Here is a 274,213-nt window from a genome sequence, read left to right on the forward strand (position 1 = left end):
AGATGGCCGGCTTCTAAATGGCCACCATGGTCACCACCCATCTTGAGGAGTTTGCCCCCTCACATATCCTGCCACAAACAGGACTTTAATATCACCAACCATTCCCATTTTATTACGGTGTATCCATATAAATGGCCCACCCTGTACTTCAGAAGAACTGAGAACAAGTGTGAAACTCATAGGAGGAAAACTAAGAGCTTTGCTGACACCCAGCTCACATCGGCTCTGATGTGAAGTGACTCATATGATTGCTGAGGTCATCATCATTGATCTTAAAGAAGGTGAAGTATCACATCACTCGTGACTTGTTATGTTGTCTGTTGTAACATGGAGGTGATGTCCCTACTGACAAAAACTCCCTATAGCAGCAGAGTTGAGCTACTCTGGATTTTGAGGCCATTCTGGTTTCTACAACTACACCCTGAGGCGATAGCAGCCAAATAATTAACTATTACAGACTCTATAGAGCGCATTTAAGCCAAGCAGGGACCAAGCTTTTCGACAGTTTTAAACTCCTCTACTGAGGGAGCTTTGATGGGGTCTCAAAACACCTTTATCTGACTCATAAGACCCACAGACTCTGTGTTCACTTCGTCAGGATAAAACTCACTTCAAATGCTGCATCACACCCTGATGTAAACAAACTGCACAGTTTGTGAGGGACATGTGGAAGAATACTAGTGTAGTAAAGAAGAAAATATTAAATGGGAAGTTTATTTTTTTATTTAAAGGATTCTTATCACCACATTTTGTTTCTTTGCCTTCCATGGAATCTGCTCAATGTTAAAGGGGCGATGCACTTTTTAAAACATGATCGTACTACCCGGGATCTGTGGCTCTTGAAGGAGCTCTCATAGATTCGACAAAAGAACCATAATGATCTCTTCAGGGTAGCTCAGCTTCAGCTGGTGACTTCAAGCAACGATGATCAATAATTTCATTCTGACAATGGAGCACATGCCTACTTGGATGAGAAAGGGTTCACTCAAAGCGATTTTTCATCCCTCTCATCAACCTTATGCCTTTTTTGGCAATAGGAGGCAGCTGTTTGAGGTTTAAAAGAGGGGGGAGAGAAAAAGGTTTAAAAAGCCATTTCTTGCCCATCACCAAATGACAGATAAATGACAGCTGGTGAATGTAGAATAATCATAGCAGGGGTTTAAATCACAGCAGCTAGCTGCGGCACCACTGGCTCCCTCCAGAAGCTAGAGCGTTGCAGAGGCGAGTGCTGCTGTTTTGGGGTGACGCACAACCTAATGTAGCTGTTTGGCACCGCCAGGGGTTGATGCCACTTCTTACCATAGTTGTTGTTGCTTCATTTATGTAGACTATATCTAAATTATATTCATTTTTTTACCATCTGTGGCATGGAAAGCTTTTTGTATGGACCCTTAGACTGTCACAGTACTTCAGTCTTCTCTCTGCCCTTTCAAAACAGGCAGCATTTAGGCTTTATCTCTGAATTTTCTCTGAAACCATTAATTTTTATGAACATACTGATTAATAGGACTGTAAAACACCATACAATCCTGTATTATTTAGTTATTGTGCCTCCCAGCAATAGATGTGTTCAACTAATTAGCAAGTATAATAAATGTGAAATGCCTAATAAACATCCGGTTTTCAACCCAATTAATGCCAGAACGTATCATACTAAGCGAAACATGTAAAGATCACAATTAATATACAACTTCCTTACTTTACTATCAAAACACAGTTTTTAGGGAGGCTAATGATGCAAAACCTACTCATGGCTGCAGTTCTAAGACTTGTATGATAAATAATGATGCAGAGTAAAACATTAATCGGTGCTTTAAATTGTCCAAATAAATGACCACAAGTTGCTCTAAGTTTCAGCTGGTCTCTGCAGAGACATGGGTGCTGTATTGATGATATTTTAGTTCCTTCCAGGATCAGAGTTGAACACTATTGTTTTCATTGTTAGCACACCATATGCAACTAGGAAACATTAGACCATTTTGAATTCTGGATAGACATGGGAACACAAAGTTAATGAAAATTAAAGTGAACACAGATTTATAACATTGAAAGAAGCTCAATTAAAGTCTTTAATTATGCTATAATATAAAAAAAAAGTTTTTTGGCAATGATTTTTAGCACTCATTAAAAAATCCCAACAAATGTTCCTCCTTCTGATTAAAAGGGCTCATATTAAAGATTTTGTGTCCAAATATGCAGAAGATAAGTAGCCAGTTGGTTATTAGGTACACATGTTGAAACTGCTATTTATGCAAATATCTAGTCATCCAATCACATTTCAGCAGCTCAGTGCATTTAGGCATGTAGACATCATCATGACCACCTGCTAAAGTTCAAACTGAGCATCAGAATGGGAAAGGTGATTTAAGTTGTTTTTGTCAGATGGATTGCTGATGTACTGGGATTTCCATGCTACTGTTTGTATTGTGGATGTAGAGATACATTTTTAAGACAGTTTGGGCCATAAATCAAAAATGCTGAATGTGAGAGTCCTTCATATTTAGTCAGAATGTTAGCATGTAGCGAATTAAGTTGTACAAATATCAGATTATTGCCTGATACAAAATAGATCCAATATAGAGTTCAAGCCTATCCCCACTGTCATAGGATGAAAGGAGGGTTACATTATGGACAGGTCACCAGTCTATTGCAGTGCAAAATCAAACCCATGAGCCAGAAATCCAATTTAAGGCCAAGACCATAAGCAGCACAACAAAGAGTATAGAACCAAAGGATATGACATACACAACAAAGCAAAGCAGGACTATGTCTGTGTAGGTTCTCAGTCACCCAGGTCATGGTAATCTAAGGAGCTTGGAAAGAAACTGGATGACTGGACTTCTTTAAGTTTCTTGAGGATGTTTCACCTCTCATCTGAGAAGCTTCTTCAGTTCTAAGACCAAATGGTGGAGAGTCAGGGGTATTTAAGCCCAAGTGGGAGTTAAGAGGGTTGTTGACTCACTATTGATCACGTGCCTTATCACATGAGCCAAGGTGTGAAAAAGGGTGTGGGTCATTAGTCATCAGTAAACAAACAAAAGATAATTGACAGTGAAGCACAGAGGACACATGAACGTGACATTAAGAGCGCAGACAGCGAGGCCCCGACGAGGCTGGAATAACAAAATGAATAGAAACCAGAAATCAATTTCACAAGAACAAAGACTCAAAATCACAAAAAAATAAAACTAGCACTACAGTGGCAAGTAAATCAAAATACGAATGAGAACTGAACCAAAGAACTGAAGCGTAACATGACTGGAATAATAATGAAATCAAAGCAGGAATCCAAGACGCCAATCCAAATGATACCCTGGGAATTTTTTTTAACAAGCAGGTTGAATCTTTATCTTTATATATTTACGATTTAATTAACAGGGAACGCACATACAGGTTGGGTTTTTTTAAAGCGGTGTTATATAGCACAAGTCTACAATCCAAGGATCCAAGGCTTAAAAGAAAAATAAGGAGAAAATTGTAGCTACTTGGCTGTCTGTGCGTTTGATTTTCTGGATAACACAGAGAGAATATTGTGACCGGTATCTGAAGCTTTCAGTAAAAACAACAAACAACAAAACACACAAATCTGTGTAGGATAAAAGAACGTGGTGAGAAATTGTGTTTTGCACTGACACAACTTTCTTTCCATACATTTTGAATGAATGTACAGGTGTGTGCAGACTATAGATTAGTATGTAGTCTGTATGTGAATCCATGTGTATGTGAATGTGATGGCTTTCATGTGCCTAACATTTGGCGCAGTCTTTAAAAAGATCTGTGTGGATTTGTGGGATTTTGAACAAATCTCTTTCATATTCTGGTTGTCTTGAAAAAGCTAATATTTGATTTGTTAAATTCTAGTTCATTGCACTTGCAGCTATGTGTCCAAATAACACATTTGGTTTCAATGCATTCAACCGCAACAACAGCTTAAGTCTTCCCCTGTGACTTTGCCAGAATTTAGTCCATATTAATGTTTGTGTGACTGTGTGTGTGACTGTGAGTGTGTGTGTGTGTGTATTATCAGAACTTGGGTGGTCCTCAGTCAGTCCCGAGAGCAGCTGTACACCAGTTTTCTTTTTATTCCCTGAAGGAAATTACCTTAATTAATTAAGATTTTCTGCATTGCCCATTTACTGCACTCACAGCCTTCAAAATGGACCACCTAGAAAATGACTGTGCACTAAATTATCATCTGACTTATAAGAAGTAAATGTGAATGGAAATATTTTTAGCAATTTGCATTTTTTATGCACTCAGTATCGACAACCAGGCTGAAGATGATGTGAAATGTCCATTATTTTGCAAATGAGGATCAGATTTGATCCACAGACATGAACTTATTTACATAGAAAGAGAGAAAACTTCAAAGAAAACTTTCAACAAGACAGTTTGAACAGCGATTGAACAGTGAGTGAGTCAATGTCAGACACCCCCCCCCCCCAACAATAACCACCACCACCACCCCCCACCCCACCTGCCTGCCACTTCCTGTGACTGATTTGTGTTATGCAAATTTCTTCCTAATCTCTCAGCGATTGAACACGATGAGCATTTTGTTTGTTTGCTTGTGTAAATTGGGAGCTAAATTATGATCCACCGCAGGCATTTGCACCTCGCCTGCTCCTCCGGCATTTGCTTTAATTTACACAACATGTTTGTGTATGCAAACACATTTGGGTAATGTGTTTTTCCCTCATGAAGCAAGCAAATGTTTCAACAAAGGCCTTGGTGATTAGTCAAGCTGAACCCCAAATAAAATTTCCAAAGTAAAAGAGCACAAAGTTGGTCAGACTAAGTATATATGCTCAGGATTATACACCGAGGAATGGTAATAAATTACTTTAATCCCACTAGATGAGAATGAAGTAATGGATCAATACTGAGCAGGAAAGCAATGAATAATGATCATGTTATGGAGCAAATTTCAGATCACATAATACCCTCTATTTTTGTTTAATGAATTTCTGTGAAATTCATTAAACCCATTAATGGCCCATTAATGAATTTCTGTGAAATTCATTAATGGGCCCATTTGCTCAGCTTTCATGTCACTGAAAATATTTAAATCTGTATTTCTTTAAAGGTAATTAAGGCGTCCCTTTGAAGTAAAGCAAAAATGAGGGATGAACATCTGTTTAGCTTTATAAATAATAAAAAAATTCCTAAACAAATAGCTTCAGATTTCAGCTGTGAACCTTAACTTTGAAAGTCCAAAAAATTCATTTTTATGCTTAAATAATGGATCACTTGAGTACTCAGGATGGTGAACCTATGGAGCATTTCCTCACAGGTTGAAATCTTTCAGTTTTTTGTTATGCTTTTCCACTGACATGCTGTTTTTGTCCACCTTCGATGCTCTCATACACCTCTTTTCCACTGACACAGTGTCAATGCCCAATCTAAAACCGGTTCCACACACTTACACCAAAAAAAAAAAAAAAAAAAGACTGGTTCCGGTGCCAACAAATTCACAGTGGCATAGCACCACATAATTGCTGGGCACAACACTCAGTGTTGGTCAAGTTACTTGAAAAAAGTAATCAGTAACTAATTACTGATTACTTCCCCAAAAAAGTAATCCCGTCACTTAACTGATTACTTATTTTCAAAAAGTAACTAGTTACTTAGTTACTAAAAAAATGATTTACAACCTGAATAGGTAATAAAGCAATAGATCTTTCAGCCCAATTCTATTTTTTCTGCATAATCCATCATATAAAATGTAATCAAATGAAAAAGTCTCCTTTTGAAACTAGTTTTATTAGTTTTAATCTTTTAACTTTATGCATCAAGCAAACATTAAATTATATGCAACATTCTCTGATTGGAAGAAATTTGTTTAACATTTACACCTATTTTCTGCACAGTCCAGCATATAAAATAAAATAGTTTTTTGTATTTACACTCACTCTTTCAAATAGATGCACGTAAAACACAGCAGAAAATAAATAAAATCAAAGACTCAGCGGTCCTGTTGCTCTATTTTCACCTGTGTAGTGGGGCAGGCGGAGGTTTGCCCTGGTGCAGGTGTGTTGTAGTGGTCAATGGAAGGATCTGGGAATTTCACATTCCCGTGGCAGCGTACTGTCGGTTAGGGCTGTTCGATATAACGATATATATCGGATGACGATATAAAAACGTCTATCGCAGGGGTAGGCAACCTTTCTGATGGCGAGTGCCATTTAAAATTTCCTCAGAAGTCAGTGTGCCATATGATTGCATTAGCAGTAAATTTAATAACGCTCTATATTAACAGTTACACACTATATAGAACTCCTTTATAGAATTATATTTGTTCGCAGATGTTGGCAGCTATTAGTGAATAGTTATCAGCTATTTTGAAACACTTTTTATCCATAACAGCAAATGGACTGTACAACAGAAAATACAAATGTTATTTATGGTCTCCTCACAACAATGATAAGTAAAATAAACTGGGCCAATATGGCATGTTTGTTAATACAGAGACACACATGTTAATGTGATCTCTGGTCTCCCACTCAGAAACACAGGTCTCCGAGTGTCCAGCATTCAGACGGCTACCTGAGGACACTCATGTGAGAGAAAATCTGCTCACACAGATATGTAGAGCCAAATACTGTCAATAAGGCCTCTGCAATGTTCTGAAAACAGTTAACCTTGTCAGGTAGTGATGTCCAGCAGGTAAAAATGCAAGCTCCATGAACACGCACATCTATGGATTCCAGCTGCTTCGATGTTGCATTAACTGGCATTAACTCAGCCAGTTAATGCGAGACAAATCTAGCTGCTCATTAAAGATTTCTGGTTTGATCAGAAAATAAAACATTGGTCCATACACCTGAAAGTCCCAAAAACGCATTGTGAATTCTGTCTCGAGTCTACGGATGTATCCGTGTATTTCCGTGGTGCTGATGCTGTGCTGAGCAGACAGCTCCTGAAGCTTTTGAAGTGTCGGAATGTGGAAAGCTAACAACGTCCCCCTCACCGGTAGGTGAAGTTATTTTTAGCCAATTACAAGTTGAAACTGGTAGTTGGGTTTGTTAGCTAAGATACCGTCATTAAGAAGTGGCACAACTAATGTGTCTATGCAAGCTAGTTTGCGATGTGCACCGCTTTCCCTGCCATTTATTTTTTAATGCACCTTCTCAGATTAATTCACTGCGTGTCGTGCCCAGGGCTGGACTGGGACAAAAAATTGGCCCGGGCATTTTGACTAAAGACCGGCCCACCAAGTATTAAAGCCATAAAGCCTTTGAATGAAAACAGACGCTGTTGTGACAGTGATGTACAGTCTTGTTGGTATATGTATGATTTCTATACATTTTATGTCAGATAAAAACTTTGGTTGTAAGCTTCAGATAATTATTTAATAAAAGCCAGACATTTTAAATGAGAATAAGAAAGAAAAGTATTTCTTTGTGCCCCCCTTTCCCTGTTAATGCCCTACCTGGCCCCCTGGCAAAACTTTGCTAGACCCGCCCCTGCACAGTTACCAGCTGTCAGCTACATAGAAAAGGATGCTGGTGTTATTTGTCTCTCAGAAACAGTTCATAACTTCCTTCAACTCATTCATGCCACCTAAAAGGTAAACCTGTTTCTCCATCACCTGTTCAGCTCTGATGATTCAGTAAGGACATCTCCTGGTTTCATCTTCATGTTTCCCTCTCACCAGATATACAAACCGACATCATGACCAGCAGCTTTTACAGCTGTGGCTCCAGCAAACATCAGCTACTAGAAAGTAATATTAAATACATTTGATCTGATCAAGCTTAAACGTGCTGCTGTTGTTTAGCGCGACATCCGGCGGTTTCCTCTTTCTGGCGCAAAGTGGGCGATAAACAAACAAGAGAGAAAAGCCGATCAGTTGATCACTGATCAGTTTCATGATTGAAGTAGCAACAGGAGAGAGAGGGGGAGAGAATGAGAGAAGAGGCAGCTGACAGCGTAAAGACAGAATAAATCCAGCTTTGTGTCTTTTTCCATTCTAGCTGAAGTCCGGGACAAACTCAGTCCCCTTCTCAGCTCAACACAAAACGCGTAATATTTTCTCTGAATACGTCTTTTTATGGGACGGTTGGCAACTCTACTAACTAACCTTATGAATTAAATAAAGTTCAACATCAGTAACATAGCACCCACCCAGCTGTATAGAAACTCCGTCATGCTAGCTAGTAGGCAGTACGAGTTATTGTAAGTGATTGTAAAAAGTAAGCACAACGAAAATAAACTACAACTAAACTTGGTTTATATCTGACCCAGATAGACTGCAGGTCATAACTTCTTACCTCAAGTTCAGTTCACCTGACACTCGGACCGGCGGCCGCCTCGGGTCTCTGCTCCTCCTGCCTCCCCTTTCCCTCATCGACCTGCTGGCCTCCACCACTTGCTAATGTTACTGAATCTGAGGAAGCTTCGCCATAGCCACCACCAAACAAATGAGTTATTTTTACACACCGACCAGCATCTGGCCAATCCACCACCTTTCATTGTTTATACCGTCACAAAAAAATATATATATATCACCGGGCCACCGAGCAAATGCCCGGTATGGCCGATGGCCAGTCCAGCTGTGGTCGTGCCATCAGTTAACCCTTCGCGTGCCAACTGTGGCACGCGTGCCTAGGGTTGCCGACCCCTGGTCTATCGTTTCCTATGATGCTATCGTTTGTTTCGTGGTGTCGTAAAATAAACTGTTTACGGCAATATTTTTTCATCGTTTTGATGGTCACTGTAGCGGCTATATTAATTTCTTAATGTTCTCTCTTTCTCTTATATTTAATATAACCACACTACGGACGGACAAGCGCCTGTTTTTACGTGTTGTCGTTAGCAACAATAATGGTAAAACCATCGCGTGGCTCCGCTGTCCGCTTGTTTATTGTGAAAGGTTTACGTGGGAAAACAAAGCTCAAGATCCTGTTGAGACTTTTCAAAATAAAGAATCACGTGAAAGAGTATGCGGAGAGTTTACGGATGAGAAGCAAAAAAAGCCGTCAGGTGCTAAAAAAATAAACCTTAGTCTCAAACTTTCAAAGAAAATGGTGGCCGTTACAACTTATGTCTAAAAGTGTATAGTTTCATGCATCGGTTAAAACACTGGACTCCAGGTAAAGGACGCCCAGCTGGAAACACTTCATGCAAGTTGCCGAAGAGTCACAGAATTTACATAAAATGTTACATTTTTGTGATTTGTATCGTTGTCAGAACGATAAATGTGTTATATCGGGATATGAGATTTTGGTCATATCGCACAGCCCTACTGTCGGTGCTGGCTCAGAAGTTTAGGGGGTTTTTTCGCTGTAAAAAGAAGTTTTCTTCCCACGCAGTGAGCAGCGGACGCTAATGTTTTTGTCACTTTTTACGGAATCAAACTCAAAGTAAGGTCAGTACTTCCACGCTTTAAACGCTGCACGCTCATACTCTCTCCCGCACTCGATATCTGTTGCCACGAACGTGGCACTGGCTTACATCATTGTCATGAGACACTCTCGCAAAAAAAAATCACGGTTTTAGTAACGCAGTAACGCAGCGTGCTTACGGGAAAGTAACAGTAATCGAATTACCTTCTTTGGAATAGTAATCCCTTACTTTACTTGTTACTTGAAAACAAGTAATCGGATTACAGTAACACGTTACTTGTAACGCGTTACTTCCCATCTCTGGTAATACTATACATAATAATAAGTAGTTCTCAGATCCACTGATATCTGGGCTGGTGCTCAAACAGAAACACAGAACTGGCTTTGCACTGGCACACTGCTGGAAAGAGGTATTTAGTGTCATTTCTTTGTCCCAGCAGGTGGCCATGTGTGAAAATCTTGTAAAAAAATGCAGCTGCACATCATTACCAAGCAACATATAACATATTTCCTGCATAATTTTGCCCTGCCATTTCTGAAGTACAACAACATGACGGTGTATCACTGATTGTCCACGTTTGTCAAAATGTCACAGCTTGTTTTGCTTAGAAGCAGAAGAAGGTGGTTAATGTGGCCTTTGGGAAACTAAGCCAAATTGAAAGTTAAACAAAAATTGATTATATATGTGAAAAATATAGCAACGCTCTCTCTATTGTATACACCCACCATTAGGCGGCTCAGGTGTTTGACCTTCACTACACTCTGCAGCCCATTAGTGACCTGTGGCTGATGTGGAACTAGAGTTTCTGCAGTCACTTCTGTTTTATCTTTGGACAACAATGATGCTGTAAGCACTTGGTGAGGGTCAGTACATTTTTGCTTGGCTATTTCAAAGGCCACAAAAAATGATGGAAAGGATTTCCATGTTATTAAATTGCTTTATTTTAGCATTAGGCAATTCTGTTATTTCAACTTCAAGTATTTGAGTTGGACCAACATAATTAATGACTAATCAGCTTAATTTAATTGAGTTAATCCCACCCACGCATATTACGTTAGTATAACAAAGTATTTAATGCTAATATAAAGTCATTTATTATATTTTGTTTGGTAACACATTATAACACGACCCACAAATAAGGCGCAGGTACCCTGTACTTATGTGCATTTTGCAGGAAACAGGTCAGGTTTTCTGGTATGCGAGCCATATTATAGAGTCACATGCAAGACCCTCAAAACAATGAAACAATTACACTGTAAGTACCCTGTACTTGTCTGCAATTTGTGGGCAACAAGGCGCAAGTACCCTGTACTTCTGTGCATTTTCTGGGCAACTAGTCAGGTTTTTTCAGGAAACAATGAAACAAGTACACTGCAAAAACCTGACTTGTTGCCTCCAAATGGCATGTAAGTCCTGGGTACTTGCACCTTGAGCAATTTAGAGTCATCAGTTAATTGGATTGTGGGAGGAAGGCTGAGGACCCAGAGAGAACAACACAGAAAAGGCCCCAGCCATTTGGTAGATTTGAAATCAGGACCTTCTTGCTGTGAGGTAACAGGGCTAACCACCGTGCCACTGAACTGTCACGCCACAGCAGGAGTCAAGGCTTGATACAGAATTTTCTTTATGTTTTTGTCTTTGACAGGTTAAATCACAATAAAAAGCAAGAGCATGGTGTGTGTATACTTTTCTGCCTCTTATAACCCCAGTGATTTTCCTTTGGTTTGAAATCTCACGTGATCTTGTGAAATCAAGTAACTAACCACCCTTGCTAGACTGTATCACTTCATCTCAGTAAGAATAAATTAATAACAAGTATTAAGTTGTTGATTAAATTATGTTCAACATAGAAACATATAATTATTTTGTTCAAATTACAAGTTAGACTCTTGCAAATGTAATGACCACCCAATTTCACTTTTTGAGTGTAGGTTGTCAGGTTTAAGCATAAAAAACACTTTGGTGAAGCTTAGATAAAGATCAGGTTTGGGTTTGACTTACTTAGTCATAGCTACAATAATATTTGTGCAAAGGTCACACAAAAGTCTTATTTAAAATTCATATTAATGATCACAACAGCAAAACAAATATGAGTCACCTGGGTTCTTGCCAGTGTGGTAGCTTGCATATAGCCACTAGAGGGCGAGGTTACAATTAAGATGTGGCATTCAGGAGAATCTGCTTTTTTGCTAAAATGATCAGGTCCTTACTAGCGCTAAACTGCTTTTCTTCTTTAAACCCATCATCTGATCATTTTCTTTTACTCACCTGATTCAGGGTCGCAACTCGCTTATCCAGCTGTCATGAGCCAAGTGGGTAAAGCCACTGTGTCACACTCACACCTACAGCCAATTTATAACCATTTATTAATATAACATGAATGTTTTTGGACTGTGACAGAGGCCAGATTACCTGGAGAGAACCCACCACTTTCTTGGCATGAAAACACAGTGAACCAGGCACTATGCCGCCCTCTTAAATTCTTTTTACGTCTTTCATTTTCCCTTCACATACATTCTGGAAGATGCAACAAGAAAAATTCAAGCTTCTTGTCATCTTAAATGTCAAAGCAGAACATGATGCATATTTGTTTACTCATCCACTTCTTTCATTCAGCATGCTGTTGACTGCAGTGGCATGTTGGTAGTTTAAGCTCATGTACATGTAAGTCAAGTCCTCTTTAAACCAGTACTGTCTTTTACTTCCTGCATGTGTACTGAATGAGGCTTGAATCACAAACAAAGCAAATCTGAAACTGAATGTAAAGAAAAAAAGAAAAAGAAGTTGTGGTTTATGATGCCAATTCACCTTAAGAAACACGCATATACATTCATTTTCCCAGTCTTGCGTAAGTTACTGTGAACTTGAAACACTTTTCCATATTTCCACCTTTTACGATAACATGACAGCCACATTGGTCCTGAAGCCAAAGCAGCATACCTTTTTACTTGTTGGCAAATCCATATTGTTGATAATGATCTTCTGTCACAGCTTACCGCCCACTTATGTCAGCAGAGGGCTGAGTGTACAGTATGCATTAGCACACACTGTTTGCTGGAGGTTTTCTTGCTTTGCTGTTATTTCTCTTGTGCTGTCTGGTACATCTGCAGTGCTGTGTTCATTCACTTTACACAGGACTATTTAGGGATAATTATTAACATGTTGAAGTAAATATAAAGAAATGACCTCCGTGTGTGACCTTGCTATTGGTGCATTCCTCGAGATATAAAATGTCGTCGCTTGTGTTTGCTGTATCGACTTATTGTCACCTTGTCTAGTTGTTTTTTGCTGTAGTTACATGTCCTGTCCAGTCATTCTTTCTAAGTGGTCTTTTATAATGTTTACCTTGATTAGCTCATATATTACAGTGCACAGTGAAATACCAAATTCTATTTCTGTTTTGTGAATAGAACTTACCAAAGGTGCTTGTAAAAAAGGATTAAACTGAACGCAATAAAACAAAATGATTTCTTTGAAAGCTTTTGCATCATAATATACAGTGGCTTGCAAAAGTATTCGGCCCCCTTGAACTTTTCCACATTTTGTCACATTACAGCCACAAACATGAATCAATTTTATTGGAATTCCACGTGAAAGACCAATACAAAGTGGTGTACACGTGAGAAGTGGAACGAAAATCATGCATGATTCTAAACATTTTTTACAAATAAATAACTGAAAAGTGGGGTGTGCGTAATTATTCAGCCCCCTGAGTCAATACTTTGTAGAACCACCTTTTGCTGCAATTACAGCTGCCAGTCTTTTAGGGTATGTCTCTACCAGCTTTGCACATCTAGAGACTGAAATTCTTGCCCATTCTTCTTTGCAAAACAGCTCCACAACTGCCCTGTGACGGCCTCAGAGGTTGTCTAAGAGAATATTGGGAGCAACAACACCATGAAGTCCAAAGAACACACCAGACAGGTCAGGGATAAAGTTATTGAGAAATCTAAAGCAGGCTTAGGCTACAAAAAGATTTCCCAAGCCTTGAACATCCCACGGAGCACTGTTCAAGCCATCATTCAGAAATGGAAGGAGTATGGCACAACTGTAAACCTACCAAGACAAGGCCGTCCACCTAAACTCACAGGCCGAACAAGGAGAGCGCTGATCAGAAATGCAGCCAAGAGGCCCATGGTGACTCTGGACGAGCTGCAGAGATCTACAGCTCAGGTGGGGGAATCTGTCCATAGGACAACTATTAGTCGTGCACTGCACAAAGTTGGCCTTTATGGAAGAGTGGCAAGAAGAAAGCCATTGTTAACAGAAAACCATAAGAAGTCCCGTTTGCAGTTTGCCTCAAGCCATGTGGGGGACACAGCAAACATGTGGAAGAAGGTGCTCTGGTCAGATGAGACCAAAATGGAACTTTTTGGCCAAAATGCAAAACGCTATGTGTGGCGGAAAACTAACACTGCACATCACTCTGAACACACCATCCCCACTGTCAAATATGGTGGTGGCAGCATCATGCTCTGGGGGTGCTTCTCTTCAGCAGGGACAGGGAAGCTGGTCAGAGTTGATGGGAAGACGGATGGAGCCAAATACAGGGCAATCTTGGAAGAAAACCTCTTGGAGTCTGCAAAAGACTTGAGACTGGGGCGGAGGTTCACCTTCCAGCAGGACAACGACCCTAAACATAAAGGCAGGGCAACAATGGAATGGTTTAAAACAAAACATATCCATGTGTTAGAATGGCCCAGTCAAAGTCCAGATCTAAATCCAATCGAGAATCTGTGGCAAGATCTGAAAACTGCTGTTCACAAAGGGCTGTCCATCCAATCTGACTGAGCTGTAGCTGTTTTGCAAAGAAGAATGGGCAAGGATTTCAGTCTGTAGATGTGCAAAGCTGGTAGAGACATACCCTAAAAGACTGGCAGCTGTAATTGCAGCAAAAGGTGGTTCTACAAAGTATTGACTCAGGGGGCTGAATAATTACGCACACCCCACTTTTCAGTTATTTATTTATAAAAAATGTTTGGAATCATGTATGATTTTCGTTCCACTTCTCACGTGTACACCACTTTGTATTGGTCTTTCACGTGGAATTCCAATAAAATTGATTCATGTTTGTGGCTGTAATGTGACAAAATGTGGAAAAGTTCAAGTGGGCCGAATACTTTTGCAAGCCACTGTATATAACAATGCGATACGGCAGACTTTGCACGATAACTATCCAGGGCTAAACAACACAGCAGCCTTTTGGGGCCTCTAAAACTTCAAGACAGCCTTGAAAACGCCTTCTTTTTTCCTTCTTAAATGGTTTCAAGCTATAAAAACAGGCCAGATAAAATAGCAAGGAGCCCGCTTATACGGTTGAACATGCCACCAGATTGTCCAGGGCGCAAACAAACATTACAGAAAATATGGATGTCAGGATGTCATGGATCTGGAGACCAGTGCATTCTCGTTTTGTACACTGATCACTCACTAGGACCGCCATAAAGCATACTCTGCTTTTTCATCCATTTTGCATTAGAAGTGACCAAAATGTAAGAAAATGAACGTCTTGCTTCACTGAAGAAGAACTGAAACTAGTGACTGAGACCTTGAGGTAAAAATTGAAGTAAGCAATGGGGCATTTTTCAAATATCTATAAAATCAGACTTCTTTTTGCAGCTGAGAATGGAAGTTTAAAGGGGCCTCTTCATTGACTTGACTTTTATGGGCCCACAGCTCCTATTTAGAGTTGTTTTGGTTCCACCTGGTGTTCACCTTGACCACTGCACACTATAGCATTACCTGGGTCTATTGTTCAGACACTGAGCTGTAAGTTTATACTTTATGTGACATTCCCGATAACTTGATTAGAGCATGCCGTACTGCCTCCCAAATCAAGATAGCATCTTGTTAAGTAATTGAATCAAATGATAAAGGGCTGACTTGGCAAATGAGGAACTGCTACCAATTAAACAAATGGACTTCATTGACTAGATGGTAATGAAAATGCTGCACTGTAAAAATAGCTAGATGCTGGCAACATCCATCTTTTTGTTGCTTTTAAAGATGTGGAAAGCATATAAATTTCACTCTCTATAATGCAATTAATAAATCCTTAACACAGCATCAACAACAAGGACAAGAAAAAAACAGAAATCTCTGCACAGGTCACTGATCTTTGGTTTAATTGTTTTTAGAAAGCGTCAAATAAGGCACAGTGAAATGTAAAAAAGCACAGATGAACAAACTGTAATAAAAAAAAAGCCAATATTGTAGATTCCACAGTAAACACATGGCTGAATGTTGGAGTGAGATTTTCTTTACTCGCCTCCACAGAGCTGGAGCAGGATTTTGCGGTAGTCCCCAGATGTGTCTCCCTACGGGGGGGGGGGGGGGGGGGGGGGGGGGGGGGGAAAGAAGAACATATTTTTACGACTTCAAGGCTTCTGAACCCCCCCCCCCCCAAAATTATCTTAAATATTATCTTGCAACATTTCAAAACAACATAAGGACATTACATAAAATCAGAAGCGCATATACTACACCCCAGCTGAGTCCCAGCTGAGCAAAGCTTTTGCTGACGAAAGGGCGTTAACGTCCCCTGTCTTTGGTGCCTCACCTTTATGAAGGAGTGTAGAGTTTTTCCATACATCTTCAGGAACTGTGCTTTAATGTCCAACATGTCAATCTCAGCCCTGGCTACCATTATCCTGACAAGGATGCTGTCTGTAGTGCCCAGGCCCTGGAAAGAGAGAAACAAAAACTGTATTTGTACTGCACTGGACTCTGCCGCAGACTATAACAGCCTCGGACTGATTTCTTTTTGGCCTAATTCATAATATATTATGGCATACAGTGCTGTGCAAAAATCTTGAGCCACTTTTATTTTTATTTCTACCAACAAGAAGCCTGACTTCCTTGTACAAAGTAGTTTTGAGCAATCATTATTCAGGCTCTCTGAAGGTCTTTCAGATTTTTTCCTTTGGACAATGGTTGATTTTTCCTCTCATTTCCATTTTCACAGGGATGTTTTTTGTTTGCTCAAACCACTTAACACTAAACTATGAATTATAGAAGCATAAAAAAGAGGACAGCTTAGCAAAGAACCAGGTTTAAATTGTTGTCTTTAGGCATTTTGTGACAGGCTACAGTAACAGCCTGTCACAAAAATTGTGTTTGTTCTAAAAACACAATTTGCTCCTTTTCTTTTATTTGAACCTACAAAAACATAATAATAATAGTAATGTCAAAAATAACAAAGTTTGACAGGCGTGAAATTGTATTTTTGTACCAACAAGGTGCTATTAGCTGAAACCTGGGCAAATCTCAGCATGCCGTGCAGTGTGTCCTTAAAAATTTGGAAGAAACTGTGAGAACAAAAGAAAAAGTGGCAGGCTTAAGAAACCATCTACATCAGATCAACAGTATCTGAAAGTCACGTCTTTAAGAAATAATTTAAAAAAAAAATCCAACAAAGACCTGATGCAAGGCTGGCTGCATCTCAGGAAGTAGAGGGTGTCGCCTACCAACTGAGTGGTCGGTGGTTTGATGCATGTCTGCATGGCTAAATATTTCTGGGAAAGATATTGAACTCCAAGTTTCCCCTGATGCACTCTTTAGAGTGTGTGAATGTTAGACAAGTGCTGTTTGAAGAAGGAAAAATATAGGTATATAGGTAAATAAAAGTGTTTTATATACCATAGTGGGCCACGTGCCACAGGACCTGAAAGATACATCCCGCCCTTCAACTGATCAATCTATTGTTTGCCATACCCTCATCAGAAATGAGCTCAATAGCTGTCAAGAAGCCATTAATGTTGAGGTCCAACTTCAACATTAATGAAGCAGAGAACAGGATAAAAGGCAGCCAACATCCAGAGTTGAACTATACTTGCAGACTATTTAAAGAAATTACAAGAAAAACTGTCTGAGAGAGTTCAGGCTGCGTTGAAGTATAAAGGTTGTCATACCAAATATTGACTTTGCAGGCTCACTATAATTGCACAAGCTCTGTTTTTGCCTTATATGCTCTCTTTCCATGTATGTTTGCACACTTTTGAATAAATCCCTGAACCCATTTCCCATTTTCCTAGCAAAATATACAGAAATGAGGGGTGACAGGAGGCTTTTGCATACAGTAGCACTTAATAGAAGTAATTCTTTATATTTGTGGTTGTTTTATGATAGATCTGGAAGTGAAAGAAAGAAAAGTAGCTATGTATTACTGCATGAAATATTTACCTTCATTGATTTGTATAATCGCTCAGCAAAAAAAGCCGGCTTGTTCCTGATGCATTTCACTGCAAAGTAGAAAACAAATCACTGCGCATAAGATGCAAATCGTAGTGTATGATGCAGAAAAACAATTTATTCTACTTGATTAATATATTAAAGAAAAAATGTGAACAGCAGCATTTATTTGATCTCTTGTGACTGAAAAGTAGGCCTTCAGTCAACCTGCAATTCCTCATTTTGTGGATTTTTAAATATTTAGTGTCAACTGATCAGTGTATTTGTGTGTTTCTGCACTAAACTTTACATAGACCACCTGGTAAATTAGCAGCAAATATTGTAAGCTTGCTTATTTATTTATTTTCTGTGCTAATTTGAACCCACGTGTATCTTAGACTTCATCTGAAGGATCACGTAACTGAAAAGACACACCTATAGCCAGAAAGACGTCTTCCAGGCAGCCAGACATCTCCCTCTTGATGCTCTCCTCAATGTCTCTTCCAGAAATCTTCTGATACTCCTGAAACACTGGAGTGGGAAATAACATTATTCATAAGGAAGTTGCCAATAGTGACCTGATGACTCACTAATTAAAAGATTATGTGATTTAACAAGTGATTTTGGTCATAGATTTGATATAATCATTAACTGAAATTCCTTTGGTGGCCAATTTAAGGAAGTAAGGCAACGCAAAGTATTTTCACATGACACAAAGCACTTATAGTACCTCGCAGCAGATGGTTTCGGTTCCTCACACAAAGCACTGTGAGGAATTTAACCTCATCTGTGCCCCATCGAGCCTCACCAGCCTCATAGATTTCCTACGATCACAGACATAAAATTGTTGTCAACCAGTCTCTACGCCTGTGTAACAGGGGGAGTTAAATACACCATTTTCCCTTGTGACCTGAACCTTTACCTTGGCATCTTGAATAGCCTGGGCCTCGTCCACATTGGTGCTTTCATCCCGTCCAGCCTGCAAATCAGGAGATGCGTCAGCTCAAGAGAACGTGCGTACAAGATTAAGCAACAGAAAAAAGTAATGTTAACTGGTTATTTTATTATGCAGAAGTGACTCATTCTTCCTCTTCCCTGAAGAAAAGATATTAGATAAAGGTCCAACTGACATTTTACAAGTAAGGCTGAACCTGCTAGTAAATACCAGGAGGTTAATACTTCATACTTATAATCTACACAGCTTGACTTTGTTCTATTTGACAACGGTAGTATTTGTGATGCTGCATGCAAATACCACACTAAAGTCCAAAATGTTTGGGTTTTCTTACTTTTTGGATTGCTAAAATTGCAAAAGTTCTAAATTTTAAAACAAGCCGAATTTATTTTTCTTTTGTTTATTTTCTATGAATTTTAACTTAAAGCTGTCAAACAGTGTCCGTTCTTTGGATTAACACAGTTTGGTAAAAATGCAAAATAGATAAATATTCACTTATGTCAGCTTTGTAAATGATCAGACATCCGATAAAAGCTTTGTAAACAAACTGGAACAGAACAGCGGTTTGCTGGATGAGGATTTAGGGCAGTTACATCAGAAAATGTTCAACAAATGACTTTTTTTTGTTTTGTTTTTTTGTAACACAGTTTGGAGATACAGTGAAATTCAGATAAGCATTGGAAATATTAGAAGATTCAGTTGGTCTGGACGGTGTAATTGCTTGTCTACTTTTGCGTCTCCGGCCAGCGTTTCGCACACTGAATAACACTATAAAAAGGTTGTGGGTCAAAGTTTGCTCACCGTGAGTAAAGAGACCAAAACCCTTTGAAACATTCCAGATGTATCCCCAATTACAGCATCTTCCAGTTTCTTCTCATATTCTGCCATTAATAAAAAAAGACATAAAATCATGTGACATTGTACTCTTTTAGTTTTTATTTTAAAATTACACTTACCACTAAACACTAAACAGTACATTTGCTCCGTTTGAGCGCGGAGTCAAGGAGGCCATTTACGTGAAAAGGGAAAGACCATCTCTGAATCGAGGAGAGGGCCTAGGGGTACATCTGTCACCATCTTACAATGCTGTGATTGCAACCATTCCTCAACTCTCTGTGAATGGTACTCATGGCCATTGATCAGTGGTCTTTGATCAGTGGGTTTTGGTCAGTGGTTGCTGATCAATGGTCATGAGAATTTGCATAATTAGATTAAGGAACTGACCTCCCAGCCCATTGTTCCTTCAGTGGGCTGGTTTCAGTCATTATGCAAATGTACTGTTTATAAGATTGGGGAAACCTGCAGTCAGCTGAGACTGAAGAAGTCACTTGGATGAGTGACGAAACGTTTCTCCCACAAAACGCTACGTCCAGATGAACAGAATCAACTTTTTGGAGATTTACTTTCCTGGATGATTGAGAATGCATCAAGACACTTTATAAACACTTTCCAGCTACTCTCATTTCACCCACAGAGGAACAATTCAGCAACAATAAACCGCCACACAGAGAGCAGCAGTGGCTTTTATGAATAATTTACAGCATCCAGTGTTTTCTAATAAAGGAGGTCATTGCAACTCCTAACAAAACACAGAGTTTTGTTGGTGCTACATAATATCATATATCATTGGTACCAGCTGGTAGGGAGACCTGACGAGGTGACACTGTTACCTTTCTTGTAGACGTCGTTGATGACTTTTATTTCCTCGTTTGACCTTGAGGCGAGGATATCGATGAGACAAGCCTCTTCGGTTCCAGCCCCCTGTAATAAATCAGTATGCCGTAAGCTGCACATTGGGAATTAAAGGAAAAGGCTGGCGGTATTCAGTATATTTGTTATTGTCACATAATCCCACTTCCTGAGGTTCCCAGTCCCAAGCAAATTTCTTCAGTATTTTCCCCAAATCACTTCACACTGTTATAAACAGTGCAACTGTTTAAGTATACATGTATATAAGTTGAGCTACGGATTATTACATATTTGTAAAACAGCAGAGGGCTGATACTGTGTGCAGGATTAGCTCAAAATAAACTACAGTATGTAAATAACAGCAACAGAGGTGTGTCATTCAAAGACTGTGAACATAAATGGTGATTTGTGTGACATAAAAATAACAGACTTTGCATACACAGATAATACATGTTGACCTTGGGGACAATAGGAAAATATACAGGCGCATTACTAAAAGACTAGCAGCTCTATCAAAAACCTCTTCAATCACCTTCATTGCATTTCTCAGCTCGTAGGCATCGTATACAGGCGCCAGCATCAGCAGACCCAGAACAACACTCCTGAAGTTCCCACTCAGCTCTGAGGACAGATCATCAGCCAGGTCCTGAAGGGGGATGGAAACAGATGAATGTTCTTATTGTTTTAAAGTTAGTCCTGCATTTATTACTTCTAGCCTGGACTACTGTAATTCAGTATTGTCATGATGTCCTAAAAACCCTCTGAAAAGCCTTCAAGTGATTGAAAATGCTGCAGCAAGAATACTGACAGTGTCTACAAAGAGAGCACATTTCTCCCATATTGGCTCCTTGTCATTGGCTCCCTGTTAAATCCAGAATCAACTTTAAAATCATTCTCCTCACATACAATGTGTTGAATAATTAGAGTCTAGCTTATGTACTGTATCATCCCAATAGAGCACTTCACTCTCAGGATATTTAAAGTAAACCGGGAGGCAGAACTTTAAGCTTTCAGGCCCTGCTTCTGTGGAACCAGCTTCCAGTTTGGATGCAGGTCTCTACAGCGTCTCTACTTTTAAGATTAGGTTAAAAACCTCCTTTTTGATAAAGCATGTAGTTATGTTGGAACAGGTGAATCTAATCCTCACTTAGTTATCCTGCAATAGGACTAGGCTGCTGGACAGCTTTACACACCTCTTTTCACTCTCTGTGTGTTTACACAGCACTCTGTGTTTAATCATTAGGTATTACAGTGTGTTTTTGTCTTTTTGTCCTTCCCCTCACCCCTAACCGGTCATGGCAGATGGCTGCCCCTCCCTAAACCTGGTTCTGCCCGAGGTTTCTTCCTGTTAAAAGGGAGTTTTCCCTTCCCACTGTTGCCAAGTGGTTGCTCATAGGGGGTCGCCTAATTGCTCAGGTTTTCTCCATATTATTATACGGGCTTTGACTATGGAAGTAGAATATAAATCACCTTGAGATGACTGTTGTTGTGATTTGTCGTGATATAAAAAAACTTAAGTTGAATATTTAAGTGAATTTATTAGGCTGTGTCAGTGTAACAAACACAGACTCTCTACAACATTCACTTGAGTGAAATGGATTTATGTTGACCATGACTTCACTCATTCCAACAGCATTTGGGTCTCCGCTAGAGGGTGTGGTTCTTGGAAAGAGTTTTGTGAAAAGAGGAGCTTGTTCACTCAGCCCCACCCCCTCCCCGTGTGGGTGTCCGCATGTGCAACATGACTCACTTTTCCTGACTGCAACAACTCCGCTCACTCTGCTGTTCCCATAGCTCCCCTCAGTGAACTTTCAGTTGCTTTTAATGACTTTGTACCAGATGTGCATTGTGTACAGTGTGCAGGGAGATAAATATTATCTTAATATGTCAATACAATAAAGATCTCAAGCTTCCCGTTTTGTTAATATATTGAGCCCTATAATCAGGAAACAACTGAAGTGACAGTGGGTAACACACCTATGTGGGTTCAGCCTGTGTTTTTATTGACTCAGACCTTCCTCTTCTAGAAAACTCACAACCCCCTGTCTGTATTAGCCTTTATTTGCAAGTGTTATTCATTTCTGCTTTGCAGTTAAAGATTAACTTGCACCTTATCACCTTACCCCACCTAAAATAAGGACAGTGAGAGTACACAGCGGAGTAAGAAGCAACACATCCGCTGCTACTGCCAACAGCGTCCATCAAACTCATTTATATATTATTACTGTATTTAAGATGCAAAGGCACATCTTCAGTTATGAATGGACTACTTTTGCTGCATCTCACCTTCCCCACTGTTTGTTTGTAGGCCATTTTGATGCGCTGCCTCTGGGCAATAGTACGGTGGGCCAGGATCTCAATGATAGCTGCCTCATTAGTGCCTGAAAGAAATTTCATAGACTCAGGTTATGTAATCTTAACTGCTGTCAATCTTGAAATAAAATGACCATATTTATTTATTTTGCTGGAAATGCATTTAAAAGCATAGGTTCGGTCATTTTATGTAGGCCGTAGAGTCGGGCGACACTGCTGCAGGCCTGGAGATTATCCTAACACAAGGTTGTTTGTTCCCATGGCCATAGAAACCATCTGTTTCCAATGGAGCTCAAACAAGAGTCAGGAGAAGATTATTAGAGTATCAAACCCTAACAGCTTGAACATTCCTCTCCATGAATTTGCTGAATTTGTTAACACTACCAAATGCTGAATGTTAGAGGGTATCTACATAGCACCTTCACAGTATCTCCCTGCTTGGCTTTAAAACAGCATAATCCATGACAAAGCTAGTCTACTACTACAACCTGCATGATAAGCAAGACTCATTTCCTTCCTTATCAGGAGTGAAAATGTTGTAAAACACAAAGGTTAAAGATTAGTCACTGTCAGAGTAAAAGATTACCAATCAAATGGACTATAAAGGAAACACTAAGATACCCCATGACCGCGTGAGCACTGCGCAATGTTGAAATTAGTTTTCAAACTTTCCTTCAGAAGAAGGGAGAGACCAAGGAGAATTTATTTTCTCCATAGAGGGCTAAGGATATCTTTAGCTGATGGTCAGTGGGTGACAATGGTGTTGGATCACTCACCAGCTCCTTTCATGGCTTCTCTAAGCTTCTGGGCATCTGCGTCGGGATTAAAATTAGCGGCTTCAGTCACGGTTCCACGGTTTCCGATCTGATTACAAATGACAAAAATACAATTATTAATCTATTAAACAGAAATTAAATAAGTAAACACGAAGCTTAAAGTACAACTCAATCATTTTTCCCATTCATGCCATTTTAAAATAATCTCACTATGTACACATGTGAAGGGTTTGACTTGATGTTTTGACATCAATTTGTTTGAACTAGTTTAACAAATCTGTGTAAGAGCCAATTCTAAAGCCAGTATCCATTTCTCAGAAGCTTATCTGCCCATCGCAAATTTCACCTTTTTCAATAAGTAGAAAAGTAAAGATAAGCAGATGAGCATTTGTAAACATTTTACAGAATTAATTAAAAATATATGTGTAATAAAGTATGTCTGATTATTGATAATTTATGCTAAAGTCAAAGGCATATGTGCTACAATGCATAATTATTCTTCTATTCATGAGTGTTAGATTATTTTACAGTTTTAAAAAGCAGGATTGAATTGTAAGGGCTCTATGATCTTGTTTAGGGGACTTGCATTGAACATAAAAACAAAAAAACTAAGCAAAACAAAACGATCTAATAAACTACCTTTATCGCGGGTTGCTGAGGCTTTACCCTTTCTTTAATTTGAATTGCGTGTCATTTCTGCTGTGTCAAAAGTGCAGTGACTCCCTACCGGTGATGCAAATTCACAGTGACTACATGACCGTGCAGCTGAGAGAGACTTACTGCTGCCATTGTAGGAAGAGTGTAGATTTTCAAACTGGAAGTCCTGAAAGCTACAAAAGAACAGATTAAAAAAATGCACAATGAGTACTTTATTACATTGCAGGGGCAGGAAGATGTTACAGGTTTGAATGTGGCCTTCGTTAACCTTTGATCAATATTGTATACAGGTCATCATCTCACAGAGGGTTTCCACCACACGACGTTTCGTCACAGGTTCTCATGTGTCCTACATCTGTGGTGGTTTCCCGGGAGCTTATCTCATTAAACTTGTGTTTGTTTGGATACACCTGTAATTACTTCACTGAGAGGAAACCTAGTACACTCCCACCTGGTTTTATCCCTGTGGAGATCAACTTACCCTGTCCACTTCCATCCACTTATGATCCAGCACATTAAATGTTTTTACCATAAATTATACATAACATGACTCATCTCCCAGTATTTGTCTGTGGAGATATTTGATATTCAAACACGGGAGCCTAAACTCTGCACTTAGGGTTAGGGCCACACCTTAGCGGTGTGTAATGTAAATATGAAGCATGCGATTCTTGCTGTTGCCAAAGCGCAATAGTGCAACCTAATGTAAAAATCCTCATTTGCGTGAACAAACAAACATCTTGCTTTTCAGGGTAAACTCTTGCACTTGATCGTGCATGGAGGGGGAAAAGTTCTAACAACTGCTGGATTATAGTTTTCCTGTTAGTAAACCTGTTTGGGCTGCTCACGCTCATTCTGATTCTCCGAAAGCGAGCAAGTGGACTGTCAGTGAATTCACAGAAAAGGATAAACTGAAAGCTGAAGCTCAAAAACGAAATAGACTCATAGTGCCAAAGACATTCTTGAAACTGAAACTTATTGATCGATGCCTTATAGATCTATGGTTCAGACGTGGTTAGATACGAAATATAAAGAGTATATCGCATCGATTAAAAAGTCAGGAAACAGAAGACTTTACAGTTAACTTGTCTTGAACTCAGTGGGCACACCCTGCAGACAGATAGACAGAGGAGCTCCCGCCTAATCTCCACGCTGACAAAGTCACACCGCAAAACAGCGTAAATAAATGACTGACCGGTGCTAAAGTATAGCTTACCTGTCCCGGAGACAAAACTACTGAGCCTGAAGTCAGACACGAAGGTAGAGCGTCACAGTCCAGCGAACTCTACAGCTTATAACTACCAGCTGTTTTTCTTGCACCTCCCACGGACGTCAGTTTTTTTGCAGGGTCGTTCGCGTTTTGAGGTGCGTTCGCGGAACGTCGGCCAAGGCATTTACTTAAAGGGGCAGAAAACAGTGGTCATTTTTGTTTTGTTCCACTGCAGAAATTTTTTTTACCTTATAACTCAGAGTCAAAATTTTGAGATATGCAGATACATTTTATGTTGTGTAAAATCTATTGTAAATTATAAATATATTCGAATGTTTTTTTTTTATTTTCAATCACTTTATTCCATGAAATTGAACATACACAACATAAATTGTAAAATAAAATTACATTATTTTGTCTCCATTGTTTTTTAATTAAACCTATAAAATCGAAAGTAAAACATAAATGCAGGATATGTCTTTATATAATTGAATTTTTATTTTATCATTTGGATGCACGCGTGCGAGCGACGTGACGTAATCGCGCCACATGATCACATAAGCTAGGTTGAGGGGGAGGCTGCAGCTGCGCTCTGAACTACAATACCCATAATTCCGTCCGCTCGTCAACAGCAACAGCTAGGATGTTGCGATAACGGTGGAAGCCAAAGATTGCTGTGGTTGCAGAGATTATACCGCTGGGCTGAAACCTCTGTCTACTGTTTTGGTAGATGTCAGAGTCTGTGATTACATATTCGCAGCTATAACTGCGACAGGCGGAGGCTTCAGTCTACTGTCGATTCGACGCTTGTTTGTGTTGATGAGAGGCTTCATCGCGCTAATGCGTTAGCTAACTAAAATCATAGTTTTTTTTATTTATTTATTGTAAATGGAAGCAATTAAATAGCGACACGGTCAGCTAGCTATGTGGCAACAAACGGTCGCTCCACTTGGCTGAGGATGGAAATATTTTTGCTGGCAACGCTGTCAGACGAGTTACACGTCGGTTACATCGCACCCGAAGACATTATCTTCAGAGGATAACCTGGATAACCTTAACGTACACGAAATGTCATAGCGCGTAAGTAGCTAGCATTGAGCTAGCCTAAAAATGGCTGGACGAGATGGAGAAGGACCGAATGTTATCCCCGTCAGCAGCAGCCGACCGTGAACAGCTGGATTGATAGCTAAAGAAATACTTTCTCCGGAGATGCTTTAGCCTCCTGGGTGGTGTAATTCACTTACATAACAGTTAGTCGCAACGGCTCTAGCTATCACCAACTGTCTTGATCTGGCAAGCAAATGGGAAATTTGCCACCAGAAACCTGAGTTCTCATAATATTATAAATCATAAAGACATCACTACAGGCTCCACATAGACTCGTTAGGGTTACAGTCTGAGCTGCTTTATTATCTATATCACTGCAATAATTGTGCATACAAGGACCTATAGCTCATCTGAAGCCGCAAATACCCCTGGCATTTTGACACTATGAGGAAGTTCTTTGATTCCCGTCGGGAGTTAGTCAGCTCCGGGCCTGGTTCTGGAGGAGGAGGCAGCTCGGGGTCCAGCCACGCAGGCGGCAATTTCATTGGACGAGCATTTACTGTCGGGCGACACCAAGTCACTGTTGAAGAGATAATTGCTGAAGGTAAGAAAGGGTTGCAAAGACCAGATGATGCCATTTGTTTGTTTGTTTTGCCCGTTCTCTTGTCTCCTTCTATGCATGTCACAGTATGATATGTGTCCTGCATGCCCAGTGCATGGGTCGCATAACAGAGATGCAACCTTGTATCATTCCCACAGGGATAATGGAGCTGTGCATCTATGTATTTCAGGTACATAAATGCAAAACATAGGCAAGCTACTTTATCCAAACTGTACTCTGACTAACACACATGCATACAATTTTCTTTTAGCTCTTATGAATCAGATGAGTGAGCCAAGCAGGTGGAGATGTACCTGATGTCAGGCATATGTGTGATCTCTTTGAATTGAAAGGTTTACTGTCAAAGAGATTCTGTATTCAAGGTTTTTGTAAGAACAGCCATTGGCAGGAAAATGTGGAACATCAGGAAAATATAATGGGTGCTGTATAAGAGGCCTGAAACTTGACCACTAAAAAGTAGTTTTAACAGTTATGTTAAACCAATACATTTAGTCTGAGTGTGCATTTCTAATGTCCAGTAACAAGTGAATAGGCTTGTGTGAACATCAGCTGTGTATATTCTGTTGTAATGCTTGCATTAAAGTATTCTTAAAGTCTCTTGTGTAACTTAGACACCCCTTTATTCTATCAGGAGCTTTCTGAACCAAAGACTGCACAGTATCTATGCTTTTAATCAGTTCTGTTAGGCTGCCAACTACACGGCGAGTGCCCAGTCTGCATATAATACAAGAATACAGTGCAAGACAGCTCATCGCAATGTCAGCTTTTACTGTAGTCACATAGACGCTCCAGACGTGGCTCTAAACCCTCAACCTAGACTGATGCTCTTGCAGCTGTATAGTACCATACTGCCATTACACATGATGAGCGAAGGATGTAATGTAAGCTGTGATGTCTGCCTGAAATTGATGACTCCACAGCTAAACTCTGCACAACAAATTTGTGGTCTGAGCTATACCAGATGGTTAGGCCTCAATGTAGGCCTCTACGTAAACCCCGCAGCAATAACATGACTAATAGATATTATGCTATAAGGCGGTGCCATTTGGTGCTGATAGTGCTTTTTGATGTAAGAATATACATGGATAGAAAGCTTGACAGTTGCTGAAGAATTGAGGCTTAAAAATTAGCACGTCTGCTAAATGTTCAAAGTCATGGTATCCTGAGAAGGTTCATAAGATTGATGATTTGATTTTATTTTGAATGCACATTTTAAATGTGTCGTTTCTCTGCATCATGCAGGTGGCTTTGCAATCGTGTTCCTCGTGAAGACAAACCAAGGGGTTCGTTGTGCTCTGAAGAGGATGTACGTCAACAACGAACACGATCTTCAGGTCTGCAAGCGCGAGATTCAAATAATGGTGAGTGACTGAGACTAAACATTTCTCCACAGACTTTCACTTTAAGCTGTCATGGTTTGGCATGCTGGGTAAAACCACGTAAGGCAAGCACAAAAAAGTCCTTTAGAAGAAATCCACAGATGCCTCATTCTGTCCAGAATAAGTAAGAGCAATGCACATCCTGCAGCAGGCTTGTTTGGATTGTTCTACCACATTTGCCATCCTGGTATTTAGTGTGCTGTTTTTCATTTGCCTTTCATGGTTTGATATAAATAACCAGATTAATGGGCTGTTTATTTCTTAATGAATTGTTATTTTCTAAGCATTTATTATTGGTAAGGTATATTTAAAAAAGGATGGGTGTTTGACACATCTCTGATCACATGAAATAACATTGATCTGCATATTTCTGCTATAAATATGTTATACATAAAGATGTTTACATTACTCTAAAGTAAAGATTTCCAGGGAATAGATATATTTAGTATCTAAACAGATATTAATGCCATGGTAGCCTACCACAAAATATGAATAGTCTATTATGGGTCTTGGAAAGTTTGACAGCATTTTTGATGGCTATCCTGCATTTGTCTTTGATGTTAGAGTCTGTATAGTTTTCCGTTCAAGGCAGCACTCCAGAAAGAACCAAGGAAGAAATATATGGCAACAGATGTTCAAATTATTAAAACATGGCAGTAGTGCTGGGCGATATGACGATATATATCGTGTGGAGATAGAAAAGTGTCTATCGTGCCATTTGTCTTCTATCGTTTCTATCGTTTCTAACCCAAATTTTTATAAATTATTACATAAAATATATCATTAACCCTTTACAACTGGTCGGAGCAGGCACACTCCGTTTTACCTAACTATGTTTAAATCCCTGTAGAACTGGAACCACGTAAGGTAGTGCAATATTTTTTTTTGCATGTGAAACCGGAGGAGTTGTACTTACATCTAATGCCATTAGCTTGTCCTAGGTCACGGTTTCCTTCCACATATAGCTTTGCAAAAATTGCATAAGAAGCATTTGCAGCAACAAAAACATAATATTCCAAACTTGCAGCAACAAAAACATAATATTCCAGAAACAGGCTTTGCCGATGTTCATAACACTTCCTACGTTGGCATATACGTCAGCGCGAATTATCGCATGTCCGCCATTACCTGCCCGAAACCGGAAGTGACGTCATTTTCGCGAAAGGGCCTTATAAGCCTATGTTGGTGTTTTTAAAAGACATGTTTGACTTTATGTTTTTCTGTATCGTTTCTGGGATGCTTAGAACTCAAATTACACTGTTGGAAATATTATAATGCATCAAAATAAACTATTTATTTTCATTTTTCCTGTAGTATATAAAAATTTGTGTATCTCAAAAATAAAACTATGAAGACACTCAAAATAAATTTCTCGTGGTTGGAAACTTTTGTATTTACAGTTTTGAGGGATACACCTCTTAAATTTTTTTAACTAAAAATATATGTAAAAAACAAAAAATGATTTTCAATTTGTTTTGTAGTTTATTGCACTACAAGTTTTTCCAATTTATGTAGTTACTATGGACCTACTGCATACATATGCATACATATTATTAAAATTTGGGCTATAACGGTTGTATTGATATATGGAAACTTGAAATGCTCCCACAAATGGCACTACAGCATGTAAAAACATAAAGATAAGCTCTGGCGGACTTGGTTCTATGGTAAGTCTTAAAGGGTTAAATAGCCTGTGGCAAGTATATTAGTGTTGTCTTCTCAATATACATGCTCTTAACTTTATGCAAGAGAAAATAAAGTATAAAAAAAATGATATTTTTCGCAAAGAAACTCCGTCTTGTGGTTTGCGAGCTGGTGCTGCTGTACGTGCACCCGGATTTGTGACATACTTTACAGTAACTCAAAACAAAGACTGCACCCTCGGCACTTGCTGTTTATAGACTGCGTACTTTCCAGATGACCACAGGTCAGGTGGTATATCGTGATATATATCGTTATTGTGATATAAAATAATTCATATCGTGATAAATATTTTTTCCATATTGCCCAGCACTACATGGCAGATTGTATCATTAAACAAACACTTCATAGAATTATTTTCATCGTTGGCTTTATTTTGCTTCTGAAGCCAGCATTAACTGACTCCAGTATTCGCTGTGAAGATGGGGGTTCCCCAGCATTCCGGGATTTCGTCACATCCCAGTCTTTCTCGCTTTGTGTCTTGCACACTCTCATTGAGACACACAAACACACTCACACACAAGCAGATGGTGCTTCACCTGGTCTGTAGTACTTGACATTTCTTTTATTACATAATAGAGTTTAGATTTCAGCTCTCCATTGACACTCCCCCTGCAGATGAATGTCTCATACTACATCTCAAAACGCTGACCTTATCGAATGAATGGGTTAGCTTCCTTTTATAGAAAGAAATGGAAACATTTTGTGCTTGTGTTCTTGCAGAAAGATCTAGTTGGTCACAAGAATATTGTTGGTTATCTGGACTCCAGTATCACAGCTATGGGATCGAGGGACGTGTGGGAGGTGCTTATACTAATGGATTACTGCAAGGGTGAGTGCTGAAAGGGAAGTGCAACCTCATGCCTTGGTTATTGAAAGAATTTAAATTTCTGTTGGCCTTTCAATTTCAGGATGGATTTGTTAGTGCAGTTGTGCTATTAAATGATCAAAACAAGCTTATTACACGATAAGTCTGAAAAAAATTGTGATAGAACATGCAGAAGTTAAGTTAAAATCAAATACTTCTTTAGTTAATTTCCTCTGTTTTTCAATGTGCTGCCTAATTGGATGGTATTTTGCAGGGGGTCAGGTGGTCAATTTGATGAATCAGAGGCTGCAGACTGGTTTCACTGAAGCTGAGGTGCTGCAGATCTTCTGTGACACCTGTGACGCTGTTTCTCGTTTGCACCAACGCAAGACACCTATCATCCACAGAGACCTTAAGGTGACACATTTTGCCTCTGACACTCACTCTAAAACTGCAGCAATTAATCTTTTTCTCTGTTTTGTTTGATTTTTTTTTTCCCACAAATGAACAACTTCCAGTCTCAACTGTAATCAGGATAACTGCTATTGGATTTTGCATAAAGTTGCTGTGTAGCATGGCTTTTTTTTTTAACCTTTAAAGCTCAGAGTTAGGTGCACAGGAGCAAAGTCAGTTTAGGCTCTGTCCCAGCTTTTTGAAGTCATATGTGAACAGCCAGTAATTCACTGCTATGTACCCTCTGCTTTAAGAAAGAACAGGTGGCCAACACCTACTGTCAAGATACTCCCATCCTGGCACCTTCCTTGTATAAACCACACTAGTGCAAAAATGTGTTCCAGGCAGATTATTTTGTGGAGTGTGCGACATGTCAGAGGAAAATGTGGAAAATGTTCCCTGACTCAAAAAAATTGGGCATTAATGTGAGAAAATGGCCTAGATCAAAGTATAAAAGACATTCAGAGTGGCTGTTTGTTTTAATAAAAATATTGATTGATTCATTCATTGGTACACAAGAGGACATGCACAAATATATAGAGCTATTAATATTTTACTCCATTTTTAAGCACTATGCTGTGAGTCGATTGATAAAGAGAAGAAAAAGATAGTTGTCAAAATACTTCAAATAACTTCCACTCAGTCAGCAGCTGCATAGCTGTCTCATTAGTCTCTGGTTACTGTCACTCAGTAATTATATAGAATTATATGGACTTCAATGTATTACAGATTTGCTTTTGATTTTTTTTTTGGTTGGTTTTTTTTTTAGTGACAAAACCTCAAAAATAATGTGTGACAGAGTTTTTAGAGCATATTGAGAGGAACGTGCAAGTTTTGAACGTGGCTATAATCTGAAAGTCATAATGTGAAGGTGTAGATTATAGATGCAGTACCTTTATTATTATCTCAATCTCAGATCTTGCAAGAAACAAAGGCCATTATTTGACTTGGCAGTGTGGCTCATCGCTTACTGCCAAAATTATTCCTTTCACGATAAAACCCTGTATTGTCCTCAAAGCAAGCAGCCCTGCATGTCACTGTGTGAGTTACGTCTTGTATGTCTGCAGGTGGAGAACATCCTCCTGCACGATAAGGGTCATTATGTGCTGTGCGACTTTGGTAGCGCCACTGACAAGTTCCAGAGCCCGCAGACTGAAGGAGTGGCTGCTGTGGAGGAAGAGATCAAAAAGTTTGTGCCTCTTTTCATCCTCAACTTTCATTCATTAGCACATCTTTTAGGTAATGTGGCACAGAAACTGACTGCATTTTTAAATTCCTAAGCAGCTTCATTGTTTTGTTTTTTTTTCTTTATTTTGTTATGTTTTTGAACTTTCTCAATTTTTCATCGTTGTGTGGAATTGAAAGGTTCTGTTTTTAGGTTTAATTTGTGATATCTAAAAGCAAAACTCATTTTTTTGCATTTATAAGCACATTGTGCTATGCAAGTTATTTTTTTCAATACCTCACTAAAAATCTGTAGCTGTCCCTTATTGCAGGTATACAACCTTATCATATCGTGCTCCAGAAATGGTGAACCTCTACAACAATAAGATCATCACCACGAAGGCAGACATCTGGGTGAGTGAAGATTGCAGACTGCTGTGATATTCATGATGCACGGTAGTCGTGATGAGTTAATACATGCAGCATATACTGGTACCTGGTATAAATCTCAACTTAAATGTTATGTTTGGCTTAAACTACAATATTGTGCAAAGGTCTTGAGCCAACCTCTCATTTATTTCTATTTTGCTTCCAAGGAGCCAGACTTTTTTTTGTGTGAATCATTTAATCATTTTTTTTACTAGCAGCCTGTCACAGAAAACACGTTTGTTTGCAAAGCTACTGAAGATAACGCAGTTTCACAGGCATAAAAGAGTACTTTATGATTCCTGCAGGTCTAAAAAACTAACTAGAGAAGATGAACAGTATCTGAAAGATGTGTTCTTAAGAAATAGGAAAAAAATCCAGCATAAACTTGACACAGGACCTGAGGGAGGCATCTTGCTCTTCAGTGGATCCATTTACTATTCACTGAAGTTTCAACAGAAATGGAAAAGTGCTGTCATGAAGCTTTTCTTAAGGTAAGGAAACAGGGAAAAAACCTGAGGTATACCAGATTACACAAGAACTGGACTGAAAATCAGTGGCAATAGCTCTGATGGAGTGATGAATCCAAACTTGAAAGTTTTAGTTGAAATGATTAACAAAAAGTATGGAAGAGGTCAAGAGAGAGGTACAACAGTGAATGTCTACAGCCATCCGTAAAGCACAGTGGAGAATGTGTTTGGGGTTTGGGGTTGAATTTCTGCCAGTGGTGATGGAGATCTTGTGAAAATTGATGGAATTGTAAAATGCAGAAAAATTTTCAATACCATATGAGTTTAGTCCAATTTCAACTGCTTAAGTTTGTCAGCATGACAGTGATTCCAAACTCACTGCCAATGTAGTAAAAGCATATCTGGTTAAAAACATAATGCTACACTATCAGTCATGGATTGGCCTCCCCAGATCACAGACCTCAACATAATTGAAGCAATGTGAGATCTATCTGACAGAGAACAAAAAAAAGGCAGCCAGCATCCAAAGAAGAGCTTTGAATGTCCTTCAAGAAGCCTGGAGAACTGTTCATGAAGATTACTTAAAGAACTTGCACCAAAACTTGACTAAGAGACTTCAGACTGTGTTAAAGTGTAAAGGTGGTCATACCAAATATGACCACCTTTGGTTTGAGGCTTGTGTTTTTCCTTATATACTATATTTCTGTGTATATTTGCAGTTTCAATAAAGCATCGCACATATTTCTCATTTTCCTAGTAAAATTTAAAGAAATAAAGGGGTGCACAAGACCTTTGCATAGTACTGCAACTTTGACATTATAGCCCAAGATTAAACATGTCTTAAAGAGAAAAATATAAAATCTCTAGGTTCGTGAAATAGCTATGATGTTAATACACAAATTTGTAGTGCTATCTCAACTGGTGTTTGGATGGGAAATACTTTCTTATCACTGTATTTGATGAATTATCTTCCTCTCCTCTCCTCTCGGGCATGCATGTGGTTGTCTTCTCCAGGCACTGGGCTGTTTGCTGTACAAGCTGTGCTTCTTCACTTTGCCCTTTGGTGAAAGCCAGGTGGCCATCTGTGATGGCAGTTTCACTATTCCAGATAATTCCCGTTACTCTTATGATCTTCACTGCCTCATTCGTTAGTACCGCTTACATTTCAGAAGCATAAATTTCATATCTACTTACTGACTGGTGTCTACCTTGTTGAGACTTTCATTTTTATGTACACGGTATGTTTCAGGGTACACGCTGGAGCCAGATCCAGACAAGAGACCAGATATCTACCAGGTGTCCTATTTTGCTTTCAAACTAGCTCAGCGGACGTGCCCTGTTCAAAATGTGAAGGTCAGTGCCTCTTGGCACCAGAAGTAGTCAAAATATTTGGATTTGCTTGACTTTGTCTCATTGAGACTCTGCTATGGGTTCTCTGCCTGACCTACATATGGATACAGGCCAGTTGTCACGCTGTGGTAGGAAGATAAGCTTGGATTCATTATTTTCATACAGTGTAAAATACTTGTTAGTTCTGATGATATTTTAGTTTAAAAAAACTTTTCAGTTTTTGTGTGTGAAACATTGATTTTCTCATTGCAGATCTCTTTGTAAAATCTGTGCAGACTTCATTGTAAAGCCTTTCCTTTTTTTTCATAAACAAGAATTCTCAGATTCCTTCCAAACTTCCTGAGCCAGTCAAAGCTAGTGAGGCTGCGGCAGCAAAGAAGAGCCAGGCTAAGCCCAGGCAAGCATGACCTGCTTTCACTGTGTTACCATTAAAGCTGTAGTAACATTGTAGAAGTAATTAGGTATCATCTGTATTCTGATACTCATTAAATAATTATGTTAACACTGTTTGCCATGATTAACAAGAAGGCCAACATCCTCCCTTTGTTGCCAGACTGACAGATCCAATTCCCACCACTGAAACCTCCATCACCCCTCGCCAGAGGCCCAAAGCAGTCCACACCCAGCCTGCTGCTGGCATCTTACCCATCCAGCCTGCTGCTCTGACCCCTCGCAAGCGGGCTAATCTCCCTGGTGGTGCATCACAGCCTGTGGGTATGTACAGCACTCTGTCCTTATTTTCCTGTCTGTCACAGGAAAAGAAAACCAGTCTTTTGAATAAGGATGAGAATAAATACAGGGATGTCTCTAATCCTTTGTGTGCATGTTGAATACCTCAATTCTCAAGAAGAACAGCTCAAATAAACAGGTGAAGACTCATGCAAATTAAAGTTATCTAACCAAAACCCCAAAGTGATTATGAAATGATTTTCTCTGCTTCCCTTTCACTTATAACAATGTTTCAGGTGCTGTAGGTTCTTTTTTGTGTGATGAATCACTTTGATGTGTTTGCGTTTAATAGACTGTTTAATTCACTTTAATGCATTTTGATGAGCGTTATATCGTTTTTTTGTTGTTGTTTTTTTTAAATTCAAATAAATTTGTTTGTGTTGCTTCACATTAGGTCTTTTGAGCATCTGTGCAAGTATTCAGATCAAATTGTCTCCACTGATTGTAGAGTAATGCACTCTTTTGTGTTTTTGTCTGCAGGAGTCAGTTTAGATCTCTCTCAGCCAGCTGCAGCTCTTCAGTCACAGAAGGCTCAGGCTTCAGCTCTGCCTCTCATTCAGTCACAAAATAATTCAAATCAGGCTGCAGCTCTACAGAAGCAGGTTCACTGACCAATGTGTCTTCTTTTTTAACAAAACAGATTATAAGTTGCTTTTATTTGCAGATCTACTGTTTTTGAGTGACAGTTCCTTTCAAATGTTAAAATCTTTGCATGTTAGGCTGTGCAGCCAGCTCCAGCTCCAGCTGCAGAGACAGCAGCACCAGCAGCAGTGGCATCACCGGTGACCAAAGCTGACATCCAACCACAAGCACAGCCAACAGTCCAGCAACAGACTACACCCACCTCTGTTGTGAGCTCAACCTCCCAACAAGGAGCACAGACCCCATCCAGCCCAGCCCCGCCTCAGCGCCCAGCTCGTCGTAAGCAGGCCAGCCTGGCTCAACAGCCAGAGGCGCAGCCTTCCCCCAGCAAGCCTGCAGTATCTCAGCAACAGATAACTCAACCGTCAGCTGCCCAGGCTCAGCCTGGCGCTACTGAGAGCAGCCAAAAACCAGCTGAGACAGTAAGTGGCTTGCTGCTAAACATCTAGCTTCAAACAATGCTTAAATACTATAGATGGACCGATCCGATATTACGTATCGGTATCGGTCCGATACTGACCTAAATTACTGGATCGGATATCGGCGAGAAATAAAAAATGTAATCCGATCCATTAAATATCAAAAAAGCACCTCACAAAACTTGCAACACGGTGTAACTCGGCTCATAACCATAGCACGTCGGAGCAGTATGCATCACGTGATAGAGCGGCTGTGTGTATTTGTAGCCTCGCTACCAAACCAGCATTTCATCTCCGAGGAAGTTATCCCAGAGAGAAGTAAAGCAAGTGTGTAAGTTCATCTCTGAATGTTTGTAAAGCGTTCCCATGTTAAGCCTCTCCCTCTCCTGCTGCTACTTCAATCGTGAAACTGCTTAATGATCAGCTGATCGGCTTTTCTGTCGCGAGTCCATCTCTCTTATTTGTTTTTGGCCCACTTTGCACCAGAAAGAGGAAACCAGCAGCTGAACAACAGCAGCACGTTTAAGCTTGATAAGCTGTTGTTAGAATTTATTTAATATTACTTTCTAGACCAGGATCCTTTTCTACGTAGCTGACGGCTGGTAAATGTGCAGGGGCGGATCTAGCAAAGTTTAGCCAGGGGGGCCGATAGGGCATTAACAGGAAAAAGGGGGCACAAAGACATACTTTTCTTTCTTATTCTCATTTAAAATATCTAGCTTTTAATAAATAATTATCTGAATCTTACACCCAAAGTTTTTATCTGATGTAAAATGTATAGAAGTCCATTACTGTATATAGTAACTGTTAAGTCTAATATACCCTAGTAAGCTAGTACTTTTTCCTTTGGGAAAGTACCATCTGTGAATTCTGTAATTCTGTTGAAGAAATTATAGAATTTAATTATTTAATTATTCTTGAAAAATAATTTATTTCTGTGCATTTTTTTTCACCCTGCATCAAATTAAAGTTGATTACATTGATTAAGCATCATGAGGTGGAGGGTGGGGGGTGGTTCCCTATTTTTTTTTGCTGGGAGTTTGCAACCCTATTAGTTAGGTTGCTTAACATTTCTGCTAAGTACTCTTTAAAATACCAGAGTAGGAAGGATGGAGTAGGTTTAAGTTTATTAGATTGATCAGTGTTGCTGAACTATGAAATATTTTGGGCGCAGTGTATTTTTTACATACAGGTATAACAGAATAGCTTTAGTGTTGTTGTTTATTTAAACTTGAGTATGAACTTTTACAAAATGCAGCAAGATATTAAAAAACAGTTTTATTGATTAAAAAACACACTATATCGGATTCATAGCGGTATCGGCAGATTTCCAAATTTATGATATCGGTATCGGTATCGGACATAAAAAAGTGGTATCATGCCATCTCTACTAAATACCAGCACTGCAGAGCTGTCAACTTCATCCTTTTCCCCTTAATCTACGTGTGGCATGTCCTGATCTAAAGTGTTTCTCTGGCTCATCGACCACAGACAGTTCAAAATGGGAATAAATGTGTTGTTTTTTTATATTCTTCCTCTTGTGAACACAATTAGCTGTCTTTCTAAATTAAATAGTTGTTGATTTTTGATATTTTGGCTTCCTTTGCCTCTTTTGATCAGACCCCACCTGCTACTCCAAAGACAACCGAAGAACAAAGCCACCAACGCACACCGAGTGACGCCACAGCTCCTGCTGTTTCTGCAGTTCCAGTGAGCGACTCCTCACAGCAGCCACAGGGAGTTAATGAAGAAGCAGCTCTCAATCAGTAAGTGTCACGTTTTCTTCAATAATATTCAACTACAGCTTTCACTCTTCTCCTATTTGGTTTATTTATGATGTTTTGCTGCTGTTGTTGCTGTTTACTTTCAGATCACTTCCGTCTCAGCCAAATCTTAGTGATGCAGTACAGGACCAAAGTAAAAATGTTCCTGCTTCTGGTGCCGCCACAAACACCCCTACACAGCCAGCGTGGAACCCCTTTGATGATGACAACTTCTCCAATCTCACTGCTGAGGAGTTTAAAAGTGATGGCAAAAAGGCTAATGGTAACACCTGCATGCTAATGTTCATGTGCAGTATTTTTAAAATAGGATAAACAGTTAATGACAGAGACTTTCCTTTTATCAGACCTAACCCCAGATACTGAAACAACTGCTTCAGAAGAGTTGATACCAGGCCTTCAGGCCTCAGCTGTTGATACCACCCCACAGGAAACTGGTATGTGAGTTTTTACACTTAGATAATTCACATAGTTTTTCCTCTGTGTGGTCTAAGTCAACGGTCCCCAACCTTTTTTGCGCCACTGACTGGTTTATGTCCGACAATATTTTCACGGACCGGCCTTTAAGGTGTCGCGGATAGATACAACAAAATAAAACCAGTACCGGTACCAAAAAAAAAAAGATTTATTCATAACACACGGGAAAAGACCCAGGGAAACCAAGTTAACGATAAAAAACGATTTAAAAAAAAAACTCCTGAAACTGGTCCGTGACCCGGGGGTTGGGGACCGCTGGTCTAAGTGATCTTTGATTGCTTAAATTTACTATTATAATCTAAACTGTGATTATAAAAATACAAAAAATATAAGCACGTAATAAACTGATGAAACAAGTAGATACAAAATATTAAGGTGATCTTGTCAAACTAAAATGATCTCATTGTACTTTAATGGTATCCTTAATAAATATAACAGTATCAGGAAGTTTAGGAACAAGAGGGAAAATAAAAGATTTAGGCTGATACAGATGAGAGACTACTAAATATAAATAAAATAATGCAATTCAATTTTATTTATATTGGTCGATCACAACAACAGTCGCCTCAAGGCGCTTTATACTGTAAGGTAAAGACTCTACAATAATACAGAGAAAACCCCAACAATCAGAAAACCCCTATATAAGCATATATAAACTTCCTTTTAACAGGAAGAAACCTCCAGCAGAGCCAGCCTCAGGGAGGGGCAGCCATCTACTGCCACTCAGTAAGGGGTGAGGGGAGGGAGACAGGACAACAGACACACTGTGGAGAAGAGCTAATGTGAATAAATGAATCTTGATAATTAATCTTATGATTGTCATCATATCATCTAACACTAGCATGAGTTTATTAAGACCGCTGTAGATGATATTTACTGTTATCTATACTATGTTTTTTCCCTGCTTTTGTTCCACATGAAGCTCTGCACTATAAAATCTGGAGGAGAAACTTAAAAAGTAAACCTCTTAATGTGCCTAATCCTATAATCTGATAGCTTTAATGAGCTTTGGAAAACAACAGGGCTGCACTGTAGTGTGTGTTAAACTGGTAACTAAACTGTGCTGGCTCTCTTTTAACTCACTAAATCGTCCCTGTTGACATTCTTTTTTTCTCTTATATAGATTTCCAGCTGATAGAATATGTTTTATATAAATACCTTGGCCGTTACAGTTACACAAACTGTGTAACTGTCACTTCGCTACGGGAAAGCGTTCAGCTGATGATGTGGAAAATGTATAAATGTTGTTGTATTTTGTCTGAAAGTCTGTTGTAAACTATGTTTGAAATTAAACATCACAGATTAGATAACTGATTAGTCAGGTGGTATTTATGAAAGAGAAATAGCTGTGAATTAATTTCACCAACAACTATCATGATTTCCACATGTCCTTCATTATGGGATAAACAACAAAATAACTGAATCAAAACAATGTAAAGACAACTCATTCATCGATGAGATGTTCAGACCTGACCTGAAACAAATATTTATTTTATTATGAAATAGTTTTCTAAAGCACCGCTGATCATCTAAAGGACACTTTTTCTTCGTGAGACAAGTCAATTGTTTTTTAATTGTGAAACTAATAAACAGGTATTGCTCTTAGTAAGGTTAGGTAAGTTCATTAGCCTCAGTTTTAAAGCATGGTTGTTGGATCTGCTTTTGAATCAAATTTGCACTGGAGCATAATCAGGCTGTTTTCCTTTTGTATTTTCAGTGTAATTTTCCAACCTTATGTCATGGATTATAAATCTTTCCTTTATGACACCTCTCTGCACCTCCTCTGCTTTCTAGTTGAAAGACCAACATCCATTCTTGATGTGGAATCAGGAGCCTCGCTGCTGGCTGTCCCTGATCCTTTCCATACCCTCGAGCTGTCAGATGCACCAGGTAAATGCCTGTCTTTGTGGATTAGTATACTGCTTACATATGTGTGAACTGTTATTTCTAAATTTCCTGATTTGTTTTAAGTAGCGAGCCCATTCGCCACACATGCCGATGCCTTTTGCAATATTAAAGAAAATCAGATCAGCATCAGGCTTACCTGGTAGCGTGCGTTCCAGCAATAGTTCTTGCTAGGCATGATGTTCTCAGGTTGTGTGTCCATCTATGCCCTTCTCCTGAACCCAGTAACAGGAAATTGTTTTTATTTTTACACAACAAAACACTTTAGCATTATATTATCCAAATATATTGTTTAACAAAATTATTAGACCACTACCACAGGAAAGGTTTATGCCCCAGCTGCCCTAAATTAGCAGTATTGGTAATTACCAAATCATCTTTTATGTTTCTGTAATAGTTACACCAGTATATATACAAGCTCACTAATATAAATGATATTTTTAATGCCTAAATGTATTTATTGATGTTAGTATAAATTTAAAAATTTAACACAAAAAGAGAAAAAAAATAGTCCATTATTATTTTTTGATTAAGATGCCAAATTACAGTTATTTACTTAGGGCAGCAATTTCTAGCCTGCCTGCTTAGCCCTGTACTGGACTCTGACTGTTGTTAGTCCAACCTACTGCTTTTGAATGTAAGGACAGGGTAAGAAGGTTGCAGAACAGAGCTATACCCCCAGATAGAAATTACAAACTGGAACTGAATGGAATCCTTGAAAGTTTTAAGTTCGACCAGGCTACTTGGTGAAGGTGTGCAAGCTTCTTTTATCAGTAAATTCTTCAGTTTAGAGAACATTGAACTCCGGGCAATGTTTTGAGCTTTGTGTGAATGCCTGTGACTTAACATCTTTACATTTTTGACACAGTTGTGCTTAAATATGTCTCATTTGTCTCCCTCTTATCTTTCCACTGGGCTTTAGAGAAACTGATTGAAGGACTCAAATCTCCAGACACATCTTCACTCATGCTTCCTGACCTCCTGTCATTATCCGATCCTTTTGGTGGGAATGTGGAAGAGTCTGCAAAAGGTGTGTGTGTGTGTGTGTTCAGGTTTCTGTGTTTAAAAATGCATCAAATACATGGAAAGGTTTAAAAAAAAAAAAAAAAAAAAAAAAAAAGCAATTAAGGCGTTTCAGATATTATAGTGTAACGCTATTTATAGTTTTCCTTTTCATTATTTAAAAAACCCTATAAATAAGAAGATAGAAGTTTATTTATATTTACCTTTGTGTATAACTTCACACTTGGCTCTTTTAATGTTTGAAAGTAGTAGAAGAAACCTCACTGACAGGCTGTGCGTTCATCTGTTTACTTGTTGTCAGTGAAAATTCAACCGTAACAAGACCTCCTCCTCTGTCCACCTGTCCTGACTTGTCTCAGATCCTCTCACGGCAGACGACTCTCTCCTGGGCTGCTCTCTGATCTCTGGTCCATCTGCCCCCCCGGCAGCAAGCAGTGCAACTTCCTCTGTGTCTTCTGCTCCCACCTCTGCTGCCTCTGCTTTGGATGATTTCAGCCTGTTGTCTGGAGACTCCACACAGCCTAAAGCAGGTAAGGAACTCTGCCAGGGCTGAACTGAAAGCAGCATTACCTATGACCTGCCTACCGTGATCTTTGACAGAAACTTTTCTGTATTGTGGGTAGCGGTGTTTTCCTTAGAGACATAGCACCAACGATGTTCTTTACCATCTCAGTCATGCGGCAGACTGAGCTCTGCTGTCGAACACTAGCTGGGGAGCAGAAACCGGCATCTGTTGTCAGCTACAGTTTTGAAGACTGAAGACAATATCAGCACCTATCCAGTGAAAGTGATGTGTGCAGTTGTAGTTCAGTGCTGCAGCCTCTTCAGCTAATTATCCTGCAAGCTTTGCAATTACCACGAAGGTGCATGGTTGGTCTTATTTTTGTTGGCTAATTAAGAATTACACTTTAGCAGAAAAGCTAATGTGGATGTTGCAGCAGGCTGTTGTCTGGCTCCATGTAGCCTTCTGCTGTGCCTCTGTGTGGAAAAAGGGGAGGCATTGAAACCAAATCATCAAAGAAATCCTCACCAAGTGGAGTTGTTATTTGTTTTCTGATTCACAATTCAGAAAAAATAAATTTTCACCACTGGGTGGCATCAGAAGCACGGCTTAACAAATCCATTTTCATTCAAAATCTTCTCGACTGGCCTCATGTGTTTTTTGTTTTGTTTTGTTTTTTTGTCCTGTTTGTGTGTCTTGTGTTTCACTTAATCTTTAAAAGTTAAAAATGAAGGCAAAGTAATTAATCTGTGGAAATGTTCTCTATGTCACAAAGTGAGAGCTGTACAGCTGTGGTTTAGTTTTTCGCTTCTCGGCTGGTGAACAAAAGCCTTTGACTGTCGTTGACAGTGCCAGCTTCAAATCACAGCCTGACTGTGCACCAGCTGCATGAAAACAATAACTATTGGCCTCTCCTCGTAATATCTTATCAAACAGGCTTTGTGCCACTGGAGAGCAGCAGATGCGTTTTTGTAGTAATTGCTGGGGTTTTTTTTGTCTTTTTTAGAACATTTTTATCGTAATGAGGAACGATAATGGCTCGTATTATCACTATTGTCTTAAATTATATGTGGAAGAAGCAGCTACACTATAAAGCCCTTATAAAATTATTTTCCTTAGAGCTACCTCTAGTTTCACTTCAAAGGTTTTCTTTTTTGGGATTATTTGGCTTTTATTTTGTGCAGACTCGTCTCTCCTGATCTCAGACTTCGAGTCCCAGCAACCCAGCGCAGAGGCTGGTACAGAGGATGAGTTTGATCCTATTCCCGTCACAGGCCGAAAGAATTCCCAAGGTATGTCTTTACACTCTCCTCTAGGAAGCACAGGATGGGAAAGATGGTTCCAGAAAAAAATGAATCGCAGTGATATTTACTGAGAAGCAGATCAGCTAGCTGTATTATTCTACATGCTCAGTCAAAGTAATGTTTGAAAACCTGTAGAAGGAAATGGGTAAATTCAGCCCTCTCTTTCTCTTTTCTCTTTTTGACCTCTCTCCCCCTTGCTTTGATTGCTTTATGTGACTCCCGCTCCTGCACCCCTCCTCACCTCTGTTTGCTTGTATCCGTCTCGACCCCTTTGCCTCCCTCCCCTCCTTTTTTGTCTCTCGGCCAGTTTCAGGAGGCCACTCGCGCAGTAACAGTGGCGGCTCTGAATCCAGCCTTCCCAGCTTGGCCCGCTCCCTGCTGCTGGTGGACCAGCTCATCGACTTGTAGGCACTCTCCCCCCCATAGAAGCTGTAACACTGGATTATAGACTGGCATAGCATAACAGCGATCAACACTGTTGTCATAGCTAGCTTCCTGCACCCCTTGGCTGTCATCAGCATTGTAGTTGCTGCAGTAGAAATCACCTTTCAGTGCTTTTTTCCATTCCTGTCCTTTCCACCATATCGATCCAATCATCTGGCCTATCTTCACTTCTCATCTCTCACCTTCACCATCATGTTTTATCTCCTTGCATCATGTATTGTCCATTCTGGAAGAGTGGCCAATACGCAAACGTATCATCATCATACTTTCTAAAGATTAACCATTACACCATTTCTGTCAATCAGGATATAATACAGCTGTCCAGTTTGTCTGAACAACACTGTATTATTCCTTATAGCAAACTATAGAAAATCATTGTTGTAATGTATAATAAGCATAGTTCTAAGTGGTTGTAGTTATAATCGTGCGCAAGTGAATTTGTCGTCGTTTGCCTTTTTAAATTCTCCTCCCCAGATTTATTTGCACATTTTAAAGAAAAAAAACATGCAGAAAAAAAAATTGTGTGACCATTTATTCAAATGAGGTTTATTCCTGTAAAAGCCAAACTTCTTTGAAACTTAGTCATGTAGCCTGATTTGCACAGTTGCAGAAACGTTACCTCTGTCAGAGCTATAGGAAGGAATAGCTTAAAAATTTAAAGCTGCTATAGATTAGGCTGAGAAACATTAAACGGTGTTACAATCTGGAAACCAGACAGCCATAACCTCAGTGAAGTGCCATAAAATAATAATAATAAAAGAAGCAAACTGCTGGATTTCTGAAAGCAAAATGACAACGTCACCACAAAACTGAACTTCTAGCAAAATACAGTATGTCCAACCACGCAGTGAGAGCCAGCACGCCTTCTTTTATCCTCTTATTTTGAGCTTCTTCATATTTCTTTTTCTTTTTACTTTCGTCCTCAAGGCAAGCAATAGATAGGGTTGGAATTAAAAATGATAAATCAGGGTCATTTAACTGTGTTAATAGCAGCGTGCCATATTGATAGTAATGCATGACAATAATTTGAAAAATCAGCAGTAATAGGATATAAAGTAGCAGTTATATATAGGCAGAGCATACATGACTATTCATATCATTTCTTGGCACTAACGCATCATTTCACAAATTATTTTCACATTAGCATATTCATTCCACATTGTGCAATTCCTTCTGCATTCCTTATGTTTGTTTACTCCTAATTTGTGTAAATAGATATCTGCAACTCCCTGCAGGCTCCTGTCCAGACCGTATATTATATGAAGTCATAAAGTCATAAAGCTTTACTTGTGGAAAACATATTGCTTTACTTGTGAAATCTCTCTCTCCCTGTTAATACATGTTAATATTATAGCGTGTTAGAGAATGAATGTAAGAAATAAATATTAGTCTATAATACAAAATATATCTATGATTCTTAACACCATAATCATTCAATAATATTGAAGAATATATATAAATATCTCATTCCTCTTTGTGGAATTATGTGTTAAGGAAGTTTTTTTCTTTCTTTCTTGGTTCTATCTACTCAATAATTGTCAGTACATTGAAAATGTATAGATGATAACCCTAGTCTGTTCAGTCTGAAAGGCCAGACTGAATCCTATGTCTTATTCTATCTTCGTGAAATGAAAGTGAGCCTGTGTTCTGTTTGTTTACATGAACTGATGAAGGATTATATTTTTATTCAGAACAGTCTTCTTCAGAGCGGGAGTTGATGCGCTTCATTTGAAATTGTGCTTTTAAAGTCGTTTCTTTTTCTTTTCTTTTTTCTTTTTGTTTTTGTTGCTTAGCCGGTTTTAGTGGTCACAGGATTCATATCAAAAAGCATGGCAGTGTTGTTGAATGTTATGTTCATGTGTGTTGGTATACAGTGTTATGATGTGTGTGTGTGCGTGGAGTCCAAATTGTTGGCTGTGTTTTTCCAGTAGCCTGTTTGTGTTGATGTTTGCTGCAAATATGACGACGGTCACGTCTCCTCTGAAAGCACAGGCCCCGACCCTCCTCCCATTCTAAATTCTCTCAGGTAGTCAGAGCTACATTGCTCTCTCCGAGAGCTGGAAATGTACAGTATTGGCTTACTGCTCCCTGTCTCGTTGTCCTCTCGAGGTCTGCTCTCCGTATTGCAGTTATTGAATTACAGATGTGAAACGTGTGAGGGGCTCTGTGAAGTGTGGAGAGGTCTACTCTGCCAGTCTGCCAGTCTTACAGTGAACATACTGCACTCCTGCTGTAGCTGTGGTTCAATTATCAGACAGCATTGCTGTCATGAGTTAGAAAGGATCAGCTCTGTAGTCAGCAATATTGATGTGTCCGTAGGATCCGATGAAGATACTTGCTTCCGTGCACCTTTTACTCGTTAAAAAGTTATTTTGTAAAGGACACTCTAAATGTCCTGATATGTTTGTGCAAGATCTAATAAGAAGACCAGAAGTTTCATGCTAGCAGGTTTAATTACATACACTATATCGGCTCCTGTGTTATTTCAGTTTATCTGTCTCTGCCCCCAAAATTGGAAGTGTTTTGAGTACATCAAATTTTTGGTCCTCATAAATCTGCAGGAATTTAAAAGAGGTGGAGGAAGCTGTTTTAAAAGCAGGCGTAATGACTGCAGGTCAGCTTGTGTTTTTGAGCATCCTCTTTACGATCCTTCCACTGAACAGCTCAGTCTTTTGCAGTCACTGTTTGAACCTATGCAACTCCCGAGCTTTCTCCCTGTAGCCGCCAGCGTGCCGTTGAAATCAGTGGGAAGACACAAAAAAAAGCCAATCGAGACGATTCCTTGATGTGAAACAGAAGCCCCTCTTTTATTTTTTTCTTCTTTTTTTGGTCATTTGTTTGTTTTCTCCTCTGTTGTTTTTGCCAAAAGTGGCCGCTGCCCATTACCTGATATTACTGAGTGTTTTGAGACGCCTCCTGTCATTAGGGCCCAATCCCGCGTCAGAGCTGTGATATTGTGTGCTCCTTCTATTTTTGTGAGATAACTAAAGAATTATAAAGGGATGGCAAATAAAGTACAAATGTGAATGTCAGCTTGTCGAGTATTGATTCTATGCTAATTGTGTAAGTGGTTTATAAAGACTGCATTGTGTTTATTTATCCTGATATTTCTATTTTTGCTAAACTTTTTTTTTTATTATTTCCTATAATGATATCTACCTGAAGTAAAGGCTTCGAATAGGATTTTGTATGTAAATAATCTATTAAATGTGATGTTATTATGTAGGAGGATAGGTTTAAAGCATTAATAAGAATCTCCCTGGGAAACACCTTACCTCTACTCAGGTAAGACGAAACAGCAGCTTCATGCTCGATTTAATTCTCGGTCATTTGTCTATTTTTTTACAATTTTTTTTTCTCACACCACGTTTTCTGTGATGGTATTGAGGCAGTTTAATAGCTCCATTATTTGTTTTTTCAGTTAATGTTTTTATATGCATGCTTTTAAAGGAAAACTTTTTTTTTAGTCTAACATCATCATGGAGGTTGTCAATTACATAATTATTAATGTAATCATCCATCTTTAATCAATAATGAATTTTAAAGGAGCAATTAAACAGCAACAGTTACTCCTGCATACACTGTATTACATAATTCCAGTTATTCATGATACAGGTCTGACAGATCACGCTGGCATAGCTGAACATTTTTGTGCCCCAGCACATTTTCTTCTTTACTCTCCTAACAAGTTTTTGACTTTTAACATGCATCAGATAACTCAGTGTACATTCATTTAATAAAAAAAAACTTTGAATTAGAATTCATTTTATGAATGCCTGGCCACTGTGATTTGTACCAAAGCAGGTGAAAAGATATCCTTGAAGTTTAACTAAAGTTTGTGTTACACTAATGATCAACTGTTTCCTTGATTTTTTTTTTTCTCAGTGTTGCACCATTTTGACATTACTATGATTTTTGTCACAGGGAGTAGTTCACTTGATTCTTTTTAAATTAAGCATCAATTTCTTTTCAATATAAAAATAATAAGAAAAGAAATGTCACTGTGTTGAAAAGCTCTCGTGCATCAATCTCCCTAGGTGACCTTTCTCGTGTCTCTTCCTCATACAGACCTGCAGAGGGAGCCGAACAGCAATGAGCTGCGAGCCGCCTGGACAGCGGCTTCTGTGCAGCTCGCAGAGGAAAAACAAAAGCTGAGAGTCCAGCAGAGGACTGCATCATGTCTCTATGATAAACACATGTTGCTGACAGATGAATGGTACAGTCAACACCATACCAGACAAACGCCTCGCACCAGTCTTCATTTCACACCATTAGACCAAGAATCCCAATTCCAGCCTCCAGACAGCTCATTTGCCTCTGATGTCTTCCAGCTGGCCCCTTTTAAGACTCCAGCAAAAGAAACTAAGGTGGCACCTTATAAACCTGCTGAGGTGTCTGATGTTTTCCTCCAGGCCCCGTTTGGAAAGAGGCAGGAAACCACCAAAGAAGTTCCTATCAACACTTGTGTATTTAAGTCTGGTGCACAGCAAATCCAAGCCAGCAAACCGCGTCATTCAGCCAGAACGCCATTTTCTCACGTTTTTCAGAGTAGACGAGCGGCTCCAGAGACGCCTTTGCTTCAGCAGCCGGTGGCCGTGCACCGGGTCGTCTCCAGGATCGGTCAGCAAGCCGCCGTAGGCTCAGTAGCTGTGGGGCCGTTACATTCCTGGACCATAGGGGGTAGAGCTCTCGATGACCCGTTTACCGCTGCCCCATTTCAGCCAAGATGTTCTCAGGAGAAACCCTGATTATATAATCATCTTTAAAAAACAAAACAAAACAAACAATTAGGAGCTTTTTTTTGCAAGTAATGAAGAAGCCAATATATAGTTCAGTGGCAGTATTACTTAAATCTCTGGTGTAATTTTACTTTTTAGATTATTGTTGGCTATTTAAAATAATTGAAGTAATCCTTAAACCAGTTCATGTTAAAACTTGATGTTCTACCTCAGCCATGAGATCCGTCTTCAGTCTGAGAACCGCAGTGCATCATATCAGCACTTTACAAATAGTTTGAGCTTTGGCTAAAAAGGTCATCGTTCCTGGATCTGTCACTGACAAAAGTTAATTTAAGTTTTTTAAGGAAATCCCTCTATGTGTCACATTTTGAAAGGAAAGAAAATCATGAGCATTTTCTAGCATTATAATAGAAAACACAAACAGCTTCGATCTAATACAGTAGGTGCTGTAATTGTAAGTAGTTGTGTTTATAATGTTGTTGTGGTTTACTCCTTAGTTCACATTTAGAATACAGATTGTGCCTTTGTTTTCCAAAATGACTCAAAGCTGGTTGACAAACTGACTTAGTGTTCCCACTGACACAATCTTTTGCTACAAACCAAAGAAATTCTGCAAAACTAAATATTTTTTTATATTTGCTGCTTTCAAATGAACCGAGTTAAAGCATTGTAGATTTACTAAACCCACAGCTGTACGTTATTCTGAATAAAGTTCCCAAAGAATGAATTGATTACTCACAAGCTACCCCTGTTGTTCCCAGTTAGTTCCCACTAACTGCTGTCATTATAGCACAGCCAATTTTACAAGCTCCTTATAATGATCTTCAAAGAAGTTACATATCATATCTGTTAGTTTAAATCGTTGGTGTTTTATGAGGAGGTTCAGTGTGTTTGTAGAAACTCTTAGAAAAACCAAGTTCATTTCCAATAAACTGCTACTTCAGTGAGGTTTTTTTATGGTTTACAAGATTTTGTTTCCAGTTTTGCTTCACACTTTGGCAAAGATGTGGACTTTTTTATAAACCATACCGCCTTTGCTGGAAAAGTATTTGTTCATGCGTAGTATTTTTTTGAATCTGTACTATCTGATTATTAATACTGGACGTTAGGAAATATCACCAGTGAAAATAAATGAATTATGAACACAGTGGAGATCTTTTTATTCACTGCTTGGTCACATTTCTGTTCTGAATGTGTTGAAAGAGACATAAGCTGAAACTATTAAGTTTTTTATTAAGTTTTTTGTCTGACTCTGTTTGGATCATCCGGATTTTGAAGATTAAACAAAATGCACTAGTAGAAAGGAAAATGGATCCAAAATCACTATAAATGAAATCCAACCTGGTGTTTAAAGCCTTTTCACATCAGGAAAAACCTTCATGACATGTGAGTTGCTGCACAAAATGTATATATATGAAGAGAGAGAGAGAGAAGGCTGTGTGTGAGGAAAAATTAGCAGCTTGTGTCACATGAGCTTACACAGGAATATATTTTCCTGAACTTGGGATGAAGAAGAAGAAGAGGAGCTCGTGGAAAATGTGGAAAGTGAGCCAGGTCATGAGGTTTTATTATTTTTTTTTATCATTGTTAACCTCTAAAGATTTATATAGCTGAAGGGAAATAGATAAACACGAGAGTTTTATTATAAATTAGCTCAAGGCTGTGTGTAAGCTGCACCGTGGCTCATAAATCTGCATGACTGTGGGGGTGATTAAGCTGCCTGAAGACACTCACTGCCATTGTTTGTGCAGCCAAGGTAAACAGTAGCCCTAGCAAACCTCAGCGAAAGCATAGTTCTCCATTTATTTTGACTGTTTTTAAAGGTATGGGGGAGAAAGAGCTGCACAAACACTGCTGCTCCTTCTCGCATTGATGGCATAGGTTAATCAAAAAGACAAACACTCTCTCCTGTGTAGCTGCAAATTGAATGGTGCCTGAATCTTTTCTTGCTTTCATGTGAATTCTTTGCCAGCATTAGGATGCATAAACACCTTCTTCCACATCTCCAGGTCATCATGGTTGGATTTTGCTTTCACTTCGGCAGTTTGCTGCCTTTAATCCCACTGCCTGCCTCTGCTTCTGGAAGTTTTCTTTGACACGCCTCCATGAGCTCACTGCTCACAGGACTGCAAGTCCGCCTGCGCGTGTCTGCGAAAGCATTTCCTACTGGTGAAAAAAACTGAACAAAAACACATGGAAAAGTTACATTAGGATTTATTTTAGGAGATCTGAGTTTAATGAAAATCAGCTGACCGGCTGCTCTGGATTGTTACATAATGCATTTTTCCCTGTCTTTTGTTATAGAGAGCCACATCTCACCCGAAAAGCAAATCGCTGAAAATGTATTGTAATATGGTTTAACCTATCGCAACGATATACACTAACTTGCCATTTTATTAGGCACACTGAATAAACGGCTTGTTAGCACAAAAGTCAGCCAATCACGTGGCAGCAGCCCAATGCATTTAGGCATGTAGACATGATTAAGATGGTCTGCTGATGTTCAAAGTGAGCATCAGAATGGGGAAGCAGAGTGATGTAAGTGACTTTGAACGTGGCATGGTTGTTGGTTCCAGACAGGCTGGTCTGAGTATTTCAGAAAGTGCTGATCTGCTGGGATTTTCCCACACAACCATCTCCAGGGTTTACAGAGAACAGTCCAAAAAAGACTAAATATCTAGCAAGCAGCAGTTCCCCGCCACTATAACTCAAATAATTGCTTTAGAATCAAGGTATGCTGAAGAGCACCTCTGAATATGACACACTGCGTGCCACTCCTGTCAACTAAGAACAGGAAACTGAGGCTATACAGTTCACCCTAACCACAAAAATTCACCAAAATTGGACAGCAAAATGTTGCCACCCTGATGAGTCTTCATTTCTGCTGCAACATTCATATGGTAAGGTTAGAAGTTTATGTAAATAACATGAACGCGTGCATCCATGCATCTGTGCATCCTGCCTGTATCATTACTTCAAGCTGGTGGTGGTGATGTGATGGTGTTGGTAATATTTTCTTGGACCACGTTGGGCACCGTAGTAAAAATCAGGCATCTTTAAAACACCACAGCCTTTTTGAATAATGCTGCTGACCATGTCCGTCCCTTTATGATCACAGTATATCCATCTTCTGATGGCTTCTTCCAATAGGATGGATGTGCAGCCGACAAGCCGTGTGATGCTATCGTGTCAGTATGGACCAAAATCATGAGGAGTGTTTCCAGCAGCTTGTGAATCTATGCCAGAAAGAATTAAGGGGGGTCCAACCCAGTACTAGCAAGTTGTACCCTAATAAAGTGGTTGTGATTATATGTTCTGGTTTTGTAGTTTATTATAAATCCTTTCAGTAACTTATATATGCATGTATGTATATGTCCACATTTCAGCTGTAGGTGTTTTCCCACTGAAGCACAGCAGTAAAGTCCATCTGCCTCTTTTACTTCCCTACTTCCCACTGACTTCCATATATGGAAAAATTGGGCATTTTCTTTTTTCTTTTCTTTCTTTCTTTCTTTCTTTCTTTCTTTCTTTTTTTTTTTACAAGGATTAAGAATCACTTCAGGCAGCTCACTTCCTCAGCTTCAAAGCTCATGGAGCCACTCAGAAAAGAAACCTTATTTTGATTGTTTCCACTTTTTCAGTCTTGCAGTCATGAGCAAATTAGTATAGTTTTGTCGTCTGAAGTGACAGTAGATAAAAGATAATTGATATTTTTAATTCATTTTTGTTTTTTATTCGAGTGTCCCTAATAAAATTGCATGTAATATACAGGTAGTTTTGAAGGCACATATTTCAGGTGTGGATTTGGGGATCTCGCTGAGTCATAACAAGCGATTCATAAGATGACTTTTTTTTTAATATATATATGTTATGATACTAGTAGCTGTCTTCTCTCCACTGTGACAAGCCAAAATCTGTTTAGGCTTAACGAGTGCACACATTTATCGAGTTAGGTGGTGATACTGAACATTATACACATCTGCTACACACTTGAGAGGAGTTTATTCATTCAAAATGAATGGAAACATTTGCAGAGGTGCCTGTAGTGTTCAAATTTCTGATAAAATCTCTGACATGGGGCAAAAGAAGGAAAGTTATCTTTAAAGTGATTTATTGCACATCATAGTGGTGTGAACAAATCACATGCCGTTCATGCCGTTCATGCCGTCCAGCTGAATCAGTCGCACAGTGACTTTCCAGAGGTCACATTTGTGACAGAACTTAAACAGCGTCACACGCTGCCAAACTCTGTGTCTGAAGACTCGAACATCTCCGGTCTGCAAAAGAATTTATTTCCACACTGACGAGAAGAAAATAGTCATATTCACGGCGTTTAGTGGACCAGTTTCTCTGCAGCACACAATGTTTGTGTCAGCAATGTGTAAATCTTAACGGTGGTAAATATGCTTATTTGTTTTCTTGCCAAAAGCTAGGTGAGGATATCAAAGCCACTCTCGTGCCTGTACGATGAATGTGAAGCTAGGGTGCAGTTAGCTTAGCTTAGCATAAACACTTGTAGCAAAACAGCTCGCCCAGCTCTGCTTACTTTTAAAAAAATTAACCCAAAAACCCTCAAAAATACTCATAGTATTAAAAACAGTCAACTTCCATTAAATACAATGTGTGTACATGTATGTTTTTGTGATTCAAAGAACATTCATTCACAAAATACTGCTTCCTGGACCAACTCTCATGTATAAAACACATGATACCTTTGATGAAGCACTGGGTTTTCTGCTGTTCAAACTCGTGACAGTTTAAAGACAAAGGTTACAATTTTCATTGGTAATTTGAAATGTTTGACCAAATTATCTGATTTGAAGAGCAAAACTTCTTTAAAAAAGAAATGAATGCTAACTCCATTAGCTAAAGCTGTGCTCATTTACACCAAATATTTTCACTTTTTAAACTTAAAAAAACAAAGTCACAGTTCATATCATGGCAGGTGTGGGCCACGAGTGGGTGATGAATCACCAGGTGAGAAGACACAGTGAAAAGCCCTTTTTTAGGTTCCCGTTCGGAGCTGGGATCCTCCAGTATTTCAGTTTTTAGCTATCAGTGGTTGTCATGATTGGGGCGTGGAGGGGGCCGCGACGGAGGTGGTGCTCTACACGGAGGTGGACCCTGAGGTGGAGGCGGCAGAGAGCCGGTAGGAGACGGAGGTGCAGAGAGAGAGCTGTTGCTGGTTGAGGGCAGGGCTCTGTTTGGAGGTGGCGTGTACATGGGCGAGCTGGTGGAGGATGGCGGAGGAGTGGATGGCAGAGGAGGAAGGGTTGAAGTTGGAGAGGGGGGCAAATGAGAGAGCTCGTTGCCCTCCGACAGACGGCGCTGGTAGCTGTGGGGCAAAGTGTAGACAGGTGTGGCGGGGTGTTTGTAGATGGGGTAGCGAGGAGCAGGATAGGATTTACTCCGGGTGAAGTTTATGCACCTGCCCTGTAATTAGAGCACAGGAAGTGTTCACGGCTCAATAGAGAAGTTTGCTTTTGTTAAGTACTTCAACTGTACAGTGAGAGACATGAAGAAAAAGGGCAATTAAGACAAGAAAAGTCCAACATCTCCTGTGGCACAGCGGTTAGCAGGTTTGGAGAGATACAGCTCTCGGATGGAAAAAGAAAATTCCACCATTACTTTGTGCTGTGGAAGAAAACAGCATTCCTGACAGGCCAGCCGTGCTGACGCTGGGAGTTTAGGAAGGCAGGCAACATCTACTCTTAATGATTTCTGCAGATGATGAAAGTACTGCTCCAGACAATGCTGCAGTTGTTTTCACTTTTGTCTACTCGCTGTGCCACTTGAGAGTTTCCTTGAAGTAAATACTCCTGTGATTTGAAGCGGCTTTGACTTAAAAATGTTTAGTGTATTGGATAAGTGCAGTTAATGTCATGCAGATAAGATTCAAGGTTATTTTCCATCCACTCCACTTTTCTTTTTTTCCTTGTTTGATCCTGAACTTCAAACATTCCTATTTTCCAAAGATAATAAATTCAGACTCTTAAATGTCTTCCTGCCACAAGCTGAAATAGCTGGTTCGCAATCCTTTTATTATTTCAACGTGTGCTCATCTTACAAGCGTAAAATATCCAGTTGTGTTACCTTGCAGAGGAGGTTAAAATGTTACCTTTTATTTTCTCATGCCTCACCTTGTCTCCGGGATAAGGTCGCATTACAGACACTCTGTCGTAGCCTTTTCTCAGAAATACACACAGAGCATCCAGTTTGCCCTAAAGGAGGACGATTAAAAAAAACAAAACAGCATAAATAAATAAAAATACCAACAATCCCTTATCCACAGTTAATTGCCAGCCTGGCTCTGGAGCACTTTTGCTCCAGATGTATCTCAGGAGGCTTTAATATGATAAAGAGACAGATAAACAAAGAATGTATTTTGTTTGAAATAACACCCGCTCAACAAATTCCATATTCAGGGGTTAGCTCGGTGCATGTCTGGTTCCTATTACCATCCATCCAGCTGACTAATATGTGAGGAAACCAATTGTATTAACTGTTTCCTGGTCATACATAAAGTCTTTTTTTTTCTGTGTTGGAAGACATATGTAAGGAAGGGTCCTACATGTCAAAGAAGAGCATCTGGAAACACTACTATCTATATATTACATATGTGACCCATGCCTTAGAATACATTTTATGGCAGTAATACATTTCTGTGTCATTGCCATGAGATTTAAAACTCTGGGAAAAGCCAGCAAGTAGAGCTGAGATGAAATTTCTTTTCAAAACAGGAAAGCTACAGTAATACTTTGGATTTATTTAACCCTTATTTAACCAGAAAGTGTAACTCTTGATATTAAGAATCTCTTTCGTGAGAGTGTATTAGACCAAAATAGCACGTTTTTTGATGGCAAGCAAGTCTACTGTAGAACACAGTGCACAGAAGGGCCATGAACAAACTGCCAAACAGATGGACATGAAAAGTGAAATACTGGAGCACCTTGATGGGCGAGTACCACTTGTGGGGTTGGGAAGATTTGTGTGAGTTGTAGTAATGCCGCAGTGGAGCAGGATCATACTCCTGTGCGGGCATCACAACGCGAGCGTTTTTAGCCTTTTCCAGTTTGGCTCCTTCTTCAGTCGATCCTTTATCTCCCCATCGAACCTGAAAAGAAAGAAAAGCTTTGCGTTTCAGACAGCCACGTTAGTATGGAGCCTCCAGTGGTCTCCAAAGGTGGTAAAAAAGCTCCACATCTCAGACAGAGAATGGATGAAGGGGTGATAGAAGATAAATAAGGATTTTGTCATCAGTCATGCAAAGCTTCCCTAGTAGAGTCCAAGAGGAAAAATATGAAGCCAGAAAAAAGGGAAAAGTTGGACCGAAGTTGTGATTCTGGAGAACTGACAAGATCTGAGCCAATAAAATCACATCCAGTGGGTTCTAGTTTTACCACTGCCTCTGCACGTGTGTCAGGGTGCCTGAATGTGACTGCTGTAAATGAGGTTTGTGTTTGACACAATGTGCCGCATTTCTTTTTACTCAAAGAAACAAAAAAATCTCTTTCCTTGTACGTTAACATGTTTTGAAGCATTCCTGTGTGGGTTTTAATTAAAGCCAGTCCACTGAAGTCCACAAGATCTCAAAACACACACACAAAAAAGTAGCTCCTTTGGCTCTGACTTGAATTGTTTCAATTTGCGACACAAGTTTTACATTTAGGTTTTATTTCTAAACCTTCAAGAGGATATAGAGCATTAAGTCTCAAACCATATTCACTAAGAAATCTTAAGATTCAACAAGAGCACGACTGAGTTTTTCTCTAACGCAAATATCTTGATTCTCAGAGTCACCAATAAAGCTAAAAAAGGAACCCGGCACAGTAAGAGTGAAAGCATTTCTGTCAAAGCAGCCTTGAGAGTTCATTACTCAAATTCACTCCCTTTCAGCTGCACCAGACAAGCCACCAAGGCTTTAACTTGGCAGAAAAGGCCCATAAATGAAGCTGTGCATACTTTCCGTAGCTGGTTTTGGAAGTGTTCGCAGCAAAGACTCCTCAGACTTCACAACCAGTCTGTTAAAAAAAAAACCCAAAACTTCACACTGACTGGGTGACAACTGTCTCCTTGACCTTATCCTCCCAAACCACGCACACATCTGGTCCTCTCTGGTCTGAAGATTCTGTTGTCTTCCTCCTCCTCCTCTCGCATTTCAGCTTACACTGGGAACAGCTTGCTTGCTCTTATCTCAACACCATGAACCAAACCGCTCCACTCTTTGGAGCACTTATGCCGACTTCGCAGTTTATTGTGCACAGGGCCTCATCTTAACTCTTTCTGTTTCTCAGAGCTAATCACGACAACAAAGTGACTCAGTGCCGTCCAGCACAGAGTCGCATACTCATCTCTTTCAAAGGCTGACTTGCTTCCTGTTTTCTTGTGTATGCTTGCTGTACTACTGTTTGATCTCATTCCCGTCTTTGAGCATTTACTTTCAGCTGAATGCCGGAGTGAAGCTTGCCACGTGTATATCAGTGAGGCTGAAACCAGTCAGCAGCACCAGATAAAATGTACAATCACATTAGAAAATTTTAATTTCATTTTCACTTGTGTAAGATTCAACAAGAGCCCGATGTTTTTAAGTTGCCAAGCAACTTAAAAACTCAAATAGCATGCAATCCAGCACACAAGCAGACTGGTAACTTATAAGTATATAGTCACAGGGTTTTCCTGTTACCAGGGTTCCGATTTTTGTCTTATCTTTGACTGACATAGTAATATTAGTTGTAATAGTCGCCCGAGTGCTTTCATGTTTTCATGTTCTCATGCCCCTCTGTGTTGCCTTGTTAAGTCTTAGTATTCTTGTCTGTTTTGTTTTATTCCTGTTTTACTTTGAACGTTAGTTTTTTTTTTGTTTTCTGTGTTAATTTTGCTTCCTGTATGACTTCCTGTTTCCCTCTTTGTTTCCACCTCATTCTCCTCCTGCATCTAAACCCCAGTCAGCCCTTCGTTTATGCGTGCATCTACATATTGCCCTCATACTGTGAAGAAACAATATCTTTCCATCATCTTCTGTTTGCTTACCCTAATATCGGCACTCAGGATGAGCAGCCACAGGAAGCTGATTATCAGCAGGCTAAGTTAACCAAATGGTACACATTAAAGGAGCATCTGACTAATCACAAACAGTGTAGTGTACAGCGTGACAAGCAGCTGATTTTACCAGTGAAAATGAAACTATAATATTAGAAAAATATGACGATGTTAAACATACAATACAGACTGAATATAACACAGCTGCTACAGGTGTGAATGTGTATTGGAGGAAAAGCACTGTTCAGTATTTTAGTAATAAAAGTGCTGCATGAATGTGCGAGGCCTTTAAACAGTTTGGACTGTAAGGCTGGAGAAGACCTACTATATTAATAAAGTCACTCTATTTGAAGCCTGGCAAAAATATCAACTGTGTAGGTTGACAGACTTATCGACATCACAATACTATCATTAAGACACAGGAGAATTTGATGGATTCGAATTTTTTTTCCATTAATGCGTGTAAGACAGTTCAAGTTTCAATTCTTTCAGCTGCTGCCCCGTTTATGCTAAATGATGACAGTTTGACTTAAAATCCACAAATGCAAACAGGTGTCCTGTTTTAGTATTATATAATAATGCTTATAAACAGAAAGAATTCTTTGCAACCAACAAGGACAAGTCAATGAGTCGGATTTGAGACTTTAAATGCTACTGAAAAACAGAGGGTGTGAGGGCTCTTCCAGGAATACTGATGCTATTTTCCATAGATAGGTCGTGACTTCATGGTGCTTCTACAGTAGAAGTTACCATGGTGATACAACCCAATAAAGAAGTGATCTGTATTTGTAGTCCAGAAAACCCAGGGTTAACAATTACAGAGATAAGCCCAGATCCTGCTTCGCAGTACAGACCTCTGGCTGCACTCCTTAGATTCTTTAGTATTCCTCATATTCCTCTTTGTATCCTCCTTTTGGACTGTTTATTTTGGATTCTGGAATAAGCTGCAATGAAACGGATCACCCCTCGTTAAACATTCGTCCTTCTGCTTCCCACACTTTTGGATCCTAAATCGCCTCTCAACAATCCACATTAGGACATAGCTCCATGATAGAGTTTAATCGCATTAAATAAATAAAGTTTAATCCTGGAGATAATTCAGTTAAATAAAAGAAAACAAAGAAAATCACATTTTTTGGCTGGTTGATTAATTTAAACTGTACAGCCCAGAGTTTGATTTCTATTAGTCAGCATGAGCAACTGGTCGATACTTGTTGTTAATGGGAAATATGCACGATAGTTATTATACATATGCAGTACTGATCTATTTACAGTTTGCTTTCTGGATTACCTCCATTCTCTTGATACCCCCGACTCCACGGCCTCCGTAGTATGACGCATCTACCGTGGGCCACCTCTTCTTTGGAAAACCATCTTCATCATCCTAAAGAAAAAAAACAGGCATACGTTATTTCTAAGAAAGGGAAATTTAGGAAGGAACTTTTAAAAAAAGAAGAAGAAAAGAAACACTCCACTTACAGAAATGTCCTCTATTACTGGTGGAGGTGGCTCATGGATGACCTGCAAACCAAAAAGACAGTGCCTGATTTTTGTTTTCGCACCAAAGAGCAACAACATGAATCATGTAATTGTGAAAATAAGCATGGCTAATTTAGTTGGGATGTAAGTTTTTCATGATCATACCACGGTACAGCAGAGAGGCCAAAACCACCACAGCAGAGCGATGGTCAACAGGAGCAGCAGGATCAGAAGCGCGATAGCCACAAAGGTCCCGTCAGACTACAAACAAAAGGACATATTGAGGATATGTTGCTCTATAGATAGACTATTTATATGCATCCACTAATGGACTGCAGAACACTGTGGCAGTGGGTCAAGCGGTTTAACCTGCATAATGTGCGTGCGAGATGACAAATTTCTGTGACGTTATGTCATTATGTGCAAATTCTCCTTCTAAGTCAATAAAGTTCCTCACATACTTTTAGCCATGAGGTAATGTGTGGGGATTGTTTTTGTCCCCTCCTGGTTTCCATTATACTTACACAAGCAACTGCAGTGATTGTGACAGAGCTTGATATGAAGCTCAGGCCATTATTCATGCTGACGTGGAGAGTGGCAGACCTGTAGAAAAGGTAAGAGCGTAACTAGGACCGACTCAGTTTGCATACTTAGTGCTCCTCTAACTCATAGATATTTACTGCAATTATAAATAACGATACAAATGAAAACACTTTCATGCTGTCAAGCTGTGTGTACTGCTTACACTTTGATAAGAAGTAATGAAGCTCATTAAAGTTTCCTGTAGCAGCGATTACTTACGTTCCCTGTTTTTCCAGAACAGGAGCTGGGCACAAAAGGTAGGTATCTCTCACCACCAAAGGTCTTTTCACTGTGCAAAATGAATTAACGTGAAAATTTATATTTAGCACTGCACACAGCAAAGTAAACTACACATTACGCGAGTATCCGTGATGAAAGAGAAAGCTGTGAGTGATGCAAAGGAAAAATTTACTTCACTTTCCTCTTGCAGTCCTGAAACTTCAGAAGATTCAAACCTCAAAATATCTTCTTTTTTTTGAATTCCTGGACTTCCTGCTCTTATGGAAAATGAAGCAAATGAGGGAGGGCTGTGGTTTATTTACCCTGGCTGAGCGAGTGTCTAGAGTGTGCAAAGACAGTGCTCGTCTCTGATGAGATCCACATTCCCCTTTAGACATCTGAGATGCGTAAAGCGCTATACCAGCTGATTAAAAGGAGAGGAAGAGTGCGCTGATGGCTTTTCATGAGGGCGAGGATTTACATCGCCAACAAAGAGCTGCTGTCCCCCACCTATCGTACTCCCACGGTGGCCAAAGTAAATTTAGCACAATGAGGAAAATGCTGAAGGCAATCCCTAAATAATACATTCTGCTGATCATTTAAAGGATAATTGTTGGCTGAACCGATTCACACATTTTTCTTTCTGCAAACACCAACCACAAACTGTCTATAAAAGATGGCTGTTACTCCCAGCTCTGGAAAGTGAAGTATTTGCAGAAGATCCTTGACTCTGTATTAATCCTAATAACCAGACCCCTCTGGGTATCAGAGACCACTCTGACAACTCTCTACAGGTAAATGATTGTATTGCTCATTTGCTTTTTAGCCCCAGTAAACATTTTCCTAATAATTTTATGTCCTCAATCATCAATCACTAGTTTCAAAACATACTAAATAAAAAATTAAGATTAAAAAAATGGTTCCAGTTTCCAATTTCTTCCCCCTGACTATTCAGCTGTAAGTGGTGGTGTAAAATTACAGAGCAGGGTCCCTGAGTGCTGACGGGCAAAAAGCAGAAACACGCTATCCTGCAATAAAAGTATTTTACCTGCAAACTTTAAACAAACTCATTTTCTTCCTCTTTTTCCAGTCTATATAAAGAGCAAAGATAACTCCACTCTACGTTAAGAAGCTTATGTTTTAGTTCAATAAGGATAATCTCTAATCCCTCATCTAGCTGCTTTCCTGGGTGCTCGACTGCTAGGCTATTCTTTACGTCAATTCTACTTTCTCACAACTGTCAAACTCCATACTGACATCATTGCTGCAGTCCAGTCATTTTCTTTATATCTCGGTGCTCTTCTGTCCTCTCATTTGTGCATCTGCCTTCTCTCCATAACCACTTCAGCCTGGTCACTCAGACCTCCATCCAAGCCTCCTTCTTCATCACACCAGCATCTCAACTTCAGGAAATCCTGTTCTAATTGCAATGGATTCTGTTTATTGAATTCAATAAACATGCTTGATACTTCCAAATGATCTCTGCTGATTGAAATAGTTAAATACATCAGAGTGTCTGACTTTCTGCAACAAAGTGTCTTTGAAAGAATATTTCAAAATGAGAAACTATTCATTTAGGTATAGTTATAACCCAAAAAAGTCGATTTCTGAAAACATAGCATTGCTACATCCAGATGCAAGCATCAAGATATAGTTATAACCCTCATCACTTGTGTTTTTACAGCATTAACAAAGAAGTTATAGAAAGCATTTGTTCGAGTTTGCGCACACTGACTGGGTGGAAGTGGATTTCATTGTCCAAAGCAATAACTGAATATAAACAGAAGAGTTTAGTCTTGTTGGGGCAGAACTCCACAATAAGCTCACACGTGTGAGATATTAGACTCTTCAAAATATGATTTTGCAAAAGTTTTAGCAAATAGTTACAGGCACAAGATTAGTAAGCCTATATTCACTCTAGTTTTGCTTTGTGTTTTGATCTTTAGCAACTACTCATAGAAGTATTTGGCTCTGTAGCCTCATCACATTCACCAACTGGTTGCCAGTCTTGCCAGTCTGCTGTTTAGCCCTCAGCATGTATCACTGCCTCAGTAACGTTAGCAATTAGTCAAAACAAATCAATGAGAGAGAAAGCTGCAATGAAGCTCTATGAAAAATGAGAGGGCTGGAGAGCTGGGTAACATAATAATGTGATGGTTTAAATAAATAAAGTCTGCATGGGAGAGGTGAAATTACAGCTAAGAATGAATTAAAATGAAAAACTTTGTAAGTGGTACTTACTCAAAGTAACAGTGTCGTTGATCCAGAAGCTGCAGAGAACTTTCTGTACATCTCGGGCATGAAGGAAACCATTTCCACTCACCACCACCTGGAAGGATTCTGAAGTGGGATTAAATTGATCATTTAAAATTTGGAATTTTGGAATACTATAGAGTGAGTTTTAAGGAAGGGAAGTGCTCTCAGTAGGACTACTGGTCCATACCAATACTACAGTACTGTTATGTCATAGTATAATGTCATAATATCTGATATAGATGATGAAAACTTTTATGGGCCTAAGATGTACCTGTGTGCCAAGTTTGGTTGCTAAACTGTGATTTTAGTAATTGTCTGTGTATAATTTGGAGTATATATCAAAAGTAACGATCAAGTGTAAGTAGAAAGGTGTATGTATACATCAAGCTATCACATTTTGAGACAGTATTTTGAGTTCAAGTTTGTTCACCTCCTTCACAGATGCTGGAGGGCTCGACAGCTAGGATTTCAATACATGATCTCTTTAGGATCTGAAAGAGAAAATAATATCAGAAGCTTAACTTAGTGCAGGACCTTCCACTGATATAATACGATCTTATTGTGTTTTAGTACCGAGTCTATGACGCCTTGCAATGCTTGAAATCCATCATTCACAGGGAAGACGTGATCCTTGCTGTCAGCTATCGTTGAAAGCTGTGGAGAAATATGTCTACATGGTTAAATGGTTCTTTAGCTGACTGATTAATTGATCTTCTAACTGTTAACTGTTAGATTTACCTGGGTTTCATTAAAGTCTTTTACTCCCACACAGTACACAGTGGCACCCAGTTGCCGTGCTCTGCCAGCCTGAGAGAAAGTGAGACATTAAACAGAATAAACAAGCTACAGTGAAATGGTGAACGCTCACTGAATCACATTAGAATTTGGTTGGGCTGAAACTTAAAAGCTCCATCAGCTATATTGTAGTTATTCTCATTTCCCTGACAGCTGCTGGGAACATCTGGGAAGTAATGCACAAGAGGTTTCTGTTATCGACAGTATATGAAAGATGTACATAGCCACTGTGACATCACCCATGGCTATTGCTATCTTGGGACACTTCATTTTTTCTCAAAGATGTCTATAAAACTTGAATTTTCTTGAAACCTAAGAAATCAACCCCTGATGACCATTTAAGAGAATGTAGGTTTAAGTTATTCCACAGTCCATCTTTTATTTACAGTCTATGATTTCTACCTATAGAGGGACACACACTTTCTGGAGTGTGTACAGTAGTTCAGCATGCATTCACACTTTAGGTTCTTTAATGTTCTAATAGTGTTTTGAGCAATATAGTGAGAACAAAATACGCAGTACGCTATATTTACATTATCTTATGCTTTGTACTAAAACAGGCTTTAAATTTCTATTTAAGTTAATAATTGTTCATAAACTTCTTAATTAAGTGTTATTAAGTTTCTTTTCACACTGATTCTTCTACCTCTCTTTGAGCCAGGTCAAACTGATTTTCTCTCAGTTCACCGTCCGTCAGGGCAATGATGACACTGGCTGTCCGGTAACCTACAGCACAGAAGGAAGAGCTGTTAAAATGCTAAAAAGAAAAATAAATCTTTAAGAGCACAATCTCTAAGTTGGAAAAATATTTTGAACATATTTGTGATGTGAAGAGCAGCTGTGTTTCTATTGTTTCCTTATAGAGTGATTCTAACGTGTCTGAATTAGGAGTGAAATTAATTTTAATGTTTGGGTCAAAGACTTTACTATGATTAAGTGTTAAAAAAAAGAAAAGAAAGAAAAAATCTACTTACCATCTCCAGTCCCGTAGTATATTTGCTCGCTGGCCTGAGAGGGAAGTTTTGAGGCGTCAGTGGCTATAAACTTTAAAAAGGCCTCATTTAAAGGCTCAGATGCCATACTGTTGGGTAGGGTCCGTTTTTCATTGACTTTACAGATGACTTACCCTTTGAAATCCTCTGTGCATGAAGGTGTCTCCGCCTGGCTGCACCATACGTAACTCCTCCAGTCCCGCCCGAATCTGATCTCTGATTATTGACACGTGAAAAAGGACAAAAACTACTGATTAGAAGGGGATGATACAACAAAATAAAAAGAATTATTAAATTTAGGTGTGTTAGTATATGTGCCACCTGTCTTCCGTTAGAGGCATGAGAATCCTTCCTTCTGTTGAAAATACAATAAAAGACATCCGCAGCTGAGGACTGGGAAAACAAAAGCACCGGAGATGATTGTTACATGTTTTTATGTTCTCTTCCCCCCTCCCCTTTACTCTTTTAGTGCCACGGCTTGTGCGTAACTATACCTGATAAACTTGTGAGCCAGATGATCGACAAAGTAATATATTTCATTCCAGTAATGCTGCACACTGCCAGACCTGAAACAAAGATTCAGTGGTTTCAGTGACACACAGGAGCTTTGGCACAAAAAAGTCAATTCACAATTGACTGAAAAACCCACGCAACACAATTGACTAAGAAAGAACTTAGAAATACTCTAATAGTGAACAAATTAATGCTGTTTTACTGCTGTTTAGCTTCTTCGCTTCCAGAATTAGTAAGAATAAAAAGGGAGTCATCAAAACAGACAACTAATGTTTTACAAGAAAAGCTTGACATTAAAAGCTGAAAGACGGAAACACTGAATATCTGTAAAATTGTGGAAACTGCCTTTAAAGTCTAGATCTCCTTATAACCCTGTAATGTGATGTAATTAAAGATTGTTTTGGCACTGCATACAATATAATAGCTTTTGCTGGCTGAAAGAAGGACTGGAGTCTATTCTTACTGACAGCAGCAGTGATGGAGAACATGGTGGACACTTACTAAAGGTGTTTTAGTTAAAGAGTATTCTTATTGTGATTATCAGATATCACCTGAATCTTTTTGTGTAAAAATATTTTAGAAAAAAGAGGAAATTACTGGTGTTGAGTGCTTTAAAAGAAGGTGACTGGACTTCTTTTTGGTTCGTGAAGATGTTTTTAACTTTTTCCGTTTTATTTCTTATACATTTTATTGTCTATTTATTTCCATTTTGTATGTCTTGCTGTTATTTATTTTCCTTTTATTTAATATTTGTTTTAGTTTTTTATTGCTCTTTTTTTTTTTTTTTTTTAACTAGAAAGCACTTTGGTCATCTATGCTGTTACGCTAAATAAGGTTGGATGGGACTGGTATGCTATTCTTGGTATACTATTCATAAAAAAATCTCACTTTTTTATGTGACTTTATTGCCCACTTTTACTCCAAGCCAAAGTTATAGTTCCACTTGATCCTTACATGGCTTCCTCCTGGGTCCAGGTTTTGCGACAGGTGCAGACCAACATAAACAACCAGCTGATTTCTCTAAGTGGAAGGCAGTAATTAAAGAGACTAGTGGAGCAAATATGCACAACTTCTTGTGGCCCCTTTCTCTCTCTGCACTCTCCCTTCTCCTCCTCCCTTATGTTTTCATTTATCCTGTGATGTGAGTTGCAGTGCAGAGACAGCCAAACACTCGGGATCTTTGGAACATCTGGCTCTAATGGAGAAAGGGTTCTGCAGACCGAAGCGCAGAGAGATGAAATTGGGTCTGGATGTGGGCAGCGCCTGTCAGCGAAGAGCGGCCGCTGTTGGAAAACAGGAATCCCTGCAGGGCAGTTTATCATCCGCTGATGCATGCATGAAGATGTCACCGTGTAAACACACTTCATGTCAGTTCTTACAACTTTGAGGTGATTTGCAAAAAGAAAACGATATGCGTGTTTTTGATTTATGTATGCACGGCTCTTTTAAGAGAGAATTTATGACACAACACACTGATGTGACTTGACCTGTTCAACAGTGTCATGTTAGCCTCATGACATTTAATTGAACCCTTATGTGAGCTCTTGGCATTTGAGTCTCTTATAACCCGTGACTGTTTCCTTGAATAAAATGGGACGATACCGCAATTGCAGCTGAGAACAATAAGTATTCTAAGATAAGTACTATAATATCACAATCATTTAAGCCATTTAAGACAAAAAACAACATTTTTTATAAGAATAGAAATATTTTGGGGTTTCACATTGTACAAAATAACACATTTAAAGGCTTTATTTTAGACTCTGAAACTCCAGTTGGTGTTTTTCACCATGTTGGCCTTTATATACAGCATTTCTAATCTTATTAACCACTGAATGCACTTTACCCTGCAATCCACACTCATTCATTCACAGATATTCATATAGTGCTTTTTCTTCAATGCATACGTCAAACATACTGACACAGATTGGTGCAACAGGGGCCACTTTACCTCCTAAGCTGTTTGCACAGTAATTCAAAGCTACTGATCACCTAGAAAATCAGCTGATAATTCATTCAGTTTTAAGTTGATGGTGTAGATCACAGCAGCAATGAGTTTGTATCTCACAATGCAAATGCAATATCATGACTTGATGGAGTTTTGAACTGTTGTGGCAGGTACATCGTTAGGAAATTAGAAAATCTGATGACTGAGTCTGTTCTTTTTAAATCAGGCTTCTACTGGTGTGATCAGAAAGTCTCAAGCTGGAGACATTTCAAAATTAAAAATGCATTATATACATGTCACTTACAGTCACATTCGATTCTGTTTCTATCTGGAATCCAGACCCTACCTTCAACTTTATAAAGGCCTTAATATTTCAGTAGGCTAAAACATGCTAGTTACATCACATTAGCATATTTTTGTCAGGCAACTAGCAGCCCATCATTGCCTCTGGATGACAGCTTGAATGATGTGTGCACCTGTGCCTTCAAAAAGCACCGATGAGTCACACAGATCTCTTCTGTGATCAAGTAAAAATAAAAGCACTCACTTGTCCAAAACAAAGTAGAGGTCAAATCCTCCATAGCACGATGACCCGGCTTGCCTCCTCTCAAATAGCTGAGCTGTGCTGCCAGCCGCCAGGACTGCCACCAGTACACCCAGTTCCACACAAAGCACGACCCGCCTGCACCAGCACTGGGACATCACTCCAAATTTAGGAGAGCAATCAGCCTGGGAGATGGTAAACATAAATATTGTCTCAGGATGAAGGATTTTTCTTTTCCTGTGGGCTCCTCTCCTTACAGTGCTCTGGAGGTTTCAGCCATACAGACTGAGGGATGAAGAGAGCTCTCCTCCTGATCAGGGTCCCATCTCCTCAGGAGCAGATGTGTGGTGGCAGAGGAGGAGTGAGGCTTGTGGGACTGAGTCTTTGACTCCCACTCACATCACACTTGTAGAAAACCTTGCCAAGAGTTTGCACAACAAAACAAAACACTCACGCATAGGTGGCTGATTTACTCCTCCTCTCTTCTCAGAGTGTTTCTCTGAATGACTCCACAGCTTTGTCCAGGTATTTGTTTTCACTCATACTTTTCTTTGTTTTGTTTTTTTCTTCTTTTTTTCCTTGACTTCTTTTGGTAGTTCACTTGATTCTACAACTTACCCATCAGTGCCACTCAGTGGTAAACATATGCACTGTGCAAGGCTGTCACTGCAAATAAACATTAAACACTTTTTTCCCACACTGCTTTTAATATTTTAGTGGAACTGAATGCCAGATGATTCACAAGATAAATACTATACAGGGTTAATATAAAGTGTCCACATGAAGGATTTTCTCTTTGAGGCTGAACCATTTCTTGGTTATGCTGCTATAGACTGAGACTGCTGCAGGGAGCCCTGCAATACACTGTGATGCACTGAGCACTCCTCCACTCACCTCTTTTCATTACTCATTTCATTGCTCGAGGCTTCTTCCTGGTAAAAGGGAGTTTTTCCTTCCCACTGTCACAAACTGCTTGGTCACTAAGTGCCGCTTGTAGTGTTGCTTTGATTTGGTCTATATAAATAAACCTCAGTGGAACTGAACTGAACTGAACTCTTTTAGCTGATTAACAATCAGTAAACCAAATGGTTAAAGAATAACACAGGATGAGTCACATGCTGTCTGATACTGTATGTTCCACTTCAGAAGCCAAATCAATTTAATGCCCCACACTCAACAAATTAGCAGTCATTAACAATAAATTTTTTTTTTATATTTCTGTTATGTAGGAATTTCAAAAACACGATTGTTGGATTTTATTATATTTAGTAAGCTCTGGAATATATATATAATTTCGCATGCTTTCTTGAGTGTATTTCATCTCCCACCTTTCCACCAGGTGCCCTTGGTCTGATTTCCAGTCTTTGCCTCATCCCTCAGTCCTCTGGAGCAGCTGGATGCCTTTTCCAGCTGCTCCTAAGTGTCTTACAGGATTAATGTGCCAGATTATTATTATTATTATTATTATTATTATTATTATTATTATTATTATTATTTTATGTTAAATCACTCGTGATAGAAGTCCTCTTCTATCAGTATCACTACAGTGAACCTTTCAGAAAGTTTTGAAACCTACTGTACGTTATGTAAATAAATATAAATAAATAGACAGTTCTTTTGTTTGTTTTGGGAAATTAGATAAGAAGGATAGTAAGTCTTTTGGCAAAAAAACAAAAAACAAAAAACGTTTTTTTTGTTTTGTTTTTTTAAATTTCCCTTAGCTTCAGTTATGAGTCAGCTCCTCTCTTAACTGCTGAGTCAGTATTCCCGCATTTCAGAGCTGTGAGTGGACCCTGTAGCCTGCAGGTGGTGTAGCGGGTCAGGAATCAGCACCTTGTGATAGTCTCTGAGGCATAAACAGTATCGGGATTCTGTTACACAAACACGACCCAGTCTCTCTTATTTAACCGATGTAGGTTGTCGAGAAACAGTTGTAGTGCACAAATACAGGATGGGCTACATGTCAGCTTTGTGTTCCTGCTATAGGTGTTTTTTCCCCTTTAATTTTAAATGTTTCTAACATGTTTATTAACACAGAAAGAAATGACACGGATTTTACCCGCGCTTACGTCCGATGTAAAGCCCCCTAAGTCACCTGACAGCAGGTGAAGCACCTCTCTAGCTTCAGAGGCATGGGTGTGTGCGTTGCTGTGCGCTCGGTGCTGGATGCCAGCGAAATCACTGCAGCAGCATGGAGACGTGAGGAAACAGCGCCGCTGGGCAGGAGAGTCTTTTCAGCGCCTTTTTCTCTTACTGCAGCACAATTACAAACTTTACCTCCTCTGCATATTTGATCAAAGGCAATGGAAGTCGTCCCTAGATTTTTGTTCCTGCTGTGCGGTCTTTGCGTTCCTCTGGCGGCTGATTGGGAGACTGTGGACGCAACTTTTACTGACCTCGGGGACGAAATCGACTACAAGGATCCATGTAAAGCCGGTACTGTCCATATTACTGTACATGATACCTCCTTCTCTTGTTGTGTGTTATTGGTGTATTTTTGGCCAACAGCTCGAAGTCTTGAAGGCTCCAATCCCTGTGAGAAGAGCTAGATGTTTATTAAAGGATAAACCTTTAAAAGAAGAAAAAATGATGCTCTCAGCTTAATAGGTGTGAAGACTGGATGTAAATAAGCTTTAAACCATGGAAAATATTTTCAGTTCAAAAATAATATTTACATTTTTTTTTTTTTTTTACATTTTATTGTTGTTTGAAAATATTTAGAATAGCAGCTAATCGATTGTGAAGATGTTACACAATATGTTCAAATACAAAAAAGTGTAAATGTTTTACATCCTCTGGAACAAAAAGTGATTTTTTTTTTAACCTAAAGCTATTAAATCAAGTTTAATAAGAAGTAAAAAAAAAAAAAACTGTTAAACGACATGAAAATGGTGTAAATGCAGTTTTAAAAGACAAACAAAACGATTGTGCCATTGCAAAATGCAGTGGTTTTTACAAAAAGGACTACTTTTAAAGTCAAATGTAGACTTTCTGTACTGAAAAAGTTCGACCAATTATTTTTTTGTTTGCACTTATTAATATGTTGATATGTTTTTTCTTTCAAAGTAAAGCAAGCATGTTTTTATCTTTACTCGGTTGTAAGAAAGAGATGCAGAGGTGACAGTGACGCTATAGACACAGCACAGTATGTACTCCAAATTAATTTATTTAGTGAAATAATTGTTCTTTTAATCATGTTATACGTTAAAAAGAAAAACAACTATTATTACTGTATTTTCAATGTTTTCAATTTTAGTGTTTAACAGTGTAAATTTTGTTACACTTCAAAGGTCTGTCATGTAAAATAACAGTAATATTAACATTAGTATTCTGGTAGAGAATGTTAAAATAATACATGCTCCAAAATAAAGTAATGCCATATTTCCTTAATATAACGACAGAGTATTGTGAGCAAGATGCAAGAAACTGCATCTGTTGAAATTAATGTGTTAAAGTATAGTAGTTGTTTTTTAAATGCAATGAAGAGTAACTTTAAATACCTGCAGTCAAGACAATACCATAACTTTCAATTAACATAAGTGCAGTGGTACATGGTACATGTCTGTGTTTTTAATATAAACAGGTTGCACTGTCATAACTAGAAGTTTAGGCAATGGCACAGGTTTTACGTTTCACACACTTTGGTTTTTGTTACTTTTTTTGTTACATTTTTACTTCTTTTGATGATGAAGAACAATCATAAGCATTTTATGAGTTTCAAAGACTTTTATTGTTAAACAAAATAAATTTTTACAAAGAGTCAGTATTTACAATGCTGACCCTTCTTCATAACTTCTGCAATTCTCCACGGCGTGTTGGATATCAGCCTCCGGGCCAAATCCCGTTTGATGGTGATCCAAACTCCAGGATGTTCCCAGTATGTGAGCTTCTGCTTGTCCATCCACTTTTTTAAGGTCTCGCTAAGGCATAAACTCTTGGTCTGGAGAGTTTCCTGGTATTGGATCGAAAATGTTAATTTGATGATTATCGAGGCACTTTCGACTCGCTTTTGGCTTGTGACATGGCGCTCCATCATGCATGAATGTGATTATGATCATTGTTGTGATCAACTTGGTGCACTGACAAGCCAGGAATGGATGGTCATCAATCAGGATTTACCACAGAAGCCGACATCCAGTCTGCCACAGAGGACTGCAGCAGTCATGAAGAAGAACGTGTTCCTCATGTTTAACATTTATTGAGAGGGGGAAAATCCCATTAAAACAAAAAATGTTTAATGTCATATTATGCTATATTGGTAAAGGACATCCAGGCAGTATATATATATATATAAAAGAAAAGATTTCCATCATCCAACATGACAAACAGTTCACTGCAGTTATCCTGGGCCTCCAGCAGGTTGGGGTTCCTTTTTCACTTGTGACTTCTGAAGCTTTCAAAACAGACCACTCTTCCACTCTGAGGGAGTTGCCTGGAGACTTGAGGTCACTGAGGCCGTGCCAGCACAACCCTCAGCTGGACTGTGGTGAAATCCCTCGAGCTCCAGAGCATGGGGTGCGCACTGCAGGGGTGACAGTCATTTACAGTCACCCTTTGCTTGAGTAAGTTTACTTCAAAGGCTGACACAGGGCCCACTACCTCTTTTCATTTGTACTTTCAAAGGTTGTTACATCACGCTGTTAAATGAGGTATTTAGAGGGAAAGACTCAAGTGAGCAGCTCTGCTTGGCCAATATGACGGATATTATTTTTCAAAGAGCGTGTCATGTCATCTTTGAGTTTTGGAAGTTATCTACAACCCTTAATTGTGTTCCTCACTCTCACCTTTGTTGGCCACTGGAAGATGTTTTGTAGCTAATCTTGTAGTTCAGCATAGAAGTTTAGCGTTTCTTCGTTCACTTCCCCACGGCCTGTTAGAGCCCAGTTTTCTGTCAGACTCTTCTTTAACAGTTCTCTGCAGCTGACACTGAGCTACAGTCAGGTCCATAAATATTGGGACATCGACACAATTCTAACATTTTTGGCTCCATACACCACCACAATGGATTCCAAATGAAACGAACAAGACATGGTTTAACTGCAAAGTGTCAGCTTTTATTTGAGGGTATTTACATCCAAATCAGGTGAACGGTGTAGGAATTACAACAGTTTGCAAATGTGCCTCCCACTTCTTGAGGGACCAAAAGTAATGGGACAGAATAAGAACCATAAATCAAACATTCATTTTTTAATACTTGGTTGCAAATCCTTTACAGTCAATCACAGCCTGAAGTCTGGAACACATAGACATCACCAGACGCCGGGTTTCATCCCTGGTGATGCTCTGCCAGGCCTCTACTGCAGCAGTCTTCAGTTCCTGCTTGTTCTTGGGGCATTTTCCCTTCAGTTTTGTCTTCAGCAAGTGAAATACATGCTCAATCGGATTCAGGTCAGGTGATTGACTTGGCCATTGCAAAACAGTCCACTTCTTTCCCTTCAAAAACTCTTTGGTTGCTTTTGCAGTATGCTTTGGGTTGTTGTCCACCTGCACTGTGAAGCGCCGTCCAATGAGTTTTGAAGCATTTGTCTGAATATGAGCAGATAATATTGCACGAAACACTTCAGAATTCATTGTGCTGCTTTTGTCAGCAGTCACATCATCAATAAATACAAGAGAACAAGTTCCACTGGCAGCCATACATGCCCACGCCATGACACTTCCACCACAATGCTTCACTGATGAGGTGGTATGCTTAGGATCATGAGCAGTTCCTTTCCTTCTCCATACTCTTCTCTTCCCATCACTCTGGTACAAGTTGATGTTGGTCTCATCTGTCCATAGGATGTTGTTCCAGAACTGCGACGGCTTTTTCAGATGTCGTTTGGCAAACTCTAATCTGGCCTGCCTGTTTTTGGGGCTCACCAAAGGTTTACATCTTGTGGTGAACCCTCTGTATTCACACTGGTGGAGTCTTCTCTTGATTGTTGACTCTGACGCACATACACCTGCCTCCTAGAGAGTGTTCTTGATCTGGCCAACTGTTGTGAAGGGTGTTTTCTTCACCAGGGAAAGGATTCTTTGGTCATCCACCACAGTTGTGTCCCGTGGTCTTCCTAGTCTTTTGGTGTTGCTGAGCTCACCAGTGCGTTCCTTCTTTTTGGGAATGTTCTAAACAGTTGTTTTGGCCACGCCTGATGTTTTTGCAATCTCTCTGATGGGTTTGTTTTGTTTTTTTCAGCCTAATGATGGCTTGCTTCACTGGTAGTGACAGCTCTTTGGATCTCATCCTGGCAGTTGACAGCAACAGGTTCAAAAAGCAAACAGCACACTTGAAATGAACTCTGGACCTTTTATTTGTTCATTGTAATTGGGGTAATGAGGGAATAACACACACCTGGCCATGGAACAGCTGAGAAGCCAATTGTCCCATTACTTTTGGTCCCTTAAGAAGTGGGAGGCACATATACAAACTGTCATAATTCCTATACTGTTCACCTGATTTGGATGTAAAAACCCTCAAATAAAAGCTGACAGTCTGCAGTTAAAGCACATCTTGTTCGTTTCATTTGGAATCCATTGTGGTGGTGTATAGAGCCAAAAATGTTAGAATTGTGTCGATGTCCCAATATTTATGGACCTGACTGTATGTCATATCTTGAAGCTGTTTCACCACTTTTGTCTTCTACTGTGTTTGCTGCACTGCTGACTTTGTAAGAAATCCTGTAGTGACGCAACTTGGTTTTTTTCTTTTTCTTTTTTTTTAAGGTATTGCAGAAAAGTTGATGAGACCTTTAAAAATCTACCTCTGGGGCATTTACCTCTGTGAATTTGTGGAGTTCACTCGTTTTGTGTGTCAAAGTGTAAAATCAGTCCATTTTATCTGCTGTTAGCATTTTATATACAGACTTGTATGAAAGAGCCAATGCTCATTTCTTTATATTGTGGTATGGAAAATATGTGTAGTGATTTATTGAAGCAAGAATACATGGAGAGCCAGTATATAAGGTAAAAAAAATGAGTGCAATTTTAATAAGTTTGAAAGTCAATATTTGCTCTGACCATCTTTATTCTTTAACACAGTCTGAGTCTTAGTCAGGTTTTTTGTACTTTCTTTATGTAGTCTTCAGGAATAGTTCTAGTGGTATTTTTCTATGTTCATAATTCCACAAATTTTGACAAGATCTCCATCACCACTGACTAAAATGCAGCTCCAAACCATGACAGCGCCTCCACTGTGTTTTACAGACAGCTGTAGACACACCGTTCCCTCACCTCCTGACCCCCTCCATATATCTTGATAATTTGATAATTTCCTTTCTGTTTCTTTTTCCTAATAATGGCTTATTGACAGCTGTCCTTCCACTGAGACCATTTCTGATGAAGCTTCAGTGAACAGTAGATGAATCAACTGAAGAGCCAGATGTGTCTCTCAGATCCCGTGTCAGGGCCTTTCTGGATGTTTTTTCCTATTTCTTAAGGACATGACTTTCAGTTGCTGTTCATCTGTTGTAGATAGTTTTTTGGCCTTCCACTCTTTGTTTTTCTTCCACTTGTGCAGTTTACTTAGTTTAGTTAGACATGGTGCATCTTATGCAGAGATATCAGCTGATAGCTGGTTGATGCAAAAATCGTATTTTCTATCTATCAAACTGTGCGATCTTTGGTATTTTTCATGGATTCAACTAAAGAAATTGGAGGATTTTTATTTAATTATTCATTTTACAACAAGCTCCTAGTAGCAAAGTGCCTGAAGATACAATTTAAAATAGGTTCTTTGCTAAGTTGTTTGTCATGTGCAGACACAACACTGGTTCACCCCTTGTTAAGTGACTTTTTTGTGCTTGAATGAGTAATAGGTCAGTGGTAAGTGGCTTAAACAAATAAACAGACAAACAAAGAGAAACAGTCCTGTGAAAATGGTCTGGTACAAGAACTGGAAGAAAAAATGAGTGAAAAGCAATGTGTAAAAAAAAAAAAGACTTGCTCACGACCACTTTAAAGAATTACGACAGTCTGGCTCCTTGGAAGCAAAGCATAAAGAAATGGGTGGTGGCTCAAACGTTTTGCACGCTACTGTATTTAGAAGTCCAAACTTTGCAGCTTGTGTGGATGAAAAAAAGTCAGATATCATACTGATATGTCAGATATGAACACACACACACACACACACACACACACACACACACACACACACACACACACACACACACACACACACACACAAATACGCACAAGAGTACACTGATCCGGTCAATCAGCTGGTCACAACTGATCAGTTGCTAAACACTGAATAGCAGGGGGTGGGGGGGGGGGACCAACTGATTTAATAATTAAATTTCTACTGTATGCACCCATTTCAGTTGCTATTCAGCAGTCCTGCAAACTCCAGTTCAGCACGGTCACAGTCCTGTAATGTATTCAGTTCACATCTTCCTTCCTTCCTTTAAAAGGACACCAACAGTCCTCAGATATGTTTTAGTTTGTGAGCCAAGGGCAGGTTACAAAAAGAGATGACTTTAATAAACTTGTTAAAGTAGATGAGACAATCCAATAAAAGTCCCACTGAAGGACAAACTAATAAGAAGAGTCAAAACATAAAAGACAAAATAAGGCAAGCAGGAAGAGGTGAACATGAGCAAACCACAAGAAGAAATAGCAGCTCTAAAAAATGTAATCGAATGAGGACAAAAACACAAAGAAGGGGAAAAGACAAACGTAGAAAGGGGTTGAGAAAATAAAACAAAAAATTAAAACCTTTTGCTCTCTAATCAGAGACTTTTGATATCAGCGACTTTATGCTCGTGTTGTTGTGTGACTGCTCTTTAAGAAGTGCTTTCTAAAATTCTCCTCCCTGTCACTTTAACACAAAGTTATATATCTTTAATTTATCGGAGAACTTTTATCCTCATAGCTGCCTTTTTGGGAGACATCGCACTGGATGAAGACGACCTCCGCTTATTCAAAGGAGCTGATGATGCACAGCACGCTGTCCAGAGCAACCACACAAACTCAGGTGTCAAAACAGAGAAAACCCAACTAATATGTTAGGAATTCAAACTGAATGTGCAAATAAGGGGATCATAATCAAAGCAAACTCCCCTGAACTTCCTATCTATCTTTTACAGCTAACAGTTCCACTTCCAGTGAAAACAGAAGGAGTGAGAGGACTGCTGACAGACTGAGCCTCCGTCGACAGAGGAGAGCAGCCACCGCCAGACCTGAGCGAGTATGGCCTGATGGTATCATCCCCTATGTGATCAGCGGAAATTTCAGTGGTGAGCTTTGGTGGACAACAATAAGTCTTACATCTGATTTCACCATGATAGGATGGATGCAGGATATTGAAAAGCAAATGAATTTTAGGTGTAATGCTTAACAGTGCATCCACCTGACAATTCAATCAAAAAGAACTGACAACATACCAGATGGCATAGAGGTTATTTTCTGCAGACTTGCTGGGCCTCGAAATCTTCGGCTTGCCCTGTAGTGTGCATTAGGCACAAAAACATTTAAAAACCACTGCTTTAAGGAGTCTTCGTTGCCATGTGCAGCTTGGACATCCTGAAACTGTCAACGTCTAATTCAGAGTTTCCTTTCAGGCAGTCAGCGAGCCATTTTCCGTCAGGCAATGCGTCACTGGGAGAAACACACTTGTGTAACGTTCACAGAGAGGGCGACTGAAGAAAGCTACATTGTTTTCACTTACAGACCTTGTGGGTAAGTTGGGAGCGTGTCACCATTTTTATGATGTCATTGTTTTTTTAACAGAAGTGTTTGTCTCAGCTTATTGGCTTAGAAAATCGCACAATGATCTAAACTAAAATTATTGGAGCTCTTATTCATTTATTATTATTATTATTTTACCAGATTTATTGTTTCCACTGTTTTCTATTCAGAAAACATAGACTGTATATAAAAGATGGAAAGCTCAGACTGAATACTTTCTTTAAAAGTGGCCATATACCTCTCTTTATAGTTAACTTGTTAAAAACATGGGGGGGGGGATAAAAACAGGATGTGGACCTGAATAGTGTCGCTGACCGGCAGGTGTTGCTCCTATGTGGGGAGGAGAGGTGGCGGCCCTCAGGCTATCTCTATAGGAAAAAACTGTGATAAGTTTGGCATCGTTGTGCATGAACTCGGCCACGTGATTGGCTTCTGGCATGAACACACACGTCCAGACCGTGATGAGCATGTAAGCATCATCAGAGACAACATTCAACAAGGTACTCTTACTGCATGCGTGCGTTGAGGATGAAATAAATACGTGGGAATGCTTACTGATGCTGCAGATGTTTGTCATTGCATTTAGTTCTTTGCCTGTTTGTCCATCAAAAGGGCAGGAGTATAACTTCCTGAAGATGGAACCAGGAGAGGTCGACTCACTGGGAGAGGTATACGACTTTGGCAGCATCATGCATTACGCAAGGAATACATTTTCCAGGTTGGCGTGTTTTTTTGCTTCATGTTTTATCTCCTAAAGTTAGTATATTCTCAACAGAAATGTAAGCTTTTTTTCTTTTGTTTTTGTGTTTTTTTCTGAACATTTACACTTTTAGCTTTACTGTATTCACATTAACAGGCAATTAAAAACCTTTCTTACGGCAGTTAATCGTTAAATATCTCTTAAATTCATGATTTTCTCTGCCTGCCTCCAAACTGCAAACACACTAGCCTGACTAGCCCCACGTGTCATCATCACCAAGCTTGTTTCTGATTATCTAACAGGGCTATTACCCTGACCTGGTGTTTGTCCCTTGAGTCAGCTCTGTTTAGCATGCCTCACAGGAAACCTCTGGGGGATTTGTCCTGTATTGTTACAGAAGCGATTCCACACTAGTCTCCTTTTTTGTTTCTCTCCCATGCATGTCGTTGCCCCTTTCAGTTTCTCGGTGTTTTGGTTTTTTACCCCCATAACCACATTGCAGGTCTGGGTCATGGAGGCATGCCAAGCTAAAAAAAGGCCCGGCAGTTCAGTCTTTGTCAAACAATTTGGGGTGGAGTGGCCTTTTACTCTGGCATTCAGGAGCGGGCTCCACTGAGCCTGCTGGCACCGGCGAAAGGCCCCATTCAGAGTGCTCTGTTTGCACATGCTTGTCATTCATGGGTGCATCACCATGGGAACTGCAGGGTGGGAGCTCCAAACTCAGTGAGAGATTATCACAATCAATAAATCAAGGTTTTGAACAGGAGGTACATCAGAAAAATCATGTAGATTTCATCGATCCTTCAGCTTAAAACCTCTGAAACTCAGATCTTCTTGCACATCAGTAAAAGTTAGAAGTTAGAAGATGTTTTTTTTCTCTTCAGGCTTTAAGTGTTGTCACTGGATTCTTTGCTGTGGTTTTTCTGAAACAGAGGCATCTTCTTAGACACAATCTTGCCCCGTTATGATGTCAATGGAGTCAGGCCGTCTATTGGGCAGAGGACCAAGCTCAGTAAAGGAGACATTGCACAGGCCTGCAAACTCTACAAATGCGCAAGTAAGCTAAATTTGATGTAGAGAGGCTATACTCACCAAACTATATAATGAAATCCCATGTGGCCTTTATACTTTTATTATTCATTAATTTAAAAGTAACTGGTCTAACTGAAGATAAAACTTCTCTACCCTTGTCAAACGAAAACAAAGGCTTAACAAAAAAGGTTCAGGAATTCTTGCTTGATATTAAATAGAGCATAAAACCATGGAACAAAAACCTCCATATTCAGGATAAATAATATAATTTTACTCTTGGATAAAATTCTTCTACGATCAAACACAACAACACAAACGGTTTAAGATGCCAAAATTAAATCCCCCGTCCACTTCATGCTATTTGGACAGCTGTGCCGACTTCAATATCTAATATGAAATCTTGTCAAAATACAGCAACACCAAATGCTGTCAGTTTAAAGAAAGAATTAATAAATATTTCACTGCAGTACATTTCTAAGAAAACAGTCTCGATGCCGTATTTTATCTGCTTTCTTGCAGAGTGTCTTCTGGAGTGCGTCACACTCATTTACCCACATTTCCAGGCAGACGCCTGCTGTTGATCCATTTACTGAGATCATCAGCAGACCTTTGGAGTTCCTGCGTCAATAAATATGTGAAAATTACTCGGCTCACTAATATGTTTCACAGACTCGTGGGCCTCATGTTCTAGCTGAGAATGACGCAGTGAACGATGGTCAGGTTAAGGTTGATCTTTAGACACACAGGAGTGTCGCCCCTCCTCTCTATCGAACCAATTATAGCAGCTGCTCACTTGCAAGGCCAACAGACTATCCACGTAGCTGGATAGTCTGGATAATAGCTTTTATGTTTTACTTAGAGACGCTCTTCACACTGATGGTTTCTAACTGCAGGACAGTGCAGACAGCAACTGTGTTGCATACTGTAACTGCAATTGAGAAATGAAAATATAAAGCTGCTCACTCTTTAGGGAATTCTGATATAGATAAGGCATGTGGTTTAAGATTCCTAAAAACTCTAACACTCCTGGATCCTTTTCATTTCTGTTTTATTTAGTTAGTGGTAGTTTTCAAGTTGAAACGGCCGTTTCAACCTGATGGTGGCATAATGAAAAGTCTCATCTCTACTGTCACAGGTTAAAAGTAAAAGTGCTTTTATTATTATATGCACCATGGACTGTTTCATACAGAAGAGGAAGGATTAGGGTCACTGGGAAAAAAAAGTGGGCACATCTTTTTTTTTCTTTTCCAGAATTCTCACTTTTTTCTCAGAATTCTGAAAAAAAAAAAGATGTACCCACTTTTTTTTTCTTTCAGGGGCCCTAATCCTCTTGCATAGCTTCAAGATGTGCTAAAAATCAGAGGAGATTATATGTTTTTATCCCCATTGTACAACCTGCTTGAAGCACGACATGGAACTCATTTATCATTTCTACTAATTTTGTGCTTGTGAGGCACTCATGACTGAGAGTTAATCATCACTGGTTTAAATAAATTGATAATAAATTATATTATTTCTCCCTAAAACAAAGTGCTTGGTGAACAGTTTTTTTTTGTACCTGAACACCAATCAGATGATCAGTCAAGGCTATGCAATGTTTCTTTCCTCACATAAACTCTTTCCATTTTCAGTCCTTAGTTAAATGTATTTTAAATAATCTCCTATTGTGACAGAGTGTGGGGAAAGTCTGCAGGACAGTTCTGGAAACTTCTCTTCCCCTGGTTTCCCCAATGGATACTCGGCATACACCCACTGTGTCTGGAGGATTTCTGTCACTCCTGGAGAGAAGGTACTCAATATGTGGAAGCATTAGCTCCATAAGGGCATGATCAGCATGGTTACTCACCTAATTAATTTATAAAGTGTTTATCTACAGTGATCATGAGCTAAATCAAAAGATAAAGTGGTAGTGCGACAAGATAATGATCTTAAACACATCAAAGAATCATAATTTATTTTTCAAACTGCCAATTCAAAGCCCTAATGTTTCAGTTAATGTGAGGAAATCCACTAACATCTATCCAGGGAATACAGACACAGATAGCTGCAGATACCACAAATGAGCAGTCATTCTTATTTATGCTTATTTATGCATAAGGGCCCATGAGTAGTTAGTGGATTGTTATGTAGTTTCTTCAAGTGACTTCTCAAGTCACAAGGAAAAACTTAGCATGGGAAAACTTGGCAGGCATGCAGACATCTGCACGGAGCCTCGCCATCTGAAGAAGAAATTCATGCCACTTGAACTTCAGCAGATGCAGAAACTATAACGCACGCATTACAGTTGAAGCTGTTCTGCAAGGAGGACTTGAGTAAAGTTCAAATGAGGTCCATTAAGTTTTGCATTAATGCTCCATATCAGTTAGCAAGCATTCACAGCACATGGACTGCAACCATCATTTTTACTTCTTCTGCTAAGTTAACAAGTTTCCCAATCGCAGATGTATAATATTGAAAGAATTTTCTCAAATAAATTAGTGACCAAGTCATATGTTTTTTGTTTTTTTCTCATTTGTTTGGGCTGATTGGTGTTTCTAATTTAGCCACATGGATGTGGAGGTGAATATGGCTAAGTCAGTCTAGTTATTTCATTCATATAATAGCTACTTTTGGTTGCTCTTATTCACAAGGCGTCAACACAATGAGTCGTACTACGGTGGCCCTGAGAGGCCAAACGTACTGCAACTTAAGAAAACACCAGCAATAAGAAAAACGCTGTAAAAGCACACAAAACACAACGGAAATAGGAAAAACAACAACGGAAATAGGAAAAAAGAAAACAGAAACAGGAAAAAACAGATTTCCAAAAGCACAAGGGAAGTGTTTCTGGGGGGACAATAACCCAACGGACCAGTTGCAGGAACCAAAATATGCTAAGAATTGTGCTGGGAGACACTTGTTTGTGAGGAAAGAAAAGATGAGAGGTAAGTGTGTTAGCCTAACTATTAGCCTAAAAATCCGTCATCAGTATTAAATGAATCATGATAAAATATGCCTACGATGTTTTGGGTTCCTGCAACTGGTCCGTCGGGTTATTGTCTCCCCAGAAACACTTCCCTTGTGATTTTGGAAATCTTTACATTCGTATATACGCAGCTAATCAACGTTGTTGACAGGCTATGACAGCGTCCTTATGTCCCGACACCAGTGTTTTAGCTAGCAAAGCCGCGTGGCTGATGTGGAGTGAAGCCATGTACGTGTACAACCATTGGAGATGTGAGCAGGACAGACGGAACAATTGACGGAAAAGGTGTGGCCTTTATACCAGTTTTTAAATTGTGTTGATAGGCCACGTAAAACCAGAGTTATGAAAAAACATATGCAATGTTTGGTTTTCTTCCTCAATACTATCATTGTTTATATTTACTGCGGGAAGAAACGGTAAAAACTGCGTTTTATAAGGAAAACGCTCGAAAGCCTGTGAGCAAAAACAAAACCAAAAAAACCCACACTTTCCTATTCGTTGAAAAATGTACCATGTCGACCAATCAAAAAATGATATGGCAACATGGCATTTAGTTGTTTAGGAAGGGCGGAAGTTTTAGGAGTGACGGCGGTGTTTTGAGATGTGAGAGATTTGCGACGTTTAGCGCAAATCTTGTGTATCTTGTGTAGTTAGTGTGTAGTGTAGTCAATAGTTTTGTTGTGTGTGTCAGAACAATGAGGCGACTGCTGAATATGTTACAGGTGTTACAGGAGTGATACATCTCCTGTTGTCAGGCCTGCAGGTATCAGGCTGTTGTTCTCCTTTATCTCATAGTGGACAGAAATAATTTTTTGGAGTGGCACAAATAATTTGTGTGGCATCAAATTTGATGCAGAACAGCTGATTGTTCTGTAAATAGTTTGAAATGTTTATTTTAAAAAAACGCCTTGGCTGCATTTTTAGGTAAACAGCTGCAAAAAAACTTTGTTGTTTGCATAACTCAGTTACTTTTTTGAAGAAGTAACTATATATTTAATTGCCCAACGTTGGTCATTATATCCTGTATTTTGCAGACAGAGAGTTACAGGACTCTCTCCCAGACCACAGACTCATACTCATAATACAAGTCAGAGCTTTATAAAAAAAGAAAAAAAGAAAAACATACTACACAGGTCATGAACAAGATTTTTTTTTAAATTTTCATTGTAAGTGGGCTAAAGCAGTTAATTAAAAGTAGTCTAACATAAATGTAAATGCTGTAATTTGATTCTTTTAATAAACCATGTAACTTGGATGGATTCGATGCTGGCGTGACCACAGTGCACACGTCTAATGTTGCTCATTGTGGTCCAAGGGGCCACTCAGGGAGTTTGTGTGTTCGCTCAGACACATGAAAAATTAGAGGGAACATTGCTTGTTGCTCTATTTTCACCTGTATAGCAGGAGTGGGGCAGGCGGAGGTTTGCCCTGGTGCAGGTGTGTCGTAGCGGTCAGTGGAAGGATCTGGGAGTTTCACGTTCCCGTGGCAGTGTACTGTCGGTGCTTGCTCGGAAGTTTAGGGTTTTTTTCGCTCTAAAAAGAAGTTTTCTTCCCACGCAGTGAGCAGCGGACGCTAATGTTTTTGTCACTTTTTACGGAATCAAACTCAAAGTAAGGTCAGTACTTCCACTCTTTAAACGCTGCACGCTCATACTCTCTGCCGCACTCGTTATATTATCCATTGTTGATCTGCACACAGCTGTTGCCCCGAACGTCACACTCACATCATTGTCATGAGACACTCTTGCAAAAAAATCACAGTTTTAGTGACGCAATAACGCAGCGTGCTTACGGGAAAGTAACAGTAATCTAATTACCTTTTTTGCAATAGTAATCCCTTACTTTACTCGTTACTTGAAAAAAGTAATCGGATTACAGTAACGCGTTGCTGCCTATCTCTGGCCACCACACGTTCCCACATTTTGATTTGGTAGATTTCTTCTAGCACAACCCAAATGAATTTGTATCACCTTCCACCTTTTTTTTTTAGCTCTTTTGGGACGACACAAATGTAGAATCTTGATGCCAGATCATTTGCTAACACCCTGGTGTCCTTCTGTCTCCTCTGCATCTTAGATTGTTCTCAATTTTACGTCCATGGACCTCTTCAGGAGTCACTTGTGCTGGTACGACCATGTCGAAGTCCGGGACGGCTTCTGGAGGAAGGCTCCTCTAAAAGGTCTGTTTTACTTGTGTCTCTAATGTGAAGTTCTTACCGAGAGGAAATGACAGTATTTTTTTTTTTTTTTTTTTTTTTTGCACTTTTGCAGGGCGTTTTTGTGGAGACACACTTCCAGCTCAGATTATCTCGACCGACAGCCGACTGTGGATTGAATTCAGGAGCAGCAGCAGCTGGGTGGGCAAAGGATTTTCAGCTATTTATGAAGGTACATCGCTCAGCTTTCCCGTGCATCTCCTTTTGGTACAGATGTGAATTTAGCCATATGAAAGCAAGTCTGTGATTGTAATCAACTGCTGCTTATGTTACTTCTCACCTCCTGCGCAGCCATCTGTGGAGGAGAGGTGAAGCGGGAGAGCGGCCAGATCCAGTCGCCTAATTATCCCGATGAATACCAGTCCAACAAAGAGTGTGTGTGGAAAATCACAGTGGCAGAGGGGTTTGATGTTGGCCTCTCCTTTCAGTCATTTGAGGTAAAATTACCTCTTTTGTTGTTATTGCTGCATTCTGGCAATGTGCTAGCAAATAAAATTAAAAGGTGGTCCCTGCAGTGAGTGGTGCAGTTGGCATATAGAGAGGAATGGCCAACCTGCTTTTGGTTTGAAAAGATTTAAAACAGTCTTAGCTAATTTGCAAAGATTTTAATGTGCTGCTATGTTGGAATTTGTTTTATTAAACTTGTTAAATAATTACCTACTATACTATAGTACTATAGCAACTTTTTTAGACTTTGGAAACTCTACAGAGTGTCAGGAGAAAAAAAACCCCGTCTCACTTTTATTGTTTGTGGATGGCGAGGATGACGCTTTGGACAGACTTCACAATCCTCTGCTGTAATGTCTATTAGCAGACTTTTGTGTCCGTGCTGTGCAGATTGAGAAACACGACAGTTGTGCCTACGACTACGTGGAAGTGAGAGACGGCGCTTCAGAGAGCAGCCCGCTGCTCGGACGTTTCTGCGGGTACGACAAACCAGACGACATCAAAAGCACCTCCAACCAGCTCTGGCTCAAGTTTGCATCTGACGGATCGGTCAACAAAGCTGGGTTTGCGGCCAACTTTTTTAAAGGTGAGAAAGTCATTTTAGCAGCAAACAATTTGGCAGCAGTGAGACCTGTTTGATGCATTTGTCTGGCACAGAAAACTAGTAATTGCCATTTTCTTTTGTTAGAGATGGATGAGTGCTCCAGACCTGACAATGGTAATTGCGAGCAGCGCTGTCTGAACACACTGGGTAGCTACAGATGTGCTTGTGACCCGGGGTATGAGCTGGCAGCTGACAAACACACCTGTGAGAGTGAGTTTACAGCCTGACTGCTCATATTAAATTATTGTCAACTTCAGAATGCCACTGCTTCACGATATGAAGTACACTCTGACGAATATGTTCCCTCTACATGATATATACTCACTATGTACACCTTTAACTGCTCATTAACCAAATATCGAATCATCGAAACATGTCAGCAAGACAGTATATTTAGGCATGAAGAAATGGTCAAAATGATCTGCTGAAGTTCAAACTTGAGCATCAGAATTGGGAAGAAATGTGACGCTGAACTTATCAGTAATCATAATATATATATTGTTTAGTATTAAGCTTTGCTTATTCCATATTCAGTTTTTCAGCGAAACGTGTTTGAGTCCATAAGAAAAGATTCATTCTTATATCTAGAGGAAGATTTTTTTTTCAATAAATATTAATGTTAGCCCGTGACTTTGTTCCAGTTTAGAATTTTGGCCCACTGTATATTTGAGTTTGACACCCCTGTACTAGAATGAGATTTTTACCTTGTTGAGTCATGATTCCAAGGAAGCTTCCTGTTTCTACCACATGAGGGCAGCACTCCCCTGTTATATCTTCGCTAAGAACTTAGATCTTGATTCATCGTTTTAAAAGTGCTTGCAGACACAAATAGCAGTAGGAGCTGACGTTTACTCTCATTTTTAAAAATAACAAATAATGTAACTAATGGTGTTAAATTTAAGGATGTCTTTTTCTATTTCCAGTACCACAATTTCAAATCCATCAGTTTAATTATTTCTATTATTTTTTAAAATAACATTCAGTTTCAGAATTTGTTTTTGTTTTCTTCTGTTGTTTCTGGGGTTTTGGGTTTTGTTTTGTTTTATTTTTTTACCACTTAAATCTGTGTTTTTGCCCCACCAGCAGCTGCCTGTGGTGGATTCATCACCAAGCTGAATGGCTCCATCACCACCCCCGGCTGGCCCAAAGAATACCCACCCAACAAGAACTGTGTCTGGCAGCTAGTGGCACCCATTCAGTATCGCATCACCCTGGTGTTTGATGTGTTTGAAACCGAAGGGAATGATGTTAGTGGGTTTTTTTGTGATTTGCTAGGAAAATGCTTGTACACATGGTTAAAGATGATTCAGCAGGAATAAATACCTGATAAAAATCTCTCGTGCTAAAATATATGTGTAAAAAATACATCAAGTGAATGACGCACATCAATACATTTATTAACAGGGATCATTTCTGTGTGTTTCCCATCAGGTGTGTAAATATGACTTTGTGGAAGTGCGCAGTGGGTTGAGCTCAGACTCAAAGCTTCACGGCAAATTCTGTGGAGCAGAGAAACCAGAGGTCATCACCTCCCTGCAGAACAACATGAGAATTGAGTTTAAGTCTGATAACACCGTCTCCAAGAGAGGCTTCAAGGCTCATTTCTTCTCTGGTGAGTTGACTGATGATTTAGAAAGTATTGAAGGAACTGCAGAGTAAATATATCTGTTACGGTAACTGGAGGGACTCAAACACGGGACTCCTTGGCTCAAAGGAAGAACAGAGGGTTTGTTCACAAACACCAGGTGAAATGTGCAACAGTGACAAAGTGCTATATACAAGGGTGCGGGGATCAGGGCTCAAGGGAATCCACAGGGAAAAGCAGGGGAACACTCTCACTCCTCTTCAGTCTCTCTTGGTGTCTCACCAGTCTCTCACTCCTCTCTCGCACCAGAATCTCTGTAGGCAACAAGGGCAGGTCCAGGGTGTCTGTACTCAGGGAAACAATGTGTTAATGCAAGAAGCAAAACCACAGGAACTAGACTGCAGTGTCCTAGCCAGGATTTCACTGACACAGGTCAAGCATCGATCCAGCGAAGAGCAGTCTCACTTCTTCCCTTTAGTAGAGGCCAGTTAATGAGATGCAGGTGTTCATCTCCCAGGTATGTAGGCCAAAGGCGGGAGCCCACAATGAACTCCGCCCAGGCGACAGAGGGAAAGAGGAAGAGAGAAAAAAGAGAAAACAAAACAGAATTTCTCAGGCAGGTCTGCTGGACCGTGACAATAACAGTATGGTGCAGGGAAAACAGCAAAACCAGAAAGATGCAGTCCGCTGACTTCACATTGAGATATAATGTATCACAGAGATATAATCTTACACAACCTTACCCAGAATGCTTAGTATTCATGTGTAAACACATTCTTCCTCTTGTGTATTTTTATTATTCACATCAAAATCTGAGGATTTTCTCTTCTTTTACAGTTCTTTATTTTTGCCCCTTTAATCAAGCTAGTCAAATAATATAACAATAAAATCAAAGCATAAAATTTCAATAGAACAGAACAGAATAGCTACTTTATTGTGATTCAGAACACAGACCAGTTTGTGCACATCAGAAAAAACATTCGGTGCATTTACTCACCATCGGACTGTACGACATAAATCATAATACAATCTAAATCTGAAGATGTGAAAAGAATCTCAGATATGTAAACGTAAGAATATAAGAGACATTTGTCTAAATACATTACTCAAAAAAAGAGAAAACCTGTAAAGAATATTAGGAAAATAAGAATAAATTTTTTTAAAAAAGAATCATAATGTACAATCACCATTTCAGGTATTATTAAAAAAATACTGCACATATAAATGGCCCCTCTCCATTACCTGAATGGTAAACTAATTGCCCAATTTGTAAATATGCAGAAAATTTTCCAGAATATGGAACTGAAAATGATGATAATAGTTCCCCTTTTAAAGTCTGGCTAATGATCAGATTACATGTTTTTATGCAATATCAGATAAACAGCTATCTGAAGTTATTTACTTTTCCTAAGCAACACTAAAAAGCACATTTAAACTCTGTACAGTACGACAACATATGATTTCTAGCAGCCATATAATCCTAAAATCCTGTGCCTAATGTAGCAGACATTTCCTTCTTGAGGAAAGGCTTAATCTCAGTCTGACCCAATAAGTTCTTCATGTTTTCTGATGCCTGCTTTCACACATTAGAGTGTGGGAAAAAATTCTATTCTGATTATTTCAGATTATTCCGAAACGTATTATGTAAACTGCCTAGAGTACCAGGATCAGCAAGCTCTATATAACTCTTGGGAATTATTTTTACATCAGTCAAATCCTTATAAATGATATATACTATGTGTAGTAGTGTCAAAATGAACAGCAAAATTACAAAATTACTTCCACATTATCTGTATGTCGTTGTTTGTCACTGGAATTTTTTGCTAGTGACAATAAAGTTTCTATTGTATTCTATTATATGTCAACAGATATAGATGAGTGCTCCAAAGGTAATGGAGGCTGCCAGCATGAATGTGTAAACACCTTCGGGAGCTACAGCTGTCAGTGCCGCAGGGGCTTCATGCTGCACGACAACAGGCATGACTGCAAGGAAGGTGCAGTATGTCCACTGTTCACTCATCAGGGTGATGTACGGCCTCATATATCCTTACTTTTCTCTAGTGGACACATGAAGCCATCGTTTGTGATTCACTTACTATCTAAAGATGAAGTAGTCCCTTTAGAGGGAACACACCCTTTACCAGCTGCTGCATATTTACAGACAAAAGTATGACCTTAGGACTATTTATTAATAGCCTGAGTGGGAAAGTAGGATTGCTTAAGGGGAGCTTTAGTTTTGCTTTCATTTTGACAGTTAACATGTTCGGCCTGTTTTCCACAGCATGACCTCAGAGGATGCTTGTGCTGGAGAAAAGGAAATGATGTGCAGCTGTCATTGTTTTGCATCCTGCTTTGTTTTTTCTTTTTCTTTTTTTTGTTTTTTTTTACAGCGGGATGTGATCATGTGATAAACAGTGTGTCCGGCACCATCGCCAGCCCTAACTGGCCTGACAAATATCCCAGCAAGAAGGCCTGCACCTGGTCTCTTTCTACAACCCCGGGCCATCGAATCAAACTCGTATGTCACGATGCCAAAATTAAAGCTGTTCAAAACCATTTATATCGTTTTAAGTTTAACTCGAAACAATTTCCAGATTTTTAATGAGGTCGACATGGAGGCTCATCTGGAGTGCGCTTATGATCATCTGGAGATTTATGACGGAAGAGACAATCGCGCCGCGACTCTGGGACGCTTTTGTGGCACCAAAAAGCCTTCTCCGGTCATCTCCAGCGCCAACAAAATGTTCCTGCGTTTCTTCTCCGACAACTCTGTGCAGAAGAGAGGGTTTGAGGCTTCGTACAGAGCAGGTGAGCAAACTACAGTGGCCCTGAGAGGTCAAACCTTCTGCAACATAACAAAACACAAAACGCAAATAGACAAATGCTGCAAAAGCACTCAAAACACATCAGAAGTTAAATAAAGGACAACAGAAAATTTAAAAAATACAATGGAAATAAAAAAAAAACAATAACAAACACACAAAAAACTCACAAGTGAAAGCGTTTTCGGAAAAACACCAATGTGAGTGAACAGCTGCGGAAGTGACAAGCTAACAGTTGCTTTGCTAACAGCAAACATGTATCTACGGTGTTATATGAATCATAACACTGCATGTTTTTCACAGCACCAATGAATCCTTTGAACACGTCTCAGTGAAAGCCTTCCCATGTTTTGGTCTCCATCACCTCCACAGCTGTTAATATCTCCTCAAAAACACTTGAATCTTTGAATCCTTTGTGTTGGATTCAGTTTCCATTTCCAACTTCCATTGTGTTTTGAGAGATTTAGTTTTTTTCAGTTTTCTTTGTGTTCTGGTCAACTTCTATTATGTTTTATTCAGCTTCTATTTTGCTTTGTTCAGTTTCCTTTGTATTTTATTCAATTCACCTTGTGTTTTGTAAGATTTTCTTCGACTTCTTTTGTGTTTTGATTGCTTTTACAGTGTTGTCTGTTTGTCTGTGTTTTCTTAAGTTGTTTTGCATCTCAGGGCCACTGTAGTAAACAGACTATAAAATACTGCTCTGCTAAAAAAGAAAAAAAAAAAACCAAGCAAAAATAGAGTAAAATGGTGTTTTGAAGACAGAATAAAAGCTCAAAAATGTCACAATTCAGCTGCATTCCTTCCTAACTTTTATGAGTTCCTCTTTTTGACCCTCTAATTTTGTGGTTGTGGATTCTCAGAATGTGGAGGAAGCTTTAAAGCAGAGGTCAAGACAAAAGATCTGTACTCCCATGCCCAGTTTGGAGATAACAACTACCCTGGAGGCTCTGACTGTTTGTGGGTGGTAACTGCTGAGAAGGGTTACGGTGTCGAGATCATCTTCCAAGTGTTTGAAATTGAAGAGGAGGCTGACTGCGGGTACGATTATGTGGAGCTATATGACGGCGCTGACACCAAGTCTCCCAGGCTGGGACGATACTGCGGATCTGGGGTAGGGCTGAATAAAATCAGTCTCGCTCACTAATTTCTATTTTTTATTTATTTGTTTATTTACTTGTCTGTATCGGTTGCTTTTCCTCAGGCCCCAGAGGACGTGTACTCAGCTGGAGACTCCATTGTTCTAAAATTTCACTCGGATGACAGCATCAATAAAAAAGGCTTTCATGTACGCTACACAAGCACAAAGTTCCAGGACACATTACACGTAAGCAAGTGACTTTCCAAACCTTCCCCAAACCTAAATGGAGACTTCACCCCTAGCATTTGGTTGGTCACACCCATTTCCTGGCGAGGAGTGAATGCATGGGTTGATACCACAAACAACAGCCCAAACGCTTTACATTGACTTCTGTTAGACAGACTGAAGCCATGCAGAGACATTACATCTTCACTCTTCATCATCATATAGTCCTGTACCGTAACAGTTTGAATGATTTCATATATAAATATACAATCGCACCACTTGTAATGAGCTGATTGGAGCGCTGTTTTAAAATGTAAAATGTATATATTGTGATAATAGTTTGCCTTTTTATTTTAATCATAATTTCCACTGTGTCACTTTTTTCTCTCTGAGGTTGAAACCTTCATCACTTCTGTTGGATGTAATGCAGTTTCATGTATTATATTACTTGATAAATTAACTTAATATGTATGGAAATCAGCAAAACTGTATTCTTGAATCATACCTAATCTCTTATTTAAGATTATATTCTTATCTGGCTTTGCTTTAAATTAGTTTAGTTTTTGAGGTTGTATGTCAGCCATCCTCTACAGCGTCTTGTTGTTGCTTCACAGCAGTTAAGTTTTTTTTCACCCGATCAAAAATGATTCCTTAAAATCCTGGACTACATGCTAATTGGGAAGTTTTTCCTATGCTGAACTTGGCATAAATGCATGCAAATTATCACCTGCTGGGTGTGGTTACAGCTGCATCATCACTGATGCTGAGCGTGCGGAGAGGACGCTAACGTCTTGGACAAATGTTTGATTTTTGTTGTGAACAAAGTTACGTTTATGAAAGCTGATGGTGAATCAACCAACTAACTTTCTTTCCCAATTTCAAATTACTGAGAGATGTGTGTACGTCTGCACCTTGATGAGCCTTTTCATGGTTTCTCATCTATGACTGCAAAGATGTTTTCACAAGTAACATCCAGCTTTGTTTGTAGTTTAGTATGAAAAACCCTCTGCACACCTGTGCCATGCCTGACATCTTTTACATCAAAATCGATTTCACATATTTTTCTCTTGGCTACAATCTTTCTCTGCTTTGCTCTGATTATTTGGGACTTAATGCCCCCCTTTTGTTTTCTGAGCCAGATCTAATCTCGCTAATTGGGTGAACTGAGTGTATTGCGGAGACACACAGTCACATAAAATTAAACCTACTTGAAAGAGCAAGAAACTGCAGTTCTTCGACCAGCCACTTGAAGCTGCATCCAAAAGCAAGAATCATGTTTACAGCCTGGTAATAAATTGCTTTTGGCCTCTGTGCATGGTTTCCCCCTTCAGCATCACTGCAGGTGGGTGAATCTTTTTATAGCTAACTCATCTATCTGGATACTGGAGTTAGGGAACCTCTAGCTGCTGTGTTATTACTGTTGGAACCTGTTACAAATAGACCTAGCATGCCTTGATGTGTGGTTTAGGCCACCCAAGAAGTGCTAAAATTACTTAGAACTAATTAGCAAATATATGTGTGCATTGCACATGTACAATTTATGAATCCAGTTTGTTAACCAAGCATCCACCTACTAATCCAAATATGACATTCTTGCTCCAAAAAAGCAACATGGCCATTAACATAACGATAACATTATGGTTTCAAAATGAAGCCTAAAGCAAATGGGTAACCTGGCAGTGACAATGGCCATGTTTTAGTTATTTATTTATTTATTTATTTTTTTTCATTTTGTCCCCTCTGCACAATCAATCATCATTAAAGGGACAATTTACAGTTTTTTGTTCCAGGCTGCAAACGTGTTCATTTCAGTTCTTTGCTTGTGACCCCCTACTGTAAAACATTTATTCATAGCGCTGCAAGTGGTTGAATAAATTAATTAATGAACTCTTAAGGGTACCATAAGGTAGTCATAGAAAGCAGAATTAAGGAGTTTGATCATGGAGGTGTTCTGTTCATTTTAATACTGGAAATAACACACTTGTGCATATAATTACGGACATCTTTTTACATCTTTGGTGCCACACATTTAGTGTAGCAGGCTTTTGATCAATATGTGCAAAACTTTCTCAGTTACAAAAATGTGCACACAGACAAAAAGATGATTTAAATTGATTTTTATTTAAGTATGTGCAAACCTAATGTTTGCTATGATGAAATAAAAAGTTTCTCCATGATCCTTGAATGCATCACATCATCAAGTGTTGTGACTCCAGTATAATTCAGGATGTCAGTTATTTACAGAGTAAAAAACAAAGTACTGAATGAATTAATGAACCATGCATAAAGAAGATTACATAACAGCACATTACAATAATGTCACTACAGTCAGATAACCAGACAGTTTCACATTCTTCACCGAAGCACAGCTTCTCTGAAATGAAATGGTTGACAGTAGATTCATAGTCTGCAAACTCAGCAAAGCTTAGATACACGTGTTTCTGATTTCTGATGAGATAAACTGCACAGTGCATGTGCACAGTTTCAAATCTGTACAGTAGGAACCTTTTTTATTCACATATGATTTTTTTTTTTGCATATCTAGTCATTTTTGGTAACTGTTTGACCCTTTGTCCTCTTTTTTTCACAGCAGTTAAATCTTTGGTAAGAAAACTTTGAGAGGCTCATTTTCATGCACTTTGTCCAGGAAGCCCAAGTTGAAATAAGGATACAGTGTTTCAGTGAAGGTCTCCCTGAAGGTGTACAGGTGTGTCATGCTCTCTGCGTTGTAGAAGGACACCAGGCCCCTCTTGTAGTCCACGTACACACCGATCCTGGCCAGTGGCTCCTCCAGTGACAGGACAGTTGGAGGGGACGTACCCGCCATGTACTGAATCCCATAAGAGAGAGAGATAGTCCAGAAGCCGTTAGCTGGAAGGGCTTTGATGACTCCCTTTCTGGGTACTGACTCCCGGGCTACCCCCACAGTCCAGACTGTGCTGCTGTAGACCTCAATCTCCCAGTAGTGGCGCCCGTGGGTGAAGCCCTGGCTACCCAGCAGCGACAGGGCGGCATTAAACCTGTTGGGATTGTCCTCCACAGTGTGGTTAAAGTTCTGGTATCGAACGCAGGTGAGGGAGGAAGTCAGACTGAGCCAGGGGTTGGCCGTGCTGGAGTTAAATGTAATGGAAGCTGGAACTAAAAAGAGGAGAAAGCAAAGGCAAGAGAGGAAGTTTAAGGCTAAAGATGTTTCTTTGCTGGATATTTCGATGATGGTTTCTGTGCAGTGCAGCGATTCAGGAGTCTGAGTGTCACTTTTAAGTACCTGGATAGATGCTTCCTTTCATAGATTTCCACACTCTGTACTGTAGGGGCCCTGCAAACCGGCCCTCACACAGACTGGGCGGTGTAAACACGGGTTTCTCAAACTTGAGTGGAGGCCTGTCAACGAAAGCAAAGTCAAACAATGAAACCAAAGAACAAAAACAGAGCCTTTCAAGGACAAAATATTCTGCCCCTTTCCCACGCTCACCTCTGGAGAAGTGCTTTGATGCTCTGAAATGAGACACGGGAATAAACACAGGAAAAGAGACAAAAAAGACTGTAATTAGTTTTGCTGTATCTGAAAGAAGAGAGAGCTTTTTCCACATTACATCAATGTCTGACCTCACATTATCCCACCCTGCGGGATCTCCCTGTAGCCGGGGAAATTCCCACTGCCTTGGCCTGAGTATGGCCCGGTGCCTGAACTGAACTCATTTTTCTAGAGCTCAGCGACTGAGGTCGTTGGCCTGAATCCTGTCTAAGCTCATAAATCTTTTGTTTGGAAAAAAAAAAACTACAACACTGTTGTTGTTATTTATCACGCTTTACCCTTGAAGTTTTTTCATAATGATGTAATCAAATCGACCGTCTTGCTAAGACCACTCTGCAGACTTAACAGGAAAGCCAAAGCGGTCACACCCAGCTCAGTTATATCTTGAATGTTGATGTTGGACCCTGTTTAACCTGTTGGCACAGAAATGTATGTCTGCTACATAATAGATTGAAAAACACCTCATTTTCTTCCCAAATATTGTGCTTCTGATTCTATTTCTTTCAAAACAGTGATACAAATGTTTTGAAAACATATTTAAAATCAAGAGTTCAGCATTTTTTGGCTTAATCATCCCCAGAGCTGACTCATCATCCTAGTAATAACTTCCAGATGAACTGTGCTGTATGTACAAACAGGCTAAGCGTACCCGGAGCAGAGTGAATGGGTCCTGCTCTTTTAGTTTGTCCTCTATCTCATGGACGGCCCTCTGCAGACGCGAGATCTCCACGCACAGCAGGGCCTTGTGCTCATCCAGGCGAATCAGCTCTCTTCGCTCCTCCGTCTTCAGCTTCACCTGCAGCAGTTTCTCCTCCTGGTAGAGGAACTGGTGCAGGTCGCTGAACTGGGCTTCGATGCGCTGCTTCAGATCAGCGGTGTGCTCCTGAGTGGGAGATGCACATTGTTACTGGGAGCGACGGTCTATTTCAAAAAGCACAACAGTCTGTGCGCACATACACAAAAGCATTAAAAATCCATGAGGGGAATGAGACAGGAAACTGTGGGTCGAGTGGGTCAGTCTGGATATTTATAGTGATTGTAGCATGCGCAGTGGCAAGGTTTTGATTCCAATGTGTTTCCTCTCACCTTCAGCTTCTTGACCTCGTCTTCAGCTTCTCTGTCACACTGCAGCGCTATGTTGAGCTCAGCTTTTAAAGAGTCCATTGAGCTGTGCAGAGATGCCTGTCAGGGCAGAAACACAACATCAAAGCATATTGTTTAACCATCCATTCTCTTCTGCTTAGCCAATTCAGGGTCACAGGGGGGCTTTAGCCTATCCCAGCTGCTATAGGGCAAGAGGCGGGGTACACCCTGGACAGATGGCCAATCTGTTGCAGAGCTAACACAGAGACAACCATTCACACTCACATTCACACCTGTCTATGTCTTTGGACTGTGGCAGGAAGGCAGTACTTTGAGAGAATTCATGCATTCAAAGGGAGAACATGCAAACGATGGTGGATTCAAACCCCAGACCTTCTCACTCTGAGGCACCAGTGCTAACCGCCTCACCACTGTGCAGCCCGTCAAAACATACTAACTCCCTCAAAGTCAATGTCTTGTCCAGGGTGATTTGTTGAAAACACAATGGGAAGCGTAATAAATTAGAGCTTACTTTTGCTTTAAGCCTAACCTGGGAGACTCCACACTGATGAACAACACAAGAGGATGCATGTTTGCGATACCAGAAGAAGTTGTTTTTGGGAAATATGCAGCCAAGTCTAAAACTTTATAAAAGCAAAAACAGTTTAAACCCCATTAACAGTAATATTAACTTCCTGCTGAACGTTTAACTGCTGACAGGCACTTCATTAAAGCTTAACTCACCCTGTACTTCTGTTCTGCCTCCTGGACACACACCATGGTGTGACTTCTGTGCTCCTGGGAGATGCCACACACCAGACACACCAGCTCCTGGTCCTCCTCACAGTACAGTTTCAGCTCCTCCCTGTGTCGGCTACAGCGTGCAACCGGTGCAGGAGCCCTCTCTGGCACCCCGGCATCTGGCAGGCAGGGTCCAGTCCCGCTCTCCTCCAGACCCTGACAGTAACTCTCCACTATGTTGGCCACTATACGGTTGGGTCTGTAGCTCGGTCCGGGATACACCTTCCTGCACTGAGGGCAGGAGCCGGCTCCACCTTGCCCGGTGCCCCGTGGCCCTGCCCAGTAACCCTCAATGCAACCCTGGCAAAAGGTGTGATCACAGGGCAAGGATACCGGCTGCTTGAAAAGATCCAAACAGATGGAGCAAGTCAGGTCTCTGCTGATTCTGTGAGCCGAGCTTTTAGCCACTTGTCCAGCTATGGGAGGCTGTCGCGGCTTTTCCATTGCTGTTTGCACAGCAAAGTCTCCTTCCTTAGGTTTCCAACTTTTTTTGTCCGGCTTTATCCCCTGGTTCACTTTCTCCAGGTTCTGCAGATAGACTGACTGGATTTTCTTCACTTCTTTCTGATTCTTGCTCATTCCTTTGCCTTTAGTGTCCTTCTTTGTTCTTACTGTACTGCTGGACTTCTGAGTCCTTCCTCTCCTACAGAATGTGGCCGCTCTCTTTGGCCTCCAGTTTTCCTGTTGCTGTGGGGAAAACAAGGGGGTGGTGCAGAGGCAGCATGAGCCTCTCACATGCAGATCAGATAGTGAGGGGATCTCAGAGGCCCCCCTTTCCCCCTTAGACTGACGTCAGTCAGGAAATTGAGGCGGACCATGGATATTCTTTCCTTTGCATGTTTGTTTAGTAAAGTCTGCGCAAGTAAAGTCCGACTTCACTAAACTCTTAATCTGCTCCAAGAATAATTAAAGAAAAATGTAAATCCAGTGGATGTGACTGTGTGAGCTCTTGCCGTGAGTGTGTGTTAGAGGGAGAAAGCAGGAAAACATCTGTGAGTAGTAGATAGCGATTTCATCATTCTAATTATGGCCATGATCACTGCCAAGTAAGTAAAAGGTAGAAGGGTATCATTCAAAACTGTATGCATAGAAAGCTCCACAACAGACAGAGTACTCTTTATCCAGAGTGAATATAACAACATAACGTCCAGTAAAGCTTATTTAAAAATCCAAGCTGAGTGAAAAATTTGTGTTTCGCTTGCCAAGACTCGTATCAGCAGCACCACATGGGCCGACTAAATATTACAGGATGTTACATCAGGCTAATGACACTGTAAACGTAGGCATGCTGTGATTATTTAGTGCATAATAACAGGTCGGGTGAGTAAAAGCACAGCAGTACTGCATAAATGTTTATACTGAGTGAGAGTTTGTTTTTATTTGTTTGCCTGTTTGTTTGTTTTAATCAGCCTGTCTTGTGTGTGCCAATATTCTGATTGCTGCACTTTCTGTAAATAACACTTAGAACCGTGTTCCTCCTATGATGAATGACATGACTATACCTGAAGACGTTCTTGTTTTCTTTTAGAAAACCTTTCAGTCAGTTTCTCTGCCTTTTCTCTGCCTGTACTCTGTGTTATGAGCAATAGGGACATCTGGTGTCCAAAGTGAAACTTTAACTAGAACTAAACTTATTACAGATCAATATGATGAACATCAAATTGATAATATAACTGGGTAAACAACAGCTATGATTAAGTAAACTCATTTTTTTTAATGTAGTACCAGTTGAGGGTGGAAAGCAGGAACCAACACCTAAAGGATTTCAGAAAATTGTTTTGCATTGAACCAGAGTTTTACAGGTGAACAAAGTGCTTGCAAAGTAGCAACATTACAGTGTAAAATCAGTGTGCTGCAAATTAAAGGCATCGCAATACACTCATGGAAACTTATTAAGTACATCTATTTCACTGCTCGTATCAGCATCACATGCACTTAATCATGTAGACATCAAGGAAACCTGCTGAACTTCAAACTGACCATCAGAATGGAGAAGGATGACTTAAATGATATTCTGGGATTTTCCCACAAAGCCGTCTCTAGGGTTTACAGAGAATCGCTCAAAAAAGAGAAAATATCCAGTGAGCTGCAGTTCTCTGGTGAAAACGCCTTGTTGAGAATGGCCAGGCTGCTTCGAGTTGATAGGAACAGTGACACAAATAACCACTAATTACAACCAAGGTGTGCAAAAGAGCATCTGTGAACACACTAGATTTTCAAGCAAATGTGCTAAAGCATCAGAAGATGGGGGTGATGTGATGGTGTGCAGGATATTTTCTTGGCACATCGTGCCCATTACTAGCATCTGAGCAGAGGTTAAAAGCTACAATCTACCTGAGTATTGTTGGTATTGTTGCTGACCATGTCCATCCCTTTATGACTACTGGTGGAACCAGAGAGTCTTCGTCTTTACCATGAAGAATTAAGGCAGCTCTGAAGCCAATAGGAGTCCAGCCTAGTACGAGCAAGGTCATACTAGGCTACGAATATTTATTTATGAATTTGTTATATTTTATTTCCCTATGAATATTGTCAGGTAATTGTCAGGAATCCCAATTTAAGTAAAATAATATCACATCTTTCTACTCCTCTGTATTTTTACACCGGCTGTCCTTGCGCCTCTTATCTTCCTACAGGTTTGCCTCACTGCTGCAGACACTTAAGTTATTTTTAGCAGCACAAGTTCCAGAGAGCCTCCAGTTTCCCTGGTGCCTTACACATGAGCTCCGAGTTTAATTGAGGGTGTGTGCTCAGTGCGGACGTGCTTCATGTGTGCGTGTGGGAGTTTCTTTTATTTTCTCTCTCGCCTCATGAATGTTGCATATTTTTTTCCCCTCTAAATTTGCCACAAACACTCACATGCATGGCTGCACGCATTTATGCACATATCCGCCCTTTTGTTCTCAAGCTCTGCCACAAATATCTGCTGATACTCGTCTGTGAGTATCATAAGAGGAAAGCCTACCTGTTTCTGCAATATTATTAAAATATATAATAATAATGGATTACATTTATATAGCGCTTTTCGAGACCCTTAAAGCACTTTACAATTCCACTATTCATTCACTCTCATATTCAACACCATATATCCAAAGCTTTAGATGGACTATCAAAGGATAAACACGTGCACATGATGCGCATGAGGTTTTACAGCCTCATAGCAAAGAGCACATTCAAACACTCTCCCCAAAGGTTCAACAGAATGAAAATACAGAGGAGCCAATATTAAAATCATCACAGCCTTTGAAAGAAAAATTATACTTGTCCTTTGAAGACTTGCTTTGTACTGTCTTTTGCGCTAATACATATAATAAATAGCTTATAAATCACAAGTATTCTGTTCAAAACAACCTGTAAAAGCTATTATTATTATCATTATTATTAAAAAGCTGCAGGCATGTTTTTCTTCAGTGTCTGTTTAGACACAGGATCTTGGCCATGTTGGACGCTGCATTGTGTTTTTTTTTTTTTTTTTTTAAAGCAGCAGGAGGAACATTTCCAGGAATACAAAGATTCCTTCCACCACGATGTCTTTGTCCTCTTCCCCTCTGCCTTTTACTTCCACAGCCTCTCTGTCGATTTGTCTTTTATTAAGTGAAATACCAAAATTGCCGCTGGAGTTTTGCAGCATGGCTGTATGGCTTTTAACCCTTTATTGACCATGGGCCCACCGGCGGGCCCATTTTACAGGTAAATTTGAAGGGCCGGTCAAGTGCGACGTGGCAGACTAGAACTTCTTCATTCACCCCACTCAAATTTTTTGACCCACGAGTCTTCCAGGGACCGTAACATTGAGGCATTTCAACATCTTAATTAACTGAACAACCCTTAACCCCTCCCCTGTGTTAATTATGTGCGGGCATCCCCGAGCAGCTTGAAAGATGTTGTCATGGCCATTTTTTTTATTAGGGACTCCTGAAGGTTAATTACACTCAGTGCCATCATTTTATTATTTTTTCCACCAAAGCCTCATCATGAATGTGGAATAGAGCAGATAAAAGTTTCATATCATACTGGCTTTCTTCTCTTTCCAGCCATTGAACATCATAACTAATGCAGCACATGCAGCATATGCGACCTGGGTTTTTCTTTGCAGGGTTTACTTCACTGGACGTATCACTACGTGTGCATGTAAAACGTGAAACAGCAGCCACAGAATCACTGCGTTCAAAAAGATTTATGAGATAGTTTTCCCACTGTGCGTTGATAAACTGTGTTTCTTTGATGCGTGGTGTATACTTAATTTTTTATTGTTTTTGGATACCATGAGAACAATCTCCTACTTCTAAAAACATTAATTCTCTGTATAAAAATGTCATGGTGCTGCCAGACGCAGTGTCTTTTAGCCTTGTCTTTTCTGTCTCTCTTCCGCTCTCACTCTCTCTCCCCCTTTCCTTACCTGCAGAGTGATGAACTGTGTGGATGCAGGCTGGGATGTTTTCCTGTAAGACAAAAGGCTCTTCCCTCACCCGCCTGCCCACTCTCCACTAAATGCTAGTGGTTTCCAGTTTGTAATATTACTGACCAGCTCTATCCTCAATTGCAACAACAAAGACATGTGTCATTAAAATCAACAAACCCTCCAGTTCTGAATGAACAGTTATTTGTAAAGCTAACCGGCTAATCTGTCATTGTCTTCTCTTTTTTGCTCTTGCTCTCCCCCTTTCCCTTCCTTTATGTCCGGGGTGAAGGGAATACCAGAATTCTACCCAGAACTCATGGACATCACCAGCTGCCGTGTTTCTGGCCTTGACACCTTCTGCCAGGCCTTTCATGCTGCCACCTTCAGTCGCTGCTTCTTTGCGGGTCTTGCTGCCCTCAGTTTTGTCTTCAGTAACTAAAAGGTAGGTTAAACCATGTTGAGATCAGGTGGCTGCCACCTGATCATTGCCTTGAGAAACTCTTGGGTTGCTTTGGGTGTTGCAACATTTGGTTGAATCTGAGACGCTTATAGCAGAGTACACTTCAGACTTCATCCTGTTACCTGTGACCGAGTTCCACTGGCAGCCATATGTGTGCAATGAAGCCCAGTGAACAATGGGCTGGGAGGTCAGTTCCTTGATCATTAACATGCAAATTGTCATGACCATTGATCAACAATCACTAATCAAAGCTCATTGATTCAGTGGGCTAGTTCCCGTCATTGTGCAAATGTAAGGCATTTCTTGATAGTAGACCTTGACAATGATATATTTCCACGCACAGTTAAATCACATAATAATTTTTCAGTTTAAAATTTAAGGTGGTGCGCATAAGGCAATACATAAAAGCAACAGCATTTATGTGTGTGTGTGTGTATGTGTGTGTGCGCGCGTGTGTGTGTTCGTCAGTCTGACTTTCAGAGAATTTCAGATGAAGTACTTTAACAGATGCGGTATCAGAGTATATTTTAGGAAGCTTCCTGTACTTGTATTCATTTACCTTTCAAGTTGATACCATGCCATAGATAGAAACTCGTGCAGGGAACGGAGCTATAATTTCACATTTCAATGTCAAAATTAAGGAATGTTTTACCATAATGTGTTTTCAGCTGATTATAAACCTGCACACTGAACATTAATGTTTGCAGCCTTTTTTTCTATGACCTGACATCATTTGACAAGAAGAAATGTAATCAATGAGCACTCAAATATCATAATGTTTCTATTTACAGGTCTAGAATGATCAAAATGATCCCTCCAAGTAACTAAAATTATAATTATTCAATGTCAGATGTACAGTCAGGTCCATAAATATTGGGACATCGACACAATTCTAACATTTTTGGCTCTATACACCACCACAATGGATTCCAAATGAAACGAACAAGACATGCTTTAACTGCAGAGTGTCAGCTTTTATTTGAGGGTATTTACATCCAAATCAGGTGAACGGTGTAGGAATTACAACAGTTTGCAAATGTGCCTCCCACTTCTTGAGGGACCAAAAGTAATGGGACAGAATAAGAACCATAAATCAAACATTCATTTTTTAATACTTGGTTGCAAATCCTTTACAGTCAATCACAGCCTGAAGTCTGGAACACATAGACATCACCAGACGCCGGGTTTCATCCCTGGTGATGCTCTGCCAGGCCTCTACTGCAACAGTCTTCAGTTCCTGCTTGTTCTTGGGGCATTTTCCCTTCAGTTTTGTCTTCAGCAAGTGAAATACATGCTCAAACGGATTCAGGTCAGGTGATTGACTTGGCCATTGCAAAACAGTCCACTTCTTTCCCTTCAAAAGCTCTTTGGTTGCTTTTGCAGTATGCTTTGGGTCGTTGTCCATCTGCACTGTGAAGCGCCGTCCAATGAGTTTTGAAGCATTTGTCTGAATATGAGCAGATAATATTGCCCGAAACACTTCAGAATTCATTGTGCTGCTTTTGTCAGCAGTCACATCATCAATAAATACAAGAGAACAAGTTCCACTGGCAGCCATACATGCCCACGCCATGACACTTCCACCACAATGCTTCACTGATGAGGTGGTATGCTTAGGATCATGAGCAGTTCCTTTCCTTCTCCATACTCTTCTCTTCCCATCACTCTGGTACAAGTTGATGTTGGTCTTATCTGTCCATAGGATGTTGTTCCAGAACTGCGACGGCTTTTTCAGATGTCGTTTGGCAAACTCTAATCTGGCCTGCCTGTTTTTGGGGCTCACCAAAGGTTTACATCTTGTGGTGAACCCTCTGTATTCACACTGGTGGAGTCTTCTCTTGATTGTTGACTCTGACGCACATACACCTGCCTCCTAGAGAGTGTTCTTGATCTGGCCAACTGTTGTGAAGGGTGTTTTCTTCACCGGGGAAAGGATTCTTTGGTCATCCACCACAGTTGTGTCCCGTGGTCTTCCTAGTTTTTTGGTGTTGCTGAGCTCACCAGTGCGTTCCTTCTTTTTGGGAATGTTCTAAACAGTTGTTTTGGCCACGCCTGATGTTTTTGCAATCTCTCTGATGGGTTTGTTTTGTTTTTTTCAGCCTAATGATGGCTTGCTTCACTGGTAGTGACAGCTCTTTGGATCTCATCCTGGCAGTTGACAGCAACAGGTTCAAAAAGCAAACAGCACACTTGAAATGAGCTCTGGACCTTTTATTTGTTCATTGTAATTGGGGTAATGAGGGAATAACACACACCTGGCCATGGAACAGCTGAGAAGCCAATTGTCCCATTACTTTTGGTCCCTTAAGAAGTGGGAGGCACATATACAAACTGTCATAATTCCTATACTGTTCACCTGATTTGGATGTAAATACCCTCAAATAAAAGCTGACAGTCTGCAGTTAAAGCACGTCTTGTTCGTTTCATTTGGAATCCATTGTGGTTGTGTATAGAGCCAAAAATGTTAGAATTGTGTCGATGTCCCAATATTTATGGACCTGACTGTAGATGCTCTTTTCTACATAGTGCATTATGATTCCTTTCATCCTCTGAAACTGAATGTGAAATATTTTTCCCCATACAGCAAACATTTGCCCCAAAACCAAACTCTAATTACAAGTGAGAAATCCTTAGAAGCCATTATAGATGAATGTCTGTATATAATAATCTTTTCATTATGATATCTGAGCAGGAGCTTACAGACAACACAGCAATATTTTTTTAATTTCCTCAGAGAGGCGCGCAGACTGGGCCGGGACTCGCACGCCAATGCTGCAGGTTATAATGTGTCTGGTACTTCTAATAACATTTGTCACAATGTAAACAGCTCATCCACACCTCCCTGCCTCTGCAGCTCTATAAATTGTTCACTTGTTGAGACGAGCACTGGCACTTTTCGGTATCTGCTGAAGATCACGACTCTTCCCTTAGATCAATGACTCAGTCATTTTTCTTCAGAGGTGTTGTCCTGTGACGCTGGATGTGATGATCACAACTGTATAGTGTTTATGTTCGGCTCAGCTTGTGAGCGCAGGACTCTGAGCAGCTCTGCTCCTCCTCCTCTAAATAGCTGATGTCTCTCTGTGTCTGCAAGCGGCTTCAGCTCGCCCAGGGTCTCATCTGAGGAGCGCAGACGAAGGTTGCAGCGATTTTTTTCCTCAAAACAGCAAGTGAAATCCAGACGCAATGCAGGTAGGGTGAGCATTTATCACTTTGACTGTTACTTTCTGTCATTGCTGAATACGATTTACCCAGAATACAGACCGATTAATCACAATAATGCTCCTGCAGTTTCTTACCTGCCCTAGCGCACATGCTCTGACCCTCTGGTTATTTATCAGCGCTAAAAAGTCTCACAACTGAACATTTGAAAGAAAGAGGACTGGACCATGTGATTTTGTGATATTTTAACCATACAGAGAGCCATCAATGCTCCTTTTACAGTACTCCAAAACCAATATTCCAACTTATGGAGTAACTATTACCTTGGTATTATCTGAAAACCACACATGAAGTATTAAAGGTAAAATAAGCCCTTTGAAACTGTAACCGACCATAACTTATAAGACTATGCAGATGTAATGAATTTTATATTCAGTTATTGATGTTTTATGTTTCCTCAAATATGTTGCAGCTGATTATATGTTATTTTTTGCTCCTTATTGTTTATTTATTAATCATTTTTATATCTAAAGATTTGGACTACTGTGGTGGAGCAAAACCCGAAGTATTTCCCCTAGAAATGTAAATTTACTAGAACAGAGTACCTTTCATTATTTAAGTACATTCTAAATGAGATTTGTTTCCTTCCACCAACTGGCTATTTAAAACTTAAAAAGCTTACTATCCTGCCCTCAAGGAGAATACTAACAGGAATACTCCTTTGTTGTTCATGACTGAGCTCAAACACAGGGCAAAAACATATGCATGCAGCAGAACTGCAAGGCAATCTTGAAGATACCAAAAACACGACACAACACTATGTGTGAGCTCATGCCTGCATGCAGGTGTGTGTGCATGCAAAAAGGTAACATATGTGACGCTCAGTGGGGGTCGGATGCCCAGAGAGTTCACGACAAGGTAGATCGCACGGAGCATCTCTCTTTTAATAATGCAGCTCCCCGGATGTGAAGACCCAAAATAACCTCCTTTTGGATCTGCTAGAGCAGAATGTGAGTTCTTTACACATCATTTTGTCTAATTTTGTTTTATTTACCTTTTAAAGGTAAATAAATGTGTAAATTCCAATGACATCTATTTGATTGTTGAATTTATTTTTGATTCGGGTGAAGTAAAATCAGATTTCAGGTCAGAGGAGACCGTTTTAGATGCGCCAGAAGGCTATACGCTGCATTTATGTATGAGACTGCTAAATGTGTAGTCATGCATTTTTAAATGTGAGCATGTGACTGGCACAGATGCATACAACATGCCTGTGTGTATGTAGGCTATGTGTGTATTTTGGGTGGTCCTTCTACTATCACTCCTTATATTCTTAGTCATCCTTCACCTCACCATGGCTGTCCACTCTGATCTTTTATTGATGAAGTTTTAAGCAGTGTGAATTATTGAGCAACAGCGTTGATGCTAAGATGATTTAGCATCCTTCCATATTCAAATAGGGGACAGAGGAACTCCCCAGACAGTTGTTTCCTACAACACTCTTAATACTTTCATCTAAATGTCCTCTAAACAATAAGATCTAATGGCTGCATTATTCATGCAGTGTGCAGAGAGTTAAAAGGAAAGGAGAAGAAACTTCTAAATCTAAACCTGTGGGAAAGGATAAGCAAGCAGAGTTACATATCTTAATAGCACGTGGTACAGTAGCACTGATAGGTTGGGAGATCGTGCCCAAAGAATTCATTCAGAATGAAAAGCAACAAAAGAGACAAAGCCAAAAAAAAGCACTGGTCTTATATTATTTCACAGTACATCATTTGTGCTGCTTAAAATCAGAAATGTGAAATTACATTGCTGATACAGAAACACTGAATATGTGAGTCGTGACGATATAATGTGGTGGTAACATGAGAGCTTTTGTGCCATTGTTCCCAGAAGCGCTCCTGTTACCGGAGACTTTTTTCATTTCTTTCTCTGTTTTTGCAGACACAGAGCATGTTGCACATTTCTAAATCCATCATGTGAAAAAAAGTTAAGGTCACTTCTAAAAACATAGAAATTGTCTGCAATTTGCTGGTCTGAAGCATTCAGGTGTGTTAATCTCAGTGCATCAGCTATGACCTTGGAGAAGCAACTGTCACTGCTCATCAATCTGGGAAGACTTATGAGGCCATTAACACAGAATTCCAACATTATACAGTGAAAAAGATTATTCACAAGTGAAAAACATTCAAGATGACTGGTCAGACTGTGCAATGCTCAAAGAAACTGCAAAAAAGAATAAAATCTGGACATGACGCTCAGATTCTACAGGCCTTAGCATGTGAAAAGTTCATGAGAGTGCAGATAACAGAGTTATTATAATGTTATAATGTCTATATAATTGTTCTTTTTTGTTTCTTTTTGACTTTTTGTTTTTAGTTCAGTTTAGTTTTTATTGGTTTCTGTGTTACATTTTAATTATTATTGTATGGAGGGCACATGTCAGAGGTCAGATTTAGGAAAAATCAGTGCAGGTATTAGAATAAAAACACAGAGCCTTTTAAAGACATCTCAATAACCAAAATCTCAATAACCACGTCCATTAAAGCCTCATCAGGCAAGTTATAATAACATTTTGGTCAAATTAGCAGGTACTAAAAGTGAGGGCTTGTGTTCCTGTGTTCATCCTGTTTAGTTTTACTCTTCCACTGTGACGTAGTTATGTTCATGTGTATCAGCTGTTCCCCCATGTGTTCCCACTTCTCTCATTAGCCTCCTGTGTGTATTTAATCTGTGCTTTTTCATTCAGTCCTTGTCGGATCGTCTGTGTTGCTCCCATGCCATGTACTGCGTTCAGGTTTTCATATATCCTCATCATCATTGCCATGTTTAGAGTTTTGTTTGTTTTTCTGTTCGCCAGGGTTTTTCATAGTTCGTGCTTCCTTTCTAGTTCACCCAGTTTAGGTTATTGCTTAGTTTGCATTGTTTTTGCCCTTTTATTTTGTACTGTTCTGTCTGCCTTAATAAACGGCTCATCATCAGTTAAGTTTGAGTTTTAGAATGTCTGCACCTGGGTCCACTCTTCACACTCCACGCAGTTTGCCTCGGCAAACTGTGACAGAGGGCATTTCCACTCTATTTTTATTTTAGTTGGTTTTCCAAGTTCACAAAATAGTTTTTTTTTTCAAAGTCTAGTTTTTATTTTAGTTAACCAAAAGTTTGTTTTTTCACATTTAGTTTTGGTTTTGCTTACTATATTAACCTTGACAGTTAGGAAAAGACTGAACCAGTCTAGCTTGTTTGAGAGGGTTGCCAGGAGAAGTTGAAAACAAATCCCCAGACTTCTGAAACAAGTGGCGATGTTTGGCCATAATGCACATCAGCACAAACACCTCATACCAGCTATAAGCACGATGGTGGAGGGATGATGATTCAGGCTTGCTTTGCACCCACAAGAATTTCGGCGCCTTGCAGACATTGAGTGGACCATTAACTCCTTTGTATACCAAAGTATTGTAGAGTCAAATGAGGTAATCTGTATGATAGCTAAAGCTTGGCCAAAAATGGGTCACACAACAGGACAGATAAATAAAGAAACACTTTGTAATAAAGTCTTTTTAATTGATGACTAAAATGACTAAATGATCATCAATTACAAATTAAATCAATGTCTAAATGTTGCTTTGACTCATTTCACAATATAAATATGGATGCAGCTTGTGATTTCTACACCATTATACTATTAAACATCCACATCAGTTGTGCTCCTCGTTAACACTGTTCACTCTCTGCAGCGCAGTTCTTTGTTTATGTGTGCCAAAGTCTGTTCAGCCACATACCAGTCCCAGCTTGTTATTTCTCTAGGTTACAGCTTCCATATTAACCATTGTAGGCAACATCCTAGACATCGAGACAATACAGTCCAAAAGAGAAGAGCTCCGAGTATATTGGTGAGGTTTTTTAGGCTCTGGTGAAGTGGATAAAATCATTAAACCTGCTTTAAGCAACACATTAACATTCACTTGTGTCCACTTGATAAATGTGGGTCAGATATTGATTCTTGTTTAAAATCTTTGGTGTTCATCTGCTCAGGGAAAATCTGGTTTGTTAGCTGGTAAATGTTCAGCTATTTCTCACTGGCTAATTGCTGACTGTGTTTGTATGGATTTAGTCATTTTCAGCTGTTAATGGCATTGAAGAGAACTAAATCAGGCTTACTGAGCCAAACCATGCAACCAAAAAAATGATCTGCAGAACTGTAATTTTTATTAAAAATGAGAAATACTTTCTCTAAAATCTAATTTGTGACTAAAATACTAAAATATTAAAGAATTAATTCAGTGTAAAGAGACACGCCACAGATAGCAGTGACTCTTTTTTACAGCCTGAAATAATTACACCTGGTATATTTACATCCACTTACAGAGAGGGGCTTTTGTTTTATTCCCCTGATTTAAAGCGTGGCTAGTTCTTTAAAATCAGGTGTGTCTGCTTCTCTTTTCTCTCTCAGAGGACAGTTTCTTTCTGTCTTCAGGCAGATGAGAAGGCGGTCGATGGCGGTCTGCTGCCGGATGCCAATGGGAAAGAGCCAAACCCGGGCGGTCAGACGGAGGGCTCAAAGTGGCAGAGACCACGGCTCTCGCGTAAATCTCTGATGAAGTGCTGCCTTGTGAAGTGGATAATTGCCAGCACCACACAGCAGGGCCCAGGTAGAAGCACAAAGAAGGCTGCAGCACCACGCTAATACCCTCAGTGGAAATTGTTGATTGTGTGTGACAGCAGGGTGGAGGAAGAGAAACGCAGGATTAATATAGGAAGAGTGCATGCCCGCTGTCATGTACTACACAATACATTGATTTTAACGATATTCATATGTGTAGTATAGATTTACTTTATAAGTATCACATTCTTTACCATGTAAACCTTTTTTCAGCTAAAAACTTCATTTTTCAGTTTTTAACCAGTCAATGAGTGCATTGTGGAGGCTTTCACTCTTGAGTTTTTATATTTTTACCCTCCTTTGTCATTCGTTCTCTCTCAAATACACACAGACAGACTGTTGCCATTCTTTGTCTGACTCCCTGAGAAGTGAAAAGTGGCACGTTTTTAAAAATGAATGCCACAGAGTCTTCCAGCATCTGCCCCTGCCCCTCTTTTCTTGGTTTATGTAAGTTATTGACATATACCTTCAGTGCAGACATTTTTTTTTCCCAATCCATCCTAACAATTTCACATTCTGTCTTGATTTTCTTTCCATTTCTCACATTTCACTTGTTTTAGCGGAAAAAATATAGAATGAGGTTAATAGAAATTGTCCTCTGCGGTTTCTAGAAACGACCTGCTCCTGTCATCCAGACTCATTTTCTGCTGACTTGTCTCTCTGCCAGCAGACAGATGGCGATATGTCTTGGACAGGAAGACAAGAGGGCAAATGCTTTTTGGCAAACAAAATATTTTGCACTTATAAGAGTACCATTATAGTGTAAATATTGTTTTTATCTATAATAATGCATTCCATCTCATGTTTAATATCGGAAAGGGAATGTGTGTGCTAATCTTAACTCATCCAGTATATTTCTGGTAGCACTATTTTGCACTTAAAGCAGAGAACAGCAAAAATTAAAATTAGATTATTTTTAGTTTTTTGAACGGTTATTCAGAGAAATTTAAAGGTTTGTTAAAGCTCCTCCACAGTCTCTGCACTTTATTACAACACTATCACCATCTACTGGCGTGTGGAGATTACAGCACCTGAATTTCACACACACCACTCTCTGCCTATAGTAGCTGATGGGCTGCACTGACATTCATACTGTGCGGTTGTACAGTGACTGGTAGAGTCTATGAAAGAGGAGATTCATCTGCATCAAATGAAATGCATTAAAATGAACTAAAAAACAGATGCAATGTAGGTCTGTACTACACAGCCAATTCAGCATACCCAGGGAATCTTTCTGTTATCTGGACTCACTTACCTTAAGACTGACAATCAGGATAAGCAGTAACAGGACGCTGGTTATCAGCCTATTCCAGGGTTTTCCCTGCATGCTTACATGAAAGGAGTGTCCCTGGCAGCATCCGATTAATCACAGTTATGGATAAGTGGATAAGGCAGCAGTGTGGTTGATTTCACAAAAGATAATAGAACTGAGCACCGGGAAAATATGAAGAGGTTAAAAACATTATACAGACTGAAAGCAATACAGCTACTGCTGACAAAGCAGCATGTGTGAGAGGAAAAGCAGTGTACACACTTCAACAACACTTTTAGTATAAAGTGTGTCCACTTTAAACATTTTCCTGTAAGACTGGAACAGAGCTGCTATATTAATGAAACTGAGCCTATTTGAAGACCGGAAAGAAAGCTGGCAAAAATGCAAACTATGTGAGTTAACAGACTTATCGATATCATTCTGCCATTAAGTATTTCATTAAATTAATGTTTAATTAATGTTTGCATTATCTATAATTTGTCTGTTTGTCATATTGTGTAGAGTTAGGACCCAAACACGGGAGGCAAGCTGACTTACAAAAGGGGAGACACTTTCTTTAGGCTGATGATAAAACAAATAGTGAAACATCAACAGAAGGAAAAAAGAAACAAAATCTAAATGGATACAAGGAAAGAGGACAAGTACAGAGGACAGCAGATATCTTAACAAAGGACACGGGGAAGACTGGACTGTTTTTGCACATATTAAAGGGCTGATTAGACAAAAATTGGAATGAGACATCAGCGCAGACATTCAGGAAGTAAAACCCACCTCACGAAACTAACTATAAGAATAAAACAGGAAATGTACTGAAAACAATGAAACACGAATGAACTAACTGAAGGGAAAACACAGAAGGCGAGACAGACAGAGGAACAACTAGGAAAACCTTTGGGAACTAAACACATTAGAAAGAAACTCACAATAGAAACTGAAGGTATATAAAAACCAGTAATTACTATATATGATAATCAACTCTAAACAGGACTCAAAATCTCAACAATAATTAAAGACTTAACTCTTTAAAGCCTAAACGATGAAATAACAGCCAGAAAAAATGTCAAAATAAATATAAAATGATACACTTAAGGGTTCAATGTGTTAGGATAACATTGGCAATGAAAAGAAAACTCAAAATAAGAATTCAAAAAAACTCCAAAGCAACTAAAAACCTGGAGATTGTGACTTTGTTTGTCTTGTTGTTGTCGTTGTGCTGTAGTGGGAGCACTTCAAATGCAACACTGACTTGGAAGGTTTTCCACTTTGATGATGCTCAGTGTAAAATCTATATGAAATCATAACTTTTCACCATTAGACAAGGCTCAGTTTAGTGGCTCCATGGTGTAAAGCTTTACACACCTGCCCCAACATGTGAAAGATCCTCAGTTCAATTCTGGGAGGAAATACAAACGACAGCCAAGCTAGTGTACGCCTAGTAGCGGTGTAAATCCCTGATAAATGGGAGGATTGTGTCAGGAAGGGGATCTGTGCCAAATCAAACACGTAGATCCATCTGCCGTGGCAGCCCCTTGCAGAATAAGGGAGCAGCTGAAAGTACCTTTAGAAAAGACTCTACAGCAAGCTCACTTTTCCTGCTCTTGGCCAGCTTGTACATCACACCCATCCAGAGGGGACAAATCTGTTAGTCTAAAATAAAAAATGCCCTCAATTATATCTTGGAAATCATTACATTATAATACAGATAATCTGTATCTGTATAAAGTTTTCTTTCCTTGTTGCTGTATTTGATGTTAGCAAGGGCGTAGATTTGGCATGGACGGAAGGGACATGTCCCCACCAATATCCAGCGATTATTGAATTGTCCCCACCAATAATTTGATCTCTTCCAGTAAAGAAAAATAAAACCGATAGCAAGAAAAAAAAAAACGATCTGTCAACGTCTCATTCACCTAGCGGTGCACAAAGAGTCAAGTTACGTTCTCTACTGGACTCCTACATCATGTGACAAATATGGCCAATGTGATTGGCTGTGCCTTTCAGAGAGCTCTGTTTAGTTTTAGCAGCGGCAAGCTTGCGCTGTGAGGACCTGCGAGGAAGAGAGGAGGATGGCAGCAAAAAGGAAGAACCTGGATATAAGAAAGTATTTTTCAAATAAACCTGTAAGTCACTTAAAGTCAAGTTCAGTCATAAAATGTGTCCGTCATAATAACGTTACAGGCTATGCTAGGCCATACATGCCAACACTCCCAATTTTTCCGGGAGAATCCCGAATTTCAGTGCCCCTTCCGAAAATCTCCCGGAGCCACCATTCTCCCGATTTTCCACCCGGACAACAAAATTGAAAAACCATATCCCAGATTGGCCCAGCCAATTCCAGTTTCCAACAATGGCTACTATTACTGCAGCTACTTAGTTTTAATATTACTCTTATTACTCTTTCTGGGTCGCAAAATAAACATTTTCAGGCAAGAATGTAGCTGTGTAAACTTCAAACGTCTGAGCCGACGAGAACAGCAAACTCCGGGCACATCGTTTTCAAACCCCCGCGGTCTTTCGCTACTCAGGTTAAACATGATATATAAGTTACTTTAATAACTTAAACATGTTATTGTTTAGCCTTTTTCACTGTTTTATTTGTTCGTGAGTAAATCGGTTTGGCTGAGATTAAAGTTATTAGATTAGATTAAATAAAACTTTATTAATCCCTCGGGAGGGTTCCTCCGGGGGGTTTCCACACAGCTGAATAAACGTCAGACAGAAAACTGATTAAACAGAAGTGTGAGATGCACCCCACACCCACCCCCTAACAGCCCTTTTGAATGTCTCCCTAATTCTGAGGTCTCAAGTTGAGACCTCAGAATTAGGGAGACATACTTGCCAACCTTGAGACTCTCAAGGTTGGCAAGTATGTGCTAGGCTTGGCCCACATCAGTCTAAAATTGTATGTAGCCATGAATAACATAGTGGACATTGAGTTGTTGTGTGGGGCACCAGTAGTCCATGTCTGTTGGTGTAACAGTAGTTCATGTTTAGAATAAAAAATCCCAGCTCACTGATTTGATCGGGGCAATAGTGTGCCTAAAATGTTGCATAATTTTGCTGAGAGATCTTTTACTTTGTGGTAATCTTAGATGAGTAGTTTTGTATAAGAGATGTTGGTGTACTATAACTGAAGTAATGTTGTTAAGTCCTTAAAGTCATATTCTTTTATTGTCATGACTGTATTTGAAGCTATTTTTATTTTTGTATGATACCTGATTTATATGGAATATGGCTGAAGTAAACTAAAGTTTAAAATACTTAGTCAGTCATTTGTTTAATAGTAATTTAACATTATATAATTCACATATAAAACTATGAATTGTGATTTTAAATGGTTTAAAAGCATGTAGAATAGGATATGTAGGCAAGTATATTTCTCTTCTTTTTATTAAGAAGCAAAGACAAAAAGAAAAAAAAAGAAACAGGGCAGGGTTCGGTGGTTGAATCATCCGTCCCCACCAATGCCAAAACCAAATCTACGCCCTTGGATGTTAGTAAAGAAAATGAAAACACAAGATCTGAAGAAACTGTTAAAATACAGTTAAAATAGTTCATGTTGTTGCTGTTGCTGGCCCTGTTTCTCCTTAATAACTAAATAGGGCAACTAGCAAATTTCATTATAACTTGATAAATAGTGAACGCATTTATTCTTTTTCCAAATCATATCATCTCTAAAAGGATGAGATAAGGACATCTTTAAATACCCTATTATGGAAATACAGAACTAACAATGATAGCTTTATAGTTCATGTTTTCTTTGGTGATTCATAGCAGCAGTCCCCAACCTTTTTTGCGCCACAGACCGGTTTATGTCCCACAATATTTTCACAGACCGGCCTTTAAGGTGTCGTGGATAAATACAACAAAATAAAACCAGTACCGGTACCAGAAAAAGAAGATTCATTCATAACACACTAGAAAAGACCCAGGGAAACCGAGTTAACGATAAAAATGATTTTAAAAAAAAATTAACGTTAATAACCGATAAAAACCCTGAAAACCATCAATTTCACACCCAAGCCTCAACTCTCGTGGCCCGGTACCAAATGACTCACGGACCGGTACCGGCCCATGGCCCGGGGTTGGGAACCGCTGATTCATAGAAGTGACCTCTTAAGTTTCAAAAGCAACACAACTGTAACCTGAATGGAAAGCCCAAATGTACCATTTGAATGCTTAGATATTAAAACATGTGCTTTAAACCAGACCTCCATGCCTGCATCAAGAAAAAATGTCCTAGCTAGCTAATTTAATTGTTTGACAAGAAGTTTTGATTGATGGCTTAGACTCCAGGCTGTAATGTTGCTTTCAGTGTAGTCATTAAAGCCTGATGATGGGACTGATGGCTGCACTGTCGGCATCTCTGCGAGCTTAAGCCACCTCACTCTTGTCTGTATTTAATAGAAGAACAGGAATACATCAGCACTTAAGGTGCATTAAACAATGTAATGATGCATTATTTTTATGGAAGGTTCCCTCATGAGCTCATGCATCTTGCATGTTTTATATAATGGCTGAGTCCATCTCACAAAAAAGACAGGTTGCAAAAAATCCACATAAAAGAAATAACAAGTTCCTGCATTTTGTTAGCTGGGCAGTACATCTGCTCTACTTTACAGTTTACAGTGCTGACTAAAAGCCCAAGTTGAGCTTACAATGTAGTAAATCTCATTGTTAAATGACAGGAAACTACAATCATTGAGATTTTACAGGATTAAAAGGTCATTTTACATCTGTACTCTACAATAACAGTTTTTTACTGTGAAAAACAGTAACAGTAACTATAATAGTGCTATAATGTATAAAATATACACTTTGTAGTATACTGCAGAGTATTTTAAAGTACTATTTTTTTTGTTAATGTCCAGAAATTTGTATCTTCTCAAATGTCAGGGTGTCACAACCATGAGACTTTTATTATGAAATAAAAAATAATAACAGCAAGGATCACACAGACCCCAATTGGCAATCAGAATTAAAGTCTTAATGAACTGTTGTGCTAAACATAGATATTATTTTTGATGATAATAATGTAAACAAAAAAGATGCAAAACCTAGCTAATAGTTTAAGCAGGCAACCATATGCTTCAAAGCTAAATGCAACAGCGCAGGTTTGACTCTGACCTGAGGCCCTTTGATGGGCATGTTTACCCACTTTCCTATTTACTCTTCACTGCAATAAGCCAAAAAATTATGGAAAAAATACAGGTCATGCTGGTGACCAATATAGGAATCATCATGTGTGAACTCAATTTGGAGTCAGAGTTTGAACTCATAAAAGTTTGCCTTCATAGACCATCTTCTTGAGCTGCTACAATAATAGAAATGACTGCTGTTAATATTTTCTACATCAGCACTTGCAGTATATGGCTGTATTTGCAAAAAGTGATGTATTGCTGTACAAAATTTATTGTATTTTTACAGCAATTTGTTACAGTGTAGACACATATTATGAAGTAGGTCTAAATTTACTAAAATCAATGAATACAATGTATTTGATTATGCCGTTTATAATGTCCTAATCAAATAAACAGAAGCCTTTTTTCAGAAAATGAGCAATAAGTAGCTGATAGACACCTTTTTACAAAAAACCCATACATTTTCATAATGCACAACGACATCAGGTCTCAGTCTAAATTACATCTTCCAAATGTACATTTGAGGAGCTCGGCAGCTCTACTATTGATATTTCTTGTATTTTTGGCAGGGCACTATCCCCGTTCATTAGGTCCATTTAAACTCTCTAACTTACATAAACCCTCCCTGACCATCGAAATGCATATCTGGCATACATCCTCTGCCTGCTCACAGACCAATATTGTTCCTCTGCACAATTGATTTGCTTTCCACCCCTCTTTCCTACTTACATTGAGTCCATTATGTTGTGCAGACTCATCAGTTGTGAACTATCCCAATGATCTTTACAATAGAGCATAATCATAAAAAACTCAAAAAGTATATATAAATACTGTTACATACATTATTTATAAAATATATATATCTGTGTTGTCAGTTTAGCTTTGCAGGATAGCTATAGTTCATTTCAGCTTTTGTTTTTGTTTTGTTTTTTGAAATGTCATAAAAGACACAGTTTTTACAATCACAGTGCTGCTTTTGAGCTCAGAGTGAATACATCTGTATTATTGAGTGCGTGCATCGCTGAGCAGTCCTGTAGACACAGGCAGCACCACACAGGACACAATAGTTTTCTTCATGAGTGCTGTTAATATCCCAAATATCAGAAGATGTGAATCAATGCTTGGTATATCATTTTGCATCTTTATCATGACCGGGCATATTTAGACATTGCAGATTGCCAATCAGAAACTATTAGCAGAGGAATCCCTTCAGTAACACTGATCCACCCGCCCGCCCACAACCTCAAACACACAGCTCAAGACAGTGTAAGTGGAGGTGGAGCCCTGAGTTGATGGGGCTGTGGGAAAGATCCAGCAGGATGCGAAACGCTGCTGAGCCGTAGCAGAACTGAATCATCTGCAACTGGGGATAACTTTGGATAATTTGGGGGAACTCAGATTCTTTGAATTTTTTATCTACCTGCAGGAGCAAAAATGGACTTTGAATCTGTTTCTTTAATGAAGAAGGCTCTGCGGTCACTTTTATTTTTTTCCCCCATTCACTGGCCATTTGCATATGAAAACTAACAACTAGCAGAGCTTGCACTATAGCAAGTGTTATATGTCAGTTGTTATTTTAAAGGTTTTTTTTTAAAGAGCTTTTGCAGAAGCAATATCTAATGAATTGCAACGATGGCTTTGGAGGGCATGGAAATAATTGCTATCATTGTTGTTATTGGACTATGTATTGTTGTCCTCAAACAGTTTGGGATTTGCGACCCTTTGTCACTGGAAGGTAAGACAGAGAAAGAGAGAAATTAAACATTGATCTTTGTAGGATAGCCTTTAATATCTCACAGGGTTTTTTTATATACGTAATAGAAATGGAAAAGTTAACAATAGTCATGCACATGCAGTAAGTTGAATTTTCCCATACTGACAGTTAATTAATCCCCTTGTAACTCTTTTCATGACAAAACTTATTGTGTTTATTGGGACAAATTCATGGACTTTTGAACAAAACTCCAAGTCCATCCATAAAAAAAGAGTAACTTTGAAAGACACTACGAGGCCTCTTCATGAACAAATTCTTACAGTGTTGTTTTTACAGCAACCCTGAACCTACCTTTTAATTTTCTATATCAGTAAAAATTTTGGTCTAACTAAATATTTTTTAACAGTCATATCAATTTCTCCTTCCCTGTTTCTCAACCTCTCCCATATCTTGTTCAACTTGCTATATCTGTGGCATTCTCATGAAGATGGTGAGTACCTACAATGGTATTCCTCTGCACATTATTACATGCGACTGTAATTGCATTCCAGCTGTTCTTGGAAATTCTTGGTTTTTAGTAATCGCAGTATGTACATTTTTTGGTCCTTAAGGCTGACGAAGCAAGCTTTTTTTCTCACAGCTGGCATTTAAGCTTGTCAAACACAGGTGTAACTGCATTAAATGCCAGTGGCTGTCTAAAAATGTGCAACTCCTTTTGCTTTTGCAACCCTAAAAATGTGCTTTAAATCACCCTTGTCTAATATCTTTTCATTTAAGCGTCAGGATGCCAACAGCGACCTTGAAAATGCCAAAAAAAAAAAAAAAAGCATGGCAGCATGTACTTTCTGCCTGGTTATTTCTTCATAAACAAAATTATGAAGAAGAAAAAGCTTTTTCTATCAAGATTATTTCTGTTACACCTTTAGCAAAACATATTCCTTCATGCAATGTTCATAAAAATGTAGCACTGCACCAAATAGCTCAACTAGAACTGGAAGAGCTCGCTGTGTTACTTTAGCATAATACTTCAATGCTACAAGTTTCTCTCTTTCTCTCAAAACAACTCCCACGTCTTTCTTTCTGTTTCATCTTCTTATTTTTTACTTGTACGATGTTGAACATTCTTCTTACGCCGTTGCTTCCACCCATTTATTTGTCGTCCCTCTCCCTCTTAAACCTCTCCATGTTTGTGTTGTTTCTGTGAAGATGGTGAGCATTTTGAGTTATAGGATGTAAATGTAAATGTTTTGCCTCTATGATTTCCTTTTTCTTTCTTTCTAGTCTTACTGCTGTTTCTTCCCCCTTTCCTTCCACCCTCTCGTTTCCCCCTTTTGTCTCTTTTCGTGTGACAGACAGCAGTGACAGTGACCTTGAACTCTCTATGGTGCGTCACCAACCTGAGGGCCTCGAACAGCTCCAAGCCCAGACGCAGTTCACCAGGAAGGAGCTGCAGTCGCTTTACAGAGGCTTTAAGAATGTGAGAAAACAATCAGCATACTTAGAAGCGGTTCATCAGTTTTACTCTTTATAATTTGGCAGTATTTTAGCACAAAGGAGCATCTTTCCCTAACCACATGTTTTGCTATTATCCTTTATGTATTTGTGACATTGTGAGTTGCAGTTTGATTGATTAATTATAGAGTAGTTACTTAATTATAAAATATAAGCACACTTCATTACACATAAACTCAATATACTTTGCATAAAAAGAAGCATCAGTGACACCATTTAACTTAATTTCCTGTAGAGCACTCTCTAACCATTCCTTCTATTAAAATGAATATAAATACGACAAAAAATATTCAATACAATGAAAAGTACAAGAAAAGTTCATGTAAACATATATAGACAACCAGGTTTTTATGTTTAAACTGTATGTAATTATTAATCATCAAATGTCAATAACATGGACTTCCAGAAAGTTTTGAATCCTGGCTTCAAGGATTGGACCACAAGAGCACTCAAAACTGGCACAAAAATGACCGTTACAATATAAACCGGCATCTTTTAAACTGAGATATGACAATCACTAATAAACCAAATAAAACCATAAAACTTCACAGACTGACTGAATACTGAATCTATTTTTAATACATTATGGGACTATTGCGTTAATTTAAGAAGTTGTGATTTAAGAAGTTCTCCTGTGTTGCTCAGGCCACTTTTCAGGTAGCCTACTGTAAACATATGATTTGAATTATAGTGTTTTATGTGCACATTTTGGCACTTAGTCATAAAAACTTTAAAAATCCCAGGCTTAGAGGAAATTACTTTTATATTCTATCTATTTGCTGCATCTTATTGGGTTGTCTAAGCAGAGAAGCTCAGACCTCCCTCACCCAGGCTCTTCACGGGGGATACCCAGCCCAGTAACATAATCTCTCCAGTGATTCCTAGGTGTGCGTAGGGTTTCCTCTCTGCAGGACAGGTATAAAGCAACTCACCTATGAGGAATGCAGGAAGCATCCTAGTCAGATACTACCATTTTTCCCCTTTTTTCAAACAAAAAAAATGTGTAATCATGTAAAATAGTTTCTCTCCAAATGTACAATTAAACAGGAAGATTATTGAAAATGAGAGCTGGATGTGCTGTCCAATCTATTTTGTGTGTGTGTGTGTGTGTGTGTGTGTGTGTGTGTGTGTGTGTGTGTGTGTGTGTGTGTGTGTGTGTGTGTGTGTGAAAACAATAAGTGTGCATGCAAGTGCTTATGAACCTAAGGGCAGAAATCTTTATTTTGATGGCAGCTTCAGCACTTTTGCCCATTTCTTTCTTTTTATGAGCCGATGCATGTATTGCTCAAATCGTATTGGTCAACCACGGCATGCACGCATAAACTTGGGAGTGACTTAACACATATTTTTGCCCACTGCAGGACGGGGTAATAGATATCGACAGTAAGTGGTTGTAATAGGAAGCAAAGCTCCATTAAAGAGGGGAAGGAGAAGACCGCAAGCTGATGTAAACAAAGAAGCTTTAAACTTAGAAAAAAAAGAAGCCTGAAAATGTTTTAAGAGTGTTCAGAGGCATTAATGATACATAAAGAGTTGCGCAGAGAAATGTCCAGCATAAACAAATCTTTAATGATGATATCAAGAAGATGATTTTAACTAACCAAACAGATTTGTTTTCACAGCAGACGTTCTGACTTGTCATAGCAGGATAAGTACAGTAGTATTAAGTACAAGAGTATTAGTTGATGCCCGGTGCTGTATTCCACTTTGCTTTGGAATTCCAGGTAACACTAAACGAGCAGAGCAATCACCAAAGTTAATTGTTTGATCTGAGGTTTTTTTTGCAGCTTATTACATTTCGCACTAAAACCGGTTTCCACACTTTTTTTACCAAATGAAATCAAAGTTTTTGCTTCATTCCTGTGTAGTTTATTGCACTTTCCTTTCCCAGCACAAGCAAGGTATTCTCCACACATGTATCAGTGTTACTATAATTGTTGCGTTGTTTTATGACAAATCAATTCTTTGAGTAAACGATGATCTTATAAGGTCCCTAAGTTTTTTCCTTAAGACAATGCAACATACGCTCTCTCTCTCTCTCTCTCTCCATATAGATAGATAGATAGATAGATAGATAGATAGATAGATAGATAGATAGATAGATAGATAGATAGATAGATAGATAAATAACCACCTGTAGCCTTCCAATCTGATTCCTGTCTATTTTCTAAAGGATTTGTTTATATATCATTCTTAGCCTGATTTGATTGAGGATGATATTTAGAAAAACATGATTAAAAAATATGCAATATTTGTGCATATTTACTGTAAGCATAAAAGTTTATAAAAAGCACAAGTAGGGGTGGTTTGCTGGTCTGGGGGACACAAAGCCGACGAGGAATGACATCATCATCTTAGAGAAGCAAGGGCCATGTTGTCTGTGAAGGTTTTTCTGTTATCCAGGTCATCATAGTCTAAGGAGCTTGGAAAGAAAAGTGTCTGGACTTCTTTAAGTTGCTTAAAGACGTTTCACCGAGAAACTTCTTCAGTTCTAGAAGTGAAGAAGTGAAGAAGTTTCTTCAGTTCTTTCCAAGCTCCTTAGACCAAGGACCGTGTTGCTGCCCATCAATCTGGGAAGGCTTGTATCACTAATTACAAACAATCTGAAGTCGATTATTCAACTGTAAGAACTATTTTTTATAAGTGGGAAGTATTCAAGACAAGTCCCAATCTTTCCAGGATTGGATGTCCCAGCAATTTCCTTATTCACTTTTAGTGTCTCACCTTTAATGTTGTCAATATTCTGTACTTCATAACTGGTATACACTAAGTCCATACGTGTTAATGACTCCTAACTGTTCATTAGCAGAGTTAAACACTCTTTTCTTTCACTGACTTGTTTTTCTATTGTTCACCTTTCAATAGGAGTGTCCCAGTGGGCTAGTGGATGAAGAAACATTCAAGAGCATTTACTCACAGTTCTTCCCTCAAGGAGGTACATTATGTGACTTGATAATAAAAATTATAATAAGCATGATACTTGATATTTTAAAGGTGCAGTTTATATTTGCTAGATGCTGTTTCTTTGTAAAGTTGCCATAGCAACATTAAGTAATTAAGTACATTTTTCTCACTCCCTCTAGATTAATTTTTTTAAAAGACCACAGTTGATTACAGTTAATATTCAGTGCTAAACATGCATTGTAATTAACAATGGTCATTTCTTGCTTTTCATTATTTTCTCTCAGATGCAACTACATATGCACATTTCTTGTTTAATGCTTTTGACATGGACAGAAATGGCTCCATCCGGTTTGAGGTGAGTACAGCAGGGGCTGCAAGTTTAAAGGTTTTCATTTCTAAAAAGCTTAAAAGAAATTAAACAATGTATTGCATTTACAGGACTTTGTTCTAGGTCTGTCTGTGTTACTTCGAGGCTCAGTTACGGAGAAACTTCGCTGGGCATTTAATCTATATGACATCAACAAGGATGGCTACATTACAAAAGAGGTACAGTCACTGAACAATGATAAAAATAAATAAATAAATAAAATCCAAATCTGTTGCAGTTTTATGAATTCTATAAATGTCCACTTTGTCTGTCTTTTTTCCTGCAGGAAATGATGGCTATCATGACCTCTATTTATGACATGATGGGCAGGTATACTTTACCCAGCGTACGAGACGATTCCCCAGGTGAACATGTGGAGAAGTTCTTCCAGGTACACTTAATCCAGAAACACCACCACCCCCACCCACCCCCCACTGCTCACAGGAGGATGGGGGATCCATGCTCTCATGTTGTGTACTTCAGTCAATTTTGACCCTAGAGAAGAAATCAAGCCTCATCAGCCCATTCAGAGATGCTGTTCTGCATACCTTGGTTGTAATAAGTAGTTATTTCAGTTGCTGTTTCCCTGTATCTAACCACTCTCTTCTGACCTCTGAAAGCAACAAGTCCTTTTTTCCCAGAGAACTGCTGCTCACTGGATATTTTCACTTTTTTCAACCATTATCTGTAAACCCTAAAAATCAGTGTGTGGGCAAAATCCCAGTTTGATCAGCCGTTTTTAAAATTTGCCACCAACAAAGTTGCCATGCTCAAAGTCACTTAATTATATTGAGTTTGTGACATTTAACTGGCTGATCAGATCCTTGTGTTAGTGTGCAGTTTAACAGAGGACCTAATAAAGTATGCGGTGAATGTACATTAGTACATCCAGATATTGTATTGAAGCACTGAGTGCTCAAGTAGAGTAGAAAAGTACTATAAGAACCAGTCCATTTACCAATTACTACCCAGTGCCACATTTTATTTGTTACTGTAACAGGCTACGGGGGTGTACACTTTTTTTTCAGTTAGTCATTCATGAAAGAAATGAATGATAAATAAACTGAAAGAAAGAAAGAACCTGTTATTTTACCTCATGTTATCCACTTTGTTTCTTTAATATGGATCAGAAAATGGACCGTAACAGAGATGGAGTGGTGACTATAGATGAATTCATAGAAACCTGCCAAAAGGTAAAACCTTATGTAAATCTAAAGATTTTGCCACATGATGATTGGCCAAATTTATGCACTTTATTCCTTGTATAACTATTGTTTCCATAACAGGATGAAAATATAATGGCTTCTATGCAGCTGTTTGAGAATGTCATCTAGTTTCTGCAGAGAAAGGTGGCCCAATAATGCTGTACAGAGCTTCCCACTACAAACGTCTGGGCCTGAACAATTTCATTTATCCTAAAAAGGAAAAACTGGGTGTTTTGACACTTTCTACTGCAACTAATGGACACTATTGAGTTTCCAGTCAAGCTGTTTCATGCAGAGAAATGTACAGGATTCACCAAAATCACCTGAGAAAACAATGTTTCTTTGCATGATATTTCAACTTTCATTTCTGCACATGAAACAACGTGCTGTGATTACCAGATGAGCATGAGTGTTCGCCTGACATTAGAGAGCATGTACTGCAAACCACCTTAAACACAAATGATGCATTTTATTGTGTTTTTTGCCACAAACGTGCAAATGAGAATTCTTTGTTACTGTATTCAACTGTGCAGAAATGAAACCCAGACATTGTTGTGCTTACCAGAATCCAGTTGAAATAAATATTTGCTCTCACATACTAATACTCCTGCTGAATCCCTTCTTTTTATTAAAAAAAAAAAATGCAACAGGCAAAAAAAATTCCACATGTGCATTTGATCAGTTTCCATATGTTTAACAGTCCTTATAGAAAATAGAGTGTAGAGTAAGTGATTGTATCAAATTTGTTGCACTGAATCTGGCATTTTGTAATAGTAAAGCTCTTAAAATGTTGTAAAATAAGTCATTCACAGTCTTAAGTCACTGTATAAGGTCAGACAAACAATACTGCAGTTGTGCAAGATGAAGCCTCAGGGGGCTTCTTTAAATTCCTGATCCAAACCAGTGCTTCATGGTCATGGTCCCAAGAGGGATTATTCTTGATCTTTTAGCCTTTGGCAGACAGTCATCTCTCATGCTGTACATCCTCAGAGTTCTCTTTATCCTCTCCATTACAGGTTTGTTCTTTGTTCCATGCAAAAATAGTTTTATTCTCTAAGTCTGACAATGGAATTTCATTTTCGAGTTCTGACATTAAATTATAATCTTAAAAAAATAACACTAAAAAAGAAAAATGCACACACAATCAGTCACTGGCTCGACTGCCCCCTTATTCTGCAGGCCATGCTTCCATCCAAAGGACCGGTGTTCTGAGAAACCATCCTACTCTGACAAAACGTCCTACCCGTATTATAATTTGACGGTGACTTGCGACTAAACCTAACCCTACCCCTAACCATAACCCTAACCATAACCCTAACCATAACCATAACCTTAAGAAGTATTCCGGATGGGTGAGAGAAAAAGAAGTTAATTCGGCGCTGGCGTTGTGCGCATGCGCCGCGTCTGCGCAGAAACATTGGCTGAACATTAGAATCGCCATGAAAGAAGATTGGGGTTACTGAAAAAAGTATTTTGCACAGTTCTTATATTACTTAATGAATTCTGACTTTTTCAATTTTACTTTTTTGGGGCAGAAAAAATACAAAAATTCAGATTTTATTCTCAAAATTCTCATTTCCAAATTCTGACTTTTCAACTCAGAAGGTATGACTAATTAAATTGAAATCTGACTCTTCTCTTACTTTTTGTTTTTGTTGTTGTTGTTTTTTTGTTTGCTTGTTTGGTTGGTTTTTTGGGGTGTTTTTTTTTTTTTCAGATTTCTGATTTTAATTAAAAAATTCATTACAAACTTTTTCCTAGAATTTGACTACAATTTTATTTCTGAACATTTTTTTTCTCAGGATTCTGAAAAATGTCATAAGCCCAGAACATTTTTTTAGTGGTCAGACACTTTATGTAGACATAAACATAAATAAATACTAAATGAAATGTTAGTTGAGACAGTAATGTTTTGATTTGTTTGCACTCATGTCCATTTGCTGAGTAATGGGAGAAACTCGCACTGCATGTGTGAAAATCCACTGTCAGCAAAAACATTGAACCTGTTCTGTATTATTGATGTAGAACCAATAGCAAAGCAGGATTTTTTTTTTTTTTTTGTGGGTGGGTGGGTGGGTGTGTGTGGGGGGGTGGGGGGGGGGCCTTGGTGCTGACTGTGTTGGTTGGGTTGATAGTCTGTAAATGTAAGATGAAAACCACCTCGCAGCCCTGCTGTGTTGTGGTTTGATAAACAACAACCGATCCAGGATCACAGCCTCTTTAAGTAACTCCTAAGAAAGGTAAATAAATTCCATTTTGTTTCCTTAAAAATTTCTTTTTTATAGATAATGTACGCATTTAATCAGTTTTATTTAACAACTTTCTAACGTTTTTTTAAAAGACCCCTTTCCAAATATTTTGCAATAATGTACATGTAGTTACTCTTCCAAATACATCACTGATATGTTTTTTTTAACAATTTATATGATATGCACTGTTTATGAGAGCTAAAAGAAGCAAATGCCTAGTGAATGGAAGAACAAATGTGCCACATAATGCCCAGCTAATCCTCGTGTTTACAGAACATGTGGCTCATTCTAGATGTCTGTTGTGTCAGGGTTAGGGAGCATGTAGCTTTTGTTACTGAGCCGCAGGAAATCAAAAGCTTTATCGCCAGCTGAACTGACTGCTGACAGGCTGCTGACAGACTTTCAAAAAACTCCTCTGTGCGTGTCCTAAATGACAATTAACGAAGCGCAGTATCATTTTAATAACATTTTTTTCTTTCTGAAGTTCAGGTTACTCAACCTAATCTGTTTTTGCAGCTCTGCTCTGATGGCGGGCCAGCAAAAGCTTCCCTCACTGTGGGTTTGGATGCTGCTTATTGCAGCTTTGTGCCCAGGTGCACAGTATGCATACAGCAAGCGAGCAGGCAGCTTCAGAGGTCGCGGTACTGGTAACAAAGCGCCTCCCTCTCAGAATCGAGGCCTCTCCAAGCAGGGTGTAAAGTGGGCAGGTGCAGCAGCAGCTGGGATGCTGGGAGGCACAGGCACCGGGTATGGGCTGGGGTTCCTTGGAAAGCCAAAGCATGGGTCCGGAAATAACTATGGCCACAAAGCAGTCGCCTCTGAGCAAGATCGACAGCTTTACTACCAGCAAGACCAAAGATGCTGCAACCAGTCTCTCTGGAGAGCCTTCGTTAAAGGCGCTGCCCCTGCTCCTGCGACTCACCTCTTTCTCAGGCTGGGACATGTGGTGCCTTTTCTTACAGCAGCTTGGATAAGAGATGTGTGATCCACCATCTAATTAATGAAAAAGCTGTCATTTATCAAAGTAAATTAAAGCTTTTTTGAACAAATGATCTCTACTGTGTAATTTTATTGGAATTAAATGTCATCATGTCATCCTCATGGAGGATTTTTCTGAGAGTTTGGTTAAAAAAATACACAAGTAGTCCACTTGTGCATTTTTCTAATAACCCCTCTCTTGATATCCCTTGAAGAGATACAGCAACATTTTTTGTAATGCTGAAGGAGCTTGACTGTCTGTGCAACCTGCAACCGGGTCATCTTACCAGGCCTTAAATTTTTTTAATGACGTCACTGGTCTATGAACCATTAGAAAATGAAAAGAGCTGTAACATAAGTTATTTTGTAATGCTCAATACAATGTGAATGTCATTTTTCTGAGCAATTTACCTAAATGAATAAATAAATATTAGTATACATACAATTTGCTGTATGAAAAGCAGTAAGTTCTCTGACAACTTAAACTGAAACCAATCAAATGTTTATCATTTTGGCTTTAAAAAAAATCACATTAAACTTAAAAACACATCAATAAATAAAAATTAAAGTATGCCAATAACCTAACTGGTACGGCTAGTTTGGATCGATGCCCAAAATATGGAGCGGACATAGTTTTTGTGATTAGCAAGTTTCTTGTCTGAAAATGAAAACATTAAAAATGAAAGGATAATAAAATATCTTAGAAATGCTGCTTAGAACAGGGGCAGATGTTTTTGAGGATAAGGATTTTATTTTTTTTTTAATAGACGTGAAGATGTCACAGGCCAGAGAAAACATTTCATGATTTATTTTATTTAACACATGAACATCCAAGACAAACTATATTACACCGTGTTAGTCATAACATCTGAGGAGTATCACGAAATGCTTGCAATTCTGAGTCAAAAACAAGCGATGTCTCTAATGGTAACATGAGCTCAATTACAAAGTTACAGAATATCCACAACTAAGGAGAAATAAGTGCACTTTACAGATATTCCACAGCCTTGATTTAAGGTGGAATTTCCCATCAAATTAAGTTGTTTTGCCAGAATCAACCAAAAAAGCAAAACAGGAACAGTCGAATATGAAAGCTTATTAACAGGAGAGAATAAAAGAAATTTGAAAGCCTGGTTACAAAGAACAACATCAGTATGGGAAGGAGAATTCCATCACTTCGAGATGAACTGGCATTGATGACAGTTTTCACACCTAACTTACACAGCATTTTTCCAGAATCCTTTACAAAACTCGGGCATGGAGGAAAAATAAAACAGGATCATAAGAAATACGGTAAAAAGAAAAGTGAAATGATCACATGAAACACCCACAAAAATAAAAATAATAACAACACCTACTCTTGAAGAAAAAAAAGGAGAACAGATTTTAGTAGTCATAATCGCAGAGACTGTACCATGACAACCGGCGCAAGAAAATAAACAGTAGTATTTACATATCTGAGAAAAACTGTCCTATGAGACTGTTTCCCCATGCTACAATAAGATGTAGGAGATTAGAGGAAGACGCACGGAAACGATGACCAACTTCAGGGCAGACGACTGGAAAATAAGTGGCTATGGAAAGTTAAAATGTGCCTGGGGATATGGATATAAAACCAAGGCTTTTATGGGCATAAATGTTCTAATGACTCACACACATAATGGCAGAGTTCAACGGGATAAAGGAATGCAGTTTGAGTGCTACCACACCCATTTTAACTAAGGACAGTTTACATACTACAAGGAAATACAGAGAAAAGACCGCATCCGTTCAACAGACTGCACAGATTAAAGCAACAAGTGCTATTTGTGCAACTTCACTGCTCATTTATGAACCCATCATGATTACTGTCTACTTTCTGTGAAAAGTTATTACATGCAATAACATAAGTAGCACATATTAAATATGAACCAGGGCGATTCTTTCTACCTTTATTTTTATTTCTGTCTCTGCTGCTCAGCAAACCTCGATGGCTTAAAGTTCATGTGGGAAGTTTGGCTGAATTATTTACAAGGAATCCTTTATCACCATCAAGCAATCTGTAAAAACTATTAGTGACCAGGGGTTGCTTCAGTCTGTGCATGTGCTCTGTGGAGTGAGACTGAGTGGAATTGAGACTGAGTGGAATCCAAAAAACACACATAAAACTTAAATCCTCCAAAGAGATTTCTCCTAACATTACCCCAGATAATAAACAGGGGTTAAAGTGAGCTGGATTTATTACTACTGATCAGTATTATCGCTGAATCCCTTTATTTTTCATGTGCCACAATCCTGCTGCCAGTTATTACATGCAAATATTTGCCCGGTAATAAGCCAAAAAATGACATCCCACAGCCCACTTACAACCTGAAGTGAACTTTTTCATTCTCATCCCTGTGATGTGTTCATGGTGTAAAGGTAAATAATCCTGGTTACTGTACTTCAGCATCTATAACATCACAGAGGAAGAGTGAGCATCAAGGCAGTAAAGTTTTTTTTTAAGTGGCGGTAATTTCAAATGCAACTTCTCGGGGACATTAAAATATCACCAAATACACAAACTGTTTCTGTGCCTCCTGTCAATCAACAGAAAACATCTGACAAATGTGTCTGCCAGCTGAAGGGAGAGGGGAAAAGAAGCATTAACGTGCAACACTATCAGAGATGTAGAAAAAGATGTATGAAAGACAGGAAACTAGAAGAAGATTATTTTCAAGGGTACGGATGGCAACACGCAAGGTTTGACAAGCTGAAAATGTAAAACTTCCAATATCCTTGTTCGTTTTAGAGCTCTTAAATGGATCTACACGTGATGTGTTGCCAAATTATCCCAAAATAAATGGAAGCATATTAATTTTGCATTCTTCAAAGGTTGCATGAAAATACCAGGCAGGTTAGTGGAGGCTGCACTGGTTGTGTTTGGAGTACTGTGGTGAAGTTCACAGTGATTCACTCTGCTGGAGGGGTATGGAGCTGGCTGTTCATGGTCAATGTTAGATTAGATCAAGAGTAGCAAATATTATTACATTCACTCAGCTAATTCTAGCTTTTATACAACGCATCAGCCATGCAGCTCTAAATAGATCTGCTTATAACTTGTTGAATTCAGCGTAGTTCCACAAAAAAGCAGTGAATATTGAATATAGGAGAAGCAGCACAGCTCAGCTGATCACAGCCTGTATGCACAAATCTGGCCTGCAAGTCATCATGTGACTTATTTCTACGTAATTCTTGTCCCCATGCTGCACCAATACAAACAAATCTCCGAGAGTTACCCCACTTGTACCCCTAAATACAAGCCATAATGTGGACTATGAGCTTTCATTATTTTTTCATTCTTATCCAAACTATGAAAGAAACTGCCCTGATAGTCTTCCTAAGAAAAAACTGTGAAAGTAATTGTCCTGTTCTGTTTTCTTTCTTTAATCATGAATCTCTGCATTCAGTGTCCAACAATCTGGAGATAAAAAGTGCAAAATATGGATCCAAAATAAATTAATATAAAGTATAGTGAACATCTAAGACAGATCTAACTGTAACACTTGAAACTGAGTGCCGCACTTGAAACAGACATTTTTAGTCAGTATGTACATGTCAATATTTTTTATATAATAGATATTAAAAGACTGTACTCTCTGGAAGTATGCAGCTGTGGTTTGCAATGTGGAGCTACTATAATATAAGCAGGAAATGAATGTGTGCATATGATGGAGGCAGTAGAAAGCCATTTGAAGTGAAGTGGAAGGTGTTTTCTCACTGGAGCAGGAGCATGCTGGACAATAGCACCACGGAGGAAGTGAGAAGATGAATGAGCCCTTGGCTCAGAGGGCTAGAGCGACTTAGCTGATATTGTTGTTCAGTTTTACGTTCCTTTAGAAATTGCTCGGAGTACTTCATGTACTTCTCTACACACCGCCGCGACTTCACTTGCTCAATCAGGGCTGGGTATCCAATCTCCTCAATGCTGACGGTGTCGTCATCTGCGTCCTCAGCTGCACTCTTGGATGTGGAAGAGCCTTGATCCTTAAGAGTATCAGTCGAATTCATGCAGTGACTCATGAAGCTTTCGTAGGTCTCAGCACGTGGAGGAGGCCTGTAGACATAATCACGGCCATAGTCTTTTTGATCTGTTGACTGGGTGCCATAACGACGCTGCATGTAATTATTGTAGTAGTACTCTTCTTCAGGGTTACGGAAAGTGAAATGTGGTCGGGGGAAGCGTCCTAATCCATATCCAACTGCCATTCCAGCCAAAGCACCGACGCCTGCAGCCACCATGGCTTTTTTGGCAAAACTTGGTGACTTGGGCGCGTACCCCATGTTCTGCACAGAACGAGAAAAAGGTGACCCTGCCATCCCGTAACCATAGCCTCCTCCACCAAAGCGGGGACTCAGAATCTTATTATTTGGGTTCCAGTTGGAGTAGCCACCAACTGCTCCACCAGGGTAACCTCCTGGATAACCTCCTGGATTTGAACCAGGCACATTCCAACCTGGTCCTGTGTTTCCAGTTCGGACTGGGTAACCACCTGGATACTGGTAAGGATACCTTCCTGGGTTTTGTGGATAACCACCCGCTGCTGGGAAACCCCCACCTGGATACTGATTAGGATAATTCTGGTTTGGATAACCTCCAGCAGGGTACTGATTAGGATAACCTCCGGGGTTGGTACCAGCTCTGGCTGGATATTGGTTGGGGTAGCCTCCGGCAGCTGGATTTTGATTTGGGTAATTTCCTCGAGCTGGGTTTTGATTAGGATACCCTCCTGCTGGGTATCCACCTGCAGGGTTCTGGTTCGGATAACCTGCAGGATTGCCTCTGCCAGGGTACTGATTTGGGTTGCTACCGGCACCTGGATAACTTGGCTGGTTCTGTTTGGGATAAGGGTAACTTCCACCAGGAGGATAAGGATTGGTGTTTCGATTAGGACTCTGTGGCTGACGAGGGTAGTTTCCTGGTTGAGAGTTGGATGTCTTTGAATTTGTCCAACCCTTGTTGCTGCTGGATGAAGATTTTCCCCTGCTGCTGCTGCCACCACCTCTTTTACCCCATGCCAGCTCGGTGTTCAAAAGCGACATGATAAGAAGAGACACAAGAACCATCTCACACAACCTCCCCATCATGGCCCTAAAAGGAAAAGTCATAGTTGTAAACGCCCGTAAATATATATATATATATATATAATAAACAAACATCTCTTCATTTTAAGTGTGTTGTATAGGCATAAGATTAAAAAGAGTCAGTTGCACTTTTTTTCGATAACGATCAATAAGACACAATGTATCATTGTGGCTATATCTATTTATATATTTATATAACGCGTATAGCTAGAACACCCTCAATGAATCCTTGTCCTATTTAAAATTTAGAAATGGTGTCAATCGCATTATTATCTTATCATTTGATGATAACAATAATAATGATAATAATAATAATTAATGAAAAAATGTAGGGTTCATAAACGTGAGGCTGTTATCACTGCATCATCCTCCCCCTTCCATTAGAAAAACATAACAGTGCAGCTTTGCCATATTATAACGGATGTGTGTGTCGTCTTTTTATCTCGCCGAACCAATCAGCAAAGCGTTTTATAATAGCATCACACTTAAATGAAATGTGATGAAGGCTAATATCTTACCAGGAATTGGTGTTTTGTGTGTAAGCGTCGTTTAAGTATTGTGTCGATAATTCGAGTGCGTTTGTTGCTCTCTCTCCGTCCTCTCTCTGCTCCCTAAAGGGACCAGGGTGGTTTCTTCCAAATGCGGTGCGCTCGTTTTTGATCATATGAAGCACCGGATTAAATGTTCCAACGTCGCGAAACAACAGCGTGTATACTAAAACTATTTTTAACTGCAAAACTGGTATTCTTACTTAGTGTAAAACTAATGGCGACCATATCAGAAAGTGTCCTATAAGGGAGGCTAAACAGTATTAATTATATATCCGCACCGTCCGTTACGACTGTCAGCTACGTCCCGTTATTCACGACAAGCGCACATATGTACCCTACATAGGATGTATTTCCGGTCAGGCCTCTTTACCAGCAGCCTGATAACAGTTTCAGTGGCAAAAGGAACAAAAATGACAAGAGCTCCTCCAACCACAGTTCAATGCAATTATATAATAAAATAAATAAATGATACTTTCAATTTTAGTGGATTTTTTAGGTGGATTGATCTGAAATGACAAAAAAGGAACACTGCAAATGTAAAAATATTTACAGCTTCAGTGAACCATTAATCCTTAATTTCTAGGAAAATCTGAATGAAAGGAATGCATTTGCTTTGGGTGTTTTGATGATAAAGGTGGACATGATGAGTAACAGCTGAAATAGATAACTTTGAGGGCATGATATCCCATACTTATGTGTTGTACCGAGTCAATTGACTGAAAGGGAACAGTAATTAAATAAAAGCTCAAGGGAAGATGGCAGAAACAGTGGTAAGAAGAAAGAACTGGCAGGTGGCTCTATAAAATTCAAAGAAAAATTGGCATAATGAGGAAAAAAAGGACAAAATGATTAAATTACCATATCCTAATTATGCTTTGGTCATACAGGATTAAACAGTACATTATTTAAATTGAGATAACATACTACAGGGAATTTCGGCTGGCACACATATAAATATACATTTGTTTGCGATATCATATATATATATATACACATATATATACACACACACACATATATATATATATATATATACACATATATATACACACACACATACATACATATATATATATATATATATATATATATATATATATATATATGTTGCATATCCGTCCATGCATGAAAGCATCAAATGCTTATACCCATGTTTTTCTTATTTTTATCCGTCTGCAGAATGCTCTTATAAACAAGAGGGCTACATATTAGAGAGCTTGCCAAACCCTTTGTTTAATTTTCTTGTCTTTACATTAGCACTTTGTAACACTGTAGTAGCTTATAGTGAAATTTCACATGCATTAAAAGTATCATTTGCATTTCCTTTATCTAAAATACTCAAAAACAAAAATCAATTACTTAAAAATTATTTACAGTATATTTGTTGGCCGTTTCATTTTAAAATACTAATTTCTTAAAAATATTTATCCTACACTTTATAATACGTCTAAATCCCTATAAAACCTCCAAATTTCCCCTTTTAGTTTTAGGTTATTACATATAGACCCCAAATTTTAAAGAAAATAAGAACATGTTAAATGTTCTAGGGCTGCATTATTGGGTGCAACCTACGTTAAGCCCATATTTAAGTGCAAAGTGCAAAGCGCAAGAAATTAAAAATCCGCAACAAATTAAAAATCCACAACAAATTAAAAAACTGTAACAAATTAAAAAACCACAATAAATTAAAAATCCGCAACAAATTTAAAAACCATAACAAATTTCAAATCCGCAACAAATTAAAAATCCACAACAAATTAAAAATCCGCAACAAATTAAAAAAACGCAACAAATTAAAAATCCGCAACAAATTAAAAAACGGCAACAAATTAAAAAACCGCAACAAATTAAAAAACCGCAACAAATTAAAAATCCTTGACGGAAAGGGATTGTCTGAAATACCGGAAGTGACTGGAGCGTGATGTCACGGGAGCGGGGCCACGCCCCCTCCCGCCATGATAGTAGGCCAAAGAAAGCACACGGAAGCGTCAGCTATGGTTCGTACGTGCTGTGTTGCAACGTTAGATCACACGATAGGGAAGGCAAGAAGCTGGAAAATGGGCTCTCTTTTCATCGTTTCCCCTCCTGGAGGCAACGGGAGGGATCTCATGTATCCGATATTACTAAACGAAGACGTAAGGCTTGGATTGCAGCGGTCAGACGAGCGGATATCGAGTTCTCTGCCATCCCCAATTTTTTGTTGGTTTGCTCGCGGCATTTTCTTTCCGGTGAGTTCTAAATAAATTCATATCTCTCTTAATAGCCTTTTAGTGTTATTTTGAATGCGCTGAGGTCATAGATAATTAGATAAAACATCCTAATGTGTGATGCTCCAGAACCACGTCATCTTGACGGAGTAGCGTATTATTTGGCATTATTGCAGGCAAACCAGCATATGAAATATGAAACAGAAAAGAAAAGTATGTTTATTTTTTTTTATTCAAGATCTATTCACATGTACTTTGCATTTCATGTGTATGTACTTGCTAACTATTTACATGGCAACGCACAGCTGGCAATCTCTGGCTGTATCTTGGTCATATGGTCAACGTACTCACAAATTGGAGGCTTAAAAATCTTGTACCCAACCGTTTGTGAATTAGATGTGCGCCTCCAGGAATTTATAATTCCGAAAATGATTCGCCGTGTATGCGCTGACTCCACAGACAAGGTACGCGACGATATCGGGATAGGACAACGGCGGTAGGCCGTCTGGGTTTCTACTCCACTGCCTTATTTCATACGGGTCCACATTACCGATGCACGCTATTTTTTCCAAGTACCGTCTCTTGGCGTCTGGGCGCAATCGTTCGCGATACAGCCCTTTGTCTTTTGGGCTGATTTTAAGCATGGTTCTGGCAGTCCTGCTATCAACACAGTGTGTTTGTTTTGATTTGTGGCCTTCTGACATGGCGCCGCGATCCCACAATGCACTGCGGCGTGACGTCAACTCCAAAGCCCTTATAGGAACATTTCAGGAACAAATGTAATCTCATGGCAGGATGCTGTAAACGGACCAAACTTCAGCCAGGAGAACAACTGAGATAATCCATCCACAAGGATGAATAGGATTAGTCATTCATAGACTGCTGCATGGGCTGGGCTGTAGCTACATCGTAAGGTTTTAAAAACTGAGCTTTCAAATGATTAGTGGTGATAAAAGCCGATGGAGGCCAACAGTGATCACTGACTGTTTTTAGGAGCTTTTTGAGATTAAATAGAAGACAATACAAAACATTAAACATGTTAACAACACAAAACCCATATTAAACGCAGACTACTTTAGGCCCGGAAGCAGGATTCGTCACGCCATCACTTAAAGACCAGATAGCCTATTAGTTTTATTTTCGATGCACTCTAAGGTCATAGCAAATTAGAAAAAAAAACATCCTAATGAGTGATTTTGCAGAACTACGTTCTATTTATAGACTTGCTAATTATTTGGCATTATTGCAGGCAAACCAGCCAATGAAATGGATGAAACATCGTGACTGGGTTCCAGCGCTACACAAGGGACCTGCTTCAAACATACCACCATGCCAATCAGATTACTTCTTCCATGTGAGGGTGAAGAGGTGACCCTTCTGGATAAGATGGTGAAAGTTTGCTGCCGTTTTGGTGAACAGTGTGGTAGTAAAACCAGGGAAAAATGACACTTACTCCTGTTAAATATTCTTAAGTCTTGTGCTGTATAGATAGCGGTAATTTTTCAAAAGATAAATTGAAGTAATTGATAGTAAATTAAGTAGTGGGTGATATCGTGTAAATGCTGTCATGATTTTGTGTAAACATTTTGTCTTTTATAAACTATAAATGACATAGATTCTACATTGTAACTGATGTGATGTTCTATAAAGTGGTTTTAATAAAAAAATAAAAAAAGAGGCAAAAATTAGTTTGTTTCTTTATTCAACTTTTGAACAGTGGTACTCAGTCAGTACATATTCAGTAAATGCAAATTATTTACATGGCAGTGCACTTCAGGCATAAATCTAGACCCCTATATAAAACATTATGGGTCATTCCCACAACCCACAGCTTTACTGTGGTCCAGCAAAATATCCAATAGCAGTGACAACTCCTCCACAGTAGCAGGTGGGTTTTTTTCTTTTTTGAGGACGGCTCCTTTTACCTTTCAATACGGATGGTCTGTTTATGTTTTGATCCAGAGCCGTTTTTGTGCAGCTGAAGAGGAGAAGTCTATCTTATGGCCAACCTCTGGCTGTATCTTGGTCATATTACCCAGCAAAACCCAGTATGCAGGTTCATCTGTAACAGTCCTTGTGCCACAGATCCGCACTGTTGCTTCTACTTTAAAAAGAAGAGCAGCGACATGGCTGCAGGTCTCCACGACAGGTGGGCCATACAGGTGCAGTGGGCGGCTTCAGCCTTCCCTGTGATGCTCACAATGACCCATGGCTGCAATGCTGGTTCATTCAGTCTTTGAGAGTGCAGTACCTGAAACATACAAAGTTAATTTAAAGACAAAGACTCTAATGAGCCAAGGCCAACATAAATGTGTTTTATCTACTTTCATATCCATTTATCATAAATGTAACAAAGTGTTTAGAAAGTTAGCGCATACATGTAATTTTCCATTTTTTTATGTATCCATCTATAGAACGCTGCATGTTATATTCCAAATCAGCCTGTTCTCTTTCAGAAACCTGCCTTCAGAAAATGAAACTAAAGTATGTAATGCAAGGATGTAATCACTTTCAAGATGGAGAAAGCATAAAGTTTGACTTTAGGTGACAATTATGGACACGTAATATGATAAGGAGATTCTGCAGGTCATTAATCAATATAGTAAAAAATGTATTTTTTTGTGACACAGGACACAAACATGGAAGCAAGATATATAATTAGGATTATTTCTAATAAATATGAATAAATAATTGCATTTCTTTAACCATTGAGAATAACTAAATCCTTCAGGACAATGTCACATCGATGCACTGAACTCACTATGGCTACGTTCACACTGCAGGTCTTAATGCTCAATTCCGATTTTTCTTATTTAAATCTGATTTTTTGTCTGCTGGTTCACACTACAAATAAAATGTGACAGCAAACGCGCTCCTTTGTGAACCCTCAAAGTGGCCCGCATACGCAAAAGCAGACGTCACACACAACATGCTCTGTTTAGACCCAGACCAAACAGTATTGTTTGACTGATGGCCCTTAATATAAAGACTTTTTCAGACTTTACGTTCCCCGATTTTGCTTTAAGTTATTTTGTTATTTACATATGGCCTAATAATTATCCTTATTGCCGTTTTAGAGAGGAGCGGTGCTTCAAAGGATATGCAGATTTCTGTCAGAATCTGCAGATTATACAGTATAAATAAAATGTTCACGTTGTCTTCTCAACAGTTTCACTAACATCGACACGGGATGGACACGAAGCGCTCATGTGTTCTCAATGTCTTCTCAGACGCTTCTCCAGCGCTAATAATTGGCATATGTTTTGTGTCAGTGACATAAAAGACGGATTTAATGCGACATGACCATTCAAACAGCAGTTGCTTTCTAAAACATCAGATATATATCGGATTCAGTACCACATACGAAAGTGACCCAGATCGGATTTGAAAATATCGGATTTGTGCTGTTTTTACACTGTCATACCATGATCGGATATGGGTCGCATACGGTCAAAAAAGTCGGATTTGATGCGCTTTCGCGTGCAGTGTGAACGTAGCCAGAGCCTCCACATGTTTTCACTGTAATTTGTCCCCCATGAATGAATTTATGATTGCACTAATTTGAATGTTCGGGGGAAAATCAAACGCATTTTACTCACAGTACCCTACAAACGTCACTGCAGTTTAGTTTTCTGTCTTCATTTATGTTGGAAGTGATAGCAGAGCTGTACGTTTGAATTTGTTTCCAAAATCCCATTAGGACATGCTATATTGTATTTAGATGGAATCTAGCGAGCTAACTTCCTGCTAATTTCGTTTTCATGGATGCCTGGATGATAAACTCAATTGTTACACATTAGAGCAGAACGCTGATCATTTTATTACAGATGAAAGACTTTAGATAGTTTTCAACTCTCAGTGATGCCACAGTGATCGTGTGATTTATGGACCTGCAGCGGAGTTTGAGCCCAGACACGGCTAGTGATGTCAGACTTAAAGACCGGATAAAGAGTGATATGAACATATCTATAACTTACCGGAATGAAAATGTCTGGAGCACACCAACAGATATTTGGAGATGGAAGAGAACTGGATATCAGCTCGTCTCACAGCTGCTATCCAGACTAGACGCCTTCTTTTGGTAACATCCGATGCATGAGCTGCCTCGTGTTGCTTCCAGGTGGGGAAAGAATGAAAAGATAAACCATTTTCAACCTTATTCACTTGCCGGTCGTGCGATCTAACTTTACAACCGACCGCACAGCAAGTACGAACCATAGCTGGTGTTATCCGTGTACTTTCGCTCCTCTTTCGCTGGCGCTTTGTTCGGCCCAGAAACATGGCGCCTCAACCAAAAATCCTGACCACGCCCCCTCTCGTGACATCACTCTCCAAAAGCCGGTCAGACAATCCCTTTCCGTCAAGGATTTTTAATTTGTTGCGGTTTTTTAATTTGTTGTGGATTTTTAATTTGTTGCGGTTTTTTAATTTGTTGTGGATTTTTAATTTGTTGCGGATTTTTAATTTGTTGCGGTTTTTTAATTTGTTGCGGTTTTTTAATTTGTTGTGGATTTTTAATTTGTTGCGGTTTTTTAATTTGTTGCGGTTTTTTAATTTGTTGCCGTTTTTTAATTTGTTGCGGATTTTTAATTTCTTGCGCTTTGCACTTCCCAGCCACCGTACATAAGTTAGCTAAAAACAACAAAAGATGAATTTGGTCACCCCCCCACGGTGAACCTGGTGGGCGGGGCCACGTTACGGCACGCGACGTCACGGTTGTAAACACCCGTATGTACTCGCATCTTTGTGTCCCGTGGAAACATGTCGGGAAGGAGAGAGCCCGGTGGAGGAACTGCTTCGTCTATCAAATGCTCACCTGAGACATAAATCGAAAGCGACAGAGTCAGAAAGGAAACGGCGGCGTGTTTGTTCGAGTTTGGAGCAACTGCAGCCTTCCGCTGTCACAGAAGCGAGCCGGTCGGGATCGGATGGACGACTAAAGACAGACAGCCGGGGCTTGATCTGAAGACTTAGCCTCGCAGGCAGGTGGTCGAGCCGGTTAGAGAGAAAGAGCGAGAGAGGGGGGACAGCGTGTACGGTCTCGGATCAGAACGGGGTTTCTCCTTGCTAGGGGATGTTATCCGTACTGTCTTATGGCAGACTGGTAGCCAGGGCTGTCCTGGGCGGACTCTCTCAGACGGACGGTCGGGACTACAGTCTGATCACCGCCAGTTATGGTTTCGGTAAAGACTTTCGCAAGGGGATCCTGAAGAAAGGGATGTGCTACGGTGATGATGCTTGCTTCATTGCACGGCACAAGACGGCTGATGTCTTGGGTAAGGATTCAGGGCTCTGCAAATGGCTTGCATGAAAGTTAGACGCCCTCTGTGCTTGGGTGACCTTCAGTGAGTTTAGCCAGCACGTGTGCCGCCCCGTCGGATCAAAACACACCAGCCCCCCACCCCACTCACACATAAAAAAAAGACAGCACTTTAACCCGGATAAAACAAGACTCTAACCCGGATAGACGCTTAAAGCATATCTGTACGCACATAGCACCTGCACTCACGTCATTACTTTAATAAATGACATTTATTTTACTGTTGGGGGATAGTTTTGAGGTGAAACGCTAAATGACCTTTCACCTACATGTGTCCCCACTGTGGGATACACTGCGATGACGTAGGCTATTGCAATCACAACATTAGAAGACGTAAATCGGCCTTATTTAATTCGGGCGTGGCAAAAAAAAGAGCCCATTAAAACGTATCAGACTTAACACTACAATGTCTTGCAAAGGTCAGAATGGTTGAGCATGGAGGCAGCCATGTTGCTAATAGCATCATTAGCCTATTAGCTTAGCTAGCAGGCTAAGCTTGCTTTGTCCTCGCCACCTTGCTGCTGCCAAAGACTTAAACTACCACGTGGTTGGTTAGACACACACAAGGTGTGTTTAGTGTTAAACGTTTAGGTTGGTTAGAGAAATAAAATTGACATCTCTGAGGAACACATGGCAACACGTGTATACACGGCAAGGAGAAATGGAAGTGGAGTCTGTGAGACTTCAAGTCAGAGTGTTGAAAACGTCCCTTGCTTTAATTCAGGCTGATGGAAATCGTAGTGAAGGGCGTAGCTGACAGTGATAATCAAGCAGTGCAGAAGAAAATGCATGGGGTTTTCCAGGATGTATAATATTTTCACTTTCTTTTTAAAGGTTACTTTCACCTCTGTAAGAAAGGGAAAATAATTCCAGTCACAGCCTTATAAACTATGGAAACAATATTCCCAGTAGTCTGTGTGCTGTAGAAAGAAATACTTTCAAAACAACTGAGCAGGGAGTTAAGAGGAAACACGTAGTTTCTCTGAAAGTCAAATACTATGAGCATGTGGTGGGGAGAAAAGTTATACATCATTATTACATTATTCTCATTGTTATGTACATATTTCTTTTACAACTGTCTTCTGACAAAAAAAAAATACTCTGAAGTAAAAGCATTTGATTTGGATTATAGCTGGTGCAGATATTCACTTGCCATCCTCTTTGGCCACTGAACTAAACAGAACTTAAGTAAAATCATCTGGTCTTGGAAAAAAAATTGCTTTGCATCAGCTTTCAAATGAATGTGCAAATGAAGGCATATATGAGGTGATTGATGTGAAGCCACAATGTGTAAATATATTTAAACTGACTTTAGAAGTCATTTGGACGCAAGTAACCTTACCGGTATACCACGAAAATTATATGTATTTTGGAACCGCGTGCTTACAAGTACAAACTTGAATGATTCATGTAGCACCTAAATTACAGGATATTAGATTACGTTTGTTTGTGTGTATAAGCTGAAGGTGTCTAGAGCTAAAGAGACTTTGGTTGCTGATGAGGTTTCAAAGTCAATTTGTATCTTTGCTGTTCTGACGCATGGTGTGCAACTAGAATGAATCAAAAGTAAAAATAAAACAGGAAGCTAGTAGATTATGAGGTACCAGTGTATAAATATGAATTACACACAAGATGTATACAATTATTTCTGTTCCATAGCTGCAAGTAACACATTCTCCGGGGTAAAATTCTTACAGTTCAGGTAAACTAGATAAATTAGGCACACATGAAGCAGTACAAGAGAAGTTACAATGGAAAGTTAATAAACCAATGTGTTCCTGTTTAGCAGCGATACAGACACCAGAGAGAAAAGCAGTTCAGTAATCAATAAAGCATCAGTACCTAGAAAAGAAAGATCAGAAGAGCAGTGTGGCTGTGCAAATATAGACATGATGCATTGACCTTGGAAGGAAAAGAAAGTAATGTCTGCTGTAAAAAATAAAGATAACTTAATAAAAATTCAACAACTAAAATCAGCCAAACTGCCACCAGCAAATGTTTGGTATTTACACTTTTGAAATGCCTGATCAATCCTCTGTCACGAATCTAGTGTTAATAAGGTGTTGTATGGTAGTGGTTCAGAAGTAAAACAAATGTTTTTAATTCCCTTTTTCTTCCCATCAGGCGTAGCAGATGGCGTAGGTGGTTGGCGGGACTATGGTGTCGACCCATCTCAGTTCTCTGCAACCTTAATGAAGACCTGTGAGCGACTGGTGAAGGAGGGTCGCTTCACACCCAGTAATCCAGTGGGCATCCTGACCTCTGGCTACTACGAGCTATTGCAGAACAAAGTTCCCTTGCTAGGTGAGTACATAGAGATGATCCACCTGGTTACAAACACAGCAAGTGGTGGAGCGAGCTTTGTACTGAACAGCCGTGCTGAGAGAAATAAATAACATAGCTGCAGTATGAGTCACACTGTGAGTATTGGCCCTGCTCACCGAGTACAGAACACAGGCTCTGTCCTGAGTTATACTATCTGTATTAACATGGAATCTCTTCTTCTACCTTGGCAATTACTAATATACAGCCTTTAAGTACATGATCATTTCTTCAAGAGGGAACCAAATTATGCTTCAATGATTGTGTTAGTTGGCGAGGTATATATATTATGTGAATTTTGTTTGACACAAACCTTTGTCCCACCGAGTAATTTAAAACCAGTGAGGTAAGTATCTTTGATTGGGCAGTGATTTCTTATGCTAACACTTGGTAGTTGAAATTCAGTGATCTTGTGACTCCCCACGATTTACCCTATTACACAGGCCAAACACTTCGCCCCCTGCCAGAGCTTCAAAAGGTCATGAGTCTGTCTGTAACTGATACTACAGGAAAAAAGGGTCAGTGAGATTTTAAAAGTAGGTTAACACCAAGCACGTGACCAAGGTCGCATATCTTGGCTCAGTGTCCCTGGCCAAGAGTTAGTGCAGACGCAGGTTAGCTGTGGTTAAATTTATCAGTTGGCATACTTTTATTTTGGAAAGTTGTGGCAAGGTCAGCTCTTGACCTTCTCTGCTCAAGGTTACCTGAATTGTTGCTAGTAGCTGTCACTGGGAATGCAATCTTTTTGGTTGTTTTTTTTTTTTTTGTCTGTATTATATTTCTTCCACTCTCCATGGATATATTAGATTCACAATGAGGGCACTCACAAAGACTACTTTGTACTGGTTGGGCAACATAACTCTTTTCTTTTGCCCTGATCAAATTGTCTGTTTGTATACATAACCTTAGTGTTGTTTTACTCCGCTTTATTTTCAGGAAGCAGCACAGCCTGCATCGTAGTTCTGGATCGGCGGAGTCACAGGCTACATACATGTAACCTTGGCGACTCTGGCTTCTTAGTGGTACGTGGTGGAGAGGTGGTTCATCGCTCGGACGAGCAACAGCACTATTTTAATACACCCTTCCAGCTGTCCATCGCTCCTCCGGGAGCCGAGGGAGTCGTGCTCAGTGACAGGTCAGTTGCTCAGTGTTAGATATATCTTTGTAAATAAATAAAACTCTATATTAGATAGATACCAGAGGCTGGGCTGGTAGTTGTACAGCACTGTACATGTCCTGCTTACAGCAGGCTCGGATAAAATGGTAAAGGCATATCATTCCATTCTGAGCATCCCTACTTGCAGTCATTGGGTTTGCATGCCACTTTGTAATGCAAAGCAGGATTTAAAATAGAAGTGCAGGTCATGATCTCTGTCATTTTCACTGCCAAGCTAATTTGTGGACAGCTTAATTAGCTCAACTTATTAAAAACATGACTCATCTCTCATGTGGGAAGCAAATATCATAGCATAAAGACCTTTATGTTGTTGTTTGCCAGGTAAACATAACCTGCTTTTCACCTCACACACTAAAGTGTGTGCAGGTGTGCACAGGTTGGCTGGCCAAACCAATTTACGTCTGTTATGACTGGCATCAACTCTAATAAAGCTTTTGTAACATGATCTGTTTTTTATGTCTGAATTGCCAGATGATGTCAGTGATTACCTGGATTTGTCTAGAGTTGTTAGCAACAACAAAAAGTGTCCTTTAGAAGTTTTCCTTAGTGTTTTTAGCTCTCTGCAGACATCAAGAATGTTACTTTCAAATTGCCCGTTCCTCCATGGATACAGGCTTTCAGTACTAGCAAGCCATGGCAATGGGAACTGATAAACAAGAGGGAAACTCTGTAATCCATTTGGAGCAGTCTAGATGTTTTGTTTGACTTTTCTCACTGGTTTGGCAGGTTTAGTGGGTTAACATTCCCATTAAAGTACATTTATAGATCTGTTTAAATGTCATCATAAATTAAGACCAAGCAGAAATATAAGGCTCCCAGGTAATAAAACCTCAGTCTGAGACTTGTGTATGGTGGTAGGAAGTGACAGGCCATCCCGGCATTCGGCACGGACAGAGAAGTAAACGGAGAAGTCAGGTTTTACGTCAGCTGTCACATTAAACGCTCACACTCCATCTTCAAAATTTAGCAGAGTGGCTTCTGACCTGCTTAATTCCACACTTAAAACTGTTGCCAGCAGCTCAGGTGCTTCACGCTCTAGTTTCACTTCATGATCTTCCTCTGCCTCCTTGTTTCCTGTAGTCCCGAAGCGGCTGACAGCTCCTCTTTCGACGTGCAGCTTGGTGACATCATCTTAACCGCAACAGACGGCCTCTTTGACAACATGCCAGACTACATGATTCTTCAGGAGCTCAAAAAACTCAAGGTATCACTTCAACATGTCAGCTTATGCTTATATGTGTTGGAAACAAATTCAAATTTTAATGCTTTTTTTTATTATTGCCCCTCGTTTCAGACTACCAACTATGACAGCATCCTGCAGACTGCACAGAGCATTGCAAAGCAAGCTCATGATCTTGCCTACGATCCTAATTATATGTCCCCTTTTGCACAGTTTGCCTGTGACAATGGCCTGAATGTAAGAGGTAAGGTTACTGTTAGCTCCCTTTAAAGGCACCATACACATAACTGCAGTATAATGTTTTTACAGCACACCCCTTTTCCTGATTAATACCTCCAAAAGAAAAGTTTTGGTTGTACAAATTTTGGAGATGGCACTATTATTTATCATGTTTTGAATAATTAACTAATAAACATTGAAATAAACATAATTTGTGTGTTATTAGATGCATAATGAGGAGCATACTAGCATACAGTACTTTTGATGTCCTTAATAAAACTGTACACTGTTAATACTAGTTGTAGGCCACAAAAGACACAAGTTGAGGATGTCTCGCTGGGGATTTATACTTCAACGGTAAATTTACACTGTAACTATGTCGTAACCGCAAACCCCTCTGAAACTCTACGTTGCAACCTGATGTGAATCTCTATAGAAATGTAACTACACATCTGGTCTAACTACACACAACACACAACTATTGCATGTTCACTACAGTCGATACCTCCTGTGCATTTCCAGCTGCGTTTTTGAATTTGTCAGTGAGAGAATAACACTTATCACCTCAATCTAAGAAATAACAATCATAACATGAATTGAAGTTCTCACAAATGTCAGCAAATCTTTGGAGGGAGATTGCTGAAACTATCTGAAGGGTTGTATGTCATAGGCTCTACAAAGATTGCTCACAGAAGTCCAAATCAGGCCTTAAACCACTCAGACTTTTAAGTGTGACTCTCATTGCGTTGACTAAAAGTTGCTGTACACTATAAGATTTCAGCAGTTATACTTTATATTTGAAGCCACATTACATGACACGGTTGTAATAAGCTTGGTTAAAGCATTTTTTCAATCAGTTTATCTAAACCTATTGAGGCTCTGACGTCTGCAGTTCCTCCGCTGTGTCCTTGGCATGGTCATGATAACACACATGAGACGAAACTCCTGCTGGCACAACCAGTTTTTCTTCTCTGTAGGAATCCCAAACATTTAGTTTTTGCAAGTTTAACCTTGATTTTTTTCCTTGTGGATTTTTTTTTCTTTGGGGGGGCGGGGGTGATGGCTGACCACCGCTTTACAGCCAATACGAAACAAATCACTACAATTATTGTTATATGCGGCTTTAACACTATTATGAAATAGAAAAGTCTTCTCCTATATATCCAGGAGGTCTTACATTTAAAAAGAGTACTTTGCATGAACTAGTTCTTACATTTCCTGACTTTATCTTTGTTTTTTTGTCCTGCAGGAGGGAAGCCAGATGACATCACGGTGCTGCTCTCTATCGTGGCTGAATACACAGACTAAAATGTGTGTGTGTGTGTGTGCGTGTGTGTGTGTATTTGAGTGCGCTTCTCTGGGGCTGTTCCTTCCTCGCCGCCTGCCTGAGTCTTCCACCTGCGGCCCTCCCGAAATGCACTGCGTCCTGTGGGGCTGACAGGGGAGGCCCGCCAACACCACGGCACACACTCCTTACAGCACGGCCCGTGTTAACATTTAGTTTTCTTCCGCTGGTTTTGCTTTGCGGCTGAGGGAAGGCAGGCAGCTAGAACATTTTGGGGTTTTTTTTCATGTTGATCGTGATGCAAGAGGAGCAGAGAGAGAGAGGCGGGCTGGCAGATCCCTTTCATTCTTCATCGTCTCATCCTGTAGCATCAACATCTTTTTCAATGATGTGACAGCCCAGGACAGATGGATGGCCTGTAGGCTTTAAAATCTGAAATTAAAATGTGATAAGGAGTAAGCCATGGGTTTGGATTCTTTAGAGCGTAGTGACAGAGTTAGCAGGTGAAACCTGGCTATTGGTCTCTGTTGTTAATCTGTTCCATGTGGTAAATGTGTTTGAACAAAGCATGTAGACTAGACTGAGGAAGCTGAAGCTGGGATGTTGTTCGAGTATGAAATGTACGAGTTGGGATTAAGTGTCTTTGCTCAGATCAAAACTCTGTAAAGAGAAACTGTAACACTTATTAAAGCTTTCACATGAAGGTTAATCAGGTGTTGTCGCTTGGCCGAGGGAACCGCACCTCCTGATGAGTTGTAAATATTTTTGTTTTTTACAAACTTGTTCTGGCCTTTCTGTCTTTGAATTGGTTGTTAAAGCGAAGAGCTGTTTCGTTACTTTATGGAAGATCTACACATGCTCTCGTATACTTTCTTGTACAGATACTAATCTCGAGGTGATTTTCATCAATACCACACTTCCGCTTGAAAGTTGCTTCCTGAGATTAATCTCTGAAGCAGTCGTGTTGCAGAAAGGCCGCTAAAACATATGACTGGTTTGTGTGGCATATTTGAGAAGCTGTTGTACGTAATGTTTATATTTGTTATAAAGCTCAAGTTAGCATCTGGGAATGCTTACAATTGCAGTGATAGGTCAGGAACAAATTTAAAGGAGAAAGATGTATTTTTTAAACCTTATTTTGTTTTAAAAGCTACAGACTGAAGCATATGCAGATGTGACAAACGTCCCGTGGATGACTAAAAGATCCATGTATCTTAAAAAAAAAAAAAGAAGAAGAAATGTGCATTGTGTGAGTCTGCTTCAAATGTTTTGTTTCTCTGTCCCTCATTTTCCTGTTTCATTTGTTTGCTGCTGCTTTTGTTATTCACGTATGACTTGATTTGCATAAACGCTGTGACCGTGATTGCGACGAGTGCGTAAACGTGCGCTCTGGATTTCACCAAACTACACGAATCAAAGACACTGATGATACCGTTCTGCTTATGAGGGTCTAACACTTCACCTAAGTGTTGTGGATAAACTCTTTACAATTTAAAAGCATGTGCACCAAAGACACATTTTCTTTGTGTATCTCATTATGCTCTTTTTTTTTTTTTTTGACACAAACATCATACAGCAATACTCTAAATACTCTAATTTTCTTGTTCTATGTGTGTGTGATGGCCAGAGGTCTGTGTGGAAATGTTCAGAATTACATTAAAATGTATTTTCTATTCCTAAAGTTGTATCATATTCCTGGTTTTAAGTTATATGTGACTGGTTATCTGTAAGTAACTATAAAGACAGGTTTTTAAAAGAAAAACCAAAGAAGGGAAGCCATAGTTCACAATTAGGGCACTGCTCTGGAAGCACCACTGTAATGGTAACAGTCACTGTGGTGCTCATCTAACAATCACGGTAGAAGTTGTACTGTTGCTGCCATACTTGAATCCACTGATCCAGCATGCATTTTATTACTAGAGAGCAGTTCATATGTGCAATTTGGCAGCAGTTTGTGCTACAATGATTGCATTTCACATCAAATTGGGCAGGTTCTTCTTCCTCATAAACATAATGGGGGTAATGATTTGCATATCTGTCCTGCTGTCATCATTGTTTTTGTTTTTTGTGTGGTTTCTATTTTAGTTACTAGTACCTTTTTCCCCCCCCAAACTTAATTTCTCACTGTTTTAGGCTCTTCTTGTCTTTGAGGGGTTTGTGTAAGAAAAAAAAAGAAAAGGGAAATGTCTGTTTCTCAAATATAGACCTATATTTGACAGAGAGACGTAACTTATGCAGGAGGGGGTGTGAACTTGCAGTATGAGGGTGAGCACAGTTTCAGCCTTAACCAATAGCTAGACCTGTAATCAAGAGGCCTTTCCTGTCATTGCAAGCTTGTGTCGTCCCTGCCGTGTTGCCCGGTGTTTGATGTAAATGAAATGTGGACATGTCTTTTTCTCTTATAAAGTCGTTCTCAAAGGTGCTTCTGCAGTCTGTATGGTATGATTGTCCTGTTCCCAGCAAGCGTATGAAAGATAAACTTATGTCTACAGTGAAACAATGCAGGTCTAATTTATGTAAATATGTTTTAAAATATGTACAATATTTAAATAAAGAACCTAGTATTTATACTAAACTTGTTTAGGTGTCTTCTTTATGAATATCATGTTTGAAGTAGTAACTTAACTCAAGGGATGAACAGGATAAGTCAATTACAATAACCTACCTATGTCCCCAAGAGGGACAAAAACCCTGTGGGAGTTTAAACCCCGTGGGAGTATCCCCCCCTTTTGTCCCCCCAAGAGGGACAAAAGGGGGGATACTCCCACAGGGTTTAAATCTGGGACTCTCCACCATTTGATCCTAGAACTGAAGAAGCTTCTTGGATGAGAGGTGAAATGCCTTCAAGCAACTTAAAGAAGTGCAGACGCTTTTCTTTCCAAGCTCCTTAGACTATGATGGCCTGGATGACTGAGAACCTTCACAGAGACATTAAAGAAACTGTTGGACATTATGGACAATGCTGGGCATCCTCTGCACACGGCCATAAACAACCAGAGGAGTCTATTCAGTGACAGGTTGCTTCTCCCAAAGTCAATGACCAACAGACTTAAAAATGCTTTTGTCCCACACGCCATCAAACTGCTTAACTCCTCGCTGGAGGGGAGAGGGAGGGGAAACGGGGACAAAGGAGGGCGGGAACAGCTAATCATTAGTGCCTTTTTCACTGTGCAATATATCCTTTTTTTTTTTTAAATATCCAACGGTGTAATAGACTCGCAATAGTTGAAATGTGCAATTCCCTGGTATTCTTATTCCTATTTATTCTTATTTATCCCTGTTGTATACTCTGTATTTATATGTGTCTCTGTATTTATATGTGTATATATGGTACATTTCTGCTCACATTCTGCAACTTCTGTCGGTGCTGTGCTAATGGAAACAGAATTTCCCAGAGGAACCCACCTGAGGGATAAATAAAGTTTCTAATCTAATACAACTTAATCTGAAACCCAAATATCTGATCGGCTAGTCACGTGGCAGCAAGTTAATGGAAGTAGGCATGGCCAAGACGTTCATACTGAGCACCAGAATGGGAAAGGAAGGAGATTTAATTTACTTTAAATGTAGCATAAATACACATAAAATACAGTTCTGCAAAAAAAAAAGATACTGCATGTCAACAAGTGTATTATGTATGAGAACACATATGAATGCATAACACTCCTGAGTACCAACTGAGCATCATTTGAATGCCACAGCTTATCTGTTTGTGACTTATAGGTTTCCTTTGTGTGTTTTTCTAGCCAGGTATGATTTTACTGCATTGGTGGTGTGTTTGATCTACTATGGTACAGCCTGGTGGATAAAAATCTGATGGTTATTAATTCCATCGATTCTGACTGACTGACTGAAATTCAGTCCCAAACCTATAGACAGTCACCTCCCACAAACACACTGACAGTGACCTGTTGCTACTGATTCAATCCAGTTCTTGTGTAATATGGCATACCTCTCCCTTCTCTTCCTGTTTCTCTTCTTAAGAATTGGCTTCTTGACAGTCATCCTTCCACTGAGACCATTTCCGATGAGGCTTCAGTGAACAGCAGATGGCTCAACTAAGGGCTCAGATGCATTTCTCAGGTCCTATGTCAGGTCTTTGCTGGATTTCTTTCCTGTTTTTTAAGGATATGAATTTCAGATACTGTTCATCTGCTGTAGATAGTTTTTAGGCCTGACGCATCTTCTTTTTTGCCCCTATTGTTTAAGAACACTTTAAGCACCATGCTTCAGGAATCACCTTGTCGATCCCAAATACTGTTTTATGCCTGTCACACTGTGTTATTTCTTTCATTTTTCATAGATTAATCTCTAGAAATTGGAACAAATTACATTTTCCTAATAACAAAGTAGATAAGTATACAATTTTAAATTATTTTTATATTGTCTTATCCTGTTCATCTCTTGAGTTAAGTTTCTTTCTATGTGCAAACATAAAATAGACACCTAACTCTTTTATTCTTGAAATATTCATAGGTTACAGTAAAGTGGTTTGACAAGCAAACATTTTCACTCTGGAAATGAATAAAAAAGGGGCCGATATCTTTGGAAGACTTTCAGAAAGCCCAGAGAACTATTGCTCAAGTCTGACTCCTTGAAAGCAAAATATGAAGAAATGAGGGATGACTCATGACTTTTGCAGAAGTGAATGATTAAAGATGTGAATGCAGGGCGTTTTTGCATGTCTCATATTTTACTCCTTATTCTGCATCAACTAAGATTTTGCTGCTTCAGTGCAATGCAGTTATTACAATACAAGTTCTGTCTGAACTATTTGAAAGACAATGTCACCTCACTTGTAATTAAGATCAGATGTAACAATTTAATGGAGCACTCTTATGGTGGTTGCAGAAAAATAACTTCCTGTGGTAATTGTCAGTGAAGTGAAATTGCTAACCGTACCTGCATGTGTGATTTCCAGCATTAGGTGGCAACAGGGAGTCACAAGATGCCATGGATGTTTTGTTTACTACTCTCTTCGGGGCAAGACAGCTTTTCTCTTCCTTGTAGCCAGCAGCTAACTCACATTCCTGCTGACAGCACAGAAACTAGGTGTGTGTCAGCTGACAGTTGTGTGATGCTAGCATGGTAACTTTGGGGGATTAGCAAACAGATACTGAGCTGCTAATTAAGCGGTCATCGAGGTGCGATTTAGAGTGTGAGTGGAGCGTTAATTATGTGGCCGAGGAGAGGGGGATGTACATAAAAAAACAACAACAAAAAAAACAAAAAACAAAACTCAAGTGGCTGTTGTAGCGTTAGCGAGCTAGCAGCTATATCAGTAGCAACCGTAGCTAGCAGGCGGTGACGGCTCCCATGGACGGCGTTAAAGTGTCAGCTTTTCTTCTGAAGACCCTGTAGGTGGCTTACGCTAAGATAAATGTTGGCTCAATGGCCAGAACGGAGCTGAGCAATGGACTTAATTTGCGAGACAACCCGGAGAAGCTGACAGAAAATGGGACGGGCTCCTCGCACGGATTAGACCCAGAGGTAAACGGCAATGTCGTCCCCGGAGAGACCCAGGTGGACAAGTACGGATTCACAGGAGGAGCCCAGCAATACGCTGGAGACTCGTAAGTGTCGTTTAACATCGCTGATATTTTATTTAGCCCTCGAAATCAATGGAGTAATTCATAAAGGTTTCCTTATCCCTTTTCTTCTGTGACTGAGATAAACGCGAATAAAACTCAATCTTCTCTGCGCCTCAGAGGGCTTCTTTCCCCCACTGACGCTGTAATATTTATCATTAATGAGTTTGTTTATAGTCAAAAGAAGAAAAGTTAAGGTTGGATGGCTTCAAACTGTACACGGTAAACACATTGCTTTACAGTTTAACGCAACCCCACCTGGTTTAATGGTTCACTGCTTTTTATTGTTACTGTTGTTTGCCTCAAAGTGAACCAGAGTGCGCTGATGATCCCTTGACCTTATGAGTTGTGCATCAGGGTGAAAGTTTTTCAGTAAAAAAAGTGTATTTTAATATTTGTTGCAAAAGGATATTATACCATTTTAATCTTTGAGATGCACCGTGATAAGACTGGATTTGGTTTCAGTGCATTGTTACATGCTCTTCAGCATCAGCACAGCTGCTGTATTATCTCTATTTCACACCACGGCGTAGAAACAGCAGAAATAAAGCCCGTATGTGCAATAGTGTACACTGCCCTGAGTTTGACGTCACTGTTTTGTAATGCATCACTGTCAGGAAAAAAAATGGCCGCATTGTTAAAAAGGATTTGCCTGGAGGGTTACGATTCAGTGGATTGGTCAGTTTGTTTCTGATGGAACTGGCTCTCCATTCATCCCAAGCTATTTGTGTTAGTCTGTATTCTGTGTTCCTACTTTTCTTGCTCAACCGCTCTCTGGCACCAAAATGAGAGAGACCGGATTCCTTCTTTGTTGTATTTTTCTCACTGGCATTAATATTCAATAACTTGGCACTGTCACTTCACAGGAAGAAATTCCTTGGTTCAAAGTTTCCATGTTCTGTCTGCAGCTGGGTGGGTTCACTCTGGGTACTCTGGCTTCCTCCCAGACTCCAAGACATGCCTGTTAGGTTAATTGGCCATAGGTGTGCCCCACAATTCATCCCATTATGGCTCTGGGACATGACCCTGAATTAGATAAGGGTCATTTCATGTGAACGGGCCAAGTTCCTTCAGCCTAACCACCTTTCCTTGGGGGAGCAGCGGGATCTTGGGTGATGATATCTATACTTCGTAGTAGAAGAACTGCCAGATTACTGTTGTTTTTCAATAAGTAAACTAACATATTGTGATGAAGATAGTTTTCTGTGGAGCCATTTTTATACGGGTATACCTAGGGGGCTGCTTAAATTATGTCAATCACATTTTTTTGGGCCAAATATCTGCTACTATGATTTAATGAATGTGGAATTTTAAAAATGTAGCTGAAGTTAAATCTTCAAATTCTTGCATTTGCTTGAAAATCTGATAGTACAGCCTGCACTAGTGTTTTAGAAACCCTGTAGACAGAACAGTTTTAAAGAGGGGGTTGAAATTTGTTACACAGATTCCCATATATGAGGTGTATTCTATACCATCAATTTACCCAAATGACATGAATGGTATTAAAAATATTAAGGCTTGAAAATGGGGAAACAAATGTATTCTAGTGAACAATATTTGAGATATTCCAAAAGAAATGATATCAGACAGGAATTTCAATGTGACTTTTCTAGAAAGATTTCATGTTTGGTAATAACAAGTGGGAGTGGGAGAAAAGTTTCTTCCACTGCTAAATTTGCTCTCTATACCTTCACCATCCATCCCTGTGGAGCCAAAGGAGCCACATTTCCATCATCCACAGTTCAAAATCATTATTATTTCTCTTATACTGGGACTTGGTGCAGCCCCTCAATTCAACCTCAAAAGAAGTCATGGTAGCTCCTCTCTTTTTAAGGACACACTTCTTTTAAGACAAGTTTCTTCTGATTGGTTGACCCTTGTAAACAGAAGGTAGGAATAGGAGGTAGCTTTTTTTTGGTTTGTTTTTTTCCTTTGTCACACTCACCTATGTGTGGTCATCATACAGACCTAAGAGTAAAAAAAAGTGTCTGAAAAAGTGTTTGGTGCAATATAAATCCTGACATTTTGGATCACAGGGATTGCTTGCACATATGCTGACCTTGTTAGCTGACATACAAATATCTACCTTTGTTACTGTACATGTTTGTGTATAATGCAGTAAGTCCCCTTTAATAAAGCCCACCTCAAAAGCTAGCTTTCACTTCTGGGTCTGCACACCGTCCTGGTTTGTCTATCTTCCTTGCTCTTAAAGCTAGTCTTGGACTTTGCCTTGAACATAGGCAAAGTTTGGCAAAAAGTTTGTTTGTTTGCTTTAATTAATTAATTTCTTTTAATTTTCCTTATAAACCAAGTAATATGACTCCTTTTCAAATAAATGAAGACAAACAGATTCAGCCAAGCAGGCTGACCTGTCAACAACAAAATGTTTAGTATTTTTTACTGTTTCAAGACACAGTCATGCAGTCTGTCCTTATCTTGTTCTTTGGGGTTATTAGATAACATTGGTGTAAGTGGCATTGTTTGAGCTTGCTTTAATAACTGCACTGCAGTAAGTTGTAAAGTTAATCATATAAATAAACAGACCAGGTTTCTTTGGTTGTTTTTGTGTGTGTCAAATGTGAGAGCTCAGGTCTTCAGCAGCTCTGCAGTGAGGTGAGAGATTAGTAAATGTTTTGAGTAGGAGGCTGTAGTAAGCTGAACAAAGGGAAAGTTCTCCCACAGCTTCCTGTTTTCCATCCACTTCTTTGCTGATTGCCAGTGTTTAACTGCTTAGCCTGAGGTTAGGTTTCCTACACGTACAAGGAAGAGATTCCTGCCCTCTATGATGACAGGATTACTGGACATGGCACAGAAGAGTGCAACCATTGTCAGTCAGGGCTGAGAATAATTTGTTTGCCTCTATCAGTTTAATTGTTTCCTCCTCCACAGTGCTGAAGAGGTCCCAACTGAGGTGTTGAGACAGCGGGAGGCAAAATGGTTGGAGATGCTCAACAGCTGGGACAAGTGGATGGCCAAAAGACACAAGAAGGTCCGCTTTATAAGCTGTAAATGACATCAGATGTATTAATTATGTCCAGATGTTATATACAGCTTCTTCTTGAACTTACCATGTGTTGTATAACAGGTGAAAGAGCGCTGTCAGAAGGGGATCCCTCCATCCCTGAGAGGCCGAGCTTGGCTCTACCTTTCTGGAGGCAAAGTGAAAAGGGAGCTAAACCAGGGCAAGTTCCAGGTCAGTCATAGAAAGTTGTTTAAAAAGTGGACTTTTTAAAAATTCTCAAATAAATAAAACCTAATATGACAATATTAGATGACGTATTACAATAAGACAATTACACATTAAACATAGGAAGACACAAACAGAAATATTACAAAAAGAAGGTGATGAGATGTGTTGCACGTACCAATCATGGTAGGCAGTCTTAGCATGTGTTCAGAGTATATGCTGGGTGTGATGAGAAGAACATAAGCTCTGTAACATAAGAATGGAGATGGGTTTTTCCACTTTGGATCAATTTTTCTTTAAATTCACCCTGAATTGTTTTCCTAGAGTAATTATATAGTTATCTATTTGGAAAAAAAGTGCACTCTATTCAGGCCTGGGACAAAATACATGATGCAAAATCATTTGTAAAATAAGTCAGGGAGTCTGTCTTCCTGTATTTGACAGAAAAGGTTTCAGCTGTACATTTTTTACCATATTTGTGACAATTTTAGATGTGAAATTGTCTTTAATGATCGACTAAATAAATCCTTAAAGCAAGAATGTAGTTAAAGTAACAGTTTTAGTTTTAGCTCTGGCTAAAATATCTTTGGGTGGAACTGTGCAGGAAGAGTCCTGATACGTACACATCACTGACAGCATGCCAGGATATTGTCTATTGTCTCAGTTTTAACAATAGCACGCCAGTAAACATCCAAACACGATACACACTTAAAGTTTTAGTTACAATATTTCTATCTGTGCTGTTGCACTTTGCATTGAAAAGCATTGTTAAGATCAGCAACCAAAACTACACTGCTATAGTTTAGCAAAGACTAAATTGCAAACAGATGTTGCTATTTGGAGTAGAAGACTTGTAGCTATACTTAGAATGTTTTACAAAGCAACATAATGTTAAAAATGCCAACCAAATTGTGTTATTTAGAAACTGGACGAGGAGCAAGGAGATCCCAAATGGGTTGATATCATTGAGCGGGACCTTCATCGACAGTTCCCTTTCCATGAAATGTTTGCAGCGAGAGGAGGTCACGGGTATGCGTTTCCATTCCTCTCTTCCAGAATCCTTTTATGTGTCCCACTTTTCGCCTAATGAGGCCGAACGTTGTTTCTAAACCAGCTGTTTTGATGTATAGGCAGCAGGACCTGTTTCGTGTGCTGAAGGCTTACACTCTGTATCGGCCTGATGAGGGTTACTGCCAGGCTCAGGCTCCCGTCGCTGCTGTACTTCTGATGCATATGCCAGCTGAGGTGAATATTTAATAATTTAACCCATCCCTGTACTTTTTCTAATAGAAAATACTGGATGCCATCTGTTCTAATTGAAAATGTTAATTTCTAAGTTTGTTTTTCAAATGTATATTTTTCTATCAGCGCCATCATTGTTTTACTTTATGTAAAAAAAGTACTTTTTTTATTACTTTATGCATTTGTGCTTCCTCTAATTCTCTCTCCCTCTTTCTTTGGTCCTAGGATGCTTTCTGGGTTCTTGTTCAGATTTGTGAAAAATACCTTCCTGGATACTACAGTGCAGGGCTGGTATGTTGCTGTCAGTGTCATTGTTCCGCCTGTTATTTATCTACCTGTAATCTGTACACTCACCAGCCACTTTGTTAAATATCTAATCACACGCTGTTCCTGTCACCTAAGAACAGGAAATTTCTTAGGTAGATATTTTCTTGGCATAATGTGTCCCTTAGACAAACTGGGCATCGTTTAAATGTCACAGCCTGTCAGAACATTGTTGCTGACCTTGTCTATGTCTGTGTACCCATGTTTGGTGGCCGCTTCCAGCAGAAGAAAGTGCCATGTCATAAAGCCCATGTCATCTTACACTTGGGTTTTTTGTGTTATTTGAGTTCACTGTACTCAAACAGCTTCCACACTCAGCAGATCGCAATCTAATAAGCACCCTTGGAATGTGGTTGTACCGGAGGTTCACATCATGGATGTGAAGCCGACAAACCTGTAGAAACTAACTGTGTGATGGTGTCATTTTAATATACACCAAAATCTCTGAGGAATGTTTCCATCACCTTTTTGATTTTGTGATGAAAAGATTTAATATGGGCTGAGACAAAAGGGGGCCAACCTGGTAATAACAAGGTGTAAGTGAAAGTTGTAACAAGTTAATACTAAATGAAGTAGTTGGTGAGTGTATATCTATGTACACAAAATGAACATGTGTTTTGTACCAACAAGTAAATAAATGAGTCATTTAAGGACTCCAAACACACCCCATAATGGGCAAAAACTCATTTTGTTTTACAGTTTTGATATTTATGGATATTTTTCCCGGGAATTAAGGTGACTTTTACCCGTAGCTAAAACAAATTCAGCTTCAAGATTTGAAGTCATTCAAAGTTTAGTTTGGTATTTACAGCTTGTCTGTTGGCCTAATTTTCTAAAGTCAGAACTTAGCTTTTTCAGCTCGATGGTACGTGTGGCTGCTCTAGTGTTACAGCTCTTTAGGCCGTTGTCTCTGTCACTCATGCTGATATGCTAACAGCCTAATTCCCTGAGGTGGTGACCAGGCTAGAAGGATGAGATAATGAGACAATCAGATTAAGCAAAGACAAAGCAGTCTGTTCTTTCTCTGCTGACTGTTTTTGCATGTTGTCTCCACAGGAGGCGATCCAGCTCGACGGGGAGATTCTGTACGCTCTGCTGCAGCAGGTTTCCTCTGTGGCCTACCGTCACTTAAAGAAGCAGAAGCTGGAGCCCACCCTGTGCATGACCGAGTGGTTCATGTGCATCTTCTCTCGCACTCTGCCGTGGGCCTCGGTGCTGCGCGTCTGGGACATGTTCCTGTGTGAAGGTGAAGTGCCCCACACTGATAGATTTTCTTCTTTTTTATAATTGCATTGCATTGAATTGCTACTCTTACAGAGATGATGGGATAGATGCGATAGTGTATTCAAATGCTTTTAAACAGAAGTGTGTTACTTTAAGCTCACAGATGGAAGATTTGTTTGATGTGGCTTGTGGTTGATTTTTGTTTGACTGAGTGGAGAGTTCACAGTGCAGTAGTGGAAAATGCCACACTTGAGTTTGGGGGCACACCTAAGAACAAACTTCCTGTCTTTGCATTGAGTTAGTTGGCGCAGACAAATAAGAGAAGTGTTGAGATAAACAAGATGAAGTATTAGTGGCCTGGCTGAAAGTTGTGTGCTTTTTGGTTTTTCATTTAAACGCATCCCTCCGTCGCTTAAATTATCAGTCTCTAGAACAGCAATTAAATGAATACAAAATGGTAGCATTTAACGGTCCTCCAATACCCATCATATGACCATCATCCTCCTCTTTGATTTTACTTTAATGTCAGGAATCAGTAACAGTTTAAGGTAGATAACTGTAACAAAACCAAGTAGAAAGTACAAAACCTGAAGAGCTGGGTCTGATGGTTCCAGAGGTGGAGCAGGTTTTTCAGCTATTGAAAGGTCGGTGGTTCGATTCAGGCTTCTTCCAGTCTGCACATCAGTGCTCTTGGGCAAGATACTGAACCCCCAAACCTTCCTTTATTGTTGTGTGTGAATCTAAGTGGGTTGATAAAACTGGAAAAGGACACATAAATACATTTACCATTTACATGCACAGGACACTTTGCTAGGAACTCTCTTTTTTTAATGACTGGCTGCCTTAAATCTTTGCACAAAGTCAACAGGGTGCTGATAACATGATAGCATCACAGACTCATGCACATCCACGATGGCAACCTCCCGTTCCACAACATACCAAAGGTGCTCTTGAGATCTGGTGACTGTGTTTTGAGTACAGTGAACTCATTGTCATGTCATCTCATGATTGAGATGATTCTAGCTTTGTGACGTTGTGGTTATAAAGGGTTGGTCAGTAATAATAATCAGGTAGAGAGTGGTATTTAAATGATGGTTAGTTGGCACAAAGGGGCACACTGCTTTGTTGTGCCAAACACAACTTGTTTTCCAAGAGGAGCACTATGGACTCTGTAGGCTCCTCTTGTTAATCTTTTTATTTTGTGTTTTTTATCTTATTTATATTATTATCACCTGAAAGACAAAACAAAGGGAGGTACACAAACAAAAATAAAATTTTGCTGTGTGTGAGGGAGAGCGAGAGGGAGAGAGAGAGTGAGAATCTGCAGCAGAAGTCGAGACTAACCAGATTAAGGAACATTTTTCAAATCTTTAGATATCTACTTGTTGTGAGCCCTTGTAAATTGTAGCCTCAGTTTCCTGTTCTTAGCTGACAGGAGCAGCTCCTGCTGTGGTTTTCTGCCACTCTGCTTTAAGGTTTATTGTGTTGTGCATTCAGAGATGCTTTTCTGCATACCTTGCATACCTGACTATTTTCTGTCAACCTTTGAGATGGTTGTTCAGAAAAATCGCACCTATTTGTGAAATACTCACATCAGCCCATCTGCCACATTCAAAGTCACTGAAGTCACCTTTTCTTCTGAGTTTAACCTAAAGCATGTCATCTTGGCCATGTCTACAGGCCTAATTGCATTTATGTGCCGTGTAATTGGTTGTTTATGTGTTTGTGTTAACGAACAGTTTAACAGATGTGTCTAATGAAGTGGCTGGCAAGTGTATATGCGCTGATGGAGGGTTTCTCTGGTACTAATCGGGGTAAAACAGAGATAAAGAGTGATCAGTGAGCTGTGATCAGAATATCCAAGTAACAACCCACAGAGTAAAAACATGAACCCTCCCTGTGGTTTTATTTTGAAATAATAAAAATGTGTCACCACACTGAATCATTGTGTCACCCAACCCAACTCAAAGTACTTCTCATGGTTATTATGGAGAAATGAATTACTAATATAAAATGTGAAAGTTAGTTGATCTGGCCTCATGTTGTCTTGTGTGACTTGTATGTTCTCAGGAGTGAAGATCCTCTTCAAAGTGGGCCTGGTCCTCCTCAAATGCACGTTGGGATCCCAGCAGAAACTGAAGGACTGCCAAGGTCTCTATGAGACAATGGAGCTGCTCCGAGAAATAAATCCAGAGTACATGCAAGAAAGTTTCCTGGTGCATGAGGTACACCTACACAGACCATTAAGTCTTTGCAATCCATTTTCTTATTTTGACCCTGCAAACCCTTCTGAGACTGTGCCCTGCTGAGATTGTGAAAACACCAATAATGGAAATGCTTTAACTAAAAACTCAGACATTAAATCACGTGTGGCTCACACTCCTGTATTTATGTGCGTTTCAGATTATCGAGTTAACGATATCCGAGACAAAGATTGAGAAGGAGCACAATGCTCAGCTCCGGCGCTGGAAGGAGAGTCACGGAGATCTGCACTGTAAGTCCCCTCCCAGGATGCACGGGGCTAAAGCCATCATGACCTCTGAGCCACACAGCAAACAACACCTGAAACAAAGACCTGCCATCATCGTGGAGTCTCCCTTGGCACCCAAGACGGATGTGAATGAAGAAAATGCAGCCACAAGAAGTAGAAAGACTAAGGATGAAGATGAGATGAAGACAGCATTCCCTTCACAGGAGCTGATTAATCCTTACGCTCCTTCCTCTGATCCCTCACCTCTCTTCGAACATATAACCCTAAAAGGGTCCAAAGAGAGTCTGAGCAGTGTAGAGCAAGACACCTACCTGTAGCAGGAGAAGATTTATCACAGTTTACAAACAGCAGTAAGTCCATACAGGCCTAACCAAGCAGTGACATGACCACACCTTTCAGTGTGTCTGGGGCAAAAATAAAACTGAGATGTTTGTGAATTTTTACGTAAGTTTGTAAAACTGAATGCCAGCTAAGCAGCTAGGCTAAGCAGCTGCTGAAATCATTTCACTCACACAGGTTGCTATGCTTTTTAACTACATCCTACAGCCACATTTTTAAAGTGGAACTCACAGGTGTCATTTCCAGGGACCAGCAGCAGATGGCGACAATGTGTCACGCCGATAAATTAGGTTTTATTCCTGCAGGCAGGCGTTTGAACTTGGGGCTATTTTGCCCATCTCCATTGGGCTTTAACAACAAAAAAAGATGAATATTTTAATTTTTCTGAACCTCATAATCACTCATGTAAACACATAAATGTCTAGTCCTGATTCCCCCCAAGTTTAATTCAAACTCTAAAAGATAAACAATGAAGAAGAAAAAAGAATTAGCGAGTGCATGATCAAATTCGCCTGCTTTCACCTCTAATGCCACCGTCTTACCAGTATGCTTGATCCACTAATGGAGTTCTGTGATTGTAATCACAATGCAACGTTAAAGTACTAAATAATTAGAAATAGCCCACTGGAGAATAGTCACATGTGGCAAAAGATTTTAATGACACCTGTCGGTAATGTTGACAGGCTCACTAATGCTTATTACGCTGTGCGCCTTCTTGAAAAGAGAAAAACGTATTTTTTATATATAAAGTACATGTTCTCTTCTTTATCAGAGTTGGGAAGTTCCATAAGTAGAAAATTATAAAGCTCAAATATGTTTTGTTGCTCCATACATTTGTATACAGAATTGCTTCAAAGCAGCTCTCTTGATAGTAAAGGTTGCTGATCTCTCCCTTTGGGAGAAAAAAAGCTTGTGGCTAACTGTTAACACCTCCTGCTAGTTACCTCTTAAAAGCAGCGCTTTGATTATCTCCCATCTTTTAAAACATTGAGTCTTAATTATTGAGTTTTTTGCCAGGAGCTCTTTGCTTTTTTCCCCAGTCTTCCTTTTTGCCTACAGTCACTACGTTGCCATCGGATAGATTTGTATCGTTAGTCTCAGTTATTCGCACTAAATCGCAGACGCACAGTTTTTATGCGTGCACTCTGCAGAGTCTGTGGTGCTGCCTCAGTGAGTCGGTCTCTGCTGTCACTGAACACTAGAGGGCGTCCTGAGATTATCTCTCAGCCTCCATCAGTGAGCAGCAGCCTTTGTCTTACAGGGAAAAAAGGAGAGGAAAAAACCGACACAAGCTGTTTGACACTCAAATGATGATAGTTCAGGGACATTTTGTGTCACTAAGCCAAAGATTTGTAAAGTTTATTTTTTAAGATGTATTCGTGGAAGTAATTTAGTTGTGTCTGACAGTATTGTCAGTTTGGGAGTGCGTGGAGTTTTTATTTATGTCGTAAATGAAACATTATAAGCTGTTTTTGTACAATTACACTTTAAAGGCTTATGGTTTCATCTGCTTTAAATTTGTATAATTATTACAATAAAAGAAAAGGAGCGCACTAGAGGGTTGTTCTCTGCGGCTAAAGCCGATGGAGCTGTAAACCTTTGACGGTGACGTGTAAATACTTGTATAAAACCGAGATGCTGCAAGTGAAGAAAAATGAAGAAGCTGTTCGAAGTGAACTGAAAAACAGGCAACGTTTAACATTACCAGCAAAAGATGTGGCTTTATTTGGAGTTACCACCATACCTTTGGAGATTATTTTCAGTCGATGATTTTTATAATGGAAAATGGTTGTGGGTATGTGTTGACCTTTAAAAGCATATGCTACGGGTTCATTTTTAAAAATTTGTTCTGAAGCACTGTTTACTTGTGATGCCCTGTGGAGCTTTTTAAAGTCACATTGGAGATTTTAAAACTTTGATTTTTGTGTGGTTTTTGTTTTGTTTTTTAACTGACATATACTTCAACAGTTTCTGCAAAAAGCTGTCCTGAAGAGCTGATTTTGGTCCGGGGAAGGAATTTGAATAAGTTAACCGGTCATTTTAAAGAATAAGAACATTTAGTTTGCTGTCCATCCACTGGAAAATGCACACTCCAATAAGTTGATAAGATGCTGCTTATTATTAATCGTTGCAACAGTTATATTTTGAAACAAAAGAGCATTTATTTTGATAGGGGCATGTAGATTTCTGATATTTTGCCTCATTTGATTTAAAATGTGTATTTTTTTTCCCACCAAATTCCATTTAAATCAATAAAAGTTGAACATGTATTTCCTGGGGTTTTTTTGTTTTTTGTTTTATGATAACGCTCCTCTTACGTCTGCATTTACTATCAAACACAAGGGGATAAAGTGCCACACAGACGGGACCAAAGTTACGAGCAGTATTTGAATGCCTCCTGTGTTATCGTTCAGCGCCCTCACACCCACCCGTCCGCCCGCCCGCCCTCACCCACGCAGCAGCACACTTCCTTGGACACCTGTTTCTCCGGCTCTTTCAGCTCTTGGAGGAATTTGCATCTCAAATAGGGCGAATTCCCACACCACCATCCAAAGTGCCTCACACAGCCATTTGCCTTTGGTCTCTGAATGGAGTCTTCTGCGTGCACACAGGCCTTCTTTTTCTTCTTCTCGTTCCCTCAGTAAGATTCAGCTGCAGTCCAAGAACATGACAGCCAAGAATCTCTTCTGCTACATTTTAATTTACTAAACTGGTGAGAAGCCAAAACTGCATTAAAAAGTAAAAGATGGTTGTATGGTCTCAGTTTTTCTTATTTTCTGTCATTTGATAGTACACTTCTTGAATTAAAGGAGATACTAGGATTTAATTTGGCACGCCCAGCTTCCTCATGTCACATTCTGCACAGGAAGCCTTCACAGTGGCTTCTTCTATTTATGTGAAGGATTTTGTGCGTGTTTTTGTCAAGGCGATGCCTGTCATTAGAGCATTTTTGTGTATGTCTCTGCTAGCTGTAACAATGCAGGCTGAACTGCCTATTTCCAATCCAGCGACACCCTTCACCTCAATCTAACCCCACCCTGCCCCCCAGCCGTCCACCTGTGAACCTTCTCCCTCTGCTAGTGCTCAGTGACACTGGTTAGACCTGATCGTAGACCAGAGAGGGTGTAATGGGAGACTTTGTGTTTATGGCTAATCTGCAGAGGAGGAGGAGGAGATTTGACCCAGACGTGATCCCATAACCACGCTCTGTAAAGAGCGGAGGAGAATTTTGAGCTTTAGCAGTGCAACCGCCTGTTGCTGGGCCTCGGTTGCATACAAGAACATCACTGTACTTTGTTTAGCTTTTAAAGTGTTTCTACTGTGAGCACTTTAAAAGTAGAGTGACCTGAACGAGTCTTTTAATAACAGTGAAATAATCTTCAGAAAATAAGTGTTCTAAATTGGAAATGCTATTTCTCCCAGTGGTGAAGCTTTTTGCAGGCTAATAACGGTGTGTGCACACACTGAGAAGAAAATATGTTCCAGGAAAGTGAAAAAATAATGTATTTTGTTACACTGGAAGCAACAACAATCACCTTCTATCCACAGTGTTCTTGCACAGTTTTATTGGCTACTGCATTTTGCACTATGCCCCAGCTAAAGGTCCCCAGTGTATATGAAGCACAATGTCTTGGTTTAAATAGTGCCAATAATTCAGACGTGTTCAATTTAATTTCTCTCACAACATTTAATTTAAGTCAACCCATGAAGACACCCAACCCAATACAGAGAGCATAGACGCTGATGAGCTGGACACCAGAAATTGTTCTGATATTTTGAAACTCTTGTACGAAATCTCACTAACATTTGTAACTTTATACAATCCGGGGCCAGCGCTTTCTTATGCACTTTTATGTTATGTGGCTCATTTTATATGTTAAAATATGTACATATGTACAAAAACCAGTATAACAGCATTTCTTCAAAAGGGAGCATCCCAGAGGTGGATAAGGATGAAACACAATACACAATATTTACTCACAATCATTTAACCATTTTCCTTTCAGCAGATTCACATGAACAGCATGCACATACAGTATGTGTATGTAAGCAGATATCTCTCATGTGATGTCTGTTTATACACTGTAGCTGTTTATGGGGGGATGAGCAGAGTGAGGTGGATGATCTCACGATGCCATATGTGTGAAGCGTCTGGGAGATTATAGTCTGCCTTTGTGAGCTCTAAAGCTCTTGTAAAGCTTTTTGGTAACAAGGACTGAGGGTCTGAAGCTTTATCCCCACCTGCCATCACCCCATCCCTGCCCAATGGGCAAATTAGAAGGGGTGAATTTAAAAAAAAACAAACAAACATGAAATGCAGCCTTAAGTTAACTGAACATTTGTGGAAAAATCTGCTTTACCGTGGCTAACTACGGTAGAGCAATTGCTTAAATGAAATTCCTGCAACAGAGAAAGCTTGCAGGATTTAAAACACTCAGCAGAGTCTGCTGGTGTGGCCTTCAAAGCACAACTGTTACAGTCACTGCGTGTCTTGAACTTTGAGCACCAACAGGAGTTTCTGAGAGGCCTGCTTTACTTATAAGGGGATCAGCAGCTTACTGATATGTTCAGGAACCCATCTTAAATTTCACAGAAGGCGAGTGTCACAAAGCCAGCACCAAAGTGATAACAGAAAGTCACTCTTTGGACTAACTGTAGAAATGACATTGCATCTTGGCTTAAAAAAAAGAAAAAAAGTTAAGTGTGTTACAGCTGTCAAGACCCAATGAGATAAAACAGAGTCTGATGTGTTCAAGCTGTTGGAAGGATGGTTTGCCAAAGTGAAAATACCAGGATGTGGGGGGAAATATGTAGTTTCTGCAAGTCGATGATTCATACGTGTGCTTTTAAAGTCAGACGAATTATTATTCGTTTAATTATTCCTGATTACATTTGGGATGAGGTTATGATATCACTACACTGAAATATGTGAGATCCCTGCAACAGTTTGCAAAGTTGCACACACACACACACACAACTGAGTATCATCAGCATAGCAATGACAATAAACACAGCCCAGCTGGTTGATAAAAATCCCTGAGGGGAACATGTGAGGACAAGATAAAACAAGAGTGTATCTCTGAGAACTGTGCATAGTGGACATTTTAGCAGGTAGGTCATCTCATCTGCACTCTTATCCAGGCAGATACTGGTTATCTGCCGCTGGATGTTCTCTCGCCTCTCCAGCTCCATGATGACTGGCACCACCCACTCCACAAGGTCCTGGTAGAATTCCTCAGCAGGGTAGTGGTATTATTATTTATCTTCATCTCTCAGAGCAAACTCTTCTGGGGCTTTCACCTCGCCGTACGTCATCTCCTCACACATGCTTGCGTCAATCTCATTAAGAGCCTTCCACTGCTCTTGTGGGTCCATTATGAGTTGTAATGATTTGCTGATATGATTTTTCTGAAGTCTGCATTTGCGTGCAAAACAAAATTATTGCTGGACAGTGCCAGGCAAAACAGCTGCTCTTGTAAAACTAATCCAACCCAGTACTCCTTTAGGAAGGCTCACTTTTTATGGGAGAAACATGCATTTAGGAAATTATCCATCTTAGTTGTCTGAGACCTTGTGGACATTCCTGTTGGTAACCCCTCTGTATTTGGGGGGCTTTGATGAGAAGTTTCAAGTAGCAGAGCAGCACGTGTGGGACAGGAAGCGGAGTGGAAGGTGTCAGGGGGGCAGACAGATGCTCAATGAATGGACAGTGAACAGGAAGTGTGTGTGTTCCCTTTATCACTCTCCCTCAGGATAACAGTAGCTGGGAATGTAACTCTGATGATCTCAGCTCCATCAGCTTTTTCTGACACTCTGTGATTTGTAATAGGAAATGATAGCACACACCTGTTTGGTTTAAGCCCGGGGTTCCCCCCGATCTCTTTTATAGAAAAGTTACAGCTAAGCAAGCAATCACCGAAAGAATGATTTCCTCTCTTTGTAGCCTGTACTGCAGAGCATGAAGTGCAGGATAGTAAAACTTTAGAGGTTCTAGGACCACAGATTCTCTTCTTACAAAAGATCCAAGAAGATGCAAAGAAATCGCTGCCCTTTATAGACTAAATATAATTTAAATTTATTGGGTCATGTCAAGTTTTACACATTAACAGAAAAAAAGATGTCTTAAAGTTTTGGCTCAGTGAAATGATAATATTCTTTGGTTACTGCAGCTCTGTGCACCAGCATTGACAGCTAATTTGCCAATTTTCCACCCGATTTCAGTATGTTTGAAGTTGGCTAGGCTCTTGGTTACACAATAAACAACCTCTACTCCTATCAGGTTTTCTGTTTTAGTAACCTCCATGTGACCTCTGACCTACTGAACCTCCCACTCTGTTTCAAGTCGTTTTCATTTCATCGCGTTCACAATCTCCTGATTAGCCTTTGTGTTTCAATTTGCACGTTTTCTTTTTGGGATGTCACTCAAACACTAGTGCCATGCAATACTTGTATCGATCTGACACCAAGTGAATACAAGGCCAGTATTGCCAATACCTATACCGACACTTTTAGGCAGCTTATGTAGGAGAGAGCAGTGTGCCATGATTTATGACATGAATCATCAACTTGCAAATTCTGAACACATTTTAATGACGACTAAATCACTGTGATGTAAACTTTCTGCAATAATCAGTATCTATCCTACCACACTAGTGTCTTTCCAATACCAGGGTTGGTATCGATATCATAGATATTTGGCTCGATCCACCTACCTATATCAAACATTGTATAACAATATACATTTAAGCTGATGGAAGCCTGCAGGCTGGACTGCTAGGCATGTTTATTACATTCATTGCAATTGAAGCTGTCAGAGGATGATTATACTTTATCTATTTGCATATTTAAAACACAGAGGAATGCATCATAACTTAAAAATACCTACAGCTCTAATTCACTGTGGTTAAACCATTCCAATTTTAACATATGATTATAGTAATTAGCTAAAGTCATCCAGTGATGCTTTTAATCTATAACGGGTGTTTAACATGCAACAACTACTCATTTTTTTGTTTTGTTTTTTGTAAATCAAGCCAGTGACAATGAAAATGTCGTAGCTCATGAGTGAAGTTTCAGCAGCTAATTTTGTATTATGTAGGAGATGTTCTGCTGATTTAAGGTGTAAAATATCCTATAACAAGACCCGTCTCATGTGAAGATATTTTGGCACTGTTCGTGTGGCGTGTTTATCTCTTCACCGGGGGATGTTTGTTGACTCCGCTCTGCTGCGTTGATGATGTTTTCCACTAATCTGTATTGATCTAAAGCCACTTCCTGCCATTGTTTTGTCACATCCCCACTGTCTCCTCTCTTCCTGTCCATCTAGTCCTCTTTTTCCCCGGCAAGGAAACCGGGGGCTTGAAGAGGATACACAAAGAAGGGGTGGGGGGGGTGGGGGAGTGCTGTAGGTGAGTGTTTTAGCATTACTCATGTTTTAGGGCCATTAATCTGTTTACAGGCACGTGAGGGGAACAAAAAGAACAATAATAAGAAAAAAATACAAGGGCTGTGATTCAAATTTTAAGATGAAGCTGTGTTAATTATATGAAGGTCAAACCTTGGGATATGTTAGTTGTGGCGTGCATGTGTCTGTGTGTGAGGGACAGAGTCTGCTCTGACCCTGATAACGTAGCTACTGGTGAGCAGAAGCACTTGCCAGCATTTGATAACACCAACAGAAACATCAGCCGGATCCTTACATCAACAAAGACCTGCAGAAGTGTAAAAAATATTGAGGTTAGTGAGTTGGGCCTGCCTTCAGAATAACTCAGAGATGCAGGGAATCAAAGTTCCTATCAGAAATGTATATCATTTGATTTATTATAGTGGATCTTGTTTTACTGGGTTTCCTAGGTTACAGCTGGCTTTGTGACCCTAAACTGGATAAGCAGTTATAATATTTTTAAATGACTGCATGAATAGATGGATCTTAGTTTCAGACACAAAGCAGTATTCTGGCTCAGCTTCAGTGCAGTATACTTGTTGAAGCTGTACCTGTACACAGTTTTTGTATGCAATTAGTGACCTCCCAGAAAGTAACACAGCAGTACAAGCTTCTACAAAAACAGCATGCTAATACAAAGCTAACAACCCTAGCAGTCACACTTGTGGGGTTGTACCCTTCATTTCTATTTGTACGTTCTTCTGTAGTAGTACAGTAGCTACAGCGGCTACAGGATTTTCCGTGAAGTGTTCTTTGGGTTGTTTTAAAACTTTAAAACAGCTTTGAGTTAATCCTTAAAAACCAAATAATAGGTGTTCTATGTGTCCTCATTGGTGCAGAGATTGTGGCCAGTATGAGCGACTGTAGCCCAACATTTATACTCTTAATTATGTGATGTGTTTTCTGTTGGACAATTGTTGCATTTTCACCCATTTTCAGTCCAGTCATTGTACTTAACCAGTTTCAGAGGATTTCTTTTTTCTTTTTCATTTTAAGTTCACTACTTTCTGCACTCCCAGGCTGTCACAAAAGCACATCATCAAGAGTTTTGCACAGTACTGTACTAAAGGAAGCTAATAAACTAATAAGTAATGTAATGCTTTATGTAACAGACTTTTTTAAAATGACAAGTAATATGTAAGACATTGCCTAAAAAAAGTAGCAACCCCAAGCAGTTACCATCTTTATTTTCAATTATAGTGTAACAAATGTCTGTGCACATATATATGTTATTATTTTTATATAAATGTGGAGAGATTTAAGTCACTTACAATATGTACATTTTCAAAAATAATCTTCAGGCTTCTGTAGCTTCAAATGTGGTGCAGATCGTCTGTCAGTGTTTCAGAAACAGAAATAATTAGAAATATCAGGTGGATAATTATGCAACTGTAGTACGTCCAAGTAGGGTCTGAAATCTACAAACAGCTGTCTGCACGTGTTCCCCACTATGTAGCAAACACTAGTGGATGAGTGAGCGAACAAGTGGACAATTTGACCACAGCATAAGAAGAGGATACATCATCAACCAGTAGTTAGCTAAGGAGCATTGATTTTACATTTTCATTTTATGTGTATAAAAGTGTCAGACAGCTAAATGCTGTGGTTATCATTTCTCTCACAATGTTTTGGGGCCACACTAATCTGTAGAAATTCATGCTACACAAGTAAGTGCATAGTGCACATAGGATACAGTGGTGGGGAACTAATGGGAGCGACCTTCAAATACTGAAATTCTCAATAACAGTCAAAAATAAGCTAATAACAGGCACTAAGAGAGACTATATTCTTTTCTTAATATTTGCTTTGTATGTGTATACGTGTGTCCACTCGAGAGAGAGAGAGAGAGAGAGAGAGAGAGAGAGAGAGAGAGAGAGAGAGAGCAAGGGATGTACGTGTTAACACACGGCAGCAAGTGACCTCATAGCCTTTTATAATTTTGAACTAATGGCAAAAGCACATGTCCATCAAGACCTCTGGTTTGAGGTTACAATAGCTTATTGTATTGCATCCAGTGCAGTCATGGGTGTAATTTTATGAACATGCAGGATTTTGTGGATGTGTGTGTGTGTGTGTGTGTGTGTGTGTGTGTGTGTGTGTGTGTGTGTGTGTGTGTGTGTGTGTGTGTGTGTGTGTGTGTGTGTGTGTGTGTGTGTGTGTGTGTGTCCATTTCCAACCTTGAAACTAAACCAGAGGCTTGTGTTTCAAAAACTCTGTGAAGTTTGGACAGCCATAAAAATCTATAAAAATGTTCATGTTACATGTGAGGGATAAAAGACTCAAACATTTACTAAACCCTTGAGGTGCATTTGGAATAGTTCACACAGTTGTTAGGCTACCTAGTGCTCTTGTGGACAACATCAGTCTTCCAACGAGAAGACGAAGAAGAAGAAAAAGAAGGAGAAGGAATGCAGACGATAAAGTTTTCCTGCCTGCTGGATGATCCCTGCAGGAAGAAGGATGTGTTACTGTGGGTTTTACTGCAGGGAACCACTGCTCCTATCTCTATTGTTCCCAAACGGTTTGGATCGTCAAATCTGCATGCATCCTCTCCCTCAACACATAACATTCACACGCATAACTGCCAGTTAATGACAAAGCTACAGATTCAGTTGCCACTTAGTCTGCTATCAGTAAATCCACTATGTTTTTCTTTTTCTGCACTCCCAACACAAGTGGAAGACGGGTTCTTTAAAGGTATTTGACTTGTCTAACACAGCCTATGTCCAGAAGGCAAGCCCATTAGCTATTTTTTTAATTCACTGAGACCACAATGGCAGAGCCAAAATGAATAATCTTGGGTGATGTTGATAAGAAACACCTTTGACAATTTTTGAGTACTCTTTTAAGTACTTTAAGTAAGATTGGTGAGACAAAGACTTTTTGTTCACAGTGACAGGAGGTATCTTTACAGGAGTAAAGGTGAGGCTTTCAAACTTAAGAACAGATTTGTGCTATACAATCATTCTACCCTGGAAAAAGGAACAGTTACAAGAAATTAATAAAATTACCGTTCACAATTTCCATTGACATTCGTGCCAATGATGATTGCATGAAAACTTCTGTACATTGCACCTCTTAGATGAACTACAGCCTTTTTCAGTCATTTGTTCAGTTTTATATTGGCCTTCTTGTTGTATACATACAGCTTGCACCTGCTGCTAACTAATATCAGTTACTTCATCTTTTATCACTCCTGTATTGTTACTATTTGAGCTTTGCATATTCAATAACTGCAGTTGTAATCTGTAATTCATATCTACCTGATGCCTTAAAAACTTTCAGAGGGAGTCCAGTCCCCATGTCCTCACCCATCCCCCCCATATTAGTAACAAACCCCTGAGCAGGCTAAATCCTGCAGCGTGCATAATACAGCTCCAGTCTCCAGCTTCAAATGACTGCAACACTCAAACCAATACTGAGTAATAAACATACGTCACGTTCACGTCTTCTAAACAGAGTCAACTCTATTAAATAAATAAATAAATAAATACTCTGAGCAAAGCAGGTTTGCTCTCCAAGGCTGTGACCTGAAGACGACACAGTCACATCTCATACTGCTGTGTCTTTGTAAACAAGGGCGGTACGAGTTACTGTACATCTCTCACTATTATATGCTGTATCTGTTTCCTACCATCACCAAACAAATAAACCTCCTTATAGGTCATTATCCTGCTGCAGACAGGAAATGAAAACGCACTGATACAGCGCTCTGTGGCTGTAAACAAGCCGCTGTTGCCTTGCAACAGTGCTTCTATAAATCACGAATTAGCTCATCACGTTTTGTTTATTATCAAAACTCAACTCAGCTTAAGAGACGAGGAGACGCTCTCTGTAAATATTCTATTTTCACGAGCAATCCGGAGTCCAAGCCTGAGTTATTTATAAAAACAAAAAATATTCAGGATTTTCCTGTCTTGTCCTTGGATTTATATTTAATAAATATTTCTGTCTTGGCTCAGAAGACAGCAACACTTTGGAAAGCAGGAAGATTTCTATCAACAGTCTGTCCCGGCCAGATGACCTACAAACAGAAAACACTAAAAAGTCTGCAGTGGGTTGACCTGTTGTTGAGATTAGCTGCTGTTCTTCTTGATATCTGACTGACACACAGTGCAGTGGGGTCATCAGGTCAAAAGTGCACAAACAAAAAAATCCTCTGACCTCTTGCACGTGTGCTGCAAGGAAACAAGAAAGTGCAGTATTGGTATTTACACTGCTCGGGTGCTGCGGCATGACTATTTCCTGATCCTTTGTGACCTTTTATTTAATATAATTGTTCTCCAAATACTATACGTCATTTATTTATTATGGCTGTGAAAGTGAAACACAACTGAAACAGTGCTAAATGTGAGGAGGACAAACAGAAAATAAGAAAATCTATGTATTCAGTACTCATAGCGTCTGTGCCATCCTGCTGTATCTGGACCAAATGCGTCAACGAGGATATCATCTGTTCCAGTAATACAGAGAGTCTGGAACCAACAATGATTTGTTTCTGTTAATAATAAAAATAATAATCCATCATCCAGTTATCAAATTCGGGAGGCATGGCTGGAGCCTCAGTTACACTCTGGAGAGGCCATCAGTTGAGAGGCCATGCAAATGTCACAGAGAAAGGTGGGGGAACAACCAGGATATTCACAACCAGGATCCTTCTGCTTTGAAGCAGCAGTGTTAACTGTTGCTCTTTTCTTAAAAAAACAAAAATATAACAATAACTTAAAGTAGAGCTATCCAAGACTCAAGTGAAACATCCCAAATAAAAGAGTATGATCGTTTTACTCAGTATCATCTGCAAGAGAAAAGCTACAGATGAAAACTTTTTCCCCACCCACAGTCTGGCAGGACAACTGGGCACCAGCTGCCACAAGTCTATGCAAGGTAATCACTTCTTAAAAGATGAGCTCAACGCTGGTTCAGCCAAACAAATGTAAAGCTGTAAAGCTCAGTAGTCTCTGTGGAAATATTTATGCATAAACTTCCACCCTGTTGGTAACAACTTGGTGTCAATCACCCCAGCGTCTCTGCTTAAAAGACCAGAATAACACCCAAATGGTCTCGCTCTCCAGGAGAGACTCAAGTGTTAGCTTTAATGAGTTTCTCATAATTAAAAGTGGATATCAGGCTGTAATTGAATTGCTAATATCACCGGTGCTGATCAGTATCTCCTCGGGGGTTATTTTATCGTCAGGGCTGTGAAACTGCTCTCGGGTGTTTGTATCAGACGGGCAATATCATAACTTTTCCACACAAGTCTGACTCAGAGTTCATCAGAACACAAATAAAGCCTTTGCGGAGACAGTTGCCTTGGTAAAGTGGGGGAGGGCGGGGGTGCTGGTGTGCATGTGGTCTGACAACTTAACACACACATCAAACAACTGTCAGACCCCCACCAACTCTCACACACACCTAAACAGAGAGAACACACACCTCATGCTCCTCTAGCGCTATAAGTATCACTGAAAGAGGTCCATAAACACGCAAACACACGAGGCTGCGATAAAAGATCAGAGAGGCGTTCTGCAGCCCTGCAGACACACTTCCACTGTAGCGTGTGTTTATGTCTTTGTGACGGATGACAGCTGAGCGAAGGGCTGGGATTAAGAGTGAAATGCCTTAAAGTGCTTGAAGAAAAAGCAAAACACAAGGAGCATCTTTGTGCATTCATGGCATGTGGTTTACAGCACAAGGCCACACATGAGAGTGGACTACAACAACAAACAGTACGACACACACAGGTGGCCAATTAAAGAGGAAAAACAAGAGCTGAACATTGTGGAAACAGGCTCTGATCTGATTAAGTGAAGCAGTCGATGGTCTGCAAGGAGTTACCAGCTCAGTTTCCAACCTTCAAGAATAAAAATAGAAGGAAAAAATACTTCTTTTGTGGTCTCAAGAAATGCATGCATCACACAAGATTCACAGATTCTGTCTTGATGTGTTTTAAAGGAGACTTTTTTAAAAATTTTCTTCTTCCCAAAACTCCTCTACAAAGCATAACAAGGGTTTTATTTTTGGGAAAAGTGAGTGGGTGGCAGGCTGATTATCAAGGTCTGGTGTTTTATTCAACTATATGTTCACATTTCTGTCAACAAACAGCTAAAAACAGACTTCTGTCCCACCAGAGTACGAGAAGGAAGCTTGCTTTGATTCACTTTGCTTTGCTGTTTTCCTGTTCTGCCCAATGAACTCAGACCAAAAAACAAAACAAAACAAAGAGCTGGATGGACAATCAAGGCTCACAATGTGGAGGCAACACAAATGCAGTCACATCAATGTGATTACCGAGTACCGCAGGCTAACAACACATCACAATAATTGGCAACAACAAATAACTCTGTGACAGTAAATGATGTTGGTGAAAGGACAGGAGATGAGAATATATCCTCATCTTCATAATCAGAGGAAGAGGGGGATGACTAAGGAGGGGACAGGAGAAACATGGTGGAGTGGTGGAGGAAGGGATCAGTGGAGGAAGATTGTTGAGTGATACAGTAGTTGTGTCTAAAGGTCTGTGCCCTGGCGCCACTGCTGCCACTGTGCTGAGAGACGGAGCCGGCTGAAGACTGAGATGTTCCACCTGGACCAACAAACCAGCAAAGAAGAGAAGAAGACTTTAATTTGCTTTTAGAGTTCCCCCTCCCCTTTGTTTCCCTTTCAGTGGTTAGAAATGTGTGATTTTGCACTTTAAGACAGCAGCAAGTTTCTGTCTCAGCTTGTTACATCTCTATGTTCGTGCAAAGCTCTTTGTAAGTTTGTTTTCTTGCATAAATCTGCAACATATCAAAGGCACTCACATATGCAATGAGTGACAAAATGTCACAGTATTTTTAGGACAAATTCAAGTTTTAAAGTTTTAAAGAGGATTTTAGGGTTGATTTTTAAATAAATGCAGGGTGACCAGTGTTGTTTTTCAATTTCACACAGAGAAAACATGATATGAAGTGGCATAGTGTGTGTGTGTGTGTGTGTGTGTGTGTGTGTGTGTGTGTGTGTGTGTGTGTGTGTGTCATACTTTGCTAAGAATTTCTAAAATTGACAGATGTGACTCAAAAAAGGGAACCATGAAATCACAGAGAATACTGTGAATATATATAAAGACTTTCACATGAGACCCTAAGAACAAACAGCTTTTTTATCATTCTTAATGTAAAGTTGCCAAAAAGTTGCATTTAAAATTTTCATTTGACTGCTTCCCCATATAAACATGTCCCACTTTGTCCTACACAAACACTGTTTGTCCCACATTGGGATGTGGTCACCCTATACAAATGTATATCCAAGTTTCCAAAATTTAAGATTGGAAGACGTTCAGACATGAAACGGTAGGTAAACACAGGTGTTACTAATGGTGTTGATTAAAGCTCTGCACCTAACAGGACTTTGATTAATGTCATTAGCAGCACCTGTAACACCCACGGTGGCGACTGTGTCTTTTGTTTCACACTGGTTGTAAGTTTTGCTGCTTACAGAGGCACTTTTTAGCATTTATTTTTAAAATAGATGATTATTATTACTATTGTGTGTTTATGTTTTTCATATATAAATATAGATCTCCAACAAAATAAAAATTCATCTCCAATAAATTGCAGAATTTAGTTTGTCTTCAAAGCTAATATTAAGGTTGTAATGGAAATCTTTGCCTGTTTTAACAGTTTTTGTGTCCTTTAATTCAACAGACCAAAACCATTTTGTGTCTCCACATGTCTGAGCATGTACTGGCAAGATAAAAACAAAACAAAACAAAAATCCAGATAAAAAAACCTTCAGTTTCTTATTCGGGTTTCGGGTAATCAGGATCGTCCACTACTAGAACGACTCTCTATTGATATGAAAATTGGCCACTTTAAGGAACTTGCTGTGCCCAGGCGTAACTCTGAGCTGCTGTCCAAACATGTCTGTTTATTTAATGAACTTTCATCAATAATCTGTATCTGTTATATTTGTAAGTTAGATTTTAGTGTTATTTTTTTTGTACAAACTAAATATGGGAAATTAAATGAGTTTTCTTAGAAAAAAAGAAGCACAAAAAATGCAAAAACAGGAAATGTTAAAAGTTTTTTTGTTTGTCTTTGTTTTTCGTTGCTCATAATTACTTCATTTTTAATTCCTGTATAGAATTTTATAAGACATTTTTGCACTTTTAAACTACAGGCTGAGTCAAATTTGTAGTTTTTTGGTGGTTTTGTTTGCTGCTTCTCTGTCTGAGAGTCTGTACAGTTTAAGTTTGCCTTCAGAATTCTGTTCATGTTGCAAATATTTTGTGCATAAAAGTCAGAAATTACCTGTAAATATATTAAACTTTGACAGGCTTTAATGAAGTTACTTCACAGTGCATTATCTAGTGTGGCAGTCAATGGAGAGAAGGGGGTGTATGCAGAGGAGGAAGGAGGAGGGCAGTGGGAGGGTGCGAGTCGGGTGGGGGTATATAAGTGGAAGCAGAATTCACATACAGCAACAGACTTGAGAGTGCTGTCAGCTGCTGTGAACCAAGTCTTTTTTTTTCACCCCATTCTCAATTTTTTTTTAACATAAGGATAAGAAAAGAGGAAAGGGTGAATATGGAGACAACTGTGGGCTACGAGTACTACGAGGACTATGAGGAGTCAGACAACTCCTCAATGTGTGACTACTCAGAGTGGACGCCATCGTACTCTGTCATCCCAGTACTCTACATGCTCATTTTCATCCTCGGCCTCTCTGGAAATGGAGTGGTCATCTTCACCGTGTGGAGAGCACAAGGCAAACGGCGAGCTGCCGACGTCTACATCGGAAATCTGGCCCTGGCCGACCTCACCTTTGTAGTCTCGCTACCTCTCTGGGCTGTTTACACAGCCATGGGTTACCACTGGCCCTTCGGAGTGGCTCTGTGCAAGATAAGCAGCTACGTGGTGCTGCTCAACATGTACGCCAGCGTCTTCTGCCTCACCTGCATGAGCTTTGATCGCTACCTAGCCATCGTCCACTCCTTATCCAGCAACCAGCTGCGCAGCCGGGGTCAGATGCAAGGCTCCCTGATAGCCATCTGGCTGTTGTCTGTTATACTTGCCGCTCCGACTCTCGTCTTCCGCACCACCAAGTACGATGCAGAAACCAACCGCACATCCTGTGCCATGGACTTCAGTTTGGTGACACAGAAACACCAGGAGAACCTGTGGATTGCCGGCCTCAGCATCTCCTCCTCCGCTCTAGGCTTTCTTCTACCTTTCATGGCAATGATGGTGTGCTACGGCTTCATCGGCTGCACCGTCAACCGCCACTTCAACACCCTGCGCAAAGAAGATCAGCGCAAGAGACGCCTGCTGAAGATCATCACCACACTGGTAGTGGTGTTTGCTGCCTGCTGGATGCCCTTCCACATCCTGAAGAGCGCTGACGCACTCTCCTACCTGGACTTGTTTCCCGCCACTTGTGATTTCCTGCGCTTCCTCCTGCTGGCTCACCCCTACGCCACCTGCCTCGCTTATGTCAACAGCTGCCTCAACCCCTTCCTTTACGCCTTCTTTGACCTGCGCTTTAGATCCCAGTGCTTGTGCCTACTTAACCTGAAGAAGTTCTTGCATGCGAGCCCGGCCAGCTCCCTGTCCTCGCAGAAGACAGAGATTCAGTCTCTAGCCACAAAGGTGTGACTATGGATTAACACCCAGAGGCACGCTGGGGTCAAAATGAACACTGCAGAACAATGTAGGTGAATCAAAAGTTTCCAGTACTGAGTGCTTGTTTATGGTTCAGCAGCAGCCAGTTTCGGGGTGTAACCTTTGCTTGCTCTCACTCTGGACTATTGACTGAAGACTTATGGTTTTGGTGTCTGACCGCACCGAAACCCCAGACTTTTTTTCTTTTCTTTCAGCAGCAGGCACTGAAACTGAGCTACATAAGGAAACATAAGAGAGACTCATTTAAAAATAAGGGGAATGTACTTTTATTAAGACTGATATACTCATCAGTTCGTCTTCTCCTGTGGACTTTCTGCAAAAGTACTGAGCTATGAAGTTTGAAATCATGTCCTCAAGTCATGGGAAACTATATTAGGTTGATTATGATCATGCAATTTCCCCCTCCCATTCCGTTTTTTTATTAATAAACTCTTGAGGTGGAGGTGTGACATATTAGAAACTGTGCTCTTGAGATCTGTCTTGACTGATCAGTATCTGCACCACAGCCAGCAGGACTACGTCTGTGTGTGTGTGTGTGTGTGTGTGTGTGTGTGTGTGTGTGTGTGTGTGTGTGTGTGTGTGTGTGTGTGTGTGAGAGAAGGGTGTGAGTTAGTCAGTAAGAGGTGTTTGAGTCTGATAAGAGTAGAGTAAGAGGTGTGTGTGAGTGTGTGTGGCATGTGGGTTGGGGGGGTGGACAGACCAGACAGACAGATGGCAGCTGACAAATGTTTTCTAGTTGCGGAAAGCCCCAATTAAAAGGTGACTGTATCGACAGCCTCTGATGTGTCTGCCTTTGAATATGAATGAATTTGTTCCCTGGTAACAACATGAAACCCATTTTTGTGAATATACACTATTTTTTGAATTCATGTTTATGATTTGTAATTAAAAGCCGGTGCTTTGAAGGGAAAAAAACCCAGTCTCTCTCGATCTCTCTCACTTTGTTATACCCTGCTGTGATATCTTGTGGAATGTATTTTCTCCAATCCAGTGAATATGCGTCTTCCTGTTTGGTGAGTTGCTCAGAGGAGGCAGTCTTCCCTCCTATTGTGTTTCGAGGGGCCGAAATCAAAGCATACAGTATGTCTGGAGGAAATGCACGTCGGACTTCTGTTTCCCTCTTCAGGCGTGTTTGTTTCTTCTCTTACAATTCTCCCCAAATTAATCAGTGAGCACAAACGGGATCAACCACACGGCATTTGGCTTTGTCCCAGACAGAGTAGGATCTTAAGTGTTAATTACCAAAACTTCACTTGTAATCCGTGCTGCTGTGTATCCCAAGTGCATCTGAATTATTTTGGTAGATATCAATATTAATGTGATAGCACACTCAGCTTTAATTCAGAATAGGAATAACCAATTTGGACTCTAATGAGCTTTTTACAGGATAAAATCAGTGACAGCGGGGAGACTCGGGGATTGGATTAATCCTGGGTTACTAATTTGCAGTGGACTTGCCGTCTCTTTGTAAAAACCTTAGATGAAGCAGAGCTTTGTCTAAATCAGTTAAGAACACCACATTTAAAGGTGACACTGTTGGAAATTATAATAAAGAACTGGGAGCAGGATTTCCTTTAGCCTTGAGCTCTTACTTCAAAATATACCTACTATACTCTTCTATGTAGCACAGAAACCCATACAGTACAGCACAGTACAACCTTTATAGTGATATTTCTCTCATATATAACTGCATGAACCCCGAACTCAGTTTCTTGACTTTTTAAAAAATCTTTACTATGTTAACATATCAGCTTTGTTGCAGCAAAACCTTTAGAGAGGAACTGAGACAGATCTTAATTGCTATATTAGTTGCAGATGCATTCACACCAGTCAATATCTAAACATTAAATAATAAAATACAGCTACAAAACGACTAAATTAATGATTTTTAACTTAAACGTTTACATTCCCATGAGTTTTGGCACTCATCACAAGTAAAATACCATATTACACTGTAAAAATTCTCAGGTTTACTTTTCTTTTCACACAAACATGTGACTGTTTTTTTGGGGTAAATGTGACCAAATTGAATTTCTTGTAGGAGGAAAACTTCAGCTGTGACTTCAGTTCGGGAAAGTCGAAAAAGTCTTTGTTACTGAAAAAGAAGGAACTTCAACAGCTGCAGCCACACTCGCTCTGCCTACTCAGTCGTCGTCTCAGTTCTCCTTAATCTCTTCTGAGCCACGACACACACACACAGACATGCAAGAAAAATCTTTATCCGAATTTAGTCTAGAGGACAAGCGCACACATCTTGAGCTTTTTGTCAATTTTCAGTCTTAACATTTTCAAACTGGGACAAACATTCAGGTGCAAATTAAATAAGGACAAACTATGTACTCGAGCCAGTGCAGCTAAATGTTTCTAAGTGAAACGGCGTACAATTTCAAAATCCCATGCAATGGCTTTTTTTTTTTTTTTTTTAAACAAGATGGCCAGTCACATTATCCTCCACAGCATCAAAGTGAAAGCTAGCTGTGAAACATAATCTGCTCAGATTATTTTCATGGGTTTCCAGGATTTATGAAGATCACATGTTCATGTTACAGATTTACTAAACTACACCAGAGAAAAGAGAATTACTCCCTTTGATTGGGTGACTGACATGACTATTCAGGAATTATTACACCAATGTTTTCATTCTCCTGTAATTACAATGAGTGTGAATTAAGCATGTCTAGACTGGAAGCAGGCTTGCCGCAGGGAATCCCGAGAGCAGAAACAGCCTTCATTTCCCACTCAAATGAATCATATACAACTAGGACAGTATGTTCTAGGATAAACACAAACATGGAGTAGCTGTCCTGTCTGGGGAAAAAAAAATCAAAGCTATGGTGTATAAAATAAATTACCACTAATTATGTATATCCATAACCATACATGCCTATGTGCTACCAAGAAGATGAAAACCAGCCAAAGAGTCATTCAGCAGTTTTAATGAGAAAAATTTCTTTGCCCTTAAGTCCTGAAAGCAGTCTGAATTTAGTTTAGTTTCACTTTATTAAAGACACACACAGGTCCATAGCAGATAAAATAAATACATACAAAATGCATAAAGAAAGAAAAGAAAATGTAAAACAAATTCACAAAATTACACAAAGGCTATAACGCCGGTGATTCCATAACTTTGAATAAACTGAACTTAGTGCAGGGTCAGTCAGAGATGTAATTATACTGTTTCTGGAGTCCTTACCCTACACATACAACTGTGCATCAGATTGCGAAATATAGCACAACAGATAGGCACTCCAACACTAACAAACATTTGGCTTGCACTGCTCCACCATGGCAACTTGTGCATCAACCTCATTCCATTATTATATGCTACAGTGAGTTTCCGCATACTGCTTTCTCTGTAGCTCTTGCACAAATGAGCAGTGTACATTGGAGTGCAAAAGGCTTTGAAGAGTCCAACAATCACTGGAACAGTGCACATACCAAACTTACAGCTCAACATATTAGCTTGTGCATACATTAAGCAGCATTGTCTAAAAATGACTATATCATCAGACAAATCATCAGACATGTAATGACCTAAATATTTAATTGGAGTACACACTTTAAGAGAGATTTCAGGAATAGCTAAATTCTGGTCCTCCTTACTTTTGTCAATAAAAATATTCCTCTTCTTGCCGTTATAATGAATATCAAACTCTAGACCACATTGAGAGCATGCCCTCAATAATTGTTGAAGGCCAGCACTATATGGTATTACAAACTACACAACCTGTTACACAGTCATCTAACAGCTTTCACAAATCACCCATATAAACATTAAACAAAAGAGTAGACAGAATACTCCCCTGTCTAAGCCTGTTCCTCACATAAAAGGGGGCAGACACACAGTAACCCCATTTTATGTGCATGGACTGATGGGCATACCAGAAGGACAGAATTCTTACCAAAGATTTAGGAACCCCTCTGTTGTATAACTTATAAAATTGCTTTTCATGACCTACACAATCAAATGCATTTTTCCCCACTTTGTCCTTAATAACGGGTACAAACATAACAGCAACAACTGAATCCAGCAGAGTACCATGAACTATGAACCCTGTGAAACAAAAAGCAACCAAAGGAGAAAGTTTCCTACTAGCAAATTTCAAATGTTCAGCAGATATCTTATCCATCCCACATGCCTTACAGTCTTTTAATGTTCTAACTGCATCATACATTTCTTGTGATGACACTACAACATCTTCTTTATTATCAATTTCATCCACTGCAAAAATGAAACTTTTGACACAACTCAATAGATAACAGTAATGTTTCTGCCACATTTTTGTAATTTCCTCAGAGCCACTAACACCATCAATATTAGCTGGAAAAGATGTCTTAACACTATTCATTCTTTTGATTCCTTTCCAGTAATCATTTACCGAGCTGATCTCCAATTTCTTTGCAAGGGAGTCTACTTAAATTTAGCATTTGTGTGTTTCTTAAAGTCAAATAGATGGCTGGATGTTTCCGCCCTGACTCTGCCCAAGCCTTAAAGGACCTTCTGGCCTCCTGGACACAAATATTTCACTGGATTCTTACTCTAGATCACCCTCACTCTTCCTCTTCCGGCTCACAGCTCTCTGAACTGTAAGGTTTCACAGAAAATTATACATAGAGAGATAGACAGATACTGTATTGATCCTGTCACATAATGAAGTTATTATACACTTTTACAGTGAGAACCATAGAAAGGTTTGACTAAGTGTTCTTCGTGGTTGAATCAGTTAGAGGGAGAAGGAGCTCTGCTGCTTCACAAAGGTGGAATGGAGCAGGTGTGACGGGTTGTCCATGATGGAGAGCAGTTTGTTCAGTGACCTCTGACCCTCACTCACTCAGACGCTTCCAAATTCTCACCAGTGCTTCTTCTAACCTTGCAGATTAATTTGTTCTTCTTTTTGGCATCCCTGGCACTGATGTTGCCCCTGCTTACTTTAGACCTTGTGCACAGCATCACTGCTGGTCCTCCAGTCTAATCTGTCATTCAGGTGAACTCTGATTTCCACCCACAGTACTTTACTTCAGTTGGGATCAGTGGATGGAGGGAATCAGTACTGCATCAGTACAAATTGTTCGACCCTATAAACCTGAAATCTGTGTGGAACAGCTGATCTGTACGTTGTGCAGAAGAAGACAAAACATTATTTACCGTCCCAGTTACTATGTTACTGCTCCTTGTGGATGAATGTGTGCATCACTTAGTTTTAATAGCACATTGCAACACTCAGGCATCAGTCTAACACAGTAACACTTTTACTTGTTACAAATTCAGCAGAAAGAAGTTGCTCATCGTATGCACTGCTGAGAAAAAGAAGCTCATTTCATTCATTTCTGCTGTTTCATGAAAACAGTGTTATTGAGGAACAATAAGTGGGGTTCACTCTAAACACTCCTCGTAAGGACTCAGTCAAGCGTTTTATGGCAGAGCCAAAGTTTTAGCACTGCGCAACAGCTTTGAGCCACCCATGCAAAGTGCTGAATACACACTCGTTCTGATATCATCTCCCCACTTCTAAAAATACACTCTCCTAGCAGCAGCTATCACAACCACATTAGGCATGAACACAGGATTTTGTGTGCCTCTTTTAAATATTCTTTCCCTGAAGTGAAACTCCTGTTAAAAACTGTCAGTCACAAAACAGACGCTGTTCCTCTTTATCAACTTAAGTAGCGTTTTTAATGTTGAAAGAAGGCTTGCAGCTGCTGTCGTTAGTAGATCTGTAAATGTGTAGTAAATGTTCCTCCTCCTTTAAAATGCCAGCCTTTGTTATGATTATATTTTTTAAAGGCTGTTTTTGTTTATAAGACCTCCATACAACTACAGTATCAGAACACGTTTTGGCAGGTTTTGTAGTCCATCTTCTGCATATTTTAGTTTCAACATGGAAAGCGTCCGGCTTCATGTTGTTAAGGAGAGACTAGAGTATGGCTGTTCCAATTCTTAGCACACGGCTCTTCTCTTTTCCTAAGTCCTTAGCAATTCTCCTACTCACTTTTCCTTTTCTTTACAATGGCATTTTCATTGAGGTTAAGGAAATGAGGTTATGAATAAGAGATAGGCGGTACTTTTGGTACTTGGTCAAGACAACCAAGCATCAAAAATGGGGACTAAAGATGATTTCAGTACTTTGAATGAGGCATAGTTCTTGGTGTCAGATAGGCTGGTCTGAGTATTTCCCAGTACATCATCAGAAACTGCTGATGTACTGGGAATTTCCCACACAGCTATTTCTAGGGTTTACTGAAAATGGTCCAAAAAAAGAGAAATTATCCAGTAAGCGGCAATTCTCTGGTTGAAAATACTTGGGTGAGGTCAGACATCAGAGGAGAGCTACAATGCGGATAGGAAGTCAACAGTAACTCAAATAACTGCACATTATAACCAAGGTATGCAGAAGAGCATTTCTGAACACACAACATCTCAAACTATGAAGCACAAGACCACACCAGGTGTCACTCCTGTCACCTAAGAACAGGAAAGTGAGGATAGTTTGCAGTGTGCCACCAAAAGTGGAAAATGTTGCCTGGCCTCATGAACCTCAATTTGTGCTACGATATTCGAATGATAAGCAAAATTTTGCATAAATGAAATGAAAGCACGGATCCATCGTGCCTTGTACCCATCTTGGGATGTCTGCTTCCAGCTGGATAACATTCCATGTTACAAAGATCAACATGAACATGACAGTGATTTTACTGTACTCAAATGGCCTCCACAGTCACCAGATCTCAATCCAAATGAGAACCTTTTGAATGTAAATGAACTGGAGATTCCCATCATCGATGTGCAGTGGACAAATTTGCAGGAACTGTGTGATGCTGTCATGTCAGTGTTGACCAAAATCTATCAGGGTATGTTTTCATCACCTTGTTGAATATGTACCATGAAGAATTAAAGCAGTTTTATAGTAAAAAAGGGCTCCAAGCTGTTATTAGCAAGGTGTATCTTATATAGTGTCCACGTGTACAACTTATAATTATTATAAACACTTTTTTTTCACAATAGTTTAAATACTCGCCACACATTTTTTTCCTTTCTTCCTTCCTTACCATCATTGACTTTAGAGTCGACCTTTAAATGCAGAGAAAACACAACCCTGTGGAAATATCCAACCCCGGTCCATCAGCAGATTGGGTCAGCTCTTTATCAAGTAAATGCAAATTGCTTCCTTAATGGCAAAGTAAGAAGATTTTCAACCGATTCATTGTCATATAAATGGGTGACAAACAGCTATTGTGTTGTTTTAAAAATCAGGCACTCTGTGTGCTACAAACACGTGTCCAAGTGTCATAAATCAGAACCCAATAATTCAGGTCAAGCAGAAAATAGTCAAAGGAAGTGTGCACACATTTCTCCTTGAGCCTAACAATAGCAACTTAGCAGCCCAGCCAGTAAACCGGACCTTCAGCCTGGTCTTGCCATAGTGTGGTAGGATGAGATGCTGACCCCTGGAGAGTCTTGGAAGACCCTCAGCTTCCTGCCACCCGGTATTCCAGATCTCCTCCCTGTACTGTCCCGAGAGATTAACAGACCCCATGGACAGGATAGGAGTCAGCAGGCCTAGCAGGAAGAGTAAAGGCAGGGTAGGCAAGGTAGGAGTTCCTGCGCTGGGATATCCTGTCATTCAGAAGCATCTCTCTGCATTCAGTGCTCTGTGCAAGACCTGCAAGCTCCACCTGAGGCCTGCCTGCTTTACACACTCTCCTGCAGTTTATTTTTAAGGAAGCAGACACACATGATGTGAAAAGTTACTTTCTCTGAGAGCATGTGTGACAATGAAGCAGAACTACATTGAAGGCAACATAGTTTACAATAGAGTAAGCTGCAGATGTGAGACTTGAAGTGGCAAATCGGACGAGTCCCTCTTCTCTGTCTCTCCTAAGATGGCATTTCAAAAGCATTCACACAAGACAGCTATCGCTAGTGGGGACACGTCTTTTCCGAAAGAGCGGAAGTGCCCAAGCTTTGGGAGACTCCGGATCTTGGGTTATGTGAGTCTCAGAGGAGATCATCCTCTTCAACGAGCACAAAGTGTCCCTTCATTCTCTCCTCTATCCTCTCCATTGTGCATCCTTCCCTCTCTCGCGCCTAAATGGAGGCACTGTCGCCCGCAGTGCAGCACTGAGCCAGTTCAGAGGCTCAGCTGCACTGATTTGAGCATTACAAGCGCTACAGGTAACGGTTGATGAGCATCAAATCGAAAAAGAACTTACATCATGGCAACATCCAGAGAGGCTATGTGCTGCAGCTTTAATTCATTTCATCGGTGAGGTGAAGATCGCAAACCTTTAATACTCCCAACAAATTCATTTGTAGAGCGAAAACAAAATCAGACTTTCCAGCTGTCGCATGTTATTGTAGCCACACACTGGAGCGACTCTTTCCCAACAATCCACTACCACACACAGTATGTTTGTGCTTCTGTGTGTTCTGACTCGTTTTACATGTTGTGTGGACATAAATCTGTTTATACAAACAGGTTTTTGTTTACGCAGTCACACTGACGCGACCCTGCTTCCTTTTGGAGACAAAAAAAGCCAGTCGATTATTGTAAATCATTAGATTTTAGGTTAAAGACTTGGTTTAAGGTTAAGGTAAAGGCTTAAAATAAGGTAAGTGCTGATTCTGGGGTGCAGACATGTCTTAAGGCTAAAATAAATACTCTACTTTGAGTAATATTGAGTGAACATTGTGATTTTTATGTGTTTTTAACAGAAGTTTCCACACAGCACTTTTACATTGGACCACCTTCTTTCATATCCAGTTGTCGAACTTAAATTTAAGGTGAGCACAGTGAAACTTTCTCCTTTCAGATGAATTGCTGGGTTAAATTCTGCACATACATCATTTTGCCCAGCAAGGCTTAAACATCTGAGGTCAAAGGTCAAAGCTCCAGCGACACTTGTAGTATAAAGAACAGTTTTGTTACTTCTTTATACTCTTTATACTACAAGCGTTACTGGAGCTACAACCTCTTCAGACCTTGTTTGTCTCCATGCAGTTTGGATAGTAGGTGAAGTTTGCCAGAAGCCTCTGTTCTGTCTTTAAAAAGGGACTTCTGACTTAACTATGCAGCAACTTTATAGTAATACGTTTCAAAGTGTGATGACCCCTTAGGCACTGGGTGTCTCTGGGTTGTTGTTCTGCAGGGGCTCACTGAGGAGCCCACATCAGCATTTTGGCTCGGGCCAGCTTGGCTACAACGTGATTTCTCGGATTTCCTTTACTCTCTGCACACTCCCACACTTCCATGCGTGCTTTACTCTAATGACCTACTGACAAACATGTTCTCTTTATTTAATTATGTTTTGTAAATAAATGATTATTTCCTGTGTTACAAGTTTCCCTCATTTCATCACACTCTATAAGCCAAGCTGTGATTCTGTGATAAGCGATTCATATGAGCATGAAGGGCCTCTGCATCTAGTCTGTGGACAAGCATCAAATTGCATCAACCCCTGATGTTCTTAGTGTTTAATTGATCTGCTGCTACTTCTGTTTTAATTTAAATTGTTAGTGTTATGGCGGCTCCGCTGAGTTTGCTTCATTAGCAAAAAGTCATCTTTGATTTGTGTCTTCATAAATTTGGCTGAGATAACCTGAATCAGAGACGTTATGAGAGAGGAAAATGAAGATATGGCCCTGAGTTTAAATCTGCTGCAGAAAGTATAATTTCCCGGTTGGGGGGTGGGGGGTATAACATCAAAATAACTACAAAAATAAGTGCCCACAGGCATTTCCCATTGTTTGCCAGTTGCAGATGCTTTCTTTTGGAAAGATTGCAACTAAGATTTGATAAAACAACTTAAGATGTTACACTGAATGAAATAAGGGTGATAAAGATGATTGTTCCACATATATTTGTTTTCTTTTTGCATTGGTTCTTCAGTTCGCTGCCTGTGAGGTCATTTTATGCAAGAGCAGATATGAAGTTAGCCTGTGAGGCTGCTATTAGTGACTTATAATTCTTTCATTTTTGGAAAAGGAAGGAATGTTAGTGTTATAGGTTGACAGTTTTGTTTCTTATGAACTTCATTTAATGAGTTGTGCAAACTTGCAACTGTACATTTTGAGGAAAATTTCTTCTGCTTAGCTAAATTCACTTTGAAATCTGTGTACTTAAGGCAAACTAGAAAAGATTATTGACGTCAGCCAAACTGTGAGTGATTTCTTTTTACAGTGTAGTCTCTCAGTAAAATGACTTCCCTGTGATCCTGTCTGCAGCTGACAAACTGAAGTGGTGCTTCTGAATAAAGAATCTTCATTCATGCTTCATGCTTCAGGCCCTGCTCTACAGCGAGATACAGTCGGGAAGCTTTCAGGCAGCTGGGACAGTTGTTTCTCTGCTCAAGGTTTAGTCATAGTTATGGACATAAAATCAAACTTCAAAACAACGTGCAAAGTCATGTGGCAAAGCTTTTATCAGGGCACAGTGGAGTTTGAGCGCTGTACCTCCGGACAGGTGGCATGATGAAAGCAGGTTGAGGCACAGAAACCCAAAGAGAAGGGGGATGAATACTGAGTGGCGCCTTAATTCATCTTGATATAACCTGCAACGTGGTTCCTGAAAGTGACTCCTGAGATTTGTTTTTCGCATTTTTAAAAGGCAGTGATTGGGGTGACCTCCTTATGTGTCACGTGAGACTGTCCGGTTTCTATTCAACACACGTGCAAAGAGGATTGTGGCAGACAGACTAGCAGCTGATGGAAAAAGAGAGAAATGTATGAAGGCCATTGCATGACAATGCTCATTATTTGCCTTGTGAAGAAGCTGGAAACATTGCACTGAAATACAATACAATATATCTGTCTTCACATGATGAGGGGCAGACTTGTAACCTGCTTAGTTTATTTATTTTTATCTGCATGTTACACTACGTTACCTTAATCCCAGACAAATATATTCTAGATCTGACCTTCTTAGCAGCAATGCAAGTTATAATAAAAACGTAATTTAAAAATAATCCCATTAAATGGCAGGCATTCACTTTCATAGTTAATGCTGCCATCTTGTGGTAACACAGGACATTATCTGTCCCCGGAACGTGTCTGTGCTCTTGCTAACTACGGACCTATTAAAAAGACGGACCGAATCCTGTTAGCGAAAGCTAATCATTAGCCTCGCCTTTGTTTGTGTGTAGTAATGGTGTCCCGCAAACAGACGCGGGTGTGGAAGTACGTGAACGACGGCAGTTTGATGAAACTGAAATCATACCTACGGAAACACACGGATCTGGACGTGAACTTTTCCCAGGGTAAGAGGCAGAGGAGCCCGCTGCACCTGGCCTGCTGTCAGGGGGACGATGCTGTTCTGCGGCTGCTGCTGAAACACGGAGCCGATGTTCTCCAGAGGGACCGCAAAGGGGACACGGCACTACACGTCGCGGCCAATAGGGCTCTTAAACACGGAAAAACGGGTGAGGAGGACCTAGAGATTAACATTAATAATTAAATAAATAGCTTTATCCGCTGCTAATTGTTAACTTTGTGTTTTTTGGGGGGGCTCTTTCAGCGTTTGATGACCTGGTGGTGCCTCTGAGAAAGCGCTGCCCTGAAGCCCTAAACGTCCAAAACAGAGCCGGAGTCACACCGCAAGACCTGCTGAACTGGATGAAACATCCCGAGGTAAAAGTGAGCTGAAACTCTGACTGAAACTTATCTATCACTGCGTCTTTGAATCTATTAACTGAAACCGGAATAAACAAATCCCATCAAACTAAACATGGGACACAGAGGTGGGACAGCAAAGATATGAAGCATGTGAACATGCAAGGAGGACAGGTAGTGAAAGTGGATGAGTTTAAATATCTGTGGTTAAACATCCAAAGCCTGACAGAGTAGAGGATGTGAAGGCTTTTACTGAGAGTAACCAGTATCGACAGGAAACAGTACGTCATAGGGAGAGCTCAGGTTGAGCTATTTGGAGACAAAGTTAGAGAAGCATGGCTGAGATGTTTTGGACATGTTCAGAGGAGAGATGGTGGATACACTGGACTAAAGATGTTGAGTATGGAGCTGCCATGCAGGAGGAAAAGAGGAAGACCACAGAGGAGGTGTTGTCATGGAATTTGTTTGTGAGTCATGGGATTATAAATAGCTCAAAGCTACGTGGTTCATAACATTACCCTAAGATTAGATTTGAGGAAATGCAGGGTGAGTGTGTGAGGGTTTCTGGCTCACAGCACAGCCAGACCTCATTACTGATGAATTGGTGATGAGTTGGAATAAACTGAGCTCAGCTCTGCTGTGTTGGATTACCCATCTCAGATTGATTTCCTGCGTCTTCAGTAATATTTACACATTTCCCCTGACATTTATCGCAGGCTGAAGAAAACATGAGCCATCCACGTGAAGCAGACCCTGAGAAGGAATTCTTGGAGAAGCTGTTTGACGAATGCGAGGATGAATTCTATGAAACCTTTGGAGTATATGATGGTAAATCCTAAACATCACAGATGAATCTGAGTTTGACTCTCTCTCTCTGCTTGATAACACTGCTGTATTTGTTTCACAGCTGATGACTTTCTTCCCGTTGATGATGACGAGGAAGACTTTGGAGACTGGGCTGATCGCATCCGGAAGGAATACTATGATAAAAAACACGCCCAGGCCCAGAGACTCGCGGCCTCATCTTCTGGGTGGAAAAGAAGCAAGAGTAAACGAGAGATAGAGGAAGAAGAGCGAAGCCGCAAGGAGCTGCACAAAAGGCTGCAGAAGGAGCACGAGGAATATCTGGCTCGTGCAGCTCGCAAAGAGGAGGAGACTCGGCGTGGCAAGAAGCGGCAGTACGATGAGAGGTGCGCGGCGACCTTTCAGGGTGGCGCCTCGGCAGGCAGCACGAAGCTGAGCTTCGGTGACATCCCCTGGCCGGCTCCGAGAGGTATGGTCCAGGAGATGATCGAGGTAATGCTGCATGGTGTGGACCGAAAGGACGTACCGGCGTTTCGTAAAGCGCTTCGAAAGCAGCAAGCGCTGTGGCACCCCGATAAATTTGCTCAGCGATGTGAAGCTCGATTGGAAGAGAAGGACAAACAGAAGATCCTAGATACAGTCACTGCTCTGTCACAGGAGCTCAACAGACTGGCTCAGAGTTTGAAGACTTGAAAATCATACCATGAACGTTATATGTGCTCTTCATGAAATCTTGTATGTGTGAAAAGAACCACTGTCACCTATTTGTGTAGTACTAACACTACCGAACAGAGGATGCAAGCACTAGCTTTTATCTTGCAGGTGAATGAGCTCTGCTGAAAACAAGCAAAACTGCAGTGAACTCATATCTGCATTTACAAACATTCAGAAGAGCCATTTATTCATATTGACTGATGCAACAATCCTATATGGAAAATGGAACTTAAAAAAAATACAGTAGTTGTTTAAATTGTATGTGTATCTAAAGACTAAGTTACCAGTTTTCACAGTTTTCCACACAACATAATTACAAGAAATATTTTTGAGTCCAGGACTCAGGAGACACCTGTCCATAAGACTTTGAGCAGATCAAAAGTTGCACAGTCATGACATGTTGGTTGGTTTGTTTTTCTACCCATTTGATCAAAGAATAAACTTAATATATTGTTTTACTGTACGATAGAGTGCCTTAATAGACACACAGGGACACACTCGGCCATGTAATGTTTAGCAAGTTTTCCTGGATCTTGTTTATTGTCTTTCTGCCTCCCCCACTAATGAGAACATGTCATATGGGTCATCAGAGCCAAGCAGCTTGTCTTTTCTTTTCCATAAATAGGTCAGATCTAAATTCTCGGAATTTAGATCTGACCTAGGGTCTCAAATACGCTTCTAGAAGAATGGTCAAAAGTTCCTATACACACACTCCTAAACCTTGTGGAAAGCCTTCCCAAGAGAGCTGAAGCTGTTATAGCTGCAGAGGGTGGGCCGATATAATCTACTTTACAAAACAGTCCACACCTTGTTACGACACTGCCGCGTTCTCTGTTTTGTAAGCAGTGGCTCCGCTCAACCGGATGAACTCTGTGATGACAGCGTGTGTATAGTATTATATCTGTATTTTAGCGGTTATTTGTGAACATCCCTGGTTTGTCACTAACAGGAGACACAAATACAACCTTAGCTGCTCCCAGTTACAAGCTCAGCGCCCGGATCCATCCTCTATGGTGACCCTTTGGGAAATGAGGGAGCAGCCAAAACCACTTTTCTTCTCACTATCTGACAGCTATCTGTCAAAATACTGGAAGTGGCTTGTCTTGCCATCTATGAGGAAAAAAATAAGTTGCTCAAAGAGATTTTAGTTGTTGTAATATTCAGATTCTGAGTGCGATCCTGAAAGTCCTAATGGATGAAGCTCTGACCTCTGGTTTATAAACTGGTTGTATGAGAATGTGCAAAAACAAAGACATGTAAATGTAACTGATATGTGAGTCTCTGCTTGTAAGATGAAAACTCCATGATTTCTTTCTTCTTATAAAACATCACTCAGGTGACATTAGTGTTGAGTCACGTTGCGCGTGTCTCATCGATTATGTGCTGCAGCAGGTGATTGGCTGCATTCAAATCCGCTGGAAAAAGTTATCAGAACTAAAACTCTATTTTTAAAAACGTTCAAATCACCGCCCGAAAACAGCCCAAAGAAAGACTTTCACATACAAAGAAAAGCATATGGTCGGTCGGTTTTCAGCGATGGAACCGAATAAGAAGATGCGCTGGTTGCCAGGTTTGTGAGCTAACCCCCTTTAAAAAAAACAGTTACCATTCAAGAGACAAAAGAATGAAGGGGTTTGTTTATATCCTGAATTTATACTGTAGCTTTTTAAAAATAATATATATATAAAATATATCTTATCATTAATTGTGATGCGGGTGTTCACAACCACCACAAATGAAATAATCGAGTAATATTCACTCATATTTCACATTCATACAAATCAGATACAGAACATGAAGCATGATTTCCCCACTGTTAGTTTACAGTCACTATACAGCAAATAATTAGCTTAATTAATTTGCTTGATTCGTTTTAATACATCAGGACATTACATATATTCAAAACGATCAATGAATATTATATATAGTAATTATATAGTAATTATTTTTCTGTTTTCTTCTGCTAAGTGTATGCTGTGTACCCTTCCTGGTTTAAGCAAAAGAGGAGAGGAGGAGACTTTTTTTTAATTTAAAGCTTATTTTCATGATTATGTATTTTTGATATTATTTTACTCTTTTTTTGGAAATCATACCTGTGCCTGGTAAACTGCTGGAGTGGGTATGTAGTCAGGTCACCTGGCCGCTACTGAGGTAGCTTATTTTTTATTTATTTTTGAAGATAAACTGAGAAAGACGGATTATTTCAGAGGATGGGACCGTACCTGGCAACCCGGGGACGCAATCTGTGTCAATTGCCGGGCGACGTAGCGCGAATAAAGGCCGTAGCCTATTTCTGACTGTGGCTTATTTTTAACCGGCGAGGCCGCCTTTAGCCCCGTTTGTCTACGTGACGGGTTGATAATTTATCCTCTAGCTTGCCTGTTGCTCGTTTCCATCAGTGTTGTGTCGTTTTTCGGGTTTTTTCTTTGTCTTTCTTTTTTTTGCGCTGTGATGATGACAGGTGTCAGAGGTAAAGATTCCTCAGGATGACGCCTTTCTCCGCGATCGCTCCGCGTAAAAGGTGCATCGGGGAGCTTTCTTCCTTTGTTTTGCTGCTCTTTATTCAGTAGATACCCGGCGACCCTCCCGCTGAAAAACAAACCGGCGCAGTATGAGGACAGTCCCACCCCCCCTCTTGTGAAAATCGTCATTATTAATATGGATGCATTAATTAATCCCGGGGGCGAGTTAATTGGCTGAGGGGGCTCATTTCGCTGATTTGTTGCGATGTCGTGTTTTCGCTTGTAGTGAACGGCTCGTCGTCCGCGTTCAGTAGGCTACCGTGGGGGGCAGGGGGGAGATTACGAGGCAGCGGAGGAGGATCTGTCTGTGTGGCAGATAAAGATGGTGTTCAGGAGTGAGGAGATGTGCTTGGCGCAATTGTTTCTGCAGTCCGGCTCTGAATATGACTGCATTAGTGAGCTCGGAGAGCTGGGGCTGGTCGAGTTCCGAGATGTAAGTAGATAAAACACTTCACTGCGTGAATGGAAGATGTGTGTCACCAGTTTAAAGAGTATTTGCATTTTGTCAACCGATTTAATTGATTATGCATGCATATTTAAGGGAGGGGAGCAAGACGGGGCATCTATCTAGATGATATACAGTGACTACACCTGGCCAGCAAGAGGAGGATAGAGTTTTAATAATATAAAAAAAACTCATCACCTTGCTGAACCTCACTATGATGTTATTGTGCATCATGCAATAACCTGCATCCGTCTGACTTGTGATGCTCCTCTTGTTTCAGCTCAACCCAAGTGTCAGCTCATTCCAGCGGCGCTTCGTCAGCGAAATCAAGAGATGCGAGGAGATGGAGAGGATTCTGGGTAAGAACGGAGAGCACCTGGGATGCGTGCTCCAAACCCTGAGCACCCACCTGTACAGTTAATTTACTCGGGTAGCAAGAAAGTCGTGGTTGACTGTGCTTTGTAAAAAGTTTGCCCTCAGAGATTTAGGCTTCACCGCTTCCTCTGATGGCTAAGTAGTAATTAATATGAAAAACAAACAATCAGCAAATCTGTGTGCGCAGGCTACCTCCTGAGGGAGATCCAGAAGGCTAAAATAGCCATTCCACAGGAGGATGAGAGTCCACTTGCTCCACCCCCAAGACAGGTCCTGGAGATCATGGTGAGTATATGCAAATATATTGGGAAGTGGGGGTGATGGAGGATTTACATTCATTTTAATACCCTACTCAGTGATTTTCCAGAACTTGACCCTCTAGTGCATTTACACATTTGTTTTTTTAATCAGAGGCTTTGATTGGCTTGTAACTTTCTGCCTCCAAACGCTACATTGTGATGTTTTGTTGTGAACAGTGGCTAACAGAGCCGCAGAAAACTTAAGGTGATGATGAAAATAGCTCAGGTGATGGCGAGGAGCCAGAATTCCTCTTGTTTTTTGATTGAAAACTATTATTAATTAATTACACTGGAATACCTGTTGTATGACAAACAGGAATACTGTTTGTCATGGACAAACAGTATTCCTGTATCTTCTTACTATAATATCTATTCTCTAACTACTCGTAGATGCCCTAATCAACCTGGATGAGACTTGCTATATAAACTAGCTAGAGTAACAGGATTATCAAGCTCTAAATAACATTTAGAACAAATTATAAATGATAAAACAAACAGTGATGTTACCTATACATTGTTGTTTGTAAATACATTTAACTAAACAATTTTTAGTTTAGTGACTGCAATGTGTGACACTAAAAGTATCTGGAAGTAATTACTTTCTCTCATACGATGAAAACTGAGCTTGTAAAAAAAGAAAAATAATTAATACATGTACTTATCGTTCATTTTTTTCTATCTCACTGTATGCATTGATAGGATGAAGATAAAATTATCACACATGTCTGTGTTTTTTTGTATGTGATCCAGAGCTTCAGGCCTGGCATGAACTACTCATAGGATTATCATAAATGACCCCATTGGCCCATTTTAGTCTCATGAGAGGGTTAAAGAAATATGACATTCATATCTCTGTTTAAAAGATCCTACTGTAGTAAAGGACGATCATGTAGATATATTTCAGACATATTTAAGCTAGTCTATAAAGTTTGTCTGCACAGCACAAGTTTGTCTCAGCGATCCCACCAATAGAAGTGAATAGAATTCACTTCTTGAACTTAACTGCTGCTGATGACAAACGTGTTTTCATTTATTTTCAGCCTGTAGCCCATTATGACATCGTTTATTGTTGGGTTTTGTGTTATACATAACTCAAGTGAAGGTTGCGTCTGCATACACGGCGGCGAAATGGTAGAAAATTGGTCCCAATATTCCAGTTTAGGCTCTCCATTTACCAAAACTAGTTAAAACTTTTATTTCTTGTTTTTAAGAGTCTCAGTGGTTTGAACTTTTGAAACCCTACAATCCTGCCAGAGCACAGAGGTGTACGAGCCAGCTCCTCTTAGAGCCAGGCTTTGAAAGCAGAGGCGATCGAGTCTTTTCAGTGTTGGCACAACCTGCCTTTTTGCAGTGAGCTGCCCAGTTTCTCAGTCATTTTAAAACACTTTTGAAAACCTACTTTTCTCATTTTCCTTTCGGGTCCAGTCGAGCAGAGTACCCTTTCTTTTATTATGCAAATGCAGTCTTATAAATAAACTTTGACTTGAATCTGCTGGTTCACCAAGTTAACTGAACAGGTTTTTCAGCTGATGAACTGAGACCTAAAGGTTCACTCACCCAAAAAGCAAATATTCTCCACATAGATAAACTAGAAACTAGGTAGCATTAGCTTTGTGGTGCACAACGTGACAAAAATGATGATAATATTTTTAAAAAAGCAGCAACGTGCCATTTCACAAACCATGACCCGGTTACTCGGAAATCCACAAGGGTTGTGAGCAGTTTCATGTGAGAACTGCTTTTTTTGCTACTAAAATGCTGTCAAGGCTTGCAGCCTTTAATCGAATCCTCCTGCCTCAGCAGCAGACCGAGCCTGCTGTTGATTGTTGCAGTTGGGAGCGAATCACAGCTGACCCATATCTGATTGTCTAAAATGACAGACAGTCAAATATGGGTCACTCTTTCACGGCGTCACAAGCACGAGCCTCTCATCGCTGCTGCACGCATGCTTCCTGCACACTGGCGCAGTTGCCTGAATGAAATAAAATACTCAGAATAAAATTTGTGGATTTATTCATTTATTTTTTATTTATTTTTGGCGTGTTCCTTGTCATGTTCAGGAGCAGCTTCAAAGGCTGGAGATGGAGCTGAGCGAGGTGGCGAAGAACAAAGAGAAGCTTCAGAGGAACCTCCTCGAGCTCACCGAATACACGCACATGCTGAAGATCACGCGGACCTTCATCCACAGCCGCTCCAGAGTGAGTGCGTTTCCGTCTCTTTGATCTTTTCTCGCATCAGTTTCTTGCTCCTTGCTCCTTGGGCGAGGCGCCTACCCCTCGCCTCCCCGGCAGCATCTTGTTTTCTTGTCACTGACATGTTTTATTTCCCTCAGTGACAGAGCTGGAACTAATGCTGACTTTAATTAATAACACGGTCACAGTGCAGCTGTTACCAGCGCCACCTGACTCACCCGGGCTGTGAGATTGTCAGCTGTGAGAGTAAACATTACAGTCCAGCGTGTGAACATTACATCAGCTTTGTGTGCTAGAAGTGTGCGAGGAGCACTCGATGGAAGCCGTCATAAATGAAACATGTTCCTTTTTATAATTAGCATGAGGCTCTTGGTAACCAGTATGAAGAGTTCCCCACCATGGAGACAGACTCGGTCACAGGATCCACTGGCATGCAGAGGCTCGGCGCCAAGCTCGGGTGAGCTCCGTATTATTTATGTATTCACAGCCACTCGACCAAATGTTGTAAAGTTCTTCCACGGGCATTTTTAAAAAGAAAAACAAAAGCAAAACCTTACCTGACCTGACCTGTCCTGGGTGTAGGTTTGTTTCGGGTCTGATCCAGCGGGTGAAGGTGGAGGCCTTTGAGCGGATGTTGTGGAGAGTGTGTAAGGGTTACACCATCCTCAGCTACGCAGAAGTGGACGAAAACCTGGCCGATCTTGACACTGTAAGTCGTTTGAATGTCGTCTTAATGTTGTGAGGAAATCTAATAATTACACTGCAGGTAAGAATTAGCTGACGTGTTCTGTTAGCGTGAGCTCAGCATGAGTACTTTAGCGTTAACGGGTCTGAACTGTGCTGTTTCAGGGTGAGATAAGCAAAAGTGTGGTGTTTCTCATCTCGTTCTGGGGAGACCAAATTGGACAGAAAGTGCAAAAAATCTGCGATTGGTAAGAATTAGCCAGCTTTACCCTTTAATAGTCACTATATTCTCCATCATTATCAGCCTGGACATCTGCCTTTGTTTCCCTCAGTTACCACTGCCACCTTTATCCACACCCTGAGAATGATGAGGAGCGAGCCGATGTGTTGGACAGCTTAAGGACGCGCATCCAAGACCTTAACAATGTAGGACTGAAGCCCTTTTTAATCATCGTAAGTTCAGAGCTAGCTTGTAGTTAACTGCTGTTTCCTGCAGGTGCTTCATCGCACTGAAGACTACTTGAGGCAGGTTCTGCAGAAGGCCTCAGAATCGGTCTATACCTGGGTGGTGCAGGTGAAAAAGATGAAAGCCATCTATCACATCCTCAACCTCTGCAGCTTCGATGTCACCAACAAGTGTCTGATTGCCGAGGTGTGGTGTCCCGTCAGTGACCTCGCAAACCTGAGGGGGGCGCTAGAAGAAGGCTCAGTGAGTACAACGTTCTGAGTTTAAACGCTGAATATTTTTTGCTGTTATTCAAGCAAAATTATTTTAATGCTCCCCAAATTGTAAGATTTGCTCTATCCTTAGTCTGACATTTAAATTAATAAGTTAGAAATGTTTGAATCACACTAATGTTTTCCCCGAGGACTCTGCGTACTGTACTGTAAAACAAAATGTTCCTTGTTTTTTTCTCTTTTTTTTATCTGCAGCATTTGTTTTTCCAGGTTTTTTCTTCAGTAGGCACTTTTTTCTCTTCTTGCACCATTCCTCCTGCTTTATTCAGCTTATTTGGTTGCTTTAATATAAAATCTCTCACCTAGAAAAGAACAAATGTTCCTGTGATTACCTGACTATAATAATGAAGTTAAGTGCCAGAAAGGTTTAGAATATCACAGGTCTATAAAATGCCCCTGTTGACGGTATGTCTTTTATCATCAGAGAAAAGGTGACGCCACCGTACCGTCTTTTGTGAATCGCATCCCGAGCACTGACACTCCGCCCACCCTCTTAAGATCCAACAAGTTTACTGCTGGTTTTCAGAGCATTGTGGAGGCCTATGGGGTGGGGGACTATCGCGAGGTAAGCCCAGGTAAGAAGAAGTAGTAATACTGCGTTTTTGTGAATAGCAGCAAAAGCATCTCTTTGTTTTCTTTCGAAAGGAGCTCAGAATAAATAAGCTGATCATGTTTCCATCATCAACAGCTCCCTACACCATCATCACATTCCCGTTTCTGTTTGCTGTGATGTTTGGTGACCTCGGCCACGGGATGGTGATGAGCCTCTTCGCCTTGTGGATGGTGCTGATGGAAAAAAAGCAGAAGAAGAAACGCTCCAGTAATGAGGTGGGAATGACCTGTTATGATCATCTATAATGCAGAGCTGGAGTATCGTAAATCAGTTTAGGCTTATCATTTTCTTTGCTCTCAGATATGGGCTACGTTTTTCAACGGTCGCTACATCATCCTGATGATGGGGCTTTTTTCCATCTACACCGGCCTCATTTACAACGACTGTTTCTCCAAGTCTCTTAATATATTTGGCTCTGGCTGGAGCGTCAAGGCTATGTTCACTCATAGTCAGTGGACGTGAGTTATCAGTGCAAACGCACACACTTAAACATATCAGTGCACGAAGTCCTTTTACTTGTTTCTAATTTATTTTCGTCTTTTTACTCTGTAGAAACAAAACGCTCCAAACAAATGCTTTGCTCACATTAGACCCTAATGTCAGTGGTGTTTTTAATGGACCGTACCCATTTGGCATCGATCCTGTGAGTAACTGCACTTAGGCGTCATACTCAAAATACAACCTCCTTCAGTCATTTTCACTGAAATGCTTTTTAATACACCATCAGATATGGAACCTGGCAGTGAACCGTCTGTCCTTCCTCAACTCTTACAAGATGAAGATGTCAGTTGTCATCGGAGTCATTCACATGAGCTTCGGAGTGGTTCTGAGTGTCTTCAACCATTTGTAAGTGACTCAGAAAATTGTTTTTACTTCATATATCTCCCTCTTTGGCTCTCGGAGGAGGCGGACGCATCTTTCCCCTCTCCTCCTCCCTTATCTTCCCTGCTGCTGCTTCTATGTGTTTGTCTAGTCTAGTCTAACTCTAACCCTCAAAGAGTTTCCCAGTCTTGTTCTCTAAAACCTAAAGAATTATGGATTTGATCAACTGGTCCCGTAATGGAATTGACACCCTGCTAGGCTTGGGAGAGCCCGATTGTCCTGCGGACGATAGTCGGTTGCGTCGTGTGTCTGGTGACACTCTCGGTGGAGGACAATGAACGACATCTACCAATTTGGAACCATGATAACAGAGTTCGGGCTGATTGGAGCTGGCTTGGACCTGGCTTATCGAAGAACAAGAAGCGGCTACAGCTGTTCAAAATCCCATAAGGCTGGCTGACATGATAGACGATTGGCAGGGCTGTGAATACTCAGACTGTGTTTTGAACGCAATATGGATAAGATCTTGGAGAAGCTCATGGCTCTGCAATATGGATGACATCTTGGAGAAGAACAACAGGAATTGAGAGAACTGGTGACCAGTGATGGACATTAGACCAACTGTAAAAATTGGATGCAGTTGTTCGCACTAAACCCAAACATTCACCATCTTCACTCATGCGGCCCCCCTGGCGCCAGCTGAAGGCCTGCCAAGGTTGAAGCTGACTGGAACAACAAATTCTTCCCATGATAACAGGATTGTTGTCAGAACTCTTTGTACCTCCTTCAAGGCCACCTGGGTCCACTGGAGACTGTTGACTGATGCTTAACCGGGCGTGGTGACACTTTCTCTCAGCTGAACACAGGATACACACACACACACATGCACACGCACGAAACACGTACACTGATACGCCCTCACTATCACCCTCCCTACCCCGAATCCAACGCCTCCTCCCATGCTTACCTCCCATCCGATGTGGACACCGGATCAGCTGGAGGCGCAATCGAAGATTGCAGCGGTCCCAAATCAGCTGTACACACTGGAATACTCTCCCATGTTGCTTGTCTGTGTTTTATTGTGCTATGGTGTGTTGATATCTGTGCATTCCTGTATTATCCTTTTGTGTTACACATTTCGATGTTTTTTTTCCCCTTGCTACCTAGCCTGACCTGTCTCCCCAATGTGATGTTTGTGTATTGTATGTACGGTTGGCAAGGTCTGTCATCTCGGTTGTGGGCAACTGCAACTGACAAATAAAGGCTATCTCATCATCATCATCACCATCATCATCTGCTACCAGGCCATGTTGACAAAGAAGTAATGAAGTTTGGTGATCACAATTCTGCTGGAAGATGATGGCTAGGAATCATACCTGGAATTCTTTTCTTTCAGTGCCTCCTCGATGAGTAGATTCACATCCCAGTGACGATCTTTGAGATTTGGGATTTAAAGTGGTGGCAACTCAGAAACCAAAGAATATTACTAAGCTGTAGAATACAATAAAAAGCTGCAGTATTGCCGTTTCTGCATTACATCAGTACACGTGTGCAGGCAGTGACACACACATAGCATTCCTGCTATGGTCTTATTACTCACAAACTACTTTATTTTTTTGTTTACATTAAGTCATAACACTTTTTCTTTTATCCCTGTACACTTTTTCTCCCTTCAGGCACTTCCGACAGAAGTTCAACGTCTACCTGCTGTTTCTTCCTGAGCTGCTCTTCCTGCTGTGTCTCTTTGGCTATTTGGTTTTCATGATTTTATACAAGTGGTTGATGTTTGATGCACGTTACTCCAGCCAGGCGCCCAGCATCCTCATCCACTTCATCAACATGTTTGTCATGCAGGGGAAGGATATCACTCGTCTATACCCAGGGCAGGTATGTGTCCTGGTAATAATAATCTGTCGATCGGCTTGTATTCTGGTGTATACTCATTATAGCATGAGTTTAAGCATGCCGCCTTGCTTCCACAGATTGGCCTGCAAATCTTCCTACTTGTCATAGCGATGCTGTCAGTTCCTGTGCTGCTGTTCGGAAAACCTCTCTACTTGTATTGGCTCTACCGTGGAGGCAAAGGCCTGCGCAGACGCAGAGTGAGTCTAGTCCAAAATACCGCAGTCTGTTATTTTGGATCTTTATTCAGTACCTAAAAATAGTATTTGTTGCCACACCTCAGGGTTATGAGAGGGTGAGGCGTGTAAGCGAGGATGACGGCTCCACAGCACCATCCTATGATGATGATGATGAAGAGGAGGGACTTGATGAAGTGACCAACAGAGAAGCTCTTCCCAAAGAGGTCGGAGAAAAATGATCTCTTACATTAAGGAATCTGTCGGTTTAAGTGTGATTCAGTGTGTCTTCATTTTTCTATCCACCTTGCTAATTGTACCTGTGGTATTCAGCATTAGACAAGACAAAGTAGGGCAGCAGAACAGGGCCACCAGTGGAGCTAATTCAGTACCAGCATTACAGCATACATTAATAAATCCTAACTTTTTTTAACAGTAGGAATTAGGCTTAATATTTTATACATAATCTGAACTGTTTTGCAGTTTGACTTTGCAGATGTGCTGCTGCACCAGGTCATTCACACCATAGAGTACTGCCTGGGCTGCATTTCCAACACTGCGTCCTACCTGCGTCTCTGGGCACTCAGCCTGGCTCATGCCCGTAAGTGCATTCAGGTCAAGCTGTCTTCCCACGAGCTGCCTGTGCCTCTTTCTTTCTGCTTACTATGCATTTCTCGACATTTGGTACGCCTTCATTTTTGTAAATCTCGTTTGTTGTGCGCTGTTTCTGTCGGCTTCAGAGCTGTCGGAGGTGCTGTGGGACATGGTAATGCGCCTGGGTTTCAGGATCACCACAAAAGTCGGTGTAGTGCTTTTGGTCCCTGTGTTCGGCCTCTTCGCCACGCTTACGGTGTCTATCCTGCTCGTCATGGAAGGCTTATCAGCTTTCCTCCACGCTCTCCGACTTCACTGGTGAGGCTGTGTGCTCCTCTTTATTGCACTGGCTAATCTGTATGTGAGTTTTCTTCATACAGACAGATAAACTATATAAACAAAAGTGGACCATACTTCTTAACCTTTGAATTTAGATGTTTTTTGTCGCACTGCCACAGGTGTATAAATTCATGTCCCATGATCATGCAGTCTGTTTTTGCAAACGTGTGAAAGAATGGGTCGTTCTACAGAGCTCGCTGAATTTCACGATCAACTAAAAGATGTATTACTTCATAGTGGAACGGTGGAACCACCGACACTCTCTGACTCAGTAACTGCAGAGTTCCAAACCTCGTCTGATATTAACATCAGCACAAAAACTGTGCACTGGGAGCTTCATGGCATGCGCGACTGAGCAGCTCCTGTAGGTGTAATGTGTAGGTTGGCCCCTACTTATGCTGATGAACCTAGCATGAGCAACACCACAAACCAAAGCATTGATGGGATATTTATACATAATATAGCTACATTTCAGTGCCAGTCCCTAGAGCTGCAGTGTCAAACATGAGGACCAGGGGCCAGAATTGGCCTGAAAGACTCTAACCTCACTCAAAGAGATGTTTTAAAAAATGTGACCCTTCACATTTTTCAAAACCTCTCAGTGAGCCTGACAAAGTCTTCCCCTATGTCCATTTATACTACAGCAAAGTAATGAAGTATAGATAAACAATTTAATTACCAATAAGCTACCAGAACTTTTTTTTGTAACTTAACACATTTATTTCTAATTTAAATCCCAAAGAGTTCTGCTGACAGATGTCTTTCATTTACTACATGAACATTTTTTATCATGTAGAAAAAACAGTGATAGACTGTTAAAATTGCACTTCTTTTTCATATATCAAGATATCTGAACGATCCAATATGTAGTTAAACTTCCTCACACTGACAGAAAGGGGAGTTTCATTGGTCTGACCCACTTAAGATCAATGTGGCCTGCAATGTTAAATGAGATTGGCACTCCTGCCCTAAAGCCTAGGCGTTCAAAAAACAGTACAAGCTTAAAGTCATCAACCAACAGAAAAGGCTGTTTTCCCAAATGAGTTTAAATATCTCGTATAAGAGCGCAGAGGTAGAGGTACTATTTGTTTGTGTTCTTGAGCTAAAAACTCATATAAGCCTGATTATGTAAGGAAGTAAATTTTTTATTTATATAGCACCTATCAAGACAAATATCACAAAGTGCTTCACAGCAAAAAATGATGAACAACAAAAACGTACAAAAATGAAAAGTTACCAAGGGAAGTTTTAAAAGATGCATTTTTTATCTGCTTTTTTAAAGAAAGTACAAAGTCCACAGATTTCAGATTAGAGAAAGTTCCAGTCTGTGGGCCTCTGTGGCAAAAGCTCTATCTCCTTTAGTGGTCAGCTTTGTATGCTGCACCGCTCCACCTCACACAAGCTCTGTAACTGTAGCTTCATGATGAGTTTATGATCAACAATCTTTTGAAATAATGATTGTCTAACATTTTTAATCTCCTTTTCATTTGTGAATCATTACAAGAGGCTTGGTTGATGTAGCTTTTGGTTTTGAACAAGAGCTGAAACATTAACTTACACGTGAAGATGTCAGGAAACTTTTTCCAGCATGAAATAACCTCCAAGAAGTCTTAATGCAGGGACTTTTTTTTATTGTTGTTGTTGTTGTTTTTTGTTTTGTTGAGTCATTGAGCCTTAAAGAAGAAGCAAACTTACAGTTTCCTTAATGTTGAGTGTAAGACTGAGTTTACTATGATGCTGTAGACTGTAACTGTCATCCTTTCTTTTTTGGACCCAAATACAAACTAAAAACACAATTTAAAATAAGTACAAGCCATGAACTAAACAGCAAAAAGCCAAAAATCAGCTGTGAATCAAGATAGTTCTGGAGTCAAAAGGCTCACAGGAGGAAAATAAGGGATCAAAACAGAAAATCCAGTGAAAATAATAGAGGAAGACAGGGCTGAGTGTACACTGAGGATTAATTTGGGATGGTAAACAAGAGAAATGAGACACAAATGAAAGTAATTACACACAGCTGAAGACAGTTAGGGCAGATAATCATGAAGCAGGAAGTTAAACTAGTGCAAGAGGTGAAAGAAAGCTTCAGACAGGAAATAAACAAAAGACAACACTGGAGACAAGACTAGCCCTAAACGTAATAACATAGAGCATACAAACAAGACAGGTTGACAGTGGGAAGACTACAAATATAATAATATCAAACCAGTAACCAATGCTATGACTGCTAGAAACACATGTGAATGTATTCACCTGTTTACCCATGAAAACATGCAAATATTATTTTCTTCAGTTCTTTTATTTTCATGTAGCTAAACTGGAAGCTCACGTGTCTTCACTATTAAAGCAGCAGATAAGTTGAACGATATAATCATGCCTGTTATTTAGCTATAAAGTAAAAGCATCAGTTATGATAATATTGAGTTAAATCAAGTGTACCTTCATCTCTATTTAGTCTGCCCTTGTTAAAGTGATCTCTCTCGCTTTACTGTTCGATCTCAGGGTGGAGTTTCAGAACAAATTCTACCACGGGACCGGTGTCAAGTTTGTGCCCTTCGACTTCTCCCTGCTGCCCTCCGTTTTTGAGCAAGACGGCTTGCTTTGAAACCTCTGAATTACCGGATATGACTGGAAACAGACTTTACAGTTGGGAAGGTTACTGGAAGTTGGAACAATTCACACTGTGATAAACAAACCTTCAAGACAATTGATTTGAAAGTCATTCTTGTAGCAGCGTTTTTCACCACGACAGTTTTTAAATGTTATCGGCTGTGCTGACTGCCTTACTACTGCACCCAGCAGACTTCTGAGTATACAGAGGCTCGCGGTCCTTGTTCTGCTATTTGGGTTTTGTAGGTGAAACATTGCTCAGCACTACTCATCGCACCAGTTGGGTTTGATTTAAATATTTCACTTACACTGTGCTGTGTAAACTGGTTTTTGCATTACTTACAACATGGTATTTAAACAGTTAATACAGTGCAACGTAAAGTTTCAGATGTTACAGCAGCGTCTAAAAACCATATCAAGCATCCTGATGTAGTGCCATAGAGATTTTTTTTTGTTGTTGTTGTTGTTTTTTTATGACGATATCTAATAATGGGATGCCTCTGGGTTTGTTTGTTTTTTAAATTTCTTCTCCTTGTGATGAAAGAAATACTTTTAGGCAGTAAATTTAAGGACAAATTAAACCATTGCAACCCTTTTTTGTGAGGCTGTCACAACGCACTTTGCAGAAATGATTGTACAAATTGAAAGTTTTCACAGATAACTGCGATAATGCCAAATGAAAATAATCAACTTTGCTGTTTGCTTATTTACTTATTAATGCATTTATTTAAATGTAACCTCCCCTGTAATCTATAGAAGAAGAAAAAACACTGAAATACTACAGAAAAAAAAGACAAAAAGTCTTAGGTCTTTCTTTCTTTGATGATACCGCTTATTGCATTTGTTAATGATGATTAATCATGGTATTTATTTAAATTATCGTCCGTACAATAATAGTTGAATATTTTACCATTTTAACGTGTTAAATAAAGGTTTCAAGAAATGCAAGCAAAAATAAAAGTGTTTGTTGTGATTTCACTGGCTCTGTGATGCACACATTTTACTGGTATTATTTTAAAAACTTCCATTTTTTAATTTTCTTTTTAAAAAACCTGCTTCACGTCATTTTTAGTCAAAATCTGAAGTGATTAATAAGCTTATGAAAAATAAAGCTATAAATCAAAATAATTAACTAATTAATGTTTAATGAAATATTTTGCATATATGCAAATATGTGCATCTGTTTGTGTATAATATGTCACTTTGGTGGTATATTATAGTAATACTAATAATACAAACAAAGGACTAGCTTTAAACATACACTCACCTTTTCAACAGACAATAATCTAACCAATCAAATTTCAGCAAACTATTCCATTTAGGGGTGTAGACCACACTGCATTTGAATTTATTTTTTTTTGGGGGGGGGGGGGGTTTTAGTGGGATTTTGCCAAACAACCATCTCCAGGGTATACAGGACTGAAAAACAGAAAACACCCATTCTCTGAGTGAAAATGCCTTTTTTAATGTCAGAGGACAATGTCCAGACTGCTTCAGACTAACAGGAAAACACTTGTAACCACTTATTACAGCCAGGGTATGCACAAGAGCACTTTTGGATGTACAGCATATTGAACCTTGAAGCAGATGGACGACAGCAGAAGACCACACTGGATGCGACTTCAGATAAAAACTGCATCAAAACTGAGCAATAAATCTGCAGCAACATGTCAACATGGATCGAAATCTGTGTGGGATGTTTCCAGCAACGTGTTGAATCTATTCAGTGAAGAATTAAGGCAGTTCTAATGCTGGTGAGTATGTATTTAATTAAAAGGCAAATGCAAAAAATTAATACCTTCATCTTAAAAATAATTTTGATGCAAAACATTTATCATTTTAGTAGAATTTACTTAATATTTAAATAAAAGGGCCTGTTATTCTGTAAGAGTTGCGGGAGCAAGAGCACCCACCTATTGTTCTGCAGTAACAGGCAGTGGTTACATACAGGGAATCAGACACCATCAACAAACAATCCAAATGAGGAGCAAGCAACATGCAAATTCTATGAAACATCCAGAAGCACAGAAGGAATATAAAGAACACTGGACTACAAAAAGCAGACGATGATCTGCCTGCAAATAAAGGAAGTCTATGATTATATTCAATATAGGTGGCATGAATGTAGACAGGACAAATCACAAAGAAGGGAACATAAGACAGAAAGTAAAACTGACAACAGAAGAGAAGGAGAAAACAAAAACTGCTACTTGACATACTCAATATAAAATAAGAGGACTGCATATAAGCTTGAATATCTGTTAAAGCAGTTCCACCCCATTTAATAAACTCTGGAAACGCCCCTGACAGGCACGTAAAGAAGCAACGGTGTCCTCTTTCGGCGTCACGCTCGCGGTGCACCTGAGGGGCCATAAAGGAAGTCATCTTTTAACTCTGAATGATAAAACTTCTGCCTCCGGAGTGTGTTTCTGCTCACAACCCCGACAACAATTTCTAAATTAAGACTTCTGTAAACCGCGCGGATTAAATGTGATTCGGTGGTTTTGCAATGATTTTCTGCAGCAATGTAGAAATATGCCATATGCCACACGCGCACGCGCGCACACGCAAACCCGCATCCATATGCTACAACCCTGCGAGAAGGACGTCATCACCCCCCCTCTCATCCTCTGCCTCTGTCCCTGCACGCAGTCAAAGTGCAACCTCTGAGTAGTTTCGTGCAATAATATGCTCTGTTGTTCCACCCTGGCTCCTGAAACAGCCGACATTTTCAAAGTGTCTCCGGGTGGAGGGGCACACTGCCTCATCACCACACAGCTGCAAGCAGGCAGTAGCTTAAGCGAAGGGTACAGTGTTGCAGTGCAATAATCTGGCTCACTCGCAGCTAGCTTATCGGTACAGCTGTTGACTGGCAGCAAGTCCACTGAAACTGCACCGACTCTCCTCCGTCCATCCCGCCGGAGCACCGGCCGAGAGGGGCAAATGAACGAGCTGGTGAAGAGTTTACCCTCCCCGACTCTGCCCGGGCTGCACCTCCCGTCCCTGGATACCCACAAAGGCTGGCTCTTTAAATGGACCAACTACCTGAAGGGCTACCAGAGGCGGTGGTTCGTGCTCAGTAACGGCCTGCTGTCCTACTACAGGTGACGGTGATTTACTCAGTTAATAATATCAGAAATAATAATGGAAGCTGTTAGCAGCATGTCAGCAGCGGAGACAGAAATTATTTTTATTTAAAAGGAAATTAAACTTATTTGCATACCTTATCTGGAGGAAGATGTTTAGTAACAGCAGCCTAAATAAATAAATAAATGAAAATCACATGAGTCATAACTACAATGAGATGACCCGTGAACGATGTTAAAAACTATATAAGTTTAAACATGGTGTCTAATAGCACTTATTACGTCTATCTATCTATAAATAGATAGATGCTGTCTCTAAGAATAACTTTATTGATCCCAACAGGAAATTCATATTTCTTGAAATATCATATCATAGAAGTCTTCTATAGTATTATATTCTATAATAGAGTGCTAGATATAGTAATTATTACATTATTATATATAATAAGGTAATAAATATCTATCTAGTGAACAGCAATCTAGTCTTTCTAGAGGGACTGGCCCACTATCTCAGTAGATATGTAGCATAATACAACTAATAATATATAACATAGTATTCATATAATTTTATATGTAGTCTCTATGTAGATAGATAGGCAGACAGACGGAGAGACGGACAGATAGATAGATAGATAGATAGATAGATAGATAGATAGATAGATAGATAGATAGATAGATAGATAGATAGACGGACGGACAGACAGAAATTTAGCCTTGTAAGTCATGCAAGGCAAAGCTCTCATTGTTAACCTACAGTACATATTGTCCAGAGTTGTCTCCTGAGGGAAACTTAAACTTGTTTGGTATGACACTTATTGCGACTCTTTTAAAACTGAAATAAGTCAAAAATGGAGCTGCTCCATTTTGTAAATGGGGCACATCAGCATGGAGCTGAGCAGAGAGGCTGGTGTATTCTTTTATCTTTTTTGTTCTGCTGTTACACGCTGCTGTTATTCCCCTCAGGACTCAGGCAGAGATGGCACACACTTGTCGGGGAACAATTCCCCTGGCGACGGCGCACATCGAGGTGGGCGACACCTGCCACTTGGTGTTAACCAGCGGAGGCCGGAGTTACCACCTGAAGGCCACCTCCGAGGGAGAGTGCCAGAAATGGGTGTCAGCACTGCAACAGGCCAAAGCCAACGCCACTCTCCTCATGCATCACTCAGGTGAGACAGGCATTTTATACTTTTTGTGATTCGTGTTTTTGGACGGTAAATTTTAGTGTAGTGTTAGTGTTACTGGTCTGTCATGGTACCTTTATTTTATGGGGTTTTTTTGTTTTTGTTTTGGGGTTTGGGTATTTTGGGGGGAATTTAAACAAAAACACCCACTGAGTGTCCCAGAATTTGCACTTTAAAGGAACAGCATGGTTCAGCCAAGAAGCTCTGAAGCAGTCAAACTAATTTTAGCTGTAACCTGAATGCAGGCTGACACAACCAAGACCCATTTTCCTAAATGCATATTATATTTCTACACATTCTCTGTGCTGACTTTATAGTTATGTAAATGGAAGGACACAAGGTGGCAGTGTTATTCAGTATGTCCTTATGAGAACAGTCCGTTGGGGGCAAGGGGTGTGATTAAAGGTAAAAAGAGGAAGCTGTATTTAATCTTGTCATATTAAATTACACCTCACCTTCAGCTATGATCATTCTAATACTCCCCTTTTTTTTTTACCTTCAGACAAATAGAGCATCTTTCTGTTTTACACAAATGCAGAATCACACATGCAGCTACCGCCACCTACCCTCCCCACCATGCTGTCTCCTTTCTCCCTCCCTGTCTCCTTCACTATGACGACAGTGAGCGCTGAATGAAATGACCTTCCTGTAGACTCCTCCTCCCCTTTCTGAAAGCAGGAGGGGTAAGAGAAAAAAAAAGAGAGAGCAGGAGGGTGTGAGCATTTTCATTGAAAATATTTTTCCACTATACACTCTGTGGACAATAGGAAGACACGAGGGCAGCCTTTTTCAGTGAGTGTGTCACCTTGTAAGTAGCCTGCTCATTATATTACCAGTGGCAGGATTAGAAGTGAGACAGTCGCCGTGCATTTGCTTGCATGCTTTTTTTGCATCCATGTATGCATTAGTAATCATAGCTTTATGTTTATGGAGTTCAGTAAGTTGGGCAGTCCCTTTAATTTACTGCACATGCACAGCAGAGCCGTCGTCAACCGTCTCTGTGGACGTTGCCTAGTTCGATTTGAGGTCTGCAACACCCAAAAATGTTGTGTAAAATGTTCGAACTCGGAAGGACTGATGTGTGAGATGTACATGAAATACTGGTTCAAATATAGAGCTTAGCCCATTTACACTGTTTTATGCATTTTAAGACTTCCAGAAATGGTCTTAAAGTGCTGCTGCTCCATGTTTTTGGGTAATTATTTTCATCATAGATTTATATTCTATATATTATGTGTCGTTCACACAGCTGTGGCTGATGTGCTTGTGTGCATGTGTAAGAAGAGACAGTGCCTTGTGTTTTTTGGTGTGATGTGATTATAGATTATCATCGAGTGAGCTTTTTTCATCTGGGCTCATTAGCGGGACAAATTAATTGGCTAAAAGTGGATTAGAACAGCATCTGTCTGTCTTATAATAGCTATTACTAAAAGCTTTAGGCTCCTTTGAAATATGTATAAATAGGTGTGTTGTGAAAAAATAATGTTTCCAGCTGGTGTTGAAGACAAGATGAAAGCGTGAGGATGAATCCAAATAGCCTGTCCTGGAGCCGGCTTTCAGCACACACAGTCAGACTTTAAATGGTTTTTCCATACTGAGGAAACTTACAGTGCATCCCCTGATTTTTAACTCTCTCCTCCCACACTGTGTCCATATTGATGCTCCCGCTATCACCTGTGGGTGTTTTCTTTTATTTTTTTTAATGATTCAACGATGAGTCACCAATTGAACTCTCCAAAGTCCTGTGTGGAAAATAACCAGTCAGTGCACAGACTAGACCAGTATCCCTCTGCCCTACATGTATACTGTTATTCTATGTCCGAGCACTTCCATATAAAAACATCGGATGGCAGATGGCCTCAGATCGCAGATTCATAGCGTCTTAACACCTTGAGCTCCACCAGTAGAGTGCGATTATTCTCTCTCTATATATATGTGGGTCATGAAACCATTACAGATGCCTGAAGGATTTTTCACCCTCTCATTTTTAATCTTCTCCTCCAGAGACGTTGTTAATCCACTTTGCCCTGATTGTTTTCATTTCTTTGCCCCTTTAGATTGAAGTAGTTTATGTCTCGTACATAGGCAAGGTTTTCTTTCAAGCACAGCAGGACCTAGAAAAGTTTCATTGCATAGGATGGAAGCAGTTACATGAACTTAAAGCTGGGTTGTTTGTTTTGGCATTTATTGCTCACTATAGATATGGGTCTGTTTTTATAATGGATAAGAAGCTTTAATAGAGCACAGAATTGTGAGCAGGTGCATCATTCAATCTTCAGAGTGCTTATGCAAAGAAAATGAATATAAATGGTATATATATATATATATGTGTGTGTGTGTGTGTGTGTGTGTGTGTGTGTGTGTGTGTGTGTGTGTGTGTGTGTACATATATATATAAGCAAAGTGAGGTACAAAAAACTGTTACGCCTAACTTTCCATAAGTGAAAATGGGACTGTAAATGAGATACTTTCAGGTAAAAGCAAATCTCTCCATGATGCTTTGTAATTAGCCCAGTCTCTTTACACTCCTCCATTAAAGCTTCAGACTGATGGTTTGGCTCACTCCAGCAAATGGGTACAGAGAGAGATAGTGAGGGGGAGACAGAGGAGAAAAGGGTAGTGCGTCATCTTTTTTTTTCTCCTTCTTCCTCTAAAAATAGCCTTGCCTCCTGATTGCACAGACCTACGTTTCCAGGGCAACAGTGTTCATTCACAGCTTTCCAGTGTTGTAGAGAGGAAGGTTTGTGGTGGATCAGGGTGTGAAGTGTTATTATCTTCCTCTAGCCAGTCCCCATTAATGCTCTCTCAGCTTGTCTCGATCTAAACTTTAAATGCATTTCTCAATCTGCCATTACATCCCAGTGTGCTGTTTACTACACCATCGCAAACACCCACTCTGTTTACATGTAATAACCTCTAATGATGCTATTTTAGTAAATGAATAAAATTCTGTCCTGGCTCAATTTTTTTTTTTTTTTTTTTTTTGCATGTGTGTTTGAAGATGACTCGGGGGATGAAGTCCCAGTACCTCAGGAGGATCGTACTCTAACCCAAGGGGTGCTTAAGACTCTGGCCAGCAAGCTAGATGACCTGAGCACCTGTAATGAGCTGATAGGAAAACATGGTGCTGCCCTCCAGCGCTCCCTCAGTGAACTCGAGGACCTGCGTGGATCCACTGACAGCACAGACAAAGTGAAAGCCGTTAATGAGCGAGCCACCCTCTTTCGCATCACCTCCAATGCTATGATCAATGTGAGCCATTCAGTTCTCCCCCAGTATGTAGCCACTCTAATGGGAGGCTAGCAGAAATGCTTTTTTTTTTTTTAACAAAGGGGGAATGGAGCTTGAGGGTGCCGCCCGCATTCTTTGATGTGTTTTGTGTTCACACCTCAGGCTTGTCGTGACTTTGTGGACGTGGCAGAATCTCACAGTCGGAGGTGGCAAAAGGCCCTGCAGCATGAGAGAGAACAGCGTCACCATCTGGAGGAGACCATCGAACAGTTAGCCAAACAGCACAACAGCTTAGAGAGAGCCTGGAGGGAGAATCCCACCTCATATACAGGTGAGACTCTGTCTGTCTCCCAGACATCCTGTGTCTGTCCTGAGCAAATGGGCCTCTTCAACGGGTGGTGCACAGACAGGTTACTTGAGTTAGACTTTAACCTTTTTTTAAGCACATTTATCTACAATCTGCATAAGAAACTACAGTAACCAAATAAACTATTATTTTAGTGATTTTTGGTTTTTCTGATGTAGTTTGTTATGTTTTACTGTTTTTGTGATCAGTGTTAATCTTTGGGAGCACATTTTTTCTGTTTGGTATAAATTATGCTAACAGGTTAATGGTTACAACCTGAGCTTTGTGCACAAAAGTAACAAAGCAGCCAATGTTGATGTTGAAGTGTAGCTTCAGTGTTTGTTAATCGTCCCTGGGCTTGTGCGTATGTGTCTCTGAGCATGGAAGGCCTTATTTTGCATTGCACAGAGTGTGAACACAGAACACCTACAATCATTAACTGCTGTAAATAACATTTAAAAGGTAAATAAGACATTTATATGTTAGTTATGTGAAATGCCTCATGTCAATTAAAAGCAACCCGCAAAGCAAACATTACGAAGCTACTAATAGTTAAACAACTTCTTCATACCGCTTTGAGGCAAGTATTAATGAAAGTTTTATTACCTGAAGCAAACATGCAAGTCTTTTTAGTCTCCGTTATTTGCTACTTCCTGTGTGGATGTAGAGGATGTGCAGGACTCTCAGCTGACCTGTCCTGTGCTTGCTGCCGTAGGCGTGGAGCGATCCCAGGAGGGAGATGCGAGCGACGAGAATGACGAGGCAGAGTTCTTCGATGCCATGGAGGACTCACCTGCGTTCATAACTGTGACTGCTACTGGTAACATAGAGCACAAGTGAGAGGCATCATCTTTACACAGTTACTGTATGTCTAACCTGCTGAGCTATTTTTGTGAATGTTTTTAATGTTTGTTTTTTTCACTTAGGCGCTCAGGAAGTAATCAGAGTATGATGAGTGGAGGCGTGCCCAATGACTGGACTCACAATGAGAATGTACGTCACAAGAATACGGATATTAATGAAAAACACTTTACTGAGTAGCCCTATTCATCTTAGCTTGTCCTTTTCTCTACAGGACACCTCAGGCGCAAACCACATGCAGCTACGAAGAACAAGGCGCAGCCGTATTCCTGACAAACCAAATTACTCCCTTAACCTGTGGAGCATCATGAAAAATTGCATTGGGAAAGATCTATCTAAGATACCCATGCCTGTAAATAGTGGACAAATCTGCATTCCCCACTAATGAGCTCTACTCAAAGCTTAATGTGGCGGGAACTTAATTAGATGTGTATGAAATGTGCGATTGCAGGTAAACTTCAACGAGCCGCTGTCGATGCTCCAGCGTCTGACTGAGGATCTGGAGTACAGTGAGCTTCTGGACCGGGCCGCTCGCTGCGACTCGTCCCTGGAGCAGATGTGCCTGGTGGCTGCCTTTTCTGTCTCTTCCTACTCCACCACAGTCCATCGCACAGCCAAGCCTTTCAACCCTCTGCTGGGGGAGACTTATGAGCTGGATCGACTGGATGAGTATGGTTATCGCTCCATCTGTGAGCAGGCAAGGAAACACTTAATTACTGCGTTTATGCGTCTTTGATCACATTTTATAAACAATGGAGAGGAGAGCAAACACCCAACATATTGTGCTTATATTGGCTCTACTGACACCAGCTGATACAATTCACTTTCAGGTTAGTCATCACCCACCAGCTGCTGCCCACCATGTGACATCACAGCGAGGATGGACCCTGTGGCAGCATATCACTATTGACAGCAAATTTCGTGGGAAATATATTTCAGTGGTGCCGTTAGGTAAGAAGCAGTCAGAGGGGAACTTGCAGAGATAGTGTTCACAATGACAGTCACTTTATATGAGCACAAATGCTACTACATCTGAGATCTGATTTATAAATACACTGAAATGTCTGCGTGATGTTTTGTATGCATTTCTTTTTTACCATAGGAAACATTCACCTGCAGTTCCACTCGAGTGGAAACCACTATGTGTGGAGCAAAGTGACTTCCACAGTGCACAATATTATTGTAGGGAAGCTCTGGATTGATCAGGTATGTTCCTCTTGGACAGTAGTTCGCAAAGCTTTCTGAAGGTCCTTTACATTTTTTCTTTATGTATTAGCTTCTTTTTCATTCATTTGTGGACTAGTCTTTGTAGGTTATCATGTTCAGAGGAATATTGTTTATGCTTGTTTGTTTATTCCGTTAAAATAGACCTATGAATTACTCCAGGATAAAAAAACAACCTGAATGAAGGGATTTAAATTGCATCTCTATGTACTCTATTTCTTTTTGCTAAATCTCTTTAGTCAAATCTATTTAAAAAATATAGATAACACAGTTTGACAGGCAGAAAATAATAATTTTGGACCAACAGTGACAATATTAGCTGAAACTTGGCATATTCTTAAAAAAATCTGGGGAAACTGAACAAGTGGTAGGCCTAAACAGGATCCACAGCAAATGATTTGAAAGTAATTTCCTTAAGAAATAAGGAAAACATCCAGCAAACAAAAGCAAGAATGAAAATTTCTTTTTTTTCCACGCATAAAGGAAAGTAATTTTAGTCACTGTACGCTTTTAAGTCACATCTGTTTTTTTTCTTGTTGGCAGTCTGGGGACATCGACATTGTAAACACCACAACCAAGGACACCTGTCGTCTTAAATTCTCCCCCTACAGTTACTTTTCCAGGGAAGTCCCACGCAAAGTAAGTCTCTGATGAACTAATAGACAACTACAACATTAACACAGTCTTACATTTGCCGAATGTCTACTGCTACACAAGCCCTTTTGAGAGAATCTGTAATACTGTTTTAACAGATACAACTTTCTCCTAATATTGACTAATTTTGAATATTGAAAAAAATGGATAACCTACTTAAAACAAGGATTACCAACCTTACAGCTGGAGAAATAAGAAAAAGGACGGCATAAAGTGTCAAACTAACAGAACAAAAGCCTCGCTTTAAGGGCTATGATGTGTTGAAGCACTAAAGATCATAAAGCCAGCAAAATTCAGGAGGGGTGGCAAAAAATGTGTGATAAATTAAATACATTTAAAGCACATTTTAAGTACGTTGAACCAAACAACAGTTAAAAAAAGATGAAAGAAATTTCAAAAGTAAAAGATTGCAATATTTCTATTAATATTCTCAGCAAGAGCCAACAGCCAGAGAGAACTGGGAACAGATTAAAGTAAAATATAGTCTTACAGTCGGTCTGTAGGCCTTTTCTTCTAACCCAAGAGGTTACACAGAGACAAAACACATGGCTGAAAACTCCATCTAGCAGCATATCTCCCTTTGGAACGCCAAATTGCCTTTCACGGTTCTTTTTCCATGAGTTATTTTTCTATTTCTGCCAGCCTTAAAACCAGTAACACGCAGCGAAAATCCCCCTTAATGGAGAAAAGCAGCAGTGTTCAACAGCCCTACTAATTTCCAGTGCTGATTTGTGTCTTCACTTTATGTTGTGGAAATTACATCTCAGTAGACTGAGCTGTCAGGTTTAACCAGAGCTGACGCATCAGAGGGATACGACTGCTTGCACAAAGAGAGAAACCAGCTTCATCCTTGTTATGACAACTTCTTTCTATTCCTAAAAAAATTCCTGAATCACTCCTGAATGAAAATACCTTCAACTGTCACTCTAGGCTGTCTAGCGTTCAGCAAGGGCATTGATATCCCCAGACACCCCGAACCATCACAAATATGAAAAACACAGTCATACACAAAACAGATGATTAAACATATTTAATTGAAACACTTAAGTGAATAAGGTTATATAACCTGCTTATCAGTATTCTATCACACTGCATAATAGAACATAGAACAAGTAACTAACACGAATAGGAAAACAGGATCATTAAAAGAAGAAGAAATAAGAAATAAGAGAGGATCAGCTGGGTCAGACTCGGGCAGACTTGACCCCATCTGAAAAGCTGGCTATCCCCCTAAATGTTTTTCACATGATTTCGGAGGTCATCTAAGGTACTGGCAGGATGTAAGGGCATGGGTAAAATAAATTCTTATCACAGGCAATGATATTAATTAGGTATATTTTATAAATCCCAGTAATGCTGTTTCTGTGGTATGCAACCACGCTCTCATTCTCATATGGCTTCCCAGTCGCACGTCATTAGCTAGTGCACATGCAGTTTCATAGTTGGACATTTTCAAACAGCAAAAACTGAAACTAAAATGGATTTTAAAAAAAGAAAGTAAATAAAAAACCTAAAGACCCTGATGAGAGCTGATCTCTTCTTGTGTGCTATGTTCTTTGTTATTTTTAGGTGACAGGAGTGGTAGAGGACCGAGAGGGCACAGCTCATTACATCCTGTCCGGAACCTGGGATGACAAAATGGAAAGTGCCAAGATAGTGGATAGCAGCCAAGGATGCGGAGGCTCCGAAGGGAAACAAAAGACGGTTTATCAGACTCTTCCGCCCAAACTGCTGTGGAAGAAATATCCCCTTCCGTATATAACACATTTTGTGCTCCATCTTAATGATTGAGTGTGTCGGTGTGCTATTTCTCCTTCTCGGTCTGCATCTTTTGTCACACTGAGTTCTCTAATCTGTCCTCCAGAGAAAATGCAGAGAACATGCACTTTTTCTCCTCTCTGGCGCTGACCTTAAACGAGTCAGAAGAGGGCGTCGCACCCACTGACAGTCGCTTGCGGCCAGACCAGCGGCTGATGGAGGCAGGTCTGTGGGATGAAGCCAACAGTCAGAAGCAACGTCTAGAGGAACGACAGAGACTGGAGAGGAAAAGAAGGGAGGCGCAAGCTAACCAGGCCCTGGAGGAGGGTGAGTGCAAGGAAATGAACAAGAACAGTGATGACAAAGACTTTTCTGGCTTTTGCATCATTTGTACCAACCTTCAGAACAGATCGAGCAGCTGTTCAGAGCTTTATTTTGCAGTGAGCTTATAGCAATAACAGATTTTTCCTTATTTAGAAACCAAGAGCACAGGTGAAAGCTCTGTTGTTATAAAATGAGTGACTATTGATCTTTAGCTTTGGTCAACAGCTGACAAAACCTGACAAAAACTTGCAGTAAGTGGCAAATTTTACAATATTTAGAGTCTATGAAGAAAGAACTTTGCAATATCCTGAAAATGAGCACATATGTTCTGTCTTCAGGGCAAGATATTGAGGGTTACCAGCCACTGTGGTTTGAGAAGAGGACAGACGAGACAGGCGATAACATTTATATCTACAAAGGCGGCTACTGGGAGGCCAAAGACAGACAAGACTGGAGCCAGTGTCCTCAGATCTTTTAGGACAACATGCCTCTTGCACCACAGCATCAGCCAGGCTGAGGGTTTCCACGTGGTTTAAGGATACTCTGAAGGATGGAGAGTTGTGTGTATGAGTTTGGATGTACATGTGTGAGTGAGTGAGACAGCTAATCTCTCCAGGGATTTTCAAGCACAAAAACATCTGGTTCCTAATTTACTTGCTCCTGCTCTGTTATATCTGCATTTCCAAAAATGCATGGCCTCAGTATAAGAGAGTTAAGAGCTGCGAATAATATATACACTAAAGGGAGTTCTGCGAAACACACGTCATCAGGTGTGTGTGGGGGGGATAATTCTAGGCTGAAGACCGATGTCTTATTTTCTTCAAAACTCGCACAACTTGCTGAGATCTCCCAGTGATGCTGGGTTTTAAAAGAAATTTAGCAGGACAAAGCCTTCTTCTGTTCTAGAAGACTTCAAGACCAATCCCTATGATTTCTTGGTGTTCTTTATTAATCTGTTTCTCAAAACTGCACAAACTGCAGTTTGAAAGGATTAACAGTTATTGTCTGACTGGCCTCTAAAGAACAGTCACTCCACCAAATCTTTTTACAGATAATTGCTTTGTCTCCCATAATCTTGAAATTACAGTATGTCCACCTCCATCACTGTTACATTTAAGTCAGTAGCAGAGAGCACCACACACCCACTGAAAGCACTTGAATAATGTCTTCACTGACCCTGGAGGAGCCTGAGTGTGAGAAAATGACTAAAACAACATATTTGTGTAATCTCAGCTTGGACTCTATATAAAACTCTATATTCAAAAAAAAGTGTGCTTAAGCTGAAGATGCTGAAAGGTTTTTGCCTCATATCAGACAAAACTGCCAGCTCATTAGATTGCATGATATTATTTTCATTGCCACCAGGGGCTTCCCTAATCAATTGCTAACACTTGTAAACAGCTTGAAAGGAGTGTTAGTCCCACTCACGGCGATAATCGCTCGTTCTTCCACAGCAGTCATCTGGACAGGTTTAACTTTTTCTTCCAGAGAAACTGCTGTTTCACATCAAAATGCCTAATGAATCAACTGCAATGGACTGATTTTAAGGTCTGGATCCAGCAGCAAACATTTACCAGGTAGGGGAAAATCGAGTTGCAGTGTAGGATCCAGGATTTTTGGAGCTCCACCATTACCAAGGACTAAAATTTAGGATGTTGCTGCTACGGCTGCATCTGTTTAACTTTTTATTTTTTTAAATTAACTGGGGGGGGGGGGGGGGGGGGTTTAGCCAATCCCATGTGGAAAAGAAATAGTAAAAACTTGCATAAGATGTGGCCTACTTCATATAGTAAATCATATAAGGCTTATATGATTTACTCATGAAAGTGGCCACTTTCTCATTACTTTCATATATTGTTTTAGTAAGTGTCCAAAACATACAAGTTTCATTTATATAATTTTTCAAGGGATCTTATATCTGTTTCACTCTTGTATGCTTTTCATACAAGTTTCACACAAGACAAATACAAACTTTATAAGATTTATATATATCTTTTCCATATGGGATGTCATACTCCCTCTGAGTATGCTGGCTTTCAGTCCAAACACATGCTTGTCAGGTTAAATGGCTGCAGGTGAATGTGAGTGTGATTGGTTATCTGTTTCCATGTGTTAGCCCTGCAACAGACTGGCGACCAGCCCAGGGTGTCCACCAGTTCTCATCCCGCCAGAGCTGGGATAAGCTCCAGTTTATTTCTCAGCAGGTCTCAACAATAACACAACTGACACTGACAGAGAGGGTTTTTTTATAAAGTCCCAGACTTTGTAAAAGTGAAGTAGTACATGAAGCACCTGGAGGAGCCCTTCAAATATCTTGACACAAAACCGTAAGAGTTGTAAGTATAAATCTGCTAATCTTGGGATTTTCCTCAGCAAGGGATATTATTGCTGCTGGTGGCAATTTTAGCCTTAATTATGTAACAGAATAGCAATTCCCTAGTAACCCCCACATTGAAACAAAAAAGATTTTGTACAGATTAAAACGGTTCTGCGGGTATACCTCCAGGTAAATTCAACTGAGTAATTGTTTTTAAAATTAAATTTACCCATTATCAGGGTTTACCATTGTGGCAAGTACCAATGAACATGTTCCCTTGCTTAAAATGGTTGCAAATGACTCTATTAGTTATTTGTATGTTAAAAATTGTTCTTCATTTGCGTTATGTTAGCAATAAGAAATGCTGCACGGTCACTTGTGATTTTAAAAAAAACACTCCCCAATCAGGGAGGTGTTTTATGCAGCCCAAATATTAAGTTGTATTAACATTATTTCATCATATCACTCAAAAACATTACACTTGCTCACGTTTTTGTGCGGAGGCAAGCACTTGTGTAAATTGGTAGTAAATACACTCTATAACCTGTTTATTTATAGTTTACTGTGTATTACAGCGGGGCATGATGCACAAATATGGCTGCCTGTTTAGTTTTGGCCTGTAAATAGCTAGAATATACTAGAAATAAAATCGTAGTATTTGTAATCATTTGAAGAAGATATACAGTGCTTTAACATCCATGTTGTCATATATTAATCTCTATTGTGTATGCATAACAAGTCAAGATTGTATGCCAGCTAAGGAGATGTTGGGTAAATTAAATAATGAATCTTAAGTTTATAAGCGTACATAAATGATGCAATGAGATGTTGATCAAATAAAGCACAATGTCATGTTTACCTGACAGGACATGCTCTATAATTTAAAGTCCACAGCAAAGTATAGCTATGCATGGTTTTAGACTGCTTGTGCATTAGGCCTCTTCACCTAGCTAGCTGTTTGTGGATTGTTACTGAAACACCTTTTGTGCCCGACTGCCTCAGAAATTTTACATTTTTGAGCTCAAATAAAGACTTAAAGCTGCCAGTGTGCAACTGTTTACTGTCACACCAGTGGTTTTTATAATCTTCTATCAAACAAAGCACAGGTAATAAAGAAGAAAACAGAGTTTGTCACAATGCTTTAAAGTGGGTATTTCTGTCTGGAGCTTTTCTTGAGTCCAAAGCAACAAACACGACACTGGAAGCACTTCCTGTCCTGATCTACAAAAACATGTAAAAAAAAAAATGTATTAGTTGTTTAGCTAATGTATTTTACTCGAAAAGAATCAATAAAAAGTAAAAAACTGAATTTCCTCATGTGCTCAGCCGTCACTCGTACATGAACTACATGGATTTACGAGAAGGTTTACCCTAGAAACTGAAAGTATTATTTCTAAACTCCACCTTCTTTAGAAAAAAAATAAATTAAACATGCAAGTGTAATTGTTTTGTTGTACCATTGCTATAGTGATGATGAGTCATGGAAAGGACATTTGCATATTTTACAAGTGCACATGCAAACTAACCTTTAACTCATTCAGCAGCACCTGAAGTAATGCACAGAGTAGAGCAGTGGTGTAAAAACATCCCTCCAAGTACATCCTGAAGTCTTACCCAAGATTTTTAGAATAAAACTGAACCCATAAGCCCCAGTGAAAGATGCTCTCTTACAAATTTGCTCATTTCATCAGCAATCGTTTACAAACCAGATGATGGGCAGCCTGTGATTGACAGATGCAACAGTGTTCAACATTTTTCCACGCTCACTGTATCTACTGTCATGCAACTGCATGTGCATTAAAGTTTAAAGCCCCTGGCAGCAGTTCAATGCATGTATGTAGACATGGTCAAGATGACACGGTGAAGAATCAGAATGGGGAAGAAAGACATTTTAAGTGACTCTGAATGTGGCTGGTTGTTGGTCTGAGCTGATCTAAGTATTTGAGAAACTGCTGATCTACTGTGACTTTCCCCCACAGCCATCTCTGGGGTTTACAGAAAATGGTCTGATAAATATAAAGTGAGCAGCAGTTCTCTGGGTGAAAATGCCTTTTAAATTCCAGAGGTCAGAGGGGAATGGCTAGGCTGTTTCAAAGTGAAAGGAAGGCTGCAGTAAGTCAAATGACCACTTGCTGCACCCAAGGTATGCAGAAGGGCATTTCCGAATGTACAACATGTTAGAGCAGATGGGCTACAGAAGCAGAAGAGCACACTAGGTGGCACTCCTGTTAGCCAGGAAACTAAAGCTACAGTTTACACCAAACTTTACAGTAGAGCTCTGAAAAAATTTCGTTAGGTATTGATTTCTGCTGCAACATTGAGATGGCGGCATCAGATTTTTGAGGCCTAAGGTCAGAATTTGTAGTTATTTATTAATTAACTAACCTATCCTGTCCGGCACCTTCAGCAAGCACAATCATGGTCTGAATGCACTGCTGTGCAAAAAACACATTTGCTTTTCAAATAGGAACTCTATTCAATTTTATCCTTTGTACTTTATATATATGCATATATAGCGAGAGTAATAATTCAAAAAGAACTGATACCCATCTATCAAGGTATCAGAGAGTGAGAGAGGTGTGAGAATCATTCCTACTGTTCTCTATAAAACTGTACAACAACTCTTCTTTCTGTGACTGGTGAGCACTCCTGTCAGGCATAAGATTCAACACAACTATTTTTGTTATACACCTTCAGCCGGTTTTTAAGATTGGTATGGAGTACATATTGCACTACTACAGTTTTTTTTAATCCTAGACTGTACTACTTTTATTCAATTATTCAGTTCTTTAACCGATCTGACCCAGTTAGGATTAAGTTGGCTGGGCTAAACGGAGCTCGTGAACTAAAAATGAGTGTGACACTCCCGGTCTATGACATACTACACAAACACAGTTAAAAACAGTGGCATTGCCCTTTAAGTGAACCGTCCAATGACACCACCCGGCTCGGCTTGGCTGACAGTTTGGTGACCGAGTGACGGAGATTTGGGGATGCTGTCAGAACAAGGTAAAAGCGGCGAAGCTCCTATTCTGATCAAGTATCTCTGAGGTGTATCTAATTGGTTTCTAACTCGTCGCAAAGCCTGTAGGATAAACGGGTGTTTCCTTTTTTCCTTAATATTCTTGTAGCTAACAACCTGCTGTTAGCTAACACTGCGGTTTAGAGTCTCTAGCTAGCGTTAGCATGAGCATAAAGGCATTTAGCCGTCTGGTGTCAAGTGCCAGTCCACTGTAGAGGTCAGATAACTTCAGACACATTACTGTTAAACTGTGTGAGGCTGTCGACCCCTCTGTTTTGGCTGAAACTGTTAAATTTAATGCGCTCAGGGCCATGAATGAAATGTTGTCAGAGTGCACTGGACTTAGCGTTATATGTCGCTTCTGATGTCAGGTTCTCGCTCTGCTTCTCCAGAGCTGGGGAAAAGATGCTATTTGTAGCCTGCATAAACGAGAAAAAACATAATTCCCCTGATTTCATGTGTAGATTAATACTTATAGGCTTTAAATGACAGGCGCATGGCATGCCTCATCGTGTTTACAGCTCACTGGCTCGTCACTTGCGGTCCTTTTGCTGCACGTCGGGATAATAACCAATCCAGTCATTCCCCGTCGTGTGTGGGAAGGCGCGGACGGTTTTCCAGCCCGCCCTGAGCTCCTGTCCTCCGGCTGTCTTACTGTTGGATAATGTCATATTGCCAACGCAGGGGTGTGTTACACAATCAGGCCGTCATGTAAAACAGAAACACGTGTCTATAGGCGGTGCTGAAAAACGCACTTCTGTTTTTTACTGGGCAACAAAAAGACCGCAGAGTGGGTTAAAAACAGCTGCCTCTCGGTTATTTTCGCAGCTTTCAGCCGTTTTTATCATCCATTTGTGATTGAGATGAGAGGTGCGAGCTGAACATGTGTTTTCCTTACAGAGAGGACAATGATACGAACATGATCAGCGCCGATGGCTTCTCAAAATGCGAGGCGACCCTGCAAGAGACAGGGAGGAGGAGGAGGAGGCCACCCGCAGAGATGCTCCATCTGCTGTCAGCTGTCATTGTTTGGCTGGTGACGGGCACCACCATCTCCAGTCTCAACAAATGGATATTTGCCGTTTACAACTTCAGGTACCCCCTGCTGCTGTCAGCTCTGCACATGCTGACAGCCATAGTGGTGGATTACGGCCTGATCAAGCTGCAGGTGATCCGCCACAGAGGGGTCGGAGAGCAGGACCTGACCCCCAGCGCAAAATGTAAGGTGTTCCTGTTGAGCCTGACGTTTTGTGCCAGCATCGCCTTTGGAAACATGGGTCTGAACTATGTCCAGCTGTCATTTGCACAAATGATATACACTACCACCCCGCTTTTTACCCTGGCCATCTCCACACTGATCCTAGGCAAGCAGCATCACATCATCAAATACACAGCCATGATGCCCATCTGCCTGGGAGCGTCTTTCAGCATTATGGGAGAGGTCCAGTTTGATCAGACTGGCTGCTTCTTTGTGTTCGCAGCAACCATGCTGAGAGGGGTCAAGTCCATCCAGCAGAGTGAGTACCACTTTCTCTGCATCACTGTCCCGTTTTGCCATGCTGGGAAGCTGACATGTTGTTTTGTCCCGTTGCTAAAGGAAACAATAACCCAACTGACATCAGGGAGCATTTTAGACACTGCAGCCGTCTGCGGTCCTGGAACTTCTTAGAAATTTGGTGATTCACTTCTCCGTTCATAAACGCACCCTAGCATTAAGGTGGAATGGCACATTGGCTGGTTTTTCAGTTGCTAGGGGAACGTGATAAATAAACACATATGTTTTTGTGGTATGCCCCAGTGACTGGCTGATCTGTTGTATGTTTATGTTGGTTCCTAATATAAACTTTAATTTCATTATGAAGATGATTTTATCTTCTTTACATTTGCTGCTCAGGTTTCCATTTACTGAATAAGCTTTTGTACAGTCAACATTTCAGAAAATCCACCACAAACCGAGAAGTTTTTCAATTACAAATCAGTTAAGTTTAACACTTTGGTTCTTCTCTGCAGTCCTGTGTGTCCCTCACTCTCTAACTTTCCTATCTAGCTATAAAGCCATAAAATGTCCCAAAAATAATAATAATAAAGGCCAGATCGTTGCTTGATTTTGTTAAATCTTCAAAAGATTCTTAATAGAACCTTAGAATTCTTGATTGGATTATCTAAATGAGGTAAAAATGAATGGCTTTCAGTTGAAAAATCATGCAAGAGATTCCTTTCTTAGATTGATGTCATGTGGACTAACTTTTGCCCTCACTGCATTTGTCCGGTGTACTCGTTCACCTAATGTTCTGAGCTCTCACTGGAGCTTTCATTACATAAATTGCTTTAAAGCTGCAAACCGATTGCGCCACAGATCGGTAGCTTAGCTTCTGCAACGTCATCAGTCTTCATAAGAATGTGGCTGTCAGAGAGGGACAAAAAGAGTCTCTAAACACACATATAAAGAGAGGCCCTGTCTTTAGTCTGTTGCAGAAGCAGACATGCAGGTTGCTCAGAGGAATGTAATGCTGCACACTTTGTTCCTGGTGGAGCAGAGGTACAGGCACGCTCATAACCTCAGGGGTCATCACTTTAAATCCCTTCTTAACAAATTGCAGATGTGTTTTGCTTGTTGCTTTGTTTAAATGTTGAAAGGAAAATGTAGGTCCTGCTTTTGCTTTTGGGATGTAATATGTAAACGATGTCCTGAACATTTTATTTTTAATCATGGCTAAAATTTTATGCCCTCAGATGTTGTCTCAGGTTTCAAGAAGCTATTTTAAGCCTCTTACGCATGTTGTCGCAACAGTTTATTTTTCTACTCTGACACACTTTGTTAGGGCATTTTTTTAAAAAACATTCAGCATTTAGAGTTTTGTTTTGTTGTTTAACAGTAATGTGTTTTATTTTCCGCTGACATCATGGCGTATTACACAAATTTCCCAAAAAGGAGATTTGCATAATGAGCTTCTGACGTACTTTTCGCTCTCCTTTTGATGGACACCTTTTTCAGTTTGCTCATAAAATCACAAGGACCTACTGTTATGAAAGTACTCCCTGTGTTTTTGCTAGGAAATATGTCTGAATCGATTGGTAGCAAAAGTATCTTTTGTAACCAGCAATGTTACAGTAATACAGATTTTTTTGTTGCCTGTTGCAGCTGCTCTCACAAATTATGGTAACTACATAGGCTGTATATAAAGGCTGGACATAACTACAACACTGGACTCATTTTAAAGGCTCTAGGTTAGCATTTGACCCCTGTCACGTGAGCCAGACCTGACCAAATATGGACGAGAGAGTGGAGCATTAGCTTGTGAGTTAGTGCTAGCAGGCTCTGTTAGCATGCTATGTCCATACAGCTTTCTGCTGCAACACACTGATAGAGATATTTGATAATTAGACTAATAAAGCACTAATTTTCCACTTACCACAGCTGATGCACAAGCTTCTGGGATGCTCTGCACCTCATAGCAAGCCAAAACATTAGTAGACCATTAAACATGTTCCAAAAAGTAGGAACAGCACAAGCATGGCGTAAAAGCTCCGGCTCAGTGAGGCACAGCAGATAATCATCACCTATCTGCGATGTTATGAAAATAAAAACTATGAAATTTATCTGGTTATATCAGACTGTAAACATGTGGTTTAGTGTTGTAATTTTCAGCAACTTTTGGCATGGGAGTCTATTGGAATGTACTGCTTTAAGTGGTCGTTAAAGGAACTTCACTTCAGTGTTGACTTCCTTTTCCAGCTTGCCTAAAACACACATCATTACATTTTGACAGACTGAAGGGTAATAGCCATTTGAATTGTGTGTGTGTGTGTGTGTGTGTGTGTGTGTGTGTGTGTGTGTGTGTGTGTGTGTGTGTGTGTGTGTGTGTGTGTGTGTGTGTGTGTGTGTGGCATTACTGTTACAACAGATGCAGCTGTCACAGAGAGATTACAGATGTAAATATAAAGTTAACCAGATAAACTGATTCTCCCTGAATGAGTACAGATCAGGACATTGATGTGACTAGATAAGCTTGAAGTGTTTCCTCTTTCTATTGCAAAGCCTCTGCGTACTTTCATTTGTATACACGTCTTTTCTGTATACGCAACTCTTTATGTGCTGGGGTGGGGGTTTGTCGTCACCAGTCTCATCAGACCGTTGATGCACCTGCAGCTCCACGTTGCTGTTATTGTGCAGCATCTCCAGCACTTACAGCATGTGTGGGACTATTAAAATGAAAGAACTGCTGTCATGTTTTTTAGCTTGTGACACCGCTAGCTGTGCCTCAGTATCTTTACTTTGACCATCTGGGCAGTGCTTAGTTTTCTGTTTTCTGTATGGGAATATGTGTGTTCTGTTTGTAACTGCTGTGTACATTTGTCTGTTTTTGTAGGTATTTTACTTCAGGAGGAAAAGATCAACTCCGTGTTCCTGCTGTACCTGATGTCCATTCCCAGTTTCTGCATCTTGGCCATAGCTGCTCTTGCCTTGGAAAACTGGGCCATGCTTGAGTCGCCGCTTCATTACGACCGCCACCTGTGGGTCTTCATCTTGCTCAGCTGCCTGGGCTCGGTCATGTACAACTTGGCCAGCTGCTGCGTCATCACGCTCACCTCGGCCGTCACTCTGCACATCCTCGGCAACCTTAGCGTGGTGGGAAACCTGCTGTTGTCTCAACTGCTCTTCGGCAGCGAACTGTCGGCCCTGAGCTGTGCCGGCGCAGTGCTCACGTTGTCTGGCATGCTCATCTATCAGAACTCAGAATTTATCGTTAGCTACCTGGATGCACGCAGGGCCAAAGCAAAAGGCTCCGTACGAGTGGATTTTCACAGTGCACGTGGAGAAGACTCGGTTAAAGCTAGTGCGTCTGATAAAACATATCATCCCCATCATCAGGGCACAGACAGAAAACAGGAAGACAAAATGGACTGAAAAGAAAAAAGGAGTTGTACCCTAGTGTGTGACTTTATACAGCTATAGTGTCGCCAACAGTGACAGATGTTTTTTAAATTTTTTTTGACTTCCTCACTGTGCCACTTTATTTATCTCCTATTCACACAGAACTGGAGTCTGCAGAGAGGAAAAGTTGCCTTTTTGCATTAGTAGTACTATTATTATTATTTATTTATATTTCTTTGGTTCACAATGAAGGTAATGTTTTTTTGTTTTTTTTTGCCCTTATCCGTGTCACATATAGCCTATAGCGGTATATGCATGCATGAGCACACTGAACTCTTTGATACCTCATCAGGTATTCACACTGTCACTCTTACTACTCCACTGTGAAAATGTTCTCGTATCCAGAGGGCTCTAATCAACGTTTTGGGTGTCTGTTGTGGATATTATCCGCTATAGTAAAGCCTCATAGATTTGGGGGGGGGGGGGCCTCAGATCTGAACGGGCACAATTTGTAATAAAAAGCTATATTTATGGTACTGTTACCTGACACTCTCCCGGCCCTGTTGTGGTAAGGGACTGGGTGTTTTTGGCAGCTTTTTTATGTAGACATGTAATGTGGGTAGCTTGTTAAATAAAGGCAAAGGCACTGCTGTTGTGAGTGTTGGTAAGTTATGAGTATGGATAGAGCTGACACTTCTGTGCAATGCCACACCACATTTCCTCTCCTGAAGCACATTTTTAATAAGAGGCTGTGTTTCGTCCTACTATATGAACGTCAGTGTGGCTTTCCACTTCAGGCCTAAATTTTGTTCTTGCAACAACCTGGAAAGACGGTCTCTGTAGAGCTAGTCCAATTATTTTCAACTTTTACAACGGCGCACCGATAATTAGGTTCACAAGGTCTCTAAGGAGTGTCACTCAACCTTAGCTGGCTTTTCCCTCTGGAAGACCCGAGGAGGGAAATAAAAAGACTTGAGATGTACTTTAAGGTCGCTTCTTAAATCCTAACCTTTGTGTCATTGTTAAGCCAGCACGTCTTAGAAAAACTGACTTCTTTTAAAAAGTGTTCCGTTTTCACTCTCAGTATTTAAAAAGCATCTTACTATGACATATTTTATCCCCCCTCTGATATTTATATGAAAGAAAATATTTATTTTTTAGGGCCTTAGCAATAATCAGAGGGGGTTTAATGCTGTGGAATTTGGTCCTCAAGTGTCTTGCAGCTGTATACATGTAAAGTTTGAGTGTGTTAAAGCAGACGCTTGCATGCTTTTGCTCCAGAAAGCATCCAAAATGTCCTCGGATGCTTGTTGCACACCTTCCTACATGCACGGTATGCCAAATGTTTACTTTAAAGCTTTTTTTGTTTTTTTGTCTTGTGAAACCTGTTCTGTCAGTGACCAGATACGATCAATGCTCATGTACAGTGTGAGCTCTCAAAAGATGAAAACAAAGCCCTGTGTGGAAAAAGGCTCAATATGACACACCAGTTTTTTCAGCATGTTTCACCGTAAGAATAAAAGCAAACAACGCCGCATGTTGATTCAGCTGAATAACATTTCAAGGATGTCATTCATGAAAATTACTCAAAACGTGTAAGATGCTTTTATAATAACATGATCAGTTGAAAATGGTTGCATTTAATTTCTTTTGCAGTGTGTATGGCTTTACTGGTTTTATATTTCTTAATAACAGCACTCACATTTAAAAGTGATGTTCAACAGATCATTTCACTGGTTTTAGGCTACTGTACTGAATACCTCAACTCTTAAACAGGACTTACGCCCCCTTGCGTTCATAGGACTGAGATCAAGCAGCTTTTCAATAGTCATAAAGAATCCACAGCGAGGGAGATCGATCACAGATAAAATAGTTCATATTTACATTTTGACAATTTAATAATCGGTAAGCTGTAGTTGGTTTGCAGGTTTATGATCTAATTTCACAGTCTCAGCTCTGTTTGGCAGGTTTGGCTACTTGTTCTTGTCATGTTTGAGAAGATTATGAGTCTGGAGAAGATAAAAAACAATTCAATTGTTGCATTGACACGGTACGAAGACGCCGCTTAAAAAACGCCTACAGTTCCTGTGTGCATACTGGGTTTGATTGTTTGCAAAGCTAGTTGGATGTAAATAGTTATTTTATTTTGTTATGTATTTTATAGTCATATGACTGGTTGAAACTATACTGGTTCAGGAATGAAATGTCTGCCTCATGCCTTATTTGGACATACTGTAGATGAGAATGCAGTTTTGATGAATGCTGTAGGTGTTTTTCTTGTTTACGGGCAAAGATACGGCTCATCCATGTACATGTGACCTGCAAATGTATGAAAAGAAAAAAATGGACTGGTATAATAAAATAACAAAACCAAACACCTCATTTCTGAATTGCCTTGTTCTTGAAACTGCATTCATATCTGAAATGAATTCAACACCACCTTCCTGTTTTGTGGTTAGAGAGACCAACCACATCCTTTGTAATTGATGTAATTTTATGCTTAGGTTGGGTAAGTGAGTTTAAACTGAATTCTTAAAACAGTCTAACTCTATCTTAGAAGACATTAGCATTTTTTTACTATTGTAAATACATTTATTGGATACTTTATTAGCCACACCTTGCTAGTACTGTGGACTCCCTTTTCCTTTTAGAACTGCATTAATTCTTCATGATATAGATTCAACAAGTTGCTGTAAACATTTCTCAGAGATTTTAGTTCCTATCGATATGATTGCATCACAGAGTTACTGCAGGTTTGTCATCTAAACATCCATGATGTGAATGAGGGGGATGGCCGTGATCAGCCATACACAGGTAGGCTGTGTTGTTGGTGCGAAGTGGCTCAAAATGTGCCAAGAAAATGTCCACCACACCATTATACCGGTAGCAGCAGCAGCCTGAACCATTAAAACAAGTCAGGATAGATCCATGCTTTCGTGTTGTTTACACAAAACCACGACTCATCAGACCAGGCAACGCTTTTCATATTTGCTGTTGTCCATGTTTGATGAGGCCGTGGCATCAGTATCCTGTTCTTAGCTCACAGTAGTGGCAGCCTGTGTGGTCTTCTGCTGTTGTAGCCCATCTGATATAAGATCTGATATGTCATGTGTAGTCACAGGTGCCTTTCTGCATACCTTGGCTGTAACAAGTGGTTATTTTTGTTACAGTTGCCTTCTTATCAGCTCAAACGGTCTGCCCATTCTCCCTCCTCCTCTGGCACCCACAAGGCATTTTTGCCCAAGAACAGCCACTCGCTGGATATTTTCTACTTTTTTTGGATTGTTCTCTGTAAACCCTAGAGATGGATTTATGGGAAAATCCCAGCAGATCAGCAGTTTCTGAAATACTCAGACTAGTCTGTCTGCCACCAACAATGTTCTTATATCAACTTTTATCGCCTTTCTTCTTGATTCTGAAGCTCGGTTTGAACTTCAGCAGGTCGTCTTCATCATGTCTAAAGACACTGGGCTGCTATCGTGTGATTGGCTGATTAGATATTTGCATTGATAAGCAGCTAAAGAGGTGCACCTAACAAAGTGGGGGGTGAGTATCATTAAGGTCCTCAGCAACTTTCAGATATGTGCAGTTCACTGATTGGGAAATGAGTAACAGATAGAATAGAGCTGGAACTAATTTGCATTACAGATTCAAGATCCACTGATTAGAAGATTTGAAAACTTTGAATCAGTTTGTATAACTTTAGCAATACCCAGCTTTTCCTGCAGCTTGAAAAATCTCTGCTGGGGAAAAAAGGCCTGAGCCACCTCATGTTGGTGCTTTCTCGCTTTGAGGACATTTTGAAGCAGTTGCGCATGCTCACCACTGGATGGAGCACTTTGTGTGCTTTGTGATTTAATGGCACCATATCTTAGGCTCTAAAACTTTTAAACACTTAACAGAGTCACAGCTGAAGTTGAGCATATTTTTTTAAGCTGTTTTCTCCCAGACGCTTGTTTGTATCCGTCTCTGTGTGTCTGCGCTCCGTCCTCCTTTACAGACATTCTGACTTCTGTAAACAAAGTCCAGTGGTCATACTTTTGCCTCAATAAGGCAGTGCTCCTCACTTTTTTTGCCACTGTTAACTCCTTATTTTCCACCCCGATGATTCGTCTGGAGCACTCCAGTAGAGCCATGGTCAAAGTTTATATGAGGTTATGCGCCATAAATTTTCACATGGCATCATCCAGAATCCACTAACAAGAGGAGGAGGGACTCTTCTGAAGGTGACAGAGATGGATGAACCAGGACCTGATGTGTTTCTTTCTTCTTCTCCTCCTCCTCTTTCATCCCTTTTTGGGTGGTTCGTGTAAGCAATCTGCACTCTCTCTCCAAACATGCATCCTTACGAAGCGCTGCAGTGTGAGGTGTGATGTCAGGGCTGAGCTCCCACAGCTCCCCAGAGAACTTTAAAGGAGGATCAAGGAGAGGAGCAAGGCGTGCTGACTCCTAAAGATCACCACAAAACGCACCCTGAAACAGGTGAGTCACACCAAACCTCAGCAGCCGCCAACCCCTAATCTGAATCTCTAATTTTCACAGTCTTGTTTCTTTGTGCTTCCCATGTTGTGTCATTGAGTACTAGATTTTTCCAGTGTCTCAGCACATAGTTGCACGCTGTTATCAGATTCTTTTAGTAATGCTTGCTACATTACTATATTTGTACGTGTTTTTCCCCCCTCTGTGCCGTAGTCAGGCATCTGCTGCGATAAACTGAGACGTCCTTCTGTGTCGGCAAAGTCTCACAGAGTACTTTGTATAAGAATTACTGACTGCATGCAGACGAATTCTTCAGATCTATCTGTAAAACCTGTGCTTTATTTTTACTGTAAACAGTGAGCACTATCTGGCCTGGTTGGTCAAAAATAATTCAAGTATTTTTAATCCCGTGTCAGTGATTAACTTTGGATTATTACGGCAAAGTTGTTGCTAAAAAACAACAACCAAAAAACCCAGAAAGTCAAGAATTATTTCAGTATGTGTTAGGACAGCTCTGTTATCATACAGCCAGGTTCACCTGTCAGACATGGAGTCAAAACCTGATGGCAAATCATCGCTAACCAGCGAAGAACTGGCTGCTATTGAGGATGAAGATGTTCTCAACAAGATGGTGAGTGAGTTATAGGTGGCTTCAGCCAATCAAATTATCCATATCACATCTATGCAAAGAAAAAGCAGTGAGATAATTGTTGTCTCGTTTCCATTTTGCCATCCTGCGTGTTCTAAACTGTGTAATTTCTGACATTTAAATTCAGTTTTATTGATACAGCACCAAATCACAACAACAGTCACCTCAAGATGCTTTATATTGTAAGATAAACGTCCTACAGTATCAAAGAGACATGACCAACTGGGTATTGAAAGGAAAGGAAAGGAAAGGAAAGGAAAGGAAAGGAAAGGAAAGGAAAGGAAAGGGAGACAGGACAAAACACAAACTATGGGAACGAGAAGATCAATTTTAATAACATAAAGCAGTGGCGAATAAACACAAGGAGAATGAAAACGGGTGAAGCGGAAAAGAAACGCTCAGTGCTCATCATGGGAAGTCCCCCAACATCCTGAGTCTATAGCAGCATAACTACGGCATAATTAAGGATCACCTGATCCAGCTTGCCATTATAAGCTTGTTGTGATCCTCATCTTAAAACTAGAAAAGGTGTCTGTCTCCTGAATCCAAACTGGGAGCTGGTTCCACAGGCGAGAGGCCTGACAGCTGAAGTCTCTGCCTTCCACTCTACTTTTAGAAACTCTACGCTGTATTTGATGTAATGCAATGTTTTAAATGATTCTCACTCAGTTTTCTGCTTTAGTTTAGTAAATTTTGGGGGGATTTCTATCAACTTTCAACTCAAGTTGAAATTAAAACCTGTTTCATTAACTTATTTCTTTTTTTTTTTTTTTTTTTTTTTTTGTTAAGTGACAATTCTAAGTTTCACTTATTGTGTGTAACTTAAATCTGGTGGGTTGATCTGAGTTTTTAACTTAATTTAATTAAATAAACATGTTACCAGTTGACATATTAATGATCTTTTTTGGGAACCACAAAAACACTTACATGTGAGGAGAATGATTTTAAATTCAATTCAATAATTCTTTTAGTCGTTCTTTTATTTCTGGTTTAAATCTGGGGCCAATGATGAGAAGCTAATATGGGCAAAATATTAAATATGATCTCCCTCTCTCTCCTGAGAGAATAACTGCAGCACTTTGGATTAATTGAAGGCTTTTTAGGGAGCTTTCAAAACAGTCTGATAATAATGAATCACAGTAGTCCAGCTGAGAGGTAACAAATGTGTGGGCTAGTTTTTCAGCATCGCTCTGGATTATTGCACAGACGACAAAAAGCAGTCCTACATATTTGTTTAATGTGTGCGCTGAAGGACATATCCTGGTCAGAAAAACAACTCCAAGATTCCTCACAGTGTTACTGGAAGCCAAAGTAATGCCATTACTTAGAACCAAGTAACCTCAGTTTTGTCTAGATTTACAAGACATCCCTGCAGTCATATAAAAATATTCTGAAAGACCGGATTACAAGGTGGTTTATAATATCTGTTTCTTTACCTGTAATTATCTTTTTAGCTCGACAACACCTCAGATTTTGAAGAGAGACGGATGATCCGTTCTGCATTAAGGGATCTCCTGAAGAAAAAAAGAGGTGAAGTCTCAGGAAAACTTTGACAGCTCTGTCAAATAGTGAGGGGAAGTGCTATAATCATGACTCATTTGGTGCTTTGCTTTTCTTTTTCTCTCTTTAAATTGCCTATCATCAGAAAAACGGGAGCAGGAGCGAGGGTTAAGGCAGCAAAACCTAAGACAGCAAGGTCTGAGCAAAGCGGGAACGACAGGCGGGACCGTTAGCATAGGAAGAGCATCCATGAACCAGCAGCTGCCAATAAACAGTAACTGTGAACCCCCTAATGTTTGTTAATGCATCATCCTGCACTTCAGATTTAATAATTTTTACACTTTAATTCTCTGCATCATTTTAGAACCAAGCAGCCAGCCATCTCCATCAGCAACTACTCCCTTTAACAGGACAGGAGGCAGGTGAGTCACGGGCGAGGCGGCATAGGTGAACATTTTTGCAAAAAGAGGATTAAAGAACAATCATCTGCTTCTTTGATATAGAAATGATGCTTCAGCACTGCCACTCAATGAGCGGGAAAAGCATTTGTGCTCAAAGCATTTGCCATGTGAAAAGATGAGGTGACCCATACTTTTGTGATCAGCGTGTCTTTGTTTCCTCTCCTCAGCAAGGCCAGTTCTGCTGCTGCTGCTCCTCCTGCTGCGGCACCCAACGCTAAGAATGTCAAACAGATGCTTCTGGACTGGTGCAGGGCCAAAACAGAGCCATATGAGGTAAATATGCCCTACCTCACTCTGTCTATGAATTATTGCCCCGTGGAGCTATACATAGCCCTGACTCTTATGTCACTCTTGCTGCCACTTTTCCCTCTAAACTTATCCCGCTCTGGTATGAAACAGGGGGTGGACATTCAGAACTTCTCCTCCAGCTGGAAAGACGGCATTGCCTTTTGTGCCCTGGTGCACCGCTTCTTCCCTGATGCTTTCGAGTACTCCATCCTCAACCCCAACAAGCCCAAGGAAAACTTCCAGCTGGCTTTCAGCACTGCGGAGTGAGCTCTCCTTCCTTATATGTCCTATCTGCAAAAACTCGAGCTTTGAATTATAAATAACAAAGTAACTTTACACTTACATTGTTTCTCTCAAGTCATTTTTCACTGACATTTGCACTTTCTGCAGGAGGCTGGCAGGCTGCCCCCCTCTGCTGGATGCCGATGACTTAGTCCGGATGAACGAGCCCGACTGGAAATGCGTGTACACATATATCCAGGAGTTTTACCGCTGTCTGGTGGAAAAAGGCCTGGTTAAAACCAAGAAGCGGCCATAGACTCAGAACCTTCGGGAGTTGCTGTGATTACAGTTTTTACAAATATTACACACATTACCGCAAGCTGATGTCAAAAGGGACAATGTTGTGTGCTTTTTTTCAACTAAATATTTACATCTCGCCTCCGATCACATCTGGCTCATGCATCACTCGAATGTGCCAAATGTGTAGTATTCATATTGGTTTGTGTGTGTTAGCAGGGGCTTGTGGGTGTCTGTGCTCTCAGTGGACAGCTGGCGCTTTGGATCAGTACATTCCAGTGAGATTACACATGTGTATTAATCCCACAGTCACAGGGAGATTCTGGGAACAACTTTTATGATGATGCAGTTAAGGGCCAGAAAGTGTAAGCACTACAGATCCATTTAATAAATATTAGTTCCATTATATGCGCTGTACCCCCTACTGTTATATTGATAAAAATGGTACTAAAGCATTTCCCTGATGCCATTTTCTCCAGCAGCTGGTGGTGTGCTGGATACTTTAATGAACAGCTTACAATTTGCCTTGACATGGGGCATGGAGTTTAAAAGATGTGGGCTGTCTGAGGCTCTGACTATCTCACCTTTAAAAATTGTGATCAGAACTTAATATATGAAAGGGAATGATTGTACAGCCTACATCTTTACAAACTTCAAAAAACAGAATTGGGTACACAAGTTTGAATTTATTCTGGATTGTCCCTAAGCCACACATTATCAACAATGTCTTTAGACTTGACAAGTCCAAGGCCTGTTAACTTCTCATTAGTGATCATGATTGACTACGACTGGTAGTTTGTCTGGCAGCATAAAGAGGATTTATTTGATAGGACTCATTGATCAATACTCAGAATATTGAGAAAGTCTAAAGATGGAGAATTGCCAATTAACACAAGTTGGGAAGGTTTTTCTGAGCCATTTCTAAGCAACTGCAGATTCCAAGATCATCGGTTCAAACAACTGTATACAAATACAAGTTATTCTGATATGTCACCACTTTGCATAGATCTGGAAGAAGATGAGAGGAAGTTGGTCAGCATTTTCAGGAACAATCCAGGAACCTCTGAGGCTCAGCCTGCCTGCCAAGCCATAAACTGGAAACTGCTGAGAAAACCAGCATCACTATCCACATTGAAGGGTGTTTTACATCGCCATGGAGATAGAGGATGCTGACCAAGAAAGAAGCCCCTGCTCCAAAATCAACACCTTCAAGCTTGACTGAAATCTGCAGATCCCCACATGGACAAGGCAAATGCCTTATGAAGAAAAAAATGTATTATCAGACTACAGTGACAACAGGTGTGTTTGGAGTAAAGGTAAAGGTAAAGCTTCCACACTTAGCTTTTAAGCATGGTGGTGTTAGCATAATGCTCTGAGACTGTTCTGCTGCCAGTCGTACTGGTACGTTGCACAAAGTGGATGGAATATTGAAGGAGGAGAACAACCTCCAAATTTTTCAACTTCATCTCAAATCAGCAGATGGATCATTGAACAGTTGACGGTTCCAACAGCACAGTGATCCCAAACACATCAAAACAGGTTTTTGAATGGATAACGCAGGCTTATACTAAGCTTCTGGAGCGGCCTTCCCACAGCCCTGATCTCAACCCTATTGAAAATTTGTCGAATATGCTTAAAAGCCGGGTCCAGTCAAGGAAACCAACTAATTTAAATGAACTCTACCAGTCTGCCAAGAAGAGTGATCAAATATCCAGCCAGAACTGTGGCAGAAGCTTGTTAAGCTTAAGCTTTGCAGCTTGCTGAGAATCCCTGTACGAAATATTAGTGGGGTATATATTTGAATCTGTGTGGATCCGAAAAAATACAAAATTAAGTCAAACTTGTGCACCCAATTCTTGATTTTTAGAGTCTTTTTCCATCCAGGAAAAAGAACAGTACAAAGAAATCATTAAAAGCCCCAAATTACCTTGACATTCATGCTCATGCTGAGTGGATGTAAACTCCTGATCACAAATGTTCCCTTTTTCTTGCGGTGATGTTTCTTGTGATGCCTCACACTTTATTTTCTGGAATCTCTTGTATGTTCACAAGAGATTTTCTGATGTGCATTTAAATGCAGTCCAGCACAATCTGTAGAATAATTTTCATACCTTGCAAAGAATCAAAATTAAAGGCTTTATTAAATGCTCTTTTAGAGAAAATGTTGTATGTAGTCAGTTTGGTTTGAATGCATTGTCACTGTATAGACTGCCCTACTACCGGCCCAAACAGTAATAACAGTACTTTTGAGGTAATATGTTATGTTTTCTGTTGAGACACAGTTGTTTTGTGCAGTTGTTTACTGCGCAAGCTTGTGTGTATTAAGGAATATAATACAAACGTAAAAAAAAGCAAAGTCACAAACATTATACATCAAAATTCTGTTTCTTGATAGGCTCGACAAAAAAGCTCGGCATAAACACCATCAGTTGCTATTAACGCTTATTATTTTTGTTCGTTTAATGGATTGTTGTGATGTACATAATATTACATAATATTACCAGCTGCCAGTGCCCAAAGTGAAATTTAAATATTGACATATGGATCAATTCGTGCTATCAGTGACGCACTAATGTCAGATTAATGTCGTCAGTGATAGGACAGATGCTCAGTTATTTCTGGCCGGCTGCACTTTGGCAGCTGAATTTTGTTTTGCCTGTCCTGCTCTGCCCACCCCCGGGTGTTCATGCTTTTATCTAGAGTGTATGTGTGATGGAGAGAGAGAAGGAGAGGGTGTGTGTTGGGAAGAGAGAGAGGGAAAGAGAGGCGCTGGGTCGGTGTAAGACTGCTGTGCAGGAGGTGCAGGAGGGATGCTGACTAAAAAGTGCACAGCTGCACCGGCGAACTGCGCGAGGTAGCCAGAGGATGAGGTATAATCAGCTGCTGTATCACGGCACAGGCATCAACATGCAAGAGTCCGGGCGCATCAACCGTGACCGTTTTCTGTCCTGACAGCCCGGCATCGGCGCAGGCTGCACCGTGACGAGACGATCCACGGTACCGACGGGTCGCGTCAGCCCTGCAGACCGGACGGGACTGTCTCCGGACCTCATCGATTTTACTCTGTGACAGCCAGCTCACGTTCATAAGTGTGCGAGGAAAAGAAAAGAAGAAGAAGAGGACTGATGAATGTGTGAGCTCACCTTTTCGTTCACCTTGGAAATATAACAACGCATGAAAGGTAATTTTCTCCCCTCACAGCGTCAGTGAGCCCGAGCAGCTGCTGTCTTTGTGTTTGTCTTGGTTGCACCTGTGAAACTGCGTGTTTTTGTTGTTTTCTATAAGTCTCTTACCTTTGCATATAACGGAGCTGTCATTCAGACTTGCAGCCTCATGGGGGGGTGCATATGTGAAAGGCCCACCGGCACCGGGTTTTAAGCTCCAAAAGTTTCCTCTTGACTTCAAACCTGTGTGATCGCTATTACTCACAGCTCTGTTTCACGGGTTATTGCTGTGATCACGTGAATTTCTCAGTTACAAAGATGTCCTCATTTGAACGTCATTCATTATTAACAGAGGTGTATAATTAATGAGTGGAAGGACTTGTAAACAAAATGGAGGGAGGCACCTGTCCTTCTTATGTCAGGCATCCTCTTCCTTGTAACCACAGGTGTAGATTTTAGGATTGAGCACATTTGACTCCATAAATAAAATCACGAAAGGAGCAGAGAAAATGCCTCTAAAATCTTTTTTTTTTTCAGCAATGCTTCATTCTTTTACTCTGGAAATATTATTTATCAATATTTGCAATATCCAAAGCTCACAACACTGGATCTTTTCTGCTAAATGTAATTAATCCCACTGAGCCCACAAACACACACCCTGTTTTAATGTCAGTCAGAAGCTGCAAAGCTTGACTTCTGATAATTTGCTGGAGCTCAGAAAGAAATGATGATCTATCTATCGATCTATCTATCGATAGATCGATAGATAGATAGATAGATAGATAGATAGATAGATAGATAGATAGATAGATAGATGGATAGACAGAGATATATACACACACAAAATTGAGACAAAAAGCCTGAAAGACTCATTGCATTATATTCCAGGAGGCTGTTGTAAATTGTTATTTGTGGGGTAGTTTTGACATTTCTAAACAGAAAGAAACAAATTGGAGCATTAAAATCACCAGAATGCAGGAAATGAAGTGTACAATGCTTCAAATTTCCTAGGGGACTAACACGTACCCCAGGCTAATGTGTCCCCTCCTGAATATTCAAGCGGAACCGACACCTATGCTTGTGACCCACAGCATCTGTTGACATTGCCTGATGTGCTTCATTATCTGCAGCTGTGTCCCATCCCCTTTGCTTCCCTTCTGACTGAACTCAAATCTTAAAGTGAGAGATTACAAAAAGCAGTGTGCTCTAAAAGCACATTACAGCCCTATTCCTTATCTAAATAACCACTAACAATCTTTTCTTTTGCTTTGTAAGAGGGTCAGGGGCTAATTAACTTTGCTTAGCAGCTAGGGTGTAATCCAGGACGCAGCAGGCCTAAAGTTAGTTCCTTAGCCCAGTTGCCTAGTCATGATAACATCATCAGTGACGCCAAGGGAGCATGATGTGGACAGGTACTCAAAATAATGTAATACTCTTTCTCATTTTCCACTCACTGCAGGCACTTCTTTTGCTCTTCCAATTGTGTGCTGACAAGCAATGTTACAATTTTGTGCCTTTTTTACATTCTGCAAGCAGTGATTTCTTTCTCCTTTAAACACCATTAAGAAAAATGTCATAAACACGATGTTACAGGTTGATGGATCGCCTGCCGCAGAAACAAGTTGGCACGGACCCTTGTGGCCATAAAGTACAGCCTGGAAACTGTTCATTAATTGGAGCTGGTCTGGATTTACCTCCACAACTCCAAACACAGGAAGCACCTCTGAGCAGCCAGTCGGAAAAGCTCAAGAAAGAGTCTGGATTGAATCCCATGCAGGTGGTCGTTATGCCAAAAAGGGGGACTGAGCAGATGCAGTCAGGGCAGACGAAGCCTGCGTCCACTCCAGTAACACTGGCATGCATAAGCCGACCAAGGCCAACTGCTCTTGGAAATAAACCAAGGCAAACCAGAATTTCAGTGGAGCCATCCAACGAGATAGATTTGATCCCGATTTGCATCCCAGGACCTCAGAGTACAAACATACTCCTACACTCCCCAACAGATTCTTCATTGCCTCCTCACAGTCCTCATTCTCCCCATTGCCCCCAGCCTTACCTGAACCCCACCCCCTGCCTTCCTCCACCACCACCACTATCCCCTCCTCCCCCTCCCCCCCCTCCTCGCCAGCCATCACCTAACCTGCCCTCCAGCCTAAGCTTCAAGCCCAGCCTCAGCCCTCAGCCCCAGAAGACCCCCTCACCTGGAAGCTCAGCACAGAGCCAGATCCAGTCTGAGAAGCCAGGAGGAGAGAACAATAACTTCAGGTGAGAGAAACAATGTGTGTGGCTGTTTGCCCATTTTGTGTTTAAACACTGCTACAGATGCTGTCCTCCAGTCAGGGCTGATAAGAGAGCTGATGTGTGCCAGACCACATCACATAAATCACAGCAGCAAATTTCACTAAAAGCTTTTTGAACTGACAGAGTGACACGGCCACATTGTGTTGGTAGATTTCCCAGAGGCACCTCTGTTGTGTTTATTTATTTATTTAACCTTTATTTAATTAGAAGGTCCCTTGAGATTAATAAATCTTTTTCAACAAGGAGACCTGGCTGAGGAGGCACACCATTATAAAATTAGAAATTATAAAATCAAATCTAACATGCTTACATGTTATACAAAGTAAAGCAAGTCAAAGTCAATAAGTAACGCAATACAAAATATCAAGTTCAGTTCATGAATAGCAGTTGCAGTCTTTGGTTACAGAAGAACATATATGATTGCTCTGAAGTCTCCCAGGGAGATAAAAGCATTCATCTTTAATGTGCTCTGAAGGTTATTACAAGACCAAGGTGCAAAACAGGATACTGTTGTATCCTATACTGTTCTACCAAGTTCAGAAAAATCCTGAGTACCCTAAAAAGGAGCCACTAAGAGAAACACAAATCATAGCAGCTGTTTAAAGGAGTTAGGAGTTTACACAGATAAGAAGGGAATTTACTCAGTATGGCTTTGTACATAAATTATGGCAGTGCTGTTGTCTCCTTAGGGTTAACGAAGGCCAAGGAAGCAGATTATAAAGTACACAGTGATGTGTACCAGACAATAAAGTGTAAATACTACACATCGTCTAAAAGATGAAGTGCATAGGTGGCAGCATGCATGTAAATAATGTCACCATAACCAAGTACATTTAAGAGTATAGACTATGCAAATGTTTTCTTAACTGATCAATTCAGTCAGGCCCTATTTCAATAATAAAAACCAAGCCTGACTTTCAGCTTTTTCGCCAAGTGCTTAATATTCAACACGAAAGGAAAGTTGGCATCCAACCATATACTTCTCTCCTACGGTTCAAAGACCGACATTGTCTAAGATTTGAAAGCGATTTCTAGAAACCAACATGAGCTCAGTTTTTTTTAGGATTGTGAACGAATATTAAACCTTTCAATGATGCCTGCAATTCCTAAAAGTCATCACTCATTTGAAACTCACAAACAGCCTAAATCACCATAACGACTAAAGAGGAAATGATGGTGTCATCTGCATAAAGGTTCACATTAGCTCTTTAGCTTGAGGCATATTCTTCCCAATGTTCTCAATTAAAAATAGAAAATAAAACAGGACCCAAAACTAAAACTTGGGGTATTCTGTTCTTTAGGAAACTTGATTTGGCACACTGTGTTCTATATAAAGTGAAGCCCCGTTACTCAAACCAGTATCACTGAATCTGCCTAACAGTAACTCATTGTAAACAGAACCTAATGCCTTTGAAAGATCAGAAAAAAACATAGCAGCACAATGCTCTGTCCTACTTAGGGAATTAATAATATCATTTGTTACCAAAACACTTGCTATTACGGTACTAAAACCCAATTTGAATGCAGACCTAGTTTGACTTAAGACTTAAGTCAGACAAATATTGTTTCAGGTGAGTCTTTATTTCAGACTCTAGAAATTTGGCAGGGTATAAAGTTTATATATCATTGGCAATAATTGTTTACATCTAAAAGGTGCCCACTCTTAAATAAGAGGAGAACACAGGCTGCTTTCCATATTTTAGTAACGACATTAGTCTGCAGACTCAGATGGGAAAAAAATGCAATTAATAAGCTCAGTATTAAAATCAGCTGGAGAAGATAAGCATCCATACCATCAGGTCTAGCTGACATTTTGGGGGGGATGAATGGATTTCAAAGCTTTACAGATTACAGCAGTAGAATTGGTTCTATAAACAAATGGATCCATTGATAAGGAAGTAAAAGACAGAAAAGACAGGATTCAAATTAGTGCTGACACTTATTTATAGCCTGTAGCACATTTAAACAACAGAAGCTGACCTAGAGTGCTTTAGAGAAAGCCACAATTACATTCCAGGTCAAAAAAAAGTTTCAAAATACATGAAATGCTGAAAACACTGTTTTGATGTGGTATCTGCAATACTGCCCCTGTATTTATCTGGTATCAGATCGATATCAAAATTTGCATTATCGCACAGCACTATTGTACATGTAAAACTAAAGGTTGCGCTTCAAATGTCTTAAAACGCCTTTTAAAAACATAATGCAGTTTGAGCTTGGGTGATTTTAAGTTTCTTAAACAAGCAATGGCTCAGTGATCACCGTTATAATTACAAAATTCTGCAGCAGATGAATATTTGTTAATATTTGTTGGGTGCATTTGTAAGAAAAAGGTCTAACAATGTAGAGGTATTTGGATATTTTGGACTGAATGAATAAATGATGTCAAAGGCTGTTTAGATGTGACCAAGTTTAACAGCTCTCAAATTCATCCAAAGGCACTTTTATTTTTATTTTTTGGGGGGGGTGTAATGTAGCTCACAACAAATCATATCTGCACACTTTAAATTATGAATAAATGGCTATCGGCAGAGCGGAATATTAACTCTAATGATGTGCTTTTATTTCTGTAAATACGCACTGTAACTAACAACAGGATGTCCATTTACATAAATTGTTTGACCCCGAACGTGTGTCTGTGCTAATAAAACCATTTTGTCAGTGCAGAACTTGCATATCAAAATAATGACAAGCAAAATGTGCAGAGGTGTAAAGCTGATTCACTGAGTCCATTTAACCACATTCACTCAAATATTTGTTTTTTCTGGGGAAAAAATGCCAAATACTTGCTGGTTCCAGCGTTTCGGAAAACAGGATGTGCTTCTTTTTCTTGATCTCGCATTAAAGCAAAGTGAATCAGTGGTTCTCACTGTTTCTGTTAACCGAGGAAAATCACAAACCAAAGAAACTGATGGTTAGATGGAGTCTTAATTAATTATTTTGGATATTTCAGCACAAAATAATCAAACTGGTAATTCAAAGGATGATTAGCTCCATACTTTCTTTTTATCTTTGCCAGAACTCATCCACAATCACACATGCACACACACATACACACACACACAGACACACAGGCAGGCAGAATACTTAGTCATCATCAAGGGATGCAGAGGTGCTTAATTGTGCTTATCTTTTTTTCTGTACACAGAAACCCTGATGAAAGCTCTTTCTCTAAGGATTACAGCATGGATTACGTCCTTGTTTACCTTAAACTATAGAACTCATGCAATTTTTCCACTGTTTCTGTCCTTTCAAAGGGTGTACATCATCACATGGAACGTGGGATCAGCTGTGCCGCCAGATGACATCACTTCTCTCTTTGGACCAAATGTCTCAGATGGGAGCATTGACATGTTTATCATCGGGTAAGCAAGTAATTCTGCACGGCTCAGCGGTGCCAAAGAGACAGCCGTGAATGCCCACTCAGTCATCTGTGTTCATTTTGATTCTTCCCCTCCTGTTACCCATCACTGTCCTTTTTTTTAGTATTATTATTTTCATTTTGACATTTCTCTACTTTCTGGCACCATCCAGACTCCAAGAAGTCAACTCCATGATAAACAAAAGACTGAAGGATGTTCTTTTCTCAGACCAGTGGAGTGAGCTTTGCATGGACACGCTCAGCCCTTTTGGATATGTTTTGGTCAGTAAGGAGTGAAATCTGTTGTTCTTCATAACCTTTAGCGCCATTAGAATTGTAGTTTCTTTTGCTACGGATATATTATTTTTCATCTATCTCATCTGTTCAGGTGGCGTCCCAGCGAATGCAGGGAGTGCTACTGCTGGTTTTCTCTAAATTCTGCCACCTTCCATTTCTCAGAGGTGTGCAGACACAGAGTACACGCACAGGACTTGGGGGATACTGGGTACGTGCTACGCATTACAGAGTGCTGCTTTGAAACCAGCCGAGATTCATGATGTTGCAAAAGTTGAAGTGGGCTCATGTCACTGGGGGTAGCAAGGGAAGATATAGTGTGTGTGTGCTCCCTCCTGCCAGCAGGTGCATGCATGCGTGGGTGCATATGTCAGTGTGTGACCTTCCTGTGCGTGTTGATGTCAGCATCACCCCTGGCTGCTGCTGGTGCAGTCTCCTTCTCTTTGAGGTCAGTGCAGCAGCAGCAGACTGTCTGGCTTTCTGGTGTTGTGAGTGTTGGAAAAAAAAAAAACACAACCTTGTCCCCGAGCACAGATCTGGTTGATATACGCTGATGTTTGTTTAATTTTAAATCATGTCTGCATAAGAGGTCCCTTTGACACTGCATGCTTTGCCCTTTCCTGTCACTCTAAGGGGAATAAAGGTGGCGTCAGTGCAAGGATGACCATGTTCGGTCACCCTGTGTGCTTCCTGAACTGTCACCTGCCAGCTCACATGAGGAACCTGGAACAGAGGATGGAAGACTTTGAAAGCATCCTGCAGCAGCAGCAGTTTGAAGGAGGGGCTGCTACTGGTGTACTAGACCATGAGTGGGTGACTTTTCTTTTAATTTTTTTTTTTTAATAAAAGGTCTAATTAACTGAAAAAAGCTTTGCACACCCATAAAAAGTGATGTCATTATTAAGTTATAACAATGAACAAATCCCACACATATATTTGTTAAAAAAATCTTTCCTGTTTTGATCAAACCTCTTGAACCCTTAGCATGCATGCTTAATTTAGCTAATAATGATATGTATTTATGTGAAAATGTTTTAATTGAATCTACATAGGCACAGTGCACTACAGTGGTAAATTGACTTTTTTATTCTTTGTATCTGTGCTCTCTTCCTGAAGTAAAGGCCTCTTTATTCTGTTCCCAGTGTCGTGTTTTGGTTTGGGGATTTAAATTTCCGTATTGAAGACTATGATATCCATGTGGTGAAATGTGCCATTGACAGCAATAAGCTGCCTCTTCTGTGGGAGCGGGATCAGGTGAGGCACCTTCAGCATTTTAATAAAGCATTCACACATTCACAGAGACAGATGGATTTTTCTGGAAGGCTTCACGCCACCTGTTTAATCAGACGCTACAACCAACAGAGGGAGCTGTAGCACAAAAACTTGTGTTTAAATAATAATTATTACTAATATTATAATTCTGGAATGTTTGCCCTACTCTGTAGCTCAACATGGCTAAAAACACAGAGTCCATCCTGGAAGGCTTCATGGAGGGACAACTCAAATTCCCACCTACTTATAAGTTTGATGTAGGCACTCATACCTACGACACCAGGTTGGTTCAGTCATCTCTATCTAGACCCTGTTTACACTTGGTTTTAAAATGTATCTTGGGCAATCAGATCCCGAGTGGAGATACACTATGATCCTAAATCCTAATATGTCCAGATGTTTCTCTGATAAGGACATAACACGAAGTGTCATCAGTGTAGTCATCTTGTCTTTGACTTTGAATGACATCCACTCAGTCTCATCAGGTGGAATAGCACGGACACATATTATGAATCAGTCACACCAGAGTAGAAATAGGATTGTAACCTTGTTGTGACTATAGGAAAAATTGGTGGTTGCCTGGTAATTGCATTATTATTGTTCCATCTGGTAAATGATTGCCAATTGATTGTCCAAAGTTTGAACATGCAACACTTTTAACCTCTGGACAACAGTTTCAATTGCAAGGTGATAACACAAATCAGCTGGTCGGAGGCAACCTGTCTCCAAACAGTCACGGTCAACCAGTCAGACCGGCTCGTACAGATTGATGGAGGTTTTCAAATACTTGTCATCAGATTGACAACACAACAGAATCAAACTGAATCAGTCTGATCTCTTTGCAATAGGGGACTGGACTCAACTGGTTATATTCTGGTTAAAGTTCTATATAACAGTAAGGTAGCTGAGCGTATGTGTCATTTTGCAGTAAAGTTGCTGTCCTGCAGAAACTATGTAACTATTTATGGAATTTCTGTTTCAAATGAGGATCTGAATGTAAGTAGTAAATGTGAATTTCTGCGCATGTAGAAAGCAGCAGATTTGTGATTTTCAGTTTTATCATAGTTAGCTCCTGTATCATCACAAACAGACTGCTTCTATTTGCCAACTTGACCGCATTCAGTCTCAAGCTAATAACAGACTGACTCCATCCTAATGCCGTTGTATCACCATCTTGACTCACCTTGAAGACAGCAATTAACTGTGAGTGGTCACAAACCTGGTCCTCATCTTTAAAGTAATCATCTCAAAGGCAAAATTGTCACAAGTTTCATAATAATTTTGGCCCTTTTGCTGTTTCCAACAATTGTTTTCCCTTGTGGGAACAACAGCATTTATTCTTGAAACAGATCTGAAAACTTTTGTAACGATTGTGTGTGTGATAACTGAGGGGCTCTTTCACCTTCAGCTTATCAACCTTGGCAGTAAACAGAAGTGAACATTAGGGTTGGAGTAGCAAGTATAAATGATGATGAGTTATCAGCTCTCCAGTTGGTGTTCAGATGTCTGAAATGCATTTTAAAACCAAGTGTAAACAGGGTTGTTGATTTTATTGTCTAAAAGCAAAGTTTCCACCACTTATAACCGTGTGTCTGTTTCTCTGTCAGTGCTAAAAAGAGGAAACCTGCCTGGACAGATCGCATCCTATGGCGTCTTCGCCGCACTGGTTCACCAGTTCCTACCCACAATGCAGCACTGCAGCGTGGCCTGACCTCGTGGTTGGGGGGGGCAACTAAAGTGACACAGCATGCGTATCGCAGTCACATGGGTTTCACCATCAGTGACCACAAACCTGTTTCTGCCCTGTTTTCACTACATGTGAGACAATGATTATCATATGACCTCAGATGAAGCATGCCATAATTACATCTCTGTGTTGTTACATTGCTAGGTTATGCTTTATCAAACTATCTATAACTTATCTCCTAGTTCCCATTCAGGGTGGATATGCCTCTGGTGGAACTGCAGGTAAACAAGGAATGGTGCAAAGCCTCAGATGCTACAGTCAGATTCACTGTTGCATCAACTTATCAGCGCAGCTCATGGGACTGGGTGGCAATATACAAGGTAAGTCTTAAGTTTATAAATTCTTACACATATTTCCCACAGTGTCAGCACCTGCAATTATCTTCCTGCAGGTTGGATTCAGACATCACAAAGATTATCAGGCGTATGTGTGGGCCAAAGCGGAGCATGCAACGCAGGTGAGCCTTAGCACAAATTCAAAAATATGTTTTGAGCTGAACTCAGAGATAATCTGTCTGGTTTTCTCTCCACAGGTGACATTCTCGGAGGAGGATGTGCCGAGAGATGACTGTGAATACTTCCTGGGTTACTACAGTCATAACATGAACAGCATTGTTGGATTGTCATCACCAATTCAGGTAACACGAATTATAGAACAACGTGAAGCAAATGCATTCCTGTTAGTCAAGAACAGATTCAGGTACACAGGTACAATCATCAGCCACTTCATTAGGTATGTCTTCCTAGTACCGGGGTTAGGGCACTCGTATGCCTTCAGACATGCCATAATTCTGATTCAACAAGGTGCTGCAAAACATTCCTCTGAAATCTGGGTACATATTGACATTATAGGATCACACAGTTGCTGCAGATTCATGAAACGTTGCCGTAGTTTCCTGTTCTTAGCTGACAGGAGTGGCACCCAGTGTGGTTTTTCCTCTGCCGTAGCCCATCTGCTTCAAGGTTTGACATATTGTGCGCTCATTGATCATCTTCTACATGCATTGGTTATAACCAGAGGATATTTGGATTATTGTTGCTCTCCTATCAGCTTGAAACTGTCTGGCTATTCTCTTATGGCATCAACAGGCATTTTCACCCAGAGTGCTGCGGCTCACTGGATATTTTCTCTTTTTCAGTCCATACTCTGTAAGATGGCTGTGTGGGATAATCCCAGTAGATCAGCAGTGTCAGAAATACTGAAACAAGCATGTTCAAACCGACTTTAATCACCTTTCCTCCTAGTTCAGATGTTCATTTTGAACTTCAGCAGGTCATCTTGACCATATCTATATGTCTATATGCACTGAGTTGCTACCACATGATTGACTAGTTGGATATTTGCATCAATGAGCAGTTGAACAGGTATAAATGGCATGGCTAGTGTATACTGTATATATAAGTAAACTGTATATTATATTTGCCATTTAAATGCAAATATAATAGCAAACAAATCTGATTCTATCCACTAAAATGTGAATATTTTCAGGATCTGTTTGTCCTCTGTGAGAGTGAAGTAATATCTGACAAATTTCCAACTGTTTGACTGACAAAACAGGATGCGTGAATAAGGCAGCTGGGCTTATCAAAGAGAAAAACATGAATATTTTATCATAAAACTTCTTAATATGTCCGCTACTTTTCATTTATCTGAGTCAAAATATGGAGATTAAACTGCTACCACTGTGTAAGCAGTGAAATTATCCCCACTTTACCTGGCCACAATATTAAAAATCTGCTCAAAAATGCAGATTGTCAAAAGACAAGAAGTGCCTGATATCTTTAAGTTAATTATTATTTTTAATTCAGGAGTTATACTTGCACTTATTGTACTTACTTGAGTAAAGCATACTGAGCGTTGTGCCAATATACGTCTTGTCCTCAACAGATCAACATGCCAGTTCACAGTCCCACCGTGTGTCGCTCCGAGAGCTCCGATGTCAGTTCAGAAGATGACAGCACTCTTGTTCTGCTGGCTCCAAACTCCCGCAGCCCGAGCCCTAAAGCGGGCAAACACCACCACCGTCACCGGCGCAGTTGCAGCCCTGCACTTCCTGCTCTTTCATCTAATCCCCTCCCTTCTCTGCAGAGCCTCAGCCTCGGGCCTCGCTCCAAAGAGAGCCAGACACGAAGCCGCTCTCCCTGCTCTAAAAAGGAGCGGCTGGTGTCCCCCGACGCCGTGCCATCTCCCACCATCAGCCCGCTCAGTCCTCGCAGCCCTGTGTCTCCAGGTAGTGTGGTGACTGCACCAGAGGCCCTGGTTGCTGCTATCCTAGGTGAACCCAGACCAGCTCAGGTTAGCCCCACAGGGGTGAAACGGATAGGAAAGACAGGGGAAACAGACACTGCAAAGAAAATGAAGATCAAGAGTTAAAATGAGACAGTGTATGAGCGGAAAAAAAGCAATATCCATCAAATCAGAGTCTGATCTGACCCCTGTGTCACCGTGCTCATAGAGGCTCCATATTTATTGACTCCTAATGTAGTTTGCAAACATTCCACCTTGTAGCCCTGCAGATCCCTGTTTCTGAATCGACCATCATCATCTTATACACTACTAATGTATGTGTATCCTGGAGTCAAACATGTGATCAGACTCTCAATGACAAGTGCTTTTATAGACTCATAAGCTATATCATTATGTAAACAAGCATATTGAATGTGAGGCCAAAGTTGGAGCAAACCTGTGACCAATATGAACAGATGTTATTGACAGCAATATGGATCCATTTAAACAGTCCTGCATCAGAGTAAGGACCTTGGATCACAAGTATTGATGGTATCACTGTTAACCGCAGAGTGTGTGTGTGTGTGTGTGTGTGTGTGTGTGTGTGTGTGTGTGTGTGTGTGTGTGTGTGTGTGTGAGTGGTTTTGTGTAGACCTTTGTGCTAAACCATAAATATGTCAAACTTTCATTTTGGAGCACATGATGGTTTAAATATTTAACTCTATAGGTCTTGGTCTGTATTCATAAAACAAGTCTAATGCATCCAAAAGTAGAGAAATCATCTAATTCTATCTGAAATCTACATGTGACCGTGAAAACTTGAACATCGCTTTTTGTGGATACAGCCCCTGTTCTATAGAGCTCCTTGAGTGACTGTTTAGGCTATTAATGTGTTTCTTTGGCTCCCAGGAAACTGTGTTGTGTCATCTATGTGAGTGTGCAAATAAAAGAGCAAATTCAAACTAACAAATGCTGATTATTGGATGACATCAAGCTGTCAAGAAAAAGTATATGTTTGTACATTTGTGTGAACTCACTTAACCCTCAGTTCAGACATATCTTACTTGCATTTCTGCTTTAAGTGAACAACAACTCGTGACTCCACTTGGACTTCAATATTTTGATTCAGAGAGACTTTGAATGACCAAAGGTCAAAATTAGCATTCGTCTTCAATCCCCTGGCAAATGTTAACAGCCAAACATGTTACTAGAGTCACGGGGTCACAGGGGAATGTGTGTTTGATAAGTCATTTACAAACTATTATGGATCACAGGAAAGGGAATCACTTGTCTATGAGATACAATACAAGTTGCCACTTAACTTGGGGATTTAAATATGGCAATTAATTGGATTCAGTTCAGTTCTATATATAAAACACCACTTCACAAGAAGTCATTTCAAGATGCTTTATATTGTAAAGTAAAGATCTTACAATACCAGATGGAGAAGCCCAACGATCCAATAATCCCCTATCTCGCACTTGGCGAGAGTGGGGAAGAAGAACGCATGTAGAGACTTTGGGGTGTAGTCTCTATGTAGGAGCAAACACGTAGTTGGCCATCCATCAGTCATGAACAGAAAACATAAGAGACGTGGACTCGACTTACATTTTTGCATGTATGTGTAGAGTGCATGCTGGACTAAAAAGGTGTGTTCGAAAAGTGTTTTCAAAAAGGTAAAAAGTCTTTCTTTTGAATGTCCAACAAGAAGTCAATGATATGTTAAGAACTCTAACCAACAAGATCCAAGATCCAAAACCAAAGATGATGAAAAAGCATAAGAAAAAAGGAATCCTTATCTGAGCAAGTCACATGAAAAAGAAACTTTACCACAGGACTCTCTGTGGTCATGTGAAAAAATAAGTACACACTTACTGCTTCCATAGTAAATAAGAGGGTAAGTATAAACCAGATGCTGATCAAATGCACTTGATGGACTAACCATACAACGGCCAGTGAAACTGAAATAAATGGATAAATAAATAAGACAAATAAGAGTTACATCTCAGATCCTGAATCAGTTAGCATGTTAAATGTTAATATTCATGGCTGTATTGTTAGAAAACAGGATTCTGTGCAGTCCTGTGAAAATCTCTTTTTCACCACACTCTAATTCCAATTCACTTTACCATTGGAGAAGATATATTTCCATTAGATACTTATGTGGTTCTGCCTAAATGAAGGTGAGATGCCCTCATGTGGCTGTACCATTTTGGAGCTATTTGGTGTCCCTTAATAATTCATTAATTAATCTAATGGATTATGACACTAATTCTAGTTCTTCTATCTATCCCAGAACACAAATAACATTTTTTAAAGTTGGGATTACAAAAACATGGAGTGTGATCTCATTACATTAACATTACTTTTGAATTTCTTCAGCATCAAATAATAAATGCGGCACCTTATTGAAAAAATAGATGCAAAGCTTTGACTTCCAAAAGTACAGTAGATCTTTGGTCAATGACATCTTTTGTAGTTTTGCCTATGTACACCAACACGATGGATTTAAAAGTGGATCAAGATGTGAGTGGAGTGCAGAATTTCAGCTCTAGTTCGTGGGTTTAACAATAGTATTACATAATATGATTAAGAATTACAGAAATCAGGCGACTGCTTCACCACTGAAGACATTTCTTTACCTTGTGAAACTCTTGGGTTGCTTTGAGTCATCAGTTTTGCAGCATATGGCTGAACATGAGCAGCGAATATAGCCTTGTACACTTCACAGTTCATGCTGTTACTTCTATCAGCGGTCACATTATCAATAAATGCTAGTGACCCAGTTTCACTGGTACCCATACATGCCCATGCAATAACATTGACTCCAACATGTTTGATAGATAATGTAATATGCTTCAGATCATGAGCTGTTTCTCTCCTTCTCCATAATCATTATGGTGCAAGTTTTTTTTGGTTTCATCTGTATACTTTTTTTTTCCAGAACTGTGCTCTCTTTTGGATGTTTTCTGGCAAAGTCTAATCTGACTTTCCTATTTTTGGGTGTAACCAGTGGTTTGCATCTTGTTCTAAAACCCATTTGTATTTACATTCCTCCTTCTTGACTATGTTAGATGTTTTGTTAGCTGTTTTTCTTAACCATGGAAACAATTCTGTCATCATCCACTTTAGCTGTTTTCTGTCATGTTTTAGGCCTTTTGGTGGTGCTGAGCTGGTCAGTGAAGTTGTTGCTGTTTCTCTGGTTTTTCAATCTTCACTTGCACCATCTTCCCTTTGGACCTCTTATTGAGTGTTCCAGTGGAAAGCTACCAAAGGTTGGATGCTTAGAATCAACTTATCTGCTTAATTTCTTGTGAATTATTGGGGGAAAGACATCACATGGCCATGAAACTGCTTGTCAGTCAATTGCTCAGTTGCATTTGAGCCTCTGAAAGTGGCTGTACTTTCTAAACAGTTAATGCAATACATTTGCTAAAGCCCTTGAATTAAATCTGAAAGTCTCTACTTGAATCGCATGGTAATTGTTTGATTTAAATCCATTGTGCAGGTGCAGAGGGAATTACAAACATTTTTCCAAAAAACTGTTTGACCTCTTCCTATTCTCTTTACACATCTCATAATGTTTTCAGTACAAATAAAAAATATGAAAACACTTTGCACACAGTACAGTGGAAAATATTTACTTTACATGTTTACAGTCTCGCTATAAATTAATCCCTCACATGGCACATATTTTAATAGTGCAATCATGGTTTATTAGGGTTCTTAGTTTTGTATTTCCACATTCTAGACCATAACATCTTGTCACAAACGTTGGAAACTGCTTTCCAAATACTAAACACAACAAAATACAGCGTGCAGCAGATCTCAGGGTTCACGCTTGAGTTTTTATTGCCATTTGTCTTCAGGGCCATTTGGCGTTTAGGTCTTGGTATGAGCACGCCCATGAGCACCACATGGTCTGTGCTCAACAATAACATTGGCTGCAGAGCAATGACTTGAGGGGTCTGAGGAAATTTGTGCAGACCATAAATTCAGCTGTCTGGTCCGTCCTGTTTTCCCTGAACTTTAACTGTGGTTGTCGCTTTGTGTGTGTGCATGTGTATGTGTGAGAGAAGAGCGAGCAGGTGACCCGGGTGAAGGTGTAAAACGTGTCTCCCGGTTTTGTATCAAAGCTGTGTAAGTAGGTATATAGTCGACTAGCTTGTTAGCTAAGAGTGGCTAAAATGAACTACCAGATGAACGGTTTCATTAACAGCAGCAGCTCGGTTTACGATGAAGACTGCTTCCTCTTCACTTCTGAGTCAGTTGGAGAAGGACACCCCGGTAAGTTTTAACGTGCCATTCCCTGTCTGTGAGGTAGTTTCCTCCCCCCTCCTCCTTGACCATAATAATTAGCCTAGCATCTTGTTAGCCTGTCAAACAAGGTTGGGTAGCGCTGCTAGCTTGGCATGTCTGAGTGGAGTTTATTGTAAAGCTAGAAATAATAATTTCAGTGGCTTGTTTAATTTACTTTTGAACAGTAAAGTCAGGGAATATTAAGTAAAAGGGACACAAAGAAGAGAACAGAACGTGATTTAAGTGAAAATGCGGCGAAAACTATAAATGTAAAGGTTGTTTTAAAGGGGAAAGGGCTAAAAGTTACACTGGCTGGAGCAGTCTAATTTCGGCTAAACTCTAAAGCTAAATAAAACTGATATTTGGATCGTCTTAACTCAGAAAACATGAATGAAAGAATGGCCTGCTCGGCTTCTCTGTAGAGTTTTGTGGATTGTTAAACAGTTTATACAAAATGTAAAGTTTCCCACACACCTTACAGACCCTACCTGTAATCATTTATACTCCTTAGAAGTTAAGGAAATAGTTTATTTGAAAGCTCAGTCACGGTTGCATGCTAGCTGCATGGCGGCTAGCTGGCATGCTAACACCACGTTAGCCCGGACTGTTGGTGCTTGTCAATCACATCCACCCCATCCCTCCGTCAGTTTATAGCGAGTAGTCAAGATGTTTCTATCCCGTTGGGGGTGTTGGCAGTAAACGCAAATTTGTGATTATTTAGGACCCTTGGCTACCCTTTAGCACTGCATCATAGCATAAGTTCAGGCAGGTAATGATGCTTAATTTGTCGGAGATGTTTAGGAGTTGTGTTGTCCCGCGTTATCGCCACTTTTCAAGTCGCAGACTGACACCTCTCCTAAACAGCTCAAACAAAAACCTAACTTAATAAGCTTAATGAGGAGGCTAGGGCCTGTGGCAGGACTGCTTTTGTGTTGGCTAATTCACTGTAAGGGCTTACTTTTAATGATTGCACTTAAGCAATCATTAAAACGCTGTGCTTTCACTGCTGTGACAAGACTAGTTAAATCTTTTCAGTGAAAAGACTTACAAGAAGCCAAAACTGAGGTCTTTCATGCTTTAATTGAAGAATTATTGAGCAGCTTGGGACACAGTGTGCTGCAGTTCTCAGTCTCATACTGGGGCAGCTCTGTTGCAACAGATAATAGGCTTACCAGTACTCCTAAATATAGGTACTGTAGGGGCTAGTGTTCAACTCTGGGGTCAAAGTAGTCCCGTTCACAGCCTTTGCAGTTGTAAGGGAAGAAAAACGGCTTCAACAACCTGGAAGCTGAATAGTCTCAGTTTGTGAATCCTGTCGCACCGGTTCTAAAATTTGTTTTTTGGAAATGTTGAAGTTGAAGACCAACACACTATGGTTGGTCTTATACTATAGTTAAAGGCCTCCAAATATGTGGATATGGAGTTTAGGCTACGGGTTTCAATTTCTTTGCATTCAAGCAATCAACTGTGGAAACTACATCATGAAGGGGCAAACACAAGCACAAATATCTTTGCATCTGTTTTGCATTGAAATAATTTTTTGCTTTTGTTACAACTGATTGAAAACTAGTCATTATCCAGTAAAAGGGTTTCAACAAAATGCCTTAAGTGACAAGAAGTGTAAAACCTTCTCTTAATGACTGTAATTTTTAATTTGGTTTGGCTTTTGCTTTTTATAATATGCATAATTTAATGTTTCATTCATTTAATTATGAAGTAAAATATCAGCTGTTATCATTTTACCAACCAAACTAAGGAATCGCATTAAACTGTTGTGCTTATTTTGCTCCACAGATAAAATCTGTGACCAAATCAGTGATGCCGTGTTGGATGCACACCTCAGACAAGATCCTGATGCCAAAGTAGCATGTGGTAAGTCAAAGAGGCAGGGCAACCATGAAGGCTTTTTTTTTTTTTTTTTTTAAACTACGGCACATGATCCACTGTTGAACCATATGTATGCAGAATTGGGCATGTTACAAAAAGGGTAAGGAACCACCCATGAATGCATTTAACGCATTAGCACATTTAGGGACACTTTCTTATGCATTGCCTTCCTGTGAAAAATCTCTCAAATTTCAAATGAACTTCAAGGACTAAGGAGCCACTGTAAATGAACGGTATCATGAGTCAAAAGTCCTCGGCAAATTCTTACGTTTCCTGGATTTATGTAATAATGCAAGCTTTTATGCAGGCGCACTACACCCTAAGATGCTAGGTCTAAGGATTAAATCTATTTATCCCAAATTTTTAATGTTTAAACCTAAGCAACTACTTGGCTTGTGTTGTGTAATTTTTCTGGGCCTTGAGGTGCTCCCACACAAATGAGACATTGGTATTCACTTGGTCACAGGAAAGAATGTTGGTTCAACTACATCAAGCTCATCTTTAAAAGATTGTCTGGGTTAAATAACCTTCAGCCATATATTTTGACAACACGTGCATTTGTTATTGTTGTTCTCGATTGGAGAAATGTTTCTGCATAAGTGTTTGTTGAAAATCTGTGCTGCTGGACTGAAACCTGTTCTCCAAATCTTTCCACAACAATATTGAATGACCTCTCATATCCTGATCATGAAGCTTGTAGGGAGTATTGATGTGATTTTAAATGTAGAGTCTTATGCCACAGCAGTAAGTATACAAAACAAGACCAGCACCATCTATAAGTCATCATCCACACTGAATTAACCACTGGTACACTGGTAGTGACTGATTAAACCCAGTTAAGCTTAGAATTGACACAGGAGTCTAAATTATGTAGCACATACAATGTAGGCTATGCAAATGGCCAATGCATGCTTTTGTGTGTGGTGTTCCTCCATTGCTCCAGAATACCAGTTGATTTTTCTCTTTGAACTGATTTATTATCTTCCAAAAATGGTGGCAGAAGTAGTTTGAAATGCACTGGAGGAAACTGATATTGAACTGGCCTATCAGTGTTGACTGCACTGGTGTGATATGTAGAGAGATTTCTATGAAAAATTTCAGAAGGGCTTTTGGTTAAGTGTCTGCTGTGCCAAATAAACCCAGAAGCATGAATCCACTGTTGGGTAGTTGTTGTGGTTTTTTTTTTGTTTTGTTTTGTTTTGTTTTGTTTTTTTTTTTTTTTAACTAAACTGACGTCTGCTGACGTGCAGCCCCAATAACTCATTTTAACTTTGAAATGTCAGCTTGTACTATCATGCCTGGGATCTGTTCTACTTCTGCCTTTTAGGACCCCTTAAACTGACACACTCATATACACAACTTTTTAAAATCCTCTTTATGAGGGTACTGCTTGGCTATGATGTCGTCAAATTGTAAATCTGGCTTTTACTGCCAAGAGCAATTTCTGCTAGAGTTACTTTCAGTATCTGTTGCACTACTGCTCTTCCTCTAAAGTATATCTGTCAAACAATCAGCCCTCTGCTTCCTGTTTGCACTGGTGAGTTCTGACCAGTATGAACAATGTGAAATTTATGTAGTTGACGTAAACTGACATGATCTCTGAAACAATACGAGTCTGAAAATGTACTTTTTTAAAATGTTGTTTTAGGGGCTTGTGTTCAAATGATCTATCATGTGCTTTCAAAGTTCTGCCCTAGGGTGGCGTTTAGGTGCAGACATGGCAACAGTTATTAATGAACTGCATTTGCTTCAGGCCATTTGCATTATTGCTTTTAGTTTCATTGCTTTCACTGCATATTGTTTTTGTTTTGTTTTTTGTCCTCAGAAACTGTTGCCAAGACTGGGATGATCCTGCTGGCTGGGGAAATCACCTCCAGGGCTAATGTGGACTACCAGAAGGTTGTCAGGGACACAATTAAACATATTGGCTATAACGACTCTTCGAAAGGTAAGATCAGCCAGCTGTGAGTTTAGCTCCGGTTCAAATGTGTGCAGTTATATCCAGAAGGCCAAAGAAAGAAAAGTAATGGTAACTCTCTTCTCTCTTGGAGAAAATTACAGTAAATCTTGAAGTCTGGTTATTACCCTTTTTATAAAAAGACTTGTGCCACCACTCTGGCTTAATGCCACTGATATCACGGATGTAGGCTGACAGAGTCTTGAACTTTTTTTCTTATTATTATCAACTATAGTTGGTCTACAGATCTTGTTTGCACATAATGACAAATTCAGTTGACGCAAAATTTGTTCTAATACTACTTTATTTTGACGTATAATGATAAGCTGAAACATTTTACTGAGGCTTATTTTGGGGGATTTATAGGCTTTGATTACAAGACTTGCAATGTGCTGGTGGCTTTGGAGCAGCAGTCCCCTGACATTGCCCAGGGCGTTCACCTGGATCGCAAAGAGGAGGATGTCGGAGCCGGTGATCAGGTCAGCTGATTCATACATTTGGTCTAGAGCCAAGTAACTGAAGCCAGAAATGTAGCAGTAATGTACTTTAATGATTTGACATATGACTGCAACTGTGGCAGGGTCTGATGTTTGGGTATGCCACTGATGAGACTGAGGAGTGCATGCCGCTTACCATTGTCCTGGCTCACAAGCTCAATGCCAAGATGGCTGAACTGCGCAGAAATGGAGAGCTGCCCTGGCTCCGCCCCGATTCCAAAACTCAGGTATGTGGTCAAAGTATATTTACAGTTTGGAGCCAGTTCTTTAAGTTCTTATAAGTGTAGGTGGAAGCTAAGTTTGTTTATTTCTTTCTATTGGTCGGCTTTTTTTTTTTTTTTTTCTTCCCCCTCTTCAGTTTGTACACTTATGGTTAGTTGGTAATTGGCTGTAACCCCATTTCTGACTGTACTGAATAATTTAGACAGTATTTGCAGATTTAAGTGTGGTTTGAATGTTGAGTTCCTGCTTTGACACTCTGTAAAAGGGAAATCTTAATACTGTGTATAAATAATGAATGGTAATGTTTAGGGGCTGTGCGATATGACCAAAATCTCATATCCCGATATAAGACGTCTATCGTCCCGATAACGATATAAATCACAAAAATTTCACAGAATTTACAGAAAATGTTAATCTCGGGCAGCTCGACTTGCGTGAAGTGTTTCCAGCTGGGCGTCGTGTACCTGGAGTCAAGTGTTTTAACCGATGCATGAAGCTATACATTTTTAGACGTAAGTTGTAACGGCCGCCATTTTCTTTGAGTATTTATTACACTGCGTGCTGCGGGGAAAAGCCTGTTCTAACGTTTGAGCCTAAGGTTTATTTTTTTAGCACCTGGCGGCTCTTTTTTGCTTCTCATCCATAAACAATCTGCATACTCTTTCACGTAATTCAGTTTATTTTGAAAAGTCTCAACAGGATCTTGAGCTTTATTGCGAAAGGTTTATGTGGAAAATAAACAAGTGGACACGTGATGGTTTTACCGTCGCTGTTGCTAACGACAACGCATAAAAACAGGCTCTTATCCATCCATAGTGTGGTTATATTAAATATTAGAGAAAGAGAGAACTTTAAGAAATTAATATAGCCACTACAGTGACCATCAAAACAATGAAAAAATATTGCAGTAAACAGTTTATTTTGCGACACCACGAAACAAACGATAGTTTAAAATGAAACGATAGATGTTTTTATATCGTCATCCGATAGATAGATATAGATAGATAGATATCTATCGAACAGCCCTAGTAATGTTTTATATTCTGTGTTTAAAGTGCTTGGTGCCCTCTGTTCCTGTTTTGGTGCATTTGCCGTTGATTCTTGTACATTTTTGATGCAGTTTATAAAGGTTCACTCACACAGACGGTGTAAAAGGTGGATGGGTGGATGTAGCTACCATGATGCCACTCATTAGTTCTGGAAGTCCAGCTTTGAAGCCTCAAAATGAGTTTTTTGCCATCTTGGTGTTTTTTAAAACCTGATGTGAGGAGAAAGGAGCGGGTTTGACTGTGAAACTGCACACACATTGGCTAACAACTTGGTAGACCAAAGTCATACCATGGATTATCCTCCGTTCTGATGGGATGTGTTAAGACAGTTTATAAAACTGACTTGTAAAGAGTACATTCTGACTTGAACATGTTTACTCTTAGTCTTTCCTGGGCACCAGTTCATCTCACATAGTAAGCAGGTAACTGTGTGTTGAAAAGCTAAATGCAACAGCCCGAGTTCAACTCCAATCAAAGGTTCACTGCTGCATGTCTTTCCCCCTAATCCCTCATTTTCCCACTACTGGTATCTAAAGGAGAAAGACCAGAAAAGCATTGTGAAAAAAGAAAGCAGTCCTCCCATAGGCCAGCTGCAGGTATCTCCACCTAGTGGACCTTAAAAACATTGCAGATTTAAAGCTTTGGTGCACAGGTTTCACTTTTCAAACACAGAAGCTACAACATCTTTATACCATTTATATTTATAGTTCAGATAAAATTGGACAATACTGTCTGTCCTACATTTTGGGAGCTCTGCAAGAAATGAAGATTTGTGTTGTGGGTTTTTTATGCTCTTTTTGGAAAGATACTGTTAGCTAAAAGACATCCTCACATTAACTGTCAATGCTTTAGCCACAGGCAGTGAAAATATTTGCGGTAAATACAGATGCATGTCATTATTATTGCAGGATGTTCCTGCAAACTGTTTTGCTTACGTTTGTTCAAACATGTGATCATACTAGCTGGAGCCATCACCTGTTTTTGTTTTCTCCCTCAGGTGACTGTTCAGTACAGGCAGGATAGAGGAGCCATGGTACCTCTGCGCGTCCACACAATTGTGATCTCTGTGCAACACGATGAGGGCGTAGGTTTGGATGAGATGCGTTGCTCTCTGAAGGAGCGGGTGGTGAAAGCCGTGGTTCCCAGCGGGTTTCTTGACGATGACACCATCTACCACCTGCAGCCCAGTGGTCGCTTTGTCATTGGAGGACCACAGGTGAGACAAAAGCTGTAAACCTTTTGAAGGCAGCCATGCTGTCACACTAAGGTCAGTAAACTTTCTAGTGAGATTTAATGGACTAATACCTCCACCTTTACTTCTGGCAGGGTGATGCTGGACTGACCGGGCGTAAGATCATTGTCGATACTTACGGGGGTTGGGGAGCCCACGGTGGTGGAGCTTTTTCTGGGAAGGACTACACAAAGGTAGACCGCTCTGCAGCCTATGCTGCCCGTTGGGTGGCCAAATCTCTAGTAAAAGCTGGGCTCTGCAAGCGTGTCTTGGTCCAGGTGAGTACACAGTATATCAGTTTTACTCAATCTAAAACCTGCATATAATGGGATTTAAAACTCGGCTGCCTCTAGAACTGAAAGTACTCAAATTCATGGTTTTACATCTCACAAAGAGCAGTGATTACAGCTCCCAGTAGACAGTCGTGCACCAGCTTGTCATCTATCGAATTCTGCTTATTGGTTTAATCACCTTTTAATGTTTTCATATTTAATTTGTCTGCAAAAACCTGTTACCATTGTAAATGCATCATTGCATCTTGCTCTGGATTTTCATTTGCTGGTATTGGATTCCTGTGCTTTCTAAGAGCGTAGAAAATATTTTCTGTGTTACTGCCTAGACTTGAGTTGTTGATCAGTGTATACAGTATGTGTTGTAAAATGTACTCTACAGTTAAAAAGTTCTCAATGCTGCTCTATTGGGAAAGCAAATCAAGTGGTGAGCAGTTCTAACTGGTCTCTGTAGCTTGTCCGTAAGCTCACTATTCCTGGGCTTAACTGCAGCAATTATCAGCTCTGTATTATCACACTCATAATTGAATTGGAGCAGATTTTTAACTTTGATCAGTGTACTAAAGCACATGTGGAGTGCTTTGGCATTAATGTCTCCCCTGTCATTATTTTTGAATGATGTGTTTATAATTAACAATTGTTTTAGGTATCCTATGCCATTGGTGTTGCCCATCCCCTCTCTGTCTCAATCTTCCACTACGGGACCTCCCAGAAGAGTGAAAGGGAGCTGCTGGACATTGTGAACAAGAACTTTGACCTCCGTCCAGGAGTTATTGTCAGGTATTCTGTGACAGTATCAGATCTTTGCTACCAAACCTGCACTTCAGTTCTGTTTTATTAGGATTGTTGTAATTTGATTTTAAACAAGAGGCATAAAAAGGCTAGTCATGTAGTCTAAGTCCTTAGCTGTACAGGCCTAGAAACTGGTCGGTGACCATCTGGCAGCCTACGGTTACTATGGAGAAAAATGTGGATTCCTTGACCAGCTGGCAAGTAGTTGGTAGGTGAAATTGGGCACAAAGTAGGTGGTTTTACTTCTCTATGATATTTTAGCAGTGAAAGTGCCATTCACCCAATCAGACGTTATTCTTCTCTCCCCTCCCCCTAAAATCCACACACTCAAATGGATGAATGTCGCAATTTGCAGTTTAATGTTTTTTAACATCTCTAAACAACAAGTTTCAGCTATTGTATGTTATTAAAACAGTTCCTTTAACCAAACAGCATTTGTGATGGCGACTACAAAGAGCAGAAATGTTTAAGTGTTTAGCTGGCGAGTCACTCTATTTAATTCTTGTTTCAGGGATCTTGACCTGAAGAAGCCCATCTACCAGCACACAGCAGCTTACGGTCACTTTGGTCGTGACGTCTTTTCATGGGAGGTGCCAAAGAAGCTGATGTACTGAAGACCCCCCTCCGGTTTAATGGGCCTTGTATCTGTCATCCTTCCTCCTTCCAGTCTTCTCCCTTTTTTAAAATTCCTCTCACAAACAGCCACACTTTGACAGCCTTTGCTACATACAAAATGCCCTTTATCCACATTTTGGTACACATCCCTGCAGAGAAAAAAATGGCTATTTCAGTTCAGTTGCCAAGACCAGAATTTAAGCGCTGCAGCCAGATTCAAATCATCTCTGGTGCATTTCTTTGTCTTTTGCATAGTTAATGGCGATCATGTTTCCTGGCACACCTATGAAAAGAGTGCACCGATTTGTATGTCAGCAAATCTGGTATTATTGACACCTCCGTATTAAAACCATACTTACAGTAATGAAAACACTTCTAGTATTCCACAACCTTCAAATTCAGAATCTCACTGCAGTGTAGTTTTAGAAGTGATCAGTGGGAATGTTTTATGTCTAACTTGACGGTAACTTCACAGTACAGAAACATCTTCTATTCCGCTTGCACTCCTTTTTTTTTAAAAAAATATTTTTTTATAAACCTCTTGATGGCACAGATGGGTCAAACGCTACAGTTTTTTTTTCTATTTATTTATATTTTTGTTTGTGCTGTCCCTTCAGGCCAGTGTTTTCTGACGTTTTACAGAGAAGTCAGAAGCTGCTATGATCTTGTGGTTATGTTGGGCTGTACCTCGATTTCTTTTGTAGGTTTTAAAACCATGTGAATGTTACAAATTATGTTAAATGTGTCAACGTTCTGCTGACCAAGATGAAGGCACAGTACTTGGCATTACTGAGACAGAGTCTGGGTGTATTACAGAGAAACCTGGGCTCTGTCACCTCTAAGCAGGGGCTGCCTTTATCTCGTGGAAACACCGTACTTGAAATAATTTATGATGGTGTTTGAATGTGGGACCTAAGTTTGACCAGCAAGGAGGGACAACTGAATGTTTGTCAAGTCTATTTAATTTTTTTTAATTCAGAAACATTTTCCCAATCTTGTTGCCTATCCTGGTTTGTCCCACCTGAACTCAATGGGAAAGTGGAACATGAAGAGTAAAGCTACATCACAAAGATGTGAGCGCCGCACAGCTGCAGTTAGTAGTTTTTAAGGTTACCTAAATTACATATAGCATGTACAGATGCTGTTAATCAAATGCAGAAGTTGTAAAGGAAGCTTTTCTTTTAAAATATTTGTTTTTAAAGAGATGTATTCATATTTAATGCCATACATTGTGGGCTATGATTGTGACAAATCAAATGTTTCCATGAGAAACTGTTCTGAGATAACTGCTGTTCTTTTAAAGAGACTGATACACTTTTTTGCTAAAACTCTAAATTGTTCATGTATGCGTGATTGTCGGACCCTGGCTAGATTCAAACCTGAGGCTTTTATAGAGTATTTGCCTTTAAATGCTTTTCCTGTTGCACTTCTCACCTAAATGCTGATTGAACTCAGGCTTACAGCATTTGGATGTTCCTGTGTTGGTTATTGGCAGGTTTAAAATATGCCTGCATCATGCAGCTAGATGGTGCTGTGTTCCCCAAAATTATAGTGAAGTAGGTTTTTAGTCTGACTCCTGTAGCACCACCTTGTGGCTCTTTGCATGTACTACAGATTTAAATTGCTCCTACAAATCTGGCAAACATGTCTGAAAGAGGGTTGATGTTCCCCTCACCTTTGTTCACACACTCCCACAATGGTGACGGTCGTCCCGCAGGCTTTATATCTGGCATTTGTGCAAAAGACTACTTGCACTTATTGCTGTGCTAATGAAATTTTCTCCTGTGAAGTGTAACCACACTTTACTGTTCCCATTTTGCCGTCTGCTGCACTGTGCTTCTGAGATCTACAGCCTCTGATAGAGGGATCAGTTGTAGACGACTGTTTTAATCTTGCCGCCGAGTGGAAGAGTTGGTGAGATAACTTGCCATGTCCAGTGTATTTATTTCTGGGTTACTGTCTTGTGAGTTGAGCAACCCACAGAGATGCAGGTGTCGCATTTATGTGACTGCATTCATTTAGACTTGGCGCATGCTTAAAGTGATATATTAATGTTGCAGTGTTTGGTAAGATTGCAGTTTTATTTTTTTATCGGGCTCTTGCAGGCATGCAGCAAACACATCAGGATGCAATCACAGTAACAGGATGCTGTGTCTAAAAGGGGCTAATGTCACACTGGTTATTTCAATTAAGGAACCTACTTTTTAAACTTTGTCTCCTCTCGCTCATCCACAGATGGAGAAAATGGTAGTTGGTGTTGTACAGAGAAACCAGCCTGTTTACATGTCTCCTGTGGACGATGTGTTTGAGGAGCACTCCCTCCCTTGTTCACTTTTTTTTTTTTTTTTTTTTTTTTTTTTTTTTTTTTTGCTTTGTTTGTTTGTTTTATAAATCATTTAAGTCTGTCAGCAGTTGCTAAACATGGGGGGGGGGGGGGAGAAAGTGCCTTTTCTCCTCTTGCAAATTTCCTCTTCCCCTACCTCCAAGTACACAACTTACCATTTTGACCCTGACAACTCCAAGGCTAGTTTCCGTCTTTGGTATTTCCAAGTGTGATTTGTTGTTGACTTTCTCTTAAACTGTTGAAATAAAATGCACCCTTGCTTTGTGCTTACAGGCTGTGCTTGTTTTATATGAAGGGCTAACTTCAACATCTTTAAACTGTGCTGCTGTAGATGACACTTTCATATGTTTTTAAATAAAGCAGAAGTGATCCTATGTCTGCGAGGTGGTAAAGACGAACACTTAGAAACCGTCTCTATTTGTGCTTTATTACTTCTGCCAAACTGCTGACTTGAAAGTAGGAAGATGACTAAAGACTAAAATATCTGTGCCCACCCTACGTTCAGCAGTCGACTCAAGCACTTTTACCTCGTTTGACTTCTAAATCTCAAACATAAGTCTATTTAACAGCAAAGGATGAGTTGTCAAGTCAGCTGGGAAACACTACAAAAACACTTTATTAAAGAAGAAACAGGAAACTTGATAAATGGTTGGTATAAAAAAAGCACATAGGCAGTAAGTGAAATTTAACTCTGAGCCAGTAATGTTTACTCTGCTACAAGAAGTAGCAGTAGTGGAGTAAAGATGACACTTAAACACAATGTTTTCTGGATTTCATAACTCTGTGCAGGCTGAATATGTAATGCAAAAATTACAATATGCAGTAAGAAATCAAATTGGGATGTGAAATACTGTTAAAATGCTGCAGATGTCAAGCTGATGAAGATTTGGTGCTCGATGAAATATCTGCTGCGTCCACCACGCTGACTCTTATTAGATCTGCTTTGAAAAGAAGTTGTGTTATTGATACTGCATGTTTTTTACTTTGATTTCACACAAACTGTAATCAATGTGCACCCACCTTAACCCTTCAGATTGTGTTGTAGTTCAGAGGCTTCCAGGCAAATTTGTGGCAGTAGAACAGAGTCTGCACAGAGTGAGACATGCATCGCATGTAATACTGCAGTGTCTGAAAGCTGAACGGGTGAATTCATTGTAATAGAGGTTTACTTACTCCACACTTGAGAGCAGTCTTGATGTCTCTGCATCTGTATGTTGTCAGAGTGCATGGATCTGCAGGTTTAAAGCAGGAGATGAAAGTTCGCTTGGTAACTGAGAATTCTTTAAACGGAGGTTTTGTATATTTTGATTTGTGCTTTCAGATTAGACTGATGCATCCAATTTAAATCTCAGTTCCTGGGCCTAAAAGTACTGTAAAGCATGAATGACGCAGTTGTAACTAATGTATAATCATGTCATATTAGGTCTGCACTTAAACTTTTTAAATATAAAGCATGTACAAGACAAATTATTGGACATCCTGGTCTCTGGAGATCTTGTGTCCAACATATGACAGATTAAGTAAACAATCACAATCACTGCAATAAAAGCAAGGGAGAGCAAACTAACCCACAAGCTGAGATTCTTCCCCTTTACAGAAGTGCATGAGGTGACAGATGGCCTGCGGGGTCGCATAAGCCAGGATTGCATCCAGCACTGTCCTGCTGACCTTGTCGATCACAGTCTCACATTGGTTGCGGTAGGAGGCCGGCAGAATATGGCAAATCTCTTCCAGCAGCTTGACCACAGCTTCCTGTAGAAGAGGAGCAGGTTTAAAAAAAAAAAAAAAAAAAAAACGGAGAGTGATTACTCTCAGCTGTGTGGTCTGATTGCTTTTAAGTGTCTGCGTGCAGCACAAGGAAGTACTGTTTTCATGTGCGCTACATAACCGTGTTTCACCTCTGTTCTTTCTTTGGGAAGCAAACCCTCCAAAGTCTTGATGAGGAAGGTGCAGAAGGAGCATTCAGTTGAGGGCTTCACCTGATTGAGGCACATAAATGGCAAGACAGTTCAGCACAATGTTTTTTGTTTTTCTTTTTTGTGTCTTTCTAAACTTCAGATACTCACATTATCACTTGTCACAGCAGCCTGAAGGGCCTCCTGGGCAAAATAGCTGAGCATCTGCTCTTTATCACAAGAGCTGCAGAGCCCAAGGATTTTGCAAACCTCCGCTGGTTTCTGTGGAAGAGAGAAAAACGTGTTTACTGACCTCTCAGTAGTGTCAGAAATGCCATACTCAAGGATGCATCCGGTCTTGGACTTCTCAGACTTACCAAGATTGAAGTAACAAAATTGATGGCCAGTGGGAACATCTTCTCCACCTCTTGTTTGCAGAGATTGGCAGCTGGACCGTGCATGAGTGCACACACGCTTTCAATGCCATTCATGATCTTTTTCTGTGCAGAATAAAGCGGTGAGTCAGAATATTGACTTAAAGACTGGTAGCCCATTTTGTCTTCAGCTAAATAAGCAGAGAAGCAAGTGTGGCATTTTTTATTTTTTTTTTTGTTTTCACATTACATAAATAAACTTGTTGATTTATTAAAATGCATTTAAATCTGTCTTCTGCCCCTTTAGCTTTCAACCAATCACAACATGTTCATTAACCACCTACTAATACTATGTGAGGCCCTGAAACAGAATCAGTGTTGTGGATATAAAGCTTCAGTACAAAATCTTAACAGTCACAGAGTTAACAAGTGAACTGAATGAATACCATTCAGTTTTTTATTTTCAGACTTGTTTACTATGGTGTCATGTGGTAGTGGTTGAGAACAAGGCATTACACAAATATGTTACTTTTTATTTATATGTTTTCATATTTTCTCACATTATTTTAGTTTTCCTCTATATAATACTATTTAAAAGTCTTGAGGAACCCCTTTTCTTGTTAAGACACTTAATCCTGACCTATGATGCATTCAAGCATCAAAAACCTAGTATTAGTAGTATTTTTGCACCAACCTAATCAAAGGTTGGCAGACAGGTGCAGCGTGTCCTTAAAAAGTTTCAGGAAACTGGACAAATAGAGGATAAAAGTGTTCACCATAGCCTAACAAGAGATGGTCTGAGTGGACAGGGTGGTTGTCTGGAAGCCATTCATAAGGAAGGGAAATAACGAGAGTAGGTTGACCAAATTACACTGAAAATCAGTGGCAACAGGACTTATGGAGTGATGAATCATCATTTGAAACATTTTGGTTTTAAGTCATTTTCAGAGGAGCTCAGTAAAGAGATCCAACAGTGAGTGTTTACAGCCATCTGGCATCTGCTGTTGTGTGGGGATCAGTGATGGGAATAACGGCGTTACAAGTAACGGCGTTACTAACGGCGTTACTTTTTTCAGTAACGAGTAATCTAACTAATTACTATTCCTATCGTTACAACGCCGTTACAGTTACTAACAAGGAAACGCGGTCCGTTACCATTTTTCAACAAACAGACGGTTGAAGCTGTGTTCCGCTTACCGCATCTTATATCAGTAGCACGGAAGTAGCTGTAAGTAATCTGGACGCTACAGCTTTAAGCAGCTGCGCGCTCCCGCGGACAGCAATCACGATCACTGTCTAGCACAACACCTGGAGCTCAGGGGGCAAAACAATCGCATGAGTGCTGCTGTTTGACTGAGGAAGAATAAAGTAGTCGTGGTAAGTCAATCACATGACCACTTAAAGACAAAACAACAAGGTGATATATACCAGTTTTTAAATTATGTTGATAGGCCACGTAAAACCAGAGTCATGATAAACAATATATACGTGGCGTTTTTTCCTCAATAGTTTCGTCACGTTTACTAAGGACAGCGCTAGCAAGCACTCTCTGCTTATGACCAAAACAAAAAAAACAGCGGAAGTTTTAGGAGTGACGGCGAGAGAGAGAGAGAGAGAGAGCGAGTTTTGAGATGTGAGAGATTTGTGACGTTTAGCGTGTTTGGAGTGTGTAGTTAATGTGTTGTCTTGTGTAGTTAGTGTGTAGTGTTGTGGATAGTTTTGTGTTGTGTGTCAGAACAATGAGGCGACTGCTGTCTCCAGGTCAGTGGCGGTCCTAGCCTGTTTGGCGCCCCGGGCGAACACGCCCTCTGGCGCCCCCAAACCCCCCCCTCCACACACACACACACACACACACACACACACGCACACACACATATATGACCCTATATATGAAGAGAGAGAGAGTATGCACAGTATGCAAACGGCTACCAAACAGACATCATAATTCGTCATACAATGAGAACAGGACAAATCAACAATTGACAATGACTAATTAATATTATATTATTGTATATATTGTTTGGAGTTTAGTCTCTTAGTGTTACTATTTTTACCATTTTTTCTTGGAGGAACTGTAACCCGCATAATTTCCTTAGGGATTAAGAAAGTATTCTGATTCTTAATGTTTTAGGATACATGACCTGCCATTATCCAATGACACATCTGCTTACCTGTAGCTTTTGCTCGTTTCTCCTTGTAGGAGCCATAATTAAATGTATTGAATTTTAATGATCACTGGGTTTTCATTTGTTTGGTTGCTATGGTGATGTGTAACGGGAGTCACGTGGGTGCTAGCGGTGACATTAAGAGGGCGTTGTCAGTCTGTCTTTCACTGGTTTGATTTTGACAGAGAGGAGGGCTGGGTAGCCGTAGTTTTTGTTGACCGCAGCCAACGAGTTTCCCCTTGTTGCATTAGAGCTGTGATGTTTTAAGAGTTTGAATCGCGAGCCGATCACATTGCTCTGTAAACTTTTCAAGCACTTTAATAAACAAGCAAGCAATTCCACCTCTCGCATTATTGCGTACAGTTGACAGCGCGTCAGGCAAATAGGCAGGCTCAATCCCCGGCCTCTAGCGACTGTGGAAGTCGCTACACTCCTCCTCTTCTTTTCTCTTTTTTTAAATTTTAAAAACGGGTTGTGTGTGAGACTTTAAATCAACAAAGTTTAAAATATACATTTTAAATTGTTATTGATCCCTTTACCCCTGGTCCTAAAGTGTATATTTATTTTCTTACTCTTAAATATTTATTGTTTGTTTACTTGCACTGCTGTAACTGGAGCCTCGTCGTCTCGTCTCTCTATATACTGGACTGTATGAAGCGGAGATGATAATAAAGTTTACTTTGACTTCAGCAGCGAGCAGACGCACCGAGGGCTCTCACTTTTCGCGTATAGAATTTCGAACAAACATCGGTGCAAATTATAAGTCTGTATCATAATGTCTGGTGTTTTCGTGTTTGTTGGTTTGTTTTTATTTTGTTTTATTTTGCAAGTTGGTTATTAGATGCTGCTCCAGCCAGACAGTGAATCCCCCGCCGCCCCGCCCTCTCCTCCCTGTGCCGCAAGCAGCAGGCGCACCTCGCAAACGGAGGGCGCCCTTACTCCCAGCAAATGGGCGATAGAAAACCGATCGGTGCCTATGCCATCCCCAATATGCGCTGGCAGCATGAGTACGAGCATTTTTTTTTTTTTGCCGATGCCCGTGATGCCGCCCCCCACCACGATGCCGCCCCGGGCAACTGCCCGTGTCGCCCGTATCTAAAACCGCTACTGCTCCAGGTAGAAACAGGAGTGATACACCTGCTGCTGTCAGACCTGCAGGTATCAGGCTGTGATGTTCTCCTTTATAGTGGACAGAAATATTTGAAGTGGCACAAATAATTTGTGTGGCATCTTATTGAATGCAGAACAGCTGATTGTTCTGTAAATAGTTTGAAATGGTTATTTAAAAAAAGGGTAAAAGTAAACTTGTGCATAGGATTTTAAAATTGACAATTTATAGTTGCATTTAAAGTTATGAAATATGATTCATTAAAGATGTTTGTGGTTGTTACAGTAAAGAATATAACTTTTTCTACTCTGATTTTATGGTTTTTGTCTGATTTTAGATCAATTGTGTTAATACAGTATGTCAAAATGAAAACATGACTGTAAATTCAGACACGTGAGGTTGTGCTGAAAAGGATGATACCAAACAAGCAAAGTAAATAGTTTTTAAAGGTAAAATGTGGAGGGAAAATCAAAAGTAGTTAAAATTGCCAGTTATACCCTGGACCCCAGAGGGTTAAACTTTTTTTTTTTTAAAGTAATGCAATAGTTACTTTTCAAGTAATTAATTACTTTTAGAATATTGTAACTCAGTTACTAACTCAGTTACATTTTTGAAGAAGTAACTAATAACTATAATTGAATTACTTTTTCAAAGTAACTTGCCCAACACTGGTGGGGATGCATTTCATCCAGTAGTGTGCCTGCCACTAATGGTAATGGATGGGCCTCTCAGAGCCCAGAGCATTATTGAAGCAGTGTGGGATCATCTTGACAGAGAGCAGAACAAAAGGCAGCCGACATCCAAAGAAGAGCTTGAATGTCCTTCAAGAAGCCCGGAGAACTATTTCTGAAGACTAATAAGAATATTAAGAAATAACAAGAAAACAGTTCAGGGTGTGTTGAAGAATAAAGGCGGTCATACCAAATACTGACTTTCAACCTCATTAGAATCAGACTCTGTTTTTGTCTCTTACGCTGTATTTCCATGTATGTTTGCACATTGCAATGAACCACTGCACCTTTTCCCCAGCAAAACACAACCAAACGAGGGGTGGTTCAAGACTTTTGCACAGTATTGTGTAACAGGTTTTTCTTAACAGATATTTGGTTGATTTTTGTTTTTTGAGATTAACAGTGTGCACTGATACAGTGACATGTGATTAAACGCTGGTATTTTTTAGGTGTTACTTCGTAGCTGCAGAACCGAGCAGACTTAAAGGTGAAGCGTGGACACTGAGCAATGCTGTGTTTGGGGATACTCAAATATTCAGACACTAATGTGTTGTTTATTTTTTTTATATACATCACTCCATGTTAGTGTGAAAAAGGAAAACAAGGGGGTGTTCACAATACTGCTGTGTTCATTAAATAAAGGCATTGCTTGACTTCACACCAGCATGCTGCTGTGCTACATAAGCTCCAGACACATACTATGTAATAAATCCCAAACATCTTTTTCTGCATCTTTCCATGTGTACATCCTCTTTTATATCAATGTTTATCAACATAAGTGATAAAAAAAACAACTTATTTCTGTCTTTGGAGCCTGTAAACCAGATCAGGCTAGATCAAAAGAGGATCTTGGAAGTCAAGTGTATATGTGTGTGTGTGGGTGTGGGTGTGGGTGTATCTGAACAAAATCTGAATGGTAAATTTCATTTCAACTTTTCTTAGAAAAAATAGGAAGTGGCTCACCACCAAAACTATGAAGTGACCTTTAGTTTGGTGTGTGTGTTTTTAAGACATGCACAACTGGTTACAGATTATTTACATCTCCGAAGGTGAAAAATGTGCTTTAGATGATAAGATTACACTAAAAATTCCTGGAATGTAAAATATTTAGTTTTTCTTTATTCATGCCACAGGCCTCATATTTTAATCTTATATAATATATTTAATATGGGAATGGAAGATGTGGATAATATTATCAGTGAGCAAATTTGTACATTTAGGAATGTGGCACCAGGTGTACTCACCTGCAGGTCTGCATTGGAAAGCATGTCAACAAGGAGTTCAAATATTTTGGTGCAGTCCTGGCAAACATCTCCGGTCTGAAAAACAAAATCACATGATGAACATAAATTAATACCCTAAATCTAGGTTTTTTGCAGTGTTGGGATCTCTGTGCTGTGGGCACAGTTTAGTTTGCTTTAAAGTTTATTCAATCTGGATTCAAAAGTAGGTGGTAAAACTTTTACAACTTTTTATAACTCGACGTGTGACAGCAGACTTCTTCATTTTGAAGAAATGAAAATCTCACTTCTCAACACTGCGCCCTTACATTTGCTTTTGCCCTCACTGTGAGCAGTGCTAAAGTATCACACACTCCTATACTGTCATTACAATTCCCCACAAAAAAAAAAGAGTTTTAGGGGAAAAGTCTGCAAAACATGTTCATGGTACTCAGGGAAATTATGTGAGTTTTTTCCTTTTTACTAACTACTACTAAATTTTAAATCACAGATGTCCAACTCTTTTCACATCGAGGGCCACATACAGCCCTCTTTGATCATAAGTGGGCCGGACAAGTGAAGTTTCCCCTCCTGTGAGTTTAAAGACTACACATTGACTGCTTGAGATATTTTAACATAAGAAAAAGAAATGTAATTTCCACAGTTCATCTCAGGTTTTCTACACGACAAAGAAATGCTGCTGTAGTAAATAAAAGACCTCACGCATTGTAAAAATTAGAAATTTCTATAGTAAGTAGTGAAAAAAAACAGCAACAATTCTGTCTTTTACTTATTTATTTTGGTCTACTTTGAGTGGCCATGCAGGAGGCCTTTATTAGTAGGCAATGCTGTAAGACTCATGAAAAGATTTTCCAAAGCCGTCCAGTGGACCGAATTGGAGTCCTTGCAGGGCTGATTCTGGCCCCGGTCACTTATGTTTGACACCCCTGATTTGAATGTAAAACATGGCTTAACTATGAGAAATCACTTACTTTTAACTCTTCAGGAATGCTTTCCAAACCACCGCTGCTGTAAGTCAAGGCTGCAGGAAGAAATTTTCATTAATAACCTTCACTTTAATTAATCTCATCACTATACTTTATTTTATTGTCTTACCACAGCCTTGGAGAGCAATGGAGAGAAGCAGGGCAAATGTAAGCAGGGCCATCTTCTGTTAGTCTCTGGAAGTCTTCCCTCCTGACATCTGTGGGTGAACTGCAAGAGCTGCTTATATCTGATCCACAGCTGTGGTCTCAACCAGTTAGATTTTTTTTTTTTTTTTGGGGGGGGGGGGGGGGGGGGGGGGGGAGCACGCTTGAACTAATTTGATAAGATCTCATTCAGTTAGCAGAAGTTTTTTTCCCCCTCCCATTCTCAATATGGTAATATTAGTCGAGTTTCATATTCACTTCCTCACACAAAGGTGCAAAAACAAGTTATTATTTTATCTTTCGAGACATGTGTGGGCTTTTTTGTAAGTATGTGCTGTATTTCTTAATGCACTACACTGTCATATCCAGCTCTGCATACTTTATCGCGCTTTCTTTAAAACTATACCATTCACAACGTAACTGTTTCAGATTGTAATCTCAGTTTGCATTTGACAAACATAAATGGGGGAAATGTTTCTCCTGCTTCAACTCGTTCCTTTTAGCTTCCCAGAGTCTGTGCAATATCAGCAAATAATATAAAACATGTAGGCATTTGCCTTACAGCCTTGACCTAATGCTAAACAATAAGCTTTGATAACCACATATCTATGACTGTAGGTCATTGTTAAGTTTATTTTTACATTTAAAACTTCTGTGGCATGCCATTCGTACTACTACTTCCTGTGAACTGGAACAAATGAGAATAACTAGCTCAATACTGTCAGACAGAGTAGATGCTTAAAATCAAACAAAAAATATTGTTAGACACTAAAAACCGGGGTAAATATAGAACACATTTTCTAAATGATGGTTTCATTTATTAAGAGAAAAAACTAAACACACGCACCTACTGGGCCTACTGTTTGTAAAAAAAAAAAGTTGCTGTGACTAATCACATTTGTAGAAACATGAAGTTAGTTTCACTAACCACACCCAGACCTGTTGAATCAAGAAAACACTTAACTAGAACCTGTCGGACAAAGTGAAGTTAAAGATCTCAAAAAACGTGATATCACATCACAATTTAAAGAAACTCAGCTTTCTGTAAAGGTTTACAAAGCCATTTCTAATGCTTTGGGACTCCAATGAACCATGATGACAGCCTTAATCTACAAACAGGTAAACCTTGGAAGAGGGCTGACCCTTCCCAGAATTTGTGAATCTCCCACTGCAAAATTAATCCAAGAGCACATTCACAACTCACAAAAGAACCCAGAACAACATATACAGATCTGCAGGCCTCCCTTTCCTCCATTAAGGTCAAGAATAAAAAAAGAGACTGACCAAAA

General features: G+C 40.0%; 18 protein-coding genes and 1 long non-coding RNA gene across 25 annotated transcripts; 13 read left to right on the plus strand and 6 right to left on the minus strand.

The window, feature by feature from the left end:
• Positions 1–15,444: 15,444 nt before the first annotated feature.
• Positions 15,445–25,252, minus strand: anxa4 (annexin A4). Its single transcript, XM_063480668.1, has 13 exons — positions 25,124–25,252; positions 24,031–24,080; positions 23,251–23,338; positions 22,448–22,542; positions 20,694–20,807; positions 20,143–20,233; positions 19,274–19,353; positions 18,440–18,496; positions 18,248–18,341; positions 17,953–18,048; positions 17,530–17,588; positions 15,908–16,030; positions 15,445–15,665 (listed from the first exon to the last, which is right to left on the minus strand). Exons 2-13 carry the CDS (start codon positions 24,037–24,039, stop codon positions 15,609–15,611), a joined length of 963 nt encoding a protein of 320 aa, XP_063336738.1. The 5' UTR covers positions 24,040–24,080; positions 25,124–25,252; the 3' UTR covers positions 15,445–15,608.
• A 477-nt stretch (positions 25,253–25,729) lies between these two features.
• On the plus strand, positions 25,730–49,649 carry LOC134630865 (AP2-associated protein kinase 1-like). Of its 2 annotated transcripts, none has more exons than XM_063478617.1 (20): positions 25,730–26,768; positions 28,029–28,147; positions 30,590–30,698; positions 30,949–31,091; positions 32,195–32,316; positions 32,624–32,705; positions 34,202–34,334; positions 34,437–34,540; positions 34,852–34,934; positions 35,091–35,251; positions 35,747–35,868; positions 35,986–36,330; positions 37,948–38,093; positions 38,198–38,373; positions 38,456–38,545; positions 40,380–40,475; positions 41,413–41,520; positions 41,873–42,043; positions 43,200–43,307; positions 47,832–49,649. In XM_063478617.1, the coding sequence occupies exons 1-20, from the start codon at positions 26,609–26,611 to the stop codon at positions 48,509–48,511; spliced, it is 3,258 nt and encodes a 1,085-aa protein (XP_063334687.1). In that variant the 5' UTR covers positions 25,730–26,608; the 3' UTR covers positions 48,512–49,649. The 2 variants fall into 2 exon arrangements, with proteins under 2 accessions (XP_063334687.1, XP_063334688.1); XM_063478618.1 differs by lacking the exon at positions 47,832–49,649 and adding an exon at positions 43,627–46,795.
• Positions 49,650–52,778: 3,129 nt separating this feature from the next.
• LOC134632082 (anthrax toxin receptor 1-like) lies at positions 52,779–67,219 on the minus strand. Its single transcript, XM_063480669.1, has 18 exons — positions 66,873–67,219; positions 64,359–64,430; positions 64,186–64,257; positions 63,999–64,080; positions 63,847–63,880; positions 63,519–63,598; positions 62,816–62,884; positions 62,651–62,731; positions 62,508–62,568; positions 62,063–62,161; positions 59,822–59,891; positions 59,545–59,623; positions 59,186–59,281; positions 59,021–59,062; positions 58,833–58,925; positions 55,452–55,616; positions 54,643–54,723; positions 52,779–53,935 (listed from the first exon to the last, which is right to left on the minus strand). The coding sequence occupies exons 1-18, from the start codon at positions 67,070–67,072 to the stop codon at positions 53,558–53,560; spliced, it is 1,854 nt and encodes a 617-aa protein (XP_063336739.1). The 5' UTR covers positions 67,073–67,219; the 3' UTR covers positions 52,779–53,557.
• A 1,811-nt stretch (positions 67,220–69,030) lies between these two features.
• On the plus strand, positions 69,031–92,308 carry LOC134630866 (bone morphogenetic protein 1-like). 2 transcript variants are annotated; one of them, XM_063478619.1, is made up of 20 exons: positions 69,031–69,305; positions 75,721–75,822; positions 75,935–76,084; positions 76,409–76,526; positions 76,857–77,035; positions 77,148–77,253; positions 78,168–78,292; positions 79,941–80,056; positions 83,309–83,411; positions 83,503–83,619; positions 83,739–83,884; positions 84,285–84,480; positions 84,583–84,708; positions 85,582–85,745; positions 85,930–86,110; positions 87,952–88,077; positions 88,474–88,601; positions 88,678–88,891; positions 89,766–90,016; positions 90,107–92,308. In XM_063478619.1, exons 1-20 carry the CDS (start codon positions 69,173–69,175, stop codon positions 90,239–90,241), a joined length of 2,916 nt encoding a protein of 971 aa, XP_063334689.1. In that variant the 5' UTR covers positions 69,031–69,172; the 3' UTR covers positions 90,242–92,308. The 2 variants fall into 2 exon arrangements, with proteins under 2 accessions (XP_063334689.1, XP_063334690.1); XM_063478620.1 differs by having other exon boundaries at positions 85,585–85,745.
• Positions 92,309–92,310: 2 nt separating this feature from the next.
• On the minus strand, positions 92,311–96,348 carry trim69 (tripartite motif containing 69). The gene is made up of 6 exons (XM_063478621.1): positions 95,571–96,348; positions 94,830–94,925; positions 94,393–94,626; positions 93,681–93,703; positions 93,474–93,589; positions 92,311–93,346 (listed from the first exon to the last, which is right to left on the minus strand). The coding sequence occupies exons 1-6, from the start codon at positions 96,204–96,206 to the stop codon at positions 92,802–92,804; spliced, it is 1,650 nt and encodes a 549-aa protein (XP_063334691.1). The 5' UTR covers positions 96,207–96,348; the 3' UTR covers positions 92,311–92,801.
• A 7,088-nt stretch (positions 96,349–103,436) lies between these two features.
• Positions 103,437–123,034, plus strand: LOC134630869 (calsenilin-like). Of its 3 annotated transcripts, none has more exons than XM_063478624.1 (9): positions 103,437–103,681; positions 108,129–108,303; positions 117,795–117,919; positions 120,820–120,889; positions 121,143–121,213; positions 121,297–121,404; positions 121,512–121,616; positions 122,356–122,418; positions 122,512–123,034. In XM_063478624.1, exons 1-9 carry the CDS (start codon positions 103,676–103,678, stop codon positions 122,557–122,559), a joined length of 771 nt encoding a protein of 256 aa, XP_063334694.1. In that variant the 5' UTR covers positions 103,437–103,675; the 3' UTR covers positions 122,560–123,034. The 3 variants fall into 3 exon arrangements, with proteins under 3 accessions (XP_063334694.1, XP_063334692.1, XP_063334695.1); XM_063478622.1 differs by having other exon boundaries at positions 103,439–103,681; positions 108,105–108,303; XM_063478625.1 differs by lacking the exons at positions 103,437–103,681; positions 108,129–108,303 and adding an exon at positions 116,346–116,463.
• Positions 123,035–126,386: 3,352 nt separating this feature from the next.
• On the minus strand, positions 126,387–131,439 carry LOC134630870 (calcium-binding protein P-like). Its single transcript, XM_063478626.1, has 2 exons — positions 131,279–131,439; positions 126,387–130,767 (listed from the first exon to the last, which is right to left on the minus strand). The coding sequence occupies exons 1-2, from the start codon at positions 131,422–131,424 to the stop codon at positions 129,393–129,395; spliced, it is 1,521 nt and encodes a 506-aa protein (XP_063334696.1). The 5' UTR covers positions 131,425–131,439; the 3' UTR covers positions 126,387–129,392.
• A 3,803-nt stretch (positions 131,440–135,242) lies between these two features.
• On the minus strand, positions 135,243–137,874 carry LOC135933493 (uncharacterized). The gene is made up of 3 exons (XR_010573766.1): positions 137,734–137,874; positions 137,496–137,631; positions 135,243–135,769 (listed from the first exon to the last, which is right to left on the minus strand). It is a non-coding gene; the product is annotated as an uncharacterized LOC135933493 (long non-coding RNA).
• A 358-nt stretch (positions 137,875–138,232) lies between these two features.
• Positions 138,233–146,702, plus strand: LOC134630871 (protein phosphatase PTC7 homolog). Its single transcript, XM_063478627.1, has 6 exons — positions 138,233–138,794; positions 140,963–141,142; positions 142,097–142,295; positions 143,418–143,541; positions 143,632–143,761; positions 144,986–146,702. Exons 1-6 carry the CDS (start codon positions 138,593–138,595, stop codon positions 145,042–145,044), a joined length of 894 nt encoding a protein of 297 aa, XP_063334697.1. The 5' UTR covers positions 138,233–138,592; the 3' UTR covers positions 145,045–146,702.
• Positions 146,703–150,013: 3,311 nt separating this feature from the next.
• Positions 150,014–161,686, plus strand: LOC134630872 (TBC1 domain family member 10A-like). Its single transcript, XM_063478628.1, has 9 exons — positions 150,014–150,594; positions 153,499–153,598; positions 153,695–153,802; positions 154,719–154,825; positions 154,927–155,041; positions 155,264–155,329; positions 156,419–156,608; positions 158,657–158,811; positions 158,990–161,686. The coding sequence occupies exons 1-9, from the start codon at positions 150,413–150,415 to the stop codon at positions 159,392–159,394; spliced, it is 1,428 nt and encodes a 475-aa protein (XP_063334698.1). The 5' UTR covers positions 150,014–150,412; the 3' UTR covers positions 159,395–161,686.
• A 13,650-nt stretch (positions 161,687–175,336) lies between these two features.
• Positions 175,337–178,082, plus strand: LOC134630873 (apelin receptor B-like). The gene has a single exon (XM_063478629.1). The coding sequence runs from the start codon at positions 175,425–175,427 to the stop codon at positions 176,490–176,492; it is 1,068 nt and encodes a 355-aa protein (XP_063334699.1). The 5' UTR covers positions 175,337–175,424; the 3' UTR covers positions 176,493–178,082.
• Positions 178,083–187,610: 9,528 nt separating this feature from the next.
• nfkbil1 (nuclear factor of kappa light polypeptide gene enhancer in B-cells inhibitor-like 1) lies at positions 187,611–190,905 on the plus strand. The gene is made up of 4 exons (XM_063480671.1): positions 187,611–187,934; positions 188,030–188,142; positions 188,841–188,952; positions 189,032–190,905. The coding sequence occupies exons 1-4, from the start codon at positions 187,661–187,663 to the stop codon at positions 189,619–189,621; spliced, it is 1,089 nt and encodes a 362-aa protein (XP_063336741.1). The 5' UTR covers positions 187,611–187,660; the 3' UTR covers positions 189,622–190,905.
• A 1,000-nt stretch (positions 190,906–191,905) lies between these two features.
• atp6v0a2a (ATPase H+ transporting V0 subunit a2a) lies at positions 191,906–204,897 on the plus strand. Its single transcript, XM_063478630.1, has 20 exons — positions 191,906–192,597; positions 192,890–192,968; positions 193,172–193,269; positions 195,344–195,481; positions 195,835–195,932; positions 196,058–196,184; positions 196,325–196,407; positions 196,492–196,585; positions 196,656–196,868; positions 197,322–197,472; positions 197,586–197,725; positions 197,811–197,968; positions 198,063–198,153; positions 198,238–198,356; positions 200,009–200,219; positions 200,315–200,434; positions 200,518–200,637; positions 200,894–201,011; positions 201,151–201,322; positions 203,846–204,897. The coding sequence occupies exons 1-20, from the start codon at positions 192,487–192,489 to the stop codon at positions 203,946–203,948; spliced, it is 2,544 nt and encodes an 847-aa protein (XP_063334700.1). The 5' UTR covers positions 191,906–192,486; the 3' UTR covers positions 203,949–204,897.
• Positions 204,898–206,586: 1,689 nt separating this feature from the next.
• On the plus strand, positions 206,587–218,323 carry osbp2a (oxysterol binding protein 2a). The gene is made up of 14 exons (XM_063478631.1): positions 206,587–207,057; positions 208,003–208,208; positions 211,225–211,475; positions 211,617–211,785; positions 212,516–212,636; positions 212,727–212,793; positions 212,876–213,013; positions 213,113–213,358; positions 213,492–213,612; positions 213,764–213,867; positions 214,429–214,524; positions 216,109–216,293; positions 216,404–216,624; positions 216,960–218,323. The coding sequence occupies exons 1-14, from the start codon at positions 206,897–206,899 to the stop codon at positions 217,097–217,099; spliced, it is 2,226 nt and encodes a 741-aa protein (XP_063334701.1). The 5' UTR covers positions 206,587–206,896; the 3' UTR covers positions 217,100–218,323.
• A 3,549-nt stretch (positions 218,324–221,872) lies between these two features.
• On the plus strand, positions 221,873–229,213 carry slc35e4 (solute carrier family 35 member E4). Of its 2 annotated transcripts, XM_063478633.1 has the most exons (3): positions 221,873–221,947; positions 222,861–223,477; positions 226,331–229,213. In XM_063478633.1, exons 2-3 carry the CDS (start codon positions 222,880–222,882, stop codon positions 226,867–226,869), a joined length of 1,137 nt encoding a protein of 378 aa, XP_063334703.1. In that variant the 5' UTR covers positions 221,873–221,947; positions 222,861–222,879; the 3' UTR covers positions 226,870–229,213. The 2 variants fall into 2 exon arrangements, with proteins under 2 accessions (XP_063334703.1, XP_063334702.1); XM_063478632.1 differs by lacking the exon at positions 221,873–221,947 and having other exon boundaries at positions 222,504–223,477.
• Positions 229,214–230,296: 1,083 nt separating this feature from the next.
• On the plus strand, positions 230,297–236,842 carry smtna (smoothelin a). Of its 2 annotated transcripts, none has more exons than XM_063480672.1 (9): positions 230,297–230,382; positions 231,151–231,318; positions 231,844–231,946; positions 233,419–233,494; positions 233,610–233,738; positions 233,829–233,886; positions 234,093–234,198; positions 234,325–234,476; positions 234,604–236,842. In XM_063480672.1, the coding sequence occupies exons 3-9, from the start codon at positions 231,863–231,865 to the stop codon at positions 234,749–234,751; spliced, it is 753 nt and encodes a 250-aa protein (XP_063336742.1). In that variant the 5' UTR covers positions 230,297–230,382; positions 231,151–231,318; positions 231,844–231,862; the 3' UTR covers positions 234,752–236,842. The 2 variants fall into 2 exon arrangements, with proteins under 2 accessions (XP_063336742.1, XP_063336743.1); XM_063480673.1 differs by having other exon boundaries at positions 230,318–230,382; positions 231,190–231,318.
• A 553-nt stretch (positions 236,843–237,395) lies between these two features.
• On the plus strand, positions 237,396–250,047 carry LOC134630878 (inositol polyphosphate 5-phosphatase K). Its single transcript, XM_063478634.1, has 13 exons — positions 237,396–237,913; positions 239,490–240,161; positions 243,455–243,562; positions 243,732–243,840; positions 243,947–244,063; positions 244,486–244,661; positions 244,995–245,106; positions 245,298–245,407; positions 246,732–246,942; positions 247,054–247,191; positions 247,263–247,328; positions 247,404–247,508; positions 248,759–250,047. Exons 2-13 carry the CDS (start codon positions 239,494–239,496, stop codon positions 249,242–249,244), a joined length of 2,406 nt encoding a protein of 801 aa, XP_063334704.1. The 5' UTR covers positions 237,396–237,913; positions 239,490–239,493; the 3' UTR covers positions 249,245–250,047.
• Positions 250,048–253,036: 2,989 nt separating this feature from the next.
• Positions 253,037–264,546, plus strand: mat2aa (methionine adenosyltransferase 2Aa). The gene is made up of 9 exons (XM_063478636.1): positions 253,037–253,384; positions 255,191–255,268; positions 257,109–257,231; positions 257,607–257,719; positions 257,821–257,964; positions 260,006–260,224; positions 260,335–260,517; positions 261,176–261,309; positions 261,833–264,546. The coding sequence occupies exons 1-9, from the start codon at positions 253,285–253,287 to the stop codon at positions 261,933–261,935; spliced, it is 1,197 nt and encodes a 398-aa protein (XP_063334706.1). The 5' UTR covers positions 253,037–253,284; the 3' UTR covers positions 261,936–264,546.
• A 327-nt stretch (positions 264,547–264,873) lies between these two features.
• LOC134630880 (prosaposin) lies at positions 264,874–273,001 on the minus strand. Its single transcript, XM_063478637.1, has 10 exons — positions 272,890–273,001; positions 272,766–272,815; positions 271,798–271,872; positions 266,553–266,675; positions 266,347–266,457; positions 266,179–266,259; positions 265,849–266,032; positions 265,454–265,512; positions 265,301–265,366; positions 264,874–265,218 (listed from the first exon to the last, which is right to left on the minus strand). The coding sequence occupies exons 1-9, from the start codon at positions 272,939–272,941 to the stop codon at positions 265,310–265,312; spliced, it is 792 nt and encodes a 263-aa protein (XP_063334707.1). The 5' UTR covers positions 272,942–273,001; the 3' UTR covers positions 264,874–265,218; positions 265,301–265,309.
• Positions 273,002–274,213: the final 1,212 nt, after the last annotated feature.

Source organism: Pelmatolapia mariae, linkage group LG7 (genome assembly GCF_036321145.2).
Source record: "Pelmatolapia mariae isolate MD_Pm_ZW linkage group LG7, Pm_UMD_F_2, whole genome shotgun sequence".
Classification (NCBI taxonomy): Eukaryota; Metazoa; Chordata; class Actinopteri; order Cichliformes; family Cichlidae; genus Pelmatolapia; species Pelmatolapia mariae.

Bases quoted from the DNA above. Each gene is read 5' to 3' on its own strand.
- anxa4 (XM_063480668.1), bottom strand. The intron at 19,354-20,142 runs GTAACAGTGTCA...TATTAATGGCAG, and splicing joins CAACGACGTCTACAAGAAAG to AATATGAGAAGAAACTGGAA. The intron at 18,049-18,247 runs GTACTATAAGTG...TTCCCACTCCAG, and splicing joins CCGAAACCATCTGCTGCGAG to TGTTTCAGGAGTATCAGAAG.
- LOC134630865 (XM_063478617.1), top strand. From the start codon at position 26,609: ATGAGGAAGTTCTTTGATTCCCGTCGGGAGTTAGTCAGCTCCGGGCCT. The intron at 28,148-30,589 runs GTGAGTGACTGA...GTGTTCTTGCAG, and splicing joins AGCGCGAGATTCAAATAATG to AAAGATCTAGTTGGTCACAA. The intron at 32,706-34,201 runs GTGAGTGAAGAT...TGTCTTCTCCAG, and splicing joins CCACGAAGGCAGACATCTGG to GCACTGGGCTGTTTGCTGTA.
- LOC134632082 (XM_063480669.1), bottom strand. From the start codon at position 67,072: ATGTTTACCATCTCCCAGGCTGATTGCTCTCCTAAATTTGGAGTGATG. The intron at 58,926-59,020 runs GTAAGTGGAGTG...TTTTTTCTTTAG, and splicing joins CAGTAATAGAGGACATTTCT to GATGATGAAGATGGTTTTCC. The intron at 54,724-55,451 runs GTGCTCCAGTAT...GTCCTCCTTTAG, and splicing joins AGTGGTACTCGCCCATCAAG to GGCAAACTGGATGCTCTGTG.
- LOC134630866 (XM_063478619.1), top strand. From the start codon at position 69,173: ATGGAAGTCGTCCCTAGATTTTTGTTCCTGCTGTGCGGTCTTTGCGTT. The intron at 85,746-85,929 runs GTTAGTGGGTTT...GTTTCCCATCAG, and splicing joins TTGAAACCGAAGGGAATGAT to GTGTGTAAATATGACTTTGT. The intron at 88,602-88,677 runs GTATGTCACGAT...AACAATTTCCAG, and splicing joins CGGGCCATCGAATCAAACTC to ATTTTTAATGAGGTCGACAT.
- trim69 (XM_063478621.1), bottom strand. From the start codon at position 96,206: ATGAGCAAGAATCAGAAAGAAGTGAAGAAAATCCAGTCAGTCTATCTG. The intron at 93,704-94,392 runs GTACGCTTAGCC...GTCTCATTTCAG, and splicing joins ACCCATTCACTCTGCTCCGG to AGCATCAAAGCACTTCTCCA. The intron at 93,590-93,680 runs GTGAGCGTGGGA...TTTCGTTGACAG, and splicing joins ATCAAAGCACTTCTCCAGAG to GCCTCCACTCAAGTTTGAGA.
- LOC134630869 (XM_063478622.1), top strand. The intron at 121,214-121,296 runs GTGAGTACAGCA...TTGCATTTACAG, and splicing joins ATGGCTCCATCCGGTTTGAG to GACTTTGTTCTAGGTCTGTC. The intron at 121,617-122,355 runs GTACACTTAATC...AATATGGATCAG, and splicing joins ATGTGGAGAAGTTCTTCCAG to AAAATGGACCGTAACAGAGA.
- LOC134630870 (XM_063478626.1), bottom strand. From the start codon at position 131,424: ATGATCAAAAACGAGCGCACCGCATTTGGAAGAAACCACCCTGGTCCC. The intron at 130,768-131,278 runs GTAAGATATTAG...TTTTCCTTTTAG, and splicing joins ACACAAAACACCAATTCCTG to GGCCATGATGGGGAGGTTGT.
- LOC134630871 (XM_063478627.1), top strand. From the start codon at position 138,593: ATGTTATCCGTACTGTCTTATGGCAGACTGGTAGCCAGGGCTGTCCTG. The intron at 138,795-140,962 runs GTAAGGATTCAG...TCTTCCCATCAG, and splicing joins CAAGACGGCTGATGTCTTGG to GCGTAGCAGATGGCGTAGGT. The intron at 141,143-142,096 runs GTGAGTACATAG...CTTTATTTTCAG, and splicing joins GAACAAAGTTCCCTTGCTAG to GAAGCAGCACAGCCTGCATC.
- LOC134630872 (XM_063478628.1), top strand. From the start codon at position 150,413: ATGGCCAGAACGGAGCTGAGCAATGGACTTAATTTGCGAGACAACCCG. The intron at 150,595-153,498 runs GTAAGTGTCGTT...CCTCCTCCACAG, and splicing joins CAGCAATACGCTGGAGACTC to TGCTGAAGAGGTCCCAACTG. The intron at 154,826-154,926 runs GTATGCGTTTCC...TTTGATGTATAG, and splicing joins GCAGCGAGAGGAGGTCACGG to GCAGCAGGACCTGTTTCGTG.
- LOC134630873 (XM_063478629.1), top strand. From the start codon at position 175,425: ATGGAGACAACTGTGGGCTACGAGTACTACGAGGACTATGAGGAGTCA.
- nfkbil1 (XM_063480671.1), top strand. From the start codon at position 187,661: ATGGTGTCCCGCAAACAGACGCGGGTGTGGAAGTACGTGAACGACGGC. The intron at 187,935-188,029 runs GTGAGGAGGACC...GGGCTCTTTCAG, and splicing joins TCTTAAACACGGAAAAACGG to CGTTTGATGACCTGGTGGTG. The intron at 188,953-189,031 runs GTAAATCCTAAA...TTTGTTTCACAG, and splicing joins AACCTTTGGAGTATATGATG to CTGATGACTTTCTTCCCGTT.
- atp6v0a2a (XM_063478630.1), top strand. From the start codon at position 192,487: ATGGTGTTCAGGAGTGAGGAGATGTGCTTGGCGCAATTGTTTCTGCAG. The intron at 196,869-197,321 runs GTGAGTACAACG...TTTTATCATCAG, and splicing joins GGGCGCTAGAAGAAGGCTCA to AGAAAAGGTGACGCCACCGT. The intron at 198,154-198,237 runs GTGAGTAACTGC...ATACACCATCAG, and splicing joins ACCCATTTGGCATCGATCCT to ATATGGAACCTGGCAGTGAA.
- osbp2a (XM_063478631.1), top strand. From the start codon at position 206,897: ATGAACGAGCTGGTGAAGAGTTTACCCTCCCCGACTCTGCCCGGGCTG. The intron at 208,209-211,224 runs GTGAGACAGGCA...GTGTGTTTGAAG, and splicing joins TCTCCTCATGCATCACTCAG to ATGACTCGGGGGATGAAGTC. The intron at 213,014-213,112 runs GTAAATAGTGGA...GTGCGATTGCAG, and splicing joins TATCTAAGATACCCATGCCT to GTAAACTTCAACGAGCCGCT.
- slc35e4 (XM_063478632.1), top strand. From the start codon at position 222,844: ATGTGTTTTCCTTACAGAGAGGACAATGATACGAACATGATCAGCGCC. The intron at 223,478-226,330 runs GTGAGTACCACT...CTGTTTTTGTAG, and splicing joins GGTCAAGTCCATCCAGCAGA to GTATTTTACTTCAGGAGGAA.
- smtna (XM_063480672.1), top strand. From the start codon at position 231,863: ATGGAGTCAAAACCTGATGGCAAATCATCGCTAACCAGCGAAGAACTG. The intron at 233,739-233,828 runs GTAACTGTGAAC...GCATCATTTTAG, and splicing joins CCAGCAGCTGCCAATAAACA to AACCAAGCAGCCAGCCATCT. The intron at 234,477-234,603 runs GTGAGCTCTCCT...CACTTTCTGCAG, and splicing joins CTGGCTTTCAGCACTGCGGA to GAGGCTGGCAGGCTGCCCCC.
- LOC134630878 (XM_063478634.1), top strand. From the start codon at position 239,494: ATGGATCGCCTGCCGCAGAAACAAGTTGGCACGGACCCTTGTGGCCAT. The intron at 243,841-243,946 runs GTCAGTAAGGAG...TCATCTGTTCAG, and splicing joins GCCCTTTTGGATATGTTTTG to GTGGCGTCCCAGCGAATGCA. The intron at 247,509-248,758 runs GTAACACGAATT...TGTCCTCAACAG, and splicing joins GATTGTCATCACCAATTCAG to ATCAACATGCCAGTTCACAG.
- mat2aa (XM_063478636.1), top strand. From the start codon at position 253,285: ATGAACTACCAGATGAACGGTTTCATTAACAGCAGCAGCTCGGTTTAC. The intron at 255,269-257,108 runs GTAAGTCAAAGA...TTTTGTCCTCAG, and splicing joins TGATGCCAAAGTAGCATGTG to AAACTGTTGCCAAGACTGGG. The intron at 261,310-261,832 runs GTATTCTGTGAC...TTCTTGTTTCAG, and splicing joins CGTCCAGGAGTTATTGTCAG to GGATCTTGACCTGAAGAAGC.
- LOC134630880 (XM_063478637.1), bottom strand. From the start codon at position 272,941: ATGGCCCTGCTTACATTTGCCCTGCTTCTCTCCATTGCTCTCCAAGGC. The intron at 266,260-266,346 runs GTGAGTATCTGA...TGCCTCAATCAG, and splicing joins CTGCTGTGACAAGTGATAAT to GTGAAGCCCTCAACTGAATG. The intron at 265,513-265,848 runs GTTAGTTTGCTC...TTAAACCTGCAG, and splicing joins GGAAGAATCTCAGCTTGTGG to ATCCATGCACTCTGACAACA.